Source organism: Astatotilapia calliptera, chromosome 14 (genome assembly GCF_900246225.1).
Source record: "Astatotilapia calliptera chromosome 14, fAstCal1.2, whole genome shotgun sequence".
In the NCBI taxonomy this organism is placed as follows: Eukaryota; Metazoa; Chordata; class Actinopteri; order Cichliformes; family Cichlidae; genus Astatotilapia; species Astatotilapia calliptera.
This window is the reverse complement of record NC_039315.1, coordinates 39,693,767-39,982,124: the sequence shown is the minus strand read 5'-3', so window position 1 is coordinate 39,982,124 and position 288,358 is coordinate 39,693,767. Positions and strand designations below refer to the sequence as shown.

The 288,358-nt window shown below is 42.5% G+C and overlaps 3 protein-coding genes and 1 long non-coding RNA gene across 9 annotated transcripts in view; 3 read left to right on the top strand and 1 right to left on the bottom strand.

Annotated features, from left to right (window-relative positions):
* The first annotated feature begins 56,274 nt into the window (after positions 1 to 56,274).
* On the top strand, positions 56,275 to 233,245 carry fat3a (FAT atypical cadherin 3a). Of its 6 annotated transcripts, XM_026192656.1 has the most exons (32): positions 56,275 to 56,402; positions 107,763 to 111,096; positions 127,595 to 127,713; positions 127,810 to 127,918; positions 131,525 to 131,586; positions 138,543 to 138,857; positions 139,787 to 139,997; positions 143,449 to 143,517; positions 147,083 to 147,222; positions 157,458 to 157,733; positions 158,143 to 158,353; positions 158,475 to 161,203; positions 161,320 to 162,691; positions 175,232 to 175,428; positions 175,605 to 175,758; positions 175,898 to 176,131; positions 177,420 to 177,809; positions 185,784 to 185,998; positions 193,085 to 193,222; positions 200,512 to 200,655; positions 201,169 to 201,366; positions 210,229 to 211,030; positions 211,309 to 211,443; positions 211,578 to 211,732; positions 217,615 to 217,848; positions 219,436 to 219,682; positions 222,286 to 222,439; positions 223,133 to 223,845; positions 224,168 to 224,281; positions 225,452 to 225,511; positions 225,913 to 225,948; positions 231,820 to 233,245. In XM_026192656.1, exons 2-32 carry the CDS (start codon positions 107,790 to 107,792, stop codon positions 232,440 to 232,442), a joined length of 13,863 nt encoding a protein of 4,620 aa, XP_026048441.1. In that variant the 5' UTR covers positions 56,275 to 56,402; positions 107,763 to 107,789; the 3' UTR covers positions 232,443 to 233,245. The 6 variants fall into 6 exon arrangements, with proteins under 6 accessions (XP_026048441.1, XP_026048438.1, XP_026048440.1 ...); XM_026192653.1 differs by having other exon boundaries at positions 127,595 to 127,918; XM_026192655.1 differs by lacking the exon at positions 143,449 to 143,517 and having other exon boundaries at positions 127,595 to 127,918.
* An 8,549-nt stretch (positions 233,246 to 241,794) lies between these two features.
* On the bottom strand, positions 241,795 to 245,298 carry gal3st2 (galactose-3-O-sulfotransferase 2). Its single transcript, XM_026193172.1, has 2 exons — positions 244,527 to 245,298; positions 241,795 to 243,057 (listed from the first exon to the last, which is right to left on the bottom strand). Exons 1-2 carry the CDS (start codon positions 245,160 to 245,162, stop codon positions 242,227 to 242,229), a joined length of 1,467 nt encoding a protein of 488 aa, XP_026048957.1. The 5' UTR covers positions 245,163 to 245,298; the 3' UTR covers positions 241,795 to 242,226.
* An 11,285-nt stretch (positions 245,299 to 256,583) lies between these two features.
* LOC113036895 (uncharacterized) lies at positions 256,584 to 258,648 on the top strand. Its single transcript, XR_003274517.1, has 2 exons — positions 256,584 to 257,147; positions 258,573 to 258,648. It is a non-coding gene; the product is annotated as an uncharacterized LOC113036895 (long non-coding RNA).
* A 24,324-nt stretch (positions 258,649 to 282,972) lies between these two features.
* kcnj13 (potassium inwardly rectifying channel subfamily J member 13) overlaps positions 282,973 to 288,358 on the top strand; it is a 10,298-nt gene continuing 4,912 nt past the window's right edge. The window contains exons 1-2 of the mRNA XM_026191258.1: positions 282,973 to 283,211; positions 287,706 to 288,253. Coding sequence (XP_026047043.1) covers positions 287,737 to 288,253 — 517 coding nt within the window. The 5' untranslated portion in view covers positions 282,973 to 283,211; positions 287,706 to 287,736. The remainder of the gene's footprint in view (positions 283,212 to 287,705; positions 288,254 to 288,358) is intronic.

Here is a 288,358-nt window from a genome sequence, read left to right as displayed (position 1 = left end):
CTGAGGCCATCTACATTACACAAGGGCCTGTGCTTCCTGTGGTGCTGGCCAATACCATCCACATTTCACCAGGGCCAGTGTTGTTGGATGAGGCCATCCACATTACACCAGGGAAAGTGCTTCCTGTGAGGCCATCATCACCACACCAGGGCATGTGGTGCTGGATGAGGCCATCTTCACCACACCAAGGCCCGTACTGTTGGATGAGGCAATCCAAATTACACCAGGGACAGTTCTTCCTAAGAGGCCATCATCACCACACCAGGGCCTGTGGTGTATTAGACTATTCTGTTATTATATGTTACCTTATACATGTAATCAAAGTAGTTGAATTAGAATACTGCTGTAGATCATATTATACCCTTTAATATAGAGTGTGTGAGCTGTATGTAGTTTAGTCCTCGTTATACTTTTGAGTTAAAAGAACATATTCACTTATTAGTTTATTAGACAAGTGTGCATCACTCTGTATCCTTGATCTGCTGTGAATGTCTTACATGCTTAATTGTTGAATCATGAAGAGAAGATTGTAAGCAGGAGACTCTGTGTCTAAGACAGGGGAGATAGACAGACCACTTTCCATACCCCCACCTTACAGAAAGCAGAGAAACAACTGCCGAGGTCATAACTTAGGCGCTGTAACAGAGAAAGAATGTGATGTTTTGGCTTTTACGACTAGATGGGGGCCACTAGAGACTATAAAAAGCTGAGCAACCCATCACCTGTCATGGTCCGCGGCCCGGCGTCCGGGGTGCTGCTGGGATGTCCACGCCCACGAGCGTGGCTGCTAACCCCACACCTGCATCCCATCCCAGGCGATCACCAGGTGGACTATTTAATCCTGCCCTACCTGCTGCTCCACGCCAGTCCGTAGTCGCCTCTCAGCGGTAACGTACGCCTGCGGAAAAGAACTCGTATGACAAACTCTCCATCGGACCTAACACTGTTTTTTTTTCCCTGTGTACCCAGATCACAACTCGGCGTGTTTTTTTCGAGCCACCTGCCTGTCCACCTGTCCGCCTGGGATTTGGTTCACATTCAGCTTCGCCGTCTCGACCCCTTTTTGGAGCTCCACCCCCCTCTGGTTTACTCGGCCCGGCTATCACCGTGAGACGCACACTCCACCTTCCCTCGTATGCTGCCTTTTTTCCGCACCCCAGTAATCTGTCTCTCTTTTTGTTTTACAGCCTCTCACAGCCCCGCTCTCGGCGTTCCCTGTGCGGTCCCTCGGTTTCGTCTGGTTTCATCCGTTGTTTTTCTGGCTACCCTCACGGGACACCTTTAGTTTCAATAAAAATTACTTTCTTTATTCGCTCATACCCTAGTGAGTGTGTTCTGCTACTGGGTCCTGCCTGCGCTCGGAACTTCGGTTCATGACATCACCATTTTGAGACTTGCTGTGACCCTCTTCAGGCATGTCTCCCCATCATGATGGTCCTTATGCTCTTAAGTGTTGAATTGTATGGAAATAAATGATTGTTGATTGAGCATAAATACACCAAGTATTGTCCTTCCTTCAGCCCAAAGATTCAAAGAATTGGGAGATTTCAACAACTTGGTGCCGTGTGACCCGGATCTTTGGTGTCCTGAGGAAGTGCAGATTTGGCTTTTGGTGAGATCGTGGGGCGAGGTGAACAGAGGACCGGTCCAAATATAAAAAGGTAAGCATAGCCTGTTGTATTTTAAATACCAAATGTGCATATTGGGCTTTCCAAATTAATCTGTTCACTGAGTCACATGTATTTTCACATTAAATTTGTCGGTGTCTGGTTTTTGGCGCAAGATACTAACAACATAAGTTGAGGCTGAATTCCAGTGTGTTAAATAAACTGCTTCTACCGAGATACTAATAACATACTACGTTGGACTAGTTGCAGTAAACTGCTTCTACCGAGATACTAATAACATACTACGTTGGACTAGTTGCAGCCACTTTACCTTCCACATTTAATTTTGTCTAATACTGGCTTCTGTAGCAATAATACATTAGAATTTCTTCTGAAGACGCGGCCATTAGTTCACTACATTGAAGTCGAGGTTTGAAGTTTGTTTATGGTGTCGGTTACGTCCTGGCTCTTGCCGGCTATGAAATAGAAGTTGATTTAAGGAAAAGCAGATGCTGGCTCACGGTGCGGTTGAACGCTGGCAACGCGAGAGCGAAACACGTCCGTAGGTTTGGTTTATGATACGGCCGTGTTCCGGTGGTGCGGCCGTGAAGTGCAGTAGTGGTTGGTGCTAGTTTTAGTACATTGAATAGAGGTTTGACGGTGGTTTGTGGCGTCAGTCGAGTTTTTTAAGGGCTGCGGTCATAAAACAAAGTAAAATTTTACTTGCCAAGAAGTACATAGAGCAAAACCTGGTTTATGATGTCGGGTATAACTTCGGGGATGCAAGCATCACTTTTATGATGCGACTTTGCCCCGTTGTGGCGGTCATAAGCGCAGAGAAAGGGGTATTTTGGTCTATGGTGCAGTGTGCTTTAAGAAGATCTAATGAATGAATGAATGAATGAATGAATGCTTTATTGGCCATATGCAGGTTGCCCCACAGAGGAATAGGACCCCCCCCCGACTTACACACACAACAACAAGACATCACATGGGAATACAGTCGGAGATCGGCAGCGTTGGGAGAATAACACTGAAAAAATTACACAACATTGGGAAAAGTACAAGAGGAAAAAAAGAGACCTCTTCACACGCTGGGCAACCTATGGGAGGACAGCATGAGAACAGGAAACAAAAAAAACTCCTCTGCACAGAGAGCACATTAAGATAAGATAAGATAAGATAAGATAAGATAACTCTTTATTGTCATTGCACAGTCATACATAGTACAGTAGTACAATGAAATTGGAAAAACTGTCCTACGTCGGCACTACATATAACACAACACGACACGATATGACACATCACAACGTAACAAACAACACAACACAGTATATTAACTTAGTATAAAAAAGAAGAATAAGTGTATGTGTATTGCACACTGTTATTATTGCACATTAATTATTATTGCACCTTGTTATAAATATAAATATTATTGTTATCGTTTTAAACATTGTTACCTCCCCCTAAAAAGTCCAGGGAGGTATCCAGTCAGGTCAGCTATTTACATTGATCAGGGCTATTGCCCTGTTGTAAAAGCTGTCCTTGAGTCTATTTGTTCGGGACCTCAGCAGCCTGAACCTCCTGCCAGACGGCAGCAGCTTAAACACCCGGTGTCCTGGGTGTGTGCAGTCCCGTAGGATGCTGCGTGCCCTCTTGAGACAGCGAGTGCTGTACAGGTCCTTCAGGGAGGGAAGAGGATGTCCAATGATTTTTTGGGCCATGTTGATGACCCTCTGGAGTGCCTTTCTGTGTGCTGTGGTGCAGCTGGAGAACCACACACCGATGCAATATGTCAGCACACTTTCAATGGAGCAGCGGTAGAAGACGGTCATCAGCTCCTTCTTCAGGTCCATTTTTCTGAGGATTCTCAGAAAGTGGAGACGCTGTTGGGCCTTCTTTAAGACCGCAGAGGTGTTAGAGCTCCATTGGAGGTCTGTGTCTATGTGCACACCCAGAAACTTGAAACTGGAGACCCTTTCCACGCACTCCCCGTTGATGCTGACAGGCTGCAGCTCGGACTTCCTCCTTCTGAAGTCAACTACCAGTTCTTTTGTTTTGGTGGTATTGAGGTCCAGGTTGTTGTCTGCACACCAATCTGACAGCCTCTGAACTTCAGCTCTGTATGCAGTCTCATCTCCCCCTGAGATGAGCCCCACCACAGTGGTATCATCTGCAAACTTGATGACTGTGTTGTCTGGGTGGGAACTAACACAGTCATGTGTGTACAGAGTGTACAGTAGGGGACTCAGTACACAGCCTTGTGGAGAGCCGGTGTTGAGGCTGAGGGCTGAGGAAAGATGAGGCCCCACTCTGACTCTCTGTACACGGTCTGAGAGGAAGTCTCTGATCCAGCGGCAGGTGGTGGAAGGAAGTCCAATTTCCAGCAGTTTATCTATTAGTCTGTCCGGGAGTATCGTATTGAAAGCAGAGCTAAAGTCAACAAAGAGCAGCCTGGCGTAACGGCCCTGCACTTCCAGGTGAGAGATGGTGGTGTGGAGCGTTGTAGCAATGGCATCTTCAGTTGATCTGTTAGCTCTGTATGCAAACTGGAGCGGGTCGAGTGTGGGTGGCAGGCAGGACATGATGTGACGTCGGACCACATCACAACATCAGAGCACATGACAAGCCACAGGGGATGGATAGGGGGGTGGGGGGTGATTCGAAGGAACACAGCAGTCGTCCTGCACCATGCTATCATTTCAGCGCGGCACGCAGACCCGCTGCCTTCCCCCGCAGGAACAAGCATCGAAGGCGTTTGGAAGGGAGGGGGATGAGTGCGTGCTTATCAGTGTAAGTGTATGTGTGTGCGTGTCCATAGTTCAGCTGAGACAGTGTCCTTCGCTGTATCAGGCTAAGTAAACAGTCCTCCAGCCGATCCAGGTGTCCTTCATGGGATGGGAAGAATAGTCATCACACAGTCGTTATCAGGGAGTTGTTTTGGTGGGCTCCAGCCTTGGGCCTAGCAGCTGGCGCCGTGGTGTCCAAATGTAGAATATTGTTGATTTCTCCTTTATGCGAGCAGCGAATTTAGCACTCTGACACTGGGGCCTCGATTTCCCGTTGGAGCGCTGCGAGCCTCCCCATGATGATATCAAGCTTCTGTTCCGTGGTGTTGTCATTCTTTTGGTTCTGAGACCCCACAGCTGCAGTGAGCCGTTCTGCGATGTTATCCAACTTTCGCTCAAGGGTGTTATTGTGAGCAGGCCCCTCTCTGATGTATCCCATCATACGCTCAATGGTGTTAGTTTGAGTCTTCACGGCAGCTGTAAGCGTCTCCAAGGTGTTAACCATGCTGCGTTCGGTGTGGGAGGCCGCGCCTCGTCCCATCGCTTCAATTCCAGCGGTCAGCTTAGGGGGGGTTTGAACAGCTGGTTCCGCTCTCTTATTTCTCCGATAAGTCAGGGCCAAGCCAGCTCCGATCAGCAAGAACCCTGTTATCATGGTTCCGAATAGGTAAATATCCTCAGCGTCCTCGATAGACAGTCCCGCCAGGCACAAGATCCTCCAGGTTTGCCACCCATCCATCGTGTATCCGGCAGGGAAAGTCCCTCCAGGGCACTCGGGCTCTCCCGAGCCCAGACTTCTCGTTGAGAAGAGGGTGTCAATAGCGTTCAGAGACCAGTTGATCAAATCCATAATTCTCTGTTAGGTTTTAGAATAGTTGAGCTCAGAGGTTTCTGTGTAAAATTCCCGCTGAGGAAAAGTGTTGTGTGTGTGTGTGTGAAGGCGCGCTCTGAGTGAGTGTGTGCGAAGCTGCGAAGCTGCGAAGCTGCGAAGCGCGCTCTGGGTGCTGTCTTGTGTGTAAAGCGCGCTCTAGGTGTTGTTTTGAGTGTGAGTGAGGCGCGCTCTGAGTGTGTTTTTTGTGAGTGTGAAGCGTGAACACAGTGACAGTGACGGTTGATGTGTTTGATTAGGAGGACGCTAGAGCAAAGACACATTTTAGGATCAAAGGTTGATGCCTAGTGTACCTGTGGAAATAATTTTGTTCAAGGTGTGGCGACCCTCCTGGTCGTGGACGCGCGGCCAGGCCCAGTGGCGTCTGGATGCCAAGGTGGCAACTTGGGAACTGAGGACTCCCGCATTAGCTACGGAAATAACACTGGAACGGCCGTGTAATCACGGGTTCACATTTATTCCGGACTAGAACAAGACACATTTTGCGAACAAAGGTTGAGTCTAGATTAGTAAAGAAATATAAAAAGGTTGAATTCCTCGTTTCAGTGGTTGAAATTCTTGTGTGCCTGTCCCCTGACGAGTGTGAAATTAAATAAAGAGGGAATTTGGAGCCACATAGAGATAGACGGGCATAATTGGGTGTATTACTCTGTGGTGTAATAAAAATAAAAAAATAAAAAAGAGAGATAGTAAGAGGTGTGTAGTGGAGAATTATGACGCTGTCAAGGTAGGCGTGTTGCCTGCTTATCTGTTTAACAGTGATGAAAATGAAATTAAATAAATCTCTTAGTGTGTTAATACAGGAAGCTGCGGACCTGGACCAACTGCCCCCACAAGCACAGCGGCCGAAGCAAAATTATAGGTAATGGGAACCACACCCAGCACGAATCAGCAGCTGTGAAACAGACAGCAGCGAGGAGAGAATTAGAGGAGAAATTAAGAGAAGTTTTAACACATAAAATTGGGGCCAACGGACTTGTGGAGGTTGGGAAGGCGTCCGGAGCATCACAACAAAAAGGTGAAACAAAAACACACACAAGCAGAGAAATCTGAGAGAAAGGCTCCTTTTAAGGTAACGCCTAGTTTGAGAAAAAGATAAAATTAAGTTGCCTGCCTACAAATGCACACTCACGCAATGAAGAAACAGCTTACACTCATGAACACGTGAAGATTTTCCAGCAAGGCTAAAGCAGCGAAACTTAACATACATCTGTTGTTAAAGGATAAATACATTACTGACAAATAAACTCTCTGGGTTGCAGGACAACAATTTAACTTCAAAGAAAAAGACACTGGTCTGACCAACCAGTGAAGACATGACAAATTTAGGGGTTAAAAGATTCAAATTGTGACATGTTTTCTGCTGATTGATTGATACAAGTGATTACTGAATGAAAGAAAATTTCTTTTTGGGCTTTTAAACATGATCTTAAGAATTTTAACAGGTGCATGATGTCCTGTCAACTTGGTGGGTTAGGAGTTGATTATATCGGGAGAGAAAAAACAAAAAAAAGGGGGAGAGAAGGCTGACACAGGGCCTGGTCCCGGTGTTTCTCCCCTCTCATTGTAATACAGCCAACACAACATCATTTTCCTGTTCGTTTGCTTTTGTTTTTTGTCTGTTTTTGTTTTTTGTTTTTCTCTATATATTTAATTACAGGCTGCTTTGCCGGCCCTGAAAGCCGAGGCTGACTGGACTCCTGCTCTCCCCCATACGTGACACTGACCAAATGCTGTAACAGCTGGACCCACAACAACAACCTGAAAAAGTCAACAGTGCTGCAGGAATGCGATCTCATGCAGCAGAGACGGAGAGCACTAAACCTAAGGCCCGTTTCACTACACAGGGGAAAATTCCCAGACTGCGTCAGCTGACAGAGCTGTGACGAGACGCCCGCCAAGCCCGAAGGAAAAGTAAGGCTGAGCAAAAGAATGCTGACCCTGATAACTCTGCATTTACACTGTGCAGGACAGTGATGGACCAACACGGATGATCGGGCAGCAAAAAGGGCGTGACCGAGACAGAAGGAGTAACTGAGGACAGAAGGCACCTCAGAATGGACAAAAAACACAGGAGAAGATGCAGGTTTTCACCTGCGGTGAGCATGGACACTGGAGAAAGGACTGCCCCAATTGGGGTCAGAACCAGGACGGACTGAACTTTGAGCAGCAGCAGCAGCAATGGTCGCAAACAAACTGAAAAGGAGGAGGGCAGGACCCCAGGGCATGCTTCAGAACACCAGAACAGGAAAGTGATGAACACGAACACCCACACAAACACACACATCTATATGCACTGACTCAGAATGAAGAGAAACAAACACACACACACACACACACACACACACACACACACACACACACACACATTGGAATGATGATTCACTGAGAAGTGATGCACACACATACACACATACACGCTGATGCAATGAAGAATGCTTTGCTTATGCTGATATGCAAAATGCTGCACACAAACATCCCAATGCATAATTTTTATGAGGAGCCATTGATTACCATTGATACTTAGAATGTGTTATATGTCACCTAGAGGGCATTTATGTAGATTTTAGGAATAAGCTCTAAAACGGTTTGGTTATGAAAACAATGTCTGTGCGTGATGTCTGTTTATGGCTCAAGGCCTTGAATGAATTCTTTGCTGTGCTTTCACACAGCCCTGATGAGGAACAGTGGCACAGAGTGAAAAATGATGAATTAATAGTGTAAGTTTAGGTTGGAGTACGGCATTTTCTGTGATTGAGATTTAATTCAAGGAGGAATAAAAGGAGTTACGGCACCTGAGGTTCTCATTCCCACACAATATTGTCCCGGCAGGAAGCAAAATATTCCTGTGAATTTCTGGTTGATTGTTTGGTTTTAGCTTAGCGCTAGCTTGATGTTATCAGTGAGCTTTGGCTTGTGTGCTTTCTCGTAAGCGAGAGAGGGATAGTTTTATGCTTGGACATGTCTGCAACGGGCCCTAGTTTGTGTTATTTTAGTAGTATTTTGTTGGTTATGTCTGTTTTCGTTTTTGTTACAGTGCACTGAGATAAGAAAATCTGAGAGGTGTGATCCACCGGTGGTGATATGTTGATATTTTGTGAGTCCATGATTTAACAATCAGCTCTTTAAACCAGGCCTGAAAGATTGAAATTTAAAGCGCTATGAAATATTCTTACAAAAACAGTTGCAAAGTGTGTCTCTCCATGATTGTAATTGGCTTGGGAGAAATTCACTTATATGGGACACTGATCATATGAGTCCTGAGTCTAAAAGGATTGCAGCGAGTCAATCCAGAACAAAAGAACAAAGAATTGTTTTCTTTTAAAATGATGATGTCATCTTGCTGGTGATGGAGGCTCGAATAGGTTGCGCGGGAGACTCTATTATCAGCAAAATCTGGTATGAATGTGTGTGGATGAATGCATGTGAATGGACTGTGATAGACTGACGACTAAAAGTTTTGACTGACTTGATACTGAGACAATGACTGCATCAACTTTAGGATTAATAAATGCCAATAAACAATTCACCCAGCGGACAAGAGAAGGGTGGATGCTTCGCTTTGTTTTGTTTTTTCAGGAGCAGGAGGATAAGAGAGACTGGAGGAGGAGACTGTAGCTTCACATAAGTATGAACTGCAGACTTAACACTTTGGTTGCTGAGTCTGAGTTACTGATGTTTGCATTAAGACAACTGTGCTATATTAGCTGTGTTTTGATTAAGGTATTGTGTTATATTATTGGGAATGCCAAATGCTACAGTGGAGAAAACTATTGATATCACTCATGACTGGAATATGTTACTATTAACCATAGCAGGCCACTGTAAAAAGTCAATTAAATTTTATAGAGGAAAATCGCCAAAACTTTAACAATACCTATGAATGACTTGCCACATTCAGAATAGAGATATGCAATAATGAACATTGGTCCACGTGATTTAGGTTCTCACTTGAAATAGTAAGTTATTAAATGTAGAATATAATTGACAGGGACATTTGATAGGATGTGGTACTGCAAAAGAACAAGAGCAAAGTAAATAAAGAAAATATTGTGTTTAGTTTGGATAAATTCAAATTAAAATCTACCATTACACTCAGAGGATCAATATGAAATAAAACATATGCAAAATTTGTATGAAGTACATTATTGATAACTGTTCTGTCCTGAGCTTTTGTTTCTATAGCACCCACTTGACCACACCAACAGTTTCTCGCCACCAACAGGGGGTATTTGCAAAGAATAGGGAGGAATATCATCAAAACCGGGAAAGGTAAGCCCCGAAGGGGGTGATGACACCATAACTTTCACTTATGGTCAAATTCTTAAAATTTGACCCCAAACTTGAAAATTCTTCAAACATTTAGAGACAAAGTGGATAAACATAATGTCGCAAACCACATAAGGATGGAGCATTTGAATCAATAAGATGGTGAAATAACACGCAGTAAAATGTGGATCAGGTTGATTATGTTTATTCCAGTGTGCAGAGGAGTCAATTCCCTTCACAAAGTTTATAAATTGACTTGAACCAAAATTAGGAGCACCCGGTGCTGCAAGAGTTAATAGTCACAATACCCAAGGATAAGCACAAGAGCATGACTGATATGATGGGACTGGGATTTTGCTACACTTAATTATTGCAGGCACAACTAAAACTATAACTGAAACTAATCAAAACTAAACTAAACTAGCAAACAATTGGTAAAAACTGATTAAAACTGATATAAAATTGAAAATCTGAAGTCGAAGCTAAATAAAAATAAAAACTAATGAAAATTGCAAAACTATTACAACCCTGGTCCAGACTAAGATGGCGTTGGACATCTTCAGGGCAGAAAAGGGTTGGTGTGACCAAGGTGTGGTTTGGCTTGTTGTATGTACATTTCAAAATGTTACAGCTCTGGATGGACCAGTTACCAGGGCATGGAAGGATGACAGACTTTATTACATGAGGAGAAGGGAAATTTCCGGGATTGAGGATCCTCTGGGATGACAAGGCTGGAGCAACGGTACTCGAGAGAAGAATTTCTGATACTTTCTGAGATATGATGTCACTAACCTTCTCTTTTAATTGTCTAGCTCCAATGAATTGACACATGGGAGTGTGTCAAAAAGGGGGAGTTGAGTCCGAACATCAAACAATGGTTATATGAACATCTTATGACGTTATTTCTGTGTTTAATAATTTAGCTATGGAAAAACTTAAGCATATAAGGTGTTACACTTAGAAATGGTTCATTAATTTTTGATTTCTTTTACACACACATAGATTATGATTAGAATAAGTCCCTGGGTCAAGGAGTCCTGAACATAATATTTTAAACCAAATTTGAATCATTAAAAGAACAATGGATAACAATATTAGATTATCAAGGCTAGGCAGAGAGGTGTTTGGTTTTCTGTCTCTTGCAGAGAAAGGAACAGACACCAGACGGGGACACGGAGATGTGAGGACCCTTCACAGCAGAGACAGATGTAGGGACTGCCGAGACAGCAACTGGGGTCAAGTGTCATGGCGTTTGGGCTCCTGGAGAAGATGGATCCCATAAACACAGCAATAACCATGAAGGGGTTGGCGAAAACCAGGAACACCAGACCAACGAGGTTCAAGAGCCTCTTGGCAAAAAGGGGGACACGGTGGTGACCCCAAAACACACAGATCCTTGTTTGAAATCGGGGCAGAATAATCCCCAGAACTGTGCAATGACTAAAGGGTGGTCTAACCCCAGAGGTCGAAGAAAGAAGCTGAGAATCACCCAACTGGAAGACACTGGTAGCTGCAGCAATAAAAATAAAGGTTAAAAGCTCCTTAGACAGAGGTTCTAGTCTAAGTACGTTTGAAAGGTATAAGGGGGCATTAAAAAGGGGGTGGAAAACTGGAGCACCAAACTAAAGCTGTGGGAGAATTGGGGAGTGATGGGAGTGTCATCTGTAACTGCTGTTATGGTTGTAAATCTAATTTTGCTTGCATCTGAACTGCGTGAGCACAGAGGTCATCCCACATATGGTCCACCCGTTAAAGGGGGACAGAGGGCCTCAGGACCAAGAAGAACTGGACCTTGCGACCCTGGAGTGCATGTTATAAGTGATCTCTTTTAAGAGATCAAAAGGGGGAATTATTAGATTATTCTGTTATTATATGTTACCTTATATATGTAATCAAAGTAGTTGAATTAGAATACTGCTGTAGATCATATTATACCCTTTAATATAGAGTGTGTGAGCTGTATGTAGTTTAGTTCTCGTTATACTTTTGAGTTAAAAGAACATATTCACTTATTAGTTTATTAGACAAGTGTGCGTCACTCTGTATCCTTGATCTGCTGTGAATGTCTTACATGCTTAATTGTTGAATCATGAAGAGAAGATTGTAAGCAGGAGACTCTGTGTCTAAGACAGGGGAGATAGACAGACCACATTCCATACCCCCACCTTACAGAAAGCAGAGAAACAACTGCCGAGGTCATAACTTAGGCGCTGTAACAGAGAAAGAATGTGATGTTTTGGCTTTTACGACTAGATGGGGGCCACTAGAGACTATAAAAAGCTGAGCAACCCGTCACCATTTTGAGACTTGCTGTGACCCTCTTCAGGCATGTCTCCCCATCATGATGGTCCTTATGCTCTTAAGTGTTGAATTGTATGGAAATAAATGATTGTTGATTGAGCATAAATACACGGAGTATTGTCCTTCCTTCAGCCCAAAGATTCAAAGAATTGGGAGATTTCAACAGGTGCTAGATAAGGCCATCCACATTTCACCAGGGCTTGTGTTGCTGGCCAATATCAACCACAATTCACCAGGGCCACTGTTGTTGGCTGAGGCCATCCACATTACATCACGGTCTGTGATGCCGGCTTCTACCATCCACATTACACCAGGGACAGTGCTTCCTGTGAGGCCATCTTCACCTCACCAGGGCCTCTGCTGCTCATTGATGCCATCCACATTACACCTGGCCCTGTGCTGCTGACCCATATCATGCACATTTAACCAAGGACAGTGTTGTTAGATGAGGCCATTCACATTACACCAGGGTGTGTGGTGCTGACCAATAGCATCCATATTTCACCAGAGACAGTGTTGTTAGATGAGGCCATCCACATTACAACAGGGCCTGTGGTCATGGCTGAGGAAATTTACATTTCACCAGGGCCTGTGGTCATGGCTGATGCCATCGACATTACACCAGGGCCAGTGGTGTTGGCTGAGGACATTCACATTTAACCAGGGCCTGTGGTGCTGGCCAATAACATCCACATTTCACCAGGGCCTGTGGTGCTGTCCGAAAACATCCACATTTCACCAGGGCCTTTGATTCTGGTTGATGCCATCGACATTACACAAGGGCCAGTGGTGTTGGCTGGGGACATGCACATTACGCCAGGGCCTGTGGTGCTGGCCAATACCATCCACATTTCACCAGGGCAAGTGTTATTGGCTGAGGCCATCCACATTACACCAGGGACAGTGCTCCCTGTGAGGCCATATTGACCACACCAGGGCCTTTGCTGCTGGGTGATACATCCTCATTTCACTAGGGCCCGCGTTGCTGGCTGAGGCTATCCACATTTCACCAGAACTACGTTGCCGGCTCATGCCATCCACTTTACATCAGGGCCTGTGCTACTAGTTGATGGCATCCACATTACACCCGGGCCTGTGGTGCTTTTTGAAACCATCCACATTTCACCAGGAATTGTGTTTTGTGGCTGATGACATCCACAAAACACAAGGGCCTGTGATACTGGCTAATGCCATTCACATTACACCAGGGCCAGTGGTGTTGGCTGAGGACATTCACATTTAACCAGGGCCTGTGGTGCTGGCCAATAACATCCACATTTCACCAGGGCCTGTGGTGCTGTCCGAAAACATCCACATTTCACCAGGGCCTTTGATTCTGGTTGATGCCATCGACATTACACAAGGGCCAGTGGTGTTGGCTGGGGACATGCACATTACGCCAGGGCCTGTGGTGCTGGCCAATACCATCCACATTTCACCAGGGCAAGTGTTATTGGCTGAGGCCATCCACATTACACCAGGGACAGTGCTCCCTGTGAGGCCATATTGACCACACCAGGGTCTTTGCTGCTGGGTGATACATCCTCATTTCACTAGGGCCCGCGTTGCTGGCTGAGGCTATCCACATTTCACCAGAACTACGTTGCCGGCTCATGCCATCCACTTTACATCAGGGCCTGTGCTACTAGTTGATGGCATCCACATTACACCCGGGCCTGTGGTGCTTTTTGAAACCATCCACATTTCACCAGGAATTGTGTTTTGTGGCTGATGACATCCACAAAACACAAGGGCCTGTGATACTGGCTGATGCCATCCACATTACACCAGGGCCAGTGGTGTTGGCTGAGGACATTCACATTACACCAGGGCCTGTGCTGCTGGCCAATACCATCCACATTTCACCAGGGCAAGTGTTGTTGGCTAAGGCCATTCACATTACACCAGGGTGTGTGGTGCTGACCAATACCATCCATATTTCACCAGGGACAGTGTTGTTAGATGAGGCCATCCACATTACAACAGGGCCTGTGCTACTGGCTGAGGACATTTACATTTCACCAGGGCCTGTGGTCATGGCTGAGGCCAACTACATTTCACCAGGGCCTGTGGTCATGGCTGATGCCATCCACATTACACCAGGGCCAGTGGTGTTGGCTGAGGACATTCACATTACACCAGGGACAGTGCTTCCTTTGAGGCCATCATCACCACACCAGGGCATGTGGTAATGGATGAGTTCATCTTCACCACACCAAGGCCCGTACTGTTGGATGAGGCCATCCAAATTACATCACGGCCTGTGACGCCGACTTCTACCATCCACATTACAACAGGGACAGTGCTTCCTGTGAGGCCATCTTCACCCCACCAGGTCCTCTGCTGCTCATTGATGCCATCCACATTACACCTGGCCCTGTGCTGCTGACCGATATCATGCACATTTCACCAGGGCTTGTGTTGCTAGCTGATGCGTTCCACAATACGCAAGGCCCTGTGCTACTGGCTGAAGACTTTTACATTACGCCAGGGTCTGTGGTGCTGGCCAATACCATCCACATTGCACCAGGGCCTGCGTTTCTGGCTCATGCCATCCATATTACACCAGGTGCTGTGGTGCTGTCCAAAACCATCCACATTTCACCAGGGCTTGTGTTGTTGGATGAGGCCATCCACATTACACCATGGACAATGCTTCCTGTGAGGGCATCATCACCACACCAGGGCATGTGGTGCTGGATGAGGCCATCCACATTACACCACGGACAGTGCTTCCTGTGAGGCCATCTTCACCCCACCAGGGCCACTGCTGCTCATTGATGCCATCCACATTACAACAGGGCCTGTGCTACTGGCTGAGGACATCTACATTTCACCAGGGCCTGTGTTGGTGGCCGATCCCATCCACAACATACAAAGGCCTGCGTTGCTGGCTGAGGCCATCCACATTGCACCAGGACCACTGCTCCCTGTGAGGCCATATTCACCACACCAGGGCCTGTGCTTCTTGCTGATACCATCCTGATTTCACCAGGGCCTGCTTTGCTGGCTCATGCCATCCATATTACACCAGGGCATGTGGTGCTGGATGATGCCATTTTACCAGGGTCAGTGTTGTTGGCTGAGACCATCCACATTACACCACTGCCAGTGCTTCCTGTGAGGCCATCATCACCACACCAGGGCCTCTGCTACTCGTTGATACCATCCACATTTCACCAGGGCTTGTGTTGCTGGATGATGCGATCCACAATACACAAGGGCCTCTTCTACTGGCTGAAGACATTCACATTACACCAGAGCCTGTGTTGCTGGCTGATGCCATCCACATTACATCAGGGCCTGTGTTGCTTGCTGAGGCCATTCACAATACACAAGGGCCTGTGCTACTGACTGATGCCATCCACACTACACCAGGGCCAGTGGTGTTGGCTGAGGACATTCACATTTCACCAGAGCCTGCGTTGCTGGCTGATGCCATCCACATTACAGCAGGGCCTCTGCTACTGGCTGAGGCCACCTACATTTCACCAAGGCGTATGTTGATGGCTGAGGCGATCTACATTTCACCAGGGCCTGTGTTTCTGGCTTAGGCCAACTACATTTAAAAAGAGCCTATGTTGCTGGCTGATGCCATCCAAAGCACACCAGGGCGTCTGCTAGTTGCTGATGCCATCCACATTACAACAGGGACAGTGATTCCTGTGAGGCAATCTTCACCACACCAGGGCCTGTGCTGTTGGCTGAGCTATCTTCACCAGACCAGGGCTTCTGGCTGAAACCATCCACATAATACAAGGGCCTGTGCCACTCGTTGATGCCATCTACATTTGACCAGGGCCTGTGGTGCTGGCCGAAACCATCCACATTACACCATGGTGTGTGGTGCTGGCCATTACCATCTACATTTCACCAGGGCCACTGTTGTTAGATGAGGCAATCCACATTTCACCAGGGCGTATGTTGCCGGCTGAGGCCATCTACATTTCACAAGGGCCTGTATTCATGGCTGAAACCAACTACATTTCACCAGGTCCTGTGCTACTTGCTGATGCCATCCACATTACAGCAGGGCCTCTGCTACTGGCTGATGCCAACTACATTTCACCAGGGCGTCTACTAGTTGCTGATGAAATCCACATTACACCAGGGTCAGTGATTCCTGGTGTAATGGCCATCTTCACAAGACCAGGGTCTGTGCTGCTGGCTGAGGCCATCCACGTTACACCAGGGTCTGTGCTGCCGGCTGAGGCCACCTACATTTCACTGAGGCGTATGTTGAAGGCTGAGGCAATCTACATTTCACCAGGGCCTGTGTTCCTGGCTTAGGCCAACTACATTTAAAAAGAGCCTGTGCTACTGACTGATGCCATCCATACTACACCAGGGCCAGTGGTGTTGGCTGAGGACATTCACATTTCACCAGGGCCTGTGATGCTGGCCCATACCATCCACATTTCACCAGGGCAAGTGTTGTTGGCTAAGGCCATTCACATTACACTAGGGTGTGTGGTGCTGACCAATACCATCCATATTTCATCAGGGACAGTGTTGTTAGATGAGGCAATCCACATTACAACAGGGCCTGTGCTACTGGTTGAGGACATTTACATTTCACCAGGCCCTGTGGTCATGGCTGAGGCCAACTACATTTCACCAGGGCCTGTGGTCATGGCTGATGCCATCCACATTACACCAGGGCCTGTGGTGTTGGCTGAGGACATTCACATTACACCAGGGACAGTGCTTCCTTTGAGGCCATCATCACCACACCAGGGCATGTTGTAATGGATGAGTTCATCTTCACCACACCAAGGCCCGTACTGTTGGATGAGGCCATCCAAATTACATCACGGCCTGTGACGCCGACTTCTACCATCCACATTACAACAGGGACAGTGCTTCCTGTGAGGCCATCTTCACCCCACCAGGTCCTCTGCTGCTCATTGATGCCATCCACATTACACCTGGCCCTGTGCTGCTGACCGATATCATGCACATTTCACCAGGGCTTGTGTTGCTAGCTGATGCGTTCCACAATACGCAAGGCCCTGTGCTACTGGCTGAAGACTTTTACATTACGCCAGGGTCTGTGGTGCTGGCCAATACCATCCACATTGCACCAGGGCCTGCGTTTCTGGCTCATGCCATCCATATTACACCAGGGCATGTGGTGCTGTCCAAAACCATCCACATTTCACCAGGGCTTGTGTTGTTGGATGAGGCCATCCACATTACACCATGGACAATGCTTCCTGTGAGGGCATCATCACCACACCAGGGCATGTGGTGCTGGATGAGGCCATCCACATTACACCAGGGACAGTGCTTACTTTGAGGCCATCTTCACCACAACCAGGGCCTGTGCTTTAGGCTGAGGCCATCCAAATTACATCACGGCCTGTGACGCCGACTTCTACCATCCACATTACACCACGGACAGTGCTTCCTGTGAGGCCATCTTCACCCCACCAGGGCCACTGCTGCTCATTGATGCCATCCACATTACAACAGGGCCTGTGCTACTGGCTGAGGACATCTACATTTCACCAGGGCCTGTGTTGGTGGCCGATCCCATCCACAACATACAAAGGCCTGCGTTGCTGGCTGAGGCCATCCACATTGCACCAGGACCACTGCTCCCTGTGAGGCCATATTCACCACACCAGGGCCTGTGCTTCTTGCTGATACCATCCTGATTTCACCAGGGCCTGCTTTGCTGGCTCATGCCATCCATATTACACCAGGGCATGTGGTGCTGGATGATGCCATCCACATTTCACCAGGGTCAGTGTTGTTGGCTGAGACCATCCACATTACACCACTGCCAGTGCTTCCTGTGAGGCCATCTTCACCACACCAGGGCCTCTGCTACTCGTTGATACCATCCACATTTCACCAGGGCTTGTGTTGCTGGATGATGCGATCCACAATACACAAGGGCCTCTTCTACTGGCTGAAGACATTCACATTACACCAGAGCCTGTGTTGCTGGCTGATGCCATCCACATTACATCAGGGCCTGTGTTGCTTGCTGAGGCCATTCACAATACACAAGGGCCTGTGCTACTGACTGATGCCATCCACACTACACCAGGGCCAGTGGTGTTGGCTGAGGACATTCACATTTCACCAGAGCCTGCGTTGCTGGCTGATGCCATCCACATTACAGCAGGGCCTCTGCTACTGGCTGAGGCCACCTACATTTCACCAAGGCGTATGTTGATGGCTGAGGCGATCTACATTTCACCAGGGCCTGTGTTTCTGGCTTAGGCCAACTACATTTAAAAAGAGCCTGTGTTGCTGGCTGATGCCATCCAAAGCACACCAGGGCGTCTGCTAGTTGCTGATGAAATCCACATTACACCAGGGTCAGTGATTCCTGTGAGGCCATCTTCACAAGACCAGGATCTGTGCTGCTGGCTGAGGCCATCCACATTACACCAGGGTCTGTGCTGCTGGCTGAAGCCATCCACATTAGACAAGGGCCAGTGATTCCTGTGAGTCCATCTTCACCAGACTAGGTCCTGTGCGGCTTGCTGATACCATCCACATTACAGCAGGGCCTTTGGTACTGGCCGAAACCATCCACATTTCACCAGGGCCAGTGGTTTTTCTGGCTGATGAAATTCAAAATACACAAGGGCCTGTGCTACTTGCTTATACCATCTACATTACGCAAGGGCTGTGGTGGTGACCAATACCATCCACATTTCACCAGGGCCACTGTTGTTAGATGAGGCCATCCACATTACAACAGGGCCTGTGCTACTGGCTTAGGCCAACTACATTTCACCAGGGCGTATGTTGCTGGCTGAGGCCATCTACATTTCACCAGGGCCTTTGTTCATGGCTGATGCCAAATACATTTCACCAGGTCCTGTGTTGGTGGCTGATGCCATCCACAATACACAAAGGCCTGTGCTTCTGGCTGATTCCATCCACATTATACCAGGTAATAGGCTCCCTTTGAGGCCATCTTCACCACACTAGGGCCTGTATTGCTGGCTGAGGCCATCTACATTTCACCAGAGCCTGCGTTGCTGGCTGATACCATCCACATTTCACCACAGCCAGTGCTCCCTGTGAGGCCATTTTCGCCACACCAGGGCCTTTGCCACTCGTTGATGCCGTCCACATTAAACCAGGGCCCGTGGTGCTGGCCGAAACCATCCACATTTCACCAGGGCTTGTGTTGCTGGCTGATGCGATCCACAATACACAACGGCATGTGCTACTGCCTGATGCCATCCACATTACACCAGGGCCTGTTGTGCTTGCCGATACCATCCACATTTCACCAGGGACAGTGGTGTTGGCTAAAGCCATCCACATTACACCAAGGTCTGTGGTGTTGGCCATTACCATCCATATTTTGCCAAGGCCAGTGTTGTTAGATGAGGCCGTCCACATTACAACAGGGCCTGTGCTATTGGCTGATATCAACTACATTTCACCGTGTCCTGTGTTGGTTGGCTGATGACATCAACAATACACAAAGGCCTGTGCTACTGGCGTATTCCATCCACATTACACCAGGGTCAGTGCTCCCTGTGAGGCCATCTTCACCACACCAAAACTTTGCTTCTGCCTGAGGCCATCCTTATCAGACCAGGGCCTGTGCTACTGGCTGATGCCATCCACATTATACCAGGTCATGTGCTCCCTGTGAGGCCATCTTCACGACAGCAGGGCCTTTGCTACTTGTTGATGGGATCCACATTAGCCCAGGGCCTGTGGTGCTGGCCGAAACCATCCACATTTCACTTGGGCCTGTGGTGTTTGCCGATACCATCCACATTTCACCAGGGCCAGTGGTGTTGGCTAAGGCCATCCACATTACAACAGGGCCTGTGCTACTGGCTGAGGCCAACTACATTTCACCAGGGCTTGTGTTACTTGCTGATGCAATCCACAATACACAAGGACCTGTGCAACCGGCTGATGACATCCACACTACACCAGGGCCTGTGGTGCTGGCAAATACCATCCACATTTCACCAGAGCCAGTGTTGTTGGCTGAGTCCATCCACATTACACCAGGGCCAGTCCTCCCTATGAGGCTGTGAAGGTTCTCAGTCATCCAGGTCATCGTAGTCAAAGGAGCTTGGGAAGAAAAGCGTCTGGACTTCTTTAAGTTGCTTGAAAACGTTTCACCTCTCATCCGAGAAGCTTCTTCAGTTCTAAGGTCAAATGGTGGAGAGTCCCAGATATAAACCTAGTGGGAGTGGGACCCACGCCCAGTTTCACACCTTGGCTCAGGCGATTAGAGGATCATCAGGGGGTCCTTTTGTCCCTCTGTGGGGGGTTACTCCCACTAGGTTTATATCTGGGACTCTCCACCATTTGACCTTAGAACTGAAGAAACTTCTCGGATGAGAGGTGAAACGTCTTCAAGCAACTTAAAGAAGTCCAGACGCTTTTCTTTCCAAGCTCCTTTGACTCCCTATAAGGCCATCTTCACCAAACCAGGGCCTGTGCTGCTGACTGATACCAGTGGATGGTGTCAGCCATCCACAAGGGTCTGTGCTACTGGCCAATACCATCCACATTGCAGCAGGGCCAGCACTGTGAGGCCATCTTCACAACACCAGGTCCAGTGGTGTTTGGCTGAGGCCATCCACATTACACCAGGGCCTGTGCTGCTGGCCAATACCATCCACATTTCACAAAGGCCAGGGTTGTTGGCTGTGGCCATCCACATTACACCAGAGCTAGTGTTTCCTGTGAGGCCATCTCCACCACACCAGGGCCTGTTTTTCTGGATTGGGCCAACTGGATTTCAAAGGGGCCTGTGTTCATGGCTTAGGCAAACTACATTTCACCAGGGCCTATGTTGGTGGCTGATGCCATCCACAATACTCAAAGGTCTGTACTACTGGCTGATGCCACCCACATTACAACAGGGCCAGTGCTCCTTGTGAGGCCATCATCACCACACCAGGATGTGTGGTGCTGACCAATACCATCCATATTTCACCAGGGCCTGTACTAGTGTCTGAGGCCAACTACATTTCACCAGGGCCTTTGTGTATTGTAGATGGGATCAGCCACCAACAAATTCCTGTTCTACTGGCTGATACCATCAACATTTCACCAGGACCTACGTTTCTGGCTGATTCCATCAACATTACACCACAGCCAGTGCTTTTCTCGCAAGGAAAAAAGTATAAGTTTTCATCTCATGAATAACTTGAAAATCTTAACTCAAACAGCTGCAAAACCTGTTTGCCCAGCACAGGGATATTGAATTCTATAAGATAAAGCTATGAATATGTGTGTCTGAGTCTTCTATCAAAGGTTACAGCTATTTATGTGAAGTTGTACAAAAACGCTTTATTTTGTCAACACATTGCGTTTCCGACTATTGCATGCACATGAATGGGAACGCGCCCGAAAAAAAGTATAGATTTTCATTATCTGAATAACTTGAAAATCTTAGATCAAACAGCTGCAAAACCTGTTTGCCCAGCACGGGGATATTGAATTCTATGAGATAAAGCCATTAATATGTGTGTCTGAGTCTTCTATCAAAAGTTACAGCTATCTTTCTGAAGTTGTAGAAAAACACGTTATTGCATGTACTGCTTACTGTTACATGCATTTGGCATTCTCAAACAAAACAAATTATAGTTTTTTATTTTGTGAGTAACTTGAAAATCTTAAATCAAACAGCTGCAAAAAACATTTGCACAACATGGGGATGTTGAATTCTATAAGATTCAGCCATAAATATTGTTAAGTATCAAAACTTCGTGTTCTTTTAATTCCTCATAGGCATCTGATGGAAGACAGCACACTCATACAGGGAGTGCAGAATTATTAGGCAAATGAGTATTTTGTCCACATCATCCTCTTCATGCATGTTGTCTTACTCCAAGCTATATAGGCTCGAAAGCCTACTACCAATTAAGCATATTAGGTGATGTGCATCTCTGTAATGAGAAGGGATGTGGTCTAATGACATCAACACCCTATATCAGGTGTGCATAATTATTAGGCAACTTCCTTTCCTTTGACAAAACGGGTCAAAAGAAGGACTTGACAGGCACAGAAAAGTCAACAATAGCGAGATATCTTGCAAAGGCATGCAGCAGTCTCAAAATTGCAAAGCTTCTGAAGCGTGATCATCGAACAATCAAGCGTTTCATTCAAAATAGTCAACAGGGTCGCAAGAAGCGTGTGGAAAAACCAAGGCACAAAATAACTGCCCATGAACTGAGAAAAGTCAAGCGTGCAGCTGCCAAGATGCCACTTGCCACCAGTTTGGCCATGTTTCAGAGCTGCAACATCACTGGAGTGCCGAAAGCACAAGGTGTGCAATACTCAGAGACATGGCCAAGGTAAGAAAGGCTGAAAGACGACCACCACTGAACAAGACACACAAGCTGAAACGTCAAGACTTGGGCCAAGAAATATCTCAAGACTGATTTTTCTAAGGTTTTATGGACTGATGAAATGAGAGTGAGTCTTGATGGGCCAGATGGATGGGCCCGTGGCTGGATTGGTAAAGGGCAGAGAGCTCCAGTCCGACTCAGACGTCAGCAAGGTGGAGGTGGAGTACTTGTTTGGGCTGGTATCATCAAAGATGAGCTTGTGGGGCTTTTTCGGGTTGAGGATGGAGTCGAGCTCAACTCCCAGTCCTACTGCCAGTTTCTGGAAGACACCTTCTTCAAGCAGTGGTACAGGAAGAAGTCTGCATCCTTCAAGAAAAACATGATTTTCATGCAGGACAATGCTCCATCACACGCGTCCAAGTACTCCACAGCGTGGCTGGCAAGAAAGGGTATAAAAGAAGAAAAACTAATGACATGGCCACCTTGTTCACCTGATCTGGACCCCATTGAGAACCTGTGGTCCATCATCAAATGTGAGATTTACAACGAGGGAAAACAGTACACCTCTCTGAATAGTGCCTGGGAGGCTGTGGTTGCTGCTGCACGCAATGTTGATGGTGAGCAGATCAAAACACTGACAGAATCCATGGATGGCAGGCTTTTGAGTGTCCTTGCAAAGAAAGGTGGCTATATTGGTCGCTGATTTGTTTTTTTTTTTGTTTTTGAATGTCAGAAATGTATATTTGTGAATGTGGAGATGTTATATTGGTTTCACTGGTAAAAATAAATAATTGAAATGGGTATACATTTGTTTTTTGTTAAGTTGCCTAATAATTATGCACAGTAATAGTCACCTGCACACACAGATATCCCCCTAAAATAGCTAAAACTAAAAACAACCTAAAAACTACTTCAAAAACATTCAGCTTTGATATTAATGAGTTTTTTGGGTTCATTGAGAACATGGTTGTTGTTCAATAATAAACTTATTCCTCAAAAATACAACTTGCCTAATAATTTTGCACTCCCTGTATGAGTGCCAACTCATATGAGCACATTCGCAGTGTGTGTATAAAAATGACTATAACCGCTTATTGTAGGAGAAATCAAAGATTTTCAACCCTAACCTTCCCTCCTTTCACAAGTTAAAACATGTGAAAGGAGGAACAAGAGAGCATGTGTTTCATTCAGCCTGCTGTCCCACAGGTTCCCCTCCAGTGTGATAGTCAGCCTTTCAGCTTTTTTCTTCTTAACTGGGGTGGGGTCCTGTGCTCGAGTCAGTGCTAAATCAGCAGTCGTCCCCGTTCAGTCGGTCACATACTGGGTCTTCCAGACCATCAGCCGGCCTTCTCATGAAAACGCACTGAATGAACACAGGCATTTATCTTCTAAACACGATTCACCATATTAGAGTGCAAGCAGTGGTTTTCTCCCAGCGCTCGACAGGGAAGGTCCATTTGGCTGTGTCTCTGTAAATTCCTCGCTGCCCTCCTCTCACGTCATGACCTACTGGCAGCAGGACTGACAGTGTTTGATAACAAGCCAGAGACTTATCTAGCATGGAGATCTACGTTTCACAATGCCACTGAAGATTTAAACCTAAAGTGCAGTGAAGAACTTGATCTGCTCACTAAGTGGCTTAGTGGGGAGTCTCTCCAGCATGCTCTGAGAATCAGGGCTGTCCATGTTAACAATCCAGAAACAGGTCTTCAGCGTTTATGGCAAAGGCTAGACAGGATTTATGGCTCATCAGAAGTTATTGAAGCTTCTCTGTTCAAACGTCTAGAGAGCTTTCCCAGAGTTACTCCGAGAGACAATCACCTTCTACAGGAACTTGCAGATCTCCTCCTGGAACTTGAAGCAGCAAAAAACGAAGGATATCTGCCTGGCCTCAGCTTTCTCGACACTCCAAGAGGCATAAACCCAATTGTGGAAAAACTCCATCAATCAGGGCCATCAATTTCCCTCCAATTGCCCAGCCAGTACCACTCACTCAACTGAGGGATCTAAAACTCTACACAGATTATCTAAAAACACAAAACCTCTACACACTTCTAACATGCACATTTACACAACTAAATGGCAGTATTAACAAAAGGAAAAACATTCAACAAATCCCTTTAAACATTAACACAAACAAAAGGAAGCATCTCTCTGGAAAAAGAAACCCCTCCACATGGTTTGACCTGATGATGTCATGTGTGACATGATCAGGACTTTAAAATGAGGAAATGCCAGGCGGGCGTTTCCCCACACCTGACACTCATGATGACTGAAAAGACAAACAGCGTAAGTATGAACAAATGACTTAATCTGTAACATAATAAAGTATAAAGAAACATAACTTAGTATTTGTCTTAATTTGCAGAATGTTTGATTTGCCGGCAACAAAACGCTTACACAAACAAACCCGGGATAGTGAGTGAAGCAATGTTACTTGACAAATAGCAAATCATAGCAAATACCTAGAAACAGAATAATGTGTACAATGTGTAAAAAAAAGGTAAACACATATGGGACAAATGGAGAGAATTGCAACTGCTTCTCCACTTTGTCACAGTGAGACAATCACATTTTAGAGCCCCGCTAACAGCAAACAAAACACAGGTTGGCACACCCAGCAACAAATCTAACACTCACTCTCTTGATCCTGATAAACAGTGTCCAGTACACATGAAGCCCCATTCACTTGCAAAATGTAGAGGGTTTAGGATGAAAACACTGGATGAGCGGAAAAGTCTGCTCAAAGGGCTTTCGATCTGTTACAAGTGTCTCTCCTCAACAGAGCACAGGGCCAAAGACTGTAAAGCTGATATTCGTTGTCTGGAGTGCAAAAGCGATACCCACATCTCCGCCATGCATGCCGGGCCACCCCCTTGGACAAGTGGGAGCTTTGATTCTACACCAGAGGCACACGGCGGGGAGCCAGACATCCCGAGCTCCACAGTGGACAGGGACAACAAGGACGGTCTTGTTCTAAAATTTGCATGGTGAAAGTATATCACAGCACAGCCCCTCAAAAACGAAAGTGTATGCAATTTTAGACGACCAAAGTAATGTGTCACTGGCTCGTTCTCCCTTTTTTGACATGTTTAATGTACATGGTGAAGCCTTTCCATACACAATGAAAACATGCTCTGGCACAACGAACAAAACAGGCCGTAGAGCTCACGGCTTTGTCATTGAGGGTGTGGACGGAAAAGTGTCCATACCACTACCAACACTGACAGAGTGTAATCAGATTCCTGATAACAGGAGTGAGATACCCACCCCAGAAGCTGCAGCTGCTCATCATCACCTAGCTCACATAGCCACACAAATACCCCCTCTTGATCCAGAGGCAGATATTCTCCTCCTCTTAGGCCGTGATGTAATTCAGGCTCACAAGGTTCGACGCCAGGCAAATGGGCCCAATGAAGCACCTTATGCCCAAAAGCTTGATCTTGGATGGGTAATTGTTGGAGATGTTTGCCTCTCGGGAGCTCACAGACCCACATTGAACTCCTACAAGACTAACATACTGAATAATGGCCGCCCCAGTTTTCTCTCTCCCTGTGGCAACAGAATTTACACAAAGGTGAAGATCACAGAAGAATGTCCCCTTTTTGAGAGCACACAGGTCAAAGATGAACTGGGCAAACACATCTTTCAACAAACTACTGATGATGACAAAATGGCACTCTCTGCAGAAGATAAGACGTTTCTGAACATTATGCACAAAGAGTTTGCTAAAGATGATGCAAATAACTGGGTCGCCCCCCTGCCCTTTCGTCATCCCCGACGTCGCTTACCCAACAACAGAGAGCAGGCTCTCAACCGCCTCATGTCCCTACGGAAGACATTAAAGAGAAAGACTGAGATGAAAGATCATTATGTGGAGTTTATGAAAAGGATCTTCGACAAAGGTCATGCAGAAAGGGCACCCCCTCTCAAACCCCACCAAGAATGCTGGTATCTCCCACACTTTGGTGTTTACCACCCCCAAAAGCCAGCAAAAATCAGAATAGTCTTCGATTCAAGCGCCCAGTTCGAAAATGTGTCTCTGAATCAAGTACTGTGTAAAGGCCCAGATCTCAATAACAGCCTTGTGGGCGTGCTTCTCAGATTCCGAGGTGACCCACATGCTGTGATGGCTGACGTGGAGCAGATGTTTCACAACTTCACGGTCAGAGAGGACCATCGTGATTATCTGCGTTTCCTGTGGTTCCGCGATCATGACCTGGATGGAGAAGTGGATGAGTTTCACATGACAGTCCATGTTTTTGGGAATTGCCCGTCCCCCTCATTTGCCATCTATGGACTCAAGAAGACTGCTGTGGAAGGAGAGAAAGAATATGGCAGTGATGTAAGGGAATTTATTGAGTGCCATTTTTATGTAGATGATAGGCTAAAGTCATTTCCCTCTGAGACCCAGGCGATTGACGTCCTTCACAGAACACAAAGGATGCTGGCTCAGTCTAACATCCGCCTTCACAAGATCTCAACCAACAGCCCTGTAGTTGTCAGTGCCTTCCCAAGTGAAGATCTAGCCACAGGCCCGCAGGAACTCCAACGTGGACAACACGCACCACTCATGCAACGCAGCCTTGGGTTAGGCTGGGACCTGTCGACAGACCAATTGTCATTTCAAGTTGAAATCAATGACAGGCCTTTCACCAAACGTGGTGTATTGTCAGTCATCAACAGTTTGTATGACCCACTTGGCTTCGCTGTGCCAGTCAGCATCGAAGGCCGCTCCATTCTGAGAGAGATTTCTATGGACATTAGCGAATGGGATGCACCGCTGCCGAGGGAGAAACAGGACAAGTGGCAACAATGGAAAGATTCCCTAAAGCACTTACAACAGCTCAAGATCTCCCGCATGTATACATCAATCTCACTATCTGAATCTCAGAGAAAAGAAATGCATGTTTTTTGTGATGCATCCACAAAAGCTGTTGGAGCCGTCGCTTACCTGAAACTCACAGCAGGCAATGGGCTCAGTGAAGTTGGGTTTCTTCTTGGAAAGGCCAGGCTGGCTCCAAAACCAGACATCACAATTCCAAGACTGGAACTTTGTGCTGCTGTGCTGGCTGTAGAAGTGGCGGAAATGGTCCAGCAGGAGCTTCACACTACTATCGGTGAGGTGAACTTCTACACTGACTCGAAGGTGGTCCTTGGATATATTTTCAATGAAAAAAGACGCTTTTATGTGTATGTGCATAACCGTGTGGAGCACATTAGGCGTTCTACCCAGACCCACCAATGGCATTACGTACCCACACAGCTAAACCCAGCTGACCATGCCACACGAGCACTGCCCGCTGAGCATCTGTCTCACTCTACATGGCTTAGCGGACCTGCCTTCCTTACAGATTCAGGCCAACGACAAATACAGAAAGAACCTTTTGACCTTGTTTGCCCTGAAAACGACACTGAGCTGCGCCCAGATATCGTATCCTGTGCCACCTTTCTGTCAAAAAAAGAGCTCGGGACCACAAGGTTCGAGAGATTCTCAAATTGGAGTCGTCTGCTGAAAACTATTGCCAGACTGCTGCACATTGCCAAGTCGTTTAAAGGCGAAACAGAGAGCACATGTCGTGGATGGCACAAGTGCAACAACTATGCTACAGAAGAACAGCTCCAGCAGGCCAAGGTTACTATCATTCGTGCAGTTCAAAAAGAGGTGTATGCAGATGACATCAAGCGCATGGAGCAGAGTGAGTCCATTCGCACACAAAGTCCACTTAGCAAGCTGAGTCCTTACATAGACGCTGATGCAGTTCTTAGGGTCGGTGGCCGGCTCGCAAGAGCTCAACTGTCAACAGATGAGACACACCCCATGCTCATTCCCAGTAAACACCACATAACCCAGCTCATAATCAGACACTTTCACGCACAAGTATGTCATCAGGGCAGACACTTCACCGAAGGTGCAATCAGAGCTGCAGGTTTTTGGATTGTGGGTGGGAAAAGAGCCGTCAGTAGTGTCATCTTCAACTGTATCATATGCCGCAGATTAAGGGGCAAGCAACAAGAGCAGATCATGTCAGATCTACCAGAAGACAGAATGTGTACAGACCCTCCTTTCACGTGTGTGGGCCTAGATGTTTTTGGTCCGTGGCCTTTTACAGTCAGAAAGACACGAGGAGGTCAAGCGGAGGCCAAGAGATGGGCAGTGATCTTTACGTGTATGAGCATACAGGCAAGATCTTTACGTGTATGTATGAAGCATACCAGCATGTGGTGTTAGCTGTATCTCTTACCATCTCTGTATCTCTTGATTGTGTAGTGACTGTTTACATTTACATAAGTCAACAATATTTAATGTAATCTTTGTGTATTTGTATGGAGAGTGAATACACTGTATTCTGTTTCTGTTATTACAGTTTTACAAAAAGGAAAATAAGGATCAGTAAAGCTCTGAAGAATGCCACGCGGTCTCCTGAGTGTTTACTGAAACCATTTAATGTTTAGCTCACTGCATAAGCTGGATAGAGACGTTCAGCTGAGGGCAGAAGAGAAACCATTGTTTTATGTTAAACCTGGAACTGCACCCTTTTGACACACTTCCATGTGTCAATTCACCAGAAGTAGGAAATTAAAAGCCAGCTGTGGCCTCCGTGTCTCCGCCCACGCCGTCGCCTGGTCCAGCTTCATCCGAGTCTTCATCCTCGTCTGGTCCAGCCCATGCCACTGCTTCTGCCACGCCTGGTCCAGCCTCGGCTTCTGGCCCTGCCACGCCTCAGCCAGAGGACGACGCCTCGCCTGGTCTCGACGCGACCCAGCCGGAGGACGACACCTCGCCTGTGCCTGCCACGCCTCAGCCTGGTCTCCTTCCACCTGCCAAGCCACGTCCAGGTCCAGCACGGCTGTTTCCGGAGCCTGTCAGGACAGCCTGTCGACGGAAACCAACCAAACCATCCAACGATTATCATCCACGGCGTCGACCACCTGCCAAGCCGCCCGATGGTCTTCGTACGCGCCCACGCCACCGTTGGCCGCCAGCCAAGCCCCCTGACTGTCTTCGTACATACCCAAGTCGCCGCCGGCAGCCAGCCAGGCTCTCCAGGTGTGGTCAGCCATGCACGCTTTGCCACTGCCATTTTCCACGTTGTCGGCCTCCTGATCTGCTCCATCGCCACCGTTGGACTCGTGGCCGGCCCCCTGAACCCTTGAACTATGGACTACTGAACCGTTGGCCTCCTGGTCGGCCACCTGAACCGTGTGAACTCTTGTACTGCTGTCATCTGGGTCGGCCTCCTGAAACTTTGAATATTGGACTTTTTGCCTTGTCCCCCAGGGTTGGGTTAGTTGGTCTCATATGTTTGTGTTTTAGTCTGGGATTCCACTTTGAATTTTTTTTTGTTTTCTCTTTTCCTTTTTCCTTCCCGGTTTCCTCCATGTGTTCCCACTGCCCCTAATCACCTCCTGTGTATTTAAGTCCTGTGTTTTCAGTGTGTCATTGTCAGATCGTCTGCTTTGTTTGCAAGCCAAGAAGTTGCGTCAAGTTTCCTCATGTCAAGTCCATGTTCTTGTTGTAGGTTTTTAAGTTAATTTAGCTCACCCAGTTTAGTTTATTGTTAGCCTTGCATTTTGCCTTTTGTTTACAGTTATTTTGCCAGCGTCAATAAACGGCTCGTTTTCTGTTATTCAAGTCATGTTTCACATTTTGTTTCCGACTGCATTTGGGTCCACCCTCTACACACAGTCAGCCCTGCTGATTGTGACACATGGCAAGATATGTTCTCACATTTCTCCCAACGTCCGAGTCGTACGCCTGTGACAGCTGCTGGCTGCAGTCACTTTGTGACATTTGAGGAAGTGGAGTGGGTAGGGGTCAGCTACCGTTTGTTTTAATAACCCGTTTTCCCCTGTTTTGAGTAAGTTAAGGAGGTCAGACTCTGTCTTTATTTTTTTACTTTTGTTTTGGTCAGGGGTGTGGGAAACAGTTTAGATTCGTTTTGTGTATTATTTTGACCTTCGCTCACCCTGAAGTGTTGAAACTCCTGTTTTGTTGTTCCTTTTTTATCACATTGTAAATAAATTACATTGTAACAAACAGATTTGTTTCCTGTCCTGCTTGGGTCTTTGCAGGGGACCCAGTGCTTCACTCATGTTATAGCCTGGCCTGGCCTGGCCCCGTAAAAATTCACATAAATAAAATGAAATAAAATGCGTTATGGATGAAACTTTACATTACCTTTTCAACAAGGAAGTAAGCGCCTCCTTTGTCTCAAATTTTGCCTCATCTGTCCACAGGACGTTCTCCCAGAAGCTTTGTGGCTTGTCAACATGTAGTTTGACATTTTTATGGCTTTTTTATGATTTGTTTTCAACAATGGTGTCCTCCTATTCACTTTGGCTCAAACAACGACGGATGGTGTGATCTGACACTGATGTTCCTTGAGCATCAAGTTCAGCTTGGATCTCTTTAGAAGTCTTTCTGGCCTCTTTTGTTACCATTTGGATTATCCATCTTTTTGATGTGTCATCAATTTTCGTCCTGCGGCCACGTCCAGGGAGGTTGGCTACAGTCCCATGGCTCTTAAATTTCTGAATGACATGAGCAACCGTAGACACAGGAACATCTAGCTGCTTGGAGATGGTATTATAGCCTTTACCTTTAACATGCTTGTCCTGAGACAACTCTTTCCTTTGCTTCCTCTTGTCCATGTTGAGTGTGGTACACACCATGTCACCAAACAACACAGTGACTACCTGGAGTTTTATATATAGGCCCACTGACTGATTACAAGATTGCAGACACATGTGATGCTGATTAGTGGACACACCTTGGATTAACATGTCCCTTTGGTCACATTATTTTCATTCTTTTCTAGGGGTACCATCATTTATTTTTTAAATAATTCAGTTGAAGCATGGTTGAAAAGCAATGTCTAACTTTTATTGGTTAAGATTTATAGAATTTTTATTTATTATTACTTTTGTCAGATTAAAGTTATTTCTGTGACCATTGTGAGTTTTTCTTTCATTGACCGAAGGGTACCAACAATTTTGTCCCTGTCTGTATAACTTTAAATGTTAATACTGAAGTTTCACCATAAAGCCAGCAAGGCTTTATGCACCATTTATCAAAAATAATAATAATGGAGACAAAAATATAATATGAAGGTCACTTCATTTTACCCTGTAATCCAGCCACTGGACATGAGGCCACCACCTGGTTCAGGAAACCTGGCACGTGGGCTGTGTCCCAATTCAGGGTCTGCACACTTGAAGTACGCATTTTAAGTGTGATTACGTCACCGTCACTCTTGATTCGAAGTGTACTTCAGACGCATACTCCAAATGCGCTGTCGATTTCCCCAAATATCAAGCGTGGTCCGGTGCACGCTTCGTGGTCCCATATATCCCACAATTCATAGCGTGGCGGTGGGTGTGGATAATTTTGCCGCAAAATACGGCAGAAGGGAGCGGCCAAAGAGTGAACTGTCAGAAGTAAGTACTGAATATGACGTCACTTATTTATGTGCGAATGTTTAATAACGAAGAACATTAAAACATTACCGTTAGCCACATGTCGGCAGAGTTGTGTGACATTAGTGATGTTTGTACTGTCAGCATTAACTTGGTTGTAAAACCTTATATATTTATATTTATTTATATTCATACATATATATAAAAAACACCCAGCACGCCCCTGCGGGCGGTTTATCCTTCAAGCTCGGGTCCTCTACCAGAGGCCTGGGAGCTTGAGGGTCCTGCGCAGTATCTTAGCTGTTCCCAGGACTGCGCTCTTCTGGACAGAGATCTCCGATGTTATTCCCGGGATCTGCTGGAGCCACTCGCCTAGCTTGGGAGTCACCGCACCTAGTGCTCCGATTACCACGGGGACCACCGTTACCTTCACCCTCCACATCCTCTCGAGCTCTTCTCTGAGCCCTTGGTATTTCTCCAGCTTCTCGTGTTCCTTCTTCCTGATATTGCTGTCATTCGGAACCGCTACATCGATCACTACGGCCGTCTTCTTCTGTTTGTCTACCACCACTATGTCCGGTTGGTTAGCCACCACCATTTTGTCCGTCTGTATCTGGAAGTCCCACAGGATCTTAGCTCGGTCATTCTCCACCACCCTTGGGGGCATCTCCCATTTTGACCTCGGGACTTCCAGGTTATACTCGGCACAGATGTTCCTGTACACTATGCCGGCCACTTGGTTATGGCGTTCCATGTATGCCTTGCCTGCTAGCATCTTGCACCCTGCTGTTATGTGCTGGATTGTCTCTGGGGCATCTTTACACAGCCTGCACCTGGGGTCTTGCCTGGTGTGATAGACCCCAGCCTCTATGGATCTTGTACTCAGAGCTTGTTCTTGTGCTGCCATGATTAGTGCCTCTGTGCTGTCTTTCAGTCCAGCTTTGTCCAGCCACTGGTAGGATTTCTGGATATCAGCCACCTCCTCTATCTGCCGGTGGTACATACCGTGCAGGGGCCTGTCCTTCCATGATGGTTCCTCGTCTCCCTCCTCTTTCTTGGGTTTCTGCTGCCTGAGGTATTCACTGAGCACTCGGTCAGTTGGGGCCATCTTCCCAATGTATTCTTGGATGTTCCTTGTCTCATCCTGGACTGTGGTGCTGACACTCACCAGTCCCCGGCCCCCTTCCTTCCGCTTAGCGTACAGCCTCAGGGTGCTGGACTTGGGGTGAAACCCTCCATGCATGGTCAGGAGCTTTCTTGTCTTTATGTCAGTGGCTTCTATCTCCTCCTTTGGCCAGCTTATTACCCCAGCAGGGTACCTGATCACGGGCAGGGCGTATGTGTTGATGGCCCGGATCTTGTTCTTACCATTCAGCTGACTCCTCAGGACTTGCCTGACCCTCTGCAGGTACTTGGTGGTTGCAGCTTTTCTAGCGGCCTCTTCATGGTTCCCATTTGCCTGCGGGATCCCCAGGTACTTGTAACTGTCCTCTATGTCTGCAATGTTGCCTTCTGGTAGTTCAATCCCCTCAGTTCTGACTACCTTCCCTCTCTTTGTTACCATCCGACTACACTTCTCCAGTCTGAACGACATTCCAATGTCATTGCTGTATAGCCTGGTAGTGTGGATCAGTGAATCGATGTCTCGTTCACTCTTGGCATACAGCTTGATGTCATCCATGTACATATATATATATATATATATATATATATATATATATATATATATATATATATATATATACGCACGGTATATATATACGCATATATATAGGCACGGTGGTTAGCACTGTTGCCGCACAGCAAGAAGGTCCTGAGTTCAATTCCAACACCAGGCCGGGGTCTTTCTGTGTGGAGTTTGCATGTTCTCCCCGTGTTTGCGTGGGTTCTCTCCGGGTACTCCAGCTTCCTCCCACTGTCCAAAGACATGCAGCTTGTGGGGATAGGTTAATTGGATAACCCAAATTGTCACTAGGTGTGAATGTGCAAATGAATGTGAGTGCGAATGGTTGTTTGTCCCTGTGTGTTAGCCTTGCGACAGACTGGCGACCTGTCCAGGGTGTACCCCGCCTCTCGCCCTATGACAGCTGGGATAGGCTCCAGCGCCCCCCGCGACCCTGAAAAGGATAAGCGGAAGTGAATGGATGGATATATATATATTATATATATATATATATATATATATATATATATATATACAGGGAGTGCAGAATTATTAGGCAAATGAGTATTTTGTCCACATCATCCTCTTCATGCATGTTGTCTTACTCCAAGCTGTATAGTCTCGAAAGCCTACTACCAATTAAGCATATTAGGTGATGTGCATCTCTGTAATGAGAAGGGGTGTGGTCTAATGACATCAACACCCTATATCAGGTGTGCATAATTATTAGGCAGCTTCCTTTCCTTTAGCAAAATGGGTCAAAAGAAGGACTTGACAGGCACAGAAAAGTCAAAAATAGTGAGATATCTTGCAGAGGGATGCAGCAGTCTCAAAATTGCAAAGCTTCTGAAGCGTGATCATCGAACAATCAAGCGTTTCATTCAAAATAGTCAACAGGGTCGCAAGAAGCGTGTGGAAAAACCAAGGCGCAAAATAATTGCCCATGAACTGAGAAAAGTCAAGCGTGCAGCTGCCAAGATGCCACTTGCCACCAGTTTGGCCATGTTTCAGAGCTGCAACATCACTGGAGTGCCCAAAAGCACAAGGTGTGCAATACTCAGAGACATGGCCAAGGTAAGAAAGGCTGAAAGACGACCACCACTGAACAAGACACACAAGCTGAAACGTCAAGACTGGGCCAAGAAATATCTCAAGACTGATTTTTCTAAGGTTTTATGGACTGATGAAATGAGAGTGAGTCTTGGTGGGCCAGATGGATGGGCCCGTGGCTGGATTGGTAAAGGGCAGAGAGCTCCAGTCCCACTCAGACGCCAGCAAGGTGGAGGTGGAGTACTGGTTTGGGCTGGTATCATCAAAGATGAGCTTGTGGGGCCTTTTCAGGTTGAGGATGGAGTCAAGCTCAACTCCCAGTCCTACTGCCAGTTTCTGGAAGACACCTTCTTCAAGCAGTGGTACAGGAAGAAGTCTGCATCCTTCAAGAAAAACATGATTTTCATGCAGGACAATGCTCCATCACACGTGTCCAAGTACTCCACAGCGTGGCTGGCAAGAAAGGGTATAAAAGAAGAAGAACTAATGACATGGCCACCTTGTTCACCTGATCTGGACCCCATTGAGAACCTGTGGCCCATCATCAAATGTGAGATTTACAAGGAGGGAAAACAGTACACCTCTCTGAACAGTGCCTGGGAGGCTGTGGTTGCTGCTGCACGCAATGTTGATGGTGAACAGATCAAAACACTGACAGAATTCATGGATGGCAGGCTTTTGAGTGTCCTTGCAAAGAAAGGTGGCTATATTGGTTGCTGATTTGTTTTTGTTTTGTTTTTGAATGTCAGAAATGTATATTTGTGAATGTGGAGATGTTATATTGGTTTCACTGGTAAAAATAAATAATTGAAATGGGTATATATTTGTTTTTTGTTAAGTTGCCTAATAATTATGCACAGTAATAGTCACCTGCACACACAGATATCCCCCTAAAATAGCTAAAACTAAAAACAAACTAAAAACTACTTCCAAAAACATTCAGCTTTGATATTAATGAGTTTTTTGGGTTCATTGAGAACATGGTTGTTGTTCAATAATAAAATTATTCCTCAAAAATACAACTTGCCTAATAATTCTGCACTCCCTGTATATATATATATATCGAGCTGTATGCCAAGAGTGAACGAGACATCGATTCACTGATCCACACTACCAGGCTATACAGGCTATACATTGGAATGTCGTTCGGACTGGAGAAGTGTAGTCGGATGGTAACAAAGAGAGGGATGGTAGTCAGAACTGAGGGGATTGAACTACCAGAAGGCAACATTGCAGACATAGAGGACAGTTACAAGTACCTGGGGATCCCGCAGGCGAATGGGAACAATGAAGAGGCCGCTAGAAAAGCTGCAACCACCAAATACCTGCAGAGGGTCAGGCAAGTCCTGAGGAGTCAGCTGAATAGTGAGAACAAGATCCGGGCCATCAACACGTACGCCCTGCCCGTGATCAGGTACCCTGCTGGGGTAATAGGCTGGCCAAAGGAGGAGATAGAAGCCACTGACATAAAGACAAGAAAGCTCCTTACCATGCATGGAGGGTTTCACCCCAAGTCCAGCACCCTGAGGCTGTACGCTAAGCGGAAGGAAGGGGGCCGGGGACTGGTGAGTGTCAGCACCACAGTCCAGGATGAGACAACGAACATCCAAGAATACATTGAGAAGATTGCCCCAACTGACTGAGTGCTCAGTGAATACCTCAGGCAGCAGAAACCCAAGAAAGAGGAGGGAGACGAGGAACCATCATGGAAGGACAGGCCCCTGCACGGTATGTACCACCGGCAGATAGAGGAGGTGGCTGATATCCAGAAATCCTACCAGTGGCTGGACAAAGCTGGACTGAAAGACAGCACAGAGGCACTAATCATGGCAGCACAAGAACAAGTTCTGAGTACAAGATCCATAGAGGCTGGGGTCTATTACACCAGGCAAGACCCCAGGTGCAGGCTGTGTAAAGATGCCCCAGAGACAATCCAGCACATAACAGCAGGGTGCAAGATGCTAGCAGGCAAGGCATACATGGAACGCCATAACCAAGTGTACATAGTGTACAGAAACATCTGTGCCGAGTATAACCTGGAAGTCCCGAGGTCAAAATGGGAGATGTTCCCAAGGGTGGTGGAGAATGACCGAGCTAAGATCCTGTGGGACTTCCAGATACAGACGGACAAAATGGTGGTGGCTAACCAACCGGACATAGTGGTGGTAGACAAACAGAAGAAGACGGCCGTAGTGATCAATGTAGCGGTTCCGAATGACAGCAATATCAGGAAGAAGGAACACGAGAAGCTGGAGAAATACCAAGGGCTCAGAGAAGAGTTCGAGAGGATGTGGAGGGTGAAGGTAACGGTGGTCCCTGTGGTAATCGGAGCACTAGGTGCGGTGACTCCCAAGCTAAAAAACCTGAAGCTAAGAAGCTAAGAAACCTGGCCCCACCTTATCATGCGAATTCCTGAGATCAGATGGCCCAGGATGTGAATGGGCATTAAGGCGTCTGGGAAGGGATCTCAAAACTGGATTATAGATGGCAGAGAGTTGGTGTCGTAAACCCCAAGCCTCTGTTCAAAGATGGTCGCTCACAGTGGACATAGATGGCTTCTTTCACTCCTCTTTCAAACCATCTGTCCTCTCTGTCCAAAATGTGAACATTGGCATCCTCGAAAGAGAATGCCTTAACGCCCACTCACATCCTGGGCCATCTGATCTCAGGAATTCGCATGATAAGGTGGGGCCAGGTTTCACAATGAACTCACCAGAAACTCTGGCTGATTGGGACCCACACCCAGTTTCACACCTTGGCTCAGGCGATTAGAGGATCATCAGGGGGTCCTTTTGTCCCTCTGTGGGGGGTTACTCCCACTAGGTTTATATCTGGGACTCTCCACCATTTGACCTTAGAACTGAAGAAGCTTCTGGGATGAGAGGTGAAACGTCTTCAAGTAACTTAAAAGAAGTCCAGACGCTTTTCTTTGCAAGCTCCTTTGACTACGATGACCTGGATGACTGAGAACCTTCACAGACAACTACACACTCCTCAGCCTATCTGGGAAAGTCTATGCCAAGGTGCTGGAAAGGAGAGTTCGTCCGCTAGTTGAACCTCGGATACAGGAGGAACAATGCGGTTTTCGTCCTGGTCGCGGAACACTGGACCAGCTCTTTATCCTCTCGAGGATACTTGAGGGTGCATGGGAGTTTGCCCAACCAGTCTACATGTGTTTTGTGGACTTGGAGAAGGCATTCGACCGTGTCCCTCGGGGTGTCCTGTGGGAGGTGTTGCGGGAGTATGGGGTGTCTGGCCCATTGCTACGGGCCATTCGATCCCTATACAACCGTTGCAAGAGCTTGGTTCGCATTGCCGGCAATAAGTCGGGCTCCCGGTGAGTGATGGGCTCCGCCAGGGCTGCCCTTTGTCTCCGTTTTTGTTCATAATTTTTATGGACAGGATTTCTAGGCGCAGCCAAGTGGCGGAGGGCTTTCGCTTTGGTGGCCTCAGAGTCTCATCTCTGATTTTTGCGGATGATGTGGTTCTGTTGGCTTCATCGGGTGAGGGCCTCCAGCTCGCACTGGAACGGTTCACAGCCGAGTGTGAAGCAGCGGGAATGAGGATCAGCACCTCCAAATCTGAGGCCATGGTTCTCAGCCAGAAAAGGGTGGAGTGCCCACTCTGGGTCGGGGATGAGTTCCTGCCCCAAGTGGAGGAGTTCAAGTATCTCGGGGTCTTGTTAGCGAGTGATGGGAGAAGGGAGCCGGAGATCGACAGACGGATTGGGGCTGCAGCTGCAGTAATGCAGACGCTGCACCGGTCCGTCGTGGTGAAGAGGGAGCTGAGTGTAAAAGCGAAGCTCTCAATTTACCGGTCGATCTACGTCCCTACCCTCACCTATGGCCACGAGCTGTGGGTAGTGACCGAAAGAATGAGATCGCGGATAGAAGCGGCAGAAATGAGCTTCCTCCGAAGGGTGGCTGGCCTCTCCCTTAGAGATAGGGTGAGAAGTTCGGCCATCCAGGAGGAGCTCAGAGTAGAGCAGCTGCTCCTCCACATTGAAAGGAGCCAGCTGAGGTGGTTTAGGCATCTGACAAGGATGCCCTGGCGCCTCCTGGGTGAGGTGTTCCAGGAGGCCCCGGGGCAGACCCAGGACACGCTGGAGAGATTATATCTCTCGGCTGGCCTGGGGACGCCTTGGTGTTCCCCCGGATAAGCTGGAGGAGGTGGCTGGGGAGAGGGAGGTCTGGGCCTCTTTGCTTAAGCTGCTGCCCCCGCGACCCGGCCTCGGATAAAACGGATGAAGATGGATGGATGGATGGATGGATGTTCATGACAAAAATGAATGACCAACAAAACATTTTTCTCCTTCATTTCTGTCACACAAAGCTGTATGTAACGTTTCTCGCGGTTAGTATCATGGGTGCTAGGCCACCTGAACAGTGCGATGAAGGCTAGACCGTCCCATTTCACAAGCCTCTCACTTCCGCACTTCTCGTACTTATAGTACGCACCGTACGTAGTGCGCGTAGTGCGCGTAGTTCGCGTACTTCAAGCGTGCAGACCCTGAATTGGGACACAGCCGTGGACTGCCCTGAGGGAGAGGAATCGGCGGTAAGCCCACTGCCACAGCCAATTCGCAGAGGGGAGGAGAGCCCAGCCCCCCCCTGCCGGTTGATATAGGCCGCCACAGCCATGCTGTCCATCTGGACAATCACGTGGAACCTACGCAACCAAGGCAGAAAGTGACGAAGTTCCAGGAACGTGGCCTGCAGCTCCAACGTGTTGATATGGCGAGAGAATTTTTCATGAAAGAAATAGTAAAAGAGGGACAGACAGTAAGGGGCTCTTTGCTAGTCTATCTTTGTTTATAATTCAAAAGCAAACAGGATAAAGTTTATATTTTTAAAAATCCATATCCAGTGTTGAGAAGGTTACTTTTAAAATGTATTCCACTACAGACTACAGAATACATGCCCCAAAGTGTATTTTGTAATTTATTCCGTTATGTTACTCAATGACAGTAACGTATTCTGAATACTTTGGATTACTTAATATATTATCATGCTTTTTACAACTACATGAATGTGCTATTGCTGTGTGATTTATTACTGTTACTGAAGGTTACTCGCCATATCAATACCAACTAAATTTTTAAATCTTAATATTCAGGCAGACCTGAAGGAGATGAGCACACACACCTGCAGCAAATGAAGCCTCGTCGGGGACTTAAGAGTGTGGCTGAGCGCTCCTCGGCGTAGAATCATTGCGTCAGACTCCATGTTAGTGCCGTTAGTGTCAAGTCCAGTGAGTGCATGCCCGCAGTAGTTGAGTGTCCTGACAACTGCTTCTATTGTTTCCTGCAGGAAGAGCATGGAAAGCTAGAACAGCGAGCATGGAGAGTGCAGACACACAGGAACGGAGAGCACGAGGTAGACGGATTGGGGAGGAAGACACGGTGCAATAGTCAGGAGAACGCACAGGGATTGTTTGTGTGAATATTTACTGCACTGTAAATAAACACACTGTTCACCACACAGAGTCCGACATTTGGGTCCTCCTTTCCCCACATCCCCACGCAGACCATGACAGAATGATCTCGCCAGACATGGATCCAGTGGACTCTGAGGAGAGGCTCAGGAGGGAGGTAATGGACAAAGTTTACAAAATGTGTGATCTGTGGTAGGAGAAGCCAGGGGAAGGGTTGCGTCGCGCCATGATTAAAAATTTAAAAACTTTTTAATTTTCCCTGGCTAGTGGACTCTCTCAACCCGATCACCATGGACTTCCTGTTCTCCACCCTCCAGCTTCACTTTCCTACCCAGGCTACCCACTGGCCCAGCCCGCTGGTGGATTCTCAGCCTGGCACGCCGGCCCCAGCATCGTTAGGGAAGCGACGTTTGCACCGCCGGCGCTCCTCACCGCAGCCGGATTCACGGATTTCGGAACAACCGGCTGTGGTGAGTAACAAAGACATTTCTTCATTTCCTGCTGAAACAGTGACTATTTTTCCTGGGGAGGTGTGTTGTTCAAGGAGTGAAGAAAACTTTTTTTTTCTGCTCATTCTGAGCCGGGAGTTTTCAAACTAGAGCCCATTAACACCAAAACTGTGGAATTTGATACTGTTTGTGCAGCCATTAATCAGACTGTTTTAAAGTTGGAAAATCACCCTGGGGTCTAGTCTGAGGCTGAACTGGGGATTTCCATCACCTTTGGACCCCTGCACATAATTAAGTCTGCTGCCCAACCTGAAGCGTAGCTCAGTCAGCTGCCCAGCTTGTAGCCGTAGCTCAGTCAGCTCAGTCAGCTCAGTCAGAATCCACCATTTGGGTCCTCCTTTCCCCACATCCAAAATGACTGATTAGAGGAAAGTCTCTTCTATAAAAAATAACCCCCAAAATCATCAGAGAGCAGAGTGCGACTCCACTGAACTTCATGGTAGATAAGCTGTTTAGACGTAGTCGGAACCATGAGTTGGCTTAGAGAGCAATCTTGAATGATTGTGTCGAGGGTGGATGGTAGATGATGCTAGTGAAAGCACATGAGAAGTGAAGGGACACCATGGGACATCCAAACTGCGCAGTTTGGATGTCTTAAAAGGAGCGATAGAGGACAGAACTTGGAATCCTGGTGCCATGAAGGTTTGTCAGTGCTTTGCGAAGGAGGCTCTATGTACAGTGGGGCAAAAAAGTATTTAGTCAGCCACCGATTGTGCAAGTTTCCCTACCTAAAATGATGACAGAGGTCAGTAATTTGCACCAGAGGTACACTTCAACTGTGAGAGACAGAATGTGAAAAAAAAAATCCATGAATCCACATGGTAGGATTTGTAAAGAATTTATTCGTAAATCAGGGTGGAAAATAAGTATTTGGTCACCTCAAACAAGGAAAATCTCTGGCTCTCACAGACCTGTAAGGTCTTCTGTAAGAAGCTTTTCTGTCCCCCACTCGTTACCTGTATGAATGGCACCTGTTTGAACTCATCATCTGTATAAAAGACACCTGTCCACAGCCTCAAACAGTCAGACTCCAAACTCCGCCATGGCCAAGACCAAAGAGCTTTCGAAGGACACCAGGAAAAGTATTGTAGACCTGCACCAGACTGGGAAGAGTGAATCTACAATAGGCAAGCAGCTTGGTGTGAAAAAATCAACTGTGGGAGCAATCATCAGAAAATGGAAGACATACAAGACCACTGATAATCTCCCTCGATCTGGGGCTCCACGCAAGATCTCATCCCGTGGGGTCAAAATGATCATGAGAACGGTGAGCAAAGATCCCAGAACCACACGGGGGGACCTGGTGAATGACCTGCAGAGAGCTGGGACCAAAGTAACAAAGGTCACCATCAGTAACACACTACAACGGCAGGGAATCAAATCCCGCAGTGCCAGACGTGTTCCGCTGCTGACGCCAGTGCATGTCCAGGCCCGTCTGAAGTTTGCCAGAGAGCACATGGATGATACAGCAGAGGAATGGGAGAATGTCATGTGGTCAGATGAAACCAAAGTAGGACTTTTTGGTGTAAACTCAACTCGTCGTGTTTGGAGGAAGAAGAATACTGAGTTGCATCCCAAGAACACCATACCTACTGTGAAGCATGGGGGTGGAAACATCATGCTATGGGGCTGTTTTTCTGCCAAGGGGACAGGACGACTGATCCGTGTTAAGGACAGAATGAATGGGGCCATGTATCGTGAGATTTTGAGCCAAAACCTCCTTCCATCAGTGAGAACTTTGAAGATGAAACGAGGCTGGGTCTTCCAACATGACAATGATCCAAAACACACCGCCCGGGCAACAAAGGAGTGGCTCCGTAAGAAGCATTTGAAAGTCCTGGAGTGGCCTAGCCAGTCTCCAGACCTCAACCTCATAGAAAATCTGTGGCGGGAGTTGAAAGTCCGTGTTGCTCGGCGACAGCCCCAAAACATCACTGCTCTCGAGAAGATCTGCATGGAGGAATGGGCCAAAATACCAGCTACTGTGTGTGCAAACCTGGTAAAGACCTATAGTAAATGTTTGACCTCTGTTATTGCCAACAAAGGTTATGTTACAAAGTATTGAGTTGTATTTTTGTTATTGACCAAATACTTATTTTCCACCCTGATTTACGAATAAATTCTTTACAAATCCTACCATGTGAATTCATGGATTTTTTTTACACATTCTGTCTCTCACAGTTGAAGTGTACCTCTGGTGCAAATTACTGACCTCTGTCATCATTTTAGGTGGGGGAACTTGCACAATCGGTGGCTGACTAAATACTTTTTTGCCCCACTGTATTTCTTGCTGTCTAATTATGCCAGCAGGTGGCAAGTACTTTAGTCGAGTCGTCTGTGTTGCTGCTCCGTCCTCGCGCAGAATCATGTCAGGAAAAGTCGGGAGAAAGCTCCAGAGTCCAATTTGGGATTACTTTGAATATGACTGTGTTTTGAATGAAGTAAGTGTCTTGTAGTGGAAAGAGACAATTTATGAGGGACATTTCTCAAGGGAAAAAAATCCCACAAACCTTAAAGTGCACTTGAAAAGCTCACACAGGAAGGCTAACCTAGCTTACCTTGAGAAGGTAAGGGAGCACACTCAACCCTCATCCCCAGAAAACAGAAACTAACCCCAGGCAAGGCAGCGTGATGCATCCCAAGACAACAGGACTGGGATATCTACATAACTGTGTGAGTCAATTGCCTTCAAAAAGTTTATCAATTCACTTGAACCGAAATTACGAACACCCGGTGCTGCAAGAGTTAATAGTCATATTGGGGCCAAGATATACATTTTATAGTTGCCTGGTATCAATGGTTGTTCATCTGCCTTTATTTATTTATTTATTTATTTAAAGAACCCATAGGTGGGAATGTGAGTTGTCTGTCTCTGCGTGTTAGCCCTGCGACAGATAGGCGTCCCGTCCAGGGTGCAGGGTATGGTAGCTGGAATAGCAACATACCCAAGGATAAGCAGAAGAGAATGACTGATATGATGAAACTGGGATTTTGTTACACTTACCGTAATTGTTGGGCTATAAGCCGCTACTTTTTGCACAAGCTTTGAACCCTGCGGCTTTTAGTCAGGTGCGGCTTTTCTATGGATTGTCCATGATTTTTGTGATATCGTAAGACGATTTGTTTTGTTTGTTCCGCTGTTGTACGGCACTACGTTGCCTGGCGGAAGGATCGGGGTTCAAGAGTGGTATGTTGGTCACATGTCCATCCGCCAGGCAACATAGTGCCGTACAAGTAGCGCGAAAAACAAACTTCAAAGTAACGCTACGCGTTCAGCGGGAGTCGTGGATGACCAGCGGCGATAAACTTGCGAAAAGCAAGTTATGCTCAACTCCACCCGTAACTATCGTAAAACGCTTGGACCGGAAGTAGACACCTTTCGCGCATGCGGGGTACGGATCGGGTTTCCGGTACGGATCGGGTAGTGACACGGCCCAAGCGCTTCAAAGTAGCGGACACATGGAAAGAAGAAACACATGAAAACATGGCAGAGCCAATTGTCTACGCTAGAGCTGAAGAGGATGAACACCCTTGGCCTCATATACAAAGTAGAGCAGGGCGATATGGCCAAAAATATTTATCACGATATATATTTGAAAATTTGCGATAACGATATAACTGACGATATAATTGATGCAAGACAAAATACAACTCCACAACATTACTAGCACAAAAAGACAACCTTCCATTTATTTTCACTTAAACAAGAAGCTGGTTTTTATGTACATTAAAGCTTTACAAAAATTTAACAGTGCAAATGCAAATTCCTTGCTGAAAGTTTAACCAAAAGGCATTTCCAGTAGAAATGGGCTGACATATCCTGAGCATAACCATGTATAATATCCACTGAAGTTAAAAAGAGGTGCTGTGCAACATTAAACTGCAGTGTGCAGTACGTATTTTTCAGACCATAAGGTACACAGGATTATAAGGCACATTAAGCGAAACAAAGCAGTCAGATAAATCAAACTTTATTCAACTCATTCTTCTTGCTTCCTCCACTTCTGTACCATTGATTCATTAATGTTGAATTCTCTGGCAGCTGCTCTATTCCCATGTTGTTGCAGTATATTATTGACTAACCTCGTATTGTGGATGGATTATCTCAGTTGTTCTCCTGACTGAAGTTTGGTCCATTTACAGCATCCTGCCATGCAATTGCATTTGTCTCTAACCATGAGGAACCTTCACGTCAACTTTTATAAGTGGAAAAGTGTTAGTGTTCGTCCTCCAGCTTCACTGTTTATGTTATGCTAACGTAGCTGTGTCACTAGCGGTCACGTAGCACATCATTATATACCAGCTAGCCCAACTTCAGTAACCCTACAAACGTCACTGCTGTTTAATTTCCTGTCCTCATTTATGTTGGAAGTGATAGCAGAGCTGTACGTTTGAATTTTTTCAGAAATCTCGCAGTCATAACATGCTATATCATGCTTAGGTAACTAGCGAAACTAGCGAGCTAACTTCCGCTAGCTTCTTGCTAACTTCTAACTCAGTTAAATGTAATAAATTCTGTTTTCATGGATGCCTGGAAGTTAAACTTCATAGTTACACCTGGTAAGGCAGCAATGCTGATTGTTTTATTAAAGATGAAACAATTTAGACAGTTTTTAACTCTCAGTGATGCTGCAGTGTTCGTTTGATCTGAAGTATATGGAGTTTAGGACCCAGTTACTCCCACATTTAAGAGCATCTTAGTCTGACAAATACGACAATAACGATGGCCGCTTGCATGTTCTGCAAAAAAATGTGCTTTGTCGTGTATCTGACGGACAAACACCAAACCAGTTCCACATCACTGAAGTTGCACCATTTTTACAAACCAATTCTGGTTCATTTGTTTCACTCAATAATCGGCCATGTGCGCATGAAAACAAAGGCACTGCGCATGCGCGTTTTACTCATATTCTATCGCGATATTTCATTTTCCTATCGTTGCCTAACATTATACCAGTATTACCGTGAACGGTATAGTATGGCCCAGCCCTAATACAAAGAATGTTTTGCTTAAAAGCAGTACAAAGGAACAGCTATGTCTTCAGTGTCTTCAGTGAGAGCCAAAACAAACCAACTTTTCAGCGTGAAAAAACTCAACTCGTGTAATCTGAGGAAACGGTAAGTTTTCTCTAAATATCTTTTTAGCTGTGGTTAGCTTGATGTCAGTCTTATGTTACAGCAGCTGTGTCAAGCTCGAGCTGCGAGTCATATTTTCGGCGCTACGTTGTAGTGAGATAAGTTTGTGGGTGTTTTGTGCAGCTTCGGCTGTCCTTTTGACTCCTTGCCGGTTAGCTAGCTTGAGATACAACTTACGGTGTGTTCACACCGAACGCGATAGAGGCGGCCAGAGCGTCAGGTTTACATGTAAAGTTAATGGAAAGGCGCGATGACCCGCAATTGTGGCTCCCGCGAAAATTCGGAAGCAGATTTGCGTCGCCAAAACGCCTGAAACGCGCGTCAGTGTAGCGCGTTTCAGGCGTTTGACTCGCGAAAAAAAACACGCGTGTGAGTTTTTGTGTTGCATTTTGTGCATACGCGCGTTACGCGTCTACCGCTCGAGTTGGAAAAATCTGAACTCCAGCGGCAAATCGCACCGCGACAACCAATCAGGAGCCTGGTGACGTGGCTGTGACCTAGGTCAAAGGGGCAGATCCAGCCAAAGCCCTTCATACTTCAATGGAGGGAAGGCTAATCAATGCGGTAGCAAACAACCCAGAGCCGTACGATACCAGCTGCTTTCTGTACCAAGACAGGAATATAAAGGACCGAGCTTGGAGGAAGATATGTAAAGAGATCGGGCAACCTGGTAAGTTCATTCATTTCTCTTAAGTTTTCTCTAAAGTTTTCGCTGACCCGGGGAAGCCGCACAAAAGCTAGCAAGCCACCGCTATTTTCCCACTGACGTACAAATACCGTTCTGCTTTTATGCATGTTGTCATTTAGGAATATATTTTATTGTTTATTAATAAACAGCACACAGTGGTCCCGCTGTTCATCCGTCACTGCTTCGCTTTTTCACTGATTTTCTTTTTCTTTTCTTTTTTATTGCACAGTACAGCATTGCATTCTGCAGCCTGATTGACAAATCTCCTTCGTGTCGTGTCTCCTGCGCTTGCCAAATTTATCATGTTTGGTTTTGATAACCATCACGTCCAATAGAAAAAACAGCACAAAAATACCCATAACTATGAGCCTCATTCGGAAATAGACACCTGCACCACGAGGGAAAAAGGCGCACGAAAGTGGCAGGCAGATGAAGACAAACCGCGGCATAATAATACAGACTAGTTGCACAATATGGGATCAACAAGAAAAGATTTTTAGAATATCAACAAATTAAATCCATAGTAAAAAAGAAATTTAACCTCAGTCAAGTTGAATTACAAACACCACCAAGCGCGGCACATTTCCTTACTCTTAAATCCCCCAAATTATTATCTAAAATATACAGAACACTTTCTAAATTAGATGAATCAATATCCCTTCCTATTGCAAAGTGGGAAGCAGATTTATCAGTCAGCTTTGACCAAAACTTCTGGTCTCAGGTATGCTTAAAAACCTTTAAATTGATTAAAAATCCCAGTCTGCAATTAATACAATACAAAATACTACATAGAGTGCACTATACAGGTCATCGGATGTTCAAGATGGGCTTTACATCTTCCAACAACTGCTCACACTGTCAAGGCAATACACCAGACAATTACATACTCGCTCTTTGGTTCTGTCCACCAGTGCAGAAGTTTGGGCGCGAGATATGTGAAGACTTTATCAAAGTGTCTGAAATGTAACATTCCAACTTCCCCCTTAGTGTGTTTGTTGGGCAGCTTAGATAATGTCACTTCAGAAAAGAATATAGCCCATATGGTTTTCACTGCCCAGAAAACTGTCCTCATGAACTGGAAAAATAAAAACAATCTTAATTCTAACCAATATAGAAATTATCTATTAGATTACATTAGTCTTGATACAGCCTCTGCCACCACATCAGATCAATTGCTCTGGGCTCCTTTGATCAGCTCCATCACCTAGTGGGGGTGGGGGGTCATAGTTTGGTCCCGCCTTCATTGTTGTGATTGGTGTGGGGGTAGGGACAGGCTTAGGGCGTCGGGGGGTTCCCCGGAGGCATCTTCCTTGGGGGGCTCAACCCGGGGTAGCGGTCATGTCCGGTTGGGGGCTCTTTTGGCTCTCGGGTGACTGTTTCCTCGTGGCTGCGTGCAGCGGGGCTAGGGGAGGGTCTGTGCTGACGGACGTGGGTTACTGACCTGGTAGCCTGTCTGCCCCTGGGTGGGTCCGGGATGGGCGTGAGGTTCTGGAGGCGCTCCGTCTCTGGGCTGGGGCCCTGGCCGGGCCTCGGGGCCTTGGGTCCTGGTTTGTGTGTTGCCGGGGTTGTGGGCGGGTGGGTGCATGGGGGCCCATCCCTGGCGCAGGGTGCCGCCAGTGCGTCGAGCCACCTGGGGGGCTCTTCAACTGGTGGGGGAGATTGTCACACCTTGCAGGAGCTTTCCTCTCCTCAGGAACTCTCTGCAGGAGGGGGAGATACAGGAGAGGTGGAGGAAGATCTCAGCCTGGGCGTCTATTGTCTCATGTAGTCTGGAAGATGAGTGGATGGTGGGGTGGGTGCAGTTTTCTCTGTGGTGGGGTTGGGTGGACTGTCCCGGGCTCTGTGGGGCCGGGGGGCGCTGCTGCGCTGGGCCCCGGATGCGCCTGGGCCCCCTTTCCCTGGCGGGTCGCGGAGTATGGGAGTGCCTACTGGGGTCAGCGGGGGAGCTGGCCCCAGGGAGGGGTCACCTGCCCCTCCCTTCCTTCCCTCCCCATCTCCAGCTGCCTCCCTCTTCCCGCTCCACCACAACCACCCACACATGCAGGGCCTTGGAGTAGGGGTATGTCACCAGGGTGCAGAGGAGGCTACCCCCCCCTCTGTCCCCTTCAGGCTGCCTCTGCCTCAATTTTATCCCACAACTTAGACATTCACATTACTCACACTCTCATTACACATACATATAGGATCTTGGGGGTGGGCACGATACAAATTACCATCAGGGTGTACACCTCACCCCTGGCGTCGTTGCCCACCTCTCAATTTTGAATACACGTAGACATTGAGGGCTAGCAGGAGGGACTATGCGCTTACCTGCTGCTCTCTGGCAGGTAGCTCCATCCCCCCTGGTTTTTCATTGCACCTTAGAATACACATGCATCAACACTACAATGAGCGGGTGGAGGGAGGTTTGGAGTCTTCTCTCACCCCCGTTCTCTGCGGCCTGCTGGAGCGGGGGTGCTAGGAGGAGTTGGCCGTCCGACTGCGGTCTGGAGTGTGGGGCCTCCTTGCTGCTGCGGAGTCGGGGCGGTCTGCCTCTCCCCACCGCAGGGAAAAGGGTAACACCACCTGGGTCTGGGTGCAGTTCCCCCCCTCCAGGGGCAAGGGTACCTAGACCCGGTTCGTAGAGTACGCTTGGGGAGTGTGATCGTGTGTACAGCGTCTCTTTATGTCTGTATCCACGTTGGTTGAGTGTGGAGTAAGTGCATATGAGAGCATGAGGGTGGGAATTAGGGCTGGGCGATATATCGAGTTTTTTAAAAATATCGATATATTTTCATACGAGATATAAGATGTGACAATATCGTTTATATCGATATAGTCTATGTTACGTTATAATTATACTTGTGGAGCCGCAGGTTTGCCTCTCTTCCGTCCACTTTTGTCTCTACGCAACGTTACTCGGCCTCGCCTCTCCTTCACTGAACACAACTCCCCCTCCCCCATAGCTTCACCTGCAGGCAATGACAAGATCAAAGCGGAAAATCTCCGTTAGCGAGTTACCGTGCGTGGGGCTGGACGGCGTCAACGTGTTAGCGAGCTTACCGCGCTAGCGAGCTAACCGCGCTAACGACATGCAGCCCGGAGGGGCTGCACGGCCTAAAATCCTTTCATTTTCTCAAAAATCGACAGTGCGCCTTATGCATGAATTCTGGTTGTGCTTACTGACCGCGAACCGATTTTATGTGGTACACAGCGCTCAGCAATCTGTCAAAAAATGTTTTAATATGACTTTGCTAAGCTACGGAGCTGCACCGCTTGATGGATTGTCGGAGGATTACGGCTACCGAGGAGAAGCCTCGCGGAGTGATACGTACTGTGTGTGTATAAGGACCACAAACGGCACCTGTTCAGAGACGTGGTGCAGCTATGAAATCTGTCTCTTTGTTATTATGCTCAGCATCTATTAGTTTACATTTTGACTGCACAATTGTGAGCTTTTTGTTATGCACAAAAACAACATTGTTTTCTTTTATTTATGGACCATGATTATTTAATAAATGCTGATAATTTATTTTTGAGTAATTTCTTCATGTACATCTACGCTGTATGTAAATAAAAGTGCCCGTGTGACATCTGGGACACAGTGTGACTAGGAACTCTCTTTTTGTTCTTAACTTATGGCTTTAAAAAAAAAATCGAGATATATATCTTATATCGCCATCCAGCTAAAAAATATCGAGATATGAATTTTGGGTCATATCGCCCAGCCCTAGTGGGAATGGATGTTTGTGTCTGTGTGTGCCTGTATGTCTGTGTCTATATGTCAGATGCCACCTCTCTGGGGACATCTCAGGCCCTCCAAGGTTTGGAGGCCTATCTCCACCCACCACCACTTCCCCTGCCAGTGGCGGACTCCCTCAGGTGTCGATGCGTTGGTGGTTCTTTGTGTCTGGGGGTGGGCGTCCGGGTACACACCGGCTCACTCCTTGGCGGCCGCTTATCGGGGCCTGGAGCCTGGGGCTCGCTCGGGCCACTTCAGAGGTGGGGTGTCGGTCACTGAGGCACAGCTGGCTGCCGGCGGAGCTCACGGGCGCGTCACTGCAACTCCCCCTGGCTTCTGCTCCGCGGCTGCTGAGTGAGCCCTCATCTGGGACTCTTCTCAGCTCTTACTGGGACAGTGGCGCGGCTGTCCCTCTGTTGGTCTTCCTTGGTCTCTTGTGTTCTGGGGGCCTCTGGATGTCTGGAGTTTTGATCTCCTCCATACAAATCAAATCAAATCAAATCACTTTTATTGTCACATCACATGTACAGGTACATTGGTACAGCACATGTGAGTGAAATTCTTGTGTGCGAGCTTCACAAGCAACAGAGTTGTGCAAAATACAATAATGTAAACAAGCAAAATACAAGCTACATCTAAAACTAATAAATATACACTCAACAAAAATATAAACGCAACACCTTTGTTACTGCTCCCATTCCCCATGGGATGGACGTAGAGACCTAAAATTCATTCTAGATACACAATATAACCATCCCTCCCAAACAGTGGTCACAAATCAGTCCAAATGTGTGGTAGTGGGCACATCTGCTATATTGAGATAATCCATCCCACCTCACAGGTGTGCCACATCAGGATGCTGATCTGACATCATGAGTAGTGCACAGGTGTACCTCAGACTGCCCACAACAAAAGGCCACCCTGGAATGTGCAGTTTTGGCCGAATGGGGCGCGGGGGAGGGCTTTGTACGCATCCCGGAAAGAGGTGTAGCAGTGGTCGAGTAGCCGATCTCCACGAGTGTTAAAGTGGATGTGTTGGTGGAGTTTGGGTGAGACTTTCTTCAGGTTTCCCTTATTAAAGTCTCCGGCTGTGATAAACGCCGCCTCTGGGTGTGCGGTTTCCTCGCTGCTGATCACGCTGTACAGTTCCCTGAGTGCTCGGTCAGTGTCGGCTTGTGGGGGAATGTAAACAGCCGTAATAATCACTGCTGTAAATTCCCTCGGTAGCCAGAATGGCCGGCACTTAATCATCAGGTACTCCAGGTCCGGTGAGCAGAAGGATTTGACCGGGTGCACGTTCGCATAATCACACCAGCTGTTGTTGATCATGAAACACACACCACCGCCTCTGCTTTTCCCAGTAAGATCCTGTGACCTGTCCGCGCGATTGACGGAGAACCCCGGTAGTTGTATTGCGGAGTCCGGTACCTTGTCCGATAGCCAGGTTTCTGTGAGGCAGATCACGCAGCAGTCCCGCATCTCTCGCTGGAATGAAATCCGTGCCCGAAGCTCGCACAGCTTGTTCTCCAGAGACTGCACATTAGCCAGTAATAAACTGGGTAACGGTGGTCTGTTAGTGCGCCATCTCAGTCGAACCAGAACGCCAGATCTTCTCCCTCTGCGTCGGCGTTTGCGGCCTCCAGGGCCAGAGAACAAAGGCGTCTCAGGTGAGATGAATGGGGGGTCTGCAAACGGAGCGTCCGTGTTGCAAAACTTGAACTCCGGAAAGTTATAAGAAAGACCGTCTTTTATGTCCAGTAAGGTTTGTCGGTCGTACACAAGGAGACATGTGCTACTCGCGAAAAAATGAAGGAAAAGTAAAATTAAACACAGAAAAAAGCTGTTGCTTGGGGGAGCTCGCGACAAGGCTGCCATACTCTGCGCCATCTTGAATCACGCATACCTGCTTCATACCCTGGAGGACGGGGCTGTGGCTCCCCACACTCCCTAGCAGATCGTTACATGGAGAAACCTTTGGAATGCAAGCATGCTGATCCACACAGGTATGCACACAGGTGTACACACGGGTATTCAAAGACGCGGACTACAGCTTTCTTGGCTGCTGCCTCAAAGCACATTGTGCGCTGTCTATCTTGCGTGCTGCACAATATCGTTTATTATTTAGTATCTACTGATATCTACTGCTAGCTAGTTTATTGTGATGGTGCCGTTTTTTTTTATTATGTTGCTCTTTGTTGTTTGCTTTCTCTTCTGTTTTTTTTCTCCATACAGGCGACCCAGGTGTTTTTTTTTTCTTTCTTCCCCCCCTTCTCACCGTCTCTTCTCCCCTTTGGTTTTCTTTCCGCTTGGCATCTTTCTTGGCCTTAAGACAACAATTCTGATGGCTAAAGATCCAAACGGGACACAAAAAAAAAAAAAAAAAGGAAATAGACACCTGCACCACGAGGGAAAAAGGCGCACGAAAGTGGCAGGCAGATGAAGACAAACCACGGCATAATAATACTTTTACGTTTTGCAATCTACAAAGGTTTGCACTTTGAGAATCAATTGTGAGAACTGTGACCAATGTTCATGTGTGTGGGGAAAACAGTATATAAAGTGCGTGACCAGGGGCTAGTTATTCTGAGAACCCCTGCTGCAATAAATGAGGGACCACTGTCTACTCTGATTATTATATTCAACCTGTTAACATTTAATACTGTATTGATAGAACCAACTGATTCTGCAGCAGAGCATCCCCAGTCTCTGAGCTCCTGCTGCTGCACCCACAGGTATGTACAGCAAGCACTGATACCTTTTTAGTCGGTGGGATTGCCTTGTGATCACCTTTACTAAATATCTACAACCAATCTGATTATATCCTGTTTTTGTTTTGTTTTTTTTTCAATCTTGAAATTAAAATCTAGTAGCAGCCTTCTCATTTCTTTGTGTTTTGTGCTGTTTTACAGGCCCACAGAGGAGGACGGCTCCGAGGCAGATGAGGGACGGTCCATCAGCGCTGGAGCTGGCCATCCTGGTATCCCTGAAGAGTCCACACCAGTCTCCCATGGAGCATTTCCTCCTCAGCCTTGTTCCTGCTCTGGAGAGCAGCTGGTCCTTTTTAATTCCTGTCTCTCTGTAAATTCTTATATTTTATATATTTATGTTTAATGTTTTTCTGTTTGAGAATTTTAATATTATTTCAAATAAATTTTTATAATGACTAATGTCTCAGTTCTACTACACAGCAAATGTTGGCACACGACTTGACACATGTAGAATTTATTTCATATTATACTAATGACAAAATATACTAATACAGTGGGTTGCAAAAGTTTGGGCAACCTTGTTAATAGACATTATTTTCCTGTATAAATCCTTGGTTGTTACAATAAAAAATGTCAGTTAAATATCATACAGGAGACACACAGTGATATTAGAGAAGTGAAAAAAAGTTTACTGGATTTACAAAAAGTGTGCAATAATTGTTTAAACAAAATCAAGCAGGTGCATAAATTTGGGCACCACAAAAAAGAAATGAAATAAATATTTAGTGTATATCAATGTGTGTGTCTCCTATATGATATATGGGGTGCCTTTGTCTGGACGTGCTTCCCATCCAGAGCTGCACAGCACAGAGGAAAGTTCCAGCGCTCCCTCTGTGATGGACCGCCAGTCTCCAGGTGAAGGCACAGCCATGAAGTCGTCCACTAGACAGTCTCAGATGGCCGTCGCTACCTGGGGGGTGATCTGGCTCACCGTGGACACACTGACTCTGAAACTGAACGCGATGGTCCTGAAGGAGTCCCTGGTGACAAGGAACCTGGACAAAATTGTTCAAAATTAGTATTATGTGTACTGCAGTTACAAAATACATTAGTCAAATTCCAAAAACTTTTGTGATGTCAGATTTAAATCACAAAACTTAAATCTTACATAAAACATTTTGTAATTATAAGGATAATTACAAAATGTATATTAGATAATATCTAAAACAGTTGTGTTTTATTTTAACTTTAACATATCATAATTTGATTGGTAGCAACGTTTACAACTACAGTGTGCCAATCACTCATAATTCCTAAACATGTCAATCAGGTAGGAATGAAGTAAGACATTAATAGAAATAAAGAGTTGTATGTTGACATGTAGCTCTTTCCTTGCTTAAATCATTAATATTTTTGAAAAATTAATCTGTGATAAGACATAGCTTATCAAGATAGAACCATGTAACTAAAGATGAACCAAACTGTTCACAGTTTTATCTAACTCTGTTTTAATAAAGGCTGGTGACCCCTGTTATAGAGTCTGACAGCTGCAGGGGTTATATACAAATATTCAACTATACCAGAATTAAACCAGGTCTAAATAAAAAGGAGTGAGTATCACTACAAAGGTTAACTCAGTGGTCCTAATGCTACAGTTTGATATCAGCAAACACCGAGCGCATAAATTGATGTGACACCACAGCCATGCTATCAATGCAAACACTGATAACAGCATAAATTGAATTAAATCAGGACTTGATGAGACCTTCTGAGTATCACTAGAAATATTATAAACAGTCATCTCCGTACCACAGTTTGCTATCAGTAAACACCGACGGCATTCATTGATAGCATAGCACATCCATGTTAGCAGTCTATAAACAATAGTTTAGCATATTAGCACAGGTATCAATAAAGGACTACCGTATACGGTAGTTGTTTAGTAACTACTAACCTTAGTAACTAACTAACCTCAGGCAGACGGACAGGCGCTCTGCAGGTGGGATTGAGCGCCTGTAGTTGGTGTCTAGGCGGGCAATGCTTGGACCAACGCGGGACAACAGGTCCTCAAACTGGGCGAGGGAAAGTGAATGGAGAAGGGAGACTCTCTCTTCAAACGCTAGCTCGACAGCTGCCATCTAGCAAAGGTACCGGTCTGGCACAACTTCCTCCCACATCCCTCCCACATTTCCAATGCAATTTTGAGGCGCGATGGATTTTTCTTGGACACGCGTAGAGGTGCAAATGTGCACGCGTCAAATTAGGGGCGTTTGGGGCGTTTTGTTCGCGTCCATCGTGTTCGGTGTGAACACACCGTTATAGCTCACGCTTATAGCCTATAAGCTAACAGCTAGCCTGGTTAATGACGCTAGAGTTCAACGCACATGCAAACAGCTCGTCTCTACTTCTTTAACTGTTAAAACAGAAGGCAATACTGCGGGTGATTTTGTTTTTCAGCAAGAGTTAGTAAAAAACATCTCTAGTATAATCAAATCTACTTGCTAAACATCTGCAGCTTGGCAGTGTATACAGCACTATAATGACCAGACCTAATTATTTTGGAAACCATACCTCTTTCCACAGGTCTCAACTTCATCAGACATCACCTAGACTCAGAGCTGGATGAGTCCAGCGCAAACAGCAGCCTAACCGACTAAGATAAATGGATCCATGGGCTCAGGAAAGCCAGAAGCAGGGGAGCTGGAGAGGTACCTTTCATGTCCATTCACTGGAGGTGTGGATCTATTGCATGGCTTTCCCCACATCAAGAAGCTGTCAATCAAAATCTGTACAGCTCTTCCTGCATCTGGAGCTTGTGAAGGACTTCTTAGTCATGCAGGACTCCTGTTCACTGCTAAACAGTTACAGCTTCACAGAAAGAACCTTAACCATCACTTCACTGTGTGAAGAAATGGCACATTTTTGCTAAATATGCAGAAATAAATGCACACTTATACAATTTATGGTAAAATGAGCTGCTTTGTATGTATGTTGAAGATGCCTCGTTCTAATGTTTTCTCTGAGGCTGCTGTGCCATTTGGCGCAAAAATGAATATAAAGTTTACAGCATATCTTGTCACTGGAAATTGTTTGCACTGTTTATATATTTATATTATTTACTGTAGGTATTGGTGAAAAAAGCTTTATGTTGTGAAAAACTGAAATTGGAAATTAGAATTATTATGCCTTATTTTGTTGATGTTTTTACATATATTCCTTTTGAAAATACTAAGATTTGTATATTTATTAATTTTTGTTTGTCTGATAGCATTTATTTAAAAAAATAAATTGGACATTTCAAACAGTTACTCACTACTTGAGTAGTCTTTTCACCAAGTACTTTTTTACTCTTACTTGAGTAACTTTTTTTGAGACTACTTTTCACTTTTACTTGAGTAATAATATTTTAAAGTAATGCTACTCTTACTTGAGTACAATTTTTGGATACTCGACCCACCTCTGCTGTCAGCCGAAAATAAAGAGACACCAAAATCAAGCATCTACGGAGGAAGGCAAGATGAACTTGTACCACAGTGATCTGAATGTTTCTACTGATGGAGGAATCCTGAAGTGTAAAGGCCTTCACTCTGCTCAGAATCAGCCAAATGCTGCAAAACGGGTTGCACATGGATAATAAACCAAAGCAAACTGCGAAAGCAAGCTGTTTAGTGACAGCTTTAGCTAAGCTGACTTGACTAAATGGAGCAAAGAATTGGTTAAATCTGTGCATCTCCGGCAGGTTGCGCTCTGCCCGTGCATCTCTGCACACGCCCCGGCCTCGTCGTGAGCGCGCGGCTCGCGGAGCAGCATCAGCAGAGCGGGGGCGCGGATCAGATCGAAGCGGACATTCTGCAGTCATTGTTGGAGGATCGTGCGGAGTTGGACGGACTTTCGTACCGAGGTCTTCTGTAGCGTGGCCGGGTGAGCTCCGCGGGAAACCGCATGTAGCTTAGGGGCTGGTGGGGGGCAAAGGTGCGAAGTGAATGCGGGGGACGGCTCTGGAGAGCCGGTAGTGCATTTTCTTTTCTCCTTACTGAAAACAGGGATGGTGAAGGTGAGATGAGCTCTAGCTGCTGCTTTCGCCGTGTTACAGCGCAGTAGGTGCGCGCTACCTCACGGTATGGAGGGAAAACGGTGGTCGGCGGGCTCCGACCATTAGTGGTCCAGTCTCCGCTGCAGCCGCCATGACTGAACCGCTGTGTAGCTGTCTTTGCTCCACCGGGACTAGCCCAGCTGTGTGGTACTGGTCATGCAACTTTAGCACACACACACACACACACACACACACACACACACACACACACACACACACACACACAAAGCAGGCCTCCGTCGCACCTTTATGTGAATGATTTCTGTAATGCTGTCGCCTACAGCAGCGCTCATATCGCCGGAGCTGCAGTGCTCTGGGAGTGGAACGAAGATGATAAAAATAATCGTCGTGTTTCATGATACTGGACGCGCTCGGGAGAAATCCTCGGATGCTTCTTGTGATGTGATGCGATGCAGACGTGCTCTAGTTTCGAGGTTAACATGTGTGTTGCTGCAGACATACAGATGGAAGCAACAACTGGGACTGGTTTTAAGTGTCCCGTGGGCATTGAGGGGAGGTGTGTGAAGAGAAGCTATGTCATCAAGGTTACTAGCGGCCAGTAAGGCCGATCTTAAGGGTGGAGCTGCATTAATGAAAAAGTCTGTAGCTTGCGTGTGCGCTTTTCACCATGTGCACTGGCAGGGGCGGATCTAAAGAAATTTTGCTAGGGCGGCATGGACATCAAATGGGGTGGCAAAATCAAAACCTTTTTTAACCCCTACCCCCCCCCCCCCCCCCCCCACACACACACACACACACACACACATACATATGTAGATATTACATATGGTTAAAATGAAGTATACATATTCAGTAAGTATACAGGTTTCATATAAATATAATCTAAACTTAATTTATTTTTTGTAGCCTGCATAATTAAACGTTTCAGTTACATGTGAATTTTAATTTTATGTACTGTATAGTAAATGGCCTGTAAATGGCCTGTATTTGTATAGCGCTTTTCTAGTCCCTAAGGACCCCAAAGCGCTTTACACAACCTGTCATCCACCCATTCACACACACATTCACACACTGGTGATGGCAAGCTACAATGTAGCCACAGCCACCCTGGGGCGCACTGACAGAGGCGAGGTGATATGTAAAAATTTTCCAACTGACAATCGTCAGTCCAATAACCAACAATAGGGGATATATTTGTGCAGACTTTTTGATGGGCGAAGCAATATAATCATGCACGGACTGATTTGCGCAATTACAATGTATAAGTTTTGTTTGGAGGGAATATTTTGCCTTCTTTTCTTGTTTGTTTCAGTATTAATATAGCTACTTTTGGGATTATTTATTTATTTATTTGAGATGCACCAAAGACTTAACAGTAGACTTAACAATACGGCAGAGAATCTGTTTTTTTTTTTTTTTTAATGTTCGCTGGAAGAGGCATTTTGATTTTTAAGTAACTGTTTGTAGAGCAGGGCGATATGGCCAAAAATATTTATCACGATATATATTTGAAAATTTGCAATAACGATATAACTGACGATATAATTGATGCGAGACAAAATACAACTCCACAACATTACTAGCGCAAAAAGACAACCTTCCATTTATTTTCACTTAAACAAGAAACTGGTTTTTATGTACATTAAAGCTTTATAAAAATATAACAGTGCAAATGCAAATTCCTTGCTGAAAGTTTAACCAAAAGGCATTTCCAGTAGAAATGGGCTGACATATCCTGAGCATAACCATGTATAATATCCACTGAAGTTAAAAAGAGGTGCAGTACGTATTTTTCGGACCATAAGGTGCACGGGATTATAAGGCACATTAAGCGAAACAAAGCAGTCAGATAAATCAAACTTTATTAAACTCATTCTTCTTGCTTCCTCCACTTCTGTACCATTGATTCATTAATGTTGAATTCTCTGGCAGCTGCTCTATTCCCATGTTGTTGCAGTATATTAATGACTAACCTCGTATTGTGGATGGATTATCTCAGTTGTTCTCCTGACTGAAGTTTGGTCTGTTTACAGCATCCTGCCATGCGATTGCATTTGTCTCTAACCATGAGGAACCTTAACGTTAACTTTTATAAGTGGAAAAGTGTTAGTGTTCGTCCTCCAGCTTCACTGTTTATGTTATGCTAACATAGCTGTGTCGCAAGCGATCACGTAGCACATCATTATATACCAGCTAGCCCAACTTCAGTAACCCTACAAACGTCACTGCTGTTTAGTTTCCTGTCTTCATTTGTGTTGGAAGTGATAACAGAGCTGTACGTTTTAATTTTTTCAGAAATCTCTCAGTCAGAACATGCTATATCATGCTTAGGTAACTCGCGAAACTAGCGAGCTAACTTCCGCTAGCTTCCTGCTAACTTCTAACTCCGTTAAATGTAATAAATTTTGTTTTCATGGATGCCTGGAAGTTAAACTTCATAGTTACACCTGGTAAAGCAGTAATGCTGATCGTTTTATTAAAGATGAAAGAATTTAGACAGTTTTTAACTCTCAGTGATGCTGCAGTGTTCGTTTGACCTGAAGTATACTGAGTTTAGGACCCAGATTACTCCCACATTTAAGAGCATCTTAGTCCGACAAATACGACAATAACGACGGCCGCTTGCATGTTCTGCAAAAAAATGTGCTTTGTCGTGTATCTGACTGACAAACACCAAACCAGTTCCACATCACTGAAGTTGCACCATTTTTACAAACCAATTCTGGTTCATCTGTTTCACTCAACAATTGGCCATGTGCGTATGAAAACAAAGGCACTGCGCATGCGCGTTTTACTCATATTCTATCGCGATATTTCATTTTCCTATCGTTGCCTAACATTATACTGGTACTACCGTGAATGGTATAATATGGCCCAGCCCTAACTGTTTGTTTAATTTTGTATTTGTTGTTTGGTTGAGTGTGTAAGACAAACACCGGAGCTGCCTGTAAACACGGTTATAGTGGAAAAAAGAAGCCAATTTCTCTTTGTTTCCCTCCCCACCATTGTGGGTTTAAAAAAAAGAAGAAGAAAGAAATAAAATGTTTGTTTTTTTCTGAACTAACTTTCTTTCTTTCTGTTATGAGTTTCAGTAAATGAGTCGCTGCATTTTGGTGCACTCTGAGGAGGGTGCATTTGTTCACAGCTGGAAGAGTGTGCTGTTGAAACAGCGGTATTATTTTTTCTGTTGACTGCTTCTGTAAGCTTCAACCAACATTATTAGCAAACGTACTCATGGGGAAATGATAAATAAATGAATCGCTCTTGTAAAAATGATGGGTATAGGCTCACCCTATTGTCAATAGTCAATATATTCGTCTAATCGCCCAACTTTACTGTATAGCCTGTATAATAAATAAATATGTAGCCTAATAAGTATAAAATCCAGAAAGCTACACAATTGAGGTGGTTCATTCACAAACACAAGTCTAAGTTTTTTGTTAGAAAAAAATAAAATTGTTACATGCTTACACTTAAACAAACCTATATGGAAAAGATATATATAAATCTTATAAAGTTTGTATCTGTCTTGTGTGAAACTTGTATGAAAAGCATACAAGAGTGAAAACAGATATAAGATCCCTTGAAAAATTATATAATGAAACTTGTATGTTCTGGATACTTACTAAAACAATGTATGAAAGTAATGAGAAAGTGGCCACTTTCATGAGTAAATCATATAAGTTTTTACTATTTCTTTTCCATATGGGAAATGTCAGAAATTCTGCACTGTCATGAAAAATTTAAACCTAAGTTTTTCATGCTTTGTTGAATTAAACCAGAGATTCCCAAAGTGTGGGGCCCGCCCCCCGGGGCAAAAAAAAAGCAACAAAAAAAAACACGCTTGGAGACTGATGGCATAGTGGACAGGTTTTTGATGGGGCTCCCAGACAAATGCAAAGCAGGAGATGAAGCATCGCCAAATATGTTTCCAAACCAACTTCCTTCCAAGCCAAAGACTAGAAAATATGGTGAAGCATGTCTTCCCTTTGGCTTCACCTGCACAAGTGCCAAGGGAGGTCTCCCCTGCAGAATTGGTTTTCCCTGCATCGGGAGCAGCGCTGGGCTCTCCAAATCACGGACAGACAGTATCCCACATTCTTGATTTTTAGTTCACAAACACTTCTTGTAATGACTAACTTACTCCTGACATTTTGGAGATGTTAGCTCTTTATACAGTAAAGTTACAGTGGGATACAGGGGGCATTATTCTTGTAAAACAAAGGGGGGCCTAGCAAAAAAAGTTAACCCACTTAGTTCCAGATTATAATTGGCCATATTTGACTGCTTTTGATTTTACATTTATATTTCACCTTTAAATGTTTTTTTTTTTGCCTTGTGTGGTATCATTGTTTTCAGCACAATCTTATGTCTGCATGTACAGTTATTTTTTCATTTCATTGTTTTTTTGGGTTTTTTTTTTGTACAACCATTAAAAAAAACTACTAAAACTAAAATGAGAGAACAATCAGCTGTCATAATAAGATGTCCCACAAATTATTTTTGCCAGTAAAAAAAAAAAAAAAAAGTTTGTCCGCCACAAGGCAGGGGAGAACACCACAGGGATAAACCCTGCAGGCCTGACAACAGGCGTATGATTCCTCCGGTTTTCCACCTGGAGACATTGTTCAGTGGAGATGGTGTCTTCCTTTGTGACGTTCATTAGTACCCTTACTGACACAAAGCAAAACAACAATCACACAACACACTAGCTATGCACTCCACCCTAAACGTTACACATCTCTTTCTCTCTCTCGCCCGCTGGATCTCGCTGCCGTCACTCCCAAATTTTTCACATCATTCCGAAACAATAAAATCCCACATGATGCCACTTTTTTTTATTTGTCGACATGATACATTTTTCCACCAATAGCAATGAGGTGCCTTTTTTTTCTCTACTGTTTAGTATTCAGAAAAAGCATTGCATATATATATATATTAGGGAGAGAGAAAGACTGCTATGTCAGCTTAAATCGGTCATGTGCGTATCTGCACACATCTGCTACTGTGTGTGTGTATGCCAGAAAGATGGAGAGAGTATGAAGGTGCTTCCTCCTCCTCTCACCTTTCATCAGGTAGACAACACCAGCTAGGCATCCACTGTTAATTGGCTCTGCCCTGCCAGAGTCCATGCAGCTCCTTTTCCACTCCTCCTTTCCCAACAGTTCCTCCCTTCATCATCACCTCTTATCATACTAAACAATTCCTTCTTTACACCCTTGTCCTTTACCTGTTATGCAAGGTCTAATTGGAATACAGTAGCTGCTTTAGACTGCAGTGTGGCAGGTTTAATTATAGCTTTTTGTACATACTAAAAGATATCATCTTGTATGAGATATTTCTCATATTTTATTTGTAGATTTGGTTATTAAGTTTGTGGGAGTGATGCAACTATAAGCCTTTTTGTCTAAACTTTGTCCCATGTGAGTGAATTACTCAGAGTAAACACTAACAGAAAACTGCAATTCAATATTCATATTTAGGACACAAAATACTTAGATTTATGCTGTGGAATGTAACATGATGAGTTCTTCTTTTGAAACGCTTTTTTTTTGGTTTTGTTTTGTTTTTCTATGTGTGCTACAACTTGCCTTGAGGCAACAGTTGCTAAGATTTGGCCCCATTTATAAATTGAATTAAATTGAAAAAAAAAACCCCATACTATATGTATGTTTGAACAACCATGTCTTATACTTACAGAGAATGGTAGGAATAATTTCCTGAAGCACTTTTTATGGTTGAGTCAGTCTGAGGAAGGAGCTCTGCTGCCTCAGAACTGTCTTGTGTAGGAGGTGTCATGAGTTGTCCATGATACAGAGGAAACACAAGTGAACTGAGCTGGAGATGTTTTGTTGTGCCTCTGAGTGGTAATTATCGTGTGTGATGTGGGATTTAAAAATTTAGAGATTTGCCTTTAAAGATGGCAGAAATGTTTAGATTACCTTCGTTTTCCAGGTACTTTTGATGATAATGTGGCATGTGCATATTTCATTACCTAAACCTAAACTTGTTAGATTGGTGCTGATTTAGAGCTGCATCATTTTTGCAATCAAGTGAAACAGGTTTGTAGTCATATTTATTAACAATTCAGCCTCATGACTAACATTTTCCTTTCACAATAAAGCCTAGCAGCTCTGAGCAATTTCTGACAGTGTAACATTGCTGGATGAGGCTGGGCTTCCGATGTTAGACGGGATTTTTTTTTTAGCAGTATACTGATAGATGTTCCAGCCTTGACGTTGTTTCTGTGTTCTTGTGGCTGCATATCAGGACACGGGCTGCATTGCTGCAGATAATATGTGAGAGCACTTTGCAGAGCACTGTAGGACTGGCTGCAGTGGCTGATCCTCCCCACTGAGCACACTGACCTCCACATGGAAGAAAGAGAGGAGGGGGAGGAGAAGATGCAGCTATTCTCTCTATTCTTTTTGTTCTCCTTCTCTCCAAGTGCCTTGCTCCACAGGCTGGCTGCTTGGAAATGGCATTGCTGCAACCCCTCCTCCTTCTTCACTCTCCCCCTGCTTTTCCTGCATCTCTGGGGTCCCAAGAGCTTTGTGAGCGTCTGTTTGAGCCAAATGCCAGCACTCTGCATGCCCTCTCCCCCCTTCCTTCATCTTCCTGCGTGTGTATGAGAGGGAGAGAGTTGGGGGATTTCTTTGGATGCCTTCTTTATCCATGATGGGGGTTGCCTGTTGCTGTGTTCTAGTGCTTCATCCCCAGCGTTTGTGCAATTGGCGTGTGAGTAAGAGAATGTTATTGTTCACAGTTTCACCATAAGCTCTTTTCACACATGTACTGCAGCTCTACTGCATCCCAGTCCTTTGTCTATGACACTGTGCTTAGCACCACAAATTAGTTTAAAAAAAAAAACAAAAACGAATTTTTTTCCCCATGATCTGATGGGATGCTTACATTTAAACATACACTTCAAATAAACTGAAACATCAAGGAAATCGAGCTAAAAAGTTGGTAATCTATGTACCATCAATATATCTTAACTCAACAACCAGCTGACATATCCTTTGAAACCTGACAGCTAAATTGCCTAGATGTGAGGCTTGTGAGGCTTTCACTGTGAACATATCAGAAATTTTACATCTAAATGTAGGGATGGGTATTGATAAGATTTTCACGATTCCGATTCCATTTTCCATAAATTATTCTGTAGCAATTGTAGGCAGGGACATTACTGGATATTCTTGTTTACACAAGAATATCCAGTAATGTCCCTGCCTACAATTAAACACATTCACTTACTGAAAATCGGGGGCACCTGCTGTGGCAAATCGGGGGCACCTGCTGTGCAAGCCTTTTACCACAAACTTAGTCACTGCTCGGTGACATTCGTCTATCCTGCCTGAAAGGAGACGCTACCGGTAGACTGCAGCGAGAACTGCCAGCATCTGAGGCAGCCAGACTCTGTCTCTCTCATCATGGTCACCTAAATGCACAGTAATAGCAGGTAGGGCTGCTCAATTAATCGAATTTTAATCACGATTACGATCTGGAATTTCAACGATCATTAAAAATGACTGAGCCGATTATTAGCCCCTCCCTCATTTATCCGCGACACCTTAAAGGCCGGTCCGTGAAAATATTGTCGGGCATAAACCGTCCGTGGCGCAAAAAAGGTTGGAGACCGCTGATTAAGAGGACCCGAGGGAAGCTCGGAAAGCTAAGCAGAAGTTATTTGGAGAGGAGAGTGACTGCTGTTGGTTGAAAAGAGAGGTAAAAAAACTTCAGTGGTGTTGCACACTATTTTATATTATTTTTTAAAGTCATTGTTAACCCTTTAAAGCCGGTCAGAGCAGCACGCTCTGTGTTGTGTAACTATTTTTAAATCCCTGTAGAACCTGAACCGTGTAAGCTAGCGCAATAATTTGTTTTGCATATGAAACCGGAGGAGTTGTACTTACATCTGATGCCATCAGCTTGTCCTCGGTCACGGTTTCCTTCCACATAAAGCTTTGCAAAAATTGCATAAAAAGCGCTTGCAGGAACAAAACCATAATATTCCAGAAACAGGCTTTGCCGATTCGATCAGCTGTCTCCAACCTTTTTTGCGCCAGGACCAGTTTATAAGGTGTCGCGGATAAATGAGGGAGGGGCTAATAATCGGCTCAGTCATTTTTAATGATCGTTGAAAGCCCAGATCGTAATCGTGATTAAAATTCGATTAATTGAGCAGCCCTACTGCCAGGTAAATGACGCTCCGCAACGTGGTGACGTCATTCGGGGCGACTGGAATCGATAAGGGAATCGTTTGCAAAAATGGCAAACAATTCCAAGGAATTGAAACAGTGGGAACCGGTTCTCAACAAGAACCGGGTTTCGATACCCATCCCTATCTAAATGTGTGCGTTTAGTCTAGTAAATAGGTGTCAAACTCTGGCCCGCGGGCCAAATTTGGCCCGCAAAGCCATACCAAGTTACTATTAGAGCTGGCCTACTGGTATTATACAGCTAATATATATATATATAGTTTAGTATTAAGCTTTGCTTGTTCCATATTCAGTTTTTCAGCAAAACTTGTTTGAGTCCATAAGAAAAGATTCATTCTTATATCTGGAGGAAGATTTTTTATTAAATATTAACGTTAGCCCGCGACTTTGTTCCAGTTTTGAATTTTGGCCCACTGTGTATTTGAGTTTGACACCCCTGGTCTAGTATTTGCTTTTTTTAATGCCACGCATATCTAGATGCACCTTGACTGGCTTCAGGTCCTGCCTGTAGCAGTTGCCACACACACCGCAAGCTGGATGCAAAGCCTCCTCATTCATGGCAATTGTGAAACTTACTTCTCAGGACATTAGCTGTATTACCATTATTTATCCACCTTTCTGCTTAATAACCACTTGCTGAATTTCTGTTGCTAGAAATCAGATGAATATGGGCAATTAAATGGTTGTCCGTTTTTTTGAATTTATCATTTCAGTAGAAAGTAAATGCCAGTTCAATTCACTGATGCCCACTAAGCTAGCAACTCTATGGCAGACGTACGTTACTAAGATATGAAATGCATTCTTCTTGCTTCCTCCACTTTTGTACCATTGATTCATTAATGTTGAATTCTCTTGCTGCTGCTCTATTCCCATGTCATACTGCATGACCGATAGAATTTGAAATCTGCTTCATGAGCATGTCTCTTAACAGGTGCCATTTTTGGGTCCTTATACACACGCAATACGGTAATATTATGTTGAAGCACGGTACGTATTAATCTGCAAGGCTCCTGACTATGGTAGCTGTAATGCTCCAACAGTCCGTCAAGCGGTGTGGCTTCATTGCTTACCGAAGTCATACTAAAACATTTTGACAGATTTTTGAGTGCTGTGTAACATAAATCTGTTCACGTTCAGTAAGCACAAATAGAATTCATACATAAGGCACACTTTTGAGGAAATGAAAGGATTTTAAGTGCACCTTATAGTCCGAAAAATACGGTACTGAAAACGTTCTTGTGCTTAAAGTGCTTCGCTGAACTGAAATTTAAACTTAAAATATCTCAAGATATATAAAATAAAAAGAAAGTCAAAATTAAAAGTGCCTCAAAGGCTTTGAACTGAACATCTCAATATCTGATTGGTTTAGACCACAATATGGGCATAATGGCTCCCAGGGCTCAAAAAATTTCAAAATCCCTGGTACCCCTTCGGGCAGGCACTCTTCAGTTTTTGGTAGCCGAAAATAAATTTAAGTAGCCCGAATTTTAAAAAAACAAACAAACAAAAAAAAAGGACAATTTTTTGATTGATGTTTTGTTTCCTTTACAGTATTATTAAGTATAATATTGTAAAGGAAACAAAACAGCAATCAAAAAATAGTTAAAACACAAATTACAAAAACTGTATAAAAATTACAATCATCAACTCAAATATTTGGTTCTAATTGAACAGAAATTTATATGAACTTGTTAGAACTGTGTAGAACATGAATCAGTCTGTGTCAGATCCTGAATTTGAAATTTCCACTGAAATCACGGGTAAGAGGTAAGTGGAACCAAGATCTAGGACATTTGCTTTTTGAAGTTTGCAAAGACTGCTAAATATTGCCAATGGTAGTTCACTCTTTGTAACATAGTATGCTGTTCTAAACAGCTTTTTCAGGACTTCTTGTTGTGCTTGGTTTATTTTTAGTATGTTTTTTGCAATTGGTGTTTGTTCTAGGAAAGATACTGCAGACTGAGCAATAACGCACTTTTGCATTTCTCATGGGTTCTGATGAGGGGTCTTTCTTAAAATTACTGGTCCCAATAACAAAGGCGCTTGTCAACTCAGAAATCGAGGGAAACTCAACACACCCGGCAGAACATTAAATGTTATTATGTTATTTAGCTTACTATATTCCAACCACAGAAATTCTTTTGACCATGAAACCAAAAAAGCTGCGCTTTGTTTTTGCCTCATAGTCTGATTTGTCATAACTTTTCCATTTTGTGGTAGGCTTTTCTTTGACTGTCCCTTCTTCACCCTGACCTGTCTTATTTGGCTCTGCAGAACTAAAATTCCTGCGTAAATCCATCTGCATTTACACACGTACTTACATAACGGTCAGCGATTCTCTGAGCAATTAACCTCTATGACATGTTTAAGCTTGCTGCGGGAGATTTCACTTGTCATGTTTGAATAGTAAGCTAACGATTGATAAGACTATGCCAGAGGAATTAGTGCGCAATTAATCTGTCATTCACCAATCAGTACTGCTGATCTCTATACACAGTTCGTGCGATCGCAAAGTGAAAGTGAAAGCAAAAAACAAGCCCAAATTCAAACGCCATTTCAAATGTCACATATTGACAGTGGTTCATCGATGCCAATGACATAATTACCCAGCTACATTTGCGAAAGAATGCAAAAGCATTGACATATATTTTTCCTTCCTACGATAGCTTGATGGGCAGGACTGAGATGGATTTTTGTAGCCCGACTGGAAAAATCGCTAGCCCGACGTCCCGGGCGATTTTGTGAGCCCTGGTGTCTGTTGTTAACCACACAGAGATTTTAAGAATTGCAGTCTTTTTTGTTTGTTTGTTTGTTTTTTCACTCGAATGGCTGGTCGCAGCGGTGCAGCCTAGGATCTGTTTTGGCGGAACATTGGCAGAATATGCAGGTGTCACCATGCACTATTGGATTATTGTGGGGAAGCCTTCCTTCGTCATTTCCCTTTTCTGCCAACTGTGCAGAGACACTTGCATGACACAGAAATCAATCGAACAGCAGCAGCACGGAGTCGGTGCTGCGGCGCTTCAGCAGCACAGTTAGGCCATGATAGGGCATAATGTTGTCTGCTGTTGGCCACACATAGACTTTCAGAGTTGCATAGACTTTCTTTCTTTCACTCGAACGGCTGGTCGCACTGGTGCGACCTAGGATTTTTTTTAGTCGCACCATTGAGAAATTAGGTCGTATTTGGGACCAAATTGGGGAGTTAGTCAGTAGGGGAACAATTGTAATGGTTGTAATGGCTCAATGTGGGGAAAAGTATCATAACTCATAATAATTTCTATTTAGAGCCCCAGGAGATTTTCGTAGTGTACAGGTTGTGATCAGTTGATCTGCTGCTGTTTGTGGATTTCAGAATTTAACAAGATGTAAGGGGGTGTTTAATGAGTTCTCCTGCCTGATTTTCATCCTCAACACTGACAGTACACTGTGTATGTCTTTATATTAGACAGTACACAGCAAATCCAGCATGTCCAAATTAACACTGTCAGATTTGATTTCAACACCATTAAAGTGTCTATATGGGTCCACACCAGAGAGTGTTAATTTAACTCTTTTTGGAGAGTTGGTACGTTAACTGTCTGGAGTTGATAATTTAACACTTACTAATGCTAACTAGGTGTTAAGAGTTTATATATTAACTCTCAAACAATATTTTAGTTTAACTACGTAAGAGTTATCTTCTAATTAATTCTAAAAAGCGGGAATTTTACTGTTCTGAACTTTTAGAAATTTCTTTTGGAAATAAACATTTACTAAAAAGACGCAATGTTTTTTTTTTAAATAAACATTTATTCTGAACTGTGCACCACAATTTCAAAACATTTTCTTAAAGATGTAACAGTGTACATGTTCTCACTTTCATTAGAATTTTGTTTATCAAAAGGTCTGACATAGATGAGCTGGTAAATGCAAATAACTGCATTCTCATCACTTATTTCTTCAATACAATATGCATGTCCTTCATTCATCCCTTTGTGGAACTTCAACGCACTTCTGCTCTCCCCCATATTCCATCTTCACAAGCATATCCTATGTGGAGATTGAATAAAAATTAGTTGACACTAATTAATGGCACAAATAATCCAGTAAACAATTGCAGCACAGTAAAAAAAAAGAAATCCTTTTTGAGCCATTACTTGTGTAAAGTATTTTCCCAAAAGACAAGGACACAGGCAGCAGGTAATACTGAACTAAATGTAAAACCTCAACCTTTTTCATTTTTACCTAAACCGTGTGCACAAAACTCTGGAGGGATCTAAATCCTAATGTAGAACCCAGTGAGGACATCTGCTACTGCTGTTTGCTCGTTTTTTTTTATTTTTTTTATGGGAGTTCATTTTCAGGCTTCAAATAGCACCATTATACCAACATTTCACATTCTAGACATTGTTTTAGGTGTATTTGACCAAAAATGTGACTGAAAATTCACATGCAAGCTTTTTTTCAAGGCTGTGGTATTTGCCTGCAAACAATACCTTTCAGCTAGCTAAAACAGAATATTATGCTATCACCGAGCAACATGGCTAATGCCTTTCACACAGCTTTGTCTCAACTCCAAAGAGCCACAGAAGTAAAAGCTAATAATAATAATAATTGAAACAATCTTTGAAAAAATGACTTACCAAGCATTGCAAACAACTCAAATATGTAGAGCAAAATGTTCTGAAACGGCTTCACTTCAGCTTCGATTGGAGCCTATGGTGCTGGGGGCGGAGTCTGTAAATTTACTCTATTGGTGTCATAGCCCCTGTAGGAGTTCAGAGTTAAGAGGTCAAGAGTTAATGTTTCCATTGTAACACCTCCAGATTTGACATAGAAACACTCATTTTTAACACTCGATTTTAACTACTATCATTTTACACCTCAGAGTTACATTAAAAGAATGTGACTCTACTTAGAGTAAAATTAACTCTACTTTTGCAAGAAGACTACTAACACCAAAACATTTAACACTTTTGAATTTGCTTTGTACAGTGGTCCCCGCCATAACGTGGCTCACCTTTCGCAGTCTCGCTCTTTCGCAGATTTTTTTTGTGCAATTTTCCTTGGTTTTTTTTTGTTTGTTTTTTTATAGCGCATTGTGTTCTGTGTCTTGATTGGCTGTAGACCACAGTACAGAGTGCGTTCAGCTTGTCAAATTTACTTAAATATTCAATCGCTCGCTAGCAATGTGACTCTGAAGTTCTTAGTTTTTAATAGGGATGTGCGGATCAATACTGAAATATCAATTCCTCTGATACCAGTCATTTATGTTCTAGAATCGATTCTCACATTAAAATATCAATACTTTAGTAATTTAGGCTAAATTTGTAGTTTATCATTAACAGGAACACAGTGGAAAGAACTTATTTCATTCGGATTGTCTACATTGGAAGGAACTACTCTCTCTTCTGCCTTTCATAGTCATGTGCGAAATACAGCTGTATAAATGTGTCGCAGCCCCTTGGCGTGCACACTCACAACAATGGCTGAGCGTAATTGGAGTTATGTGTGGACGTATTTTACATCCACAAACAGCTGAGACGTGGTTTGCGATACATGTGGCAAGAAAGTGAGGTGTTGTGGCACCACCACAAATTTGTCAAACACCTCAGAGTAAATCGTATTACAGAATATGACGAGTGTATGTTGAGGCGAACTGAAGAGGAGTGGACAGGGACAGGTGCTGCTAGGGCGAGACAGACGTCTCTCACGGAGTCCTTTAGTGCTGCAGGCAGGCAAGGTGTTCAAATAGTGCACAATTCAGCTTTTTTATTTCTATATGATGAATTCTGTATTATTAAGTGATAAGAACAAGTAATCATTATGACGCTATAATTTGAGATACAATAAATAAAATACGTTTTTATACAAAGTATCGGCATCGGATCAGTATCGTAGATGCCACCCTGAATTTTACTTGGTATCGGATCTTTATTGCCTAAAGAAGGGCATCAAAAAAGCCAAACACCATTACAAAAAGAAGGTAGAAGAACACTTCTCCAACTCCAACCCCCGACGCATGTGGCAAGGACTCCAGACCATTACAGACTACAGGACCACCAAACCCTCCCCCGCATCCTCTGATGTCTCCTTCCTCAATGAGCTCAACAACTTTTATGCTCGTTTTGAGCGAGGGAATCCCACAACCGTAACTGAAGCAGACGTGACGCCAGACCACCAACCTCTGACTCTCTCCCCCACCGATGTAGGAGCGGTGCTGAGCAGGATCAATGTCCACAAGGCTGCAGGTCCTGATGGCATCCCCGGGCGTGTTCTCAGAGCATGTTCTGGGGAGCTTGCAGGAGTGCTCACAGACATATTCAATCTGTCCTTGGCCCACGCTGTGGTACCGGCCTGCTTCAAATCCACCTCCATCGTCCCGATACCCAAAAACTCCAACCCATCTTGCCTCAATGACTACCGCCCAGTAGCACTCACCCCCGTCATCACTAAGTGCTTAGAGCAGCTGGTCCTAGCACACTTCAAATCCTGTCTCCCCCCCACCCTGGAACCCCACCAATTCAGAACAGGAGCACAGAGGATGCAGTCTCCATCGAACTGCACTCTGTCCTCTCACACCTAGACAACAACAACACCTACGCCAGAATGCTGTTTATAGACTTCAGTTCAGCATTCAATACAATCCACCCCTCACAACTCATCAGGAAACTGACAGACCTGGGCATCAGTTCCCTCATCTGCAAATGGTTACTGGACTTCCTGACCAACCGCCCCCAACATGTCCGGCTGGATAACCACTGCTCATCTACCATCACAATGAACCCCGGTGTACCACAAGGCTGTGTGATGAGCCCTTTCCTCTACTCCCTCTTCACCCACGACTGCAGACCTGCTGATGGTTCCAACACCATCATTAAGTTTTCAGATGACACCACGGTGATTGGCCTCATCAGGGACAACGATGAGGCCGCCTACAGGGAGGAGTTGGATTGTCTGGCTGAGTGGTGCGACAGAAACAACCTGCTGCTTAACACCGAGAAGACCAAGGAGCTCATCGTGGACTACAGGAGGAATGCTGACCCACATCCACCCATCCACATTAAGGGGACGGCTGTGGAGCGTGTGAGCAGCTTCAAGTTCCTGGGAGTCCACATCCCCGAGGATCTCACCTGGACGACCAACTGCTCCAAGCTGGTCAGGAAGGCTCACCAGCGCCTCTTCTTCTTGAGGACTCTGAGGAAGAACCACCTGTCCTCAGACATCCTGGTGAACTTCTATCGTTGCACCATCGAGAGCATCCTGACCAACTGTATAACAGTCTGGTACGAGAACTGCTCTGCCTCGGACCGGAAGGCGTTGCAGAGGGTCGTGAAAACTGCCCAGCGCATCACCGGAGCACCACTTCCTGCCATGAAAGACATCTACAGGAAGCGGTGTCTGAAAAGGGCTGGGAAAATCATCAAAGACCCCAGTCACCCATCACATGGACTCTTCACCCTCCTGCCCTCTGGGAGGCGCTACAGGAGCCTCCGGACTAAGACCACCAGGTACCGGAACAGCTTCTTCCCCACAGCCGTCAGACTCCTGAACTCTGCCTCCTGACATCTGACCCACGTTAACACATGGACTGAACATACACACACCCACAATGGACAACTGTACCCTCAAACACACAATAATAACATGGACTGAACCACCACTCACAACCACTAGCACTTTATATAGCCTCTGTAGGAATTATATCTCACTTATCTTAACTGCACTACTGTATAGCTCTGTGTAAATAGTCATTCTGTACATTTGATAATTTTTAATCCTACAACTGTTTACAACTTGCATAGTTCCCATTTCTGTATAACTGTATATCTCAGATTTCTTTAAAGTTATTTATTTCATATTCTGTATAGTTTTTAATATTTATATCCTGTTCATAGCCTGTACATACAGTAAAGCGCTATATAAATACAGGCCATTTACCAGGCCATTTACATAGCTTGTACTCACTACAGCCTGTACATACTTATAGTTATAGAATATTCACAACATACTTCATATCGTGTACATTATAACATACCATAATAGACCCATTTCTGTAATATACTCACATATCTATATTATTGCTAATATATATTGTAATATATCTACTGTATATCACTAAAGCACTTCTGGATGGATGCAAACTGCATTTCGTTGCCCTGTACCTGTGCATGTGCAATGACAATAAAGTTGAATTCTATTCTATTCTATCGAATAGGAAATCAGTGGTATCGCACATCACTAGTTTTTAAGTTGAATCCCCAACAAACACAACAATGTCGACGAAACGTTTTGCACCGTTGTACCTTTGGTTTCATTCTATAATACTGGACTTATTTTTCTACGAAGGCTTGAACGTGAAAGTGTTTAAACAAGAGAAAAGTGTGAAAATCTTCTGGCCTGTCTGAGAAAAGTGTATAAAGTGTGTAGTGAGGGGTTTTACAGCCTTAAAACATCTGTAATAATTGTTGGCTGCAGTTGGCTATTTCACCTATCGCGGGTTATTTTTAGAACGTAACTACGATGACAAACGAGGGACCACTCTATACAGTTTGTATGAAGGTGGAATTCATTCAATGGATCTAAGCATTATCAGCTAAAAATCATATGAATCTCTGTTACAATTGATGTAACCTCTGACCTTGAAACCACAGCCACTGCACTAGTCACACACAATCTAACCTGTTTATCCTGCATTAACCTGCAGAGTATTTTTATGCAGCCTTTAAATAAAGATCCGTAATCTAAGTGATCTAAGCGAACTGAGTTAGTTTACCTCAGTTTATTTTGCAGCATGTTTCACAATATGAAAAGACATAATGTCACACGTACAGACCTAATATCTAATTTAGAAACATGAGGAGTTACATTTAAGCTTTAAACGTCCAGTTTATCAAATACCACTGAGCAGTCCTTACCTTTAAATCTAACCGCTCGTCTTGCTCTCCGTCTTTCTTATCTTTCTCTATCTCTGAGTGAAGTTAGCTCTCTTTCTTTTCTTTCCCTGTAAAATACAGCAGCTGGGCCAACACATTGTGTGACAAACTGCGCACAAAATTTGGCACACATCTCTTTTTATGCAGCATCCTCTGGTGATTAACACATGAACAGGATTACCATTTATGCCTTACTGTTTAGGCTAAAATTGGTGTAATGTTTGGAAGCTCACAGTGAAAAAACAATAACTTAACCCAAATGCGTTAAAGTAAAAGTAACAAGCTCATTGTGAAAATGTAGGAGTAGAAAGTACAGGTCACGGTGGTTAGCACTGTTGCCGCACAGTTGTTGTTTACAGTGGGGCAAAAAAGTATTTAGTCAGCCACCGATTGTGCAAGTTCCCCCACCTAAAATGATGACAGAGGTCAGTAATTTGCACCAGAGGTACACTTCAACTGTGAGAGACAGAATGTGAAAAAAAAAATTCATGAATCCACATGGTAGGATTTGTAAAGAATTTATTCGTAAATCAGGGTGGAAAATAAGTATTTGGTCAATAACAAAAATACAACTCAATACTTTGTAACATAACCTTTGTTGGCAATAACAGAGGTCAAACGTTTACTATAGGTCTTTACCAGGTTTGCACACACAGTAGCTGGTATTTTGGCCCATTCCTCCATGCAGATCTTCTCGAGAGCAGTGATGTTTTGGGGCTGTCGCCGAGCAACACAGACTTTCAACTCCCGCCACAGATTTTCTATGGGGTTGAGGTCTGGAGACTGGCTAGGCCACTCCAGGACTTTCAAATGCTTCTTACGGAGCCACGTCTGGCACTGCGGGATTTGATTCCCTGCCGTTGTAGTGTGTTACTGATGGTGACCTTTGTTACTTTGGTCCCAGCTCTCTGCAGGTCATTCACCAGGTCCCCCCGTGTGGTTCTGGGATCTTTGCTCACCGTTCTCATGATCATTTTGACCCCACGGGATGAGATCTTGCGTGGAGCCCCAGATCGAGGGAGATTATCAGTGGTCTTGTATGTCTTCCATTTTCCGATGATTGCTCCCACAGTTGATTTTTTCACACCAAGCTGCTTGCCTATTGTAGATTCACTCTTCCCAGTCTGGTGCAGGTCTACAATACTTTTCCTGGTGTCCTTCGAAAGCTCTTTGGTCTTGGCCATGGCGGAGTTTGGAGTCTGACTGTTTGAGGCTGTGGACAGGTGTCTTTTATACAGATGATGAGTTCAAACAGGTGCCATTCATACAGGTAACGAGTGGGGGACAGAAAAGCTTCTTACAGAAGACCTTACAGGTCTGTGAGACCCAGAGATTTTCCTTGTTTGAGGTGACCAAATACTTATTTTCCACCCTAATTTACGAATAAATTCTTTACAAATCCTACCATGTGAATTCATGGATTTTTTTTTCACATTCTGTCTCTCACAGTTGAAGTGTACCTCTGGTGCAAATTACTGACCTCTGTCATCATTTTAAGTGGGGGAACTTGCACAATCGGTGGCTGACTAAATACTTTTTTGCCCCACTGTATATGTTGTTGTTTCTGTGGCTGTGGCTGTATAAAGCTGCTGCTTTTTAAAAATCCAACACCAAGTTTTTAGATCCAGTTTTTACAAAAACTTAAATCAGAGTGAAAATTGTCTGTGGAAATTTTAAAAATATTGTTTTAATTAACCAGTGTGAGATACATGAATTTGCAAAAGTCTCTTTTTCTAATTGTAGCATTGTACTGAACATTCAGACTGCAGCTTTAGTGGGCACTGTCCGTTGATTCCACTTGTCTGCACTGGTCACATCTAATTAAAGCTAGTTCACTGAGTATCCTTACAACAGGCTGTTGTCAGGTTTGGTTGGTCTCTGCAGACATATATTGTTCCTGAGGGTAGAGCCTCTATCTTTTGTAACACCACTTTTCACTGTTTCAGTGTTACATTTTATCTCCACTAGACTGCATAGGAGCAATTTCAGGACTCTATTCTCCAGTTAAAATTGAAATAATATTATTTCTAACTATTAAATTCACAATTTTTTCCACCCAGGACCTTCAGTATTTAAATGCTGTTACAGTGGCATCAAATTATTGCATTACATATATTTTACCCTTCTGAGGATGGTTCTTTTGCTGTGGAAATAGTTAAATATTTGAAAAGAAATAATTAAATAAATACATAAAAAAATATTGAAAACCTTGGATACTGCTAAAGAACTTGACTCACCATTGACTGTTGGAGAAATCATTGTTGCCATGAGAATAAATCTCGCAGTTCGGGCAGATTCCCTGTTGAATTCTTTAAAAGAAATCCAGGACAAACTGTCCCCATTACTGCTTGTGGTATATAAGGAATCATTGCATCATGGCACTCTACCCTACTCTAATGCAAGCCTCAGTAGATCTCATCTTAAAAAAAAAGATAGGAGCTGCAAAGATTTGAATCCTTACAGACCTCTTCTTAATAAATGTGGATGCTAAGATCCTTGCTAAAGCTTTCCCACATTGTCTGCAAAATATTATACCAACTGTTGTTTCATAGGAGCAAACTGGATTTGTTAAGGGAAGGCAACGATTTAAAAAAAAAATCTATTTTCATTCACTACATCTGGTCATTACATACAAATACCCTTGTACTGGGCCACACTCAGAAGGTGTGGAGCATTATTAGGAGGATATTAAATTTTTTTTTTAAATTCTTTTTAAAATAAAAAAAACAGTTAAAATGGCACAACAAACACAATATGAAAACATTTTCACATGCACATCAACTGTTTCTGAGAAACTCTTAAACTAAACAGCATAATGGAATTTTAATATAATGGGTTAGGGTTATGTTAGCACTGCTCATAGTGATTTAAAAAAAAAATTGAACAGCAAGTAGCTTTTCTTGGGACTGAATAAGTGGGCAGTTGACCTAATTCTACTTCCTACTGTTGATGATTGGGCCCTTGATTAATATTTATTGAAGTGGCTTATGGACAGGGATTAAAATAGGCTGGAACAGCATTCCAGCACTTTCCGTTAATGAGCAATTAAACCAGAACAGAAGTGCGCATAAAGAGAGTATCAAAAAGGAAAGTCTTAAAGGTAGAGAGGGTGTCTCCCGAATCTAAACTGGGAGCTGGTTCCACAGAAGAGGCCCTGAAAGCTGAAGGTTTTGCCTCCCATACTACTGCTACTTTTAAACACTCTATTCGAGCGCTTGTATGTGAGGAGCAGGATTTTATATTCAATTCTGAGTTTCAAAGGGAAGCCAGTATAGGAGAAATATGCTTTCTCTTTCTAGTCCCCGTGAGTACTCTTGCTCTTATTGATCAACTGAAGGCTTTTCAGAGATTTTAGGACATCCTGATAATAACGAATTGCAATAGTCCAACCTGGTAGGAATAAATGTTAGGCAATGATAAGAAAATGAAATATTGCGATAGAATATGGGCAAAACTTGCATGCACAGTGCCTTTGTTTTCATACACACATGGCGGAAAAAGCATGGCGGCGACGGAGAATGAGAAGGGCGAAAGCGGATCGTTGAATGAAACAGATGAAACAGAATTGGTGCAAAAACTGTGCAACTTCAGTGGTGTGGAACTGATTTGGCTTTCGTCCGTCAGATACACACCAAAGCACATTTTCTGGTAGAGCATGCAAGCGGCTGTCGTTATTACCGAAACGATTTTATGTGGTACATGGCACTCAAAAATCCTTCAAAAAATGTTTTAGTACGATTTTGCTACGTCTAGCAGAGGCCCCACTCCGTGAGATCTTCAACGCACACCTCCGGCAGAGCTTCAACAGCATTCCGAGGGAGACTGGGGACATTGAGTCCGAATGGACCATGTTCAGCGTTTCCATTGCCGAAGCTGCTGCATTTAGCTGCGGCCGCAAGGTGGTTGGTGCCTGCCGTGGTGGTAATCCCCGAACCAAATGGTGGACACCAGAGGTGAAGGGAGCCACCAGGCTGAAGAAGGAGTCCTATCGGGCTTGGTTAACCTGTGGGACTCCGGAGGCAGCTGACAGGTATCGACAGGCCAAGCGGAATGCGGCTCGGGCAGTGGCTGAAGCAAAAACTCGGGTGTGGGAGGAGTTCGGAGAGGCCATGGAAAAAGACTTTCGGACTGCCTCGAAGAGATTCTGGCAAACCGTCAGGCGTCTCAGGAGGGGAAAGCGGTGCTCTACCTGCTGGCGGAAAATCACAACTGTGTGATCTCTACATAAGAATGGTAGGCTATCAGATGAGAGCTTGTAATTCAATTGAATTCTGTTCAATTTTATTTATACAGCACCAAAACACAACAGCAGTCGCCTCAAGGGGCTTTATATTGTACGGTAGATTGTACAATAATAGATACAGGGAACAACCCAACAATCATATGACCCCCTATGAGCAAGCACTTTGGTGACAGTGGGAAGGAAAAACTTCCTTTTAACAGGAAGAAACCTCCAGCAGAACCTGCTCAGGGAGGGGCGGCCATCTGCTGCTACCAGTTGGGGTGAGAGAAGGAAAACATGATAAAGACATGCTGTGGAAGAGAGACAGAGATTAACAACAGGTATGATTCAATGCAGAGATGTCTATTAACACATAGTGAGTGAGAAAGGTGACTGGAGAGGAAAAACTCAATGCATCATGGGAATCCCCCGGCAGCCTACATCTATTGCAGCACAACTAAGGGAGGATACGGGGTCACCTGGTCCAACCCTAACTATATGCTTTACCAAAAAGGAAAGTTTTAAGCCTAATCTTAAAATTAGAGATAGTGTCTGTCTCCCGAATCCAAACTGGAAGCTGGTTCCACAGACAAGGGGCCTGAAAACTGAAGGCTCTGCCTCCCATTCTACTTTTAAATACTCTAGGAACAACAAGTAAGTCTGCAGTGTGAGAGCGAAGTGCTCTAATAGGGTGATATGGTACTACAAGGTCATTAAGATAAGATGGGGCCTGATTATTTAAGACCTTGTATGTGAGGATCAGGATTTTGAATTCAATTCTAGATTTAACAGGAAGCCAATGAAGTGAAGCCAATAGAGGAGAAATATGCTCTCTCTTTCTAGTCCCTGTCAGTACTCTTGCTGCAGCATTTTGGATTAACTGAAGGCTTTTCAGGGCGTTTTTAGGACATCCTGATAACAATGAATTACAGTAGTCCAGCCTGGAAGTAATAAATGCATGAACTAGTTTTTCAGCGTCACTCTGAGACAGGATATTTCTAACTTTAGAGATGTTGCACAAATGGAAGAAAGCAGTCTTACATATTTGTTTAATATGTGCACTGAAGGACATGTCCTGGTCAAAAATGACTCCAAGGTTCCTCACATTGTTACTGGAGGCCAATGTAATGCCATCCAGAGTAAGTATCTGGTTAGAGACCATATTTCTAAGATTTTCAGGGCCAAGTACAATAACCTTAGTTTTATCTGAATTAAGAAGCAGAAAGTTAGCGGCCATCCAGGTCTTTATGTCTTTAAGACATTCCTGCAGTTTAACTAATTGGTGTGTGTGTTATCTGGCTTCATGAACAGATGGAGTTGGGTGTCCTCTGCATAGCAATGAAAATGTATACTGTATCTTCTTATGATACTGCCTAGGGGAAGCATGTATAATGTAAACAGAATTGGTCCTAGCACTGAACCCTGTGGAACACCATAATTGACCTTAGTGTGTGAAGAGGACTCTCCATTTACATGCACAAATTGGAGTCTATTAGATAGATATGATATGCAGTGCAGTACCTGTAATATCTACAGCGTGCTCTAATCGCGCTAATGGAATATTATGGTCACCGGTATCGAACGCTGCACTAAGGTCTACCAGGACAAGCACAGAGATGAGTCCACTGTCAGATGCCATAAGAACATTTGTAACCTTCACTAAAGCTGTTTCCATGCTGTGATGGGCTCTGAAACCTGACTGGAACTCTTCAAATAAGCCATTCCTCTTCAGATGATCTGTTAGCTGTTTGACAACTACTCTTTCAAGGATTTTTGATATGAAAGGAAGGTTGGAGATTGGTCTATAATTAGCTAAGACAGCTGGGTCCAGGGATGGCTTTTTAAGTAAAGGTTTAACTACTGCCGGCCTGAAGGCCTGTGGTACATAGCCGATTATTAGAGATAGGTTTAGCATTAATTAATGCCAGGACTTCTTTAAGCAGTTTTGTAGGAATGGGGTCTAAAAGACACATTGATGGTTTGGAGGAAGTAATTATTGAAGTTAACTCAGAAAGATCGATTGGAGAAAAAGAGTCTAAATTAATATCAATGGTACTGAAAGTAGCTGTAGATAATATTACATCTGTGGATGATTATTGGTAATTTTTTCTCTAATGATTAAAATTTTATTTGTGAAGAAGTTCATGAAGTCATTACTAGTTAACGTTAAAGGGATGGTTGGCTCAACAGTACTCTGACTTTTTGTCAGCCTGGCTACAGTGCTAAAGATAAACCTAGGGTTGTTCTTATTTTCTTCAATCAGTGATGAATAGTAAGATGTTCTGGCTTTGCGGAGGGCTTTCTTATAAAGCAACAAACTATTTCTCCAGGCTAAATGGATACAGATTAAATAGTAATGGACCAAGGACAGACTTTACGGAACCCCTGATTGAATTTTGATTTGTGCAGATCTAAAGCTGCTAACCGAAACATAAAAACTTCTACCCGTTAGAAATCTTGAAAGCCAGTCCAGAACCTAACCTGTTAAACCAACATGAAGCCTTTGAATTAGAATGTCATGGTCAACAGTATCAAAAGCAGCAGTAAGATAAAGAACTATAACTGAAACTCTGAGTCACTGTTGATCTTCATGACTTGACACCAGCTGTGAATATTTTATTTCCTCTCTTGGAAAACAGCTCCTGCAATTCATCTTCTTACATGTCTTCATGCTGCTGTCCCTGTCTGCCACAAAGTTCTAGGTTCATGTCTCGCTCTATTTTTGCAGCACTTCATGGACCAACCAAACCACACTCAATGTATTGGTCAGTCTTAACCAATTCCCCAAACTTGTCCATGCACTTAATGCAGACATATTATTGAAATTTGGGCTATAATGGTTGTATTGATGTATATCAACTTGAAATGCTCCCAAAACCGGCACTACAACATGTAAAAATATAATATAAGCTCTGGCGGACTTGGTTTTATGGTAGGTCTTAAAGGGTTAATAGTGGTTGAAGTGATTTTCTAAGTTGATTAATGAATTACTGATGCGCTCCAACCCACAGGTTAACTGCCTAAGGTAAGGTGGAAGAGGTTTAATTTACAGAATAAACACTAATATTAATGCAAGGTGTAATGCAATGCAAAAAACTAGTGTGGTTACTATTTTAGTGGTTTACTATTTCATTTCACTTTTTATCTGATATAATAAATTGTTCTCTTTGCAAGCATCATCTATGACACCTTGTTACTGACAGGTAAACTAACATAAGCATTATGGTACTAACATTAACATTAACAAGGTATCAATGTGACGCAGTAACTTAACTATGTAAAATGTACACATTCAGAGTTTACACCCAAGGTCTAGGTTCCTGGTGTTTTAAATGCTCATACATTGCTGTCATTGACCAAAATCTCTGCATTACAGTCTGCATTCAGCTTCATTTTATGCAAAATGCTCCCACACTTTTTGAGGTCTCTATCTCGTTTTTCTTCAATCTATTCTATTGTTCTTCACCCTCATGTTTTGCTGTTCGCATTTTGTTCTGTTTTTGGTTGTATTGAGTGCTGTCTTGGCAGACAATAGCGGTGATACCGACCCATAGCTTCCTCTAGTGCAGGGGTCGGCAGCCCTGGGCACGCGTGCCACAGCTGGCACGCGAAGGGTTAACTTATAGCACGACCATAGCTAGACTGGCCCGGTATGCCCGATGCCGGTGGTGATTTTTCGTTTTTATGAGCCGATGATTTTATTTTTTTGGTAACGGTATAAACAATGAAAGGTGGTGGATTGGCCAGATGATGGCCGATGTGTAAAAATAACTCAGTTGTTTGGTGGTGGCTATGCCGGAGCTTCCACAAAGGCCAGCAGGTGGATGAGGGAAAGTGGAGGCAGAAGGAGGAGAGACCCGAGGTGGTGGCTCTAATTAATAGAGTTGCCAACTGTCCCCTAAAAAAGGGATATCGTCTCGTATTCAGAGAAAATATTTCGTATTGAGGTGAAAATGAATGCAGTTTGTCCCGTACTTCAGCTACAATGAAAAAGACACAAAGCTGGAGTTATTCCGCGTCTTTACGCTGCAGCTGCCTCTTCTTCTCACCCCCTCCCTCTCCTGTTGCTACTTCAGTCATGAAACTGATCGATGATCAACTGATCGTCTTTTCTGCCGGAAGTCCCGTCTCTCTTGTTTGTTTATCTCCCACTTTGCGCCAGAAAGAGGAAACCAGCGGATGTCGCGCTAAACAACAGCAGCAGGTTTAAGCTTGATCAGCTGTTGTTAGAATTTATTTAATATTACTTTCTAGTATCAGCTGATGTTTGCTGGAGCCACAGCTGTAAAGCTGCTGGTCATGATATCGGTTTGGTTATCTGGTGAGAGGGAAACATGAAGATGAAACCAGGAGATGTCCTTACTGAATCATCAGAGCTGTGATGGAGAAACAGGTTTAACTTTTAGGTGACATGAATGAGTTGAAGGCAAGTTATGAACTGTTTCTGAGAGACAAATAACACCAGGATCCTTTTCTAAGTAGCTGACAGCTGGAAACTGTGCAGGGGCGGGTCTTGCAAAGCTTTGCCAGGGGTGCCAGGTAGGGCATTAACATGGAAAGGGGTGCACAAAGAAATACTTTTCTTTCTTATTCTCATTTAAAATGTCTAGCTTTTAATAAATAGTTATCTGAATCTTACAACCAAAGTTATGGCTAAGTTCATGGCTTTTCCTATAATACCAGGTGGGCAGGTCTCTAGTCAAAATGCCCAGGCTGTTTTTTTTCCCCAGTCCAGCCCTGGGCGTGACAAGCAGTGAATTAATTTGAGAAGGTGCATTAAAAAATAAATGGCCGAGCCAGCGGTGCATATCGAAAATTAGCTCGCATACACACATTAGTTGTGCTGCTTCTTAATGACGGTATCTTAGCTAACAACCCCAACTACCAGATTCAATTTGTAATTGGCTAAAAATAACTTAGCCTACCGGTGAGAGGGACGTTGCTAGCTGACAGTTTTCTCAAGCAATGTTGAAATTTCCACATTCCAACACTTCAAATGCTTCAGGAGCTGTCCGCTCAGCGCAGCATCAGCATCACAAAAATACATGGATACATCCGTAGACTCGAGACAGAATTCACAATGTGTTTTCAGGACTTTCAGGCGTATGGACCAATGTTTTCTTTTCTGATCAAACCAGAAAGCTTAAATGAGCAGCTGGATTTGTCTCGGATTAACTGGCTGAGTTAATGCCAGTTAATGCGAAATCGAAATTCAGCTGATTGAAGTGAAAACCTTGACTCTGTAGGGGTCAAAGTTTGCAGAACTATGAAAGCAGCTGGAATCCATAGGTATGCGTGTTCATGGAGCTTGCATTTTCACCTGCTGGACATCACTACCTGACAAGTCTAACTGTCTTCAGAACATTGCAGAGGCATTATTGACAGTATCTGGCTCTACATATCTGTGTGATCAGATTTTCTCTCACACAAAGAGTGTCCTCAGGTAGCCGTCTGAATGTTGGACACTCGGAGACCTGTGTTTCTGAGTGGAAGAGCAGAGATCACATTAACATGTTAACACCTCTGTATTAACAAACTGTCCCTGCGAGTGAGATGAGCCGTGTGAAAATAATAAAGGAGGATCCAATCGCAGGCAGTAGTGGAGGAGTGAAGGTGGTTTATTGAACACAATGCACCAGTGGAAAAACGGAAACAGAGATCACACTAAACTATACTGGAGACAACTAAACTACTGAATACGAACCGGAACTCAAACATGAAGCAAGGTGGACGACGGTACAAGATGGTGACAGCAGGGAAACACACAGATGAAGCAGGGTGGATACACAGACGAACCAGCTACTACAAACACAGAAGACACGACTTAAATACACTCAGAACCACAGGGAGATTACACACAGGTGGGGGGCACAGCTGGGAGTCATTAACGAGACGAGAGGTAAAACTGAACACACTCAGGCCTAGGGATGGGTATTGATAAGATTTTCACGATTCCGATTCCATTTTCGATTCTGTTTAACAATTCGATTCTTTATCGATTCTCTTATCGATTATTTTTAAAAAGGAGAACACTAAGTTCGAATAGCTTAGAACTTCGTTTTATATCTTCTCTTTGAACAAGATAGCAATTTAGGAGTAACATGGCCTTACAAACCCAACAGTGAGATCTTAAGAGATCCAGCCTACGGCTCTTCAATGGGTGTCACAGGGTCCCCAGGAAAAAAATTGTAAATGTAAAATAATAAAATAAATATTCTTCTGTAACAATAACAAAGTATAACATAAATTATTCAGTAGCAATTACACAAGAATATCCAGTAATGTCCCTGCCTACAATTAAACACATTCATTTACCGAAAATCGGGGGCATCTGCTGTGGCAAATGGGTTCAAGCCTTTGACCACAAACTGAGTCACTGCTCGATGACATTCGTCTATCCTGGCCTGAAAGGAGACGCCACCGCTAGACTGCAACGAGAACTGCCAGCATCTGAGCCAGACTCTGTGTGTCTCTCTTATCATGGTCACCTAAATGCACAGTAATGGCAGGTTTTGTAATAAGGCAGATTGCGCTAACATAATATGCACTGTTAGTTGATTATTTACCTGCCGCATTAACGGGAGAGGACGTGCAAACGTTACCCCTGCTGCTGGGTTGAGATTCACGAGTCCGGAGCAGAATTAAAAACATGACATTCATTTAAGGTGATCACGTGTTTTGTGAGCAAATGCTTTTGCATATTCATAGTGTTTCCTCCCTTAAACGAAGTATCTACTTTTCAAGTATTGCAAGTTGCCCTGTTGTCATCCGTTCTCGTAAAGTATAATCAAACTTTTGAGCGTTTGAGCTGCTTAGGCGCCGTGTTTCCTGCCAGGTAAATGACGCTCCGCAACATGGTGACGTCATTCGGGGCGACTGGAATCGATAAGGGAATCGTTTGCAAAAATGGCAAACAATTCCAAGGAACTGAAACAGTGGGAACCGGTTCTCAACAAGAACTGGCTTTCGATACCCATCCCTACTCAGGCCTCCGGCCTCTGGGCCTGCGGCTCGGTTCAGTCTGGCACAGCTGGCTGCCGGCAGAGCCGGCGGGCACGCCGGTGCACCCCCCTCTAGCTTCTGCTCGGTGGCTACTGGGTGACGCCTCGTCTGCGGATCCTCAGCCCTTCCCATGAGGGTGGCACGGATGCCCCTCCGGTGGTCCTCCTTGGGCTCTCGCACTCTGGGGTCTCTGGATGTCTGGGGCCTGGATCTCCTCCATGCCTGCTTCATGCCCTGAAGGGCTATGGCTCTCTACATCCTCTTGCAGACCATTACATGTGGAAACCATTTGAATAATAAAATAAAATAAATAATAAAAACAAAGGTCGATCAAATGGACCAATACGGCAATGTCACGATGATCCATTTGGCAAAATAAATCCATTGGGTATCCTTGTTGGTCTTCAGACAACAATTCTGATGGCTAAAGAACCAAATGGGACAGACAAAAAAAAAAAAAAAAAAAAAAGCTGAACACACTCACATGAGACGCAATAAAACAGGAACAAGAAACCACCAAGACGCAGACTCGACATTGAGAGACAGACAGAAAATGACACATGGAACTAGACGTATACTAAGCAGACTAAACCGAAGAACAAATCCTAAACACAAATAAACAGAAACATGAAACTCTAATAATAAACATCATAATCATCATCATCATCATCATTAACACAACAAGAGAACAAGAAAACAATCCCTGATGCAAAATAAAACCAAAACATAATAAACTCAAAATACTGGGTAGAAACTGACCCAAAACCATGGCACAAACATGCCATATTGGCCCAGTTTATTTTTCTTATCATTGTTGTGAGGAGACCATAAATAGCATTTGCATTTTCTGTTGTACAGTTCATTTGCTGTTCTTGTTATGGATAAAAAGTGTCGCTGATAGCTGCCAATAGAGCAGGGCGATATGGCCAAAAATATTTATCACGATATATATTTGAAAATTTGCGATAACGATATAACCGACGATATAATTGATGCGAGACAAAATACAACTCCACAACATTACTAGCGCAAAAAGACAACCTTCCATTTATTTTCACTTAAACAAGAAGCTGGTTTTTATGTACATTAAAGCTTTATAAAAATTTAACAGTGCAAATGCAAATTCCTTGCTGAAAGTTTAACCAAAAGGCATTTCCAGTAGAAATGGGCTGACATATCCTGAGCATAACCATGTATAATATCCACTGAAGTTAAAAAGAGGTGCTTTGCAACATTAAACTGCAGTGTGCAGTACGCATTTTTCGGACCATAAGGTGGACGGGATTATAAGGCACATTAAGCGAAACAAAGCAGTCAGATAAATCAAACTTTATTCAACTCATTCTTCTTGCTTCCTCCACTTCTGTACCATTGATTCATTAATGTTGAATTCTCTGGTAGCTGCTCTATTCCCATGTTGTTGCAGTATATTAATGACTAACCTCGTATTGTGGATGGATTATCTCAGTTGTTCTCCTGACTGAAGTTTGGTCCGTTTACAGCATCCTGCCATGCGATTGCATTTGTCTCTAACCATGAAGAACCTTCACGTTAACTTTTATAAGTGGAAAAGTGTTAGTGTTCGTCCTCCAGCTTCACTGTTTATGTTATGCTAACATAGCTGTGTCGCTAGCGATCACGTAGCACATCATTATATACCAGCTAGCCAAACTTCAGTAACCCTACAAACGTCACTGCTGTTTAGTTTCCTGTCTTCATTTATGTTGGAAGTGATAGCAGAGCTGTACGTTTGATTTTTTTCAGAAATCTCTCAGTCATAACATGCTATATCATGCTTAGGTAACTAGCGAAACTAGCGAGCTAACTTCCGCTAGCTTCCTGCTAACTTCTAACTCCGTTAAATGTAATAACTTTTGTTTTCATGGATGCCTGGAAGTTAAACTTTATAGTTACACCTGGTAAAGCAGCAATGCTGATCGTTTTATTAAAGATGAAAGAATTTAGACAGTTTTTAACTCTAAGTGATGCTGCAGTGTTGTTTGACCTGAAGTATACTGAGTTTAGGACCCAGATTACTCCCAGATTTAAGAGCATCTTAGAACGGCCGCTTGCATGTTCTGCAAAAAAATGTGCTTTGTTGTGTATCTGACGGACAAACACCAAACCAGTTCCACATCACGGAAGTTGCACCATTTTTACAAACCAATTCTGGTTCATCTGTTTCACTCAACAATCGGCCATGTGCATATGAAAACAAAGGCACTGCGCATGCGCGTTTTACTCCCATTCTATCGCGATATTTCATTTTCCTATTGTTGCCTAACATTATACCGGTATTACCGTGAACGGTATAATATGGCCCAGCCCTAGCTGCCAACAAATATAATCTTATAAAGTTGTTCTATATAGTGTGTAACTGTTAATATAGAGTGTTATTTAATTTACTGCTAATGCAATCATATGGCACATTGACTGCTGAGCAAATTTTAGATGGTACTGATCATCAGAAAGGTTGCCTACCCCTGCTCTAGTGTATTGCAGTTAGAAAAACACATTCTTTTTTTTTTTTACATTCATGTTTTGGATGGACAGAAACATTAACAGATATACAACAGGAGTAATCATATTGTCAGTTCTCTGTCTGTTTCTTAACAACAACCGACAAATAAGGGCTAACAATAACTAAAGAAAACTAAAAGCAGGGCTCTAGACTAACTTTTTGCCATAGGCGCACCGGTACCCCTAACTTTAAAAAGTTAGGCGCACTCAAATTTTTCAACGGCATCGCTTATCATCGCAGTTTTACATGTGTGCTTTTTTGGGGGGGGGACGTTGCAGTCCATAAAGACAATATCCATTTCTAAATTATTAACTAACAATCTTGCACTTAAAGTGCTTTGTCAATATTGTAGAAAATGTTAAACTTAATCATCATCTTGGCCTCCTCTGACGACCTGTTTGCTGTTGCATGCTGCTGAAAGACAGTGGGGAGAGAGGACACTTGGGCAGTGCATTTATTGCAGCATATAATGTGTTTTCTGGATACACTGTGCTTTTTCAGCATCCAAAGATTGATGGCACCGTGTCAGAGCACTGGCTATGAATTTCAGATCAGGCCTTAACGTAACAAAAAAGTTATCAATCGTTCTTTTCATCTTTTCTTATTACCCACAGCTACATCCACTTCTGTCGGGCCTAGGCTGCTCACTAGGGCTGGGTATCATCACTGATTTCTATAATCCATTCGATTCCGGCTCTCAAAGTCCTGATTCAATTCGATTTTTCCTCAGACAGTCAGAAATATTATAATTCTGATCATTTATCAGTACTGATACATGTGAGACTTCATCAGAATTGTGAACAAAACAGCAGATGGCTTTGTGTCAAAGTAACTGAGAATAAAACACAGAAAAACATGAAGGAGATTTTTCTGACCTGACCTTTTATAGCAGATAATCTTAAATTATTCTGCTGCTTATTATTATTCTTGTTCAAGGTCATTTAAGTGAAAAAAAAAGAAAAGAAAAAGACCACGGCCGACAGCGCTGTAAACAACGGTAGACTGGTGGGTAATAAGCGAATGAATAATGCAGAAAACAGAGATTTGAGACGGGAAACTGTTCTTGAAGTACAGAGAGAGAGAGAAAGAGAGCTGTGCATGAAGTGTCATTTTTATCGTGGTGGAAGCAAAACAGCAAAAGTCAGAGTGAATTCATGACGACATTGATCAAATGTGAAGCGTAGTTTGCTGCTGGCTCGGTGAATTTTGGTTGGAGAGAGACAAAACCTCCAGCTCAGAATCAGCGCAAAAAGACGTAAACACAGCGCGGACGGTGGGCTCGGTGAGCTCCGACAGTGTGTCCGTGTTCGGGCGAGAAAGCCGAGAAAGATAAAGCTGATTCTGATGCGTCGGGTCCGCTCTGTGTTTACGTCTTTGTGTGGAATCCGTTAATGAATCGATAACGCTTTATTCAAGCTACTCACCTCCCTCTTCCACCTGCACTTTCAACTGGACCACGGCCAATCAGAGAGGTCCCGCCCCTGACTATCTCTGATTGGATTAGTCCACGATAGGGGCATAATGTGTGTCTGTTGTTGACCACACGGAGAGTTGCAGAGATTTTTTTTTGTTTTTTGTTACCCGAACAGTTGGTCGCACCGGTGCGACCAAATATTTTCTTTTAGTCGCACCACTGAAAACTTTGGTCGCATTTGCGACCAAATTGGTCGCACTCTAGAGCCCTGAAAAGGGAGACAAACAAAAACAAAAACAAAAAAAACACCAGGAGAAACAAAATAAGAAACCGCCTCCTGGGAAACACCAGCAAAAACAAAAGCAAAAGGGGCAAAACACCCAGGTGCCTAAAAAACAAAACATAACCTTGACCACTGATAATATTAAACAATTTATTCCCTCTACTGGCTTTCAAAGAAAAAGAACAACAACAAAGATACCAACGACACATGACCCCCCCCCCCAAAATAAATAAATAAATAAATAAATAAAATAAAATCACAATATCTAGGAGACATTGTCGATGTACAACAAAAAAGGACCCCAGACCTGCTCAAGAATATCTTCTCTCCCCTTAATCCTGTACATAACCCGTTCATATAATGCCATCTTAGACATTTGTTCAGTCCATTCCCTAAGAGAACAGGGGCTAATGTTGGTAAATTGGTGAGGTATAAACCAGGTCTCTTGTATGAAAGCCAATACTGGATCTTTAGATGGTACTGGTCTTCCCCTCTGAGTGAGGAAGGCCTCTAAAGACGAGGGAGCCACAAGACTTTCTTCAATCGCAACCCATGATGGCTTCTCCGTAAGGGAATTATGTATCTTAACTAACTGAGAGAGGGAGAAAGCATAGTGATAGCAGACCATCTTGGGCATAGCCAACCCGCCACTATCTTTAGCAGCATATAGTTTGGACCGATTAAAAGATGGCTTTTTGCCTGCCCACACAAAACCCTCCACACATGTATTATAAAGCTTTAGTAAATTATATGGGCCTGCTATAGGTAACATGTGAAGTAACATACTGAAGTTTAGGAGCAATTATCATCTTCACCAAGTTAATTCTGCCCAAAAGGGACAGATTTATTTTAACCCAATTCTGCAACATGTTTTGAATCACTGGGGAGATATTTACTTGCATTATGTTATCTAGACCAGGGGTCAATTTAATCCCCAAGTAAGTCAAACCCTCGGACATCCACTTGAACTGCCATGAGCTCCTAATGACTGGAGGACACAATTTAGAAATGGGCATAACTTCCGACTTAGACCAATTTATGGTGTAGCCAGAGATTACAGAAAAGGAATCAATAATTGAGGAAATTGCAGGAACGGCCTGTTCTGGGTTACATGAAATCAATAAAATGTCGTCTGCATACAAAAAAGTTTTATGTTCTTCTTGACCCATATCCACCCCTCTGATTTTCTTACATTCACGTAGTGCAATAGCCAAAGGCTCCAAAAACAGGGCGAAAATGAGAGGTGATAAGGGTGAACCTTGTCTAGTACCCCGACTTAACGAAAAGGAGGGTGACATTATCCCATTGGTAGTAACTGTAGCCATTGGATCTGTGTATACCACCTGAATCCACTGCCTGAAAATGGGACCAAAACCGAATCTCTTCAAAATATAAAACAGAAAGGGATACTCAACTTTATCGAAGGCCTTCTCTGCACCTAAGGAGAAGGCGACGACAGGATCTAAATTATTCCTGCTCTTCCAGAATATATGCAATAACCTACGTAAGTTATCTGCAGAACTTCTGTTTTTCACAAAACCGACCTGATCCCTATGCGCACCAAGCAAGGGAGAACCTTCTCAAGCCTAAAAGCTAGTATCTTGGAAATAATCTTTTCGTCCACATTAATTAATGAAATTGGGCGGTAATTCCCACAATGCTGTGGGTCTTTACCTTTTTTTATGTAATAACGTGATCACTGCCGATCGAATACTAAATGGTAATCTCCCCCTTTGAAACGCATCTTGATCTATCGACAGTAGTCTTGGAGCTAATTCGCCCACAAACACCTTATAAAAATCTGATGGAAATCCATCGTTGCCTGGAGATTTGCCCAATCTAAGACTACCAATTGCCTGCTTAACTTAAATTAGTGATCTTACCTTCTAATACAGTTCTGTATCAAATCTGACAGCCTCTGTTCCTCCACCAATCCATTGGAGGTGTAAAGCTCCTGATAGAATTTAGTAAAAGCATCATTAATTTCTTTTTTACTGGTGGTCAACTTATTATTATTACTAGGAACAAAAATAGATGGTATAAGGTTGCTAGATTTGATCTGCTTAACCCTGTGTGCCAAAATTTTACCTGTTCTCTCCCCTTGTTCAAAATACTTTTGATTTAGGCAAAACATTGCATATTCCCGTTTTTTTCTGCAGTATACTATTCATCTCAAATTTAAATTTAATTAATTTGTTCCACACTTCCCTCTCTGGGTGCAGCATGTGCTGTTTTTCGAGCTCCTTGATATCCTGTTCCAGCTTCATCAGCTTGTCCCTCTCAGCTTTTTTAATCAAGGAGCAATACTGGATAAGGCGCCCCCTCAGGTAGTCTTTAAAAGCATCCCAGGTCATTCCAACATCGTCAATAGAGCCCTCCTTGTGCAACCAAAACTCCTTCATCATTTCCCTTATACATTCACAGTGACCCTTATTCTTCAATAATGAGTTATTCAGACGCCACCTAGGTGACGGTTTAATATTATCATTACCAGAAAGAACAAGGTTGATGGGAGCATGATCCGTTACAGCAATATTACCAATAGAGGACCCAATAGTTTGACTCACCAGAGAGCGAGACACCAAGAAGTAATCTATCCTAGAGTCGGTTGAGTGAGGATGCGAAAAGAAAGTATAGTCTCTTTCTTGAGGATGAAGAAGTCTCCACATATCTACCAGGCTCAGTTCCTCTGACATCACATCCACCGCAGCATTTACAGGGTCCTTACTTAGTCCAGGACGGGAGGATTTATCCAAAAATACATCCCTGACCCGGTTAAAATCTCCCCCAATTACAATATTTGTATTACCAATAGTCCGCACAGTGTTACAGACTTCGTGAAAAAATTGTGGCTGAGGAGAATTGGGGGCATATATGTTGACCAATGTCACTTTCCGCCCCTGTAAACATGCATCCAGGACCACCCATCTACCCTCCTGATCTGTATAATGCTTAAATACCTGAAAATCCAAGTTTCTTCTGATCAATATGACCACTCCTATTTTTCTAGCAGAAAATGCACTAAAATAGACTTGAGCCACCCAATCTCTTTTAAGTTTAATGATTCCACCTCATCGAGATGGGTCTCCTGAATCAGGGCTATGTCTGTCTTTTTCTGCTTCAAGTACAGTACCAGTGTAAAGCTGTGCAGTACTCTTGAATTCCAGGCAACCTTTTTCTTAGGCCCTGAAAGGCCATTAATCTGGCTTGTTGGCCTGTTTGTTTTTAACGGATTTTAAGGTGCAGGAACTAATGAATTTTAGACCTGAAACCTGAGCTCACACTTGCAAAGACAGTAGGAAAGTAACGTGAGACAGGGAGAAAAGATTTTTAAATAACAAATAATAATGTAATAGGACAGAGGAGTCAGAGGAACAAACAATATAATAGGTGTGTAGTCTTTAGTTATTCTATGGCACTAAACACTGCACAAAAGCGGAACTGCTTGAAATGCACGATTTTTATAGTGGAGCAGTTCAATATATACGTGCTTCTCACTTTCAGAGGGTGAGTACAAGCACCATGCGTACAAAAGTCAGTTTGTATTAGACAGTGTTGGGTAAGTTACTTTAAAAAAGTAATTAATTACTATTACTAATTACTTAATCAATATTGTATTTAAAATACTTATCTAATTACTGTGTCTGAAAAGTAACTTAATTACTCAATAAGTAATTTAACTAAATACTTATTAAAATCCCCATAAACCTTGAGTGGACAAACAATAGAAATTAACTCTTTAAATAATAAATAATTTTTAAAAAAAAAATACGAGTCAACATGAAATAGTTTAGCCTTTTTGCTTCCTGAATCATCTTTATTACATTCTATAAAAAAACATTCTTTAATAATTACATTCTTTGTAAGGAATGTAACTTTCTTTAGCTAAGAAACACAATTCCAGAATAACAAATATATTTTTCTGCAACATATCGGAATAACAAAAGAGCTTAACTTAAGACATGTTAAACATGACATATTTCATGCAGTAAACATTAAAATTTTTACATTTTCAAAGCAATGAGTAACATATTCATACATAATGTATGTAATCATGTCATGTGATTCAACAAAGTGAAGTTAACTCTGAACTTTGGTTAACAAACAGAATTCCTCTGAAACTTCCTCAAACCAATGAGCACCATATTTCCTGCATGCTGTATGCACTCATGTTTTCCAAAACATTTTTTCTACTACTTAGCTGTGTTGTTTTTGAAAAAGTTGTTGTATCTCATTAATGTAAGTCTCTCAAAGCGTTCGCTTGACAATCTGTTCCTTCTGGGTGTAAGCACAAGATTGCCGAGGCTAAAAAGCCTTTCGACTGGTACGCTTGATGATGTGGCTGTGTTGTACCTCAGTGAAATGGCCTTAATCCTGGGAAACTGGCTAAGAACACCCAGCTCAGACCGATATAATACTCCTTTAGGAACAGATACTCCCGATCAGTGAAGCATTTGATTCCAAACTGAGTGCAGACAGTATTTAATTCAGCAAGGGGAATGTCAGTGATCCTGGACAGAGCGTCGTGAAATGAATTCCATCGTGTTGAAACAGGTACTATGAGTTTTTTCTTGAAAAAATTATCTACCAACTCTGAAGTAACAGAAGAACGGTTTGCTTTTGTCCACATTGCAGAACACTTTGAAGTTGCACTTCTGTGGATGAATTTTGCCACATTTGCTTGAAGCCATTTCTCAACATCATGAAAAAATAAGTTCAGTGTGTGTGATGCACACCTTAAGTGTGGAGGGAGAGAAAACTTTCCTTCAGATTCTGTGGAGAGGGTCTGCTCAACATCAGTAAATGTCACCTCTTCATCTTCATCCGATTCCTCATCAGAGTCTGATTTTTGGAACATTCTAAAAGCTTTGATAAAATTGGACCCGTTGTCTGTCACGGTGGCTGTCACTTTAGAGTTCAGTCCATAAGCCGAATGTACTTGCTCGATTTCATTGCCGATGACATCATATGTGTGTCTCCCTCGAACTCTTTTACATGCTAGCGCTGCATGTCCTCATACAAAAGTAGAAGGATCAATCCAGTGTGCCGTCATTCTGAGAAAACTTTTGTTATGGCTGGTCCAAATGTCAGCAGTCGTGAAAATATATTCCAAACTCTTGAATGTCTCTTTAAGCTCCATTTCCATGTCAGCATAACACTTATCTAAGTAAGTAGAAAACGTTTTTCGATCATGCAGTGCTGCTTTTTTGCCACACACAGGTATTTTGTTTAATATGCACCTAAAAGACGGAGACTCTACAGTCCGCAGCGGTAGCATCTCCTCCACAACGTAGCCTGCAATCATTTTCTTACGCTCACCTTCAGACACTTTCTGTGTTGCTGAAGTGAAATCAAGTTTCGTCTGCTTAGCTGGAGTTGCCGCGGTGTTATCCATGGATGATGAAGATGGCTCACTCAGAAGGCTTTGTCTGTGCTGCCGTGTCAGGTGTTTCAGCAGATTACTCGTGCTATTGACAGTGGCCGATAATTTTTTCTCCCCAGGACATAGCTTACATATTACCGTAATGTTCTTGTCTGCTTGTTTTAGAAAAGTGAAGTGACGGGAATATTTCCATTTCATAAAACAGGCCCTCGCTTCAGCCGAGTCCGACATCTTCCGCTGTAGAATGTGACTATGCGGCAAACTGGCGCGAAATGACGTACAGCTGCACTACAGCGATGTTAAAGTGGCAGAGTTTATTTTTACCATTAGAAGATAAATTATTGAAATTAAATAATGATTTTCAGCGAGTTTAGTTATTTTACAATGTAATGCAAGTACATTGTAACCCTACCCCAGGTACACGGCTTCTGCATAAAGACGTAAACACAAAGCGCAGACCCGCAGATCAGAATCAGTGAGATGTCGCCTTTCTCACCCGACAGCACAGACACGGTCGGGGCTGAAAGCTGACAGCTCGCTGATTCTGATGTTTTGGCGGGTCCGCGCTTTGTGTTTACGCCCCTTTTTGCGCTGATTCTAAAGCTGTTAGTTTTATTTCTCTCCAAACAATATTGACCGAACCAGCAGCAAAAGAAGATCCAAACTAAGCGTCACATAAACATCGTCATGGACTCTCTCTTACTTTTACTGTTTTGCTTCCACCACAATAAAAGCACACTTCATGCACAGCTCTCTCTCTCTTTCTCAGTGTACTTCAAGAACAGTCTATCCCCGAAATCTGTTTTCTGCATTATTCGCTTGCTATTGGCTTCTAGAAATCAGTGACGATACCCAGCCCTAATGTTTAGTAATCTTCAATTGAATGTCAGTCTTTATGGTAGCTCTTTGCTTCACTAATTAACTTATCAGCTAACATGAGATGGCTTTGTCTGTTGAGGTCTATGGGATCCATGTAATTGTGCAACTTAAGCTGAGCAATTTACTATGCTGGGCAGTTGTGTTGAATTGAAACTTTTATATAATTTATTTCATGTTTGTTACATTAGTTTGATAAGCATTTTACATATAGACCTGCAGTACTGTTAATTGTACAGATACAGCCACTTAAAACGGCTGCCTCATCAGTGACAGGATCATGATGGATGCTTGGTGGAATCCTGACCAAAATGCTGGCCGTAATGACATGGTTGATGCAACCCTGAGTACACCCCAAAGTTGCATTTAGGAAAACAAGTGGTAATGTCTTGTGTATCCACCAGGGGGATTAGTGTGGAGGCTTGCCACACATACCTTTTAAATTTGTTCAGGGATTCTATAATTATGATAGAATCAGCCTTTAATATAAAATATTGATACAGATATATGTTTGCAGCAAATAAAATACAGGTTGCCAGACAGAAAGTGATGCAGTAATTTACTGTATCTGCTGTCATGTTCAGAAACGAAAGTCAGCAATAATCATAGAATATGATTATTACTGACTTTCATTTCTGAACATGACAGCAGACAAATCGCTGCTTAATTGCTGCAGAAATGTTAAGGCCAACTTTATGGACAGGTTCTTACCTGTCCATAAAATTATCATTAGCATCATAGTGGTGTTCTTTCAAACAGCTCTCCGAAGCTCAGCTTCAATTCAGTTTTATTTATATAGCACCAAATCAAAACAGTGGCCTCAATGGCTTTATATTATAACCAGGGCTCTAGACTAACTTTTTGCCTCAGCTGCACTGGTGCGCCTAACTTTTTTTCTTAGGTGCACCAGCACAAAAGTTAGGCGGACCCAAATTTTTCAACCGCATCACTTAATACCGCAGTTTTACATGTGCACTTTTTTTTTTTGGGGGGGGGGGGGGGGGGGGAATTGATGTCCATACAGACAATATTGATTTGTAAATGATTAACTAACAATCTTGTGCTTTTTGCTGCTGCCTGCCGCTGAATGGCGACACTTGGGCAGTGCGTTTATCATGACATATAATGTGTTTTCTGGATAAGATAAGATAAGATAACCTTTATTAGTCCCACATGTGGGAAATTTGTTTTGTCACAGCAGGAAGTGGACAGTGCAAATGTTATATAGCAAAAATTAGAATACAATACGAATAATATCTGTGGGCGATCGTGGCTCAAGAGTTGGCAGTTCGTCTTGTAATCGGAAGGTTGCCAGTTCGAGCCCCGGCTTGGACAGTCTCGGTCGTTGTTTCCTTGGGCAAGACACTTCACCTGTTGCCTACTGGTGGTGGTCAGAAGGCCCGGTGGCGCCAGTGTTCGGCAGCCTCGCCTCTGTCAGTGCGCCCCAGGGTGGCTGTGGCTACAATGTAGCTTGCCATCACCAGTGTGTGAATCTGTGTGTGAATGGGTGGATGACTGAATGTGTAAAGCGCTTTGGGGTCTTTAGGGACTAGTAAAGCGCTATACAAATACAGGCCATTTACCAATATACAGGGTGGGCCATTTATATGGATACACCGTAATAAAATGGGAATGGTTGGTTATATTATTTTATATTTTATATTTGGTTCAATTTCTTATTTATGTACTTTTAGCTCTATCTGTTCTTAGTACTTTGTTCTTATATTCCCTTCTATTAATGTATAATTAGTGCCCTTAACCTGATGACATATGTGGTACTTTGTTAATAGTCTTTTATTTAATGTCTTAATTTTCCTGTTTTTATTGTAAAGCACTTTGGTGTACCGCTGGTCTTTTAAATGTGCTATACAAATAAAGTTGTATTGTATTGTATTATATATTAAAGTCCTGTTTGTGGCACATTAGTATATGTGAGGGGGCAAACTCCTCAAGATGGGTGGTGACCATGGTGGCCATTTTAGAAGTCGGCCATCTTGGATACAACTTTTGTTTTTTCAATAGGAAGAGGGCCATGTGACACATCAAACTTATTGGTAATGTCACAAGAACAACAATGGTGTGCTTGGTTTCAACGTAACTTTATTCTTTCATGAGTTATTTACAAGTTTCTGACCACTTATAAAATATGTTGGATTGTCAATGCAACCCTCTTCTCCCACTCTTCACACACTGATAGCAACATCGCAGGAGAAATGCCAGCACAGACATCCAGTATCCGTAGTTTCAGGTGCTGCACATCTCGTATCTTCACACCATAGACATTTGTCTTCCGATGATCCCAAAGATAAAAGTCTAAGGGGGTCAGATCGGGAGACCCTGGGGGCCATTCAACTGGCCCACGACGACCAATCCACTTTCTAGAAAACTGTTCATCTAGGAATGCTCGGACCTGGCACCCATAATGTGGTGGTGCACCATCTTGCTGGAAAAACTCAGGGAACGTGCCAGCTTCAGTGCATAAAGAGGGAAACACATCATCATGTAGCAATTTCAAATATCCAGTGGCCTTGAGGTTTCCATTGATGAAGAATGGACCCACTATCGTTGTACCCCATATACCACACCAAACTATCACTTTTGTTGTTCCAACAGTCTTGGAGGGATCCATCCAATGTGGGTTAGTGTCAGACCAATAGCGGCGGTTTTGTTTGTTAACTTCACCATTCACATAAAAGTTTGCCTCATCACTGAACAAAATCTTCTGCATGAACTGAGGGTCCTGTTCCAATTTTTGTTTTGCCCATTCTGCAAATTCTGTGCACCGATTTGGGTCATCCTGCTGCTGTTGCTGGAGTTTGTAAGGGTGCCATTTGTGAGTAGCTAATATCCGCCGAAGGGATGTTCGACTAATGCCACTCTCCAGTGACATGCAGCGAGTGCTACGCTGTGGGCTCTTGCTGAATGAAGCTAGGACAGCCACTGATGTTTCTTCAATAGTGCGTCCACATTTTGGCAAATCCAACACTGAACCACTTTCACGAAAGTTAGCAAGCAGTTTGCTAACTGTAGCATGGGAGATGGGTGGTCTTGTAGGGTGTCTTGCATTGAAATCTGCTGCAATAACCCGGTTACTGCGTTCACCAGATATCAACAAAATTTTGATCCGCTCCTCACGTGTTAACCTTGAACATGTCAATGGCTGTGAACAAAGAGAAACTTGTAAATAACTCATGAAAGAATAGAGTTACGTTGAAACCAAGCACGCCATTGTTTTTCTTGTGACATTACCAATTTGTGTCACATGGCCCTCTTCCTATTGAAAAAACAAAAGTTGTATCCAAAATGGCCAACTTCTAAATGGCCACCATGGTCACCACCCATCTTGAGGAGTTTGCCCCCTCACATATACTAATGTGCCACAAACAGGACTTTAATATCACCAACCATTCCCATTTTATTACAGTGTATCCATATAAATGGCCCACCCTGTACTGTACACAACTGTACAGAATAGAATAAAATAACATACTATAGACAGTAGAATAAAATAGAATAAATTATACAATTGGATAAAAATTAGAATGCAAATTCTATATACAACTGAGTAAAAGCACAACTTTGTCAGAAAAGAGTATTGCACTTAGTCTTATTGCACATGTGTGGGTTTGTGTATGTTTGATCAGCTGCATAAGTCTTTGTTGTACAGTCTGACAGCAGTGGGGAGGAAAGACCTGCGAAATCTCTCCGTCCCACATCGTGGGTGCCGCAGCCACTGAAGGAGCTGCTCAGTGCTGTCAGAGTCTCCTGCTTGGGGTGGGAGATGTTGTCCAACAGGGATGAAATCTTAGCCACCATTCTCCTGTCACTCACCACCTCCACTGGGTCCAGAGGGCATCCTAGAACAGAGCTGGCCCTGCGGATCAGCCTGTTCAGTCTCTTCCTATCCCCAGCAGACATGTTGCCACCCCAGCAGACCACACCATAAAAGATGGCTGAGGCCACCACAGAGTCATAGAAGGTCTTCAGGAGTGGGCCCTTCACTCCAAAAGACCTGAGTCTCCGCAGCAGGTACAGCCTGCTCTGTCCTTTCCTGTACAGGGTGTCTGAATTATGAGTCCAGTCCAGTTTGTTGTTCAGATGAACACCAAGGTACCTGTAGCTGTCTACAGCCTCAATGTCCATACCTTGGATGTTCAGTGGTTACAGTGGAGAGTGTTTGTGCCTGCGGAAGTCTACCACCAGTTGATCTGGAGGTAGTTCAGCTGGCACCAGTCCACAAAGACTTGTGTCAGTTCTCTGTACTCCTTGTCATCCCCATCAGTGATGAGGCCGACTATTGCAGAGTCATCAGAGAACTTCTGCAGGAAGCACTGGGTGGAGTTGTGGGAGAAGTCTGCAGTGTAGATGGTGAAGACGACCCTGTCTGATACACAGCCCTGAGTTCTCACATACTGTGGTCGGTCGGTGAGGTAGTCCAAAATCCAGGTAGTGAGGTGATGGTCCACTCCTGAGTTCTCCAGCTTGTCCTTCAGGACTGTGGGAAGAATGGTGTTGAAGGCACTGGAGAAATCAAAGAACATGATTCTTACAGTGCTCCCAGTGGTCTCCAGGTGAGAGAGGGAACGATGTAGGAGGTGAATGATGGCATCATCTGCTCCAATGCCAGGCTGGTAGGCAAACTGAAGTTTGATGAGCTCACCAGACACCGAAGCTGAGCCAGGACCAGCCGCTCCAGGGTCAGAGCCACCGGCCTGTAGCTGTTGAGGTCCTTGGTGCGTGATGTCTTTGGCACTGGTACAACACAGGAGGTTTTCCAGAGCTGTGGGACTCTCCCCAACCTCAGGTTGAAGATGCACTCCATCACCCCACACAATTGGTCCACGCAGGACCTGACGACCCTTGAGCTGATGCCATCTGTGCCCGCTGCCTTCTTGGCTTTAATCCTCCTCAGTTCCCTCCTAACCTGGGTGGTTGAGAGAGACAGGCTGGAGCCTTGTGTTGAGTGTGTATTGGATGCTGTTGTTGGGGGTGGGGAGGAGTGAGCAGGGTGAATAGAGGAGGTGTGAAGTGTCTGAGGTGTCAGAGGTGGAACAGCAGCAGTGGGGGTGGGTGAGTCTGCAGCCGATGTTGTAGACTGTCTCATGGTTGAATCAAATCTGTTGAAGAAATGATTCAGTTCATTTGCCCAACTCACATCCCTCCCAGGCAGAGAGTTCTGATGTTTGTGGCCCGAGATGGTTCTGAGGCCTCTCCAGACTTCACCAACGTTGTTTTGCTGAAGCTGGTTCTCCATCTTCTGCCTGTAGCTGTCCTTCCCATTCCTTATCAGTCCCCTCAGCTCTCTCTGCACCCTTTTCAACTCCTCTTTGTCTTTAGATTTGAAGGCCCTCCTCTTCTGCTTGAGGACAGCTTTAATTTCTCAGGTAATCCAAGGTTTGTTGTTGGAGAAACACCGCACAGTCCTGGTAGGTACGGTGTTATCCACACAGAAATTAATATAGTCCGTAATGCATCTAACAAGGCTGTCAATGTCCTCTCCGTGGTCATCACAGATCACCTCCCACACAGTAGACTCAAAACAATCCTTAAGAGCCTCCTCACTCTCCTCCGACCATCTCTGTACTGTGCGGGTGGCTGGTGGCTCCCTGCGCACTAAGGGCTCATACACAGGGACAAGGTGCACCAGGTTGTGGTCAGATCTGCCCAGTGGAGGGAGAGGTGATGAACTGTATGCCTCTTCAGCATTGGCATACAGTAAGTCCAGTGTTTTATTGTCTCTGTTTGGGCATGTCACATACTAGGTGAAGGTGAGCAGTGTGGAGTTTGTTGAGACATGATTACACTGTGCTTTTTCAACGTTCAGAGGTTGATGGCTCCATTTCAGAGTACTGGCTATGAATTTCAGACGGATAAGGCCTCAACTTAACAAAAAAGTTATCAATAGTTCTTTTCATCTTTTTTATAACCCACAGCTACATCCACTTCTGTCGGGCTTACTCACTAGGGCTGGGTTTCATCACTGATTTCTAAAGTCCATTTGATTCCGATTCACAAGGTCCCGATTCGATTCGATTCAATTTTGCCTCAGACAGTCAGAAATATTATAATTCTGATCATTTATCAGTATTGATACTTGTGAGAGTTTATAAGAGATTTGAACATCACAGCAGATGCCTTTGTGTTAAAGTAACTGAGAATAAAACACAGAAAAACATGAAGGAGATTTTCCTGGCCTGGCTTTTTATTAGAGATGGCACGATACCACTTTTTTATGTCCGATACCGATACCCATATCATAAATTTGCATATTTGCCAATACCAATATGAATCCGGTATAGTGTGTTTTTTAATCAATAAAACTGTTTTTTAATATCTTGCTGCTTTTTGTATAAATTCATACTCAAGTAAAAAAAAAACAAAAAACACTAAAGCTATTCTGTTATACCTGTATGCAAAAAATACACTAAACCCAAAATATTTCATAGTTCAGCAATACTGATCAATCTAATGAACTTAAACCTACTCAATCATTCCTATTCTGGTATTTGAAAGAGTAAGCAACCTAACTAATAGAGTTCTAAAAAAAAAAAAAAAAATAGGGAACCACCCACCCTCCACCTCATGATGCTTAATTGACGTAATCAACTTTAATTTGATGCAGTGTGAAAGAAATGCACAGAAATCAATTATTTTTCAAGAATAATTAAATAGATTCAACATCTTTCTTCAACAGAACTGCAGACTGCACAGATGGTTCCCAAAGGAAAAAGTACTATAGCTTACTAGGGTATATTAGACTTAACAGTTACTATATACAGTAATGGACTTCTATACATTTTACATCAGATTAAAACTTTGGGTGTAAGATTCAGATAATTATTTATTAACAGCTAGACATTTTAAATGAGAATAAGAAAGAAAAGTATGTCTTTGTGCCCCCTTTTCCCTATTAATGCCCTATCGGCCCCCCTGGCTAAACTTTGCTAGATCCGCCCCTGCACAGTTACCAGCCGTCAGCTACGTAGAAAAGGATCCTGGTGTAGAACGTAAATAAATTCCAACAACAGCTTATCAAGCTTAAATGTGCTGCTGTTGTTCAGCCGCTAGTTTCCTCTTTCTGGCGCGAAGTGGGCAATAAACAAACAAGAGAGACGGACTCGCGACACAAAAGCCAATCAGCTGATCATTGATCAGTTTCATGATTGAAGTAGCAACAGGAGAGAGGGAGAGAGAGAGAGTGGCTGTACCTGTATTTCATATGCTTTTTGTCTTCTGTATAGATACACACGCGAATGTGTGTGTGTGTATAGATAGATAGATAGATAGATAGATATTGCACATACTGGGATCTGCTGGAGCCAATCGGCAAGCTTGGGAGTCATTGCACCTAGCGCTCCGAGGACCACTGTTACCCTCACCCTTTTTTTATATATATGTGTGTTTGTATGCTTGTATAAAAATTTGTATATACAAGCATATAAACACATGCATGTGTGTGTGTATATATAGATGTTTTGTAATCTTTTTATCTCATTTATTTTACCAACACTTGGTGTCTTTTAAAAGTGCTATAGAAATAAAGCTGACTTGACTTGACTTCTTTCAGTACAGGCTAATGTCCTAATCAAAATGCTTCCAAACCACAGCGATTCAATATATGTTGTCTGTTTCACTTCTTAGCTTGTAAGTTCACCACATTTGGACGCAGAGAGAGTTTGGTCTGCAGCCCTGGTGAATTGTGAGTGGCTGATAATTCCTAGACTCGGGGAGGAGTATTTCTAGTCAACTCATGAAGGAAGAAACCTTTCATTTCTGATCTCTACCGCATAGATACTTGTTTGTATGGTAAAGAAAAAAACTATTCTGTTTGCTGCTTCACTAGGGATGGGTATTGATAAGATTTTCACGATTCCGATTCCATTTTCGATTCTGTTTAACGATTCGATTCTTTATCGATTCTCTTATCGATTCTTTTTAAAAAAGGAGAACACTAAGGTCGATTAGCATAGAACTTTGTTTTATATCTTCTCTTTGAACAAGATAGAAATTTAGGAGTAACATGGCCTTACAAACCCAGCAGTGAGATCTTAAGAGATCCAGCCTACGGCTCTTCAATGTGGTGTCACAGGGACCCCGGGGAAAAAAATTGTAAATGTAAAATAATAAAATAAATATTCTTCTGTAGCAATAACAAAGTATAACATAAGTTATTCAGTAGCAATTACACAAGAATATCCAGTAATGTCCCTGCCTACAATTAAACACATTCACTTACCTAAAATCGGGGGCACCTGCTGTGGCAAATGGGTTCAAGCCTTTGACCACAAACTTAGTCACTGCTCGGTAACATTAGTCTATTCTGGCTTGAAAGGAGACGCTACCGGTAGACTGCAGCGAGAACTGCCAGCGAGCGCCAGCCAGACTCTGTGTGTCTCTCTCATCATGGTCACCTAAACGCACAGTAATGGCAGATAAGGCAGATCGCGCTAACATAATATGCACTGTTAGTTGATTATTTACCTGCCGCATTAACGGGAGAGGACGTGCAAACGTTACCGCTGCTGCTGGGTTGAGATTCACGAGTCCGGAGCGGAATTAAAAACACGACATTCATTTAAGGTCATCGTGTGTTTTGTGAGCAAATGCTTTTGCATATTCGTAGTGTTTCCTCCCTTAAATGAAATATCTACTTTGCAAGTATTGCAAGTTGCCCTGTTGTCTTCCGTTCTTGTAAAGTATAACCAAACTTTTTAGCGTTTTAGCAGCCATGTTTCCTGCCAGGTAAATGACGCTCCGCAACGTGGTGACGTCATTCAGGGTGACTGGAATCGATAAGGGAATCGTTTGCAAAAATGGCAAACAATTCCAAGGAATTGAAACAGTGGGAACCGGTTCTCAACAAGAACCGGTTTTCAATACCCATCCCTATGCTTCACATTACCTTGTTGCCTCAGTCAGCTTTTCACTGAGAGTATGTATGCATATGTGCCTGTGTCCATGCATATGTGTGCTTAACTTTACATGCTGGTAACATCTTTCTATAGATCCATAAAGGTTTTATGACCAGCAGGCTTGCCAGCAGGACTGTTTCTCTGAGTTACATGTTAACCTATAGCTGTGTATTAGCAAGGTCAGACAAAGCAACATTATCTCTCTTTCCAGTAGAAGTTGCTGGTTGCCGTTTGCCATGTATTTCAAGGCTAATTAGCCTGTAATAAAAAGCTAATGACAGGGTGTTTAGAGCTGACAGTAAGTGGGACTTCTCTCAAGAGAATGATGCTATTTTTTTGTGTGGCTGATGTGGTGTGTGTGGCAGACATTTAGCTGACACAAGCTTGTGGGATTTGCTGGTATAGTAACAACATAGCAATTATGCAGCAGAATGATGAAAAATTATTTTAAGCTCGCATTGTTTACAGTGTTTATAAGAAGATCTGAAGAGATGGAAAGTTTGATGAATAATTATCATTTTGAAACTTTTATATCCTCAGAAACCACATCTGTCCAACAATGACAAAATAATATCAAATACAGCTCAGAACTGTCAACTGTTTACATTTTTCAGCAGATGGAGTCTAATATTAAGCTTAATGCTTAATGTTGTGTACTGTTGAATGAAAAAAGGTACTAAAGTTTTTTCTTACTTCTTTTAATTAGACAAAACTGGCATGTTGAGGTGCCCAATTCTTACAGAGGGATATTTGCAGCATTTGAATTAATATAGGCATAATATAGTATATGTTATAATTATCAGAATACAGAACTCGTAACATGCAAGGGTTAAACCTTTACTACAGAGCTCGTTGTCCACCTGCCCATCTGCAGCTCACTCTGCAAAGGAGCTGCACCCAGCTACATTGGAGGACTTTTTAAGCATGAACTGTCTTTTTAAGGTCATGCCAGGGCATCTCAGTTAGATTCAGGTCAGGACTTTGACTAGGCTACTGCAAAGTTTTTGTTTTCTTTCTCTTAATCCATTCAGAGGTGGACTTGCTGGTGTGTTTTGGATTGTTGTTCTTCTGCAGAACCCAATTGTGCTTCTGTTTGGGGTCATAAACAGATGGGCAGACATTCTCTTTCAGGATGTTTTGATAGACAGCAGAATTCATGGTACTATTTACCACAGCAAGTCGTCTAGGTCCTGAGGCAGCAAAACGGCCGCAGACCATCACATGTATTTTACTGTTGAAATAACGTTCGCTTTCTGAGAGCTGCGTTATTTTACACCAAATATTATGGAACACACACCTTCTAAAAAGTTTAACTTTTGTCTTATCAGTCCACATAGTATTTTCCGAAAAGACTTTAGGGGTTCATCGAGATGTTTTCTGGCAAAACTGAGAGGAGCCTCTATGTTCTTTTTGCTCAGCAGTGGTTTTCGTCTTGGAACTCTGCCATGCAGGTCATTTTTGCCCAGTCTCTTTCTTATGGTGGAATCATGAACACTAAGGCAAGTGAGGCCTGCAGTTCTTTGGTTGTTGTTCTGTGGTCTTTTGTGACCTCTTGGACCAAAAATATCCCAGGAGCTGTGGTCTTGGGGTAAATTTGGTCGGCTGGCCACTCCTGGGAAGTTTCACCACTGTTCCATGTTTTCGCCATTTGTGGATAATACTGTGGTCTGCTGGAGTCCCTCAGCTTTAGAAATGGCTTTATAACATTTTCCACACTGAGAGATCTCAATAATTTTGTTTCTCATTTGTTCATGAATTTCTTGGATCACAGCATGATGTCTGGCTTTTGAGAACCTTTTGGTCTACTCGACTTTGTCAGGCAGGTCTTATTTACGGTATTTCTTGATTGAGAACAGGTGTGGCAGTAATCAGGCCTGGGTGTGGCTAGAGAAATTGTACTCAGCTTTCCAAAGATGTGATACATCACAGTTAATTTATGATATAACTGTGTGCATCAAGGTGCTTTATGTTGTAAAGTAAAGAAATTACAGTAATACAAACAAAACAGAGAAAACCCTAACAATCATGAGCCAGTATTTTGGCGACGGTGGCAAGGTTTCTTCCTTCTAACAGAAAAAACGTCCAGATAAACCAGGCTGGAAGACAGGACAAAAACAGGCTGTAGAAGACCGCCAGCGATTAATAATAACTAATCAATAAATGCAGAATGAGTGTTTCTTCTTCACTCATCTTTTTTCAGTCCGTTATACCTCTGTTAGTTACACTTCTAGCAATTTTTCAGCTTCCACTGCTTTGTCATTTGCCATTGCTCCTTTTGCGAGCGGCAGCTGTCTGCTATAAATTTTGGCAGAACCATGCCTTTCAGGAAATGTATTGAGACAGCAATAAACCTAAGATTGTGAACTGGTACTATATAAATAAAATTAATGGTAATAGTATTTCAGATGTTGCAATGACAGAATCCCTTAAATTGTTTCTACTCCAAGTACAAATAGGGAAAAACAACCATTTGTATGTATTATTACTGTATTAGCTAAGATACGTAGTGACTCTGCCAAAAGTGAACAAAAACAGATTGGAAGGGTTATTTCAGTACTGAGGCATAATTAGTGTGCCTCAGTTGACAGTTTAATAATGTCAGAGAAAAAGAAGAAAAAGTGATATTTTCTGCATTTCTCTTAGGATTATCGTCACATTTTTCACTCACGAATGACTACTGAATTTTATTTAAATGCGCGCTCAGGTTTCAATTTGTATTGTTTCAATTTGGGGGCACTGTTGCCAAGCTAAATAGGTTTACTTTCAACAGAAAGTAAATACTCTTTCAGAAGACTCGGAAACCATCTGCCTTTCCACTCCATCTCTTTATCCCTTGTGGAGAAAGTGCTTAGTCACCAAAATGCAGACTATTGTGGTAGTCTTACAGCTACAGCATGGCTTTTACTGGAAAAGGTTTCAGGCCAAAAGTGCAGATTGGCACATACTTGTGGCTGCTTACTTACAGAACACAGTATTTTCTTTTTTAATAAAAGAGAGAACACTTTGAAAAAAGTAGCTACTTTGCATTTGAAACCACATCTGGCTTACTTTTGGTGATATTACATGGTTTTGAAATATAGTACTGCAATTTTCAAGTAATTTAGAAAATGGGTTATGATAGGGTCAAAGTATAGTAGCAATTTGTCTCTGCAGTTATGTTCTATAGTATGTTGATGATGATACAATTCTTCCTAACCATATAATTGTTTTGTTCCTTGACAAACAACCACAGCTTTTTTTTTTCTAAAAGTAGCCGTTGATTGTCGGTATCCACATACTGCACAAGGATGATGTAAGTTTCATTATGGCTGCCAAGTAACTGCACTCAGCTCGGTCATCTCTTTCACCATCTCTACTCCTCTAATGGTTAACTATGGCTATTAACTATGGTTAATTGGCAGAGACTGTGAATGAAAAGAATCCCCCCTCCTGTTGCTGACGTTTCTCTCTATGTCTCTGCCTTTCTTTTTCTAGACTGCTTCAGCATGGAGTTATGATGGAATGGATATGAATATGAGCCAGTGGGAAGGCATTCGAGCCCCTCATCTCCGCCTGGCCTTGCTGCTGCTGTTGGTATTCTTGAAGTCACCACTCTGCAACGGTCAGAACACCCATGGGGCTCCTCAAGATGAATCTCACTTCAGCTTCACTCAGCCTGTCTACCATGCCACAATTTATGAAAACTCAGCAGCACGCACCTATGCCAACAGTAAAATTAAAATGGGCATCCACCTCGCCCAGCACTCCTGGGAGATCCGCTACAGAATCACCTCAGGTGACGATGACGGTTTTTTCAAGGCAGAGGAGTATGTACTCGGAGACTTCTGTTTCTTACGCATAAGGACTAAAGGTGGTAATGCCGCCATATTGAACCGAGAGATTCAGGATAATTATGTATTGACAGTGAAAGCTTCTGTCAAGGGAGAGGCTCTTCTTGAGACCTGGACTAAAGTCAGTATTCAGGTTTTGGATATGAATGACCTCCGGCCTTTGTTCTCTCCTACCACATACTCCGTCACCATAGCAGAGAGTACCCCTCTCAGAACTAGTATAGCACAAGTTACTGCCACAGATGCGGATATCGGTTCCAATGGAGAGTTTTACTATTTTTTCAAGGAAAAAACTGAACTGTTTGCTGTACACCCAACTAGTGGAGTGGTTACTCTCAGTGGAAGGCTTAATGTCGATGAGCAGAACCGTTATGACTTAGAAATTCTAGCGGTGGACCGTGGCATGAAGCTTTATGGAAATAATGGTATCAGCAGCACAGCCAAACTTTTTGTCCATGTAGAGCGTTTAAATGAACATGCTCCACTCATGAATGTCCTCACCCACAGCCCCTCATGGCTGGATAAAAATCTTGTGTATGCAGTGGTTACTGTTGAGGACCAAGATGAAGGCTTAAATGGAGAAATAGATTCCTTGGTCATTGTAGGAGGAGATCCGTCAGAGCAGTTTTTTGTTGACAGAACTAAAGAAGGAGAGTTTGCTATTAAAGCCTTTGAGTCAATAAGTCAAACGTACCCTTATGGCTGTAATCTTAGCTTGCAGGCTAAAGACAGGGGCACCCCACAGAAGTTATCTGCTGTTGAAGTCATCCAAATCAAGGTCGAAAAACATCAAAATTCAGATGCTAAATTTATGCAAGAGTTGTATGATGTCAGTTTAAATGAAATTTCACCTCCAGGTACACTTGTAGTGGCTGTTAAAATCACACCAGAACCTGATGATGCAGAATATATCTTAACAACCTCTGCGGATTCATCCTTTTTTCAAATGAATACCCTAACGGGTGTAATCTCTACTGCTCGCTGGTTCACTCAGGTGTTCCAGGATGTCTTTAATCTTGAAGTAGTGGAAATGGATAGTAATCTCAAAGTTAAAGTGAGGGTAACCATTCAGGATGCCAATGATCACACACCAACATTTGCTCAGTCCTCTTATGAGGTTTTTGTTAATGAAAGTGTACCAGTTGCAACCAGTGTATTAACAATTTCTGCAGTTGATAAAGATAAAGGTGAAAATGGATACATAACTTACAGCATTTCCAGTCTTCAGCCATTACCCTTTAAAATCAATCAGTTTTCTGGTGTTATAAGCACTACTGAAGAGCTGGATTTTGAATCCTCATCAGAAAGCTTTATGTTCATAGTCAGAGCATCTGACTGGGGGTCTCCTTACAGACGAGAAAGTGAAGTCAATGTAACAATCCATCTAGAAAATGTAAATGATAATCAGCCATTGTTTGAGAAGGTAGCATGCCAGGGGATTATTCCTGAGGATTTTCCAGTAAATGAAGTTATTACTACAATGTCTGCAATTGATATAGATGAATTAGAGTTAGTGAAATATAAGATTATTTCAGGTAACGAACAGGGGTACTTTGACCTCAACCCAGATTCAGGGGTTCTTGCACTGCAGCATTCTCTCTCAAGAGCCCATCCAAAGAGTGGTTTATTTAGTTTAAAAATAACTGCCACTGATGGTGAGAGCTTTTCGGATCCTATGTTTGTCAATATCTCAGTTGTTTATGGAAAATCTTCTTCCAAACGTTTCACATGTAAAGAAACAAATGTGGCTCAAAAATTAGCTGAAAAGTTACTGAAAAAGTCCAAAGCTAGCAATAAACCTAAAATTGAGGAAGGTTTTATTGACCTTTTTTCTGTGAATCGGCAGGCACCCCAGTTTGACAAAACATTTCCCACAGATATTACTGTGCAGGAAGACCTTAAGGTAGGCTCAAGTGTTTTCAATGTGAATGCCTATGATGGGGACACAGGTTTCAATGGTCAAATTCTATACTCTATTTCAGATGGAAATATTGATAACTGTTTTACCATTGACATACAGACGGGACTTATCAGTGTGTTCCTACACATGGACAGAGAAAAAAGAGATCGCTATCTCCTCAACTTAACTCTCTATGACCTTGGCCTTCCACAGAAAAGTTCCTGGCGGTTGCTTACTGTCTATATAGAAGATGCAAATGATAATGCACCCCAATTTTTGCAAGAAGGAGGCTTTAGAATTGTCATACCTGAAAACCTAGCCATAGGTACTGACGTCATCCAGGTTGAGGCCATTGACAAAGATCTTGGGCCCAATGGCGAGATTGTATACTCTCTTTTGACAAGCACCACTCAGTTTGGTATCAATTCCACTAGTGGGATATTATATGTTGCTGGCCAACTAGACAGGGAGTTTGTCTCTACGTTTAACCTAAAAATTGAGGCTCGGGACAAAGCGGAGAAAGGAAGCCAGAAGTTTTCTGTAACCACACTGAAAATCATTTTGGAGGATGTAAATGACTGTCCTCCACTATTTATCCCTGCTGTGTACAGAACCAGGGTTCTGGAGGATCTCCCAGTAGGAACAGTTGTAGCCTGGTTAGAAACTCTGGATCCAGATTTGGGGTTGGGAGGCCAGGTTCGGTACTCCCTAGCCAGTGATTATAATGGATGGTTTGAAGTAGACAGGGCAAATGGAGTTATTCGACTCACAAAGGAGCTGGACTATGAGACACAGCAGTTCTACAACCTTACTGTAAAGGCCAAAGACAAAGGAAGGCCTGTTTCTCTTCTTTCTGTTACCTTTGTGGAGGTGGAGGTTGTAGATGTGAATGAAAACCTCTATGCCCCATACTTTTCTGATTTTGCTTTGACTGGATTAGTTAAAGAAAATGCCCGGATTGGAACCACTCTACTCCAGGTCACAGCTAATGATGATGATGCTGGCAGAGATGGAGAAGTTCAGTACTCCATTCGAGATGGGAGTGGGCTTGGAAGATTTGCCATAGATGAAGAGACAGGTGAGTTTTCTTTGAAAATGATATTGCGTGTCATGGCAAATGAGAATTATTGCATAACAGTTTGAATTATGGTTTTAAAACACTATATGGTTGTATAAAATTGTCTAGTGTTGTAACGTTCTTGTTACTGAAGTGTATTGTTTTAACTAAAATAAATAAAGAAGTCAATACAGCGTGAGTTGGGGAACACAGTAACCTACCGTGCTTTTTCAGATATAAAATCTGCACAGTTAGTTATTTTCGCATTATTGTTAATACTCTAACTGCAGCTTTTAGAACACCCAGATAATAATTTATTAAAATAGTCCCCGCTATAAGTAATGAATATGGAACATGGAATATGAAGATATTGTGCAATAAAAGATAGCCGGACCAGGACACAATGACAAAAAGTGGACTACTGGATCAAAAAGGCATAAAAGAACATACCGTATTTTCACGACCATAAGACGCACTGTACTAAAAGGCGCAGTCTCAGTTATGTGTGCCATTACTGTATTTAACATACACATAAGGCGCACTGGATCATAGGGCGCATACAAGTACCGTATGCGTATTTAACAATAAAGCGGGAGCAAACCTGAGTTCGGTACCTTACTCACATTTCTATTACCGGTAATCGTCATCATCAACAACACACAAGCATACAAGTGTGCATATTTAAAAATAAAGCAGGAGCAAAACAAAGTTTGGTACTCACATTTTTATCATCAATCAAACCCATCGAAGTCCTCATCCTCTGTGTCTGAATTGAACAGCTGCGCTAAATCTCCATCAAACATGCCAGGTTCACTTTCTTCACTGTCAGAGTCACTTTCCGTGCCGTGCGGAAATGATGCCGGCTTTTGCGAAAGCTCGAACAACAGTGCCAGCAGACATGTTAGCCCAAGCATCTACAATCCATTGGCAAATTGTGGCGTAACTCGCCCGGCGCTGCCTTCCACTCTTGGTGAAACTGGTCTCCATCGGTCATCCATCGCTCCCAGGCCGCTCGCAGCCTTACTTTGAACGGGCGGTTCACACCGATGTCCAGCGGTTGGAGTTCCTTTGTCAGGCCTCCCGGAATGACAGCAAGCTCACAGTTCATTTGTTTCACTTGTTTTTTCACATCGGCTGTGAGATGGGCACGCATAGAGTCACAGATCAACAGCGATGGTGATGCGTGGAAAAAACCACCTGGTCTCCTTACATACACCTCCCTCAGCCACTCTTTCATCATTTCCTCATCCATCCAGCCCTTTTCATTTGCCTTAATGATGATTCCTGCTGGAAACTTCTCTTTAGGCAAAGTCTTTCGCTTAAAAATCACCATAGGCGGCAGTTTCTGTCCATTAGCATGGCAGCCAAGCACAACAGTGAAAGAAGACTTTTCGTGCCCCGTTGTGCGTATCGCTACCGTGCTGGTCCCCTTCTTCTCCACAGTGTGACTCACCGGGATGTCGAAAGTGAGTGGGACCTCGTCCATGTTTGTGATGTGGCTGGGCTGGATGTTTTTGTCGCCGATGTGTTTGCTGCAGTAAGAGCGGAAGATGGCCAGCTTTTCCTTATAATCCGCTGGAAGTTGCTGAGCTACCGTAGTCCTGGTCCGGATGGAAAAATGGCACCGTTTCATAAAACGAAAGCACCAAGACGGACCTCCTTGGAAATGTTCAATGTTCATCTCTTCAGCTAGTGAAACTGCTTTTAGCCGAATGGTGACCGTCGAAACACTTCTCCCACTCGTTCTTTGCTCGATGATCCACCGCTCGAGTCTTTCCTCCAACTTGGGCCACCGCGCCTTATGTCCGCGGAAACTCAGCTGCGTTTTCTTGACCTGCCGGAGCTTGTTTTCTAGCTTCCTCCATTTGCGAACCATCGATTCGTTAATCTTAAATTCTCTCGCCGCTGCTCGATTTCCATGTTCCTCCACATAGCTGATGGCCTTCAGTTTAAACTGTGCTTCGTAAGCGTGTCTCTTTGCCATTTTCAGGGTTGTTAAAACAACGATGTCCTGCATAACGCACATACCTGTTCTTTTATACAGGTATGTGCGATAAAGTCAACGCACGCACTTCACCCTTTAGCGTTCTCATGGTGTTCTCTACTACGTCCTCATTACAACACACAGGGCGCACTGCGCTATAGGGCGCGCCGTACTTTTTGAAGAAAATCTAAGACTTTTAAGTGCGCCTTATGGTTGTGAAAATACGGTAATGAGAATAGGGCACTGTTGGAATGATACTACACATGTAACTCCAATGGAAGTGGTTACATGAAGACGATGTGAGACCTATGGAGTCTTTGACACTGAACATCTGGACTAATGCAGAAACAACTAGTAGCTCAGTGCTCCAACATCTAGGAGGAGATTAACGAGGTACAACACAAAGGGAGAGCCAGGATGTCAGGTCAGGGGGCGATATCATCATCCCGGTCTTTCAATATTGGGTACCAAGCCCCAAGAGCAACAGATGTGTTGACTGTAGTGAGTGTGAGAGGAACTGACCTAGCGATAGAATCATGGCTAATCTGGCTAAGTGGCCAACTACCAAGACTATGTTAAGTATCCTCTGAAGGGTACTAAATGAAGGAAGTAAATGTAGCATTATAGACAATACCTACTGTGACCATCACAGAAACAATCTACACCATAACATGGAATTACTATCTATCTGCATTTGGTAAATGGTAAATGGCCTGCATTTGTATAGCGCTTTTTCTAGTCCCTAAGGATCCCAAAGCGCTTCACACTACATTCAGTCATTCACCCATTCACACACTGGCGATGGCAAGCTACATTGTAGCCACAGCTGCCGTGGGGCGCACTGACAGAGGCGAGGCTGCCGGACACTGGCGCCACCGGGCCCTCCGACCACCACCAGTAGGCAACCATGGGGTTAGTATCTTGCCCAAGGATATTTGGCATGCAGCCAGGAGGCAGCCTGGGATCAAACCACCGACCTTCTGATTAGTGGCTGACCTGCCCTGCCACCTGAGCTACAGCCACCCCAGTGGCAGCATAGTACTTTTTTTCCAATTATTTTTTTAAAAGTCAGGTCAAGGCTCCAAAAGCCCAAAGGCGATATGAGGGTGGCGGCTCACAACAGTTTTTGTTTGCTACATGGATCATTTTAGTTCAGCATCTTTCCTTTTGTTAGATTTCTTTAAGAGTTCAAAATGTGTTAATTACATAAATAAAATGTAATTTTCTCTGTAGCACTTCATGGATTTCATAAGCAACACACCTTAGTTGCTCTGTGGATTCTTTTAAAAAGCAGTTAAAAACTTTTCTGCTCAAACAAGCCTTTTGTTGATCTACATATTTTATATTCTTTACATTATTTACATTTGATCTTTTACATTGTGTATATTGTCTATTGTATTGTTTATTTTAATCTTTCTCAACTCTCCTGGAACGCACGCTAATTCTTCTTAAATGGAAGGATTCAGGTCCACCAGTGTTTGTTCATTGTGTGAGAGAAGTAATGAAGTGCTTGCAGATAAAGCATTTGAGATACAGTTTGAGAGGGTCTCAAAGTAAATACTACAAATCCTGGTCATCCTTTATTGAATATGTGGAGAAGTTGTCATTTACTGAAGTATGATGTAATACTGCTTTTTATCTGTGGGGTTTTTTTCTTCTTCTTTAAAGCCACCTACTCTCTGTAACAAGCCAACAAGAACTGCACACAATGCAGCCCCCCCCCCCTTTATTTATTTATTTATTTTATTTTATTTTTGTTTTCTACCCTGTTCACATGGTAGTATTTCTTGTTTGTGTGCATAGATTATACATTTTCCTGCATCCAACTGGTTTGCCACTGTGCGCAAAACTGTGGTTTGCGCAACCTGTTTCACAATGGCAATGTTTGTAATTGCAACTCCAGTTATATTTTTCTGTATTTTTGTTAAACTGGAAAATTATAAATAAAGTTGTCAAAAAAAAGAAAGACCTGGAATCAGCAGGCACAATTGTTTCAAAGAAAACAATAAGTCCACTACCATGACCTGTATGCGTGCTCACAACACAAGACTCCATTGCTGACAAAAGCATGTTGGAGTGTGTTTAAAGGTTGCTGAACAACAGCAGAATATAGTCTGGTCAGATGAGACCAAACCGAACTCTTTGAATGCCATAACACACATTATGTTTAGTGGTCAAATGTCACCCTAAAAATACCATGCCAACAGTGAAGTCTGGAGGTGGGAATATCATGGTGTGGAGCTGTTTTTCAGACCTGAGCAATGCATGCAACTCACTTTTTTCTACTCAGGAGGCATTTTGAAGCTGTCATTGCTAACAAAGGCTTTATATGAAGTATTAAATATTAAAGTAAAAGCAAGTAAGTAAAATTGTATTTGTATAGCACCTTTCAAGACAAAAATCACAAAGTGCTTCACAGAAAAACTAAAACATAAAAACAGAAATCAACCAAAAGCAAGTTAAACTGATAGTTCTGTCCTTGGACTGTCCTCTGCGCATAAAACCGTCATCCTTTACTGTTATAAGTAGTTATTTAGCACTCTATATTTGTGCTAAATAACTAGAGTCTGTTGTCTCTTTTTTTCTTTTCTGTTTCTTAGTATAATAATAAGGTGATGGGGTATGGAGGGGAAACCATAGCTTGCTCTTAATATATGTATTAATATAGATATACTTGATCTACTGGTGTCTGTTGTAAGCTTAAGATCAGATGTCTTTCCTTTCTTGCACACATTCACATTTACACAAACATCCTGAAAACCAATAAGCTCTCCTTGCCATTCTTCCATCCACTCTGTTCAGCGCTTCACAACACAACACCCTGAACCTGTTGAACCCCAGTGCCCCCCATCTGGTTTCACAGGCTGCACCTCTAGGTCTGTTATTTAAATATAGACATATGGTTTGGTAAGTGCAGACTTCTCCATTCACCTGACGGCATGTACACGGAAAACAATGCCTCTGCTGAAAGCACAGATCTCACAGATTTTAAACCTGCTAGTTTCATCACGCTCCAACTAAAATTGCTGAACCAACAGCAAAAGAAGACCTAAATTATGCTTCACTTTTGAAAGACATTATCATGAATTCTGTCTTACCTTTGCTGCTTTGCTTCCAAAAAAAAAGAAATTGCGATAAAACTGCATTTCCAAGTCTGTTTCAAGAGCAGTTTTCCATTATAAATCACTAGTTTCTGCCTTATTATATTGTTTTTCTCACAGATGCAATATGCGTCAATCTCCTGTTGTGGACAGTGCAGCCGTCCGCTTTTAAAAAAATCTTTTTTGTTTTGGAAAAATTACCTCTGACAAGAAAGCCTAATTTGCTCTTTTTTCTTTGTTTTCTCTTCTGTTTTTTTTCTTCCCCCCTTTCTCACTATCTCTTCTCCCCTGTATTTTTCTTTCTCTCCCTCTCTTTCTTTCATTCTTTCTCCCTGTCCTATCCCCTAGTCATGTCTGTCCCGTCTGTAACAACCAAAAATCAAATCAAATAAATACATAATTATAATAAAGGTCAATCAAATGGACGAATATGACAAGGCTACGATGATCCACTTGGTAAAGTAAATCCGCTTGGCATCTTTCTTGGCTTTCAGACAACAATTCTAATGGCTAAAGATCCAAACGGGACAGGCAAAAAAACAAAAACAAACAAACAAACAAAAAAACCCACAGCAAACATGGAAACAAAACTTTCAAAATAAAACAAGAAACATGAAGAGACTTGAATTGGGAGACGCAAGCTTGACAAAAGAGATAGAGAGAGGGAGTGAGAGAGGGCGAGGGACACAGATGAGAAAGACACAAGGGGACCCTACATAGATGAGGAGATGACACATGACAAACACGAAAAGACTCATAAACATGGAGACATAGGTGAAATATAAACTAAAACTCAGCTAAATCCTAACTAATAATGACAACACAAGAACTTAACATGTTTCCAATATAACATAAGCAGGGCTCTAGACTAACTTTTTGCACTGGTGCGCCTAACTTTTTTTTCTTAGGTGCACCAGCACAAAAGTTAGGTGCACCCAAATCTTTCAACCGCATCACTTAACATCACAGTTTTACATGTGCACTCTTTTGAGGGGAAAGTTGCTGCCCATACAGACAATATTAATTTGCAAATGATTAACTAACAATCTTGTCAACACAAAGTTCTTTATTTGGAGCACCTTTCTACAAGAAAGATAAGTTACTGAAAAAAGTGCTTGTGCTTAAAGTGCACTTTTTGGCAATATTGTAGGGAATAATAAACTTAATCATCATCTCGGCCTCCTCTGATGACCTGTTTACTGCTGCCTGCCGCTTAAAGGAAGTAGGGAGAGGGGTAGGGATGGGTATCGAAAACCGGTTCTTGTTGAGAACCGGTTCCCACTGTTTCAATTCCTTGGAATTGTTTGACATTTTTGCAAACGATTCCCTTATCGATTCCAGTCACCCCGAATGACGTCACCACGTTGCGGAGCGTCATTTACCTGGCAGGAAACACGGCGCGTAAGCGGCTCAAACGCTCAAAAGTTTACGAGAACGGATGACAACAGGGCAACTTGCAATACTTGCAAAGTAGATACTTAATTTAAGGGAGGAAACACTACGAATATGCAAAAGCATTTGCTCACAAAACACGTGATCACCTTAAATGAATGTCATGTTTTTAATTCCGCTCCGGACTCGTGAATCTCAACCCAGCAGCAGCGGTAACGTTTGCACATCCTCTCCCGTTAATGCGGCAGGTAAATAATCAACTAACAGTGCATATTATATTAGCGCAATCTGCCTTATTACTAAACCTGCCATTACTGTGCATTTAGGTGACCATGATAAGAGAGACACACAGAGTCTGGCTCAGATGCTGGCAGTTCTCGCTGCAGTCTACCGGTAGCGTCTCTTTTCAGGCCAGGATAGACGAATGTCACCAAGCAGTGACTAAGTTTGTGGTAAAAGCCTTGAACCAGTGTTGCCAACTCCTCAGTAAGGAAAATCGCTATTGGTTGTCCTAGAAGTCGCTAGAAGTCGCTAAATGACGTCATTGCCTAATTTGCATAATTGGTCATGCTAATCTAATTGTAACCTACCGTATTTTCACGACCATAAGGCGCACTGTGCTAAAAGGCGCAGTCTCAGTTATGTGTGCCCTTACTGTATTTAACACACACATAAGGCGCACTGGACCATAGGGCGCATACAAGTACCGTATGCGTATTTAACAATAAAGCGGGAGCAAACCTGAATACGGTACCTTACTCACATTTCTATTGCCGGTAATCGTCATCATCAACAACACACAAGCATACAAGTGCGCATATTTAAAAATAAAGCAGGAGCAAAACAAAGTTTGGTACTCACATTTTTATCATCAATCAAACCCATCGAAGTCCTCATCCTCTGTGTCTGAATTGAACAGCTGCGCTAAATCTCCATCAAACATGCCAGGTTCACTGTCTTCACTGTCAGAGTCACTTTCCGTGCCGTGCGGCTCCTCGGAAACGATGCCGGCTTTTGCGAAAGCTCGAACAACAGTGCCAGCAGACATGTTAGCCCAAGCATCTACAATCCATTGGCAAATTGTGGCGTAACTCGCCCGGCGCTGCCTTCCACTCTTAGTGAAACTGCGTGGAAAAAACCACCTGGTCTCCTTACATACACCTCCCTCAGCCAGTCTTTCATCATTTCCTCATCCATCCAGCCCTTTTCATTTGCCTTAATGATGATTTCTGCTGGAAACTTCTCTTTAGGCAAAGTCTTTCGCTTAAAAATCACCATAGGCGGCAGTTTCTGTCCATTAGCATGGCAGCCAAGCACAACAGTAAAAGAAGACTTTTCGTGCCCCGTTGTGCGTATCGCTACCGTGCTGGTCCCCTTCTTCTCCACAGTGTGACTCACCGGGATGTCAAAAGTGAGCGGGACCTCGTCCATGTTTGTGATGTGGCTGGGCTGGATGTTTTTGTCGCCGATGTGTTTGCTGCAGTAGGAGCGGAAGATGGCCAGCTTTTCCTTATAATCCGCTGGAAGTTGCTGCGCTACCGTAGTCCTGGTCCGGATGGAAAAATGGCACCGTTTCATAAAACGAAAGCACCAAGACGGACCTCCTTGGAAATGTTCAATGTTCATCTCTTCAGCTAGTGAAACTGCTTTTAGCCGAATGGTGACCGTCGAAACGCTTCTCCCGCTCGCTCTTTGCTCGATGATCCACCGCTCGAGTCTTTCCTCCAACTCGGGCCACCTCGCCTTATGTCCGCGGAAACTCAGCTGCGTTTTCTTGACCTGCCGGAGCTTGTTTTCCAGCTTCCTCCATTTGCGAACCATCGATTCGTTAATCTTAAATTCTCTCGCCGCTGCTCGATTTCCATGTTCCTCCGCGTAGCTGATGGCCTTCAGTTTAAACTGTGCTTCGTAAGCGTGTCTCTTTGCCATTTTCAGGGTTGTTAAAACAACGATGTCCTGCATAACGCACATACCTGTTCTTTTATACAAGTATGTGCGATTGTCCCGGTATATACGATCAACGCCCACACTTCACCCTTTAACGTTCTCATGGTGTTCTCTACTACGTCCTCCTTACAACACATAGGGCGCGCCGCACTTTTTGAAGAAAATCTAAGACTTTTAAGTGCGCCTTATGGTCGTGAAAATACGGTATGTTGTTGGAGAGAGAAATAACATCGTGGAAGAGACATAAAGTGAGTAAAAAACGTCCTAAATGCATATAGAGTTTATTTAGAACTACAAATTAAATTTATTTTAGCAATTATTGTTTTTTTTTTAATGTCACAATTCCAACCCTGCTCCTTTACCCGGGCTTGGACCGGCAAAAGTGACCTGAAATAGGCACTCTGGTGGAGTTACTTTGTGTGTGTGTTTATAAGTAGTTTTAAACCTTGTGATCCACAAAACAGCATACGAGTAAAAGAAGAACTGACTGCGTTACAGCACCCACTGCTTGTTGAGAGTAAAAGCGATACGCGCTTTCACGTCTTTTTTTAGCGACTTTTTTTCTAAAAAAAAGTCGCTAAGGGGTCTGAAAACTCGCTAAATATAGCGACAAAGTCGCTAAGTTGGCAACACTGGCTTGAACCCATTTGCCACAGCAGATGCCCCCAATTTTAGGTAAGTGAATGTGTTTAATTGTAGGCAGGGACATTACTGGATATTCTTGTGTAATTGCTACTGAATAATTTATGTTATGCTTTGTTATTGATACAGAAGAATATTTATTTTATTATTTTACATTTACAATTTTTTTTCCTGGGGACCCTGTGACACTCCATTGAAGAGCCGTAGGCTGGATCTCTTAAGATCTCACTGTTGGGTTTGTAAGGCCATGTTACTCCTAAATTTCTATCTTGTTCAAAGAGAAGATATAAAAATATTCTGCAGTAGAACAAAAACGTAACAAAACCATGAATCAACATAAGAACATTACCCGATGCTGCAGAAGTGAAGCAGAGTAATGTTACAGAGACTTTATTAGAGACATGGCTAAGCGTTTTGTAATTTGGCATCACTGTAAAATGTTTATATTTCTTCAGTATTGAACAGCAGAAATGAGGCTTTAGCGACCGACAGCGCTGTACACAATGGTAGACTGGTGTGTAATAAGCAAATGAATAATGCAGAAAACAGAGATTTAAGATGGGGAAACTGTTCTTGAAGTGCATTTTGGTCTGAGAGGGACAAAACCTGTAGCTCAAAATCTGTGTGCTGTCGACTCACTGATGCGTCAGGTCCACACTTTGTGTTTACATTTATCTGGAATCTGTTTACTTTCTCTCATTTACTGTTTTAGCTGTTTGGTGGTTGTTGAAATAGGTTGGTGACCTCCTGGCATTACTGGCAAAATGCATTTATATTTAACAATTGATTCAGGATTTAATGAATCAATATTGCGTTATTCAAGCTAAAATCAGTTTTAACCCTCTCAAGGCAGGCGTTGCCGATTTGCAACAGTTAAAAACTAACAACCTAATTACTCCACATACATATTTTATGAGGGTTTTTTTTTTACTCAGAAGTACCACTGCAGGACTTGGTTGTGCATTAGCAACAAAAAGTTTAATTTGAGCCTGAGAGGGTTAATCGGAATATCGATTATTGAAACCCACCCTACTACTCACCTCTATCTATCCGTCTGGACTATCAAACGCACATACATGTAGGCCAACGGGAATATCTGGACCACAGCCAATTAAAGAGGTCCCACCCCTGACTATCTCTGATTGGTTTAGACCACGATTTGGGCATAATGTATGTTTGTTTGTTGTTGAGCACACGGACTTTCAGACTTGCGGGCACTTTTTAAAAAAATTTCTTTTACTCAAACGGCTGGTCGCACTGGTGCAACCTAGGATTTTTTTTTAGTTGCACCATTGAGAAATTAGGTCACATTTGCAACTCAATTGGTCACACTGTAGAGCCCTGATAAGAAATCAAAAGTACAAAATAAACTCAAAATGCTGGGTCACAAACCCAGCCCCCTGAAATGTTATCCGCTTAAGCCTAATCTAAAAAGTGGAGACGATGTCTGTCTTTCAAATTCAAACTGGGAACTGGTTCTACTTAAGAGGGCCTTGAAAGCTGAAGGCTATGCCACACATTCAAACTGCTACAGCACAGTTCTTTTAATTTCAGTGGTAGCAAAATATTCTGAACTGCTCTTTGAGCATTTTTGGAGGAATAGGATTTAGTAATAAATTGAAAAAAATTGCTTAAGTTGTTGAATGTAGAAAGGTCGATATGAGAGAAAACCTTAAGTAAATTTCAGCAGTTATGAAATTTGCGCCACTTTATGACACGTGTGCGATGGATTTGAATATTCATCAAGTCATTACTAGGTAAAGCTTAAGGACTGCTTGGCTTAATGGGGCTCTAACTCTTTGTCAGGCTGGCTAAAGTGCTGTTACTGTAATTCAAAAAATTAAACATTATCTAAATATGATCACTCAAAAATAGTGTTTTTAGGGAGTACTGTTAAATGTCCATTTCCTAAGACATATATCAGGACAGTTCCAGAGTTTGTTAAAATAGAATGCGATCATTTACGATCCGGGATTAATATTACTGACTTACCCAACTTGACACTGGAGACGCTTGGATAAGTGCAAATTCTATTTTATTCACACACTTTGGCTGAAAATAACACAGCTTAAAACTCACTGCTCCTCTGCTCTGTTTTCATACATCCAGCTCAGTACTCTCCTTCTCCCAACATGCTACTGTTTTTAGAGACAGCAGAGGCATGATTAAATATCTACCCACAGCTGCGTCAAGCAGACTCCCCTACCAGTGCCTCTGAACCCACTGCACCACCCCTCCACTGCGGTTGAGCCTTATATATTGATGTTAAAATAACCCACTATATAACTTTTTTTCTGAACTGAGGACTAGATCAGATAAAAAGTCAGGGGAGAAGTAAAACTGAACACGCTGACATCACACATGGACATGAACCTTCAAAGTAAAAAAGGAAATAACTGTCATGAAATGCTGTGTGGCAGGCAGGAGATGAGGACTCAAAGTGCAGGACTCAGACTCAGGGGATGAACTCAAAATCACAGCTTTATTTGCTGGTCACAGAAAAACGAGCATACAAAGTAAACTAAGCTAAACTGGGAAACAATGAGCTAAAACTCACAGGGAGATCCACACAGCATGAGGGACGACGCGACACAGACTCAGAGAAACACAGGGTTTAAATACACTGGGAAGCAACGAGGGGAATGAGACACAGAAGGAGAGCACAGCTGGGGGAAATAAGAACTGACAAGACAAGGAAGCGTAAACTGAACACATTCACATAAGACACGGACCTTCAATGTAAAACAGGAAGTATGACACAGAGACGCGAACTAGACTAGGGGAGACAGAGCAACTAAGAACACAGACAACACCAACAACAAAGAGACACAGAGGGCAGCTACTAAATACTCAGAGAACTAAACAGAATACAAGAAAACCAAACTAAGACACTACACTAAAGAATAAGCTGGGACAACAAAGAGAACTAAGAACATAATACAAAAAACTCAGAGGCACAAGAAACTCAAAACACTGGGTCACAGACCCAGGACCGTGACAATAACAACACAAAGACGCAGACAAGACTCTAAACTACACCTGCAGGAAAAACGAGGACACCAAAACAAAACCTAAGAACTAAACCCTTAACTAAACTGAAACATAGAATTCTAATAATAGTCAAGGAAGAACAAGAATCAGAATATAATACAAAATACAAAATCAAACCAAAACATGACAACTCAAAATACTGGGTCAAACTGACCCAGAACCGTGACACATCAAGTATTTCGAGATGTACAGCTCTGCAACACATACAAGTGAAGAGAAGACCATACTTCTTCAGTTCCTTTCTTGCATCCTTCACATAGAACAGTCCAAAGCAATCCATGCCACAATATGTGAATGGAGGGGTAATTTCCATTCTGTCCTCTGGCAAATCTGCCATTTTTGGATCTTGTGTGTTCCTTCTATACTTCCTGCATGTGACACACTTAAAGATATGTGAGGCAACTGCACTGCTGCATCCAATGACCCATATCCCATTAGATCGCAATTCATTTACAGTCATACCTCTTCCTTGATGCTGTACTTTCTCATGATAATGCTTGATCAATAAAGAAGACACGTGACTTGTTTTTGGCAGAATGGCAGGATGTTTAACACGTGGATGAAGATCACTTTTTGTTAAGCGGCCGCCTAATCTCAGCACACCCTGCTCATCCAAAAATTGACTTAATTTGCATAGCTAGTTTGTTTTGTCTTTGGATTTTACGTCCTTGCATTGCTGTAAATTCTTGATTTCACTGCTGAATGCTTCTCTTTGGACCAATCTGATTATGAAAAGTTCAGCTTGTTGTCTTTCCTCAACACTTGTACTTCCATTGAGTTTGGGACCAAGACCCTTGACTTGCTTAGCATGACGTTTAAGACAAGCAATAGCCTTAACAGCTCTTTTCCAGTCAGAAAACTTAGTCAGGCGGTCCAACAATGTTCTATTTAACCTTGCACCTGGTGTTGAACATCTGAGCCCTTCGAAGTTCTGGATCATTGTCACTAACCTCTCCCACCTGAGCATCTCTGGTGGGTAGCTCCTTTTCCCACAGAAAGTCTGGGCCAGTGAACCAATTTGAAGCAACGAGCTGATCTGCCGATAACCCTCCTGAAGCATGGTCCGCCGGATTGTCTTCGGATTGCACATGATACCATTGGTTGAGTTGAGTGTTTCTTGACAGTTACTCTGAACTGAAAGTCATCAGAGGATACGCACCATTGCACACCCAGTGCTCTTTCTAGGAGCGGCTCCCCTAAATCTATGTCCAGCTCTTTGACAATGTCAGCACACTGTTCCTTTGGTATTGACTCCAATACCTTCTTGCTGTTGGGAATGAACTTGTGTAGTCTAAGCTTGCCTGCACTGCAGAACTCTCTCGCTTCCTTAATCAGCTCGATTGCCTCAGCATCAGACCTTACACTCACCAGTCCATCATCAACATAAAAATTTCTTCAGATGAACTTGACAGTGCTTTGGCTAAATCGATCCTGACCTTCTGTGGCTAGATGTTTAAGTCCAAAATTGGCACAGCCAGGTGAGGAAGCTGCTCTAAACAAATGGACTTTCATCCAAAAAACTGATGGCAGAGACTCGAGATCACCATTCTCCCACCATAAGAACCTCAAGTAGTCTTGGTCTTCAGACTTTACATGGAATTGATGGAACATTCATTCCACATCACACATAACAGCGACTGGGCCCTTTCGAAATCTACAAAGAACTCCCACCAAGGTGTTTGTGAGCTCTGGCCCTGTAAGAAGGTGGTCATTCAATGATATATCTTGAAATCTTGCCGAGCAATCGAAGACCACTCGCAGTTTCTCTGGCTTTTGAGGGTGGTATACACCATGGTGGGGAATACAGTGGGGCAAAAAAAAGTATTTAGTCAGCCACCGATTGTGCAAGTTCCCCCACCTAAAATGATGACAGAGGTCAGTAATTTGCACCAGAGGTACACTTCAACTGTGAGAGACAGAATGTGAAAAAAAAAATCCATGAATCCACATGGTAGGATTTGTAAAGAATTTATTCGTAAATCAGGGTGGAAAATAAGTATTTGGTCAATAACAAAAATACAACTCAATACTTTGTAACATAACCTTTGTTGGCAATAACAGAGGTCAAACGTTTACTATAGGTCTTTACCAGGTTTGCACACACAGTAGCTGGTATTTTGGCCCATTCCTCCATGCAGATCTTCTCGAGAGCAGTGATGTTTTGGGGCTGTCGCCGAGCAACACGGACTTTCAACTCCCGCCACAGATTTTCTATGGGGTTGAGGTCTGGAGACTGGCTAGGCCACTCCAGGACTTTCAAATGCTTCTTACGGAGCCACTCCTTTGTTGCCCGGGCGGTGTGTTTTGGATCATTGTCATGTTGGAAGACCCAGCCTCGTTTCATCTTCAAAGTTCTCACTGATGGAAGGAGGTTTTGGCTCAAAATCTCACGATACATGGCCCCATTCATTCTGTCCTTAACACGGATCAGTCGTCCTGTCCCCTTGGCAGAAAAACAGCCCCATAGCATGATGTTTCCACCCCCATGCTTCACAGTAGGTACGGTGTTCTTGGGATGCAACTCAGTATTCTTCTTCCTCCAAACACGACGAGTTGAGTTTATACCAAAGAGTTCTACTTTGGTTTCATCTGACCACATGACATTCTCCCAATCCTCTGCTGTATCATCCATGTGCTCTCTGGCAAACTTCAGACGGGCCTGGACATGCACTGGCTTCAGCAGCGGAACACGTCTGGCACTGCGGGATTTGATTCCCTGCAGTTGTAGTGTGTTACTGATGGTGACCTTTGTTACTTTGGTCCCAGCTCTCTGCAGGTCATTCACCAGGTCCCCCCGTGTGGTTCTGGGATCTTTGCTCACCATTCTCATTATCATTTTGACCTTGATCTCACCTTGGGTCAACACACCTGAACCACATGATTAGTTCGTTACCAGGCCTCTGGAGAACTGCAGGAGCTAATTTAGCCATTTAAATCAACTGTGTTGGTTGAAGGACATATCTAAAACCTGCAGGGACACCGGCCCTCGAGGCCTGGAGTTGCCCACCCCTGCTCTAGCTGATACTGCGTGGCTTTTTGGTTCCATCTGTTGCTTAACCAGTCAGGCAACTTGGCTGTCAGTTTTTGATTTTCAATGCCATCATCAAGAATACGCAGACTCTCATTGTGAGCCATGGCACATTCATAACTGTGTAAAAAGTCCACAAATTTCCTTACGTCAGCGCTCTCTCTTCACGCTGTTTTTGGCCAGTCATGTAATTTGTCTCGGCAGGCTTTTGGCAATCATAAAAGGCTGGCTGTATCGCTCATTGAGCAGTTCCCATGCAGCATCATATGCAGTATCTGAACCAATCAGAAAATAACCGTCTAATGCCTCTCTAGCCACTCCTCCAACAGATTTCTGAAGGAAGAATATTTTCTCTGAGCTTGGAATGTTTTTCTTTTCAATTAGAGCTTGGAAGGATGACTTCCAATGATTAAACTTGAGTGGATCACCACTAAAAACTGTGGGCTCTGGAATAGGTAGCCTATTTGCTGATATAATAATAATGGATTGGATTTATATAGCGCTTTTCAAGGCACCCAAAGCGCTTTACAATACCATTATTCATTCACTCTCACATTCATACACTGGTGGAGGCAAGCTACAGTTGTAGCCACAGCTGCCCTGGGGCAGACTGACAGAAGCGAGGCTGCCATATCGCACCATCGGCCCCTCTGGCCAACACCAGTACGCAAGTAGGGTAAAGTGTCTTGCCCAAGGACAGAACGACCAGGACAGAGAGCCCGGGGATCGACCTGATTGAGTCAGTCAGGCTATACAGACCTATAGGATAAATACTGTTTATAAATACATTCATATTATGATCATTCTCACTGTACTTTATGTATATATTAAAAGGAAAATCTTTGTGTATTTTAATGTATATAGTAACCCATGTGTCCATAGTATAGCATTTTCCGTTTTTTTTAATTTCCAGGCTATTTTTCTTATTTATTTTTTATTGTTTTCTAATGCATCTCTAATTCACCTTTTCTTGTTGTCCCTTGCGCTGCTGTAACAAGTGAATTTCCCCAGTGTGGGATTAAATAAAGTCTATGTCTAACATAAATACAGAGACATGGAAACATGGATTGTATTACTCTGATGGATGTATCAGAGCAACTTGGGGTTGTCCTCTTGCCCAAGGATTTTTGGCATGCAGACTGGGGCTAACATTGAGCCACCAATCTTCGGATTATTAAATGACCTTCTCTACCTGCTGAACTACAAAATGGAAATGATTCACTGAAATTTCTATTCTTGTTTAAAATAGAACTAGCCAGTTGTACAGCTACAGTGTAAAACAGCTTTGGCATTACTTGAATAGGTGGCATTTCTTTTTTTGATACTTTTGTAGTAAGCTCTTGCTCTTGTTCTTTTTGTCTTTTCCCCTATTAGGCGTGATCTACACCACTGATATGTTGGACCGAGAGAGCAAGGACTCCTATTGGCTAACAGTTTATGCCACCGACCACGGTGTGGTTCCTCAGTTCACCAGTATTGACGTATTTATCCAGGTGGAGGATGTTAATGACAACGCCCCGTTGACTTCTGAACCTCTGTACCGAACCTCAGTGCCTGAGAATTCTCCACGTGATGTTTCTGTAATCCAGATCGAGGCTCAAGATCCTGATGCCACACTCTCCACTACTGCTGAGAGGCTCAACTACCGCATTATTAGTGGAAACCCACAGAATTTCTTCACCGTCAATACCCGCACTGGTGAGAAAGCATGTGTGCATCTTTCATCAAAAAGGTAGTGCTATATGTTAACATAAGCAAATTTAATTAGAAACCAGGAGTTGTAATTATAGGTTTAGGTTATAGGTTATTTTTTTCACTAATGAATTATCTTTCTTTTGTCTGCTGTGCATAACAAGTAGCAGTAACACTTACAGCTTGGTAATAAAGTGATAATAGCAGGGTAACAAGGCAGAAACAAGAACCTAATAATATGGTAATTTCTAAGTTATTACCACTAAATTACAAAGCAGTAACCAATTACTGCGACAAAATGTTTCTCCCACTCAAAACGCTATGTCCAGATGAACAGAATCAACCTTTAGGGATTTACTTAGCTTGATAATTGAGCATGCATCAAGACATCCAAGTAATTTAATCCTAACAACAACGGTTACAATTGAGTAGAAGTATACTGAAATTCATGTAATTGGATAATAGACCCCCAAAACTGGGGGTAATAATGTGGAAATAAAAACATCCCCATGAGGCAAAACCAATTAGTAGTAGGTCTCTCAAAGTCCACCATCATCTCCACTGTCTTGAGCAGGGTGAGCTCCAGGTATGACATGTTCAGTTTTTTCTTAAGGAAGTACAGGAGAATGTCTATGGTTTAAAATATGTAATTGGCTTCAACAATTGAAATTACAAGTTTACAGCGCTGGACCTCGGTGTGAAATCAGCCACCTGCCTCACATGAAGGATGACCTTCAGATTGGGCTATACAGTTTTACAATAACAAGTATTATTATGACTACTTCCGGAAGCGGCATGGCGGTCCCTCTGTCTCCCTGTGAATCTTCTCCTCTCTCCGTTCACATCTGACCTCGCCCGTATCTGCTCCTTTCCTGGAATAAAACAGAGAAGACGCCTCCCTGCCTATACTTGATTATTAATATTATCCTACTAATTCTATTTATCTATTCTATTTATTCTATTCTGTCTAAGTTTGGGACATTCTGTTCGGACTCCCTTGGCTCAGAAAATATCATCCTGACTGTTAACCAGTTATGTGTAAGCATGTTCTGGACCAGACAGTGGATTCATGGATGTACCTGTCATCCATGAACTTAAAGAGTTTCACAGATTATTCTCCTGAGGAGCATCCATTAGTGTAGAGGGAGAAGAGCAGTGAGGAAAAAACATACCCCTGGGGGAGGCCGGTGCTGATGGTCTTAGTGGGATGTGATGCTTTTTCAGTGCTCACCTGCTGCTTGCTTGTAGTCATTTAATCCTTTGGTGGACTTCTTTGAGATCAAGATGACAGTGGAGCATTTGAAGCAGGAGGGGACTTCACACAGCTCCAGAGATCTCTTAAAGATGGAGGCCAGTTGGTTGGCACAGACTTTCAGATAGGAGGGAAACACACCATCAGGTCCTGGAGCTTTTCTAGTCTTCTGTCTCTGGAAGAGCAGACACACATCGTCCTCAAGGATCTTTAATGCAGGTCGGGGGTCAGAGGGGAGGGGGATGAGGGCTGCAAGTAGTTTTTTTTGTGTAGGCATTAGGTGAGGGTGAGCCGGTGGGAGGTATGAATGATTGTCTTTCAAATCTGCAGTAGAAGGTGTTAAGGTTGTTAGCCATTCGGCTTCTCTTCAGGGTGCTGGGATGCACTCCTGTAGCTGGGGATGTGCTGCAGGCCTCTGAAAACTGGTGTAGGGTTGCTGGCTAAGAAGTTGTTTTTAAGCTTCTCCCTTCAGTTCCTTTTACCCTGATCTTCTTGCTCAGCTCATTTCTGGCCTACTTGTACAGGGCCCAGCCCCTGCTGCTGTAGGTCTCCTCCTTGGTCCTTCTTGGCGCAGCTTCTTCAGAATTGGAGTGAACCATGGTTTGTTATTATTGCATTTGCAAAAGGTCTTAGTCTGCCCACACAAGTCTGCACAAAAACTTATGTATGATGTCAGTATGTTCATTCAAATCGGAAGTTGCAGCTTCAAAAACACTCCAGTCTGTGCAGTCAAGGCAGGATTGTAATTTGTCCCAAGTGCTTGGTCCACTTCTTCATAGTTTTAAGTTAAGTTCTTCATAGTTTTTAAAATAATTAAAAGTATTAGTCATTGTATTGCCATGTAGATATATCATAGACAGATCACTGAAAAATATAGCCATTACAGACGTAGTAATGCTAATGAGAGGAAAGACCAAAGCATAAGCCAAAACAAGTCAAAGCTGGCCGACAGTTTGAATTGACTGATCTAGCCTTCGTTCAAGTCCGCCCTTACTTCCATGTTTTTCCGGTCGCCAGCACCACGGTGTGAAAACTTTAAAATGGACCCAGAAATGTCGCTCCATTTTTTGTACATTTTTAGTTCTCTTGGAGCTAGAAAAACTTTGTCATCGCCGGCATGTTTTGTACCTTAAGCTCATCAGAGACAATCATATGCAGGTAAAATAATTTCCTTTAATCTACACGCATTTAGGAATTACTAGTTTCATGGATAATTTCAGTGCCTGAATGATTGTGCACATTTACTGTTTCATATAAAATGTGTAAACTAAATCTCTTTGAAACTTATAGAAGAACTTTTTCTATTTCTATTTATTTTCTATTATTCATTTGATCCTGTAACTTATTTGTGTGCATAGATAGGCTGTAAAAATGTCACAAAGCTGAAAACATTGTTATTTTTGAGTTCACAAAAAAGCTTAGTTACACAGATAAAGTGTATAAAATTTAAGTCTTTTCACAACTTATTTGTATATTTTACTTAAGCTTAATAATCAGAATAATGCTTTAATCTCTTCAAATGAATGAAATCATACCTTTCTACAAAAACTGTTTATGTTGTTCTCCACCTTTTCCTTAACCAGACCAGACCCTTGTCCTTGTACTGTAGGATTAACCTGAGTGTCCCAGTCCTGGACCGTTTTTTTAACTAGGAGGATCCCAGTCCTGATTTTTGTTGATGTATTATAAATATTCTTGTTTTATTGTTTTTGTTATTTACTTCAAACATATCACCAAAAGGTTAATTCGGAAAAATCAAAATTGACTCTAAAAGTGTATTCCTCTCCCGCATTACCTCCGTCTTCGTCCGCGATTGTTATAAGAAAAATCCTCCTGTGTGACCCGCAATGAATCATGGGATATGGTAGGCTACCAAGGATACACGCAACTCAACCTTCAAATCTGGGGAAAAGTAGGACGCATTTGTTGCCACATTTGGAGGACTTTTCAAATTTGGAAAGCTTTCGTCGCGTCACTGTGACATAATTGCCCAAAATTGTGGCCTACAAATGCTACCCCTGAATTTGGACACAGCATATGACTATATTAGAGAGTTGTTTTGATACAGAAGGAATCAGGGCTAGAAGATAACCCAGGTATCATAATGTAGGCATGAAGGAGACCTGTCTTCTGCTATAATTTGTTTTGACGATCCACATAAGCCTGGAATACCACCAGGCATACCACCCTTTAGAGTTGACCCAAAATGTATAAAGTGACGTTAACGGCATAACTGCATTAACGTGGCAAATCTCAGCACTAATTTTTAAGTTATCTCCAGTGAATTATCAGCAAACAGATTTCACATTTCCTAAATTCTTGTTTGATAGTTTAATTGTTGTCTACTGTTTATTTCTCAGGTCTGATCACCACAACCTCCAGGAAACTGGATCGTGAACAACAAACAGAGCATATTTTAGAGGTAAGGAAAGATTTGTAGCTTTAGAGATTTAGAGATGAATGAAAAATGTTCAGCACCTGCAAGGTGCAAGGCTCCAAGGTGGTTGGTGCCAGTTAGGGTGGTAACCCCCAAAGCAGATGGTGGACAGGGAGCCATCAGGCTGAAAAAAAGTGTCCGTCGGACTTGATTAGCCTGCAGGAATTCAAAATCAGCCAATGGGTGCCAGCAGGCCAAGTGGAACACAGCTTGAGCAGTGGCTGAAGCAAAAATTTGGTTTTGGGAAGAGTTTAGTGAGGCCATGGAACAAGACCGTCAGACTGCCTAGAAGTTAGTGCCAATTTCAACTGAGGCGATGAAAGGCTCTAAGAGTTGTAGAGTTTTCTTAATTGACATGTCTCTACAATGTCACATGAAAATCTCTGTTGATACACTCAGGGTACGTACGGGTGCTTGAAATCCTTGAAAATGCTTGAATTTTAATGTTGTCTTTTCAAGGTTTGAAAAGTGCTTGAATTTCAGATGTGGTGCTTAAAAGTGCTTGAAAGTGTAACTGTATTTCATTCACAATAAATAGCTATCTGATTGAATAATTTTCTTATCAGGTAGAGAAATAAAATGAGTCGCAAAATGTAGAGGCAAAATTTCCCCGCCTGGGCTGCCTTGCCCCTCTGTCTGTTTCAATATATGACCCCGCCCCTCCCTCGGACAGTCGGGGATGAGTGCGCTAACATACCTGTAGGTTGCTGTTTTAATGAGTGTTTGATGGAAAACAACAATGGCGGAGTTTGCGCTCTCCAGTCGCATGATAGGTGAGTGCTAGTAAATAATTTTCCAGCACGTGTACGTTACACATGCTATTTAAAAAAAAAAAAATATGATTATTATTTTGCTAACTATCAAACTCTCTGGAGAAATGATTGATGCACTGAGTGTGATGCCTTATGGCAGCGCTATTATGGAATATGCTGTGAACTTTGCTAACATTACTTAGCAGTGATATGAGTTAATTTACTCAAGTGAAAGCTTTAAACAACGGTAAAAACGGCATTTTCTAAGGAGAGCGCTAGCAAACACGCTTTGCTTGTGAGTGTGTCAGTTCTACTAGTGAATGTGACAGATGCTGCAAAAAAGCCACCAAAAGCAGATTGAAGTGTAAACCCTGAGTGACACAGCTGCTGTCAGAACCTGCAGGTTTATCCCTGTGCTGTTCTCATCTGTGTTATAGTGGACACAAACTATTTTTTGGAGTTCCATAAGTAGTTTTTGTGCCTTCTTATTTGACGCAGAACACCTGATTTTTCTGTAAATAGTTTGAAATGGTTATATAAAAAACGTCTGAGCCTTGGCTGCATTTTTAGGTAAATAGTACCATATAACTTTGTTGTTTGCAAAACTTGTGCATATTTTTAAAAATGTACAATTTCTATTTGGTAAATGGCCTGTATTTGTATAGCGCTTTTCTAGTCCCTAAGGACCCCAAAGCGCTTTACACAACCTGTCATCCACCCATTCACACACACATTCACACACTGGTGATGGCAAGCTACAATGTAGCCACAGCCACCCTGGGGCACACTGACAGAGGCGAGGCTGCCGGACACTGGCGCCACCAGGCCCTCTGACCACCACCAGTAGGCAACGGGTGAAGTGTCTTGCCCAAGGACACAACGACCGAGACTGTCCAAGCCGGGGCTCGAACCGGCAACCTTCCGATTACAAGGCGAACTCCCAACTCTTGAGCCACGATCGCCCCATTTGCATTTCAAGTCATGAAAATGATTCGTTAAACATGCTTGTGGTTTTTACAGGCAAAAATATCACTTTCTACTTGTATTTTAAATTTTGTCTGAATTTAGATAAATTGTGCTGATACAGTATGTCAAAATGAGAAAATAACAGATTGGCAAGATAAAAGTTTTTAAAGGTGAAATATAGAGGCCAAATCAAAAGTAGTCAAAAACAGCCAATTATATCCTGGACCCCAGGTTTTTGGAGTATTTGAAATAATGGTAATATGACTGATCCATATGGTCACAAAGAATAGCCTCTTGTTTCTGTGCTACCAAAGTTCCCCGGCTTTCATTCAAAATGTGTTTATCGTCAGCACCGACACATTAAACTACTTAAACATTATGAATGTCTTCAAGCTAACACCGAGGCCTGTGGGGCACTATCAGCCACTGAGACAGTACACACATTTATATGTGCATTTGTATATGAATATTTCATACTGTAAGGCTGCCTGTTTATTTAAGGGAGATGAACAAAATACATTGGAATTGTACATAATAATATCACAGATGATAAATTCAATAGATTTTAAGTAGATACTTGTGCATTCTTAAAGTCTTATATGTTGAATTGAACTATGTGATCTGTTCAAAGCCTCCCAGTCAGTGCTGCTCTCCATGCCTGTCTGACTGTACATGATGTTTAAAGGTGACGTTTAGGACTTCAACAATAATACAGACAGCAATGTAGTTAGCAATAGAACAGTTTTATTGGGAATTAACTTAAAACAAACATCTGTCTCCTATTTTTTGTCACACAGGAAGGAAGCATCAATTTCTGACGAGAAGACTTATTTATTTCTTTTTTTTGTGGGGGGGGGGGGGGGGGGGGTTCAACAGGAGAAGAATATCTCTAACAAGTTGATTTGTTCACATTTGTTCACATCTTAATTTTTAAGTGAAATGTGCATTTTGAGTTTATACATTATGTATATAAGGCGACGTTTCCTTTTGCAGTATTTTTGTGTGGTTTGTTTTTCTATTTCTTAACAAAAGGTGAGCAAAGGTGTTTTAAGTTCACCTAGGATGATTTGTCCTAATTTTCACATGGTCTTACTGAGGGGATGCAAATTGAAACATGCATTCTTTCTTTTGGGGGGGGGGGGCATGTGCTGGAAAAGCTTGAAAAGGGACCTTGAAAGTGCTTTAAAAGTGCTTGAATTTGACCCTAAAAAAGGCGTATGAACCCTGTACACTATATTGGCAGACCGGTTTGGTGGTTCCCATCTTTAAGGAAGAGGACCGGCGAGTGTGCTCCAACTATGGCGAGGTCACACTCCTCAGTCTTCCCAGGAAAGCCTTACCAGGGGCTGGAAAGGATAGTCCGTCTGTTAGTTGAACCTTGGATACAGGAGGAAAAATGTGTTTTTTGTCCTGGTTACAGAACACTGGACCAGCTTTTTACCAGCTTGAGGATATCTGAGGGTGTGTGGGAGCTTGCCCAACCAGTCTACCTGTGTTTTGTGGACTTGGAGAAGGCTTTCTACCTCAGAACATTATTTGGGAGGTGCCTGTGGAGTATGGAGTCTCTGGCCTGTTGCTGTGGGGCATTCGGATCTTATTTAACCAAGAGCTAGATTTGCATTGATGGCAATAAGTCAGACTTGTTTCCAGTGGGTGTTGGACTCCAGCTTGCACTGAAGTGGTTCATAGCTGAGTGTGACGCGGTGGGAATGAGAATAAGCACCTCTAAGTCTGAGGCCAAGGTCTTTAGCTGGAAAAGGGTAGAGTGCCCACCCCAGGTAAGGGATGAGTTGCTGCCCCAAGTGGAGGAATTTAAGTATCTCGGGGTCTTGTTTACAAGTGAGGGGAGAGGGGAGCAGGAAATCAACAGACTGATTGAGGCTGTAGCTGGAGTGATGCAGATGCTATACTGGTCTGTAGTGGTAAAGAGAGAGCTGAAAGTACGAGGCCAATCCCAAAAGTAAGAGCCCCAATTTTTTTAGAAATACAAAAAACTGTTTATTTCCCATAATATTTACATAATTTTAAAGCTTGAAGACTTATCTATTTGTCTACATAATCGCCATTTCAGTTGATGAATTTTTGTAGAGGCTGTGGCAGTTTTACAATGCCCATGTCATGCCTGCTCACTGCTGCAGAATTGCCTTCTGAACAAATGTTCTTTCAACTTTGGGAACAGATGGTAGTCACTGGGTGCGAAGTCCGAACTGTAGGGTGGGTGGGTGATGAAGTTTTGCAGGAGAGCGACAGTTTGACGGGTGACCTGTGGACACACGGTGTCGTAGAGAATCCTTGGACTGTAGGAGAAAGCCAGAGTACCTGGAGAGAACTCACGCAAATGCAGGGAGAACATCCAAACTCCACACTGAATGACACCGGGCTGATGGTGGAATTGACACCAAAGGGAGGACCTTCTTGTTGTGAGGCAACTAATCTCTGTGCGACCGTGCTGCCACAAATTGCATTATCGTTATATTAAAAAAAATTAACAACTTTAAAACCTGTAATTTAAAAGCTTGATTGATGTTAGAACAAATGAATTCTTAAGGCAATTCAGCCTGTATTTTGGGACTATCCTCTGCTGTAAGGCAAGAGCTCATATGAAGGACATGTAATGCATCTGACAGAACCCGCTGGGCCTGTCTGATTACCGACTGGTTGTAAATGCAGGGGTGGGAAAGATCTTCAGTCCTCCCAGTCACCTTCATGGCAGACCGCACCAGACACAACAGATTAGATTTTGCATGCACAGAGCAATTGCCATACCATGACAGGGCTCTAGACCAAATTTTGACGGACACACCGTCAGGGCTCACCGATTCTGATGTGTTTACGCAGTGTTTACGTCTTTTTGCGTTGATTCTGAGCTGGAGGTTTTGTCTCTCTCCAACCAAAATTCACCGAGCGAGCAGCAAAAGAAGCAGCAAACTACGCTTCATATTTGATAAATGTCGTAATGGAATCACTGCTGTTTTGCCTCCACCACGATAAAAATCACACTTCATGCACAGCTCTCTCTCTCTCTGTACTTCAAGAACAGTTTCCCGTCTCAAATCTCTGTTTTCTGCATTATTCATTCGCTTATTACCCACCAGTCTACCGTGCGCCTAACTTTTTAAAGTTAGGCGTACCGGTGCGCCCATGGCAAAAAGTTAGTCTAGAGCCCTGCATGATAATATGCCACACCCTATGATGCTTTCCAGTACAGCCTGATAGAACTGAAACATTATTTTCTGATTATGTCAAGTGAAGTCAATTTTTTTTCTCTTTTTCAAACACCTTTAGTCTGTGTTAAAAACAAACTAACTAACAAACAAACAAAAAACAAAACGAGAACACATTGTGGTCATTGCAACTGAAGAGATAATCAAGTTGAATCCCAAGATAAATTTAGGATTTGATATGATTGATTTCTTCATTATGGATAAACAGTGGGTTGTGGTCTCCTACTGCTTGGGGGTCCAGCACCATCTCCTTAATAGACTCGATGGTTATCTTCACTTTGTGATGTTACGTCCAGTAAGGGTATCAGAATTAGACTATTGAATTGTATGTGCTTTCTTTCACTGACATCCAGTTGTTGACTATTAGCCTATTTCAAAATGTATTGCATTGAGTTAAAATACAAATACAAATACCTTTGTTTGAGGACAATTTTCCCTAACTGGAGCTCCTTAAATTTTAATTGAAATGCTACCCATAATAATGAGTGTGCCTTGGTTTGAGTAATGCTTTGTCCTGTAGTCCATATCAGCTCTTTGGTCTGCAATACCAGATTATTCACTGAGCACTATCCTGATAGCTACTGTGTCTCATCTATTAATGCTGACTGATATTCTCCTGAGATAAGCCCAAGAACAGTTGTGTCATCAGCAAATTTAATAATGCTAGATAAATGTGAAGGTGTACAGTGTACAAAGGAGAGCACAACCTCTAAGAACTCCAGTCTTCAATGTAATGGAAGGAAGGAAGTATGGGGGGCAGGCGAGGAAGGTGGAGGAAATTTGACATATTGAGTCAAAAAGTCCTTGATGCAGGTGTGGATGGTTGGGACAAAGCCAGTGTGTTTTCTGACTAAAATATTTGGGATGATGGTAATAAAGACAGTTCTAAAGTCAACAAAGAGCATCCTCTAGTTCTGTCAGTGGTCCAAATGGCTGAAAATGGAGTTGCTATGGCGATAACATCTTCAGTAGACTGTTTAGCGCTATTTCTGTTCTGCTAGATCGCACCTGCTCTGCGTAGTCACCTGCACAAAGTGCAGTATAGTGAGTCAGGATGTTTGATTAGAAGCCAAGAACAAAATATTTGGGTTGTTCTTTTTAAATACTTCAAACTATGTAATAGTGACTGCATATCAGATATTTTGTCCCAACAATGCTTTATCTATCCAACCTCTTCTAAATTTCACTCTGGCAGTCACTTAATTTTAAAACTAACTATTGGTCTCAATAAGCTGCACTTTCTAATTGTGAGGGACCAAGCAGCCAAGGCATAGAGGACACAGGCAAAAAAAAATGTCTTCAAAAAGGGTTTTCTTTATTTTAACCCTCAAAAAGTTCAAAAATGACAAAATTCAAAAACATAATTAGAAGGCCCATAAAAGAGGTCAACCGAATATAACTCTACAAAAAGTAATTTCCAGAAACTTAAACAAAGTGGACACAACTTAACTCACAAACTGACCTAATTACAAAGACACATGAAAGTAGCTTTTATAGTGGTTTGACCAAACCATTTTCACACAATAGGGGGGAAAACCAAAACACTTTAATATTAACTAAGCACAGAATAACCTAACTAAACCTAAAATAACCCTGTTCCTGATAACCACATGGTCTGTCCTGCTGAGCAGGCATTTTGTTCTCAGAGTCCTCAGCCACACCTTTTTCCCAGACCAGGAAACAGCCACCACCCAAAACCAGGTAACTCAAAGAAAGAGAAACATAATTAATATAACAAAACATTTTTAGAAAAACCACACAATGCTACTATGTGCGCGCCTGATAATATCAGTTAGGTTTAACCAAATGATTAATGAATTATATTAATGAAGAAAACTGCAAAACAAACAAATAAAGTGAACAAATGGACTAATTTACTAATTAATGTTTGGGAGACAATCTCTACTAGAACAGCATGGTTGCTTATGTGTCATGAAAGATCAAGTTTGTGATTAGGAACACTGTATATATTTTTGAACAAGCCTTTCTGCCCATACAGGTGTTGGTGTCAGATGGTGGCCCTAATCCCAAGCAAAGTACTGTTTGGGTGATAGTTCAAGTCCTGGATGAAAACGACAACAAGCCCATATTTCCTGAGAAGGTGTATCAAGTCAAACTTCCAGAGAGGGAGCGTAGAAAGAAGGGAGAACCAATCTATCGGGTGTTTGCCTATGACCGCGATGATGGGCCAAACTGTGACCTCTCCTACAGCATTGTGGATGGCAATGAGGATGGGAAGTTCTTCATCGACCCCAAGACAGCAGTGGTATCTTCACGCAAGGCCTTCAGTGCAGGGAGCTACGACATCCTGACTGTATGAATTTTTTAAAAATTTGTTAAACATGTCTGCTCTGTGAGTTCAAGAACATTTAAGTTGTATTTTCTAAACTCCAAATCATAAATTAATCGCTTAATCTTTGTTGTGAAGGACTTGTTTGAGGCAGGTCTGTCCATTTCTACAATCAGGAGAACATATTCTCTGAATCTAGGGAATGTGTGTAAAAGATTCATTGTGTATTTACTTTTGTTTTTCTTGATGATCTTGATTTTAGGAAATGCTCTTTAAAAATATTTCTTCATCATTAAGGTTGCCTGAACAGCACTCAAAATAACAGAGTTTGGTGCTTATTTAATTGATGCACACTGATTTTAGTTTTGTTATCTGGCTTCTGACAAAAGAATAGCATTCTTCAAAAATGCTGATTGAAGAATGGGATGCCATCTCACAGCAGTGTGTGACCAAGCTGGTGACCAGCATGAGAATAAGGTGCCAGGCTCTTGTGGCTGTGTGTGGTTTTTCCACATGCTACTGAGTCCCCATTTAATCTAATAAAGAATGCCAAACAAGAGTCAATAACAGAATAAGCTGTTTGGAAGTTTTTCAAGGGCACAACCCATTTACTCAACTCTGCTCCTAAACCCTCAAATGCATTTTCCTTACAAATGTGGCAAGGTTTCCGATGCCTGTTTATTGTGACCATGGCAAGAAGTGTTGTTACAACAAAGAAATAATCAACCAGCATACCAAAACAAATAAGGAAATCTAAGTTTTCAACTTGTGGAAGGTCTGTATTTGATGCCAGCTAAAAACCGAAAACACAGCAAACACGTTAACGTTTAAAGTGATGAATACTGTGGACTTCAAGAATGGCGTGATATAGTTGTGGGGTATATTGTATCATAGCATATGGAAATATTTCAGTCTGCAAAAGACCCTTTGCCTTTCTTTTCCTCTATGTTCAGATCAAAGCAACAGACAATGGACGTCCTCAGAAATCCTCCACAGCGCGACTGCACATTGAGTGGATCCGCCGACCGCCAGCTCTCACTCTACCGCTGATTTTTGATGAACCATTCTACAATTTCACTGTGATGGAGAATGACAGGGTGGCTGAGATTGTGGGTGTGGTATCTATGCAGCAGAGCTCCACCCCTTTGTGGTTTGACATCACAGGTAAAATGCCCCTGTAATGGAGTATGCTTCGTAAACCACTTGAGGGTTTTGTTGTGTAAGGAAGGGTGTGCTCAGGTTTGATGCATGTTGTGTTGGTATAAATTAGGTACAGCTCAGACACAGTGGTCTGCATGGTATGTTCTCCCCATCCCAGTTACCATAGTGACAGCTTCTCAGATCCCAGTTCAAGTAATCTGTTGGTAGTCTAATATGGATTAAAATCAGGATGAAACTTAAATTAGATACATTTGTTTATTTTTCTCTCTTTGTTTTAAAAAAAAAGGATTGTTTCATTGAAGTATTCACAGCTATATTTACTAAGCAGGGCAATTTAATATTATGCTGCTATCACAAAACAAATGTCAACTAGAGGGGAGTGATCAACTAAAACTGTGTTAATTAATAAACATAGTTTAGCCAAGTTCATTGCAGTAACAACCCACATTGTATCAGAAGCAGCACAAATTACCAGATCAAAAACAATTAGACTTTAGAGAGTGAGTAATGTATTTAAAACAAACAAACAAAAAAAGACCGTATTTGTACTCTGACAGGTCTCTAGCTGTGATGTATTGTTGGCTCCAATCAGCCCAAAATATATAGATAAATGCGACAGGGGACGACAGACATTCCCACAATACACTTTTTGTCTTTCTAGTCAGTGTACATTAACCTGGAGATACCTTCTGACTTGTGCTCCTGGCTCTCCTTAGCTCTGCCTCTCTTTGTATTTTTTCTCTGTTTTCTGTCCATGTCACTCTCACTTCAAACACATTTTTCTCACTTCATTTGTGTGTAATGATGGTTTCTCATAATCTGAAACTTGAAAAAATGTGTTTTAGTTATTTAGGAAACAATATGAAGAAGGTAAACATTTTATTTAATTTTTTTTTTAAAAAGGAAAAAAAGGATAAAACATAGAATATTTAGCATTACAGCAGCACAGGTAAGTCAACTGAAAGACCATGTAGTGTGTGTGATCATGGGTATATGTGATCATCACTTGTAAATTTGGCAAAAGACACAGACCAGGAATCCCAGCTGATGATGCAATAAAAAACAACTGCACTTTCATGTTATTTCCAATGTACAGGGTGAGCCATTTATATGGATACACTGTAATAAAATGGGAATGGTTGGTGATATTAAAGTCCTGTTTGTGGCACATTAGTATATGTGAGGGGGCAAACTCCTCAAGATGGGTGGTGACCATGGTGGCCATTTAGAAGTCGGCCATCTTGGATACAACTTTTGTTTTTTCAATAGGAAGAGAGCCATGTGACACATCAAACATAAGTTTGATGTGTCACATTACCAATAATGGTAATGTCACAAGAAAAACAATGGTGTGCTTGGTTTCAACATAACTTTATTCTTTCATGAGTTATTTATAAGTTTCTCTTTGTTCACAGCCATTGACATGTTGAAGAGGTTAACACGTGAGGAGCGGATCGAAATTGTGTTGATATCTGGTGAACGCAGTAACCGGGTCATTGCAGCAGATTTCAGAGCAAACTGTCACTAATGAAGAAACATCAGTGGCTGTCCTAGCTTCATTCAGCAAGAGCCTACAGTGTAACACTCGCCGCATGTCACTGGAGAGTGGCATTAATCAAACATCCCTTCGGCAGATATTAGCTACTCACAAATGGCACCCTTACAAACTCCAGCTACTGCAGCATCTCAACGAGGATGACCCAGATCGGTGCAAAGAATTTGCAGAATGGGCAAAACAAAAATTGGAACAGGGCCCTCAGTTCACGCAGAAGATTTTGTTCAGTGATGAGAAAAACTTTTATGTGAATGGTGAAGTTAACAAACAAAACCACCGCTATTGGTCTGACACTAACCCACATTGGATGGATCCCTCCAAGACTGTTGGAACAACAAAAGTGATGGTTTGGTGTGGTATATGGGGTACAACGATAGTAGGTCCATTCTTCATCAATAAACTCAATGAATTTTTCCAGCAAGAAAAACTCACATTATGGGTGCCAGGTCCGAGCATTCCTAGATGAACAGTTTCCTGGAAAGTGGATTGGTCGTTATGGGCCAGTTGAATGGCCCCCAGGGTCTCCCGATCTGACCCCCTTAGACTTTTATCTTTGGGGTCATTTGAAGGCAAATGTCTATGGTGTGAAGATACGAGATGTGCAGCACCTGAAACTACGGATACTGGATGCCTGTGCTGGCATTTCTCCTGCGGTGTTGCTATCAGTGTGTGAAGAGTGGGAGAAGAGGGTTGCATTGACAATCCAACACAATGGGCAGCACATTGAACACATTTTATAAGTGGTCAGAAACTTGTAAATAACTCATGAAAGAATAAAGTTATGTTGAAAACAAGCACGCCATTGTTTTTCTTGTGACATTACCAATTTGTGTCACATGGCCCTCTTCCTATTGAAAAAAACAAAAGTTGTATCCAAGATGGCTGACTTCTAAATGGCCACCATGGTCACCACCCATCTTGAGGAGTTTGCCCCTCACATATACTAATGTGCCACAAACAGGACTTTAATATCACCAACCATTCCCATTTTATTACAGTGTATCCATATAAATGGCCCACCCTGTACATTATTTTAACTTCAATAACTTCAAGCAAAAAAGCATTTTCTGATGGATAAACTACACGCATAAAATATACAATTTTGCCCCAAGTGATCATCCAGTAAACCTTTCAGCCTTTCTAAATACATGTTAATATCAGAATGGGTTAAAAACCTTACAATTTGCTCTGTAACCTTTTTCAGACTGATAGATGTCAATAGCTTTGTTTCTCAACTGTTTCTTCAGATAGTGGTATGATGTGTTGCTACTTGAGACCTTAACGTACATCACTTTGTTGGACAGGTTCTTTTTCATTTCTGTGCTTGATTCATCAGTAATCAGACCTGAGTGTGTCTAATGAAACTAAACTCAGTGTGGCACAGGAATGACGGACCTGACCACATAGTTTGCTCTTTTTAGCACTTTTTATTCAGTTGCTGCTTTTCGGCTACACCCCACACAACAACCACAACCTCAGGTCCCAGCAAGTCTTTTGCAGGGGAGGCATGATGAACTGATGGAGCTCCGGTGTGTCAGCCTCCCCTGCAGCCATACCATAACACCATGCCCCGCCACACTGGTTAATGATAGTTAATTCATGATTTAACAAGGGAGGCAATTACTTTTGCACACAGAGCTAGGTAGGTTTGGGTGCCATATAATGTCATTATGGATTAATAAAGTATTCTAATTCTGATGGCCCGTAATAAATGCAATCATCATTTAGTGACAAATATGCAAAAGAATAAGGAATCAGGATAAAGGCAAATACTTTTGCACAGCACTGTATAAACCCAGATAGTTCTTCTCCTTTCTTTTGTCCTTCCCCTGGAGGCTCTCTGACCTTTCTGTCTCACCTCATCTTTCCTGTCTCTTCTCAATGCTTCATGCCCATAAGGTCCCAGGTCTTTCCGTGAGATGTTCTATATTCTGCAGAGCACTTGTGGCAGGAACTGTTCCTCAGAAGGTATCTCCCTTCCACTACTGCTATTTTCTGCCTTCTCAGCACCCTATTTTCATTATTTTTCTGTCATTCTTTATTTTACTGTTTTTGCACCAATGATGCACCCCTCTGCTTGTTATCTGTGCTTGTGGTGCCTGTGCTATAACTGATTAGTTGGATGTGGCTGGTTTTTCGAATGTGCGCATGTGTGTATGTGTCTCTCTCTGTGTATGTGTGAGGCAGAGAGAGAGAGATGGATGGACTGTTGTAGCCAAGATTAGTTGAAGGGATGCAGGTTTAGTAAAACAATACAAAAAGGGGAAAAAAAAGGGAAACATTTTTTTTGTCCAACCTTATAAACAGTACATTTGCATAATGACTGAAACTAGCTCACCGAAGGAGCAATGGACTGGAAGCGCAGTTCCTTGATCTTTAATATGCAAATTCTCATGACAGTTGATGAACAACTACTGACCAAAGCCCATTGATCAAAGACCACTGATCAATGGACATGAGTACAATTCACAGAAAGTTGGGGAAATGGCTGCAATTACAGCATTGTAAAAATGGTGAAAAATCTACCCTCAGGCCCCCTCCACATTTCAGAGATGGTCTTTCCCTTTTCACGTAAATGCCCCCCTTGACTCCCTGCTCAAACCAGCGTTCCTCCTTGTCCAGGATGTGTACATCCTCATCATTGAAAGAGTGTCCACTGGCCTGTAGGTGCAAATGGTGTGCGGAGTCCTGGCCTGACGAGGAAGCTCTTCTCTGTTGTGCCATCTGCTTCACTAGAGGTTTTTTGGTTTCGCCGATGTATAAATCATTGCAATCCTCCTGGCACTTAACAACGTACACTATATTACTCTGTTTGTGTCAGGGGACCCAATCCTTAGGGTAGACCAATTTTTGGCGCAGTGTTTTTTGGGGTTTAAAAATCACAGAGGTGCTGTGTTTAGAAAAAATGCGTTTCAGCTGTTCTGATACTCCTGACACGTACGAGATCACTACAGGTTTTTCGTGTTGGCAGCAGTTGTCCTTCTCTCTTGGATTGGCTGGAGCTTTCTTTAGGTGACTTCCTAGCTTTGACAAATGTCCAGCTGTCCAGTAGTTGTTGATCAGTGGTCATGAGAATTTGCATCAAGGAACTGACCTCCCAGCCCATTGTTGCGTGGGCTAGTTTCAGTCATTATGCAATGTACTTTTTATAAGGTTGGGGAAACCAGCAGTCAGTTCAGACTGAAGAAGTCACTTGGATGAGTGACGAAATATTTTTCCCACTGAAAATGCTACGTCCAGATAAACAGAATCAGCCTATTGGGGTTTACTTACCTGGATGATTGAGAGAGCATCAAGACATCTTCAATGCACCACAATGGTAGCCTGATATCAGACAGAATTGTCACATAATATTAAACAGAGGCTGTCAACTCAGCTGTATAGAGTGGGGAATCATAATGAAGCAGTTAATTTTAAATTGTAGATTTAAGCTGTTCTTCATATTTTGGGCCACCAGATGCCACAAAAGAGGACTGTGGTGAAAAGCTTTGAGTAATGATCCCTTTTTTCAATATAGGCTCCAATGCTCCAGAAAGCTTCATTGGGCCATTAATACTAACTTGGGTGAACTAAAGGTGAGCCATTTATAATGGCCGGTGGCAAAGTACACATAGGTGAAGCATAATGTTCCAAATAAAACAAAAAGCAGCAGATGGCTGCCCCTCCTTGAGGCTGGCTCCGCTGGGGGTTTCTTCCTGTTAAAAGGGAGTCTTTCCTTCCCACTCTCACCAAAGTGCTTGTCCATAGGGATATTCTGATTGTATTATATAACTGTATTAATGTAAGATCATTTTCCTTGCCATATAAAGCACCTTGAGGTATCTGTTGTTGTGATTTGGCATTCTATAAATTGAATTAATTTGATAAATAAACAATAACAACAAAAAACTAGAAAACTAGAATGATACTCCCCCCCCCCCCCACACACACACACACACACACACACACACAGATTCAGCTACTCTGTCCCATTTGTTTCTTTGTTATACCTGCATCTCTCCATTCCTTTTTTCCCCCACTGGTCTTTTGCTTAGCCTCTTGATACCTACATTCACCCATTCACCACCGGCTTGCTATTGTTCTTACTTTACTTTTTTTTTTTTACTCTATTTTTCATTCTCATTTAACCCCTTCCTGGGGTAAAAGAGACAATATGCAACAAGCAAACAAAGCTGAGGGTTATTCAATACACATCATAATTATTAAAAATAAGAATAAAATAAATACATCTGTCAGCAAATTATGAGCATTTAATATAATATTAATTAATACTGTTCACCTTTCTCTACATGTTCACTGTCAGTCCATCCCCTTCATCTTTTTCTCTCTTTTGATTGCACTTTGATTGTTATTTGTGTCATTTCTTATATTTTAATCTGGCGGTTTGCAGAATGGAGGGATGGCCTGAGGGCTAGCAAACCTTCCTTAGAATCCAGCTACTCTGCAAGTCTTTTTGCCACCAAGGCAAGAAAATGTGACAGCAGTGCCACTGCCATCTCCCTCACTCTCCCCAGACTGAGTGAGATCTTCCTTTTGATGTAACATCAATAATTTTAATTACGCTATTTATCTCTTTGTGGTAAAATAGTTAAATAGTTTAAAGGAGACTAGATAACTCTTCCTCTAACACTTCATTCTTGATGAAAGGTGGAGCAGGATGGTGACAAAATAGGATTAACCAGAGAGAGAACAGGAGTGAGGGTGTCTTTAATCACTCCACCGCTGTCAACAACTTGATACAATTTGTGCTGTCCAGAAACATCGCCACTGCATTAGTCATTTGGGAGATTGATTCCATACCTCCATACCTAACCAACTCACCCACAGGCGCGTTATAATCCCCCACTGAGCAGCTGACAGCTAGAACCAGCTTCATGGCATGATTGCTAGTCAGCTGCCCCCATTTCCCAACACCCTAGTCCACCAACTTCACAAAGCAAACAAAAACTAGGAAAAATAGCCAAAAACAAAAATAGATGAGAAATTTTTGCAATAACACACTCAAACTGCAGCACACTCTAAGCAAAAGGGAGGGGTACTACCAGCATGGAAAGTGTTTTTGCTTGTTGCTTTAGTGTGTTACTGTGATTCTTGCTTCATATTGGCATTTTATAGCATATGCTGTATATTATATATTATTATATGTAATCTGTGGTGTATAGGAGTTTGTGATGTGTGTTTGTGTGTGATGGAAGAGCTTAAACCTGTCAGCAGCCATCCTTTCCTCCTTTGCACTATCACAAACTCTTAGGCAATGGTCTCTAGTCATGTTCTCTGCCCTTATCCCAACACTGCACTGGTTAATTTACTGATTAGGATTGTACAAAAAAAACCCAAAAAACAATTCATGCATTTCAGGACTCAGTAACGCATACGCATGTTTTACATGACTGGAACCCACTGATCCACAAAATAAAATTGTGTGGTTTTTGTGTTTATTCACATATTCATCATAACTCGTGTGCATTCAAAGTAGGTATGAGCTGCATTTTTTGGCCATCCTTTCTTGCTTGACATTTGTGCTGTGGTGCAGGTGGGAACAGTGACAGTGTGTTTGATGTAGCGAAGACTGTGGGCACCATCATCATTGCCAAACCTCTTGATGCTGAACAGTGCTCCTTCTACAACATGACAGTGCAGGCTACAGATGGCACCAACACTGCATATACCCAGGTACCACTTTTCCTTTATTTCAGCGTTGCCTACAGTTTGGTACATTTCAACTGATTTTGTAGCACAGTCTTGTGTCAAAACGTGGAAAAAATTTCAAAATGTGGACTTTATTGCCTTTTAAAATTGGAAAATATTCACCAGATAGGAATTGGTACATATGACCAGATAGATAAAAATCATGTTTAGGGACATGAAAATATTTCAGCTAAATTATTTACATGTAAATTCATGGAACAGAAAGATTGTGTGATACATTGGGGTGGCTGCAGCTCAGGAGGTAGAGCAGGACTGTAAATGTGTATGAATGTTAGATAGAAAAAAAAAAAAGTTAGATAGCATTTAGGTAGAAAAAGCAGAGAAAAAAGTGCTTGTATTAATGGGTATGAATGAAAGAAACATGTTTTATAAAGTGCTTGGAATGCTCCAGTAGAGTAGAAAAATGCTATATAAGAACCAACCCATTTACCAGAAATGTCCAGTAATGCAAACCAGTAAGTTAGAGGTTGTGATTATGTCACCAGTTTCCACTCCCATCATGTTTGTAATGACAAGAAGTGTAAGTTGTAAGAACTTTATTTTACCATTCCACTGGGTTTACAGAGGATAGGAATGAAAAGAACAATTAGTGTTTCTATTCAGACTATTCAGACTGGTCCCCTTATTTAGAAATACCTTCCATAATAATTCTGACATTTGGATTACAATAGATTCCTTAGGCAGGGTGGTAGACAAACGTGGAGTCCTGGGCCTGTGTATCCTCTGTAATACATTCGTTTTTGGGGATGTGGAACATCACGTCACTGGTGGGGAAGGAATCTGAGCAAGTGCAGGACATGGAGTGCTACCGAATAAATATACCTCAGTGTATAGTAAGGGTTCTGGAACCATACTCCTGGAGAATGGCTGGACTGTAATCATTTTCTGGAGTGGCCTGTGGTGAGAGTAGCTGGGTGGGTGTGAGGACACTCACAAGTCCCTGGCTAAAGACCACCACCACATTACCTCTGTCCATGCCCAGAACAATAGTTCAGAATTCCCAGCCTTCTTTGAGTCTTTAGTTAGTCTGTCTGGGGAATTCATAGTTCTCCCAAGAGATTTTTTCACTCATGTGTGCAAATATGGAGCTGGAAAGGTGTGCTTGGGAGGAATAGCCTGATAAACCAGTGTTGTGTTTGTTTGTTTTTTATTGGACTTCCGTCATAGGTATGGGTTGGCCATAAAAAACACCATGTTTGAATCTAAAGTGGTGTACTTGGTATCATAGCACCTTATGCCAAATTTCAGTGATCTGTTTTTTTTTAAATATATATTATCTGATCTGAGGTCATTTGTTTTGGACATTTGGATAAGGAGAAAGAGCTGTCAACTCATGACTATCTAGTGATGAATTGGGTCAGTAGGCTAGGAAGAATGCCAGATATACCTGGAAAACAGACTAGGAATATCTGGTGGAGGCCCGGGTACTTAAGCTCATAGAGTAAATGGTAAGTATTTGTGGACAAATCAGCATCTTCCATGCAAACAACAGGTAACTGCAACCATTTCCTATTGACCAAACCAATCCCAAGGAGGTTCTTGGTGCAACACCCCTTCAGACCACAACCAAAGAATCTGGTCTGAATGCTTTGTTGTGTCAAACACATTTGCTTTCCCAAGAGGAGCACCATAGACTCTCTGTAGGCTTCTCTTGCTAATAAACAGTTTGTACCTTTAAGACCAATTGTCTGTATGCTCAACTCGGTCACCTATAACATCTCAAGGTTTTTAGTTTTGATCCTCAACCCATTGGTAGGCAGCTCTAAACACCACATCTAGAACACCTTGGATTTTGTTGAGAAGGGTGAGCGATGTCATCATGGAGGCAGATGAAACAATGGTCTCGTATGATGTTACATCTCTCTTCACTTGTCTTCCAGTCACTAAAGCAGTAGAAGTAGTTTTTAAGAGATTACAGGATGACCCCAACCTAAGGAACAGGACCACACTTAGCACCAACCAAGTGTGTTTGCTTTAGGAACTTTGTCTTCATTCCATATATTTCACATACAACGGTCAGTACTACAGGCAGAAACAAGGGTCAGAATCAGAATACTTTAATTATACCCGAGGAAATTATGTGGGTTACAGTTGCTCCAAGACAATAACAATAACAGACTGAACAAATTAAATAATACAATATCTTACAACTAGAGCTGGGCGATAGAACGATAACGATATGTATCGCGATATAACTTTTACTCGATAGAGAAATTAAGCTATCGCGATAGACCTCGCCGCTCTTGTCCTCTTAAAAAAAAAAAAAAGGTCTGCCGATCCAAATTAAGTAGCGCAGAGCCGAACCAATCACAGCCGCAGCGTCACGTCGCGTGACTTGTTACGTACAGCACAAGTGCCAAGCCGCACGTGTGTTTGTTTGGGAAGCAGCCAGCGGGTAATGGAGCCAGCGCATAATGGCGGAAATGAGTGTGCCGACTAGAAAAATCAACCGAGCGTGACCGAAGAGAAAACAGATGATGGTTCCAATGCCGGAGAGATTGTCAAACGGAAGAGCCATAGAAGTTCCGTAGTGTGAAGGTATTTCGGCTATTTCAAGTCTGACAAAAAACAGAGTAGCGCGCACTGTAAATTGTGCCGAAAGCAAGTCTGGAAATACAGTAAACTGGTGCATGCGTCACACTGTGTGCCACGTTATTGTTTCGGAGAAATGAATTTCTACAATACTGTTACTGTTAATTCTACTCTCTGCAGTGTTTAAATGCTTACATATACACACAGTTACTCTCCCTCCACACATACGACTCGGTTCTGCTTCTATGCCCCAGCTTTGTTTACTTTTTCCCACCGAGGCTTCTAGACTTCTGATTGGCCAACATTTCTGCACGGTTAGGAATCTAGCGCCACCTGCTGCTTTGGCATGTTCATAGCAGCGTTTTCCTTCATTTCTCCCTTTATGTGTGGACGGGATTATTTTTTAAAACGGAAACGGAAAATCTCCGTTTTCAAAAATACCTGTGTACGTGTGGACGTAGCCTCAGTCTCTGACTGGAAGCGCTAATTCGTCATTCGGCTTTTGTCAGACTAAAGTAACTGTTAAAACTGTTTGAAAAGCTAAGCTATACAACAAGGAGAGATTGAGAATTTCCTTTTAGTTCTCAGTTTATTTGATATTGACAAAAGTTAGTCAGTTTTGTCTGTTCTTCTGTAAAACAAACTAAGATTTATTTTTAGAATTAATATTTTGTTTCTAAGTGGAATTGACAATTTAGTCTGTTTCGTTTGTTCTATTTTGAAACTTAAACGCTTTAGCGGCTGCCTTTTGTGTAGTTTGCAATATTTGCCTTTATTTATCTGAAAAGGTCTCATGTTCCTTAAGTACATCTACCCTGTTGAACTTATTATGGGAAATAAATATTTAAATAAAAACAAGCTGCTGATTATTTCACATTTTACTTGTGAGCAACGGCACATTTAAATCTTACAAATATAGTTATTTGGCTTATATCGTGATAGATATCGTTATCGCCTGAAATGAAAAAAACATCGTGATATGAAAAAATCTCATATCACCCAGCTCTACTGCCTGACGAGCCCAGTTTTAAGTAAGCTATTAAGACTCGACTGTACACCGTGTTTGTGTTTTCCTCCGAAAACAATAAGTTCTGTTGGAGCAGCCTTTCAACGCCTCTCTCTGTCTCTCGCAAGAAAAGTTGACCCACACAACAAAGTAAAGCTACTTTTCGGCTTATAGAATACATTTTGGGGCATGTATTCTGTATTCTGTAATGGAATACATTTTAAAAGTAACCTTCCCAACACTGGCCACCACTGATGAGTTTGAGGCCCCCGGGAGAATCGGTGGGGGCGCGGGAGATGCCATCGGTGAGTCTGGAACTTTTGCCTGGATGCCGAAGCTCCTAGTATCCAGGAGAATGCGATTCACTTCTTCTGCAAGTGAGTGGTAATCCTTCGCGGCCAGCAGCGGGGAGTTGGCGAGGCCAGCTCGCACCGGCAACTGTTGTAGGAAGACGTGAGTGAAGAGGAATCCACCGTCATCCGTTCCTAGCAAGGACGACGTGCTCTCCGTGACCTCAAGTCCAGTACCATCACCCAGGCCCGAGAGAGAGGAGTTTCTCGCCTGCTCTGCATTGGAGAGGGAGTAGCACCACAGCAGCAGCCCTTGTGAGCGATGTATTTCCCTTGGGTGGGGGATCCCAGAGGAGGGTCATCACACGGTGGGTGAACAACAGATCCAGCAACACATGATGGTATTTTGTGTCGTTGGCCAAAATGCCACGAAGAGCAAACTGAGTTTCGACGTGCACAAACCATGAAGGAGGGTCATGAAGCCAAAAATCCGGCAGCTTAATCGCCACAGCAAAAATTAAAACGTACAGTACAGCTCTGCTATCACTTCCGGCACAAATGAAGACAGAAAACTAAACAGCAGTGGCGTTTGTAGAGTTACTGAAGTTTGGCTAGCTGGTATATAATGATGTGCTGCGTAGTGGCTAGCTACACAACTGTGGTTATGGCATAATATAAACACAGTGAAGCTGGAGGATGAATACTAACTTTTTTTCCACTCAGTGAGGGTTCCCTATGGTTAGGAACAAATGTAATTGCATGGCAGGGTGCTGTTAACAGACCAAACTTCAGTCAGGAGAACAACTGCAATATAAGTTTAGTCATTAATATACTGCTGCATGGGCTGGGCTGTAGTTACATTGTAAGGTTTTGAAAACTGAGCTTTAAAAGGAATAGTGAAGATAAAAACCGAGAGAGCCCAGCAGTGATCACTGACTTTTTTAGGGGCTTGTTCAGATTAAATAGAACAAAATATAAAGCATTAAAACATGGTAAAAACACAACAGCCATAATAAATGTAGCGTAGTTTGGACCGGGAAGCAGGTTTCATCAGGTCATCACTTAAAGATTGGATATCCCACCTGTTGTGAATGTTTTATTTATTTATTTATTTATTTATTTTTTTGTGTCCCGTTTGGATCTTTAGCCATCAGAATTGTTGTCTTAAGGCCAAGAAAGATGCCAAGCGGATTTATTTTACCAAGTGGATCATCATGGCCTTGCCATATTGGTCCATTTGATTGACCTTTATTATAATTATGAATTTATTTTATTTTCAGTTGCTACAAACGGGACAGACATGACTGGGGGATAGGACAGGGAGAAAGAATGAAAGAAAGAGAGGGAGAGAAAGAAAACCAAAGGGGAGAAGAGACGGTGAGAAGGGGGAAGAAAGAAAGAAAAAAAGAAAAACAAACAAAGCACCTGGATCACCTGTATGGAGAAAAAAACAGAAGAGAAAGCAAACAACACAAGAGCAACATAATAAAAAAACAGCACCATCACAATAAACTAGCTAGCAGTAGATAACAGTAGATACTAAATAATAAACGATATTGTGCAGCACGCAAGATAGACAGCGCACAATGTGCTTTGAGGCAGCAGCCAAGAAAGCTGTAGTCCGCGTCTTTGAATACCCGTGTGTACACCTGTGTGCACACCTGTGTGGATCAGCATGCTTGTATTCCAAAGGTTTCTCCATGTAACGATCTGCTAGGGAGTGGGGGGAGCCATAGCCCCGTCCACCAGGGTATGAAGCAGGTATGGAGGAGATCCAGGCCCCAGATATCCAGAGGCCCCAGAGTACAAGGACCCGAGGAGGACCACCAAAGGGGGGGGGAACCGTGCCACCCTCCTGGGAAGAGCTGAGTAGAGCCCCAAAGGAGAGGTCACCCCGCAGCTACGGAGCAGAGGCCAGAGGGGGTTGCAGTGGCGTGCCCGCGGGCTCTGCCGGCAGCCAGCTGTGCCAGAGAGGACCGAGCTTCAGGCCCAGAGGCCTGAGGGCATCCCACCCCCCGGAAGGAGACCAGCCGGGCCACAGGCACCCGGCCCCGCCAATCGGCCACCAGGAGTGAGCCGGTACATACATGAGCGCCCAGCCCCAGACGACAAGGACCACCAACACACCAACGTCTGAGGGCATCAGCCACCGGCAGGGAGTGTGGTGAGGGAGATAGGCCTCCGTACTTTAGAGGGCCTGAGATGTACCCAGAAAGGTTGTGAATGTTTTAATGCAGTACAGTTGTTATTATTATCACTTGTAAAATCCTCTTTATGTCAGTTAAAATAAATAACATTCATATAAGAAATAGAATTGCCTCGTGTAAACTGTATGTGGTATTAAATAGGCCTTTATTACTGTACATTAATGTCAGTCATAAGGGTGGTACTGGAAGAGCCATATATTTTATGAGGCGGTACTCATTGTGAAAAGTTTGAGAACCACTGCTTTAATATACACTCAACAAAAATATAAACGCAACACCTTTGTTACTGCTCCCATTCCCCATGGGATGGACGTAGAGACCTAAAATTCATTCCAGATACACAATATAACCATCCCTCCCAAACAGTGGTCACAAATCAGTCCAAATGTGTGGAAGTGGGCACATCTGCTATATTGAGATAATCCATCCCACCTCACAGGTGTGCCACATCAGGATGCTGATCTGACATCATGAGTAGTGCACAGGTGTACCTCAGACTGCCCACAACAAAAGGCCACCTTGGAATGTGCAGTTTTTTGCGCTATTGGAAGTCTGGGGACCCAGAACCGGTCAGTATCTGGTGTGACCACCATTTGCCTCATGCAGTGCAACACATCGTCGCATGGAGTCTATCAGATTGTCAATTGTGGCCTGTGGAATATTGGTCCACTCCACTTCAATGGCTGTGCGAGGTTGTTGGATATTCGTGGGAACTGGTACACGCTGTCGTAAACGCCGGTCAAGCACATCCCGAACATGCTCAATGGGTGACATGTCCGGTGAGTATGCTGGCCATGCAAGAACTGGGACATTCTCAGCTGCCATCTGCCCTGAACAATGTGAACCATGATTCATCCGTGAAGCGCACACCTCTCCAACGTGCCAGACGCCATCGAATGTGAGCATTTGCCCACACAAGTCTGTTACGGCGACGAGCTGGAGTCAGGTCAAGACCCCGATGAGGACGACGGGCATGCAGTTGAGCGTCCCTGAGACGGTTTCTGACAGTTTGTGCAGAAATTGTTTGGTTGTGCAAACCAATTGTTCCAGCAGCTGTCTGGGTGGCTGGTCTCAGACGATCTTGGAGGTGAACCTGCTGGATGTGGAGGTCCTGGGCTGGTGTGGTTACACGAGGTCTGCGGTTGTGAGGCCGGTTGGATGTGCTGCCATATTCTCTGAAACGCCTGTGGAGACGACTTATGGTTGAGAAATGAACATTCAATGCACGGGCGACAGATCTGGTTGACATTCCTGCTGTCAGCATGCCAATTGCACGCTCCCTCATTGCTTGTGGCATCTGTGGCATTTTGCTGTGAGACAAAACTGCACATTCCAGGGTGGCCTTTTGTTGTGAGCAGTCTGAGGTACACCTGTGCACTACTCATGATGTCAGATCAGCATCCTGATGTGGCACACCTGTGAGGTGGGATGGATTATCTCAATATAGCAGATGTGCCCACTACCACACATTTGGACTGATTTGTGACCACTGTTTGGGAGGGATGGTTATATTGTGTATCTGGAATGAATTTTAGGTCTCTACGTCCATCCCATGGGGAATGGGAGCAGTAACAAAGGTGTTGCGTTTATATTTTTGTTGAGTGTATATAAATCGCTTTTGGGTAATCTCAGTCTCTTACTGAACGTGCTCCTGTCTCAGAAAATAGAGACGACTCTGGCCCGTCCTGTATAGTGCAGTGGTGTTTTTAACCCAGTCCAGTTTATTGTGTTTATCTATGTGTACTCCGAGGTATTTATAGTGATGTCCACATCAACCATCTGGATTGACACAGGGGACAAGGCCCAGTACTCAGTCTCATGACCCCCACTGATGCATCCTGAAAGACAAAACAGATGGAGGTTCACAAACAAATATACAAATTGCCTATGTCTGAGGCAAGCCACAGCCCTAGCCCACCCAAACTATCTTAACTGCTCCCTCTTCTGAGTTCGCGCTTGTGGGAGGAAGCCGGAGTACCCACGCAAACATGGGGAGAACATGCAAACTCCACACAAACTCCACACATGCAAACTTGTGAGTAAAGAAGGAAAAAAAATACTAATGAACCAGTGACAAACTGAACATCATCAAAAACACAAAGAATCAGTGTAGCCACCGTGCTGCCCAGGCTGAATTATCAATTGGCTGTTTTTAAGGAAAAGTAATGCACCATCAGGCTACATTTTGGGAGTTTGCTGCTGCTGATGGTTCAATGAAAATGACAAAAAGTGAGGGGAAAAGTGGGCAGCCTTGTCTGGTGCCTTTCTTTGGATTGAAGCTTTGGGATGTTACATAATTTGTCCTAACAGATGCATCCGGAGAGCTGTACAGTATTTTGACTCAATTTATGAAGAATGAGCCAAATCCAAATTTGCTTTAAACTGCTAAAAATTTTTCCAATTTACCCAGTCAAATTCTCTGCGTCTAAAGAGACAACTTTCGAATTTGTAGTTGGAGCGATAATCTATTACATTACATCTATTACATTAATTAGTCTGCTTTTAGTGACCTCCAATTGACGTAACCGGGTGTCATTACTGCCTACTTGAATTATAATTTTACTGAATTTATGTTTACCCTTAGCCAGCAGATTTAAATTTCCCTCAGTGTCGCCTGCTCTGGCACCTGGAAGACAATTAACTATGGTTGGTGGTGTCTCTAGCTTCACATGTCTAAGAACAGACAGGAGTGTTGCCAAGTGGGGAAAAGCAGTTAAACACATGAACAGGTTGGTGGTGTACCATGGGCTTCTGTTTAGGACTGCGCTTCCTCCTCACCGTCACCCAGCCATCCTGTTTTCCCAGCTACTGGGGACAATCTGCTGGGAGACAGCTGGCAGGAGCCACGCTACCTTCGGCTGCACTGGCTACAGGGGCCTGGCTAAGCTACAGGTTTTTCAAGGGTGCGAATTTGAGTCTTCAATTTATTGATCCTGACCTCCAGAGCTGCAAATAGGCTACATTTATTACAAGCATCATTAGTGCTAAAGAAGACCGAGATGTAACTCCCCTCCCTACCGCTCCCTGCAGGCCATTGCTGCCTCCCCCTGGAAGTGGGTACTTGGTGATTCTTGGGGCTGCTCACGGTGGCTTGGGAGATGGCCTGCTGGGGCCCCTGTTCTTAGTTTTTGCCAGGATTGGCAAGCTTCTGACATGGTCAGCTGCCAAGAGGCCATTCATGTGAAAAGAGAAAGACCATCTCTAAATCAAGGAGGGGGCCTAAGTGTACCTCTTTCACTATCATACAATGCTGTGAGCTATTCCCCAACTCTTTGTAAATAGTACTCATGGTCATTGATCAATGGTCATGACAATTTGCATATTAACAATCATGAAACTGACCTCATGACCCATTGTTAATCAGTGGTGCTAGGTTTGGTTATTATGCGAATGTACTGTTTATAAGGCTGAGGAAACCTGCAGTCAGCTGAGATTGAAAAAATCACTTAAAAGAGTAATGAAACATTTCTCCTACTTATTTCTCCTATGTCCAGGTGAACAGAGTCAGCTTTCTGTGATTTCCTTACCTGGGTGATTGAGCATGCATCAAGACATTTTTTGATGTTTTTCAGGAAATAAGACCAGTTTAAATTGTTCATCTCCTCAAGTTTTTACTAACAATTACTTTGGTTGATTACTGCTGATTGCTGCTCATTTGAGCAAAGCACATATGCCTCCGTACTTTAGAGGGCCTGAGATGTACCCAGAGAGGTTTTGAATGTTTTAATGCAGTACAGTTGTTATTATTATCACTTGTAAAATCCTCTTTATGTCAGTTAAAATAAATAACATTCATATAAGAAATAAAATTGCCTCGTGTAAACTGTATGTCATGCACCATGTCTGCTTAGTCTGCTAGTCATGCGTGCATCATGCACGCACACATGATGCCATTATATTTGGAGATAATTTAAGGGAAAAATTGTGTGCTTAAGATTCAACTCAAAAACCACTAATATGCAGCTTTCAAAAATTCTGTTGTGGAGGGTGGTGTGTTTCAAAAAACAATTTTGAACTGACAAGCTTTAGTTTAGTTGCAAAATCTTTAATTCTGAGTTATATAACTCTGAAGACGTCATTAAGATGAACAGTTTATATCTATAATTTTAAAGTGTGTTCTTTCTTTCTTTCCTTTTTCTCTTTTTAATGTCCCTCATGTTCCAGATTCACATTACTGTTATGGACAGCAATGACAATGCTCCCATCTTCTTCCAACCAACTTATGATGTCGTTGTTTCTGAAGATACACCACCTGACACTGAAGTGGTCCAGGTTCAGGCATCTGACCGTGATAAGCATCAACAGTTGACCTACTCTCTGCAGAGTTCCATAGACCCAAACACCATGGGTCTGTTCCGCATTCATCCCACCCAGGGCACTATCTACACTACTCAGAGGCTTGACCATGAGGCCTGTTCACGACACATTCTCACTGTGACTGTAAGATATACTTTAATCTATGAGTTATTTTTGGTCTGAAAGTCTGTATCATAGAATTGTATTCATCATACAGATAGTTTTCCTGTTTTAATTATGCAAGCACACAGTAATCCTCTGTTTGGGCTGGACTACCTTTTGGTGACATCAGCAGACTAATTACATGGTTTACAAATTACACCATTCAGTAAACCAGTATCCACATCTCACTGCATCATTAGAAGTTACATATCTAATTTTTAAACTACTACATAACACGGGAGAAATATGTGTGGTTAAGGAAAGTGAGGGAGTAACAGTTCTAGTCTAATGGCTTGTTTTTGTAGACATTATTTTGACCTTATCATATATCTTCATCCTATATATATCATTAAAGAAAATATTTAGGTTTGTTTAATCATTTTCTCCACAGGTAAAGGATCAAGAATTCCCATACAGAAAAGATTTGGTCCGTGTACTAATAGAAGTGGAAGATGTAAATGACCACGTACCAATTTTTACCAGTGCTCTGTATGAAGGCTCAGTATATGAGTCAGCAGCAGTGGGATCAGCTGTAGTCCAGGTAACTGCCCTAGACAAAGATAAAGGCGAGAATGCAGAGCTACACTACTCTATTGAAGCAGGTATGCTATGGCAACTGAGTACTTGCTCCTACATATGTACATGGTTGGACCGTTAATTTGATATTTTGACTATTATTGGGTTTTTTTGTTTTGTTTTTTTTGTTTTTTTTCTCTTCAACAGGCAACAGTGGAAATACATTCCAAGTTGAGCCAGTTTTGGGTGTCATCACTGTTGCGCATGAGCTGGACCTATCCAGCATAGGCCATTATATTCTCACTGTCAGAGTAATTGACAGTGGCTCCCCCCCACTTTCCACTACCACAATAGTGCGGATTGCTGTCACTCTATCTGATAATGCTGGTCCAAAGTTCCCTCAACCTGAGTATCAGACTGAAATCATGGAGAATGCATTGGTTGGGACCTCTGTCAGTACAGTCAGTGCTGTCAGCCAGTCCACCCTCAATTATGACATCAAGCAGGGCAATACCAATCATGTTTTTCAGATAAATCAGTATAGTGGAGTGATTACTACTCAAAAATCGCTTGACTATGAGACTACAACTTCTTACACACTGATAGTCCAGGCTATTAACATGGCTGGCATGGCCTCCAATGCTACTCTGTTAATCCAGGTAGTGGATGATAATGACAACCCACCAGTGTTCCAGGAGCTTCACTACCATGGGAGTATTAGTGAGGCAGCACCAATTAACAGTGTAGTCTTAAACTTAGATGGTTCACCTCTAGTAATAAAAGCCACTGATGCTGACCGTAACCAAAATGCACTGCTGGTATACCAGATTATTGAAGACACAGCAAAAATGTTCTTCACCGTGGACTCAGGAACTGGCTCCATCAGAACTATTGCTAATTTAGATTATGAAACCTTTACTATCTTTCATTTCCACGTACATGTGAGAGACAACGGAACGCCACAGTTGACAGCAGAAAGTCCAACTGAGGTCACAATACAAGTGATTGACACAAATGATTCCCCACCTCGCTTCACCCAGAGTTCTTATGAAACAGTCCTGTTACTCCCCACTTATGTTGGAGTTGAAGCACTTCAGGTTTCAGCTGCAGACCCTGACAAAAACATCACTACAGAGCTTATATACTCTCTGACTGATGGAGAACTGCAGCACTTTGCCATCAAACCTTCAAGTGGAATTATTGTAGTCAAAAACAACAACTTTTCCAAAGAGCGTTTCCGCTTCAGTGTCAGAGTTTCAGATGGTAAATTCTCTAGCATGGCTTTGGTGACTATAGTTGTCAGAGAAGCTCTAGACTCTGGTCTCAGCTTCACCCACAGTATTTACTCTTCATCTATTAAAGAGAATATATTGAATATCACAAAGGTAGCTGTGGTCAATGCTATTGGAAACCGTCTGAATGAACCACTAAAGTACAACTTGTTGAATGCTGGTACACATTTCAAAATTCGCCCAACATCTGGAGTCATCGAGACCACAGGTATAGCATTTGACCGTGAAGAGCAAGAGTTCTATGAACTGGTGGTTGAGGCAAGAAAGGAGCATGACCCTCTCCATGTGGCTAGAGTCATAGTTAGAGTCCAAGTTGAAGACATAAATGATAATGCCCCTGTGTTTGTTGGACTTCCTTATTATGCAGCTGTTCAAGTAGAAGCTGAACCAGGATCACCCATTTTCAGGGTCATGGCAGTAGATGGTGACAAAGGAATTAATGGGCAAGTATCTTACTATCTCAAAGATGACCATGGTCATTTTGAAATCAACAGGCAGACAGGTAGTCTCAGCCTCAAGAGGTCTTTTGAGTCTGATTTGTCCAATGTGGAATACCGAATGGTGATATATGCCAGAGACAGTGGTTATCCACCCCTTTCATCTACAATAGAGTTTCCCATCACTGTAGTCAACAAAGCCATGCCTGTTTTTGCCAAATCATTTTATACTGTTGCTGTGAATGAGGATGTAGCTGTGCACACACCTATCCTTGGCATCAATGCCTCAAGCCCTGAAGGACAAAGCATCATCTACACAATTGTTGATGGAGATCCATCCCTACAGTTTGACATTGGTTTTGATACCGGAGTCATAAGTGTCATCCATGCTTTGGATTTTGAGGCAACATCATCTTACCACCTGACTGTTAGAGCCACAGACTATCTTACTGGTGCCCATGCTGAGGTTGATGTAGATGTGTTTGTCCAGGATGTCAACGATAATCCACCTATCTTCCAGAAAATGACCTACAGGGTAGTTTTATCTGAAACAGCCATGATTGGAACGCCAGCACTCCAAGTAGTTGCCACAGACAAAGATTCAGAGAAAAACAATGTTGTCCGCTACCAGATCTTCTCGAATTCACGTAATAATACAGAGTACTTTCATATTGACAGTAGCAGTGGATTAATCCTGACAGCTCGTATGCTAGACCATGAACTACTCCAAAAATATGACTTTATTGTCAGGGCAACTGATAATGGTTTTCCACCACTGAGTAGCGAAGTGTCTGTGACAGTCATGTTGAATGACATAAATGACAATCCTCCAGTTTTCAACCAGCTGCTCTATGAGGCATATGTGAATGAGTTGGCAACAAGGGGTCACTTTATAACCTGTGTCCAGGCATCTGATGCAGACAGCTCAGATTTTGACAAGTTGGAGTACAGTATTTTATCAGGAAATGAAAAAAGGAATTTTGCAATAGAAAAAAAGACAGGGATAATCACACTGTCCAGCCACCGTAAGCAAAGAATGGAGCCTGCCTATAGTCTCAATGTTTCAGTATCTGATGGGGTGTTCACCAGCACTGCACAGGTTCATGTAAAAGTGTGGAGGGCCAATCTGCATAGTCCAGTGTTTGGACAGAATATGTATGAGGCGGAGCTAAGAGAGAATGCTGCTGTGGGAACCAAAGTTATACAGGTAGGTGCAGTAAGGATTCATTAAATTATACATTAAAAAGAAATAACATTAAGTATATTAAGTAGCTATAAAGTATTTTTCTGAATTGATAAGGGTGATCAAAATTTTCATTTCAGGTCAAGGCAACAGATGCAGACCCAGGAGAGTTTGGGCTCATAACTTATTCCTTTGTGAATGATGTTGGTAAGGACAAGTTTAGCATCGATGCAAATGGTCAGATCTACACCACAGAAAAACTTGATCGTGAGGATCCAGCTAACAAAGACATTGTTCTCACAGTGGCGGCCCAAGATTTAGGTGGACAAGTCTCTTACTGTACAGTACAAGTTACTCTATTGGACGATAATGATAATGCACCTTGTTTCCGTGCCACAGAGTATCGAGCTTCAGTGAAATCTGATGTGGCTCAAGGTTTTTTGGTGACACAGATTCAGGCCCATGATCCTGATCATGGCATTAATGCTAAAGTGACATATTCACTTTACAGTGAGGCAAATGTACCAGTGGTAGACATTTTGGAGATAGACCCGGACAATGGATGGATGGTGACTAAAGGCAGTTTCAGCCATTTCAGAAATTCTGTATTATCTTTCTTTGTGAAGGCTGTTGATGGAGGAAATCCAGTCAGACACTCTCTAGTATCTGTCTATATCCACGTTCTTTCTCCAGAGACTTTTATTCCATCCTTTAGCCAATATCATTATTTATTCAATACACCAGAGAACACTCTTATTGGTTCAGTCATAGGAACAGTTCACCTCAACGCTCCTCTTGAATTTACATCACTCTCTACTACTTTTGCCCTGGTTAATGGAGAGGCTGGTGAAAACAACCACGATGGTGTGTTTGTGGTGGAAAAGCATACTGGAGTGATCAAACTTGATAAGCCTTTGGACTACGAGGTGATCAAAGGATACTACTTCAAAGTCACTGCCACGGCACAACAGGCTAAGCTTGATTCAGTGAGTTGTGTTGAAGTTGAAGTCAAGGTATTGGATTTGAATGACAACAAACCAGCTTTTGAGGCCAACTCATATGATACCACCATTATGGAAGGAATGCCAGTTGGAACCAGAATCATTCAAGTTCAAGCAAGAGACCCAGATTCTGGAGCAAATGGCCAGGTAACATATAAACTTGGTTCATTAATCCAGTTAAAAGAGGATTCAGACACACTGGTCAGCACTTTTAGCATTGACAGCAATACTGGTTGGATCACTACACGCAAAGACCTGGATCATGAAACTAGCCCCTCGTACACTTTTACAGTGGTGGCCTCAGACCTTGGGGAGACCCTGACTCTTTCCAGTACAACCACTGTCACAGTTTCATTGTCAGACATCAATGACAACCCTCCCAGGTTCATGGAGAACCACATCTTTGGTTCTGTTCAGGAGAGTGACCGCCCAGGAGAGGTTGTGGCTGTGCTGATAACTAGAGATGATGATAGCTCTGCCTTCAACCGTCAAGTCAGCTATCACATCACTGGTAAGTCCCAAGGCAAATATTTTTTACTGCATTGTTAAGGAATAACAGATTAATCTTGATGGTTAAAAACTTAAATACATCTATTAATTAAATCAACAATTGACGTTAGGTAATTCAATTCAGAGCACTTTGTTTTTATAGCGCCAAATCACAACAGCAGTTGTCACTAAGTATTTTACACTGTCAGGTGTAAATAACATACAGAGAAACCTGCAACAATCAAGCGATCTCTCCAGCCTCTTTTTGAGCAAAAACTTAAGTAAAATGTATTTATATAGCACTTTTTACCGAAAAAAATCACAAAGTGTTTCACAGTAAAATAAATAAATAAATAATAAGAATGTAAAATAAATAAATAAACAAAATTTAAAACAAAATGCAAAACAACAACAATGAAGAGAAGCAAAAACTGGAGTGATATTGATTTTCATTTCACTGATCAAAAGATAGTAGACTCTTACTGTGGGATTCAGGAAACAAATACCATCTTTCAATGTTTCTTGAAGTCAGCCTGGGATATTCTTTGTATGAATAAGGTCCAAATCTGCAGATCAAATGTAAAATATTCATAAATGACTATAGAGTATGGATAATGATTGCTCTCCAAGTGCATGTCTGATTAAACATAGTGATTTGGCTGATCAACGGGCAGTGAGCTACAGGAAAAAAACAACATACTATAATTAGATACATTTAAAATTCATTAAATCGCCTTAACCATAAATCTTTATAGAATATGCAATTGAGTTATTATTACTTTCCGTAATTTTTGCCAATTTTGATAAATGAAATAGAATTTCCTTTATATAGCGCCAAATCACAAGAACTGTTCCCTAAAGATCCTTTATATTGTAAGGTAAAGAACCCTAAAATAATACAGTGAAAACCCCAACAACGACCCATAATACCATAAGGCAGAGCCTTTGGCTTATGGGCCCTTCTTCTGTGTAAGACGCACCAGTTTTGATTTAGGAAATGGACACCTTGTCGACTTTAAAGACTAGGTTTAAAAATTGGTGTGATTGTAGCCCAGGAGGATGGAGCAAGTCATTTACTAATTGGAAGTTTGGTGGTTCGATTCCTGGATGCTTCAGTGTGCATACCAAATATCCTTGAGCCAGATACTAACCCCTGTAATGCATGCACTGGAGTGTGAATGTGTGTAAATGTTAGAAAACACTATTTTCTGACATTTAGAAAATAGTTTGTATAAAGCCTTTTTGAGTGCTGAGGTAGAGCAGAAAATCGTTATATAAAAACCAGTCCATTACCAAAACTTCCCTTTTGCTAAACAATGTAGTTTGAACTGGATCTGGTGACACCGAATCTTTCCTTTGTTACACTGCAATAGGCTTAGGCTTCCCATGAGTCACTATGTCATGATGCAGTATTTCTTCCTCAATCACCTTATTCACTCTGTGATTGTATGTAATTTCTGCATCATCATGTAATTTCAAATGCAACATTCAACTTCAAAACTTTAGAGTCAGCTCCTTAACTGCTTGTATCTGTTCATTGTCTAGTTCAGTCTGTTGTCGTTGTGGACTTGTACTCTTATGTACACCACACTGACATTCTGTCTCAGGATAGTCATGGACCATCTAGTTGTACTCTTTCGGAGGTTGGTCTTTCTCTGGTCTTATACCCATTCAAAAGCAGATGATATATCTCTGACCATTCCACAAAATCTTCTACTAATACTCTCCTCCTGCATATCACACATATTTTCAACCTACTGCATAATCATCTGAATATTTCTGTAGAGGAGGTCCTGGAGGTGTACTGAAAGTCTGAAGTGTAATAAGTGAACAGGAATTGAAACAGTGCAGCCCTTTCTGGAGCTCCAGTACTATAAATCACAATGTCAGCTAGAGCACTGCCAAATCTTACATACTTTATACTGGATGTGATTACTGACATTTCCTGTGTTTTCTCCCTGAGTGACACTGGTTAGATTGTGTTGAAAAGCTTTTGTAACCCACATCAACTACACTGTCACATCCAACCATTACAATAAAATATATATGGAAGCTTCATAAGGGCAACTGTGGGTCATGTGATAGAGAGGGTTATCTACCAATGGTGGAATCCACACACTCAAGTAACCTCGGGCAAGATACTGAGCCCATTGCCTCTACTTGGCATATGAGCACAAGAAAGTATGCGTTTAGGTGTAGATGATAAATGTGCTGTGTGAATGTAGGTGTGACTGGCTGAGTAAGGTCTGCAGTAGAAAATGGTTTAAATTTTCAACTGAATAGAATGGTGCTATAGAAGTATCAGGTTTTTTTTGTTTAACATAATCTGCCTTTGGATCCTCTTCCACACGCTCCATTCCTTACACAACTTTAAAAACAAGTGGCCTCTAACTTTACTTGATATTCTCTGCATCAAACTGTAAAAGTCAGAAATAAACCCACAAACAACAGCTGATAGCATTGTCATTCTCTCTGTTGTCAGCCTTTAATACTAGTTCTTATAGTTGTTTGTTTCCCAGAAACTTTACATGCAAGTGTCTAATAATGATGCTTTCATTTTTTGGGGGGGTATTTAGCCTAACCCTCAGCCCCTGGCTGTATGTGATACACGAGCAGATTAAAAAAACAAAAAAAAACAAAAAAAACAAAATGGATATGATTGAATTCTGACTGTTCCAGAGAAGTCTTGGGAAGCTGCTCAAGTTTTGAAGATCTGCACCTACGCAGTTTGAAATTATGGACCTAAGTAATTAACCTGTTTGGAAATCAGTCTATGGCTGTGGTTGGCTACTATTGGCCACTATCTGCGCAGAGCCTTCTCCAATTTGACTTTTATCTGAACTGCATTTTAATGAAATAAATGATTTTAATTGGGACTGACTTTCTTCTTCGTCTGATGGCACACTGTTTATCTTTAAACTTTAAACAAAATATTCAAAGCCTTAATCCCAAATCACCAGATAAATCATCTCTTATTAACACTTTTTTAAACTAGTATGCCAAATAGGTTTGTGGGTGATTTAACTGGGGTCGTATTACAATTCCAATTTAGCATGGAGATATTTCCATTGGCCATTCTCCTACATAAGAGCAACCAGACGTGGGCTACTGCGAGAAAGTCTGACTAATGACGATTGGCTATGTTTTCGTAAGTTTTGTAATTGGTTCAATGCCTCCATTAGGAGGGCAAATGCTCATACCATCAAGATGGTTTCTGAACAGTCACAGCTAGCTTTTGATTGTATACAGTCACAGCTGTGTCAGCTCTGACTGGTTTTAAATACAAATAAAACCAAGGTCATGTTGTTCTGAAATAGAAAGTGCATGTCTGCAGTACTTCACTCTCTTGTACCCGGCATTTCTATTGAACCTGTGACCTCATACAAATACTTGGGTGTTTGTGATTGGTGATAATCTTTCCTGTAAGCTACATATTGCTCATCTGTTAAATAAACTTTTTTCTTTTTTCCAAAATCATTGCTAATTTGTGTTTCACTTTCACTCCAAGGAAAAGGCATCTTGCTACCACCTTTTTACCCCTCCTAACTAGCTCTGCTCATTCTCTCCATCTTTTGGACTCTATCTGGTTGACTGGTCCTTATTGGCCTTGCTATTTGTGGTTTACTGCCCTCCTATTACATGTTACTTAAAGATTTTAGTCATAGTTTGTGGTCTCAAGACTTAATTACATTGAGCGTTGCATCAGTTCGTACAGAACTCGGAAAGAAGACATTCTTCTTTTCTGCCCCGTTTCCATGGATTACATTACAGAAAGACTTACAGCTCTCTCAGTAGATTTCACTTGCAGAGTTTAAAAGATGTACAAATGCCTTTGTGAAATCATAATTGTGAATTTGTTCTTGTTTTTCCAGTAACTGTTTAAACATGAGATAATTTTTATTTTTGTCGTTTTATTCCTATTTTATTGTTTTATTGTTATTTTATTTTGTTTGTCTCTCTTGTAAATGAGACATTGAGTCTCAATGAAGGTTAAATAAATTAATGACCACCTCTGGTGGAGTTGGGCTCCCTCCTCCTGCTGGCATGGTATCGCCGAGATGTGTGGTCCCAAATCTTCCCTACCGTTGAGGGCTGCTGATGGCCCATCTCTGCCTCTTGCTCTGGTGGGGCATTTTTGCAGTTTCCCACCCTAATTTCTTTTTTTCTTTTTTTTCGTCTGTCCCATTTGGTTTTTTAGCCGTCAGAATTGTTGTCTGAAGACCAACAAGGATATCCAGTGGATTTACTTTGCCAAATGGATCATCACGACCTTGCCGTATTGGTCCATTTGATCGACCTTTGTTGTTATTATTTATTTTATTTTATTTTCAGTTGTTACAGACGGGACAGACATGACTGAGGGATAGTGTTAAGAGATATACTGACTTCTTCAGTAGAGACTCAGAGAAGAGAAACACACAGAACTTCTTGCTAGCAAGGGCAGCCCATATGCGAATCCAGAGATCTGAACCAATCTTGTGATGGTTTGTTCGGGATCATTAAAAATAAGTAATTTATTTTTGGCAAGATCATCATTTTTATAGTGGCGACCCTTCCCATGAGTGATATGGGTAGAGATTTCCATCTAGTCAGATCGCCTTCTACTTTCTTTAGAAGTGGGATGTGGTTTAATTTAGTTAAGTCTGAAAGCTTAGGAGAGACATTAATACCTAAATATTTAATATTTCCAGATTGTAGTGGGGCAGAAGAAGAATTATGGAAGGAGCAGTTAATTGGAAGAACTGTAGATTTTGACCAGTTAATTGAATAATCTGAAACTCTTGAAAACCAGTTTCTGAGGTAATTACTCTAATAAAGGTTGGTTTGTGAGTTTTGGAGAAAAAGCAACAAATCATCCGCATAGAGACTGATTTTATGTTCTACGTTCTTACATTTTATGCCCTTAATTGTTGTAACCTGTCTAAATGCTGCTGCTAGTGTTTCGATAAAAATTGCAAAAAGTGAGGGGGAGAGTGGGCATCCCTGTCTGGTGCCCCTCAGGAAACAGAAACTGGAGGATGTCTGGTCATTTGTTCTGACACAAGCTGTTGGTGAATTATATAATATTCTTAGCCAGTTTATGAAAGAGTTTCCAAAACCAAATTTGTGTAAAGTTGCGAATAAAAATTTCCAGTTAACTCTGTGAAACGCTTTTTCTGCATCTAGAGATAATATTGTGGTTTCAATGTTTTTACTGTATGGGTAGTCTATTAAATTAAGTAATCTACGTGCATTTGTTGATGAGTGCCTACCTTTTATGAAACCAGTTTGGTCAGGATGAATTAAAAAGGGGGTTATCTTCTCTAATCTTTTTGAGAGGGCTTTGCAGATTATTTTGAGGTCTGCATTTATAAGGGATATTGGACGATAGCTTGAGGGAAATAAAGGGTCTTTGCCTGGTTTTAGCAGGAGACTAATGTTGGCAGAATTCATATTTGGTGGTAGTCTGCCACTTTCCTTGATTTCCTGCAACATTCCGTGGAATACTGGTGCCAAAATTGTCCAGAATTCTTTGTAGAATTCTGCAGGGTAGCCATCTGAACCTGGAGCCTTATTATTGGGCATACTTACCAGGGCTTCCTGGAGTTCACCTGGCGTCAGTGGCAAATCCAGTGCCATTGCTTGACTGTCTAGTAATTTTGGAAGAGTTACGTTGTCAAGAAACTGATCAATTTCATTTTTAGATGGGTTTATTTGTGGTGAATATAGAGTTTCATAGAAATCCCTAAAAATGTTGTTTATTCTTCCAGGGTCATATATTGTGTTTCCAGATAAATCTTTATCAGCACATATAGTTGTTTTTTATTTATTTATTTTTTTCTAGTTCCTTAATATTTTTGTTTTCTTCTTTCTTTTTGTGTGATGAGAAAGAAATTATAGGGCAGCACGGTGGTTAGCACTGTTGCCGCACAGCAAGAAGGTCCTGAGTCCAATTCCACCATCAGGCCGGGTTCTTTCTGTGTGGAGTTTGCATGTTCTCCCCGTGTCTGCGTGGGTTCCCTCCGGGTACTCCGGCTTCCTCCCACCGTCCAAAGACATGCAGTTTGTGGGGATAGGTTAATTGGATAATCCAAATTGCCACTAGGTGTGGCAATTTGCCACTAGGTGTGGCACGTGAGTGCGAATGGTTGTCTGTCCTTGTGTGTTAGCCCTGCGACAGACTGGTGACCTGTCCAGGGTGTACCCCGCCTCTCGCCCTATGACAGCTGGGATTGGCTCCAGCGCCCCCCGCGACCCTGAAAAGGATAAGCGGTAGCGAATGGATGGATGGAGAAAGAAATTATTTTACCTCTCATCACAGCTTACCCTGCTTCCCATAGAACAGAAGCTGATGTTCCGGGAGTGTCATTAAAGTCTAAATATGAAGTCCACTCTTTAAAATATTTAATAAAGTCTTCATCCTTGAGCAGCGATGTATTGAATCTCCAGTTTTTACTTGGTGTAGCGTTCTTCTTATGTATTAGTGTTAAAGATACAGGAGCATGATCGCTGACAGCTATAGGGTGAATCTCAGTGTCTGAAATATCACTCAGCAGTGAGCTGCTGACTAGGAAATAATCTAGACCAGAGTAGGAGTGATGGACATGTGAGAAGAAAGAATATTCCTTACTGTTGGAGTGAAGGGAGCGCTATGCATCGCAAAGGCCAAAGTTGCTCATATACTGTTCGATTATATTTGTGGACTGCCAATTGCGCTTAGTTCCTGTTGTGTTGGGCCTATCCATTTCTTCATTTAGTCCAAGGTTGAGGTCGTCTCCAAGAATAAGTGTGCAATCAAGGTGTTCATAGAGTGCACTAAAAAATCCGTGGAAGAATGAGGATTCATCAACATTTGGACCATATATACTTACAATACATAGCTTTTTGTTAAATACTGATAATTTAATAATAAGGAATCTACTCTCTGGATCTATAACTGTATCGAGTACTATAAAATTAACATTTTTATGTATAAAAATTGCTACTCCCCTTTGTCTAGAATTATAACAGGCTGCAAACACATTAGGAAACTCAGGTGTTTTAAGTTCGTTTAAACCTGTGACAGGTCTGTGAGTCTCTTATAATAAAACAACATCTGCCTGTAGTTTTTTAAGCTGGTTAAATATCTTTAACATTTTTTCTCTGGTACCAGCTCTATTTACATTCCATGTGACAAACCTTAGTGTGCCCATAATTGTGTGTGTATGTCTAATGATGTACGCTGGGTGTTTCGTTTAGACGAAGAAAATGTGGAGACATCACTTGTTTGTAAATAGAAAGAGAAAACAAAATGTGTGGTGAGAGGCTCCATAAGTCTATGTGTGTGTATATTCACTAATATGAACAAGCGTGGCTTGCGTGTGTGTCCTATAAGTCTGTGTGTGCTGTGAGGCTGTTGTAAATGTGCTGCCGTTGAGCGCATGTTTTTTGCGTGATCGTGGTGTGTGAATATGCAGAAATAGAGGGTGTTTATAGGTGAGTGGGGAAGTAGGCGATCACAGCAGTGAAAGAAAAGAGAAGGAAAAAAACCATGAGAACAGTGAGCGACAAAAAAAAAAAAAAAGAAACAGAAACATTCCAATTAAAGCAATGACGGAGGGTGACAGTGTTATATCGGCTATGACATCATACTGATATTACAAGGTTAAACTCATGTTAAAGGAGAAAGTGTGAATGAATAAGAAAAGAGTGTAGCGGGTTCTTATCTGGAGTGCAGTCAATATAACCACGGAGTGGTGCCGGTGTCACGGTAGAGCTGTCCGTCCACGCAGAGCCAGTGTTCCAGATCTACTGGCGTTTAGATCTACTGGCGTTTAGATCTACTGGCGTTTAGATCTACTGGCGTTTAGATCTACTGGCGTTGGTCGAACAGATGTGTGGCAGTCTTGCGTTTCAGGAGCTGCTACTGACAAACCGGCAAAAAAAACGCCAAATGTGTCATCTGTGACACTTGTGAGGTTATCTCAAACACACTCCGTCAGTCTTGATGCTGTTGAACGACAAAATGTTTAAAAATGTGGCGAGTTTACCTGGTGATATCGTCATGCGCGACGCGATCGCGAAAACAGCAAACAATTAACACCACGCCGATGTTGTTCACAGGACAGCACGAGTAAACGATCGGTAGACTCTTGTCGTCGTTATTGTTCCCCTCGCACGTTTTATTTCTCCGGTTTCAGCGTGATTGCTTCACAACTAAAGCGAGCAGTTTACTTTGTGTGCGCTAACATGGACTCGAATCAACCAGTGCCACCTCTGGCCAAGTGCCACAGCCTACAGCCAGCTCAACTTGTGACACACATCTGCAGCACGTTTGAATTCGTTTCATGCACAATACATTTGTACCTTTCAATTGTGTCTGTTTCTGCGTCATGCAAATAAATCTTTGAAATGAATGAAATGACACTAATATTTCACTAGTGTTGTAACATCACATGTCGTTAGAGTAGTCTGCCTGTGTCTTTTCTCTGTGAACAAACATTTTAGAGTTGGTTGTTATATACAGTCTGTATAAGTGTGGTTAATCTAATGAACATTAGATCCTGAGTGCGTCCATAAAAATGAAGGTTATAACAGAAAACCTGTCGCGCTCTCCCCCTCTGTCTTTCACTCACACAGACACGCACACCACCGCCATCAACTTTGCTAAATTGCTAATGAAAAACATTGATCAGGCAGCTGTGATTGAGCAGCAGTGTAGATCCAACTATTTTCACGGTTGTTGTGGTCGTGATAATTTTGTGAGGCCACATCAAAAAGGCTCGGATGAGCTTTCCAAAGTTCTACAAGTTGTGCCTCCATCGCTTGTGTCCAGATCACACGCTGCACTGCCGTGCTGCGCCGTCTTTTTCGCTGACATTTGTGTTTGCGCGTGCGCAGTGTGAGAAACTGCGGTGACACCCTCACGACCAAGCGATTGATGATCGGGAGCTCGTCGTGAGGTGTCAATCGCTTCTCGTTACCCCACGTATAATACACGATGCACGACGCATGATGAAGGCCAAAATCGGGCCGATCGCCAAAACAGTCGCACGACTCAAAAATCGGCTCAAAATGGGCCAAAAATCGCACAGTGTCTGCCCAGCATTACTAAAATCGTGATTTTTTTTTTTTGCGAGAATGTCTCATGACAGTGACGTAAGCGAGTGCGACGTTCGTGACAACAGCTGTGTGCAGATCAACAATGGATCATATGAGTGCGGGAGAGAGTATGAGCGTGCAGCGTTTAAAGCGTGGAAGTACTGACCTTACTTTGAGTTTGATTCCATAAAAAGTGACAAAAACATTAGTGTCCGTTGTGCGTGGGAAGAAAACTTCTTTTTACAGCGAAAAACCCCCCCTAAACTTCCAAGCAAGCACCGAGTGCGCTATGACGTAATGGGAAACTCACAGAGAAACTCGCGGATTCTTCCACTGACCGCTGCGGCACACCTGCACCAGGGTAAACCTCTGCCTACGCCACTCCTGCTTTACAGGTGAAAACAGAGCAACAGGAGCGCTAGTCTTTGATGTTATTTATTTTCTGTTCTGTTTTACTTGCATCTATTTGAAAGAGTGAGTGTAAACACGCACACAAAAAAATATTTTATGTGCTGGAATGTGCAGAAAATAAGTTTAAATGTTAGATAAATTTCTTCCAGTCAGAGAATGTTGCATATAATTAAATTTTTGCTTGATGCATAAAGTTAAAAGGTTAAAACTAATAAAACAAGTTTTAAAAAGAGACTTTTCCGTATTATTACATTTTGTATGATGGATTATGCAGAAAAAGTAGAATTGGGCTGAAAGATCTATCGCTTTGTCACCTACTCAGGTTGTAAATCGTATTTTTAAAAAGTAACTAAGTAATTAATTACTTTTGAAAATAAGTAATCAGTAAAGTAACGGGATTACTTTTTTAGGGAAGTAATCAGTAATTAGTTACTGATTACTTTTTTCAAGTAACTTGACCAACACTGCTTGTAGGTGACATTCACAAAGGTAGGTTGGTTTGGCAGTTAATTTTACCGGTCAGAGTATTTTTCTAGCTAATATTCACAAAGGTAGGACAATTTGCCACTGTGCGCATGCGCAGAAACAACGGGTAGGATGGTTTGCCAGGTAGGATGGATTCCAAGAACACCGGCAGGCAATGTTGTACCGGGGGAGTCTGCCGGGCGACATCTCTTCGATGACGGTGTCTCAATTTTGGCTGGGGAAGATGCACTCTGAGCCTTCTTCATTACTAAAGCACCGATCGATGTAATCTTGGAGAGCGTCTAAACTCTCCCCGTTGTCCTCCAGGGTGTTAGACATGATAGGACAGATGTTGTTAGTTATATGACAATTGATTAGTTTATTTGGCAATACTGAAGCTTAAAGAAACTTTGTTAAATTCTACGCTTTTTTTCCGCCAAATCTCCAGCGTCTGACGTCACCTACAACATAGGTCGCTTACCTTTTCCCGTCACTTCCCTCACTAATTTCTAAGTACATTTAATGACAAAGACACACACACACACTTGAACTTGACAATCTTGCTCTTTTTCCTCTATCACATTCGCACACACATACACCAATATCAGAATAAGATTGTTGATTGCATTTTCGAATTCTTGTGTTCCAGGTGTTTGTTTCTCTTACAAGCTTCTGCCTGTCCTGAAAACCAAGATACACAACAGTGCAGTTCAGATCATAATTCTAATTTCCGAAGCAGCCAGGCAGGACAGCCAAAAAAAGTTAAATAAATTGAAAAACAAAGAAAACAAAACAAAACAGTTTTTAAAAATCAGCAACAGTATGATGTCAGATAGTCACACGATGCAAAGTCTGAAGTAATAGTAGTTCAAGCTACCAGACAGACAACTTGTGTATCTTACACTCAGCGATAAAGACTTTATATAAAGGACCCGATGATTCCACAGTAGGGGTGGGTTTTTATAATCGATTTATCGATTAAAATCGATTCTGGCTTGGATAACGTAAAATCGATTCATTAAAATCCTGAATCGATTTTTTAATATTAATTTATTTTGCCCGAAATGCCAGAATCTCAGGTGAAAGATCACAAAATTTCAACAACCACCAAACAGCTAAGACAGTAAATGAGAGCAGGTACACGGCTTCTGCACAAAGACGTAAACACACAGCACGGACCCGCGGATCAGAATCAGTGAGATGTCGCCTTTCTCAGCTGACGATCGGGGCTGAAAGCCGACAGCTTGCTGATTCTGATCCGCGGGTCCGCGCTGTGTGTTTAAGCCCTTTTTGCGCTGATCATATGGCTGTTAGTTTTATCTCTCTCCAAACAATATTGACCGAACCAGCAGCAAAAGAAGATCCAAACTACGCTTCACATAAACATCATCATGAATTCACTCTGACTTTTGCTGACTTTTCAGGATAAAAATCACACTTCATGCACAGCTCTCTCTCTCTCTTTTCTGCATTATTCGCTTGCTTGTTACGCACAAGTCTACCGTTGTTTACAGCGCTGTTGGCCGGCGTTTTTTTTCCCCTTTTACTTACTTCCGAAAAGTAAACCTAATTTCTGATTGAACAAATTTAAACTTTTTAAAATTAAGCAAAATGCAAAACGCTCAGCCGTGTCTCTAATAAAACCGCTGTAACTTCAGAGGTAATGTTCATGTGTTGATTAATGGTTTTCTTTCGTTTTTGATGTACTGCAGATTATTTTTATAAAATCTCAGGCCAGGAAAATCACCTTCATGTTTTTCTGTGTTTTATCTTCAGCTACTTTGACACAAAGGCCTCTGCTGTGATGCTCACACCTTTGATAAAGTCTTGCGTGTGTCAGCTTCCTTTTAATAGATACAAAAATATGTAAATGTACTGATCTGAATTATTTCTGACTGTCAAAATTTCCCAGATTCAAATCGAATTGAATCTAATTAAATCGAATCGTGGATCGAATCGATTCGGGACCTTGTGAATCGGAATTGAATCGGTTCTAGAAATCAGTGACGATACCCAGCCCTATTCCACAGGTTTATTTGGCAAACTGATTTTTATTTTACTCTCACATATGTATATACTTCTGTGACTGTACACTTTCCAGTGGGCTCCAGCCCACTGTTCTCCACTCCAAACCTCACATACCTCTTCTGGGCCTCAGCAGCTACTGAAATAGGGAAGGCATGGTTAGCATGATGGATCTCAGCTGTGCCAGGCAGCCTTCCACATCACTGTCCCCTGAACCCACTGCTCTGCCCCTCCCCTGTAGCTGAGCCACAAAACACACCCTGCCACAGCAACATGCTCATTATTTTGCACAGAAATGACAAATTACTGTATGGATAACACTAATGACAATTTTTAAAAATTTATTTAATTGACTTTACTCTGTGTCAAAACATTTCAAATGAAATTAAGAATGGTGATGTTTATGCCCATTTTGAACTTTAAATATAGTTTAAAATTTGAACTTGACTTAGAATATACAGGTTTTGACTTTGAACTTTGCCTTCAGCCACAGTGAAAACTAAAAATGACCTTACTGCACTTCAGATTTTACAAATGGATTCACAGCCATACTTAACTAATTTCTTGACTGATCCTGTATTTAATTGTGTGTGCCGCCCAGGTGGGAACTATCGTGGTGTATTTGCCCTGGGTCTGGTCCAGGGTGAGTGGAAGATGTATGTAAAGGGCCCACTCGACAGGGAAGAATGCAACCTATACAACATCAACGTCACAGCTAGTGATGGATTGTTTGTTTCCCAAGCAACAGTAGAAGTGACAGTGGTAGACACCAATGACAACAGCCCAATCTGTGACAAGGTGAGAAATAAAGTTGTGTATTGTTTTGTTTTGTTTTTCTACGTAACTGATTTGGCATAACTAGTTGTGTGTGTGTGTGTGTGTGTGTGTGTGTGTGTGTGTGTGTGTGTGTGTGTGTGTGTGTGTGTGTGTGTGTGTGTGTGTGTGTGTGTGTGTGTGTGTGTGTGTGACTGCAGGTTATGTATACTGCCTACATTCCAGAGGACCTCCCAGTCACTAGTGTTTTGTTGAGGGTTGGAGCTACAGATGCTGATATGGGTATCAGTGCTTGGATTCAGTACTCTCTACATGGTCCTGGATCCCAAGACTTCACTATTGACCCAGACAGTGGTATGGATGCAGACCTACTTTAAATACACACTTTTTCTCTGAATTAGCATGAATCGCAACTTAATCATACACAAGCCAAATGTCATCCCCCCGTTTGGCTCCATCACAATGTTTCATATCTTGTTTTAAACCTGTCCAGGTGAGATCAAGTCATCTGTGCCTCTGGACCGTGAGATGACACCTAGTTATCAACTGGTTGCCCAGGCTACTGATGGTGGTGGGCGGTGGTGCCATGCTGTGGTGTATCTGACAGTAACTGATGTGAATGACAATCCACCTATTTTCACCCAGTCTCGGTACACCACCAGCGTCTATGAAGACACAGTCACCAAAGCCCTACTTACACGTATCCAGGCCATAGACCCTGATGAAGGTGATACACTAGGCAACTGTTTATATTATCACTACTACAAGTACTGCTTCCATTGCTAATCTGCATCACAAGAAACCAATTACTCAAGGTGCAACTAATTGAGCCACATCAAAAAAAATTAGCAGTATTTAATATAAATGAGGTACACAACATACCTAATTGAAATTTGGCTCTTTCTGAAGTGCTCAAACTTTCCAGCACTCCTTTTGGATCACTCCCCGGAATTCTCACAAAAACACAAAAAATGTCATTAAGCATGATGCACATCATGCTTGCGACCTGATGTCTGGGTTTGAACCACGAGGAAGAGTTTGGTCATGCTGAAAATGAAAGTTGGATTAGATTGACACAGAGGTCCTTGCTTGTGGACTGTTATGAACTTCCTTTCATGAAGCAGTGTGAAAATAGCATGAGTGCTGGAAGGCACAAATCATTTCACAAGGAGACAACCTTTAAGGAAAAAACATTCTGAAATATTTTTTTCAGCAGGGCTGCACATAAGTGGTCCTCAGGTGCACATTCGCTGTCAAAATAAAAGACTCGCACCAGATAAGAAGTTGGAACGCGCGTTTGTGTACATAAGATGTTCTGGAGGAGGACAGACATTTGTTCAGAAGTCTTAAAGCTGTCGAAGAAGCAAGCTCCACAAGCAATTACATTGGTGTTCCTCCACCGCAAAAGAAGCGCGTATTCCCGGAAATTCCGAGAAATTCCGTAAGCAAAGTAATTGCTTACATCTTTAAAATATCGACATCTTTAAGAGTTCTGAACAAATATCTATCCTCCTCCAGAACATCTTATTTACGCAAATCCACGTTCCAGCTTCTTGTCTGGTGCGCGTCTTTTATTTTGACAGCAAATGTGTACCTGCGGACCACTTATGTGCAGCCCTGTTTATCAGACATTTCCAGACATGTTAATTCAAAACCTGCATGAAGTGAAAGAAGCTAATGCAAAATCAAACAGTTCTTTTAGAGAAAAATAGTAACAGGGAAATGTTAATATAAAAGCTTACCTAATATACTGTAGTACTAAAAAGAAGTTAAACTAATTGTATACAAATTTTGAAGTGCTTAAAATATTCAGTCTAATAGTTAATAGAGTTTTATAGAGGTTTTATGTCAGGCCACTAGTAAAAAAAAATTTTATAACTGGGTATAAATCTCATATCGTCTCCTACAAAAGATAACAACATTTGGTAAGAAGACAAATCCAAGCACTGGCAAACGTGTTGTTTTCAGTGTACTGAGGCCCAAAGCTTCACCCTTTTCTTTTGACATTGCTGTAGGTCCGGGGCGTATGGTGATCTATTCCCTGGCTGACTCTGCAGGAGGATTTTTCTCTATCGACAAATACTCAGGCATCGTGGTCCTGGAAAGAGTTCTCGACCGTGAAATCCAGCCATTTTATCAGATAACAGTTTGTGCATCTGATCAAGGCTCACCACTCCCACTCTACTCACTGGTCAATGTCACAATTACTGTCCTGGACATCAATGACAATCCACCTGTGTTTGAGCGACGTGATCAGTTGGCATCTGTGCCAGAAGATGTGGGAGTAGGTACTGAAGTTCTGAGAGTTTACGCTGCCAGCAAGGACATCGGGACTAATGCTGAGATTACTTACAGTATCCGATCAGGGAATGAGCACGGAAAGTTCCACATTCATCCACTCACTGGTGAGTGAGGGACACCCTCTCACTTTGTGTAGGTGTTACAGTATTAGTCTGTGCTTTTCATTGCTCTTACAGTTTCTAAGATGTTATATATCTGTATCTTTCTCTAACTTGATCTCTATCAGCTTTCACTATGCTATGTTGACTCACAACATTATCTGTTGTTCTTAGGGCCATTAAAAATCTCTCACAGATTTTCATCATAAGGTAGAATGTTCATGAGCATCAGTGAATATCAAGACTTGGCCATACAAATTGCCCATCAATATTGTAATTATAACAATAATAATAATAATGATAGTTTATTTGTACTGCACTTTTAAAAACCAGGGTTACAAAGTGCTTTTCAGAAACAATGAAAAAAGAACAATCAAAGGATAAAAATAAGAAATCAATTAAACTATTTATGCAGCACTCAAGTCTAATCTTAAAATCAGAATAAGATACAATTCTAATTTAATGTGGTTCCAGTTTTAGTGAGTAAAAAACAAAACATGTTATATATTTTAGGTTCTTCAAAATAGCCACCCTTTGCTTTAATTACTGCTTTGCATACTCATGGCATTCTCTTGATAAGCTACATGAGGTAGTTACCTGAAATGGTTTTCCAACAATCTTGAGGACTTTCCAGAGATGCTGACAACTTGTTGGTCCTTTTGCCTTTACTTTGGAGTCCGTCATCCCAAACCATCTGGCTTAAAGCCCATCATCCCAAACCATTTGGTTTGGGATGATGGGGTTTACGTCAGGTGACTGTGAAGCCTAGCAGAGCACTCCATCACTCTCCTTGGTTAAACAGCCCTTACACAACCTGGAGATGTGTTTGGGGTTTGTCCTGTTGAAAAATAAATAATGGTCCAACTAGAGTTGGATGTCTCGAGACCACTTTTATGTGGTCTTGGTCTCGACGGACTTTGGTCTTGGTCTTCTTTTGGTCTCGACAGACTTTGGTCTTGGTCTTCTTTTGGTCTCGTATCCCTCGGTCTTGTCTTGGTCTCGTTGTCTCGGTCTTGCTTTCTCAGATCGACACAGTGCTCGGGAAAGTCCACAGGTGCGCATTCGCTGTCAAAATAAAAAACGTGCACAAGATAAGAAGTTGCAACGCGTTTTTGCGTACATAGGATTTTCTGGAGGAGGACAGACATTTGTTTAGAACTCTTAAAGATGTCGAAGAAGCTCCTTTAAGCAATTACTTTGGTGTTCCTCCACCTCCAAAGAAATGTCAGAAGGAGTCCGAACCACAAAAGAAGCGCATATTCTCGGAAAAGTGGTTGCAGGAGGTGAGCTGGCTTCAAACAAATGATGAACGCACAGAGATTTGGTGCAGAATGTGCCGTGAAAATCCCACTCTAGCGGACAAAAACAGTGCCTTTTATATGGACGCAAACGCACGTTTGCGTCCATATAAAATCCATATTAAATTTAAAAACTGTACTTTTGAGTTAAAATATATATTTATAATTTTAATAAATGACAAATTAAAAAGGCATGAACATTTTTTTTTTGTATCGACAAAATATTGAACCGTGACACCAAAGTATCGAACCGAACCGTGAATTTTGTGTATCGTTGCACCCCTAAAATATATATATATATATATATATATATATATATATATATATATGCATTATTTGAGATAGAGAGAGAGACAGATAAACTTCAACTTTATTTGTTTTTAAAAAGCTTTAGATAATTCACTTATGAGTTGAGGTTAGGCAGGCCATTCCCATTCCACAACTGAGGAGCTCTAATGGCAAATTGGTTTACGTGTTAGGTGGCAACAGTTAGCAGGTTTCTGCCTTCGGATCTAAGACTGTACACTGGTTGATACAGGAGTGGTTGGAGCTGCAGTTTCTCTATCAAAGTTTGATAGTTTATTGTATAAAATATTGCAATAGGTTAAGTAGTACAAAAATAGAGCATTCATCTATATTAGTAGTTCATTTGTAAACCTCATAAGTACATTCTCAGTACTATGATAATGTCTAAAGCATGACTGAAATTCAGAATTTCAGAGATGTTGTTCTGACATAATACTTCAGGAAAATGAGGACAGAGCATCTTCCCCAAGAGTTTTGCTATAAGTAAGTGGTCTGTAATTAATTTAGTCACAAGAAAGGCCATAATTTTGGACGAGTCCTGTTGCTTCCTATTTATTCCTATCTTTCTATTCCCTCCCACTCTGTTGATCTGCTATACAGTACACTGTACAGGAGCAGCACTTCTAGTAAATGTTCTAGCTGAATATTTACTTAACTTTCTCTCTCCTCTAACCAATGCTCTTAAAAAAATTCCACCAGCTGTTTCCAGCGGACTCTCCAGCACCCTGGCATAGACTTTCCCAGGGAGGCTGAGGAGTGTGATTCCCCTGTAGTTGGAACACACCCTCTGGTCCCCTTTCTTAAAGATGGGGACCACCACCCCGGTCTGCCAGTCCAGTAGTACAGCCCCTGATCTCCATGCAACAATATAGAGACATGTCAACCAAGACAGTCCTACAACATCCAGAGCCTTCAGGAACTCGGGGTGGACCTCGTCCACCCCAGGGGCTCTGCCACCAAGGAGTTGTTTAACTGCCTCAGTGACCTCGCCCCCAGAGATTGGCGGGTCATCCCCTTCATCCCAAGACTCTACTTCCACCACGGAAGACGTGCCAGTGGGATTGAGGAGGTCCTCGAAGTATTCCTTCCACTGCCTGACATTTTTCTCAGTCGAAGTCAGCAGCACTCCATCCACACAATACACAGTGCAGGTAGAGCACCGCTTTCCCCTCTTGAGTCGCCTGACAGTTTGCCAGAATTTCTTCGAGGCAGTCCGAAAGTCTTTCTCCATGGCCTCTCCAAACTCCTCCCACACCCAAGTTTTTGCTTCAGCCACCGACCGCGCCGCATTCCGCTTGGCCTGTCGGTACCTATCAGCTGCCTCAGGACTCCTTCCTCAACTTGGAGGCTCCCCTTACCTCTGGTGTCCACCATTTGGTTCGGGGAATATCACCATGACAGGCACCAACTACCTTGTGGCCGCAGCTCAGTGCAGCAGCTTCGGCAATGGAGATGCTGAACATGGTCAATTCGGACTCCATGTCCCCAGTCTCCCTCGGAATGCTGTTGAAGCTCTGCCAGAGGTGTGAGTTGAAGATCTTGCGGACCGGAGCCTCTGCTAGGCGTTCCCAGCACACCCTCACTTTACATTTAGGCACACCAGGTCTGTCCTGTGCTGTGTCCTGTGTCCTGATCCAACTCACCACCAGGTGGTGATCAGTTGACAGCTCAGCCCATCTCTTTACCCAGTTGTCTAAAGCATATGGCCTCAGGTCTGGTGATACGATTACAAAATTGATCATTGACCTGTGGCCTAGAGTGTCCTGGTGCCACGTACACTTATGGACACTCTTATGTTCGAACATGGTGTTCGTTATGGCCAAACTGTGGTTTGCACAGAAGTCCAATAACAAAACACTGCTCTGGTTCAGATCCGGGAGGCCGTTCCTCCCAATCACACCCTTCCAGATCTTGCTGTCATTGCCCACATGAGCATTGAAGTCTCCCAGTAGGACAACGGAGTCCCTATGAGGAGCACCCTCCAGTGCCCCACCCAGGGACTCCAAGAAGGCTGGGTACTCTGAACTGCTGCTCGGCGCATAAGTGCCGACGGAGGTCAAGACCCATTCCCTGACCCGAAGGCGAAGGGAACGAACCCTCTCATCCACTGGGAGAAACCCCAACATACCAGCAGCAAGCTGAGGGGATACAGAGATACCCACCCCGGCCCGCCGCCTCGCACCATGGGCAACTCCAGACTGAGACAGAGCCCAGCTTCTATCCAAGAGGCTGGTTCCAGAGCCCAGGCCATGCATTTAGGTGAGCCCGTATATATCTAGCCAGTACCTCTCAACCTCATGCACTAGCTCAGGCTCCTTCCCCATTCCATGTCCCAGTTGCCAGTCTTGGTAGCCAGGGTTCGGTCTGTCAGGACCTCCGCTCCTGGCCGCCGTCCGGCTCACATTGAACCCGACCCGACGGTGCCTCCTGCGGGTGGTGGGCCTGCAGGAAGATGGGCCCATGTCCCTTTTTTCGGCTGTGCCCGACCAGGCCCCATGGACCAAGTCCCGGCCACCAGACGCTTGCTCTCGGGCACCCTCCCTGGGCCTGGCTCCAGGGCGAGGCCCCGGTAACCCTATCCCGGGCAGGGTGAACTGTTCCTACGATGGTCTTTTCATAGGGGTCTTCTGAATCGCTCTTTGAGTTGTCATAGCAGCAAATATACAACAAACAACAAGCACTCATATAAAATGAGTTATAATGGATAAAGACTAAGATAAATGGATAAATATTGAGATATAGGTATAACTATGAATATAAAAGGACAACTATTTGTGCAACTATGTAGTGGTATTAAAAAGTGACACGGTGCATTAAAGTTTGATTAATTCTGTTCCACATGTGTGGGTCTGACCCAAGTGGAAGAATTACAGAGTCTGATAACAGCAGGAAGGAATGATCTCCTGTAACGTTCCATCAGACAGCAAGGTTGAAGGAACCTATTGCTGAAACTGCTCTTCAAGTCGTCCAGTGTGTTATGGATGGGGTGGGTTTCATTGTCCATGATTGCCAGCAGTCTTGTCAGCATTCTGTTACTGATCACCTCCTCCAGGGTGGCGAGCTTTATGCCAACAAGAGACTCGGCCTTCCTGATGAGTTTGTTCAGTCTGTTTGTATCCTTTGCTTTGATTCCTGCACCCCAGCATTTTTGAAATATCCTCATTAAAAAGAAAAGCAAAAGTAAAAAAAAAGGTTCCATCCATCCATCCATCTTCATCCGCTTTATCCGAGGCCGGGTCACGGGGCAGCAGCCTAAGCAAAGAGGCCCAGACCTCCCTTTCCCCAGCCACCTCCTCCAGCTTATCCGGGGGAACACCAAGGCGTTCCCAGGCCAGCCGAGAGATATAATCTCTCCAGCGTGTCCTGGGTCTGCCCCGGGGCCTCCTCCCGGTGGGACATGCCTGGAACACCTCCCCCAGGAGGCGCCCAGGGGGCATCCTTGTCAGATGCCCGAACCACCTCAGCTGGCTCCTTTCGATGTGGAGCAGCAGCGGCTCTACTCTGAGCCCCTCCCGGATGGCCGAACTTCTCACCCTATCTCTAAGGGAGAGGCCATCCACGCTTCTGAGGAAGCTCATTTCTGCCGCTTGTATCCGCGATCTCGTTCTTTCGGTCACTACCCACAGCTCGTGGCCATAGGTGAGGGTAGGGACGTAGATCGACTGGTAAATTGAGAGCCTCGCTTTTACACTCAGCTCCCTCTTCACCACGACGGACCGGTGCAGCGTCTGCATTACTGCAGCTGCAGCCCCAATCTGTCTGTCGATCTCCTGCTCCCTTCTCCCATCACTCGTGAACAAGACCCTGAGATACTTAAACTCTTCCACTTGGAGGAGGAACTCATCCCTGACCTGGAGTGGGCACTCCACCCTTTTCTGGCTGAGAACCATGGCCTCAGATTTGGAGGTGCTGATCCTCATTCCCGCTGCTTCACACTCGGCTGCGAACCGTTCCAGTGCGAGTTGGAGGCCCTCACCCGATGAAGCCAACAGAACCACATCATCCGCAAAAATCAGAGATGAGATTCTGAGGCCACCAAAGCGAAAGCCCTCCGCCACTTGGCTGCGCCTAGAAATCCTGTCCATAAAAATTATGAACAGAACCGGAGACAAAGGGCAGCCCTGGCGGAGCCCATCACCCACCGGGAACGAGTCCAACTTATTGCCGGCAATGCGAACCAAGCTCTTGGTTAGGGATCGAATGGCCCGTAGCAATGGGCCAGACACCCCATACTCCCGCAACATCTCCCACAGGACACCCCGAGCGACACGGTCGAATGCCTTCTCCAAGTCCACAAAACACATGTAGACTGGTTGGGCAAACTCCCCTGCACCCTCAAGTATCCTCGAGAGGATAAAGAGCTGGTCCAGTGTTCCGCGCCCAGGACGAAAACCGCATTGTTCCTCCTGTATCCGAGGTTCGACTAGCGGACGAACTCTCCTTTCCAGCACCCTGGCATAGACTTTCCCAGGGAGGCTGAGGAGTGTGATCCCCCTGTAGTTGGAACACACCCTCCGGTCCCCCTTCTTAAAGATGGGGACCACCACCCCGGTCTGCCAGTCCACAGGTACTGCCCCTGATCTCCACGCAACATTGCAGAGGCGTGTCAACCAGGACAGCCCTACAACGTCCAGAGCCTTCAGGAACTCGGGGTGGACCTCATCAACACCAGGGGCTCTGCCACCAAGGAGTTGTTTAACTGCCTCAGTGATCTCGCCCCCGGAAATTGGCGGGTCATTCCCCTCATCCCCAGACTCTGCTTCCCCCTCGGAAGACGTGTCAGTGGGATTAAGGAGGTCCTCGAAGTATTCCTTCCACTGCCTGACAATTTTCTCAGTCAACGTCAGCAGCGCTCCGCCAGCACTATACACAGTGCAGGTAGAGCACCGCTTTCCGCTCCTGAGACGCGTGACGATTTGCCAGAATCTCTTCGAGGCAGTCTGAAAGTCTTTTTCCATGGCCTCTCCGAACTCCTCCCACACCCGAGTTTTTGCTTCAGCCACTGCCTGAGCCGCATTCCGCTTGGTCTGTTGATACCTGTCGGCTGCCTCCGGAGTCCCACAGGCTAACCAAGCCCGATAGGACCCCTTCTTCAGCCTGGTGGCTCCCTTCACCTCTGGTGTCCACCATTTGGTTCGGGGATTACCACCACGGCAGGCACCAACCACCTTGCGGCCGCAGCTAAATGCAGCAGCTTCGGCAATGGAGACACTGAACATGGTCCATTCGGACTCAATGTCCCCAGTCTCCCTCGGAATGCTGTTGAAGCTCTGCCGGAGGTGTGCGTTGAAGATATCATGGACTGGGGCTTCTGCTAGACGTTCCCAGCACACCCTCACTACGCGTTTAGGTGCACCAGGTCTGTCCAGCGTCCTCCCCCGCCACCTGATCCAACTCACCACCAGGTGGTGATCAGTTGACAGCTCAGCCCCTCTCTTTACCCGAGTGTCCAGAACATATGGTTGCATATTTCAAATATTTTTTAATCTTCTTTATCTTCATCTTCTTTATCTTGTAATATTTTTCATTATCAATTCAATTATTTTTCCTTGCCATTGCCCTTGGTCTGGAGCTCCATTCAAGATCTTGGCTCATTGGGTGAGGATGATCATGAAAAACGTGGTTGATCTACCCAAAACTAAAGGAGGTGATTCGAGAATGACTTTATGTAAGCCACCGCTCCTCCATTTCGAAAGGAGCCAGTTGAGCTGGTTTGAGCATAAGAATGCCTCATTGACACCTGGTAGGTGGTGTGTTTCAGGCATGTCCTACTTAGGGTTACCCTAACCCAGGGCTTACTGGAGACAAATGATCTGTCAGCTGGCTTGGAAGTGACTTGATGTGGAAGTTGGAAGAGTTGGCCGGGGTAAGGGACTTCTATATTTAGACTGCTGCCCCCTGTGACCCAAACTTGGATACGTGGCAGAAAGGGATGGATAAAAAATACTTAATTATGGTACACATGTCCTTCTAGAATTTACCAAATGTTTAAATGCCTTCTATTTAAGGATTTTAAATAGAAGGCTGTATAAACTATATAATGATGGTAAGTATTTATAGCAACAATATGAGCTCAGAAAGTAGAGCAGGTGATCCAATCTCTATAAGGCATTTCCCAGCCTCTCACAATCCGCACAAGACCTCCAACTGGTCAGTGCATTTGGAGGTGTGTAAGAGTGATTCGTTATCGATTGTAGGTATAGAATAAAATAAATGAAGTGTTGTGTGAAAAGGCAAATTTCGCTTATTGCTTTAAGGAGTCAATATGATTAGTAAAGCAATTTATAATCTCCCAGTTTGTTAACATTTTGAAATTCCAACCCATTACAAATGTCTATAATTATCTTCTCTTCCCCTTTCCCTTTCTCTTATTCAGGTGCCATTTTAGTTGCCCAGCCTCTTGATTATGAGACCTGCAGAGATTACTTCCTGACAGTAGAGGCTCGTGATGGTGGCACGCCCTCTTTGAGTGCCGTTACTACTGTGAACATAGACCTAACAGATGTAAATGACAATCCACCCATGTTTAGCCGCAGTGTCTACACTGCAGTGGTGTCAGAGGATGCCACTGTTGGCGAGCCTATTGTTCAGGTACGTTTAAAGAATTAGTCAGGTTTTCGCTGCATGTATGTCTGAAGTAGTCGACTAGTCACTAATTGCAACTAGACTAATTTAATAGTTGACACGTCGTTTGAAGTTTTGTAAGATCCTGAAAGACACAGGAATAAGTAGTAGGATTGAAGAGTGTAATAACGCACTGAAACGGAAGATGGCAGCAATGCATGTACAAGGATGCAGGCTGCCAATGAACGCTAAAGAAGAAGAAGCAGTCTCTGGTATCGTAGCTGTGTCCAAATTTAGGGGCTGCATCCTTCGGAGGCTGCATTTGTAGGCCGATTACATTACAGCAGGGGTAGGCAACCTTTCTGATAACGAGTGCCACCTAAAATTTCCTCAAAAGTCAATGTGCCATATGATTGCATTAGCAATAAATTTAATAACGCTCTATATCAACAGTTACTATAAAGTTGTTCTGTATAGTGTGTATTATATTTGTTCACATATGTTGGCAGCTATCAGCGAATAGTTATCAGCTATTTTGAAACAAAAAAAGGACACTTTTTATCCATAACAAGAACTCCATAACAGCAAATGAACTGTACAACAGAAAATCCAAATGCTATTTATGGTCTTCTCACAACTATGATAAGAAAAATAAACTGGGCCAATATGGCATGTTTGTTAATACAAGGATACACGTTAATGTGATATCAGGTCTCCCACTCAGAGACACAGGTCTCAGAGTATAGGCGCAAGTATAACTTGTCAGGTAGTGATGTCCAGCAGGTGAAAATGCAAGCTCCATGAACACGCACAGCTATGTTATTTGTCTCTCAGAAGCAGTTCATAACTTGCCTTCAACTCATTCATGTCACCTAAAAGTTAAACCTGTTTCTCCATCACAGCTCTGATGATTCAGTAAGGACATCTCCTGGTTTCATCTTCATGTTTCCCTCTCACCAGATAACCAAACCGATATCATGACCAGCAGCTTTACAGCTGTGGCTCCAGCAAACATCAGCTGATACTAGAAAGTAATATTAAATAAATTCTAACAACAGCTGATCAAGCTTAAACGTGCTGCCGTTGTTTAGCGCGACATCTGCTGGTTTCCTCTTTCTGGCGCAAAGTGGGAGATAAACAAACAAGAGAGATGGGACTTCCGACAGAAAAGACGATCAGTTGATCATTGATCAGTTTAATAATTGAAGTAGCAACAGGAGAGGAAGGGGGTGAGAATGAGAGAAGAAGAGGCAGCTGCAGCGTAAAGACGCCGAATAACTCCAGCTTTGTGTCTTTTTTATTGTAGCTGAAGTACGAGACAAACTGCATTCCTTTTCACCTCAATACGAAATATTTTCTCTGAATACGAGACGATTCCGTTTTTTAGGGGATGGTTGGCAACTCTAATAATTAACCTTATGAAGAAAATAAAGTTCACTATAACATCATAGCACCCACCCAGCCTGTATAGAAACGCCGTCATGCTAGCTAGCACCCAGTACGAAAAAGTCAGCATAATGAAAATAAACTACACCTAAACTTGGTTTATATCTGACCCAGATAGACTGCAGTTCATAACTTCTTACCTGAAGTTCAGTTCACCTGACACTCAGACGGCGTCCGCCTCGGGCCGCCTTGTACTTTCCCTCATCCACCTGCTGGCCTCCACCACTTGCTAATGTTACAGAATCTGTGAAAGCTCCGCGATAGCCACCACACGAAGTAACAAATAACGACCCTATCTAAATCCCAGTAACTATTAACGCATTCCTGATTTTGGCATAATAACTAGTTACCGTGCTCTTTACCACAATAAAAACGTACTTACTGTAACGCGTACTTAATATTCATGCTAGCATGCTCTTCTTCTTGTGCTGAGACTACCGTCTTTGTACTCCCAGACATACTGTTTAAAAGAGAAGTTGTCAAATCAAGTATTTATTTGAATTTTAGGGGGAAATTCTGCTCTACTATCAGGAGTTCAGGTTTAGTCAGCCATCTCGCTCTAATGCCGACTGGAAGCCACAAAGCAGCTGTTCAAACGTCATCAGCCAGAAAACTGCCCTTTTGAGACGTTCCCACTCTGAATAGTGAGAGATGAGCTTGTTTAGTGGATTTTAATGCACTTCTGTAACATCCATACTCATTACCTGTTTGATTTTTTCTGTATTTATCTAATGATTTTGACATTTTGACATTCTGTGAAAGGACGCTGTTTTTCACAGTATAGAATATCGTATAGTATATACTGTATATACACATATACAGTATATACATGGCTTTTGGAAGCCACTACTAGTATGAAAAGAGGAGTTTTTGCTAATTTAAGGTGGCTTTTCATTTGCACCTTGTGATACACTGCAAATCTGCTTCCCTTTGGCCAGGGTGCTCTGTTCATTCTCACATTTACATATGATTTTGCTTCATCAGCATCCTTAATGGTGCCAAACAAAGGATCTGCAGCTGTTTTCGCTTGTCTGTTTATGAATCTGATCAGATCTGTACACTTTACTCTCCTTCTACTTGTTTCTTGAATGTCAAAGGCAGAACTGCACATTTCTCTCATTTTATATGGCAGCTTCGACACAATAACTCTGAGATTAGTGGAGTTCTCAATCTTTTGTAGGTGACTGATGTCTTGTTACAACCACTGAGAAACAGGGAATAGCTACGAAGAGCCTTTCCATCATCTGGTTTAATGTGTGGCTAGTTGAATGCTTGGTTCATGTTGGCAGTTGCACTTCTCATTTCTTTACTATAATGATTAAACAGCAAACTTCTGGCCTCACTGTAGGCTTCCTGAGGATTTATGTGCTGGCAACTTCTTACCAAATCTCTGGGTTTAACTCCAATAAACTGTTCAAGGTAATGCAAACTGTCACTGCCCTGGACACCTTGATAGGAGTCACTGAGGTGGCTTGAAGCTGGAGGGTACCACTCCTGACTCCAGCGAACAGTTGATGTCAACTGTAAGAAGGCACAGAGCAGGTAGACATGCTCTGACCAATGTTGTCTGCATGGGGTCCAGGGTGCATGTGGAGGATGTGGACTGAAAGACCCACTTGGTGACCTGGGAATAATTCACAGACGAAAAAGAGGAGAAGTAGCATGGAGTTAGATGTGCTACGGGGAATGCCGTCCTGAAATTGATGTGCAGGTGCCAGAAGCTATTGATGAATGGAGTTATTTTTTCTTGGAAAAAGTCCAAAAACTTATTGCAGAGGTCAGTGGCACCTGAAAAGAGAGGTGGATTAATGGGGTGAAGTAGTTGGTTGATGGTGGAGAACACCAATCTGGGATGATTTTGCTGTTGGTGAGTGAGGGAAGAGTAATAATGAGTCTTGGCCTGAGAGAGCTGCTTAATAGGACCTCACATGGTCTTTATATGCCTCAAGGTGGACAGTGAGATCAGACCTTTTGTAGAGCCTCTCAAGTCGGTGGCCAGTGGTCTTTAGGTCACAGAGATGCGAGGTGAACCACGAGGCAGGGAAGGTAAAAGAGGCGGCCCGAGTTTTATGGGGGACAAGACAGTTGAGGCTGCTAGATATGGCCGCATTATAATGGTTAACAAGTGTGTCAACCATGTTGATGGGTGGGTCTGAAGCCAAGTGGTTTGCGATCAGATTGTTCAGGGCCAATGTACTGACAGCCTTAAACTTCCTGTATGGTATGCAATGGTACATTAAGTGCGCAGCCTAGATACAGGAACAATAACAGAAAAGTACACACCAAGATAGTCAGAAACAGCAAGGTTCAAGCACTTCAGATTGGAAGTGGTAGTGTCGGAGGAGATAACTAGATCCAGCGTGTGACAACAACAACAACAACAATAGCAACAAACTTTATTTATATAGCACATTTAAAAACCAGTGGTGTACGAAAGTGCTTAACAAGAGGGTAAGATGAAGTAACAGGGAAGGATGAAAGCTATGGCAAAGTACCAAACATGCTAGCAGGTTAAATGGCATTAAAAACACAGAAGCAAAAGAAATGCATATAAAAGCATAAAATGACAATATGTGTAAAGGATAAAACAGTCAAAAATGTAAAAAATGATTAAAATAGTTAAGAATAGACCGAAGATAGAAATAAGCATTAAACTAACTAACAAACAAGCATTAAATGGTAGAAAAGGCGAGGCTAAATAAGTGGGTTTTTAACCACAATTTGAAGGATTGAATGGAATCAGACTCGTGGATAACAATGGGGATGTTATTCCATAGAACGGGTGCAGCCAAGGCAAACGCTCGGTCACCTCTATAGTCTTCAGCCGGGATCTCGGCTGTACCAAAAGTGACTGAGAAGATGATCTTACTTGGCGCTATATTGTTAATAACTTGTAAGGTGAGCAGCAGGATTTTGAATTGAATGCGATACTTAACGGGAAGCCAATGCAAGTCGGCAAGGACAGGGGTGATAGAGACACGCCGCCCACTACCAGTAAGGAGACGAGCGGCCGCATTCTGAACAATTTGCAGTCTATGGAGAAGAGTAGAGTTAAGACCAAAGTAAAGGGAGTTGCAATAATCCAACCTAAATTTCACAAAGGCGTGGATAAGCTTTTCCAGGTCTCTATGCGGGACATAATGTCTGGCCTTGCTAATAAGACGCAATTGATGGAAGCAAGTTTTGACAACAGAAGACACTTGTTTGTTGAGATTAAAAGAGCTATCCAAAAAACCCCCCCAGGTCACTAAGAGTGTCGGTGAGGAAACTATCAAAGGAACCAGAGGCACCACAGAGTTGGCCACGAGGAATACTACTGTCAAACACGATGATTTCAGTTTTCCTGTCATTTAGGATGAGAGAGTTACCTGCGAGCCAATTTTTGACCTCGCGCATGCACTTACGAAAACCGTGCAAAGACATAAAAAGTCCCACCTAACTCAGAGGTAACTGATGATCCTTTTAATATACTATGTGAAAGAGAGAGTCCAGAAGTCACAGAAGTGTCATTGGCGGACAAAGACCTACTGGAGTCGACATACAGTAAATGTTTAAGTCACCAATTAGGAGTGAGGCTGGAGACAAAGAGCAAAGAGAGGTGAAAATCTCAGACAACTATGACATGACCACAGTACAAACTTTATGGGGGCGGTAGATGAAGATAACCTGGAGCTGTGTTGTCACAGCCAGGGTGACATTAAAACACTCATAATAGGTAACACGCTGGATCTAGTTTTCTCCACCAACACTGCCACTTCCAATCTGAAATGCCTGAACCTTGCTGTTTCTGACCATCTTTCAGTCCACATCCTCCACATGCACCTTGGACCCTTCAAAGGAAGTCCAACCTGCTGTCAGTAACGGTATGGTGGATTAGCATTGTTTTATTGTTGAGCATTCAACGGCATGAAAGATGCACTGTTTGTAGCTGATGATGAGACAGATGTGGAGGAAATGGTGCTGTCGATGCAAGCAACTTGTCTTAAGCTGCTCAACTAGTGGTAGTGGTAGTGTCATTGTTGTTGACTGGAACACCTGCCAGACAGTACAGAGAGAGCGACATTGTGCCAGTGCCTGTTAGACAGTGCAGAGGAATGTTCTGGACAGACAGCTTGTATTAAACCTTTTAACAATTTTTTTTAACTTCATTTGGCCTCTATCCTGGTTGTCAACCTGACGCTTTAAACCCTATCAGGTCTAGTATTATATTGCCTCTGGTGGAACAGTTGACATCCTTTTGAAAGGCTGATAATGTTCTGTTCATGCAGACAGATGTAAATTCAGAAGTAATATAACAGTGGAATACTGGGCTAGCAGGCATTGTACAATTGATTATTGAATGTGCAACAAATTAACACGAGAAGTAATATGACTGCATTCCAGCAGCTATGAATCCCATATTTGGGCCATAGAAATGCTACTTCATAGAACCATGCCCAATATTGCACCACTTATCTTCTTGTCACTCAAATAAAATATCTAACCCCCTAAAATGTTTCGAAGCCAGACCAGGCTATTGTTGCATTTTGGTCTGTGAGTCCAGTCACCTTTCCATGGAAAGGTCATAATCAGTGTTCTAATCTTATAATCTTTTTTCACCCGGTGAAATTTTTGGACACCCTAGTGACAAGGAAGTTGAATAGTCCAGCCTAGAATTTATAAACCAGAAACATCCTCTGACACATGTTTCTGATTTTGGCATTATGGTGCTCATGAAAGAAGTCAGTCTTAATTATTATTATTATTATTATTATTATTATTATTATCATTTAAAGGACACTTTATTGGTCAAAACGACTACAGGCTTCCTCAAGCAGTACAAGATGCCATGGTAATGCCATTTACTGTAAGTATCTGGTTAGGCACTCTTTCTGAGAATTCTAGATGCCAAATATGATAATTTCAGTTTTGTCCTAATTTCAGTGTCCAGAGTTAAACATCATTAAGACCTTTATGGCCTTAGAGCATCCTTGTAGTTTTTTTTTTGTGCCATCTGGGATTTATAGATGAATTTATAAAGATAACTGGGTATAATTGAATAGCAACTTACATGTATGTGGTGTTTTCTGATAGTATTAAATAAGGTAATAAGAAAACTATCGATCCTTGCACAGAACCCTGTTGAACACCATGATTAACTGTTTGTCTGAGAAATACTCATTAAATTTACCAACTGAATCTATCAGAAATGATTAAAACAAGTACTATGTATTTCTTTTATTGCTGAAGGTATATTGTAGTCTTTAGCAAAATGTTATGATTAACTGCAGTGAATACTACACTGAGGGCTAGCAGGACAAACACAAAGATGAGTCCACTGTCAGAAGCCATGCAAGGATACGTTGAGGACAAGTTTAAATCAGGACTAAAACAAAAATAAACTGTTCCTCTGCAATCATCATATAGCTGATACACAATTCTTTCAAGAGTTTAAGTTACAAAAGCCTCATCTTTTCCATATTGTCTTACACTTTAAACATTAGCAACTTTCAGATCCATTACAGCACATCAAAAATTGAAAAGGGTAGAAATATCTATGTGAAAAGCTCTGGTCGCAGACTTATTCTTCAGTGTATTATAGAAACCTCACTACAGACAGCACTGCAATTGTTACCCAACCAAATATGTACTCAGTGTGTGTTTGTGTATGTGTGTGTGTATTTACAGCTGAAAGCAGATGATGTGGACAGTCAGCTGAATGGAGCCGTCTTCTACTCCATTGTCAGTGGAGACAGACACAACCAGTTCCTCATTGACCCACTCAGTGGAGTCATCAAGGTCAACAAGCAACTGGACCGTGAGACTGTGAGGACACACTTTTACATAGAAAAACATCCACTTATCCTCTGTGCAGTTTGGTTTGGTGAAATTACTGGAGACAGGCCAATTGCTTCATTCATATATATATATATATATATATATATATATATATATATATATATATATATATATATGTGTGTGTGTACGTACATGCACACAGTGGGGCAAAAAAGTATTTAGTCAGCCACCGATTGTGCAAGTTCCCCCACCTAAAATGATGACAGAGGTCAGTAATTTGCACCAGAGGTACACTTCAACTGTGAGAGACAGAATGTGAAAAAAAAAATCCATGAATCCATATGGTAGGATTTGTAAAGAATTTATTCGTAAATCTGTCACGGCGAGTGAGAGGAGCCGTGTGGAGGAAATGAAGGAGGATCCAAACGCAGGCAGTAGTGGAGAAGTGAGGGTGGTTTATTGAGCACAAAATAAGGACAAACAGCAAATGGAGCTCAATCTAAACTATACTGGGAAAACAACTAAACTACAAAGCACAAACCTGAATGAGAACGAGCAGAGGAGAATGACGATGGACAGCAGGGAGAACACACGGGTGCGACATGGTAGATACACAGACGGACCAGCAACTACAATGACGGAGGACACGACTTAAATACACACAGAGAAACATGGGAATTACACACAGGTGGTGGACACAGCTGGGAACAATCAGTAAGATGAGACCGGGGTAAAACTGAACACACTCACATGAGACGCAGACCTTCACAATAAAACATCACACGCAGGCTCGACATCGAGAGACAGACAGGAAATGACATATGAAACTAAACCCACATCTTAAACCCAGATAAACAGAAACATGGAACTCTAATAATAGACATAATCATCACCACAACACGACAAGAGAACAAGAACACAATCCCTGATGCAAACTTAAATCAAAACACAATAAACTCAGAATACTGGGTCCAACGGACCCAGAACCGTGACAAAATCAGGGTGGAAAATAAGTATTTGGTCAATAACAAAAATACAACTCGATACTTTGTAACATAACCTTTGATAGCAATAACAGAGGTCAAACGTTTACTATAGGTCTTTACCAGGTTTGCACACACAGTAGCTGGTATTTTGGCCCATTCCTCCATGCAGATCTTCTCGAGAGCAGTGATGTTTTGGGGCTGTCGCCGAGCAACACGGACTTTCAACTCCCGCCACAGATTTTCTATGGGGTTGAGGTCTGGAGACTGGCTAGGCCACTCCAGGACTTTCAAATGCTTCTTACAGAGCCACTCCTTTGTTGCCCGGGCGGTGTGTTTTGGATCATTGTCATGTTGGAAGACCCAGCCTCGTTTCATCTTCAAAGTTCTCACTGATGGAAGGAGGTTTTGGCTCAAAATCTCACGATACATGGCCCCATTCATTCTGTCCTTAACACGGATCAGTCGTCCTGTTCCCTTGGCAGAAAAACAGCCCCATAGCATGATGTTTCCACCCCCATGCTTCACAGTAGGTATGGTGTTCTTGGGATGCAACTCAGTATTCTTCTTCCTCCAAACACGACGAGTTGAGTTTATACCAAAAAGTTCTACTTTGGTTTCATCTGACCACATGACATTCTCCCAATCCTCTGCTGTATCATCCATGTGCTCTCTGGCAAACATCAGACGGGCCTGGACATGCACTGGCTTCAGCAGCGGAACACGTCTGGCACTGCGGGATTTGATTCCCTGCCGTTGTAGTGTGTTACTGATGGTTACCTTTGTTACTTTGGTCCCAGCTCTCTGCAGGTCATTCACCAGGTCCCCCCGTGTGGTTCTGGGATCTTTGCTCACCGTTCTCATGATCATTTTGACCCCACGGGATGAGATCTTGCGTGGAGCCCCAGATCGAGGGAGATTATCAGTGGTCTTGTATGTCTTCCATTTTCTGATGATTGGTCCCACAATTGATTTTTTCACACCAAGCTGCTTGCCTATTGTAGATTCACTCTTCCCAGTCTGGTGCAGGTCTACAATACTTTTCCTGGTGTCCTTCGAAAGCTCTTTGGTCTTGGCCATGGCGGAGTTTGGAGTCTGACTGTTTGAGGCTGTGGACAGGTGTCTTTTATACAGATGATGAGTTCAAACAGATGCCATTCATACAGGTAACGAGTGGGGGACAGAAAAGCTTCTTACAGAAGACGTTACAGGTCTGTGAGAGCCAGAGATTTTCCTTGTTTGAGGTGACCAAATACTTATTTTCCACCCTGATTTACGAATAAATTCTTTACAAATCCTACCATGTGAATTCATGGATTTTTTTTTCACATTCTGTCTCTCACAGTTGAAGTGTACCTCTGGTGCAAATTACTGACCTCTGTCATCATTTTAAGTGGGGGAACTTGCACAATTGGTGGCTGACTAAATACTTTTTTGCCCCAATGTATATATAATTGAAATTAAATAATTGAATCTTACTTCTTGCTGCAATGTACAGTTAAAAGTCTATGGATATGTCCTTCTACATGCAGCCTCTAGTTTTTCCTGTCTTTTTTGTGATCATTGAAATGCTCCAACAGTAACTTCTTTCGTCTCCTACAACCTACACTGAGTCAAGGGGGCATCAGGGTCTGCCCCTGTGGAAATTTACTACTAGCTCCTTGATTTTCCTCGCATTGATCAGGAGATGGTTCCGCCGGCACCTGTCCACAAAATCCTGAATCCACTGTCTGTACACTGCTTGACTCATCTGTGATGAGTCCTCAGGGAACTTTTTTAGATGGCAGCCTAGACGGTTGATGGAGAAGTCTGGAGTGTAGAGAGTGAACAGGAATCATGCTAGCACAGTTCTTTGCAGGGCACCCCGTACTGCAGACCAGGCTGTCAGAGATACAGCCCTGTGTCCTCACATACTGTGGGCAGCCAGTGAGTCCAGTATCAACTGGGACAGTAAGTGGTCTGCTCCTGACAGCCCCAGTATGTCCCTCAGAAGTCCATGCTGGATGGTGTCCTCACAGTGCTTCCAGTCTTCTCCAGGTGGGTCAAAGCTCAGTGCAGGAGATAGATGATGGCATCATCCACCCCGATGCTAGGCTGTACCACACAGGTCTTTCACACCCGTGGTACTTACCCTAGCTTCAGGCTAATGTTGAAAATGTAAATGGCCTGGCATCATGGGAAAATGTATCCCATGATGCCACACAGTTGGTCTATGCAGTACCTCAGGAGCCTGGGGCTGATGTGATTCGGACCTGCAGCATTTCGCATCTTGATTAGGGCGATCGTGGCTCAAGAGTTGGGAGTTCACCTTGTAATCGGAAGGCCGGTTCGAGCCCTGGCTTGGACAGTCTCGGTCGTTGTGTCCTTGGGCAAGACACTTCATCCGTTGCCTATAGGCCCGATGGCGCCTGTGTCTGGCAGCCTCGCCTCTGTCAGTGCACCCCAGGGTGGCTGTGGCTACAATGTAGCTTGCCATCACCAGTGTGTGAATGTGTGTGTGAATGGGTGGATGACTGGTTGTGTAAAGCGCTTTGGGGTCCTTAGGGACTAGAAAAGCGCTATACAAATACAGGCCATTTACCATTTGGTCTTCTCCAGCTTGTTCCTTACATGAAGTGTTGAAAGGATAGTGGTACGGGAGCTGTGAGTATTTTGAAGCTGAGGACTGAGAGGTGTGCAGTCATGGAAGAAAAGCAGGCACTGGTCAAAAATAGGGCATTTGCAGAAGAAGTGATTGGGCTGGAGGAGGGATGAGTGTCTGGTCAAACCTGCTGAAAAACTGGTTCAGGTCATTCACCTACCCTAAATCTCCTACAGCCTGGGAGTTGAACCTGGAACCTCCGTGGCCGTTTTCCAAGACAACATAATAATAATGTATACTTTATTGATCCCTGTGGGGAAATTACTCTCTCTGCATTTAACCCATTTATTCAGTGAAGCAGTGGGCAGCCACTAATCAGGTGCCCGGGGAGCAGTGTGTAAGGATGATACCCTACTCAGGGGTACCTCAGGGTAGCCGTTCAGTGGATTCGAACCTCTGACCTTCCGACTATGAGGCGACCACGCTACCTACTGAGCTATTCCTGCCCCCAACATGAAGTACCCTTTGAAGTTCTAGTAGAAGACATGAATGCAGCATTACTTACAATCCCTGTTGTGACGATCATCGAAAACCAACACTACGACACTACGGCAGCAGTGATCGTGAGATGCTTGGCTATAAAATGATCAGCCAGAAGAAGCAGTACACCCATGGAGTACTAGTGGCAAAGATCAAAGCAGTATGGAAGGAAGTTAATCAATAATCGGAGCTGCAGAAAGCTGTGATGAAGAAAGTCATACCTAAGATGTACAGCAAGCTTTCTATACCTGAGGCCTTGGACACTGCCAAGCAAACACTCACAGCATTGGGCAGCCACTTGAAGAGGTATACCAGAGAGATAGAAGGCAAGGGAATAAATCAGCTGTACACTACTGAACCATCCAAGGTGTACTCTGTGGTAGGACAACAATATGAGAAGAACCTCAAGGCTGGAGACAGAGCAATACTGGAAGAATATAGGATAAAGGCTAGTGGCTCTAAGAACAGAGCACAGCTACCTCCCTGAACAGGATCTTGTAACAGTCACAGTTGCAGACACTTAAGAAAGTCTCCAAAAGTTGATTCTGTTCATCTGGACGTAGCGTTTTCAGTGGGAGAAACGTTTCGTCACTCATCCAAGTGACTTCTTCAGTCTCAGCTGACTGCAGGTTTCCCCAGTGTTATAAATAGTACATCTGCATAATGACTGAAACCAGCCCACTGAAGGAACAATGGGCTGGGAGGTCACCTTCATCATAATTATGCAAATTCTCATGACCATTGATCAACAACCACTGATCAATGGCTACGAGTACCATTCACAGAGAGTTGGGGAATGGCTGCAAACACAGCATTGTAAGATGGTGAAAGATGTACCCTTAGGCCCCCTCCTCGATTCAGCGATGGTCTTTCCCTTTTCATGTAAATGGCCTCCTTGACTCCGCTCTCAAACCAGCGTTCGTCCCTGTCCAGGATGTATACATCCTCATCATTGAAAGAGTGTCCACTCCACTGGCCTGTAGGTCCTGGGAGAGTCAGGACCTACTGCAGAGTCCTGGCCTGACGAGGCAGCTCTTCTGTGTTGTGCCATCCGCTTCGCCAGAGGTTGTTTGGTTTCCCCTATGTATAAATCCTGGCAATCCTCCTGGCACTTAACAGTGTACACTATGTTACTCTGTTTGTGTCGAGGGACCCGATCCTTGGGATGGACCAATTTTTGGCGAAGCGTGTTTTGGGGTTTAAAAGCCACAGAGACATGGTGCTTAGAAAAAATGCAATTGTTCCGACACATACGGGATCACTACAGGTTTTTGCTTAGTCAGCGGTTGTCCTTCTCGGCTGGAGCTTTCTTTTGGTGCCTTCCCAGCTTTGACAAAAGTCCAGTTGGGATAACTATGTTTACGCTCTGTGTTGTAGCGTCCTGATGACACCCAGTTTATGCTCCAGTGGATGATGAGAGTCAAACCTTAAATATTGATCCATATGCGTAAGTTTCCGGTACACATTAGCTTTTAGATGTCCCCCATTACTGATGGAAATCTCACAGTCTAAGAAGGCTAGCCTGCCACTTTTCATATCCTCCCTGGTGAATTTGATATGTTGGTCCACCGAGTTAATGTGATCTGTAAATTCTGGAACATCATGAGATTTGATTTTCACCCAGGTGTCATCCACATACCTGAACCAATGACTTGGTGGTGTTCCAGGGTAGGATAGCAAAGCCCTCTTTTCCACTTCTTCCATGTACAAATTAACCACGATGGGTGAAACTGGGGAGCCCATGGCACGCCCATGTTTCTGCCTGTAGTACTGACCCTTGTATGTGAAATAGGTGGAATAAACACACAGTTCAAACACACTTGGTTGGCTCTGAGAGTGGTCCTGTTGCTGAGGTTGGGGTTATCCTGTAATCTCTTACGAGCTACCTCCAACGCTTTGGTGACTGGGATGCAAGTGAAGAGAGATGTAACATTGTATAAGACTATGGTTTCATCTGCCTCCATAATGACATCTCTCACCTTCTCAACAAATTTCAAAAAGTTCTGGATGTGGGGTTCAGAGCTGCCTGGGCGAAATGAAGGCACCGTTCCAAAAGTAAACGCACTCGGTCAATGCTGAGAGTGGTCCTGTTGCTGAGGTTGGGGCCATCCTGTAATCTCTTATTGAAACTGAAATTGTTGATTCGTACAACCGTTTGGAGCCTATAAAATTGGGGAAAAATAACAGGATTGCTCAATACTATTTATTTCGCTGTGAGGAGGCGATTGGCTCCAACAGAGCTTTGACTACACTCCGAAGGAGGCTATGGACAAGGCTAATGACCATTTTCCACAGCTCAACTGGCTGCTACTGCAAGGTTAATTGTGTTAATCCCAGAACCAGCACAGCTGCACTCAGCTTAGTCACTGGTGGATACCGGAGATGAAGGGAGCCGCCAGTCCTGAAGGAGTCTAATCATGAAGGAGTCTTAGCAGGCCTGTGGGACTTCAGAGGCAGCAGACAGGTACTGGCAGACTCAGGGGAGTGCAGCTGTGCTAGTGGCTGATGGAAAAACTCTGGTGTGGCAGGAGTTTGGAGACTCTTGGTTGCCTTCAAAGCGGTTCTAGCAAATCGTCTGACAACTCAGAAGGGGGAAGCAGTATTCTAAACACACTGTGTACAGCGGTGCTGACCTCGACAGGGGATTTAGTCAGGTGGTGGAACGAACACGTTCAGGATCTACTCAATCCAATAGTCACACCTTCTATAGTGGAATTTTGTTTTTCATTATTTTTATTTCATTATTGGTTTTTGTAGATGATGTGTTCTGTTGGCTTCATCGAGCTTGCACGGGAACAGTTTTTAGCTGAGTATGAAGCAGTGGGGATAAAAATGAGCACCTTCAAGTCCAGCCAAAAATGGGTTGAGTGATTTCCTGATCGAGTACAAATAAATAAATTCATATTAAAAAAAATGTTGAATAATAGATTTTCTTTTGGTGTGAAATCTGTAAATGTGTCCAAATCTGCTCATGTGCCTGAATGTAGTTATACCTAGGCATGGCTCAAAAAGTAGAGGAAAAGACACTTATAGTCAAGAAGAAAAGGCCAGATTTGAATTCCATTGAAATGTTTGGGAATTTGAAACTAGCTGAATGAAAAATGAAAACTTCACTGTGCTGCTACAAAAGTAGATTTTCTGGCTTCACCATTAGGCGCCAATGCTTCATTCCTGATTTGTCTGGATATCTTCTGTTGTCTCTTTCCTTGTAGGTTCCCAGCTACTCACTTGCCATAAGAGCTTTGGATAGTGGAACCCCTGCCATGTCCTCCACTGTGATGGTAAACATAGACATTTCTGACATCAATGATAATCCACCCACCTTTTCACCGGCCAACCTCTCTGCTGTCATACAGGTAATCTTAATAATCCTCACAATCTTCAGTTGAACCCAAATATAACAATATCATGTAATAATTCAGGTGAACTATAGTACTTAAATTCCTAAGTCAGTGCTTTAAGTACGCCTGTCCCCTTCCCTATATCAGCATCTCTAAAAATTAGTCAGTGAAAAAAAGGAAAGCTTACAGTTGCTGTGAAATCTGATATTGCAACACAGGCCAAGCATATAAAAACAATTCTCATCTCTATTTATAACTGTTATGAGCACAGATACCTACTTCATTTTATTTTGTCATGTTTCTCATGAAGAATGACATTATGAATGACCCTTGAACCTGAAATAGTCTATTAAAAGACTATACATTTGTTTTATTCTGCCGGAATGTTGATTACACTCCTGTAGATTCTTTTTCAGATGTGTATTTTTCATTTAATTTTAATTTTAATAAGATTTAAATTCAGTTTAGGAATTATGACTGAACGTGAAATGCATATAATGATTCATCGTCTTGGCTTCCCTTGACCAGGAAAACAAGCCAATTGGTACCAGTATCCTGCAGTTGTCAGTCATTGATGAGGACTCCTCTCAAAATGGCCCACCCTTCGACTTCCGTATCTTATTGGGAAATGAAGGGAGGGAGTTTGTATTGGAAAAAGATGGGACACTAGTAGCCAATCAAGTATTCAGAAGGGACCTGGCAACAGAATATGTAATTCAGATACAGGTAGAGTCAAATTGTTGTTTACACCACACAAAGTTTTTTCAGTCATTCTTCTCTACTGTCATACTATTGTAAAAGATAGTGTTTTAAGCAGTGATGGAAATAACAGCGTTACAATTACTGTAATTACTGAAAAACCGCGTTTTTCAGTAATGAGTAATCTAACTATTACAATTTCTATCGTTACAACGCCGTTACCGTTACGAAGAAGAAAATAAGGTGCGGTCGCGTTACTATTTTTCAGCAAACAGACGGTTGAAGCTCTGTTCAGCTTACCGCACCTTATATCAGTTGCACGGAAGTAGCTGTCTACGTAAGTAAACAATCACTTTTTGGCACAACACCTGGAACTAAGGGGACAAAACAATTGCATGAGTGCTGCTGTTTGACTGAGGAAGAATAAAGTAGTCATGGTAAGCCAATCACATGACTACTTCAAGATGACAAAGCAACAAGGTGATATATACCAGTTTTTAAATTGCATTGATAGGCCACGTAAAACCAGAGTCATGATAAACAATATATACACAGCGTTTTTTCCTGAATAATTTTGTCACGTTTAACGTCTAAGGACAGCGCAAGCCCTTTGGTCTTGGTGGAAAAATGCACCATGCCGACCAATCAAAAATGATATGCAGGGCTCACAAAATCGCTAGCCCGACGTCCCGGGGCTAGCGATTTTTCCAGTCGGGCTACCAAAATCTATCTCTGCCCTGCCCGTCGGGCTATCATAGGAAGGAAAAATATATGTCAATGCTTTTGCATTCTTTCGGAAATGTAGCTGGGTAATTATATCATTGGCATCGGTGAGCCACTGTCAATATGTGACATATTGAAATCGCGTTTGAATTTGTGCTTGTTTTTTGCTTTCACTTTGCAATCGCGCGAACTGTGTATAGAGAGTGACAGCACTGATTGGTGAGTGATGATAATTTGTGCACCAATTCCTCTGACATCGTCTTATTAATCGTTAGCTTACTAACTACTAAACATGACAAGTGAAATCTCCCGCAGCAAGCTTAAACATGTGAGAGGTTGATCGCGCAGAGAATCGCTGAGCGTTATGTGAGTGCGTGTGTAAAAGCAGGAGGATATATATTTCAGTTCTGCTGAGCCAAATAAGACAGGTCAGGGTGAAGAAGTGACAGCCAAAGAAAAGCTTACCACAAAACGGAAAAGTTATGACAAATCAGACTATAAGGCAAAAAGAAAGTGCAGCTTTATGGTTTCATGGACAAATGAATTTCTGTGGCTGCAATATGACGAGCTATATAACCAGGGGTGCACATACAGTAAGTGGTCCGCAGGTGCGCATTCGCTGTCAAAATAAAAAACGTGCACAAGATAAGAAGTTGCAACGCATATTTGCGTACATAGGATTTTCTGGAGGAGGACAGACATTTGTTTAGAACTCTTAAAGATGTCGAAGAAGCAATTACTTTGGTGGTCCTCCACCTCCAAAGAAATGTCAGAAGGAGTCCGAACCACAAAAGAAGCGCGTATTCTCGGAAAAGTGGTTGCAGGAGGTGAGCTGGCTTCAAACAAATGATGAATGCACAGAGATTTGGTGCAGAATGTGCCATGAAGATCCCACTCTAGCGGACAAGAACAGTGCCTTTTATATGGACGCAAACTTGCGTTGCAACTTCTTATCTGGTGCGCGTCTTTTATTTTGACAGCGAATGCGCACATGCGGACCACTTATATGCACCCGTGTAAATAACATAATGTTCTGCCGGGTGTGTTGTTGGTTTTCCCTCGATTTCAGAGTCGACAAGCGCCTTTGTTACTGGGACCAGTAATTTTAAGAAAGGCCCCCATTAGAACCAAACAAAACATCAATCAAAAAATTTCTATCTTTTTTATTCGAAGGGCTACCAGGGATTTTGAAATTTTGCGAGCCCTGATATGGCAACATGACATTTGGCTGTTTAGGAAGAGGGGGAAGTTTTAGGAGTGACGGCGAGAAAGAGAGAGAAAGAGAGAAAGACAGCAGAAAAAGAGAGAGTGCGAGTTTTGAGATGTGAGAAATTTGTAACATTTAGCATGTTTGGAGTGTGTAGTTAATGTGTTGTCTTTTGTAGTTAGTGTGTAGTGTTGTGGATAGTTTTGTGTTGTGTGTCAGAACATTGAGGCGACTGCTGTCTCCAGGTAGAGAATAGGAGTGATACACCTGCTGCTGTCAGACCTGCAGGTATCAGGCTGTGATGTTCTCCTTTATAGTGGACAGAAATAATTTGTGTGGCATCTTATTGAATGCAGAACAGCTGATGGTTATGTAAATAGTTTGAAGTGGTTATTTAAAAAAGGGGTAAAAGGTAAATGCCTGCAAATAGCTTTGTTGTTTGCAAAATGTGTGCATATGATTTTAAAATTGGCAATTTATATTTGCATTTAAAGTTATGAAATATGGTTCATTAAACATGTTTGTTGTTGTTACAGTAAAAATATAACTTTTTCGGGACTTCCGGTTTAGGTGACTATGGCGTAGGTCGCACCGAGCGTAGCTCCTGCAGAGTCTAGTTATTATCTAGCATTTCCAGGCACATTTTGATGGGTTTTTTCTTTTTGTATAGTTCCGAGACAAGACTGTTTTTGCTTTTTGTGTTTACAATGTCGCGTAAGGTTAATAAGAGCGCAAGCACCTCTCAGCAGAACTTGCGGCCTGCTGCTAAAACTGCATCCCCGCCTCGTGGTAAAACTTCGCCACTGCCTGGGTCACCCGACACGCCGCTCGTCGATACGGAAAAATTCACGAAGGCTGAACTCCTCTCTGAACTTCGTGAAGAAATTTCAGCACTGTTTAAAAAGGAACTGACGGCAGCGTTTGCGGAGAATCTCACGTCTATCAGGTCCGACATACAGCAACTAAAAACGGACCTTTCCTCAGATATAACTACCATGCGGCAGGAATTCGCTGGCCTCAGGAGCACAGTTACGGAGATGGAACAGTCTCTCTCCACATGCACGGATGATATTGTCCACCTCCAAGCCAAAGTGGATGCGATGTCAAAGGAGTTGGCCAAATTGGAGAATAAATGCGAGGATTTGGAGTCCAGGTCTCGCCGCAATAATATACGCATTGTTGGTGTGCCAGAGGAGAACGTCCTGTCCGCTACAGATGTGTCCGTGCTGTTGATGGAGGCATTTCAGCTTGGGAAGGAGCCGCTTGTAGACAGAGCCCACCGAACTTTGGCCCCCAAACCTAACACCGGTGAACGCCCCCGTGCTATGGTTGTGAAGCTGCACTATTACGCGGACTGTGCTAGGATTCTCCAGAAGGCCAGGGAGCTGCAGAGGGTGCAGATAAATAATATGACCATTTCTGTGTTCCCCGACCACACCGCTAAGACAGCGCGGGCCCGTGCGGCTTTCAATGAGGTCCGTCGCCAGCTTCGCGGCATCCAGGGAGTCCGATTTGGGATCCTCTATCCGGCAAGACTGCGGATCACTTATCAAGGAATGCAGCGCGACTTCGTCTCGCCAGATGAGGCCAAGGAATATATTAAGACAATAACCACGCGATAAAAAATATAGCGGGACAATGTTTGTTTGTTTGAAATAGCGCATGATCCAAATCCAAACATCATTGTGGTAAGCTAAGTTTGTTACTCTGCCAAACACTTGTTTTGTTTTACCTGTCTAATAGTAAAATATAATTGGGTTATTTTTATTTTATTTGTGCCTTTTAATCTATTGAGAAATGACTCTGTTGGAGCTTTGGTTTGACACGGTTCGTTTCGTAGTCGGGAGCGTTTTTGTTTAGATTGCTCCGGGTGGGAGCGTGCACTGCCGTCTCCATCGTTTGGGGATGGGGGCTTTTGCTGTGCAGGGGGGAGGCGGGAGGGTGTGTTTGACGTGTTATTATTATTTTTATTCTGAAGCTGTACTTCTGTTGTTGTGGGTTTGCGTTTGTGTGTTTGTGTGAGTGTGTTTTTCCCACTTGTTCTTTCTTTGGGGGTGAAGAAATAAGTATTTTCTCTTTTATCTTTCTGCAATGACCAGTACTTCAGGTCAGTCCTTAGGCAATTGTGGTATTAGATTTTTAACTTGGAATGTCAAAGGTATGAATAGCCCAATTAAACGATCTAAAATATTCTCGCATCTTAAACGTTTAAAGAGTGATGTAATGTTTTTGCAAGAGACCCATTTGCGAAATCGGGATCATCTTAGGCTCAGGTGCCCATGGGTAGGTCATACTTTCCATTCAATGTTTAATTCAAAAGCCAGGGGGGTGGCGATCTTAATAAACAGAAGGGTACAGTTTACAGCCTCTGAGATTAAAGCTGACAAAAACGGGAGATATTTGGTTGTTGTAGGCACCATGTACAATGTACCCGTCCTCTTAGTCAATGTGTATGCGCCAAATTTTGATAATCCAGGTTTTACAGATGCACTTTTGAGTAGTCTCCCTTCCCTTGATACTCATCTTTTGATATTGGGTGGTGACTTAAACTGTGTTATTGATCCTGCCTTAGATCGCTCGAATCCTCGGACCCTGACCCAATCCTCTATGTCCAAGTCTATTTCAGAGTTTATGTCTCAGAATGGTTTTGTAGATCCCTGGAGGTTTTCTAACCCTACTACCAGAGCGTACTCTTTCGTTTCTCAGGTACATCAGTCCTTTTCGCGGATTGATTATTTTTTTGTGGACGGTTCCCTTATTCCAAAAGTACTGTCATCTACATATCATCCTATTGTCATTTCCGATCACGCACCACTTACCGTTGACATCAAGCTCATAGCCCAGTCCTCTTTTTCCTCACCCTGGAGATTTAACTCTTTGTTGCTTTCGGATGAGGGGTTTGTTACCTTTATCAAATCCGCAATTGATGAATTTATGGTGTTTAACGACAGCGATACTGTTACGAGGTCATTACTTTGGGAATCTCTTAAGGCATATGTGCGTGGGCAAATAATTTCTTTCTCTGCCCATTCCACTAAAAGCCACAAAGCCACTTGACTTGACTTGTGACATAGATAGACAGGTTGTTGACAGTCCCACTCCTGATTTGCATAAAAGACGACTTGACTTGCAGACCGAATTTGATTTACTTTCTACGGCAGATGCTGAACGTCTCTTACTTCGTGCGCGTGCGACTTATTATGAACATGGTGATAAGCCCAGAAGGCTTTTGGCCCATCAGTTAAAACGTCAGGCCTCTTCTCGATTAATTTCTCACATTAAAGATGCGGCAGGCAACTTGGTCTCTGATTCAAAGGAAGTCAACGAGGTGTTTAAGACGTATTATTCCTCCCTATATGAATCTGAATCTGCTGCTGACGGCTCTGAGATGGATTCCTTTTTTAACGGTCTTATAATGCCCACTGTCGATCCTGTTATAGCTGAACAATTAGATGCCCCTTTTAGGTTGGATGAAATTGTGCATGCAATCAAGACCATGCACAATAGTAAGGCACCAGGACCTGATGGGTTTTCAGTTGAATTTTTAAAAACATTTGTAGACAAGTTAGCCCCACTACTTCTTTCAGTGTATAATGAATCTTTTGAACGTGGTCTATTGCCCCCTACATTGTCTCAAGCACTAATTACTGTTCTCTTAAAGAAGGGTAAGGATCCTACGTCTTGCACCTCGTATAGGCCTATTTCACTGCTGAATGTTGATGTTAAAGTCTTGGCTAAAATTTTAGCAATTCGCCTTGAAAAGGTTCTTCCTACTATTATTTCAGATGAACAGAATGGCTTTATTAAAGGCCGCCAGCTGTTCTTTAATGTCCGCACGCTTTTGAATGTCATTCTTTCCCAACACTCGACCACTAATTCAGAAGTAGTTATCTCACTTGATGCTGAGAAAGCTTTCGATCGTGTGGAGTGGAGCTTTCTCTTTGCGGTCTTGCAAAGATTTGGTTTCAAGGACAGATTCATTTCATGGATTCGACTGTTGTACAAGGCACCCCAAGCCAGTGTCTATACGAATGGTGTTTCCTCTGGCTACTTCTCATTGTCACGCGGCACGAGACAGGGTTGCCCCCTGTCCCCCCTACTTTTTGCTATTGTAATTGAACCCCTATCTATAGCTTTGAAGGCTCTTCCTCATTTTCGTGGTATTTCCCGGTCAGGCCTTGACGTAAAATTGTCTTTATATGCAGATGACCTGCTTCTATATGTTTCTGATCCCTTATCTAGTATACCATCGATTGTGTCTCTATTAAACAAGTTCGGCTCTCTGTCAGGTTACAAAATAAATCTTCTTAAAAGTGAATGTTTCCCCATAAATTCTTTTAGTCTTACACTTAAACAATCTGACATTCCTTTTAGACTTAGCCCTGCCGGCTTTAAGTATTTGGGAGTTAACGTGACTCGTACTTTGTCTTCTCTGTACTCTTCCAATTTCTCCCCTTTAATGACTCAAATTCAATCGGATTTTCAGAGATGGAAATCGCTACCTTTGTCCCTAATTGGTCGGATCAATGCTGTAAAGATGAACATTTTGCCTCGATTGTTATTTCAGAGTATTCCTATATTTTTACCTAAAGCTTTTTTCAAAAAGTTAGACCAGCTAGTTACATCGTTTTTGTGGGGAGGGAAACACCCCAGGGTGAGGAAATCATTAATACAGAGACTGACATTTGATGGTGGTCTTGCCTAACTTTTTATTTTACTATTGGTCCTCTCATGTTCACAAATTGACCCATTGGCTTGAATCTCAAGAACTGCTGTGGTGCAAACTGGAACGCCTGTCGTGCACTTCCTCATCCTTAGAAGCTTTATTGTTCTCTCCACTACCACTTAAGCCTTCTCATTTCACCCAAAATCCCGTGGTACAGTCTAGTCTAAGGGTCTGGTCACAATTCAGGAGTCATTTTAAGTACATCTCTGCGTCAGTACACATGCCCATCACGCAGAACCATCTGTTTACTCCTGGCCTCATTGATGGTACCTATGTACAGTGGAAGCGTCATGGTATTAATACATTTAAGGATCTCTATAAAGATGGTACTTTCTTAACTTTTTTAGACCTGTGTTCAGAAACAAATCTTCCGGCTACCAATCTATTCCGTTATTTTCACTTCTGCTCTCTTCCCCTCCTACCCTCTTCTTCCAAATGTCCAACCGTGGGAGGAATTCTTATCCCTTAAACCCAATAAGAAGTCAATTATATCTTTAATATATAAACAACTTATGGATTTAAATGTCCATTCAGTTGCTAAAATTAGGGGGGCTTGGGAGCGGGGGTTAGGAGTAATTTTTTCGGATTAGCAATGGGAGAAGGCAGTATCCAATGTCCGTTATAGTACGTCCTGTGCCAGGTTACAACTTATCCAGTTCAAGGTGTTGTACAGGGTTTACTATTCAAAGTCTCGTCTGTCTGAGATTTACCCACAAGTGATGGATCAGTGTGAGAGATGTCATGCCACCCCATGTGACCTAGGCCATATGTTCTTTCTGTGCCCAAGACTCCATGGCTTCTGGAGTCAGTATTCAGTTATTCTTTCCAAGGCTCTTGGGACCCAAATCTGCATGGACCCTTTTCTAGCTGTTTTTGGGCTTCCAGTCAACACTGGTCTAACCGACCCTACACACTTCAAAATTTTAGCCTTTACATCACTTTTGGACGTTGGACTTTTGGACGCTAGACGTTGCATCTTACTCCTTTGGAAATCTTCAAAGCCACCTTCAGTTTCTTTTTGGTTTAGAGATGTGATGTCATTTCTTAAATTGCAAAAGATAGGCCTTGTGGCGAAGGGCAAATACAGAGAATTTTATCGTATCTGGGGCCCCTTCGTAGACTATTGCAAGTCATTACATGCTCTACCAGCTGATTAATATCATATCTCTTCCCCCCCCCCCCCCCCCCCCTTTTTTTTGTGTGTGTGTGTGTTTTGGGGTTTGTTGTTTGTGTTTGTTTTGGGTTTCTTATTAGGTTTTGTTTTGTTTGTTTATTTAAGCGTGTGTGTGGGTGTGCCTGTGTGTGTGTGTGTGTTATCGTATCTGTTCATGTAAGAAAAACTAAAAAATATGTGAGGGGAACAGATTGTATTGTCATTGTAAACCACTGTACACTTGTCTCTCAATAAAAATATGAGAAAAAAATATATAACTTTTTCTACTCGGATTTTATGTTTTTTGTCTGATTTTAGATCAATTGTGTTAGTACAGCATGTCAAAATGAAAACATAACTGTAAATTCAGACACGTTAGGTCGTGCTGAAAAGGATGATACCAAACAAGGCAAAGCTTTTAAAGGTGAAATGTAGAGGGAAAATCAAAAGCAGTTAAAAATGGGCAATTATACCCTGGACCCCAGAGGGTTAAACATTTTATTTAAAGTAACGCAATAGTTATTTTCAAGTAATTAATTACTTTTAGAATATTGTAACTCAGTTACTTTTTTTGAAGAAGTAACTAGTAACTGTAATTAATTACTTTTTCAAAGTAACTTGCCCAACACTGGTTTTAAGTTCAGCAAACTTTAGCGAAGCATGTATCTACCATTGCTGTGTCACAATTTGGCCACAATGCCTGCTGCTCAGCAAGTTCTACATTCTTCAGTTTAAAAAAATGTTGTACCTTGCTAAAAAAAAAAAAATTAAAGCAGCAATTAAAATGGTATATATTCATGTTTGTCGAAATGGTATTTAAAATATTAGAGCCTGTTGGCTGAGGTACATTCTAGTGGTGAATTATTTTGATAGCCTTTTCTGTCTTTTGTCTATATGTCTACTGCTATTGTTAAAAAGGTAGAAATGTCAAAAAATATATTTTTGAAATATCCTCATTTAAAAAAGCTAAAGTAAAAGAAAGGTTGCATATTTCAAATATCTTTTAATCTAGTTTATACTTTTAATATTTTTCATTGGTTGTTTTTCTACTTCTGACTTCTGATCTGACTTTTCCTGCAGGTGACAGATTCGGGGAAGCCTCCTTTGTCATCCTCCTCCATACTCACAATCAGGGTGATTGAGGAGAGCCTCCATCGACCAGTAGCAGTACCACTGGACATTCATATTGTTACTATGGAGGATGAATTTCCTGGTGGTGTGATTGGTCAGCTACATGCCACCGATGCTGACCCTTATGATGTTTTGACTTTTGGTCACGCTCCTTCAGCTCAACGTAGTCTCTTTAAGATTAGTCCTCATGATGGAAAGATCATAGCCCTGGGTGGTTTGGATGCAGGCAGGTACTTTCTTAATGCTAGTGTCAGTGATGGCCGCTTTGCTGTTCCTGTACCCGTAAGTGTGCATGTGGAGCAGGCAACACCAGACATGTTGCGTGAAGCAGTGACAGTGCGTTTTGAGAGAGTGGCACCACAAGACTTTGTGGCGTTGTACTTGAAAAGCATGTTAAATGTGCTCCAGCAGTGTGCTGCTACTCAACAGCAGGACTCACTGCATTTGCTAAGTTTGCAGCCAGTTGGAGGGACGCAACAGCTGGATATGCTCATCACCATGGAAAAAGCAGGTGGTGGATACTATAAGGCAGCCTACCTCACCCAAAAACTAAGTGCATCACGGCGAAACCTGGAGGAAGTGCTTAGAGTATCAGCTATCCTGGATAAGAACTGTTCTGGATTAGACTGTCGTGGGGCTCAGTGCGAACAGAGCATTGTCTTGGATTCACACAATCTCGCTACATATAGTAACCCACGGGTCAGCTTTGTCTCACCTCGCTTTCACCGGACCTCACGCTGTACATGCAATGGTAAATCAGAATTGTTTTTCTTTGCAGTCTTGCCTTAGACTACATGTAAGATACCTTTTTTGTGTATAGCACTTTGTGACTGGTAAAGTAAATTAAAGTAATTTTATCCAGTTGCACTGCAGCTTAGGTTAAGTGGAGTGAGTTGGGTACTTGCTAAACTCCCCTTGCTGTCTTTGTTTCTTCTATTGTTTCTTACTGTGAGTTTCATTGGGATCGTTTCTCAATAGTTTCTTACTTTCTGTCCCTGTGTTTTGTGTGCATGTGTGTATGTATGACAGATGACAGCTGTTCTGTCCTGTCAGAACAATGCGAGGACCAACCCTGTCCACCAGACATGCAGTGTGTTTCAATAGAGGCCAATAGAGGGCGTTATGCATGCCAGTGTCCACAAGGCAAACTTGGAGAGTGTGCAGGTACATATGTCAGCAAAAGAGAAACAATCCAAAGTCAGCATGAAACTAAAAAATGCAAGAACAACAAGTAAAAACTAACTGTAATGTAACTCTAGAGTAATGTCTAACATTTGTTGTTGTTATTTTTGGTGCAGGACATTCATCTTTGAGTTTCTCAGGTAACAGCTACATCAAGTACAGACTCTCTGGCCAGCTGCAAACAGAGTTGAAACTGAGCCTGAGGATCAGAACACTGCAGAGCCAAGGAATTATCATGTACACACACACTGAGCCCTGCACTGTGCTTAAGGTACATTCACACATATTACTGTAGTGTTTCCACCACTGCAAAGGACATTTTATTGATAGTCATTTGTTGAAAAGTAACCCATCATGTCATATCATAGCATATCATATCATTAACAGAAGCCTAAATCTTATGCTACTGAGCTCTTGAGTCGTTAAAATAGTCTAGTCTTACTACATTTAGTAAACTCTTTTAAATTGAGTTTTCCTATGCTTATGTTTTATTTGTTCATATTATCACTTTGTTTTTGTTCAAATTGATTTAAACTAATTTTACTTTTTTGTATTAAATTCAGTTTTGTTTTTACTTAAAACTTAAAAAAGTCTGTTCATATTGTATTTTATTTTACTGAGCAGCACGCCATTCCACCTATTTAAGCTATTTTTTAATGTATGTTTGTCATGTTTACCTTAGCTGCTATAATCTTATCTGTGTTTAGAACCTGTCATGCAGTTAAGTCCAGGTCAAAGTGTTTCACAGGTGATTGACAAGCCAAATAAATAACGTGTCATAATAAGAAGATAAAAATAAACTGAAGAGAATAAATCATTAGATTAATTAATTATTTGATTAAATAAATGAAAATTTAAAACAATCTAAAAGCAGAGCAAGAGTGTAAGATAAGATACATGAAGATGGCGGTGTGCAACGTCACAGTGGCTCTACACTCTTTTTTTCCTTTTTGCATGTTTTTTTGTTAGCGCTAATTTCACTTCTGTTTTTAAGGATATATAATATGAAAACTTTGCATAAAACATCCCGCAAATATTTCAGAAGTATTCGGAAGAGAGGCGAACAGTTTAAGTCTACTGAAAACTGAAACTTTGTCTCTGTTTTAACAGAGACAGAGTGACACTGAAAACTCACTAGATCATGACTTCAGCCTCAAACACTCCCAAACAGCCATGGCAACTCACGGTATCATCACTAAACATCTGTAGCAGTTCATGGTACAAAAGGCTGCATCATGGCATTGCTTCGAAATGCAGCAGAAAGTTGTGACAGCACCACTTTGGAATGTACCCTAAACAGTCATCAATCACAAATGCCACCACAAGTTATGGCATCATCTCAAACATCTAAACATCACCCTTAAAGAGTTACAGGAGCTTGTGGCTTGACCTCTAATGGCAGGTCAATCCAACTGATGGTGTCACAACCTCAGGGGTCAGCAACCGTTAAGACCCAAAGAGCCATTTGGACCCTGTTTCCACATAAAACAGAAACACTGGGAGCCGCAAATACTTTTTGACATCTAAAATTAAGATAATACTGTATATATTGTTTTTTACTTTAATGCTTTGTGTGAAACAACTAAGGTGTGTTGCTTATGAAATCCATGAAGTGCTACAGAGAAAATTACATTTTATTTATGTAATTAAGACATTTTGAACTCTTAAAGAAATCTAACAAAAGGAAAGACACCCAGCTGAACTAAAATGATCCATGTAGCAAACAAAAACTGTTGTGAGCCGCCACCCTTATATCGCCTTTGGGCTTTTGGAGCCTTGACCTGACTTTTAAAAAAATAATTGGAAAAAAAGCACTATGCTGCTAAAAAATTAAAAATAAATATTTGCAAAATCCTGCCTAAATATGTATTTTACCTGGTTAATGTGTGTGGCCGGGTGTGGTCTGCAGCACTGCTGCAGGGGAGGCGGACGCACCAGAGCAGCACCCACAATCACGACTCGCCACCTTAACGTCTGTGCTATCTATGCTGTTGTTGGTATATGTCGGGCTGTGAGCTGAAAAGCTACAGCCGGCTGTATGCGTACAGCAACAGTGTGTGAAAATTGGTCAATAAAGAGATGCTGAAAAGCATGTTCATGGAAACATCGTCGGGTCTGCCGTGATATGTTTACAATGGGGCTGTACTTTCATCTTTACGCAGGACTGTAAGCTGCCATCTGTGAGGCGTGAGCGGTGTTTGTTTTTAACATTCTCACGGTGGAGAATAGCTGCTGACAATGTGGACCCGAAGATCCATAACTGGCCTACCTGGGGTTGAAAGTCTCGATAAATGCACGGCGTTTCGGCGGGTACACCGGCTTCCGCGAGTGTGACGCTTATTTTGAGCGATGAAAAAATAATAAAATATCATTTTATTTTTATATTACAATGTCACAACAATCTTCCAATTTAGAACTACAAGTTAAAAAAATAACTAACAGAAATAAAATACACTTCAGCTAAATACTTCTAATTTATTTTCCCAAACCACGCGGAGCCGCACTATAAGGACAAAAGACCCCTGCACTACCTGTACGACTACTAGGTGCTAATACCACACTTTAGCAATTGATCCAGAGCGACAGCTAGCTCATAGGATTGCAGAACTCTCAGCAACTTTATCTCCACTGCTACTTCTCTCTATTATAAACAAAATGGTTCAACTGAGGTTACAGATTGCTACACAACTTTGAACCAGGAATGTTGCATTCTTTTAATTAGAGACCAATGCAATATCTGACTGTTAAAGACAGACTATTTTATCTTCATTTTATCCTCATGAGTTTGCAGTCAACACGACAATGTCAATGTATAGCCCAACTGATGTGAATGTTAGTATAGTTCTGATCCATCTATGAATGAAATAACCAAGCAGCAAAACATGATGGAGCAGTTTATATTATAAGTCGATATTTCAGTGATAGGGCTTTAAATTATGACTCAGAAATAAGGTGGTAAATTAAGGTCGAAATAAGAAAGCAATAATATGGAAATAGCACATTAATACCACTTAATTACCAAATTAATACCCATGTAGTAGCCAACTACCGTTGATACATATTATTGACACACAGGTATAGCTGTGTAATATTACATTGAAATTCATGTAACTGGGTAATAATTGTACCAAAATAGGAACTAATATTGTGGGGAAAAAAACATGAGTATGGGGCAAAACCAGTTAGCAATAGTATAGTTATATTTTGCTAACAATAGAGAATTTTTCTATACTGCTTTGTGGTAGTATTTTTGTAATAATAAGGTAATATTGGTTGATGCTTTAACATATTACACTATTATTATAATATGTGAATGGTGTGACCTATAAAAACATTTGGTAGTTTCTGTGTAATAACCAGGAAACAGGACTACAAAACCTGATATTTCTTTCTAATTCCATGTTGAGAGCCTATTAAAGCAAACTTTAAGAAGTTATGAGTCATTATTACCATTAAAGATGAACAGTGGTTCATGTGTATTTGGATTAGTCAAGTCCAAACTGCAGTGGGATTGCTGCTAGTACTGGACTTGGTATGTGGCTTCCTACTAAAATTTTAGTGGTAAAGGCTACAAAACCTGAAAAAAAAAAAAAAAACTGTGATCAACCATTTTAATAGGCACACAGAGGGATCATGCATTTAGCCAGCCACAGAAAACAGCCAGCCACAGATATGCCAAATAAATTTGCAAGGTATGCAGGTGTACCTAATATAGTAGCTGGGCACATGTAGTAGTAATGTGATAGCTGCACACTGACAAACTGTTCCCACAAAGTTGGGAGAATGAAATTGTTAAAAATGGCTTTGTATGAACCATTAGGTGGTCTTTTCACTGAAACGAAGTGACTGAGCCCAACCCCTTAAAAACATCCACACCACACCACAATCCCTCCCCAAACTTTACACTTGCCACAGTGCAGTCAGACAATTACGGTTCTCCGGGCAATCCAAACTCATTCATTTGATTGCCAGACAGTGAAGTGTGATTCATTACTCTGAAGAACACCTCTCCACTGTCTAGTGCAGGGGTGGGCAATCTCAGTCCTCGAGGGCCGGTGTCCCTGCAGGTTTTAGATCTCACCTTGGGTCAACACACCTGAATCACATGATTAGTTCGTTACCAGGCCTCTGGAGAACTTCAGGACATGTTGAGGAGCTAATTTAGCCATTTAAATCAGCTGTGTTGGTTCGAGGACACATGGGACACCGGCCCTTGTGGACTGAGATTGCCCACCCCTGGTCTAGTGGTTGCATCGTTAACGATTCTGTATCTGATGTAATGTTGGATGCAGCCCATGGAGATCTTGACACACTGTTCTTGAGCTAATCCGAAGGCCACAAGAAGTTTGGAGGACTGTAGAAATTGGCTCTGCAGAAAGTTTGCAAACTCTGCACGCTATTGATCCATTATTTCACAAAAATTTGTCAATTAATCTGCATACCTAGGTGCTTGGTTGTATACACCTGTGGCCATGAATGTAACTCAAACACCTGGATCTATGATTTGGATGGGTGAGTGAATACTTTGAGCAATATAGTGAATAACCATTAAACTGGAAGAGAGATAAGCATGTGATGTGAGGTAACATAAAAAATCTCAGCCAATAGCAAAGGCAGAGAAAGAGAGGAAATTATGATTAACCAATGAAATGATAACTTTCAAATGAATCAACTCTTTCATTCTCATTGGCTTGCACTTCTGTCAGCAGTGAAGTCAATGAGTTACCATGGTGATGGCCTTCAGTGTGTGTCTGTGTCTGGCATTTGGGCCCGTCTCTGTGAAGGGCTTGACACTCTTCTCACAAAGAATCTAGTAGGCTCTTAATAGTAGGTTTGCATTTTGCAACTTTGATTCCAAGTTATTATACAGAAACTGTCACCCTTGTTTAATGATAATAAGCCACTCCATTAAATATAGTGTGTTACCTTCAGTTTTACCTTCAAAAAAGAATATTCACATGTTGCATTAATCAATACTACCTTATTATTATGAGATTACTACTTCTCGTCACTATGTATACAACCCATCCAATCCACACATGCAAAGTCAAACCATAGATGTTCACAAATTTAGTTTGTGTAATAATGAGAAACTACACAGGGAAGGAGTATTGAATAGATGAAAAAAGGGAGGTGCTAAAATGCATGGAAGGTCATGACAGTAGCTGAAATCTATCAATAACTGGAAAACAATCCTGCCACTTAGTGCAAATTAATATCAGTAGCTTCAGTCCTCATTGATGGCCTATAAAAGTAGTGCCTCATTACCAAGGTTTCACACAAAGAGCATCTAATGTTGAGTAAAACCAATGAGCTCTCTTAAGACCTTTGCCACGTTATTGTTGGAAAACATACTGATGGAATTGATTACAGCAGAATTTCTAAACAAGGCCATACACTTTATAGGCCTAAACTTTAAATGAAGGGCATTTAAAGTTTGCTGAACAAAATTTAGGCAAGCCTGTGAAATACTGGGAGGATTTCACAGTCTGGTCCAATGAAACCAAAATGGCACTCTTTGAATGCCTTAATACACACTAGGCCATAATACACACAAGGTCAAAAGGCACTGCACATTAATCAAAAGCACCATATCAACATTAAAGTTTGGAGGTGTTAATATCATGTTATGGGGCTGTTTTTTAGCAAACAGTACTGGCACTCTTTAATTGAAGAAAGGATGAATGGAAAAATGTATAGGGATATTCTTAATTTAAAAACATTTACTGCCATGTACCAGGATGACAATGGTAGACGCTTCAGTAAGACAATGATCCCAAACACACGGCCAAAGAAACTCAAAATTGGTTTCAGAGAAAGAAAACAAAGCTGCTAGAATGGCCCGGCCAATTATCTGGCCTGAATCCAACTGAAAATCTATGGAAAGACCTAAAGCTTGTGCTCATAGTAAGAGCGTTTAGGATTTGAAGACCATTTGTGTGGAAGGATGGACCAAAATCACACCTGAGCAATGCATGCGATTAGTTTCTCACGATACAGGAGGCATCTTGAAGCTGTCATCACCAACATCTATGTTTTTTCTTACAGTTAAATTTTTTGCAGAATGTTTTTTTTTTTTTTATGTAACACTACATTTATGTGCTTTGATGTTTCAAAGACTGTGTGTGTGTGTGTGTGTGTGTCTCCATGCAGTTGGAGGATGGGAAGCTGTGGTTCCAGTTGGCTTGTGGCCTTGGTGGAAATGATGACAGCCCTGACATGCTGGGCATCTCGGGTCGTCGTATCAATGATGGGAGCTGGCACACAATGGCACTTGAACTGAATCGCAACTTCAGCAGCTTGGCACTTGATGACAGCTATGTTGAACGACGCCGTGGACCATCATTTGTACAGAGACTACCTACAACTATCTTCTTTGGAGCACTGGTCAGTTCATGAGTACCTAGGGTTAATAACTGCCTACAGGAGTTATTAACAGCTTTTTCATACTTCATCTCCTTTACACCAGACATGTTGACCAAGGGCAGATGGCAAACGGAAACTCATCCCTTACAATGTTAAATCACTGAACCTCGTTTACCTGTTAATGCTAGCTGTGTTTCACAGATAGTAACTGATCTGAAGACAGTAAAAACCACAGACCTCTAGCAGCTTGCTTCACAGTCAGGTCTTCCCTCTATTTACCAACAAAAATAAGTGGTTTATCCTTAAAGAACAAGCTGCTACCCTCTGAGCTTGTCATTGTTGACAGGGCATAGACATGGCCTCAGAAGAACCAACAATCAGACAACCCCCTACGAGCAAGCACTTTGGTGAGAGTGGAAAGGAAAAACTCCCTTTAAACAGGAAGAAGGCTGTAAGTCTAGCAGGATAGACACAGACATGAGTCCACTGCAGTAACCTGTCGTAAAGCTGTTACTCTACTTTGATGAGCTTTGAAAACTGAGTGAAAATGTTGAAGTAAACCATGGCTCTAGTGGTGATCAGTTAGCTATTTTACAACTGTTCGAAGGTTGGAGATTGGCCTATAATTAGCTAAGACAGCTTGGTCAAGTGATAGCTTGATATCATCTGTGAAAATCTGAGACTATTTTTTAGTAACTACATGAATGTTCAATCACTCACAATTATTTTATCTGAACTGATCACTAAGTTAAAAAGACTGAAATTTGAGATAGAAAATCTGAGTGAGTGCCATTTGGACAATAGATAACAACACATAAAACTGGCTTTTGAGTTTTCCAGCAGTGGTAGACAAGGCTAAGCGTGAGGCTTTTCAATGAATTAAAACTCTGTCTGGGTCTTTGGTTGATTAATAAACTGGATACCTTTCAATCCCCATTCTCAGCCTGTGGACTCTAACAGTTAGTTTGCTTGGGGGTCTTGATTCTAACATAACCTTAACCAGATTTCTGTAAGGCAAAGTAAATGAATTGATGATCAGTTATTAATTCATGTACTAACAGGGACTTAGAAGAGAGATGTAATGTTTAATAATCCACATTGCACTGTTTTACTCTTTGGTGAAGCTGTGCATATTATATTATTCATCCTTTGTGGTTTTTATGTTATGTTTAAATCGGTTTTTGCTGATTTTTGGTTCGTTTTTGTTGGTTTGGAAACAAAGTTTGTGGATGTGGATGTGGTTTTGGGGGGATAACAGGAAGTTGAAGCTGAAACTCTGGATAGTCACATTTGTGTGGTTTAAGAACATTGGCCAGATTTCTAGAAATGAGCATCAGGTCCAAAGTGGGATGGTTTCTCCTAACCACACCAGGTTTTTCCCAGAAGGTTTTTCAATTATCTATAATCAATACACATATAAAAACAAATTAGTATATACCTGATTTTTAGTTTTTAAATAGTTCAGAATTTGGGTAATTCTTGAAAACAGGATAATTTTAAAAATAAATACATTTTATTTTTACAAGCTTTACTATGTAGGCTGACAGGAGTACCTGCAGACTATGTCAAGCATTTTAACTCAAAATTCCTAACCCTTGTTGTTCTTAGGTGCAGCCCCCAAACTCTCGTAGCCTCATGGAATTCCAGAAGGACCCCCGGGTGCTTTATGGATTCCAAGGTTGCCTGGACTCTGTAATGCTGAACAACAATGAGCTCCCATTGCAGAACAAACGTTCGCAGTATGCAGAGGTGGTGGGACTGACAGAGCTGAAACTGGGTTGCATTCTCTACCCTGATGCATGTCTGCAGCAGCCATGTCACAACGGAGCTACTTGTACAAGTCTACCTGCTGGTGGTGAGTCATAGAAAATAAATGAAACAGCACAGTCACCTCAGAAAACACAAGGCTGCAGAGGTCTTTCATGACATCTCAATCTTTCAATGAGTATACATTGAAAGATTAAGGTATTAGTTTCCTTACTACTCTTACCCCTGGATGCATCAACCGCTGAGTGTGTGATTGCACATATAATGAAGCACTGAATGATTGTGTGTGTGTGTGTGTGTGTGTGTGTGTGTGTGTGTGTGTGTGTGTGTGTGTGTGTGTGTGTGTGTGTGCGCGTGTGCGTGTGTGTGTGTGTGTGTGCGTGCGCTGTAGTGTAAAAGTGCTTCTCGAAGTAGTATGACTAAAAATATAAATCCCAATCCATTTCACCAAAGCTGTGTGCATTAACCATTTTTCTTAAAACTAATCTGATAATGTTTTGATGTATAAAGTAGATAAGTCTATTTTTTTAAAGTTCATTCGAAAGGTTATGATTCTCTGAAATGTATTGTGTATACATATTATATTTTCCACTATTTTGTGTGCATTTGCAAGGCCTGTCTGAAGTTATTAGCAGTATTACATGGCATTTGTGCATGTGTATACTCACCTAAATTCCCAAAATGTGCGTATGTGTTTCGAAACCCAGATGAAAATTAGACTGGTATAAATCATTTACACACTACAAACTACATTACACCCATTCACACACATTCATACAGGACTTTATTTTATCTACTACACTGGGAGCTTTCTGATCAATTTATTGGTCCATTTAGTGCAAGACACATTCGCAGATTCACAAACATACTTATAAAGCTGTTTTATTCTTTCTAACACACACACACCACTCTGCCATGTATGGATTAGATGAAATAGGATTTAGTGTATTACCCCAGGACAAAAACCACAGACTTTTAGGTTAGTCTACCACCTGAGGGTAGAAGCTCCTCTTGAACCTCTCTGTTCTTGCCCGGATGGTGCAGAACCTACTGCCTGATTGCAGAAGTTGGAACATTTTATTGCTGGGGTTGAACAGGTCCTTCAATATGTGAGCTGCTCTGGACAAGCATCTCCTGGTGTAAATGTCCTGTAGGGAGGGGAGAGCAGTCCTGCAGCAACGTTATGTTGTACAGATCACTCTCTGAGGAGCTTTTATGTCCTTGACACAGCTGTTCCATACCAGGACGTGATGTTCTGTGTGAGGATTCTCTCCACAGTGCCTAGAAAGTCCTGAGGATCCCTGGAGAAACCCTGAACTTCCTCAGTTGTTGTAGGTGGTACAGGCGCTGCCAAGCCTTTTTGGACAAGACCTGAATGTGGGCAGACCATGTCAGATCTGAGGAGATGTGGACACCAAGGTACTTGAAGGACTGTACCCTCTCCACTGGAACTCCATTGATGATAATGGGCTTGTAGTCTCTGTTGTTGGAGTTGGCGCCCAACACCACTGTGTCATCAGCAAACGTCACAATGGTATTGGAGCCTTGAGTGGCCATAAAGTCTGAAGTGTAGAGGGAGTAGAGCAGTGGCGAGAGTACACACACTTGTGGCGCTCTTGTGTTGATGGTGATGCCGTCGGAGACGCACCTGCCCACCCTCACCACCTGAGTTCTGCCAGTGAGGAAGTTAAACACCCATGCACACAGACGGCTGTTGAGTCCTAGATCCCTCAGCTTTGTGAACAGTCTGCCGGGCACTATTGTGTTAAAGTGAAGTGTAATCAACAAACAGCAGTCTCACATAGTTACCCTGTTTCTTGTTCATGTGGCTAAGGGTGGTGTGCAGGAAGTCAGTGCAACTGTCCGGTAGTCATTCCGGCATGAGGGCTTGTTGTTCTTGGCCACAGGGATGATGGTTGATCTCTTGAAGCATGTTGTTTTTGCTCTGCAACAAGGGTCCCTGGTCCCGTTTAGAGTGTGTTTTCTTCCCATGTTTGCATGAGTTTTCTGCATTAACTCTGCTCACTCCCACCATTTAAGTACGTACTACATCAATGTTGCGTAGCTAGGCCCAGGATGCTTTTACCAAATTGTTTTCAACCCAAGTAGTTCACTCCCCTATGAAATCAGGGTTAATAAATATTAGATATATTTATTCAGCTTTAGGTAAGAAATATTCCACTTGGTGGTATATTTTCCCTTTTGGGAGTGGGGCTATCCCCTGGGTCTGTTTTTTCTGCATATTTGTGAAGATGTGTACAAGTCACGTCTTCTATAGTACTGGATCTACACCCCCCCCCCCCCCCCCCCCCCCCACACACACACACACACACACACACACTTGTCCTATTTACTTGTATAATATGTGTGTATATATAAATAAATTATGTATTATTTTAAATAATCTAAGTATATAGAGGGATTAGAGGGTTTGCAATAAAATGAAAGCCAGGAGGGGAGAGTGAGGCAGAGGACCAATATACATGACTGCAGGGCAGTCTGAGCAATAATGTGGCTCCCCACCTCCATCGAAGCCAGCCCCCAGCACCTTTAATGAGTCCTGTAGTGCTCAATCTAAAAATGATATTATTTTAGGTCAAAATTGTGTGTGTGTTTGTATAGAAGTGAGTGCTGTACATTAAAAGAAGTGATCTGTTCTTAATGAAGTCTTACACTTTGTCTGTCTCCCAGGGTTCTCATGCAGTTGTAAACCCCAGTACACTGGGGGGCACTGTGAGATGGAGATAACAGCATGTGTTCCCAACCCGTGTCATAACGGCGGTGTGTGTAAGCCCATTGGCAATGCATTTCTTTGCAGCTGCAGGAGAGGCTTCAGGGGCCTGACGTAAGTCTGAGTGAAAACACACAAACCTGGCATGCACCATTCTGAACAGTTGAGTCACTCTGTACAAATGTCATTCTTACACCCTTTAGCAATGTCTCTTCATTCAGATCCTAGTGTAGCAGAGGTCTATTGCTGCTCACTGAACAGTCACATTAACAAAATAATGAAAAAAAAAAAGGTTGTTTACAAATGATCAAATCCAACAGTTATCAGACAAACATAAAACATTTAGTGCATTATCTTTCATTTGGTTATTAAGTGTAACTCTGCTCACAGCGTAGAGATTAGGGTGACCACAGATTAGAAAGTGGTCACCTGGTGTCTACAATTTAGGACAATTTTGTTTTTGGAAAATTTCAAAGTTTGGAAAGTTGTTCAAATACTATATCTTTGAGAACTGATGAGTCTGTAGTTTTCAAAGCAATTTTTTTTCCTACATAAATGTTTCCCTTTTCATATATTTTAATTATAGGTGAAATGACTCTTCTTTTTTTTTCTTTCTCTTTTTAACACATTCTTCTCTCTGATTTTATTAGAAGATAAATGACACTATAATATGTTGATGGTTACAAACATCAGAGAAAGGTATTAATGTGAGGCTACATATGGATACATACTTGTGCAGTTTTTTCTTTATTGACAGGCTTTTCACACTGGTCTCTTCCATTCTATTTCCATCCTTTTATCCTGCAGTTGTGAGGAAGATGTGAACGAATGTGACCGCAGGAATCCAGAGGGGGAGTGTGAGAATGGTGGCACCTGCATTAACACTCACGGCTCCTTCTACTGTAACTGCACGGCAGGCTTTGTGGGTCAGCGCTGTGGCCTGAGGCCTGTTGTTGTCCCCGACATGCAGGCTGGTCATGCTGTGGTTGGTAGGGAGGAGCTTATTGGCATTGCTGTCGTACTTTTTGTCATCATCACCCTCATCATCCTCTTCATTGCATTCCGCAAGAAGGTCTTCCAGAAAAACTACTCGCGGAACAATCTATCTCTGGTGCAGGACCCAGCCACTGCAGCACTCCTTAACAAGGCCAATGGTGTTCAGTTTAAGACCTTACACTGCACCTCAGGAGACCCTCTCAACCTGTACTCAGAGCCAGGTATGGAGTCTGCCATGTTGGGAGGGGGTGGGATGATGGGACCTCCACAGGTCCCTGTGAGACCCATGGCATACACGCCCTGTTTCCAAGGAGACCCACGTTCCACGCTAGAGAAGATGGCAGATGGACGCAGTGTGGAACATACAGAGATGAGTACCTTTCACCCTGAGTCACCAAGGATCCTTTCAGGAACCACTAGGAGAGGGGTGGTGGTGTGCAGCGTGGCCCCCAACCTTCCACCAGTCTCACCATGTCGCTCAGACTGTGACTCCATATGCAAGAGCCCATGGGATAATGATGAGTGTGAGTGAATTTTATACAATTTGTCTCCTAGTTAGAATAAGTCACTCTTGGTTTACTGAGGCATTGCAGTGTTTACTATGCAGGTTTATTCATGAATTATAGAAGCTTTGTACTAACATTAAATTGTATTTTGCTGCTCAGTCAACAATCCCAGATGTTTGTTTTTTTTAATGCAGGCTGTAGGACAGGTACACTATCAGTTACAACTGGAGCCACTGAAGGCACTACCTAAATATGATGTCTTGATAAATGTTTTTGCATAACATACACAGAGTTGTGCTTGCTTTACAATCTTCCCTTACCCCCTGACTTTTTCCTACAGGTAAGGTGGGCGACATGGCAGAAGAAGTAACATGTTTCTCAGGAAGCAACAAAGGCAGTAACTCAGAGGTCCAGTCACTGAGCTCCTTTCAGTCTGATTCTTGTGATGACAATGGTAAGACACACCCATTAGAAAAGTGCTTCATGATTCTTTGAATACTCTAGTTTGCTTTTGTTTAACTTTTGGTTGCAACAGGAGTTGCTTTCTTCTTTTTATTCGTTTTGCTCACCATTATCCATGCAAAACCAGCCCGTCACATTTGGGTTTCACCTGTGGGACAAAATGCTTTTGAAATATTTGTGAATATTCTTATACGAAACAAATAAAACCAATAATAATCAGATAAAAATACCGAAAGACACTATCAGCGTGGGTAGCAGTGGATAGAGAGGGCAATGATGGGTATATGTCAGAGTACAAGACAGGAGATGAGAGGAGAATGAAAAAAAAAGGATAATATTTTGTCACTGAAACTTAAACCGTCATCTGCATTGTCCCATAAAATGAAAATGTAATATGTCTTTTTTTATATGGCTGTTCATTGTTTCTTTCAAACGAGAATGTTTCCAAGTATACAGAATTTTAAATGGGAGGTGACATCGTATGGTGACCCGCTGCTGAGTGTAGGAATTCGTGGGATAGATATTCCAAGATATAAAAAGTGGTGAGACAGATCATTCACAGACAAGCTAAGGCGTTTTGGTGGCTTTCCAAACTTTTATTGGTAGTTGTGGCTTTTGTGAAGGAGTTGTGTATTTTGCTTTTGTGTTGTTGTTGTTTTTTTGTTTGTTTTTTTACAGACAGATTCCTCTGAGTAAATTTTTAATTTTACTTCACAGAATGGTAATTCTTCAGAAATGCTAGTTACATTGTTTAAAATCATCAGTTAATTAACTGGAATTTTTTTCCCCAGTTGTACAAATTATTTTGCCATTTTCTTTCCTGTGCTTGCCAAAGACAGGTGTTAACACACCTGCTCTTTATCTGGCAAAACTGGCAAGAAGCAGAAGAATGTTAGTTTTATAATGTCTTGTTCCCACATGACTTTCTTTGCTTTTATAAATTTTCTTTGTCTGGCAGTGTGTCTTTTTCTTCCCAACATTAAAACAGCAGGTAATCAGGTGAGGTAGTCCTCTGCAGAGATCAGAGAAAGTAGTGGGCAGCCATAATTAATTACTCGGTCATGAGGACACACTTGACCGACAACAGGATGAGCATTTTCAAATCTGAATGCCTATATTTCAGATATATGTTATATATCTGCTCCTTTTCTCTCTCTGCAAGCCTCCATAGTGACCGTCATTCGACTGGTAAATGATGCAGTCGACACAATCGAAAGTGAAGGTACCATGTCTTATCAACTTTGTGTCTCTCCTCTCACTCTCCCATTCTTTGCTAATTTCAATCTTGTAAGTGACGTATTTCACTAAAAGAGGTGTCTTAAGCTATAAGTTGAATGTCCTCTTGCTATGTGGAGCATACTTTATCTTTCATTAACAGACACTCCTACCTACTGTAATTAGATCAGTTTATTGAGTTTATTGTGACTTATTAAGCTGAAGGTTGTCAGGGTTTCATTCCAACTGGTCAGCAGTAGATGACTGCACTAATGGGATACTAGTCCCTACTGCACTATTTTATAGCAAGTTAATCAGGATAGAATTAAATTCCTGCATATAGCTGCCCTTAAATGGCACAGTGCTGGCCATTAACTTTTGTGTCTTGTTGTTTTCTGCATCTGACAGTGTCAGATATGGACCAAGGTCAAACCTTCAATAGAGGTGACTTCCAGCCCACCGACCCCCACCTTTCTTTTACCACACCCTGTCTCTTCATCTTTTCATTTATCTACCTGCAGCAAGTAGACAAAATAAAATGTTCTCAATAAAATCAGCTTAAATAGCATTGTATCAAAACTGGCATGGTATGGGTCATATTAGAATACATGCAATTTACCAGCATATCAGCAAATATATGAACGATATAAGTCTTTCATTAACACAAATCTTGTGGGAGTGGTCAGTTTTGACATTGCCACAGGGAGGAGCGGCCAGCTAAAGGTAGACAGTGGGTCCTAAGATTGTTGGCAAGATGGAGAGTGATGTTGATAATAAAATTAAGGCTGGATATTTTGAAACTAACAAAAAGAGTGGATAATCAGATATATGGAAGAGTTTTAAAATTGCTTAAAAGAAAAACAGGCACAAATCTAGCACTTCCTGTGCCAGAGACAAAACAGCAGTATTCTAGTACACATTGAATCAAGCAAGAGACACAGACAGTCTAAGTAAGAATGATGTGGCGGTTTGTAGTTTGTGGCTCAACTACAGGGGGCTGGTGGAGGAGTGGGTTTAGAATGTGGTGTCAGGGGAGGCTGACCAACACAGCTGATCTCCATCGTCATGCTTCCCCTATTTGAGTAGGATGCTGGGACCACACGAGAAAGCTGTGTGGTGTGTGCTAAAGTAACAGCACCTGCTATTTGGAACCCAACTAACAGGTGTACATTGCAAGTACACCTTGCCATGCATTCTGGGATGCGGTAGGTCGCCATAGATGTGCGAAGTTCAGTATGGGCTAGCAGCTACCTGTGAAGTGAAGATAAATGTTTCCAATAGTGTGAAATACAGCACCTTCTTTCTGTACTTTGATTGTTCCTGCCCTCAGATACATCTGGCTGCCTAAATGTTCGCACATGATTTGTATTATTGCAGTACTGTGATATTTGCACACTTGTTTCATAGATTGGGTTTTTAACTAATTTGTGGCTTCAGTTTATATCTGTATTTGTGATTCAAAACTGAGATATTTATATTTATTTATTGTGTTCTTGTTCTACTAAAATAAGTTCAGTGGTATATCAATAAATTAATTGGTGTGGGGGGGAGTTCAGGATAAAAGCAGCTGGAGTAGGCAGTAATGGTCAGAAATTTAACTGGAGTGATATTTAAAACAAATTAAATACTTCAGTGCAGGTTTTTTTATATATGGGTGGGAATTTAACACGTTAATTGCGATTAATTAATTTGAAAAAAATAAAATGTTAAAAAAATAATGCATTTAATCGCACTTTGCATTCCAAGCAAAGGGGGGCTTTTGTCAATTTCCTGGTATACCGATTACACTGATGCACACATCAGAGCTACAAAAATGGAAGAATCAGAAGAAAGTGCGTTGGTAGGACTGGTCAGAGGCACATTTCTTTTCAAAAGACTACCCGAGGGAAGCCTTGATAAAAGCATGTTTTTGTGCAAACTGTGCAAAAAGGAGTTTGCATACCACTGAAGCACTTACAGCGAGCGCAGAAACTGTCAGAACTGTTAGCACTAGGAGTCCCAGTTCGAGTACCAACAAACTTGATGAAATGACTGGCTTCAGGACTAAAATTAGTAAGTCAACATCGGACAAACTTACAAATTCTCTTGCAAAATGGATTGCTCTGGACTGTTCCTGGCCCAGTGCATCATTGCCTACCTGATGTTTTTGTTCCAAGGTCGTTGGACTCCTCTCGTTTGTTTTCGTCAGGCACGATACTCATGCACCTCCATTGCGTCCATGGGCTCCACTCACAGCCAGTGTTCAGTTGTGTTGTGATGAAGGATAAACCAGGAGTGAGAATCGAGAGCTCTTGTGTCGTCTTTGCCTCCACAGTCTCACTGGGCTAACCAGGTAGACACAGGGCCCATGGCAATATTACTCTGTTTGTGCTGCGGGACCAGATCCTTGGGGTGGACCAATTTTTCTCTCACTGAAAATGCTATGTCAAGATGAACAGAATCAATTTTGGGGGGATTGTCTTAGCTGGATGATTTAGCATGCATCAATTAGATTTTGGATTGATTCTATTTCTTGCATTTTGGAAAATGAAGTTTCACACGCTATTAATGCTCTTATTTTTATTTATCTATTTACTGCATAACAACATAGATTTTGATGATTGGATTTGTCATAAAAATGCTTTGTGGCAGGCAGAGCAGGGCCCAAATGCAGGACTTTGAAGACAGGGAATGAACATAAAATTAGCTTTATTGCTTTATTTCTTTGTGTGACAATAACTAGAACTAATATGGTCAGAGTGATATAAAGATGAAGCAAGATTAATTTCTTAGCTTGCTAACTAATTAACCCTGTAATGGCTGTGACGGGCTGTTCTGTGTTTTACCCTCCAAAAGTTGGACGTACTATAGTGACGTCGCCCGTTGGTTTCTGAAGTTCAGTTTGAATCCTGTAAAAGTGTTTCCACCATTGCCCTTGTTGTGGAAATTTTAACAATAACCTGCAACACACCCAGTGAGCTTCATTTGAAGCAGGTTTAATAAACACATTGCAATGTGGAGAGAGCATCCCAGTGAAACACTAGGATCATCTTTGAATTGTGGCCACCGCCCTTAAATCTTATATACAGACACAGACAAAGAACGCAAACTCTTATATGTTGGCCCCTCTCAGGGGGGCTATACCTTCTCCCTCACAGAGAGAATTATGACCTTGTTTTCTGCTTGGCCATCGCCTAAGGATTTACATCCCTGAAAAGGAGAAGGAGTCCCACTATCTGTTTAACGTCTCCCATTACAATGGCCTCGCTGTGTTAACATTCCACATGCATGCAAACTGGTGACAGGAGTGCTCTTACTATAGTAAAGTGAGAAAGTGATATTACTAAACTAATGTGATATGATTAAATATGTGATTAATACATGAGAAAAGAAATCTGCCTCCACACCGTCTTGGTAAGAAGGGATGAGTCTGACTGTAAAACTGGTTGCTCACTGGCTAAGACGCTATCACTGCAAGGTTGTTAGCCAATGAGTCAGAAAGGATGTACATGAATAGTCATCTTGTTTGAATCATGGCATGACCAAGATTTACAAAATAGATTTAAGTTTTTGTTTTTGAATTTATGCAGAATGAATTTTTTTGTGTGAGTGGTCATTGAACACATTCTCCTCTGAATTAGTAATATTTACTTAAGACTGTCTTTTGGCAGTACTCTGCGATACTCCAACTTTTTTTCTTGATCAATACCTAGTAACGTTTCTCTGTTGGTAAAGTACAAACTGAGTTTGAATACTTTTAACTTATAAAGGCAGCAAATGTGGGGGAGAGCAGTGTGTCTGATGAATCACCATGAATTTAAAAATTCTGAACACATTTTAATGACCACTAAATCCCTGGAATTTTTATTTTCCACAACAACTGATGAACACAGCAAAACCCACCTTTCAGCCTTTTGTCTATATTAAAACTGGGTTTTTTGGAAACCTAGTTTTTATATGTATGTAAATGTGTCTGTCTCAAAAGCATTTGGGTTAGCCTCTGTTTTTTTAAATATGCTGTAGGCTATAAATAAAATAGATGCAACAGTCAACACAAAAAGGTTCAGACATTTTTCATAGTGCATATTTGAGGTGTATTTTTTCATTTACAACAAATATTTTTTTACACAATTAAGTGAGCTACATACTCATACAGGATACACCTTTGCAGTCTTCTCTCTCCTCTGTCTTCCAGATACATTTTATTATTTCTAAAAGGTGGACTGAGATTGATTTCCAGGTCACAGGAGGAGTATGGAAGACAGAAGAGATGAGAATGCACAAAAACAACAGTAGTGAGAAAAAACGGTTTCCTTTTGTTTTTATCTGATTGTCAGTTTGCATATTCCTTTTGTTGTTTCACCTTTTTGAATTCTGGAATTCTTTTAATTTTTGGATCAGCCAATAAAACATTTTTTTATCGTTCACTTTGCCTGCCTCAGCACTTCTCCATTTGGGAATAACAAGAATAACACTTCTCTCCAGTGTTATGCTTGACTGCCCTTTTCGAAACAGTTTCCAGTGACAACTTTATATACCATCAGCACATTTGTGGAGGAACATTGACATAAAAGAAGCTTTCCCAATAGTTATTTTTATGGTGTATCTATCAGGTGTATAGTCAGGGACAGACCTCATAAATGGTCTGCATTAAAATTAAAAACGAAATCAGAAACAAATGGTTCTTACTGAAATTATTTTGTCTACCTGCTGTATCTTTGTACCCCTATAGCCCTATAGTTTGTCAGTGGTAAATTCCTCATCTCCTTCTCTGGTCAAAGCTTTGTATAGATAAGTTATTCCACAGCTTGTCTTGTGCTGCGCTAAATAGGCCACGGTGGTGACCACTCTACTTTCCACCCTACTGTGCCAGTTCTTGTGTTATTAAGTTTTCCCATTAAGTTTTGTTTGTATTCTGTTTTTATGCATGGAAATCTTTTTTTGTGTTTCACTGGCATTTTTAAACTCATTTTAAATGAAATCTGAATTCAGTTTTCAGAGTCATTAGTCAATTATTCGTTCAGTAAGCCAAACTTAAGTGATAAGAATGAATATTTATGCTATGCCAGAGGACTACAGATACCATGGGAAAGCGTATTCAAGACGATGTATTGAAGTGAGACAGGAAGTTTCTCTTAATCCAAAGAAATTCCATTCCATTAAAACAATTAACCAGTCTAGGTAAGTATATGTCTTGCTGTGATTTCAGGTATGAAAGCTGACCTTAAGATCAAACAATCCACTGGACATACATAGTAAATGGAAGTGTATGCCATGGAAATTGTGACAGTGGTTGGACAAGCAAATATTTAGTCCTTTTTGAAACACCGTAACATAATTTAAATTTGTTTTTATTTTAAGAGCCAGTTCACACAAAGCCTACATTATAGAAAAACCCAGTGATCCCCAGTGGACAAGACAGCTATTTGACCAGTTCTGACCTTTCTGACCTTGCCACTGACTGACAGGAAAGCAAAGAACAAGCACAGAGAAAGAATAGAAACAACATAATAATAAGCATGTGGTAGATTGGTGGGGCAAGTAAATGCTTATTAGAAACGTGCAGCTTAAGAGCTGGAATAGGGCTTAATACTTTTGGGAAGAGAGAGCACCAGGTTAATGACATACTGTAGTGGCAAGTAATCTTTTTTTAGTAATTTATTCTACAAATCTGCCCCATAAATCATAATTAGAGCTACTTGTCTACTAACTAATAGTTTGATTCAGCTCAATCTTCAGCTCCTCCATGTAAACGTTTCCTTGGGCAAGATACCGAACCCCAATTCCATCCATCAGAATGTGTGTATGTTTGTGTTTGTCCAAATGTGTACTGAAAATCCCCCAAACTAAAACGATTTCCATGGAATATACTTAGTCTCATTATAGATGGATAGAGAGAGAGAAGGAGATTTTTAAATGACTTCCTTGCAGATAATTTACAAGATATTTTATAATGCTCTAACTGAACTGAATGGATTTCTACTGTTTTGTTTTTGTTATTATTGTTTGTTTTGTCATTTTATTTATTTCTTTGGGGGAAGGACTGCATGGCTTGTATGCTGCCAATTCTTCAAGAAGTTGAGCATGCTGTCACATTTGTAACACCAATCTGCAAAGTGCATGCCACACCTAACAGGTTTTTTGTATAGACTATGTCTTGTCCTATTCCTGAATTTCAACACTTCCATGTAGTGTTGATGTTACCACGCCCATCTGGGGCTTACTGAAGGCATGTTTCCATGCTCCAATTCCACATTGGAGTGTTTGCTCTTAAATGAATTTTTATCATTTTTACAGTTCAGATTATTGCTAACCATTTCCCCTTCTACCGTCTAGCATATCACTGGGATACATCAGACTGGATGCCAAGCCCGAGGCTCTCAGACATTGAAGAGGTGCCAGGCTACGAGGCAAGTCATGGAAACGAAGTAGCAGGCTCGACCCCTTGCCTTAGCGAAAGTACTCGAGAACTGGAGTCAGATTACTATCTAGGGGGCTATGACATCGACAGTGACTATCTCCCTCCCCACGAAGAAGAGTTCCTTAATCAAGACCAACTGCCACCTCCACTGCCCACAGGTGAGGATTATACTGAGCCCTATGCACCATTTTCTACCAATACACCACTTTCCAAGGAGAGCACACTGAGCACAAGGCATCAGCATGCCAGACCATATTTCCACCCTAGCCAGTACCTACCTCCCCATCAAATACCCACTGGGGAGGCGCCAAATGAAGTTTTTAGCTCTTCAGTGAGTGGGCGAACACCAGGAAATGGGGACACTGATGACTCTGTGTCCCGAAGTATCCGACTGTCCGTTGGTGCATCATCAGCCTCAGACATGTCAACCCCCTGTGGGCTGGATGACTCTGAACATGGCAGTGACTTTGACAGTATGGATGAGCTTCATCGAGGGGTGACCATCATCACGGACTCACAGCAACAGACTGAGGTGTGATTAGCTATACAGCACAAGAGTACCAACCAGTGGGAGCATAGCAGTTGTGCAGATAGAAGATGCAAAGGATTCTGTTATGACTGGGCAAGGTAAACTTCTTCAGCAGTACTAGGTACTGCTACAACTATATACATTAACAGTAATTTTTAAAAATAAAAAATCACCATTTCACCTCACTGAACTGTGACCAACAGAATAACAATATTAACTGGATTGTCAGTTCTAACCCCACTGTGTAGACCAGTTAGGAATGATTTTCCTACTGTAATAGGAATTTACTTGGAATATGAAAAGAATGGGATAGAGAATGTGAACATGAAAGAATGATTATGGACGTGGTAGACAGATTTAAAACAAACAAAACTAAAGGGACAATGATTTAAGTGACACATTTGTATGTTTTTTTTGGTCCTTCGCAGAAGCCCATCGGACAATTTTTTTTCTATTTAAAACAATAAAATAAAATTTAAAAAAATGTACATTTTCCTCCATGCTTTGTAAACTTTGTAGTGTGCTGAACTGTACAGACTGTAAAGTATTTTGACCTCACTGGTGAAAAGTATGAAAACATACTTTAAAAGCCATTTTTGTTTCAATGTAAAATGTGCCCATCCACACCTCACCTGTATGCTCCCTGCTCCAAATCTTTAAAAGACAATTACATTTCAAACTTTCTCTTTCCTTAGCTTGAAAATTAAATTTTTCATGATTTTTTTTTAAAATTCTGTTGTGTGGATGCCAAAAGCTGCTGTAGTTGTTAATGTATGATAAAATCTATTATAATAAATTGTACTAAAAATTGATATTGAAATGTTATGCATACATAAGATAAAGAATTTATGTTCAATTTTTAAATAGAATGGGTATCCTGGGATTGATATTTAATTTTCACCCAGTATTGTTTTATTATAAGGATAACATGCTTACCACCTTCACTGACTATTGTGCTCTGTTCATAGTTATGGTCATCTTGTGTTTTATAATTTCATTAGTTTTATACACATTTATATAACCTCTGCCTTCGGTTCCCTCAAGTACTTTCAGGTCAGTTCAATTTTGAGGTACTCATACATTTAATTGAGAAATGGAGGAGAATATGTTCCTACATCTTTAGAACTGGTTTGGATCAAAGGTGCTGAGAAAAAATATTCCACGCACCTCTGCTTTCTTTAATTTTGTGTGAAACACATTCTAAATTCTATCCTCATGCTAAGATGTACATTCAGATTAAATATAAAATAAAACAAATGCAACCTGAGTAAACACAAAATATAAACTTTTGACTTTTAACCTCATCAAATATCTTAAAGAAATTAAATTTTGCACAATTATTTTTTTCGTTTTTTTTTTTTTGGTTTTTTTTTAAACTGTGAACATATCTTGATGATATCTTATGGGGTTTTTTTGTTGTTGTTGTTTGTTTAGGTTTTTTTGTACAACTATTTTGGGGCCGCAATGTTAATGGTATAGGCAAAAATTGGTCTTTGTTATGAAAATAGTTCTCACATCCATAATGTGTCCTACAAATCCTTTAATATTTTACCAGGATGCCCTCGTGTGTGGAGGATTAGTCGTCTTCTACATTTGAAGTGTAGCTACAGTCTAGTCTCTGAGTCTGTATCTGGGCCATCCCAGTGCATTTTATAATGCTTCTCAGACAAATAAATTTTCTTACTCATCTCTTTTAGAATCCCAAGTCTGGTTCTGATGAAACCCTGTGTTTCTGAAAGTGGTCTGTGTAGGTGATTGAACATAGGTGGCAGTAATTGGTTATGAATGTGTCTACTTCTACAGCATCCAATCAATGCAAATACAAAAAAGCAATCAGTGTTTTTTAGTCATAACTGAAGGCTAAATACTGCTTCACATAGGGTCAATTGGTAGGTTTAACATTACATAATTGCTGCCGCACATACAAATGTCATTCCAGTTTACTTGTCTTACTCAGGTTTTCTTGCTAGAATTTTTTCAAGATGTAGCACAACAGAACCAAGCAACCAAAACAGAACCAAGAAGGGAGTCAAGACTATCATGCAACACTAGTTTGATTCATTCACTATAAAGGTAGGTCACATTTAGGGATGGGTATCGTTTAGGTTTTATCCGATACCGGTGCCAAATCGGTACTTTTGAAACGGTGCCGGTGCTTAAACGGTGCTCGAACCGGTGCTTAAAGAATGGAGAACACAAACTTTGTCCAAAAACCTCTCATGTTCAGCTGGGGTTTTTTTGTAAAAATATAACAATGTTAGCCTTTTCTGCAGCTATGTGGCATGGTATCACTCTTGGCTGGAAGCAGTGCTTAATCAATGGAACAAACACAAACTTTGTCCAAAAACCTCTCATGTTTAACTGTTTTCCACTTTTTCTTTGGTCATTTTAGCCTTTTTGGCCAGGGTGAAGGGAGTATCTGCCATTAAACAAGAAGACAGCCGCATGTAGCTATGATGATGTTTGCTAGTTCACCTTACCTGCATTAATGTAATAACGTGGTTAGCCTACTCAACGTAAGTTACACACTAACAACATTAAGCTACTCACGCAGAGAAGAACAGCTGCTGCATCATCATCATCCTCATCATTTCTGCTACACTGGCAGGGCTAGGGGCCAGGACTCTATTCTTCGGGGTTTTGGGGGATGTTGCTCCGGGTCCGATAACTGGCAACCCACCCGACGTGCACGGTGTGAGGTCTCGCAGCAAGCTATCAAATACGGCGCATTTCTCGGCTTTTAAAAAAAACGCTATGCGTCGCCAGCTGTTTAATCGGATTCTTGGTGTTACCTCCTTTGACAGTATCACAGTATCAGCTTAAAGCACTTGTTGCTGCTGAGTTTGCACATTTTGCTGTGAAGTACAGCCAGACTTTTGACCGCTTCGCCTTGGGCATTTTTAATCTGTAGCTCTGCTCTAAGAGAACGTACGTACCTGGCCCCGCCTACTATCCTCGGAAACGTAAAATGATTGGCTAGAAGTGTATCACAGCTCAGGAAAAAAAAGCACCGAAATAAAGCACCGAAATGTGCGCTGCTTTTCGGTCTGGTTACTACCGTTTATGTCAGAACCGGTGCCATCATGGCACCGGACACCGGTACCCATCCCTAGTCACATTAGTTGAATGCTTACTTTTCTACTCAACCTGAGGGCTTTATACAGCATTACTCATTCACCCATTCATACAAGCATCTTCTTTCTATGCTTTTTCTACTTTTTCTGTCTAACATCCACATGTATTCATGCTCTGATGGATGCATTCAAGAGCAATTTGGGGTTATTAAAATAAAAATGGAGTGGTGAACCTTCCAACAAGTTGCCAGCCTACCAAAATCGGTCCAAGTTTTCTCCATTTGTTGATAATAAATCTCACTGTTATTCCCTTTTAACCCTTTACAGACTGATGCCAATGCCTTTGTTTTTCATCTTTTCTAGAGCTTCTTTCTGGCATGATGTTTTGCTTCATGATACCATTTATCATACTTCACTTTATCAGACACATTCTATTTAAGTGACTTCTTGATTCAAGAGGTCTGGCAGTGGGGTGGCTGTAGCTCAGGTGGTAGAGCAGGTCATCTACTGGTCGGAAGGTTGGTGGTTCGATTCCTGGCTTCCCCTGCATGCCAAATATCTTTGGGCAAGATACTAACCCCAAATTGCTCTCCGATGCGTCCATCGGCGTATGAATGTGTGTGAATGTTAGCTATAAAGCACTTGGAAAAATGTACTGGTGTTAATGGGTGAATGCACAAGTTGTGTAAAGTGCTTTGAGTGCTCAGATGAGTAGAAAAGCGCTATATAAGAACCAGTCCATTTACCATTTAATCAGGCTTTGCCGTGGCTAGTGAAACTGAACTCAGCTTTCCAATTCATATGGTTTGTCAAAGTTAATAAATGGTTCAAAAAGGAGTAATTACTTTTTCACACAGGGCTGTCCCAGTTTGGATATTGTTTTCTCTCAAAGTCATCATTTAAAAATTACATTTTGTATTTACTCAGGTTATCTTTGTCTAAATTTAAAATTTAGTGGCTGGGATTGACTCCAGCCCCACTGGAACCCTGATACGGAAGAGCACAGATGGATGGATGGATGGATGGATGGAAGGATCTTAAACATGTAAATGTGACAAATATGCAAAAAAAAAAAAATCAGAAGGGAAAAAATACTTTTTCGCAACACTTTTTGAGCACACCTATTTTCCTATTTCGCTGTTCAGAGATTTCACAGTATTCCTCAAAGTTCAACAGGTGCCTGTCTCTGCAAGAACCATTCAGCTCAGCAGTCTCACAGACCCACTTGAAAATGGTCACCATTGTCCCATTTAAAGTGTATATGACATCCCATGTAAAGTTTCACACAAGATTCCCTAAGCTCCCTAAGCTTCCCGAGTTGTTTTGCACTGAATGGAACTGGAGCTTCGTCATCTCATCTCTCTATATACTGAACTGTATATAGCAGAGATGACAATAAAGTTTACTTTGACCATCTTTTTCTCTTATTTAACAAACACTGGTCAATCTGCGATCCTTCTGACGATATATGTCAAATTTAACCCATAAATTCAATGTAGAATGATTTGCAAAGTATATATAATAAAACAAAGTATGAATGTATGTTTAAAAGTGGCTTATTCACTAAAGCCTTAGTCAGTAAGGCTAAAAAAGTGCCATATAAATGTCAGTCTATTAGTAGTACTTCCAACATTCTTGAAAAATAATGGCAGATTATTATATAGTAAAAATTAGTCTTGCATTTGCCTGTATAATAGTTTCGAAATAGTTTCTAAATGCAGTGCCATATGCTGAAGTTTTACTATAATAAAAGACATAACCTGTCCTGTTAAAACCTTTAAAAAATTGAGCTGAACAATGCAACTGGCATTATACTGTGAGTCTGAATTTTATTCCCACCTTCATCTGGTTTTTTCTTCATTCTGTTTAATTTTTTTTGAGAGTACCTATATACCAGCTTCAGGGAGTAGACATGTTTTAAGGCATTGCAACTGTTATTTTGTAGCACCTTCACCATATCTAAAGAGACAAGTTAGATCCTTATCCAGGTTTACTATATCCTCAAAAATATTTGGCTGCTTCATTTCACCAGTGTACTGTACTATTGTGTGTCTGATCCTGTAAACCAGGCAGCCCCTTTCCTTTGTAAAAGATGCAAATGTGTTTTGAAATTTGTACAGTGTACAGAGCTAGACAAAATTCTGCCTAGATGAACTGCATTTGTGTTTATCATGTGCTATTTGGATGGATGTGGAGAGTTTAAAATTTCAGTTAACTCCATTCCACATCTGCGTGGTCAGTGCTATTTTTACTCTTTAACCACTACCTTTAAGATCCACATGAATGCAAAATCAAATTTAATAGGTTTTGGACAGTATTCTGTTTATTCCATTCCAACATATGTTCTTGCTTTTGATAAAAGATGTTTATGGTAATGCACTTTTTGTACATTTTAATTAAATTCTGATATTGTTTTCAGGTTGTCTGGTGGTGGTAGTGGGGTGGGGGTTCCCCCCAAAACAGGCACTTAAAAATCTGCCACCAATCTACAGAAATTATGTACAATAAGTAAAAGAAGTGTATTTTTAAAGAGTCTTTTTAAAACTCAGTTCAGAAAATACAATTATGTACCTCAATCTCACAAATGGTTAATTGGGCCCATGCCAAGACCAATTTTTGTTACGTGCTAGGACCAATCCTGTTTACGTTATACATGCTTCCCCTAGGCAGTAATTTTAGAAGGGATAGGATACATTTTCACTGCTAGGCAGATGATACCCAACTTTATCTATCCATGAAGGCAGATAGAACTAGTTGAACTGCAGGAATGTCTTAAAGACCGAAAGACCTGGATGACCTTTAATTTTCTGCTTCTAAATTGAGTTAAAAGTGAGGTTACTATGCTCAGCCCTAGAATCTTATACATATGGTGTTTAACCAAATGCTTATTCTGATTTAGTAGTCTGTCATCTGTAGTCTGTTTTTTAACATAACTACTGTATATAATTCACCAGCACCATCTGAAGTAAACACATACACTACCGGTCAAAGGCTTTAGAATTTAGATTTTTTTTCAAGTTATTTATTGCAGTGGTGAACTGCCAGAGGTTTAAAAAAAAAAAAAGAGAAGAAAGGTAAGGTTACTCAAAACTTTCATATAATGTACATTTCAAGATTTTTCCAAGAAGGCCTTCTTAAAGGAACACAAAATGGGTTAACAATTTAAAGCTGTTCTGGAGCAATGGGGGTTGATCACACCTTGAAAGCTGGTGCTACTAATTCCTACAGGTGTTTCAACTTTTGTGTATTACCTAAAACCCCCTTTGTCTGCATCAAAGCAGTGTTGGAACGCACTGTGGTACCATATCCTTCATGAGCATCAGTTGAACAGTGTTGTACTGCAGAAAGTAGAAAATGGGGAGAAAAAAGCAATTAACAATGGAAGAGAGACAGACCATCATAACATAAAATGTAGGTCTTTCCTACAGAGAAATTGCAAAGAAAGGTGTCAGTGAGTAGAGTTTCCTTCACTATCAAAAGGGCCTCAGAAACTGGGGCAAACTCTGAGAAACTTGTCCTGTCATTCAATTGTGGCTTTGGGTCTGCCAGAGTCTGTCTGTCAGAGTTAACAGCTTGTATGATGGGCTCCCCACATAACAACAGCATCAAGCACAGCTTAACAACGGTTGCAGTTTCAAGTCTCAGTTTCAAGTTTGAAGAGAAGACTTTAAGCTGCAGGTTTGACAGGATGAGTTACAGCATGAAAGCCACTGCAAAGTCATCAGAATAAGACAAAGAGGCTTGCCTGGGCCATGAAGACTGGAAGAAGGTGTTATGGACTGCTGAATCAAAATTTGAAATCTTTGGTTCATTACACAGGGTCTTTGTACGCTGTTGAATAGGCGAAAGGATGTTTCCACAGTGTGTGGCATGTCAAACATGGAGGAGGAAGTGTGATGGTCTGGGGCTGTTTTGCTGGATTCAGGGTCGGACGCACCCTGAACCAAAACAGCTACCACAGCGCCATTCAATATTCTCTGGTATGTAGGGGTCCATCCTACAGCAAGATAATGACCCAAAATATAAGTCCAACCTATGCCAGAACTACCTCAGGAAAAAAGAACAAGATGGTAAGCTTGAAAACATGGAGTGACCAGCACAGTCTCCAGACTTAAACCCCATCAAGCTGGTTTTGGAACAGGACAGAAAAGGGAAAGCAAAGCAAGTGCAAAACTTACAGATAGGGGAAGAACTTTCTGAAGAATATTTGATTTTTGTTATAGAAAGAATGCCACAGGTTCAGCTGTTATATCTTCCAAAGGTGGCTACTTTAAAATGAAAGGATAGTACAAATAAGTACCTGGAGTTGAGGAATCATGACTTTATAGACCAAAATGTATTCTAAACTTTTGACTCATCACAATGCAATGAGACATTAAACTACATAATTTTCAATAAAAAACTGGAAGAACTGGGTGTTCTAAAACTTTTGACCGATAGTGTATATTTAATATACAGTCCCAATCAAAAGTTTAAGACCACTTGATAAATGGCAAAAAAAAAAAAAGAACCAAAAAACCCCAAACATATTTGGCATGGTTGGATCTTAACAAGGTTTTAAGTAGAGCTTCAACATGCAAAAAGAAGAAATGGGAGTGAGACAAAACATTTTTTGAGCATGCAATTTATTAAAAACAATACTTCAACTGAAACAGGCTGTTGTACAGCTGATGAAAAGTTTAGGACAACATGCCTTCAAAAGTCAAATCTGCAAAAATGTGGAGTCATGATAATTTTAAGTAAGGTGGTCACACAGTCACGATGTTCTGATCGCAAATGCAAAAAAAGCTTTCCCTTTTTTAAACATGGTCGGATTGTTAAACTCCATAAGCAGGGTCTCTTGCAGCGCACAATTCTCCACCATGAAAAAATACGGTGTCTCATTAACGGATGCCTGTAGGAAAATGGGCTGAACCTGGAATCAAGCTTCCTCTTTAATAATTACCATAGATCATTTGCAGAGAATTTCTCTTAGTGCTTTCTTCCCCCTATACTCTATGTGTTTCTGTCTAACATTTACAAGAATTTACAAGTAGTCTTGAGCAGACCAGACAGGGATTAAACCACCAACCTTCCGCTGAGTAGGTGCCCTCTTCTACCACTGGAGATACAGCCACCCCCAGAATGTGAATGCTACTGATTACTACCGAATGTGTGCTGGTATCTAGGCTGCCTTGATATCCCAGGTTCTGTACAAGGCGATGGTTAATGAAACTGTACTTATAAGAACAGCATTATTAAATGAACGGATTATTCTTATACCTCTGAGCCAGGGTAAAGGCCTGTGGTAGACTAGCAGTTAAGCATGCAGGAAAACATCCAGGTGAGGGATTACCAATCTTCCTTATTGCACTTGCATATACGCTTTCATCTTTGGGATATGTTTGACAGATTAAAGACCAAAAAGTCATTTTTAACAGCTTAAACACAGGCAGACAATCACTCTTGGCACCACACCAGAACCCTCAAATGATTATACTGGAGGTACTGTAACTCAGACAGCATTGGTAGTTTCCATAAAAAGGTCCTTGATTGATTTACTTTAGAAAGAGGACACTGTGCTACCTGTCAAAGATCCTTTATTTTTTGTTAAGAGAAGAGGATTCACTCTGGGTCTCCCATGGCAAATTGGTCCTGGGTGAGGGAAAAGACAACGAGCAATTCAGGAGACCCCTGTGGGTGAAAAATCTAGGAAACAGTTCACCCTCCCCGGGATAGGGTTACCGGGGCTCACTCTGGAGCCAGGCTTGGGGAAGGTGCCTGTGCCTATGTGCCAAATTACTGTTTAGAGTACCTTACCTTCATGGAGTTCCCAGGTGGGGTGCTTCAACACTAATGTGGGCAATGACAGTGAGACCTGCAGGGGTGTGATTGGAAGCAACAGCTAAATTGGATCTCTGTTAACACCATGTTCAAAACACACACACACACACACACACACACACACACACACACACACACACACACACACACACAGATTAATACATTTCATATATGTATATTTTATTCTTTATATAATTTGATATTTTAATGCCATGTGCTTTTCTTTTTTTTTATGTTGTGACACATTGATCCTGGAAGAACATTACTTTATTTCAAGGTGTATTACTGTGGCTCAAATGACACTAAAAAGCAACTTGACTTGAACTAGCATGTTCAAGTCAAGTTCAAGTTCCGTTGCTATCTTCACCAATTAAAACAACACAGGATATCAAAAACAGTCCAAAATTCAACCCACTGCCATGTACTTCAAAGATATGTTTTAAATGAGCAAACAAGCAAGAAAACAAACAATTCGTCAAAAACATTTTACTCTTGACTGTGTCTTCTAACATCCAGGAGCTAACAATATTGGGCTTGGTTAGCCTCTTATATTCATAAGAATGAATAATCACCAAAGTGATATGATATTCCGGCTTTCATATTTTCAACTTAACCACTGGTGTGGCTACTAAAAAAAGAGAAAAGAAAAGAAAAAAAAAATCAAAATTTTTTTTTAATACCCAACACATACTTCTCAAGCATATCACATATCCTGTGATTATTAGTCACAGGTATTACTCGTGGTATTCTTGTTTTATTGTTAGCTTGTGTTTTTGTTAACAGAGAACTTGTGGAGGCCCATTGGTTTTTGAGACCTGACTTTACTTCTTAAGGTCAGGCTGCTCAGGTCTTCCCATTTCTGATGCTTTGCCATCATAGCAATTTTCTTTAGGTGATTATTTAACAGTCTTAGTTGCCTGTTTATGCTTAGCAGCTTCCTTTGGGAACTGCTTGGTGTACAGACGATGTGTGTACTGCAGTTCTGGTAAGATAAATCTCTGACATTTTGTTTTGGTTTGTATATCTAAGTTTGGGTTTAGGTTATAGCCCTGAATGACAGCTGTTCCATACTGAAAAGGCTTCAGCCTAGCATCCTTTACCAGTGATGGGTCAACCGCACATCTATCTTTCAGGCAAGTGTTTGCAAGCTTGACTTGTAGCTTTCTCAGCTGAGCTACTTCCCTCTCCATCTTCTGTCGTCCAACAAGACTATCAACTTTGTGCCAGAAGGTTGTGTTGAAGTGCAGGTAAATCCTCCAGTCTAAAGCATTCCACTTCTTGATTTTTTCTGCAGTGTTCGGTGAAAGTGAATGCCGAGTTTGTTCACTGCGACTATTGAGCCGAAAGGAAACCATATCTTCCAAGGACCAGCAGAGGGAGTACTTGAGCAAGACCATGGACTCATCAAAGTATTCAGAAATTAGTATAAGATTAAAGTCCTGTTCTATGGTTTTAATAGCCACAGTGGTTCTCTCCTCAAAGTCTCCAGCACCAGCTGCAATATTATTCTTAAAGCCAAAGTCAAAAGCCAGAATATTGTGAGCGTAGTGGTTGTTGGCTACCGATGCATTATAGTTTCTCCAGCTGTTGTCTAAGAAGTCCTCCAGGCTAAATGTCTTACGGAAGGCTGGGATGCTCTTATAATAACTAAAGATGGATTCCATCATAGCCACAGGATGTCTCAAGATGGAAAAGTAAAAGGTATCCTGAGGCATCACTTTTGCCACCTGGGAAATACATAGTAAATTATACAGTCAGACACCTGTTGTTCTGAAGACCAGTAGTGTTATCACTATATTATCCATGTGCTATATATGTTTATTCTTGTCAACCTTAGCAAGTCATAAAAATAGATAAAAAAAAAACAAATTCAGATGAATTTCAAAATATGTCACATTATTTCAATAACAAAATGCAGTGTGTGAAAAAATAATACGTCTTTACTGCTTTCTTTTGAATTTAGAGGGTAAGTTTCAGCCAGGTGCTGCTAATCAAAAGCACTGATTAAATGATCATTAACAAGTGTCAGAACTTCTATAAAAGGAGACATTTTGGTCTCGAGCCTTCAGGTGCATTTTCACGCAATGCCAAAAAGGAAAGAAATTCTGAGTGATATTTGAACTGTTCCTGGCCATTAATCTAGGAAGGGTTAAAAGGCAGTGTTATGAGATGACTTTTAGAGAGAGGCAAGACGTGAAAGACTCCCACCCCTTAAAACTAAAAGTAAATGAATTAAATAAATAAATATTTATTAGTTTTCAATAAGATAAACTAGACCAGATACCATTCTGGAATCCTTCCTGCCTGTAAAATTATTTTTTTAAATGTGTAAAATTGTGACTGGTGAAGGATTTTTATTAGAACCAATTTGCAAAAGCAATGGGAGAAACACCTCTCTTATGAAAAGAGAGGTTTTTCATAAGATACTACAAGACACCTCTCTACACATGTAACTGTATAATAATGATAAAAGTATTTATTCTGCAGAAAAATGTTCCCCATCACTGCTATATGGATTAGTGTTACTGCTGCAGATGTTTAATGCATAATAGTCTATAAAATCACGGGTTTGTAGTACCTGTCCTATAAGGACCACAACAAAATTTAATCATCTCAGAAACACTAGCCTAGATCATAGATTCATAGATTCAGTCTAAAAAGTAACTTTTAAAAAAAAATCACTTCTCTCTGGTCAGTCTGTAACAAATGCAAGTATCACTGTGTTAGATTAATGTCTAAACGTTGCAAAAACTAAGAAGACACATACATGCATGTAGCACAGTAACATGGTAACCTGGTACCATCATATCATAAGATGTCATGATATGATGCTAAATAATGCTTTGTGTTCTCCTACACATTGTGCACACCTGCTGAGCTCTGGTAAATGGTTTGCAGTATGAGTTACCATGCCAATATACCCTTGTGATAATTTTCTTTTCAAACCCAGGGTTAACCTTTAAGGTACCTGTATAAGAATGAATCCTGCTTTGTAGTTTAGATAATTTGTACATTAGATAATATTTCATTAGGTCTTGATATGTGAAACTTTGTAACAGGGTGTACTGCAGCTTTTATTTTGGGCCAATTAACACATTTTGGTACTTAGTCAGGCTGACTGGAATACCAAACCATATCAAATTGATATAATTGCTGTGGTTGCCATGGAACTACATACATTTCTGATGAAACTCACCTCAGATTTTTTAAATCTCATGTGGTTGCACATGATGTGGAACTCTTTCACACTTCTGCTGCTAACTCCTTCGACAAAATGTGGAACAAAGAAAAATGGATAAAATAACTGGCTCTGTTTGTTTAGAGGGAGAGCGAAGGTCAAGTTTCTGCTTTCGCCATAGCGATACAGGATGTTTAAGATAGTGCTGCTTGCTGTCTTGTGTGTCTTGAGGAAAACGATGTGAGACTTTGGATGGCAGGTTGCTTGAGTGTGAGTATTGTTCTGAGTCTTCAAAAAACTGGAAGGAGTGGGAGAGCGGGTGAGTCTTTTTTCTGTCCCTAGATTTATGTCTTTCCGGGTACTATGGGAAACCAGAGAAGATGGAAGGTCAACGTTTGGTTTGTTTCGGTCTTTTGGTAGAAGCAGCTTGCCCAGTGTAACTTTTCTCCCCTCCTGTTGAGAGCTTGCAAGCCTGCCGATTAAAGAATATGAAGGCTTTTCATGTTGCTCATGTTGATGATTACCATTTGCAGTTTGTTCCATTTGTTGTAATCTTGTGTCTTCAGGTCTTATGTGAGGAAACTCTTTTTCTTTCTTGATAGAGAACTTCATCTGCTGGAGTTGTACTAGCTTGCCATTCCTGGAAAACGTCATAAACACAATAAAATACCTCACTTTCAAATCTTATATTATTGATTCTAGGTCAGGAACTTTTGACATCACATTTTAATGCACTGGAGGTCCTTTACTGTGGCATTTTAAGGAACATTTCAATTTTGTTTAAACAAAAGTGAGGATGTGACTTTCTATATGCCGAAAACTTCCTGTGAAAGGTAAAGGACCAGCTTCTTAGACCCTTATGTAAAATCAAGCCTTAGAAACCTTGGCGTCATATTCGACAGCTCGATGTCACTTGAGCAGCATTCTAAGCAGCTGGTCCGAAACTGTTTTTATCATTTACGGAATACTTCTAAACTCAGACTAATGGTATCAAAGCTTGAACTTGAGATGATTATTCATGCTTTTATTTCTTCTCGTTTAGATTACTGTAACGGTCTGTTTACTTGTTTTAACAAATCAGCCTTAAATCGTCTTCAGACTGTGCAGAATGCTGCAGCACGACTCTTAACAGGCACCAAGACAAGATCTCATATCACTCCAGTTTTGGCCTCCCTTCACTGGTTGCCTGCAAATTTTAGGTTTCATTTTAAAATTTTAGTTCTAACCTTTAGGGCCCTACATGGTCAAGCTCCTCAATATTTATCTGACCTGCTGAAACCAAATTCATCTTCTCGGGCTTTAAGGTCATTAGATCAGAGACTGCTGGTGGTACAGCACACTCATTTTAAAACTCGTGGTGATTGGGCCTTTCAGTGTGAACCTAAGGCTATGTTCACACTAGCCCGGATAGATTTGAAAATGGCATCTTTGTCTGAAAACGCTCCGCGTCCACACTATCGTTTTCAGTCATTTTCACAGAGTTGTGCATCCACATTGAAACGGCAGAAAACGCTTACGTTCCAGCACTGCGCATGTGTGAAATGCAAGACGATTCGACCGGCCTCATTTCTGCTCGCTGTTTATTTACTTTCCGGCTCTTTGAAACATTGCGGGAAAATGTCGAGGAAAAGCACCAAGTTTTTTAAATGGACTAACAATGAGGTGGGGTTGTTGCTGTGAGTAACACAAAAGTACAAAGTTGCAAAAGTGAGTGAGAATTAAAGAATTTGAAGAAAAGCTATCTGAAGCATGTACAAACTGATATTAATCTTTAATAAGCCTGTCAAAATTGAGAAACAATCACATGACTAAAATTTGTCATCGTTTTCAAAAAGTCTCCGTTTTTGCTGTCCACACTGCAACACGAAAGCACCGTTTTCAAATGTATGCATTTTCGAGAGCGTTTTCAAAATGCGAAAACGCCGTCCCAGTTTGGATCGGAGGCCAAAACGGAGAGAAAATTTGTGTTTGTGTTTGTGTTTTCAAACGATTGGTTTCCCCAATCTTAGAAAACAGTACATTTGCATGACTGAAACCAGTCCACTGAGGGAACAATGTGCTGGGAGGTCAGTTCCTTCATTATGATGAAGCTGAAACCTGCAGTCAGCTGAGACTGAAGAAGTCACTTGGATGAGTGACGAAACGTTTCTCCCACTGAAAACGCTACGTCCAGATGAACAGAATCAACCTTTGGAGATTTACTTACCTGGATGATTGAGCATGCATCAAGACGATACCATATTATATATTTTAAAGTTTATAATCGTCACATGAGTTATTTTTCACCAATGCTAGATTCAGTAAGAAATGTCCAAAAAAAAAAATTAACGATAACAAAGTCCACTTGGTTTGAGAAAATTGGTGTTGAGAATAGGACTTTACCTGGCCTGATGGGTGACAAAGGTCTGAATGGCAATACAGACTCCCAGCAAAATGAACAGTATCCACAGAGAGTGATGCCTGCTGTGCAGCAATCTCTTCCTCTTCACAAACCTACAAAAACATATACACACACAGACACACACAAACACACTTTTAAATGGATAAAGTGACTGTTGCCACGTTGTATTGAGACTGGGTTATGAGAAAAAACTAAGTGACAGAAATTTTTTGCTGAAATGTGGTGAAAAGCAAAAAAATTCTACTGAAAGGGGTAAAGACGGAGAAATTTTTGCTGAAAAGTGGTGGAAAAAAAACGTTGTCCTGAGCAGGATTCGAACGTGGCCCTCCTGGTCTTAAGGCAGATACTCATCTCACTGAGCTAAACTTAATCTCACAAAGAAGAGGTGGAAAGACTGACAATTCTACTGAAATGAGCAGACGCTGCTGAGAATTGTGCTGATAAGAGGTGAAAAGGCAGAAAATTCTGCAGAAATAGGTGAATCAGCAGAATTTCCGCTGAAAAGAGACGAATCTTACTAAAGTATTGATATTTTAATGTGAGAATCGATTCTAGAACATAAATGACTGGTATCAGAGGAATCGATATTTCAGTATCGATCCGCACATCACTATCAATCAAGTCAAACTTCTGTTATTGCGAAGCTAGCCGCTCACAATGGCGAAGAGAAAAGTTGAATCTGAAAGCAGAGCCTTTCAGCGCCATGCAGTGGGTGACTGAATATATGTTTACAGACATTGCTGGTAATCCCGTGTGTCTTATTGGTGGAGCTAATGTGGCTGTAATTAAGGAATTTCATTTAAGACGGCACTTCGAGACAAAAAGTCAGGATAAGCTGAAAAACCTAAGTGCAGAGCAGAAACTAAAGAAAGTAGAAGAGCTAAAGAAGAATGTGACATTTCAGCAGACCTTTTTCACCAGAGCAAAATCACAAAGGGAAGCTGTTGTGAAAGCAAGTTTTATTGTAGCAGAGGAGAAAGCCAAATCAGCCCGGTACCACTCCGAAGAGCTGCATGATGAAGGTGTGCGACATCTTGTGTCCAGACAAAACGCAGATTTTGGCAAATGTGAGCCTGAGCAGAAATACGATTGCTGATCGGGTTTGTGAGATGGCCACTGATTTAAGAACACAGTTGTGTGAAAGAAGCAAAAACTGTCATGGTCCAGAGTCTGAGGATTTTTCTTTATGGCAACAGTAAACTTGTGCTTCATACCTTATTGTGTTTCTTTATATTATTCTTTGTTCTCGGTTATTCTGTTTTGTCTTTTGTTTAGGTTTGCTATGTGTTTGTCACGGACCCGGCTCTGGGGACTCGGGGTCCGTGGGCAGTGGGGACTGTGACTGTTATTGTTATTATTATTATTATTATTATTATTTGGTGTGTTGTCTGCACTGCCCCTATGCACATCTGTATGTAGGCAGGTATGTGTGTGTTTTGCCTTTCTGCTGTGGCCAAGTTACAGGCACCTTCAGCCCTGGGGGCGTGGTCTAACTTGAGGGCTGGCCACACCCGAAGTCCTGGCCGCACACCTGCTCCTCATCTGGGCTCGTCGGGGGAGCTATTTAGATGAGCGATGGAGCTTCCACCGACGCGGGATTATTGCGTTTGACTACATGTCAGTCTTCAAACAAGTCAAGTGTGAGTGTATGCCTGCTGGGATAAGTGTTAACGGCTGCCTCTATTGTTTTCCCCTCAGGAGGAGTGTGGGACGAGAAGGAGCAGTAAGCACGGGGAGTGCAGGGACACTGGGGCAGAGAGCACTACACGGGGACTTTTGGGAAGAAGACACTCCACGGGAGTCTGGGAAACTGGGGATTTATTGTTGTTTACTTCACCACCTTGTAAATAAACACTGTTGCACTGAAGAGTCCGGCGTTTGGGTCCTATTTCCCCATCTCCCCACGGTCTGCCAGCCAGACCGTGACAGAATAATCCCGCCATTTTGGGCCCAGCGGACTCAAGGACTGTCTCACAGGAGGAATTGCTCGCCCAGCTCTGGAAATACTGTCGGAGCATTATCCAGGCGGCGGATCCACATCAGAGACACATGCAGGTCGTATTTTTTGATGCCTTCCTGTCTTCAACCACCTGTTCCATGAGCTTTCTGGACATTGCAAAACTAATTCAAATTGTAACTGTGTTGAGGGCTAGCTCTAGCTTTGAACTGTTTGGTTTAGGCTGTCCGGGCAAGGAGGATGCGGCTGCCTCCCTGGCAGCCCTCGCTGCCTGGTTTTTTCTTAATAGGCGGAAGGTTTTCCCACCGCCGCTTGCTGCTCACCTATTGGACCCTCCACTGCAAGGAGGACGGCGCCCTACTCCATCTCCTCTCACTTCTTCAATGGCCTCTGTGCCAGCAGACCAAAGACCGGCAGTGCTGGTCACCACAGTGAGTAGACCGGACCCTGTCATTTTAACGAATCCAGTCACAGATGAACAGGGGACAGGTTCCTTTGCCCCGCCAACACGAAAGAGACGGCGCCGGCGTCATCCTCGTCAAACCGTAGCTCACCTCACTCCTGTGGTTTGGGAAGAACCAGCTGACTCTGGACTGACCGCATGAGGAGCCGCGGACCCAGTGCTAGAACATGAGCCTGCCACTACAGACAATAGGGAGGCTGAGATTCTCCCCAGGGCTTCCCCAGAGGCTGAACCGGAGGCCTCAGTTGCCTCTGGCCCCCTGGAAATTGCTGAGCCAGCGGTAACATTGTTTTCCTCTCCACCCTCCATGTTGGACATATCACCCTCACTTCAATTAGCTGCCCAGCTAGTCGGTCAGTCATCATCTGTTCCACCTTCCACATCCACTGCTCTGCCACCGCATCCACCGCCTGCAGCTGCCATGTCGCCGTCGTCACCGACGGGTGACCGGCTCAGCGTGCGGGGGGATCCCGCGCTGCAGCCGGAGGAGCTCAGCGAGCCGGAGGAGCTCAGCGAGCCAGCTGGGGGGCCAGCGCCGCTGCTGGAGGAGCTCAACGAGCCGGAGCTGGAGCTCGGCGAGCGGGAGCCGCGGGTGGAGCTCGCGCTGCCCGAGCAGGAGCTCAGCGAGCCGGAGCCGCGGGTGGAGCTCGCGCTGCCCGAGCAGGAGCTCAGCGAGCCGGAGGAGCTCAGCGAGCCGGAGGAGCCCAGCGAGCTAATGCCGGAGAAGCCCAGCGAGCTAATGCCGGAGCAGCTCAGCGAGCCACCCACTGAGAAGCCCGCACCGCTGCTGGCGGACCTCAACGAGCCGGAGGGACCGGCGTTGCCAGCAGAGGAGCTCAGCGAGCCTGGTGAGCCCGCGCTGCCACCGGAGGAGCTCAGAGGTCCGGAGGGATCCGCTGAGCCAGAGCTGGAGGTCGGCCACGTCCTGCAGCCCGGCCGCCACGTCCTGCAGCCCGGCCGCCACGTCCTGCAGCCCGGCCGCCACGTCCTGCAGCCCGGCCGGTACATCGGGAATCGTGGGTTGTGCTGAGGCGGGAGCAGCAACGCCGCCGCCACCGGACCTGTGGCCGCCCGCCGGAACTGCAACGCCGTCGCCACCGGATCCGTGGCAGGCCGCCTGAAGCGTTCTGCTCCCATCACGGGGTTGGAGGTAGGCCGCCCGAACGGTTTTCCCACCACTGCCTGACCCATAGCGGGTTTTGCCTGCTTGCGGTCCACTGGGTCGGCCGCAAGAACTGTTGCTGCCACCATGGCAGTGGTTGGACTTTTGAACTGGGGTTTTCCGGCCCTCCGTCCTGTTTCCCCCCCGCCGCCCGCCCTGAGATGTTTGGGTTGTGGTTTTTGTTGTGTTTTGGGTCGTCGGGAGCCGACCCTTAGAGGGGGGGTACTGTCACGGACCCGGCTCTGGGGACTCGGGGTCCGTGGGCAGTGGGGACTGTGACTGTTATTGTTATTATTATTATTATTATTATTATTATTATTTGGTGTGTTGTCTGCACTGCCCCTATGCACATCTGTATGTAGGCAGGTATGTGTGTGTTTTGCCTTTCTGCTGTGGCCAAGTTACAGGCACCTTCAGCCCTGGGGGCGTGGTCTAACTTGAGGGCTGGCCACACCCGAAGTCCTGACCGCACACCTGCTCCTCATCTGGGCTCGTCGGGGGAGCTATTTAGATGAGCGATGGAGCTTCCACCGACGCGGGATTATTGCGTTTGACTACACGTCAGTCTTCAAACAAGTCAAGTGTGAGTGTATGCCTGCTGGGATAAGTGTTAACGGCTGCCTCTATTGTTTTCCCCTCAGGAGGAGTGTGGGACGAGAAGGAGCAGTAAGCACGGGGAGTGCAGGGACACTGGGGCAGAGAGCACTACACGGGGACTTTTGGGAAGAAGACACTCCACGGGAGTCTGGGAAACTGGGGATTTATTGTTGTTTACTTCACCACCTTGTAAATAAACACTGTTGCACTGAAGAGTCCGGCGTTTGGGTCCTATTTCCCCATCTCCCCACGGTCTGCCAGCCAGACCGTGACAGAATAATCCCGCCATTTTGGGCCCAGCGGACTCAAGGACCGTCTCACAGGAGGAATTGCTCGCCCAGCTCTGGAAATACTGTCGGAGCATTATCCAGGCGGCGGATCCACATCAGAGACACATGCAGGTCGTATTTTTTGATGCCTTCCTGTCTTCAACCACCTGTTCCATGAGCTTTCTGGACATTGCAAAACTAATTCAAATTGTAACTGTGTTGAGGGCTAGCTCTAGCTTTGAACTGTTTGGTTTAGGCTGTCCGGGCAAGGAGGATGCGGCTGCCTCCCTGGCAGCCCTCGCTGCCTGGTTTTTTCTTAATAGGCGGAAGGTTTTCCCACCGCCGCTTGCTGCTCACCTATTGGACCCTCCACTGCAAGGAGGACGGCGCCCTACTCCATCTCCTCTCACTTCTTCAATGGCCTCTGTGCCAGCAGACCAAAGACCGGCAGTGCTGGTCACCACAGTGAGTAGACCGGACCCTGTCATTTTAACGAATCCAGTCACAGATGAACAGGGGACAGGTTCCTTTGCCCCGCCAACACGAAAGAGACGGCGCCGGCGTCATCCTCGTCAAACCGTAGCTCACCTCACTCCTGTGGTTTGGGAAGAACCAGCTGACTCTGGACTGACCGCATGAGGAGCCGCGGACCCAGTGCTAGAACATGAGCCTGCCACTACAGACAATAGGGAGGCTGAGATTCTCCCCAGGGCTTCCCCAGAGGCTGAACCGGAGGCCTCAGTTGCCTCTGGCCCCCTGGAAATTGCTGAGCCAGCGGTAACATTGTTTTCCTCTCCACCCTTCATGTTGGACATATCACCCTCACTTCAATTAGCTGCCCAGCTAGTCGGTCAGTCATCATCTGTTCCACCTTCCACATCCACTGCTCTGCCACCGCATCCACCGCCTGCAGCTGCCATGTCGCCGTCGTCACCGCCGGGTGACCGGCTCAGCGTGCGGGGGGATCCCGCGCTGCAGCCGGAGGAGCTCAGCGAGCCGGAGGAGCTCAGCGAGCCAGCTGGGGGGCCAGCGCCGCTGCTGGAGGAGCTCAACGAGCCGGAGCTGGAGCTCGGCGAGCGGGAGCCGCAGGAGGAGCTCGCGCTGCCCGAGCAGGAGCTCAGCGAGCGGGAGCCGCGGGTGGAGCTCGCGCTGCCCGAGCAGGAGCTCAGCGAGCCGGAGGAGCTCAGCGAGCCGGAGGAGCCCAGCGAGCTAATGCCGGAGGAGCCCAGCGAGCTAATGCCGGAGGAGCTCAGCGAGCCACCCACTGAGAAGCCCGCACCGCTGCTGGCGGACCTCAACGAGCCGGAGGGACCGGCGTTGCCAGCAGAGGAGCTCAGCGAGCCTGGTGAGCCCGCGCTGCCACCGGAGGAGCTCAGAGGTCCGGAGGGATCCGCTGAGCCAGAGCTGGAGGTCGGCCACGTCCTGCAGCCCGGCCGCCACGTCCTGCAGCCCGGCCGCCACGTCCTGCAGCCCGGCCGGTACATCGGGAATCGTGGGTTGTGCTGAGGCGGGAGCAGCAACGCCGCCACCACCGGACCCGTGGCCGCCCGCCGGAACTGCAACGCCGTCGCCACCGGATCCGTGGCAGGCCGCCTGAAGCGTTCTGCTCCCATCACAGGGTTGGAGGTAGGCCGCCCGAACGGTTTTCCCACCACTACCTGACCCATAGCGGGTTTTGCCTGCTTGCGGTCCACTGGGTCGGCCGCAAGAACTGTTGCTGCCACCATGGCAGTGGTTGGACTTTTGAACTGGGGTTTTCCGGCCCTCCGTCCTGTTTCCCCCCGCCGCCCGCCCTGAGATGTTTGGGTTGTGGTTTTTGTTGTGTTTTGGGTCGTCGGGAGCCGACCCTTAGAGGGGGGGTACTGTCACGGACCCGGCTCTGGGGACTCGGGGTCCGTGGGCAGTGGGGACTGTGACTGTTATTGTTATTGTTATTATTATTATTATTATTATTATTTGGTGTGTTGTCTGCACTGCCCCTATGCACATCTGTATGTAGGCAGGTATGTGTGTGTTTTGCCTTTCTGCTGTGGCCAAGTTACAGGCACCTTCAGCCCTGGGGGCGTGGTCTAACTTGAGGGCTGGCCACACCCGAAGTCCTGACCGCACACCTGCTCCTCATCTGGGCTCGTCGGGGGAGCTATTTAGATGAGCGATGGAGCTTCCACCGACGCGGGATTATTGCGTTTGACTACACGTCAGTCTTCAAACAAGTCAAGTGTGAGTGTATGCCTGCTGGGATAAGTGTTAACGGCTGCCTCTATTGTTTTCCCCTCAGGAGGAGTGTGGGACGAGAAGGAGCAGTAAGCACGGGGAGTGCAGGGACACTGGGGCAGAGAGCACTACACGGGGACTTTTGGGAAGAAGACACTCCACGGGAGTCTGGGAAACTGGGGATTTATTGTTGTTTACTTCACCACCTTGTAAATAAACACTGTTGCACTGAAGAGTCCGGCGTTTGGGTCCTATTTCCCCATCTCCCCACGGTCTGCCAGCCAGACCGTGACAGAATAATCCCGCCATTTTGGGCCCAGCGGACTCAAGGACCGTCTCACAGGAGGAATTGCTCGCCCAGCTCTGGAAATACTGTCGGAGCATTATCCAGGCGGCGGATCCACATCAGAGACACATGCAGGTCGTATTTTTTGATGCCTTCCTGTCTTCAACCACCTGTTCCATGAGCTTTCTGGACATTGCAAAACTAATTCAAATTGTAACTGTGTTGAGGGCTAGCTCTAGCTTTGAACTGTTTGGTTTAGGCTGTCCGGGCAAGGAGGATGCGGCTGCCTCCCTGGCAGCCCTCGCTGCCTGGTTTTTTCTTAATAGGCGGAAGGTTTTCCCACCGCCGCTTGCTGCTCACCTATTGGACCCTCCACTGCAAGGAGGACGGCGCCCTACTCCATCTCCTCTCACTTCTTCAATGGCCTCTGTGCCAGCAGACCAAAGACCGGCAGTGCTGGTCACCACAGTGAGTAGACCGGACCCTGTCATTTTAACGAATCCAGTCACAGATGAACAGGGGACAGGTTCCTTTGCCCCGCCAACACGAAAGAGACGGCGCCGGCGTCATCCTCGTCAAACCGTAGCTCACCTCACTCCTGTGGTTTGGGAAGAACCAGCTGACTCTGGACTGACCGCATGAGGAGCCGCGGACCCAGTGCTAGAACATGAGCCTGCCACTACAGACAATAGGGAGGCTGAGATTCTCCCCAGGGCTTCCCCAGAGGCTGAACCGGAGGCCTCAGTTGCCTCTGGCCCCCTGGAAATTGCTGAGCCAGCGGTAACATTGTTTTCCTCTCCACCCTCCATGTTGGACATATCACCCTCACTTCAATTAGCTGCCCAGCTAGTCGGTCAGTCATCATCTGTTCCACCTTCCACATCCACTGCTCTGCCACCGCATCCACCGCCTGCAGCTGCCATGTCGCCGTCGTCACCGCCGGGTGACCGGCTCAGCGTGCGGGGGGATCCCGCGCTGCAGCCGGAGGAGCTCAGCGAGCCGGAGGAGCTCAGCGAGCCAGCTGGGGGGCCAGCGCCGCTGCTGGAGGAGCTCAACGAGCCGGAGCTGGAGCTCGGCGAGCGGGAGCCGCGGGTGGAGCTCGCGCTGCCCGAGCAGGAGCTCAGCGAGCCGGAGGAGCTCAGCGAGCCGGAGGAGCTCAGCGAGCCGGAGGAGCCCAGCGAGCTAATGCCGGAGGAGCCCAGCGAGCCACCCACTGAGAAGCCCGCACCGCTGCTGGCGGACCTCAACGAGCCGGAGGGACCGGCGTTGCCAGCAGAGGAGCTCAGCGAGCCTGGTGAGCCCGCGCTGCCACCGGAGGAGCTCAGAGGTCCGGAGGGATCCGCTGAGCCAGAGCTGGAGGTCGGCCACGTCCTGCAGCCCGGCCGCCACGTCCTGCAGCCCGGCCGGTACATCGGGAATCGTGGGTTGTGCTGAGGCGGGAGCAGCAACGCCGCCGCCACCGGACCCGTGGCCGCCCGCCGGAACTGCAACGCCGTCGCCACCGGATCCGTGGCAGGCCGCCTGAAGCGTTCTGCTCCCATCACGGGGTTGGAGGTAGGCCGCCCGAACGGTTTTCCCACCACTGCCTGACCCATAGCGGGTTTTGCCTGCTTGTGGTCCACTGGGTCGGCCGCAAGAACTGTTGCTGCCACCATGGCAGTGGTTGGACTTTTGAACTGGGGTTTTCCGGCCCTCCGTCCTGTTTCCCCCCCGCCGCCCGCCCTGAGATGTTTGGGTTGTGGTTTTTGTTGTGTTTTGGGTCGTCGGGAGCCGACCCTTAGAGCGGGGGTACTGTCACGGACCCGGCTCTGGGGACTCGGGGTCCGTGGGCAGTGGGGACTGTGACTGTTATTGTTATTGTTATTATTATTATTATTATTATTATTTGGTGTGTTGTCTGCACTGCCCCTATGCACATCTGTATGTAGGCAGGTATGTGTGTGTTTTGCCTTTCTGCTGTGGCCAAGTTACAGGCACCTTCAGCCCTGGGGGCGTGGTCTAACTTGAGGGCTGGCCACACCCGAAGTCCTGGCCGCACACCTGCTCCTCATCTGGGCTCGTCGGGGGAGCTATTTAGATGAGCGATGGAGCTTCCACCGACGCGGGATTATTGCGTTTGACTACACGTCAGTCTTCAAACAAGTCAAGTGTGAGTGTATGCCTGCTGGGATAAGTGTTAACGGCTGCCTCTATTGTTTTCCCCTCAGGAGGAGTGTGGGACGAGAAGGAGCAGTAAGCACGGGGAGTGCAGGGACACTGGGGCAGAGAGCACTACACGGGGACTTTTGGGAAGAAGACAATCCACGGGAGTCTGGGAAACTGGGGATTTATTGTTGTTTACTTCACCACCTTGTAAATAAACACTGTTGCACTGAAGAGTCCGGCGTTTGGGTCCTATTTCCCCATCTCCCCACGGTCTGCCAGCCAGACCGTGACAGTGTTAGTGTTTTTGTTTCATGCCTGCCTGTGTTCTCTCTGTCTGTCCATGGTGTTATTGTGTCTGCTCATGAGTCTGCCTGTCAAGTTCAGTGTCCTGTCTGGTTCTCTGTGTCTGTTAGTTTCCTGTTTTATTCTGAAAGTTCATGTCTCATGTCAGTGTGTTCACTTTTACCTCTCCCCTGTCTCGTTAGCCTAATTGCTCCCAGCTGTGTCTCCCTCCTGTGGCCCATTCCCTGATTACTCCCCGTGTATTTAAGCCTGTGCTCTCTGTTGCGTTGTCTGTTTAACTCCATGTCCGTTTGCATAATTCTGTGTAACCCGGTGTTCAGGCTGCGTCTCTCCGCCAGCTTTCTTTGTGCATTTTGTTCCTCCTCCTGTGCATGTTTGGTTTAAGTTGAGTTCTTTAGTTTTCCCCAGTTTAGGTTTGTTTTCTCCCCGCTCTGCTCCTCCTGTTTTTGTCACCTTATCACCTCTGTAATTAAACATTCACTCGCACCCCAGCCAGTGCCTGCATTTTGGATCCTTTTCTCAATTCACCACACGACTGCTGCGCAGCCGTGACAAAAACTTTATTGCATACTCTCTTGCTGTGGATGAAAGTACAGACATGATGGACATTGTACAACTGGCCATCTTCATCCGTGGAGAGGAAATATTGAACATTAAATCGATGCACGGGACAACGACGGGAAAAGACATTTTTTAAAACGTATGTCAAAGGGTAACCGACATGAAACTGCCCTGGGACAAACTTGTTGGACTTACAACAGATGGCGCGCTGGTGTTGTGTGGTGAAAAAAGCGGACTAGTCAGCAGGATGCGAGTAAATATGCAGGAGGAAAACTGTACCGGTGAGTTAACAGCATATCACTGCATCATACACCAGGAAACGCTGTGTGGTGAAGTCCTAAAAATGGAGCATGTAATGATCACCGCAATGCAAACCGTAAATTTTATCTGAGCTTATGTGGGAAATATATTCAGAGTTTGCCGACATTCCATATCATACAGAGTTCCGTTGGCTGAGTTGGGGAAAAGTTCTCAATAGTTTTTGAGCTCAGCAAGGAAATCTGTCTGTTCGTGGACATGGCATGTATGATGCGGTGAAGGCATTTCAAGTGAAGCTGTCACAAATGCACCAGTGCAACCTGCCTCACTTTCCCTGTTGCCAAGTAATGTTGAACCAAGTCAGCGGACTTTGCTGAAGTGCACCTGTGCAGATTCAGATGGAGCTGCAGTGTAATGATACACTCAAGGGAAAGTACGACGCTGAATGGCCCGCACAGTTTATTAGTTCCATTCCTGAAGCAATGCCCAGCTCTGTCTACATGCGGCTCCAACCTTTCATTAACCTTTCTGGGGTTTTTGGAAGCTTATTTATATTTCTAACTTGCATAATTTTGACAGGATATATTTTTATGAAGAGCAAAATATTTAAAGTTAAAGTTTTTTTTTAAAGTTTATTTAAACTGGAATAATATTCCTGTCTGTTTTTATTTATGTTTAAAAAAACATTGTTTTAGTGTGTTCAATAAATGTTTATCTTGTTTGGCCCACGACCTAAAGTGTGCCTTGAGTTTTGGCCCCCTATGCAATTCTGTTTGACACCCCTGACCTACAGTAACATCAACTATACCTACCAACTATATAAGTTACTAATCTTAAGTTCATTGTTGTTATAGCAGCTAAAAAAAGAGAAAGAAATCTTCTCTACGCCTCATTTACATGGAGCTTAAAATGTTTTTTTGTATACTGGATATCCCCATGACATTCAAAGCACTGATGTAGTTAAACCGTACAGCAACTTTTTCCTGACTATCTTTATTGTGTGTACACACACACACACACACACACACGGCACCACTCTGACTCTAGAATCTAATTCTAGTAAAATTTTACAGTTGAGCTAAGATCCTAATATTTTTAATCTGGATGTTAATTACAAAAACAAAGACGCTCATATCAAAACACATACATTATATTACATAATTTTTTTACCATTCTCCCAGAAGCACATTTGTGAAGTCAGACACTGATCTTTGATGAGAAGGCCTGACTTGCAGTACCTGCACTAATTCATCCCAAAGGTGTTGGTTTTTTTTTAATGGTAGAATGAGAGGCAGAGCCTTTAACTTTCAGGTCTGTCTTCCTGTGGAACCATTTTGCTTTCTACTTTTAAGATCAGGTGTTTTTTCGTCACTTGCCTTTTTACTCATTATATGTTTATATTCCATTCTAATCATTAGCTGTTATAATTTTTTTTCTCTCTTCCACAGGGTGTTCATTGTCCTCTCTTAGTAGCCAGTGCCCCAGGATGAGAGACTGGTGATTGGAGTAGACTTCCATGGGCATGTAAGTAAAGTAAACAGATGCTAGTGTTTTACAAAAAGGGGCGGAACTTGTTGTGCTGAACGTGTACTTTAAGAAGAGGGGGATGAAATAGTTTTTGTTCTGGGCCTGGTTCTGCTGGAGTTTTCTACTTGTTAAAAGGGAGTATTTTCCCTTTTTCCCACTGATTGTTTGGATTTTCTGTTTTCCCCGCATTATTGTAAGGTCTTTGTCTTACAATATAAAGCATGTTGTGATTTGGTGCTATATAAATAAAACCGAACAGAACTGAATAGGGTAACATATGTATGTGGAGGAAGGTACTCAACCACCCTAGTGTTCATTTCTTGTAGTACAATCCCCTCCGTTCTGACTACCTCCCTCTCTTTTTTACCATTCAACTACATGTCTTCAGTCCAAATAGCATCCCAATGTCATTGCTTCTAGTGGTTTAGATCAGTGAATCAATGTCTCATTCACTCTTGGCATACAGCTTCATGTCATCCTTATAGAGTAGGTGGCTGACGATTGCTGCATTTCGTACTTGGTATCTGCAGGGGGTTCAGGCCTATGCAGAACAGCAGTGGGGACAAGACTTGTGCTATTGGCTTGACGTTAGCCTCTAGTGTTGTTCGCCACGTCTCCATCGAATTTCTGATAAGGCCATTAGGGTCCTGTTTATCTTGTGTTGTTCTCTGCATTCCAGGATCCATGGGTTGAGGCACTGAGTCATAGGCTTGCAGTCAATCCAAGCGGTGTACAAGTTGGTGAGCTTGGTTTTACAGTCTTGGGTGACTGCTCTGTCTGACAGGAGCTGGTGTTTTGCCCCTGTGGTGTTTCTGCCTATTCCTATCTGTGTCCCACTCATATATAAAGCCATATGCCAACACTATTTATTTTTTTCCGATACTTACATTTTACATTTGAGTACTGTTCATATGTATATAGTGGCACAGAATTGTGCACATCACGCCCCTTTCTTTCCCACACTGCACTGAGTAGGAGATGCTCTATCTCATTGTACACATGTGTAAAGGCATTCTCTACTCTACTCTCTACTACTACTCTCTACTAACCGGGAGGTTGTTGGTTCGATCTGCTCCAATCTGCATGTCAAATATCCTTGAGCAAGATACTAACCCCAGGTTGCTCACCGATGCATTCATCGATGTGAATGTGAATGGGTATGAATGTTAGTTAGGTAGCACTTAAAACCTAGAGAAGTGTTTGTGTGAATGGGTGTGATTGGGTGAATGAACAAGTTGTATAAAGCGCTTTGAGTGCTCAGAGTAGAAAAGCGCTATATAAGAACCAGTCTATTTACCATGTGATGGTTACTGGATCCTGTTCAGGGAGTTTGCTTTATCCAAGGTCTGCTCTTAGATCCACTAGCAACTGAGCATTGTTTTTATGAGTTGTCCTTCTCCCATATACTCCCAGTATTGCTCTGTCTCCGTCTTGTGGGGCTGTTTTCATATTGTTCACCTCCCACTAGGGGTACACCTTGGATTATTCAGTGGAGTACAGCTGGTTTATTCTCCTGCCTTCTGTCTCTCTACAGAAAAACAAACAGAAAGCTCACAGGCTGTCCCAGCCAAGAGCAGCAGGATCCAGGGCATGTAGGGCCAAAGAGGGGCCACCAGGCTCAACCTCACCTCCTTGGTGTGGACTTAACAGAGGATCAACTGGAGGAGAGAGAATTGAGGGAAGGCATAGAGGAGACACTGGGGGCAGGGGTGCACAAGGGCAAAAGGTCGACCTCTGCCCTTCCAAATTTGCACCAGATCTGGTTGGCCACCTGAAATGGAGTCTCCACCCTCCTGGACTTGGTCGCTTACTTGACAGTGTCTGCCACCATTTTCAATGGCCCTAGCACATGAACTACTCTGAGCAAGCAGAGCAGGCGTTAGCCAGAGAGAAGCCAGAGAGCCAGAGAAAAACTCTTGCTCACTGGGCTAACAGCATCAGCGACAGTAAGAACCAACTGGTTGCATCGGTTGACAAGACCTGTATTCCAGAAGGATACAGCCAGCTGCAGTGACACTAGGTGACTAGGCGAGTGTTCAACTCGCAAGACCCCAAGAAACAGACCAGGTGCCCACAGCATCAGCTACAGCAAGGTTCCACTGGATTCATGAACCTGTGAGACCACAGATAATATACCAGGAGCAATCACAGCCACATATTAGAGTCACTACAAAGGACCTTTCCTTTCTTTTTTTTCTCTTTTTAGGGCAACAGCAATTATGGGAACCAACCAACAGGCTTCACAACACAAAGGCAATGGACACACACTGTACCATGCAAAGCACACATGCACACTACATCTGACAGCAAGTGGAGATCAAAGAATCATAGTTTTCATATCTGCACAGATGTTTTATAGGACAAGCCAGAGTGTCTTAAAGAAGTATCCACATGTCCTGATAAAGGGGGTTCCTTCTCCATACATATGGAATATGTAAAGAGTGGTGAGAGACAGTCTCGATGTATAGTGAGCAAGAGTGTAAGGTTTACTGCCAAGATTCTCCACCCAGAATGTGGAGAAATTGAATAGCATCTCAGTTTGTGCAAATTTTCCCTGCTGTCGTCCTTGTATACAGTTTCTGATATTCTGTGCTGTTCTGTATGGGGATTCTGTACTCACTCAGAGATTAGAGTGTACACTGAATTATTATCACCATGGATTCAAACTATAAATACATAAATATATTAATTCAAGCCAACAGCACCTCCTTTCAGTGTAACAGCCTGGTGACCAGTGATGGGGTTTCCCTGGTGAGGAGGAAACTGGTGACAGCAGTCCATCTTTGGAGGGCCACGACATGGATGGAAGGACCCCTCGGGTGTCTTCCTGGAGGGGTCCTTCATCGCTGACTGAGGCGAGAGGCTACGTCTGGTCACCCTCATCACTGGAGCCTCAGACCGAGGTGGGGCAGCTGTCAAGCCCGATAGCAGCATTGGAGAAATCTGAGTGTGGAGCTGCAGCTGCAGCAGAGAGGATGAGGAAGCAGAGCTGACAGATGCCAAATTTAACCCCTAGTCTCGGTGAAACTGGCAAAATCCAGCAACCAGCATAAACCGAAGTCCATTACTCTAAATATGGGGAAACAGCAGGAAAGAAAATAAGATTACAATATGAAGGACCAGATTGTGACGATCGTCAGATTTGTTATTTTGAATGTGCTTTTTGTAATGAAAATCTGTTTGTGTTTTTCCATTTATATGGACTTCACACCCCACTGGCAGTCAACCAGTAAGATCATGTTGATTTTGCGCGTTAGGAGTGTTCAGCTAAGTAATCCGTTTCTTATGTGGTCTAGGAGGAAGAGTTTCGAGTTACCGGGAAAAGTAGCAGCGTGGCAAATCTAGTAAATAAATATTTTAATACAGCTGAATTTGATTGTTATTTTATTTGGATGATTTGTTATTTGGTTGTTGAATTTGTCTGTTATTTTAAAGGTCTAACCCTTTAAAAATAAATCGCAATCTTCTGTGCTGCTATATCTCCATGGCTATCTGTCAGCTATGGCTATCTCTTTCTGCTACTAACATCGCAGAACTATTGCAATGCTCTGGAGTAAATAGAAAACCCATATTCTCAGTTTGAAGGCTCTAGAGTGAAAGAAAATATTTTTCTAGCTTCTAAAACAGCAGTGCTTGCTTTGAATGCTAGTGGGTGATTAATCACCATAAAACACAATTCAAAACCTGAGAAAAAAAGTGGGAAAAGTTCATTATTAACATCAAATATTGAAATCTACAAAGTCACAATGTCTGTTTTTCACAGCAATATATATTTCATCAAAACAAGGGCAAACCTCACAGAATGTTATGTTCAATGTTATTTATTTGACTTCATAACTGTATGTAACTACAATGAAAAAGATTTAGTTTTTGACAAATGTTTTTTATGAAGTTAAATGTTTATATAAGCGGCTCTCACAGACAATCATGAACTTTTAGCCTCTCTGTGTAAGGAACAGAATTGCATAGCAGGGGCCACTGCTATGCAATTCTGCCTTTTTGAAGAATTCTGCGCATTTCTCTGTTAGCAGTCAGCTGAAGCGCAGTCAAATCCATTGCCAATACAAGTGTAGATCAATATGTCCTGTTGGGACCAACATGATCAGCTACCCCTGCAGATAGGATTGTACTTCATGCAAAAGGTAAGTAAGTCAGTAAGGTTCCTTGGCAACTGTTACCCAACTGACATCAGATTGTTAAATTCACAACGAATATCATAATAAATACACAATTCTGATGTATGACTGTATGACAATAAAGGAAGCAAGGCCCCAGCAGGAGTTCAAACCAATAGCCCTCTTGCTGTAAGATACTGCATCACCAATGACCAGACAGTAGGTGATGATTTTGTATTCTTTATTAGGTACATAATAAGGCACAGAGCAGGTTAGGTGTGCAGCTTAATTTGCATGGTGACAAATGCAGGTGAGAAGTGAGAGAACCTTTGTAAAACAAAAAGACCAGGTCCAACCTGAAAAGTGATCTCAATAAGCACCTAATCCTGCTTCATATTACAGGCTCTGAAACGCTGGAAAGAAAACTCTCTGGGTCAGAATGTTGCCTTCTCTCACCTTGCACTGGGCTGAAAGGTAGTACCACATTCAGACAACCTGGATTACTGTTACACTTCTCAAGTACAATCAGCAGACTGCAATCTGATGCTTAGGCTAGTCCCTTAGATAGGATAGAGTTTCAGTTACAAGCTGTGTAATTTTAGCCAGCACATTCTAATGTGACCTTTAGAAATGGACAGTGTCCATTTTGTGGCGGATTCCTATGGTTTTATTGTGCATTTGAATTTTGTATTTTGAAATTTATCAAGAAGAAAGTAAACCTTGGAGCTGCACCACACTTGAAACAGACCACTTACTGAAGATCTTTCTTTCACAGGAAATGACATTACACTCTAACTATGTTTTATAAAATGGGATTAGAGGATAGTTACAAAATCTACAGGTTGGGTAAGAAAACAAAGTGCATCTAAAAAAAAACGCCAAACAGGACTGTGAACTCTAACCACATCTGAAATTGATTTGACCCAAACATGAAAACGGCTCTCTATCAGCAGCACACCAAATTTTAAACACCTTTCAAAAACACCCAGAAGAAGCATTTTTACTTCGCTATTCATATCTCCTTCATATCTCATCTGCAATGACTGCAGTCATAATGTGGCTGTAGTCAGTCTACTGAAGCCCACTTGATGTGAGTTTAAGTCAAACCCAGTTCCATTCAGAATACAAAGCAGAAATCATAAATTTCAAACTGGAGCTTCCTAAAATCTAAGTATATGTTTGCTAAAGTCGCATTAAGCCATGTTCACACACTTCTACAGATAAAACCCATGCTGTAAAATGGCAATAACCACAAAAACAATGTATTTTTTTTCCAATGGTTTTTCAAATGTAAAAGTCTGACCAACTGAAAAATGTATCTCTAGTTAGATTTCTGTCAAAGAGGAATTATGTGAAGTCCTGAGACATAGCACACCATGTTTGCAGCTACATGTGAAAACAGTTGGGATTAACAAACACACTTATAACTCATGTTAAAAGTGTGTAACAATCAAAACAACAGAAGCACCCTCCGGAACATACAACCAAAATCATATGTAACTGATTTTAGACTAGGCTTCTATTATTCGAATTATTCCGTGGTCACTGTAAAGCATTCACATCCATGATGCCAGGCTCCAGGAGGGCAGAAGTGCATATTGCCTGCTAACTCACTGGCAGGAGTGGACGAGTTAGTGAGACTACGAGTGGACTTACCTGGTCATGGAGCTCAGATGCTGCTCTCTAGTCCAACTTCTTGGTGGGAACAGCATCTTCCTGAAACTGAAACACACACAGCTCAGCTCACACACACCTCTGCTGTCTGTCTCACTCTCTCTCTACTGTCTGTCTCTATTAGTTTGTGTCTGCTTCCTCCAGCTCCTCCTGCCTAACCTACTTTGCCTTCACGTCCACAGAGACAGAGGCTGACAGATGTGAAGCACAAAGAAAGGAGCTGGGAGAATTACGGGCTCGCAACTGAAACTCTGGTGCACACAGAGTAAATTACTGCCTTTTTACCAGATTATATAGATTTTTGAAACTAATATAAGGTAAAAGTTGTGTTTTGGGGGTTTTTTTTGTAACAAAGGTGTGTGAAAGGGTAACCATGTGAACAATTAGAATAGAATAGAATAGAATAGAATAGAATAGCATAGAAATTATCTTTCTGTTACAAGAGTTTGGCATCTCGCCGTTGGCAGGATATAGATTTAAATTCCGATTCTTTTAGGGTAGGCGAAGAAGATAAAATAGAATTCAACAATTCAACAGAACACTGATTGCTCATTTTTCTTTATTCTGTAATGCAGAAGCTTTGCTGGACTGTAGATAGTGGTTTCACGTGGTGCAAGCATACAAAAACAGAGAAACTTGTTTACTCTTCAACTTTATTTTGTCTGTTCACGTAAGTATGCAAAGATTTCTGCTTTAGATGGTTGATCCCTCTCAGTTCTAGTTCAAATTCACAGTTTTTAATTTGCCTTCTATGACTTCCATGTCATTGTGGTTATGACTCAGTGATGCCCAAATTACCCCTGTGTGTGTGTGTGTGTGTGTGTGTGTCAATGTGAGAGAGAGAGAAAGTGCTCTATAGATAGAACAGAGGACTGTATTGTGGCGTGTTGTGGCGATGAGGTGTAGGGTAAGGGGTGGCACGGGGGGTTGAGGGAGCAGGGAGCAGTGCCAGGGAAGCCTCACTGACACAGCTGGCAGACATCAACCAATTATACCTCCCCATTTTAAACAAGTGTACTCTGGAGCCGGTGTATGTGGCAGCAGAATAGAAGCTGACAGCTTCTATTGGGCAAGTAACCGCACAACTATTGCGTAAAGTGAATAATAAAGAGTTATCCTGAGCTGGAAACTCTGCATCCTGTGTGTATGTATCGAGGGATCAGATCAAGACTTATATCACATTGGCACCCACAATTCCCCAACACTGAAAATGTCAGACCAATAACATCGGCCATGCATGACCCTCAAGTGCTGGAAAATCTGGTTTCTCGGCCTGGGTCCGCATTTCTGCCACCTTTGCCACTTCTCTCAGTCATCACGCTGCATAAGATTATTACCACCATTACAAAATCAGAAGACACATCATCCACATTCAGCACATCACTGTGTAGTGACAGTTCTCATGATTTAAACAGGCAAATGTCCAGCATTCAAACTACAGGTGAACAATAGTCAAAGGTTTCCACCGTTATGTTGATAGCAGCTAGTCAAGTACACACCTACACAGCATGTCAACAAACTGTGAAAAAGCCACATGATATAAAAAAAATGAATGATTTCCAGTAAGAGTCTCTATATATTAGTATTTATGAAGGGTATGTTCAAAATTACAGTGGTCCCTCGCTACAACATGGTTCACTGCACTGTTTCGCGGATTTTTTAGTGCAACTTTGCGTGGTTTTTTGGGGTTTTTTTTTTACAACGCATTCTGCGTGTCCTGATTGGCTGTGGACCATTGTCGATCTCTGTCCTGTCTCTCCTGTACAGTACAGAATCAATACATTGATCACTAGCAGTGTGTCTCTGAAGTGCTGTACTGTATGTTTGCAAGTTCTCTTCCCAACAAAGGCACCTGCGATAGCACCCAAAAGGCAGAGAAAGATGTTAATCATCACACAAAAAGTTGGACTTCTGATTCACTGATTCATTAATGATTAATTGATGTTGAATTCTCTCACAGCTGCTCTATCGCCATGTTCTGGAAATGAAAACAGGGTTTGATCTTTGGTTTCATTCTGTAATACTGGACTTATTTTTCTACAAAGGTTTGAACTTTGAGAGTGTTTAAAAAAAAGAGAGAAACATGTGAAAATGTTCATGCCTGTATGAGAAAAGTGTGAAGTATGCAGTGAGGGGGTTTACAGCCTTAAAACATTTATGATAATTGTAAAAAATAAAGTTGGCTACTTTGCGGATTTCACCTATCGCTGGTTCATTTTAGAACATAACACCTGTCAACCCGTGGTTGACTTGTTTTGGAAAACCCGACCATAAACAATGCACAAACATCACAGCGGAAACGCAGCGCTCTACAGGAGTCTCCCCACTGGAATTAGCATATGCTAAGGCGCATATAGTCTATTAGAATCAACTCACTAAATTAATCTCTCTCTATAGATAGATAGATAGATAGATAGATAGATAGATAGATAGATAGATAGATAGATAGATAGATAGATAGATAGATAGATAGATAGATAGATAGATAGATTAGTGCTGTCAAAATTAATGCGCAAATTAATCCGCCATCACGGTCAACGCGATTAACGCATCTGGAGTGCAGAATGACTCGAAATCCCTGAAATGTATCCGTCAACGCATTTTGTGCAGTTTGTCCAAGTAGAGTTACCTTCACAGTTGATCTGGTAGTGACGGGCAGCTGAACCAATCAACTCAATGTGGAAGATGAGATTTGAGTATTAAAAAAATAACAAGATGGAACAGTTGACCAACATAAAGTATGATACACATTGTGCAGGAAGAAATTTTATTTGCACCGAAGCACTTCCAGCTTAAAATATCACATTGAAGTGAAGCATATGTTAGCCGGGGATGCTGCTAGGACTTTGGCTAACGCGTCAACCAGTTTGCGACAAACCACTCACGGAGCATCGGGGACTCACTAAGTCTACCTTGGAGAGAATGACTGACACAATTGCCAAGTATATTGCAACAAACTGTAGACCTATAAGAACACGCGCTTTGCATAGCTTTGGTTCCTCGTTTAAAGGACATGAAGTGCCTCCCCAACAATGAAAGCGAGAGAGTGGATAAATGTTTACAGAGTTTTTTGTTAACATGAATGTTCAAGATGTTCAATAAACATGTTAAGTGCGTATATTTTCCCTTTTTTTCTTGAGTCTGTTTGCTCATGCAAAATGAAATGTGATTAATATAGAATAAAAATTAATTATTTTTAATTGTGATAAATCAAAATTAATCCACAGTGATGAATCTGATTAAACATTTCAGTTGTTTTTCAGAACTAATATATATATATTATATAGTGTATACGTACCCATTAGTATATAGGTTTTTTAAAAAGTTTTATTTCACAGGAGAGAACCTGTGCTAAAAGATTGAAGAAAACTATTCAAATTCTTTTTGAATTTAAGCATAAATTATTTGCGTTTATTCTGCATTTACTTCATCATTTTGCATAAATGTCAGTTATAAACTTAAATATAAAGTTTAAAAAAATATAAAAGTATACTTTCTTAATTTAATCTCCTAAAACCCGAAATCTTTCATGGCATGCATTTTTAATTTCTCTTTGCTATTTGGGCTGATTGGGACCTGATGAATGTAAAAACAAAGAATTACATGTACATTTATACATACGCCGTACATTTATATCCGGCCTGCGAGATAATTTTATGTAGATGTACTATTAGTGTTATGCATGGCCCGGTGATATGAGGCGCTAATAATATACTAACTACAGATCCAATAATGCAGCGCTGCACCCTCCTTGCTGAACGCTGGACTAACTGGGAACATTCCCGCGTCAATCAAGTCAAACTTCTGTTATTGCGAAGCTAGCCGCTCACAATGGCGAAGAGAAAAGTTGATTCTGAAAGCAGAGCCTTTCAGCGCCAGTGGGTGACTGAATATATGTTTACAGACATTGCTGGTAATCCCGTGTGTCTTATTGGTGGAGCTAATGTGGCTGTAATTAAGGAATTTCATTTAAGACGCACTACAAGACAAAAAGTCAGGATAAGCTGAAAAACCTAAATGCAGAGCAGAAACTAAAGAAAGTAAGGCAAGGCAAGTTTATTTGTATAGCACAATTCAACAACAAGGTGATTCAAAGTGCTTTACAGAGACATTAGAAACAAGAACAAATAAAAAGCATGATTTAAAATTGATTAAAACAAGCAAATAAACTAACTAACTAATTAACAAACAAACAAACAAACAAACAAAACAGTATATAAAATCAAAACAGATAAAATCAGAACAGTAGATAAAATCAGTAGTTAAATGTAAGTTTTGAAATTTAAGCTTAAAGTGTGGATTTGGTGCTTTATTCAAATGCAGCTGAGAACAGGTGAGTCTTCAACCTGGATTTAAATAAACTGAGTGTTTCAGCTGATCTGAGGCTTTCTGGGAGTTTGTTCCAGATATAAGGAGCATAAAAGCTGAATGCAGCTTCTCCGTGTCTGGTTCTGACTCTGGGAACTGATAAAAGACCGGATCCAGATGACCTGAGGGATCTGGATGGTTCATACTGGGTCAGGAGGTCATTGATGTATTTTGGTCCTAAACCATTCAGAGCTTTATAGGCCAGCATCAGAACTTTAAAGTCTATCCTCTGACGGACAGGCAGCCAGTGTAAAGACCTCAGAGCTGGACTGATGTGGTCCACTTTTTTGGTCTTAGTGAGGACTCGAGCAGCAGAGTTCTGAATGAGCTGCAGTTGTCTGACTGATTTTTTAGGTAGACCTGTAAAGATGCTGTTACAGTAATCAAGCCTACTAAAGATGAATGCATGGACTAGTTTTTCCAGGTCCTGTTGAGACATCAGATCTTTTATCCTTGATATATTCTTGAGGTGATAGTAAGCTGACTTTGTTATTGTCTTAATGTGTTTTTCTAAGTTTAGGTCTGCATCCATCACTACACCCAAATTTCTTGCCTGGTTTGTGGTTTTTAGATGTATAGATTGAAGTTCTCTGGTGACCTGTAATCGTTTTTCTTTGGCGCCAAAGACTATTACCTCAGTTTTGTTTTTGTTTAGCTGGAGAAAATTGTGGCACAACCAGTCATTGATTTCCTCAATGCATTTACCAAGAGCCTGTACAGGGCCTCGGTCTCCTGGTGACATTGTGATATATATTTGTGTGTCATCTGCATAGCTGTGATAGTTTATTTTGTTGTTGTTTATAATCTGTGCCAGTGGGAGCATGTACATGTTAAACAGAGGGGGTCCCAAGATGGAACCTTGGGGAACTCCACATGTGATACTTGTCTGCTCAGATGTGAAGTTACCTATTGATACAAAGTATTTCCTGTTTTCTACGTATGTTTTGAACCAGTTTAGTACAGTTCCTGAAAGACCTGTCCAGTTCTCCAGTCGTTTGAGTAATATGTTGTGGTCAACTGTATCAAATGCTGCACTGAGATCCAGTAAAACTAGGACTGACATTTTTCCACTGTCTGTATTCAGACATATGTCATTAAACACTTTGGTCAGAGCGGTTTCAGTGCTGTGGTTCTGTCTAAAACCTGACTGGAAGGCATCGTAGCAATTATTCTGTTTTAAGAAGTAACTGAGCTGTTGAGAAACTGCTTTTTCAATGATCTTACTTAAAAACGGGAGATTTGAGATCGGCCTGTAGTTGTTCATTTGTGTCTTGTCAAGATTGTCCTTTTTCAGTATAGGTTTGATTACAGCAGTTTTTAGTGATTCTGGAAACACACCTGATAATAAAGAAAAGTTGACGATCTGTAACAGGTCTGACTCTAAAGTCTTTGAGACCTTTTTGAAAAAACTTGTTGGCAGGACATCTAAACAGCAGGAGGAGTTGTTCAGTTTACCTAAGATGTCCTCCAGGTCTTTGCTGTTAATAGGTTGAAACTGTTTCATGGTGTTTAAACAGTTTTTTGGTGGACACAGTACATATCCTGGATCTGCTGTTGATGTACCAATTGCTTGTCTAATTTTTTGGATTTTTTCAGTGAAGAATTTGGCAAAGTCATTGCAGGCCATGGTCGAATGAAGTTCAGCTGCCACTGACACAGGAGGGTTTGTTAGCCTGTCAACTGTAGAAAATAAGACCCGAGCATTATGGCTGTTTTTAGTGATGATGTCAGAGAAGTAGGACCTCCTTGCATTCCTCAGTTGTAAATTATAATTGTGAAGTTTCTCTTTATAAATGTCATAATGAACCTGGAGGTTTGTTTTTCTCCATCTGCGCTCAGCTTTCCTACACTCTCTTTTTTCTTTTTTCACCAGTGTGGAGTTTCTCCATGGAGACTTTTTCCTTCCAGAGATAACCTTCACCTTAATGGGAGCAATAGTGTCCATTACATTTAACATGTTAGCATTGAAGCTATTGACGAGCTCATTGACTGACCCTCTGGGCAGGTCAGGTGTTAATGGGAAGACCTGGTTAAAAATTGCACTACTGTGTTCAGTTATACACCGTTTTGTGATCACTGCTGTTGATATATTTGTGTGGGCTGAGATTTTACTTTCAAAGAAAACACAGTAATGATCAGACAGGCCCACATCAGACACAGTAACCTTTGAAATGCTCAGGCCTTTGGAGATCAGTAGGTCAAGAGTGTGTCCTCTATTATGTGTGGCCTCTGTTACATGCTGAGTCAGCCCAAAGTTGCCTAGAGTGTTACTCAGGTCTTTAGTCCCTTTGTCCTGAGGGTTGTCCACATGAATGTTAAAATCCCCAGCAATAATTACACAGTCAAAATCAACACAGATCACAGACAGCAGTTCACTGAGGTCATTAAAAAAGTCTGTGCAGTATTTGGGAGGCCTGTAAACATTAAGAAACACAACTTTGGATGGGGCCTTCAGCTGTAAAGCCACATATTCAAAAGACTGAAAACTTCCAGGAGATAGCTGCTTACATTGAAATGATTCATTAAATAAGACAGCAACCCCTCCTCCTCTCCTGCTCGCCCTGACCTCACTGATAAAACTGTAGTTAGGAGGGGTCGTCTCGATGAGAACAGCTCCACTGTTACTTTGGTCCAACCAAGTTTCAGTTAAAAACATAAAATCAAGGCTGTGCTCAGTGATTAAATCATTAATTAAAAATGTTTTCCCAGCTAGAGATCTAATGTTTAATAAAGCCAACTTAAGTGTTTTAGAGGTATTACTTGTCCCCTCGTGTTTGGGAGCAGTCTGTGGCACACAAGGTATGTTTACTATGTTTAAAGATCTTTTAGAGTGCAGCTCTCTGTGTTTTGACCAGGCCACATGTCTCCTGTCACCTAAAAGTACAGAAATTTTAAAACCTTCTAGTAAACAGGGTCCCAGCTTCTCCTGGGAAAAGTCATCACTGCCATAATCCTCACAGCCCGGACCCTTCACACATCACGCATCAGACTGTGGAGACAGGGCATGAAGAGGAACTAAGGGGGGCGAGGCTGGGCAATGTGACTTCGATTGCTCTGTTGAGGGTGGGGCTCGATGGCGAACCTTTGGCCGCTCTGGTGGGGGGTTTATGGGGGACAAAAAGGGATTGGGACGGGGGGTAGATCTGAGCCCAGCATTGACCCGCTCCATCATCTCCTCAGTGAATTTCAGGTGTGGGGAGGAGGGAGAAAGGGAGGGGGAGGAGGGTGATGGCCTGTCAGGGGTTTGGGGGACTGGGGAAGGTCGTGGTCCCTTGTCCTGGTCGTTGGTGTTGTTGAGAGAGTTGGAGGCAAATAGGGACCCCTCTTCTTGCCTTAGATGTCTCTCCTTTCTGAGGCTCTTCCTCAGATGCCATGGATGTCTCTCCTTTCTGAGGCTCTTCCCGGGTGGGGGCAAATGGAGCTCCTCCTCAAGGTTTCTGCTGGGCTTTGTCTGTTCTTGGAGTACTGTTTGTTCCTCTTTATGAGATAACTCCTCGTTTATCTCAGCCTTGGCACCAAGCACGGATGGATGACGTATGGAATAAAACAAGTTGGAGGTGAACAGTTTCACCCCTGACTTGTTAAAATTAAATCCATTTGCTTTGAACAGATGCCTGTGTTCCCAAAAAGTATTAAAGTTGTCGATAAAGTGCACTGAGTGGTCAGCACATGCTGATATAAGCCATTTATTCAGTGTAAACAACCTGCTGAATCTCTCGTCTCCTCCTCTGACCGGCGGTACAGGTCCACTGATGAATACAACTGCATTCAGAGAGTTTACAGTATTTAATAATCCAGTAAAGTCCCGTTTCAGAACCTCTGACTGTTGTTTGGACACATCGTTTGACCCTGTATGCAGAACAATGTTTGTCACAGTTGGATATTCATCTGCAATTTGAAGAATTCTCTCCTTCAGGTTGTTGACCATATCGTTAGGAAAGCAGAGGACTTTAGTGTTCTTACCGCACATCCTTTGTACATCCTTTACGGCAGAGTCACCCACAATCAGAGTTTCAGGCCTAGCCTTTAGCTTTCCCTGTGGCCTTTCACTTTTCAACAGATTTTCAGACCTTATTTCGCTGCTTTTAGATGGATGGTTGTCCGATATAGATCCAGGGTCCTTTGATAGTGGAGCAAATCTGTTCTGCAGTTTCACATTCAGTTGTTTTGGAGGTTTGTTGTTAACCTTCCTATTCACGGTTGTCCAGTCCTGTTTCCTCCCGTATATAGGGGTAGAAGAGCTTCTCTGTCTCGTAGGAAGTGAAGGCCAGTCGGTTTCAGAGATTTCAGCTCGCTGTGCCCTGCCTGTGATACGTCCTCCCCCTTCCAGGAGACATGATTTATGTCTTGGTTTTGTACCAAGACAGTCTAAGGGGGGATTATCACTTGAGGATTTATAATAATGCACAGAGTCTACTTTCTTGGTCATGTTATCTGTGCTCCTTAGCTGTGTACTAGCTTGCTCATCGCCATTGTTTTGAATCAAAGGCAAGGTTGTTTCATTTCCACACAGTCCATTTACCTCCACGTTTACTTCTAAGCGATGAATTTTTGTCTCCAGTACTGCAATCTTCTGCAGGAGGCTGTGGTAGTCATCTGTGGAGAGGGAAGGCATCTTGTTGCTAGTTAGCCTAGCGGTTAGCACCTTTCCAGGCTATTGAGGCTGCTCGGTGCCCAGACGCTGTAATCAGGCTTCAGCTGTGTCTAGGCCACAGACACACGGAGCGCTGAGGACAAGGTAACCATAAAATGTTGCTGTTTCTGTTAAGAACACTCTAGTCCTAATGATCTACAAGTGTCCAGAAGTTATCGCAGGTAAGCTCACACGGAAAAAAGGGAAAAAATCAGCATAAAAATCAATAAAAATCAATATAAGAAGCAAAGCATTCAAGAGCAAAGAGATGAAGCGTCCACACTCACAAAGGGGAGGAGCTAAAGAAGAATGTGACATTTCAGCAGACTTTTTTCACCAGAGCAAAATCCCAAAGTGAAGCAGTTGTGAACGCAAGTTTTATTGTAGCAGAGGAGATAGCCAAAATCTGCCCGGTACCACTCTGAAGAGCTGCATGATGAAGGTGTGCGACGTCTTGTGTCCAGACAAAACGCAGATTTTGGCAATTGTGAGCCTGAGCAGAAATACGATTGCTGATCGGGTTTGTGAGATGGCCACTGATTTAAGAACACAGTTGTGTGAAAGAAGCAAAAACTTTATTGCATACTCTCTTGCTGTGGATGAAAGTACAGACATGATGGACATCTGGCCATCTTCATCCGTGGAGAGGAAATATTGAACATTAAATCGATGCACGGGACAACGACGGGAAAAGACATTTTTTTAAAACGTATGTCAAAGGGTAACCGACATGAAACTGCCCTGGGACAAACTTGTTGGACTTACAACAGATGGCGCGCTGGTGTTGTGTGGTGAAAAAAGCGGACTAGTCAGCAGGATGCGAGTAAATATGCAGGAGGAAAACTGTACCGGTGAGTTAACAGCATATCACTGCATCATACACCAGGAAACGCTGTGTGGTGAAGTCCTAAAAATGGAGCATGTAATGATCACCGCAATGCAAACCGTAAATTTTATCTGAGCTTATGTGGGAAATATATTCAGAGTTTGCCGACATTCCATATCATACAGAGTTCCGTTGGCTGAGTTGGGGAAAAGTTCTCAATAGTTTTTGAGCTCAGCAAGGAAATCTGTCTGTTCGTGGACATGGCATGTATGATGCGGTGAAGGCATTTCAAGTGAAGCTGTCACAAATGCACCAGTGCAACCTGCCTCACTTTCCCTGTTGCCAAGTAATGTTGAACCAAGTCAGCGGACTTTGCTGAAGTGCACCTGTGCAGATTCAGATGGAGCTGCAGTGTAATGATACACTCAAGGGAAAGTACGACACTGAATGGCCCGCACAGTTTATTAGTTAGCTGCCAGGCCAGGCCGGGCTCCACCATCAACAGGCGAAGCTAGCTGTCAGAACACGTCAGCCACCAGCACCAGCCAGTGAGGATAATCGCCTGGCCCTCCCAAGCTCAACCACCAACAAACAAAGCTCAGAGGCAGGCCGAGCCACGCTCCACCGACAGCCAGTGAGGCAAACTACCAGGACAAGCCACAAGGGTGCTTCGCAATGGCGGTCCTAGCCTGTTTGGCGCCCCGGACGAACACTCCCTCTGGCGCCCCCCCCCCCCCCCCCCACACACACACACACACACACACACAAAACATATTAAGGATTATACATTACCATAAAGCTGTTGTCGGAACCATACTGAATTTCGCCAGACAAACACACACACACACACACACATATGAAGAGAGAGAGAGTATGCATTGTATGCAAAGAGCTACCAAACAGCCATCATTATTCGTCACACAATGAGAACAGGACAAATCAACAATTGACAATAATAATAATGGATTGGATTTATATAGCGCTTTTCAAGGCACCCAAAGCGCTTTACAATGCCACTATTCATTCACTCTCGCATTCACACACTGGTGGAGGCAAGCTACGGTTGTAGCCACAGCTGCCCTGGGGCAGACTGACAGAAGCGAGGCTGCCATATCGCGCCATCGGCCCCTCTGGCCAACACCAGTAGGCGGTAGGGTAAAGTGTCTTGCACAACGACCAGGACAGAGAGCCCGGGGATCGAACCGGCGACCTTCCGGTTACAGATACGCTTCCCAACCCCCTGAGCCACGGTTGCCCACAATGACTAATTAATATTAAAATCTGTAACATAATGTATTGTTTGGAGTTTAGTCTGTTACTGTTACTATTTTTACCATTTCTTTTTGGAGCAACTGTAACCCACATAATTTCCTTAGGGATTAATAAAGTTTTCTGATTCTGATTGTTTCAGGATGACCTGCCATTATCCAATCACACATCTGCTTACCTGCATCTTTTGCTCGTTTCTCCTCCTCTTCTTTTCTATTTTTTCTAAACTGAGCACCTGATGGCTTTGAACTTTTCTTGTCCATCTTACATTGGTTTTAATTTTGCACTCCAGTATGAACACAAATCCCCCAACCCAAGGATCACCACAACATAACCTAATAGACCTACACCTTAGTTCACAGATTCACTTTGTCTAGGGTTTATTTCTGGGATTTCACACAACCCAGGATTCAAATCATGAATGCATAATGGGCTTGGATTTACATCATTATGAATGATATGTGCTCTAGTTGGAAACAGCCCCCCTTGTGTGTGAGACTTTAAATCATCAAACTGTAAATTATAAATTTTAAATTGTTATTGATCCCTTTACCCCGAGTCCTAAAGTGTAGATTTATTTTCTTACTCTTCTTATATTTATTGTTTGTTTACTTGCACTGCTGTAACTGGAGCCTCGTCGTCTCGTCTCTCTATATACTGTACTGTATGTAGTGGAGATGACAATAAAGTTTACTTTGACTTCAGCAGCAAGGAGGCGCACCGAGGGCTCTCGCGCTCACTTTTCGCATATAGAATTTCGAAAAAACATCGGTGCAAATTATAAGTCTCTATCATGATGTCTGGTGTTTTCGTGTTTGTTGTTTTGTTTTTATTTTGTTTTATTGCGAGTTGGCTATTAGATGCTGCTCCAGCCAGCCAGAGAATCCCCCGCCGGCCCGCCCTCTCCTCACTGTGCCGCAAGCAGCAGGCGCACCTCGCAAACGGAGGGCACCCTTACTCCCAGCAAATGGGCGATAGAAAACCGATCGGTGCCTATGCCATTCCCAATATGCGCTGGCTGATGTCGGGCAGCATGAGTACGAGCAATTTTTTATTTTTTGCCGATGCCCGTGATGCCGCCCCCCACCACGATGCCGCCCCGGGCAACCGCTCGTGTCGCCCATATCAAAAACCACTACTGGAGCTTCGCAACTAACGGGCCTTAACACCGACAAGATGCCACCTAAGAGGAGCAACGTCAACGAGGAGGAACTGGAGGACATAAAGAAATCCCTAAACTTTATGTCAGAAGAAATTATTACAACTATTTCAAAACAACAAAAACTGATACTTAATTTAATGGAGGACATTAAAGAACTAAGAAGGCAGATCTAGATTCCTAGCTAGGAAAAAGACACTGCTATGCTGGAGGGAAGGGTGTCAGATCTGTAACAATATTCAAGAGTAAATGATGTGATACTGACTAGACTGGAAACTAGGCATCAGACATATGCATGGGTAGCAGCATCAGAGAGAGGGGAGCCCCCCGAGCAAGAGCTATGCTCCTTGGAAGAGCAGGTAATGGCCTTTTTCAAAAGCAAGGGAATTGAAATGGACAGTAAAGATATTGAGGGATGCCATCTTCTTCCAAGGAAAAACAAAAATCAAATACCTGCCATTATCATACGTTTTGTTAATAGAAAACAAAAAAACAAACAAACTGCTCAAGCAAGGAAGAAAGCTGAAAGGAACAAATGTTTATTTAAACGAACACCCAATCAAGAAAAATGCAGACATTGCAAGACAAGCAAGAATATTAAGAAAACAGAAGAAAATACAGTCAACTTGGACATCAGATTGTAAAATATTCATGAAATTAAATGGAACACCAGAACAGCCAAAAGTTCTAGTCATTAGAAAGATGAGGGAACTAGAAAAATATAACTGATAAATCAGAACACAAAGCAGTGCTAAATATGATGGTACTTGTCAAAGTTGCACAACCAACTCGGATGCCTGACACTTTTCAAGTAACAACTCATTTAGATATTGACAATAGGACATTGGTGTATGACAGCAATATAGATCCTGATTGTAATTTCTTTAAAAATAAGATACATGAATGCAATTATTATACAAATGACCAATTTAAAAAGAAAATAAAGGTAGAAAATGGTATAACAATTGTTCACTTTAATAGTAGAAGCCTATATGCAAACTTTCAATCCATAAACACAGTTTAAAGTAACACAGTTTAAAGAGCCATTCAAGACCATAATAGCCATATAGGACACCTGGATAACTCCTGAAAAAGAAGAAGACTTTGAAATAAATGGATATGAATTCCTTCATTTAGATAGGAGCAACAAAAAAGGAGGTGGGTGGCACTTTACATTGATAAAAACCTAAAGCACAAAAGAGTGGGAAGAATGACGACTGTTATTGATGGAATGTTTAACAGTAGGAATAAATATGGAAAAAAGGAAAAATCTAATTGTCAGTTGTATATACAGAACACCAGGAACAAAGATCGAGGTATTTAAGGATAGTATGGAGAACCTATTTACAAATCTCAATCAGAAAGGAATGTTTATTTGTGGGGACTTTAATATTGATACTGAAAGGAATAGAAGCTCAATGTTTTTAAGAGCAGTGGAAGAGAAAGAGATTTATGACATTGTTAGAGGACTTAAAAACAAAAGCAGTACAGATTGGAATGATATTGATATGGTAAGAGTTAAAAGAGTTATTGAGGGTATAGTAGAACCATTGAAATATATATCCAACTTGTCTTTTCAAAAAGGGTTTTTTCCACAAAAAATGAAAGTTGCTAAAGTTATTCCAATTTACAAAACAGGTGAAAAGTATAATTTTACAAATTATAGACCAGTGTCAATACTCTCCCAGTTCTCTAAGATACTGGAAAAACTTTTCATACAAAGATTTGACAGCTTTGTGGAAAAACATGAATTGCTGACAAATAGTCAGTATGGGTTCAGAAACAACAGATCAACAACTTTGGCATTGATAGACTTAATGGAAGGGATAACAGAATGTATAGATAATAAGAGGTACGCACTCGGAGTTTTCTTAGATCTAAAGAAGGCGTTTGATACTGTTAATCATGAAATTCTATTTAAAAAAATGGAAAGGTACGGGTTTAGGGAAGTGGTTTTGGACTGGTTAAAAAGCTATTTAGGGAATACAATATGTACAATATGTACAAATAAATGAATATAAATTTAATTTGATGCATATTGCTTGTGGAGTACCTCAAGGTTCAGTATTGGGTCCAAAAATGTTTATTATGTACATAAATGATATTTGCAGAGTCTCGCAGATTTTAAAGTTTGTAATATTTGCAGATGACACAAATATATTTTGTTCAGGTGTGGAATTGCCACAGGTTTTGGAGATGATCACACAGGAATTATAAAATATATTAAAGAAGTGGTTTGATATAAATAAATGATCTAGATGAATCTAGATGAAACCAAATTTATGTTGTTTGGAAACCAAAAGAAAAATATCAAAGTAGAAATATGTGTTGACAATGTATATTTAGAAAGGGTAAATGAAATAAAATTTCTTGGTGTGATCTGTTGGAAACCACATATTACTTATGTTCGAGGGAAATTGGCACGGGGGTATTGCTGTCCTGGGGAAACCAAAGCAAATATTGGATCAGAAAGCACTGCATATATTATACTGTGCTTTACTACTGCCGTATATGAGCTACTGTGTAGAGGTCTGGGGAAACACATACAAAAGTAATACACAAACAACAACGAAAAGGGCCATCAGATTAATAAATAATGCAGGTACAGGGATCATACAAATGGACTATTTTTCAAAATGCAAGCTATTAAATTCCAAGACTTGGTGACGTTTAAAACAGCAAACAAATTATGGAACAGTCTAACAGAAGAAATTAAAGAAAGTAACAATATAAACCAGTCTAAAATTAAATATAAAAAACAAATTTTTAACAAATATAAGAATGATGAAAACAGGGTTAACCCAGGGCGGTAATGTTGTTCGTAATAGTGTTTTGATTTGTTTGTCTCAGAATTTGTAAATCTGCAAACGTTACCACTCAGTCCTTATTTATATGAAAGTGACTATACTGTGGTGGAGCTTGTTTATTTGTTTTGTTTATTTGTTTATTTGTTTGTTTTGTCTTTGCTTTTCTTTTGCTTCATATGTTGTTTGTTTAATTTAAGGCTAAAAGAAAATTAAATCCTCTCTTTGCTATTTGAGCTGATTGGGACAAATCAGCCCAAATAGCAAAAACAAAGAATTACCTGATTTTTTTTTTTTTTTATCTACCTGATTTTTGTTTCTGAGAAAAATGAGATCCACATATGAGGATGTTTTACATTTTGATAGAACAGTGGCAGTATAAGTCAATATCAGGCCCTTGTAGAGCAAAATTTAGGATTTTGGTCTATACAACCCAAAATGTGATGTCCACCTATGTGGATGCAAGGTACTAGGAGGTTAAATAAGTTTACAGAATCAACTGACAAATTAATCCTCCTACACACAAACCATAATTACAGTTAACATATGATCGTTAAGACATTGTTTTGTTGTCTTCTATTTCGTCACTAGACATAGACATGCTTTACTGTCATTCAAATTTATACCTTACACATAAAAATACGATTTGCAGCATTGGAACCAATTGTTCAAAATATGAATATTAAAAAATAAAATAAAATAAAATAAAATGAAAAAAATAGTACAAAGTCTAAGTGTATATACATCTTAGTAGAGATATAACTATACGAGCAGATCTGTAGTTTTTGCATTTGTTAGTTTGGTTTAAAAAAAAAAGAAAAGAAGAAGGCGTGAATCCAAACAAGACAGCTGTAACAATCAAGGAGTAGATATGGTGAAGTTAAATGACTTTGTTTACCTGGGGTCAACCATCCAAACAGTGTTAAATGGCATACCATTTAAAATAGCACTTTTCTGTCCCACTTGTGTAAGTGAAAGGAAAGGTTTATAAGATGGTAGAGAGACCTAATATGACATAGGGTGTGCAAATGATGGTACTATCAAAAAGAAAGGAGATGGAATTTGAGGTGCCACAGTTGAAGATGGTCAGATCTGGGAATGACCAGAATGAACCTGATTCAAAATGGGTATATCAGAGGGACAGCTCAGATCGAGTGCACTAGAGACAAAGCTAGAAAGGTTGAGGTAGTTTGGATATGTTCCAGGACACAATTGTGGATACAAGGCAGCAGGAAAAGAGGAAAAAATAGAGAGGATTCAGGGATATGCTCAAGAAGGATATAAAGAGTCAGCCTTTGCTGATGCACTGAGCATTTCTCCTTCTCTCACCCCTTCTCACAACTCTGCATTTAATTATGAGTTATTAGTCTCTGGCTCTCTTCCACAGCATGTCTTTTATCTCTCAACTTACCCCCGACTTGTTGTAGCAGAATGCTGCCCCTTCTTGTGCCTGGTTCTGCCGGTTTCTTCCTGTTAAAAGCGAGTTTTTCCTTGCTCAAACGGGGTTGTATGTTCATTCAAATAACTATCTGAATGAACAAAAAAATAATTATGGAAAAAATTTCCATGTTGTTAAATTTTGTTATTTTAGCATTATGCAATTCTGTCATTCCAACCTAATGTACTTGACTTAGAACAACTTAATGAATTAATGACGAACCAACCTTTTCACTGCAGTTGAGTCCAGCTTAATTTTACTGAATTGATCCAACCCATGCAAATTACATTACTCCAACAAAAATACTTAATGCTAATAGATAGCCATTTAGTTTTCAACAAAGTCAAAGTCCGATTAACAACTTGTCATGCACACCTTTTTTTCTTACGATTTAATGAATTTAGGACATAGCTGTCACACCATCCATCCTTTTCCGTTTCTCCTTATCAGGTCGCAAGGGGTGGCAGGAGTCTATTCTACCTGTCATACGGTGAGAGGCGGGGTATACCCTGGGCAGGTCCCCAGTCTATGGCTGTATCCCAATTCAGGGTCTGCAGCCTTAAAGTATGCAGCCTTAACGGTCCACAAGGGCCGCGTACTCAAAGACTGCTAAGGCCGGAAGTGCGAGGCTTGTGTAATGGGAGGGTCTAGCCTCCGTCGCGCTGCCCAGGTTGCCTAGCAACCATGATACTAACAGCTGGAAATGTTTCATACAGCTTTGTTTGACAGAAACGAAGGAGAAAATCTTTTGTTCATTTGTTTGTTTGTTTCTACATGAGCTCATTGTAAGATTAAGGTCAGCTATTGAACGGCGTATATTTTAAAGTAAAGGCTTTAAGTTAGTACAAACGTCATTAATGTCACATAACTTTGCCGACATGTGGCCAACAGTAATGTTTTAATGTTCTTCGTTATTGAACATTTGCACATAAATAAGCGACATAATATTCAGTACTTACTTTTAAAAGTTTACTCTTCGGGCGCCCCTCATCTGCCGTTTTTTTTCGGCAAAATTATCCACACCCACCGCTGCGCTATGCATTCTGGGATATGTTGGGCCACGAAGTCTACACTGCCACGTCCTTAAAATTCAGGGAAATGAAGGACGCATTTGAGGGCCGCATTTCGAGCAGCCTTCGAATTGGGACAGCCTTCGTCTCGTCGCTGTGATGTAATCACCCTTAAAATGCGGCCTTTAAGGCTGCAGACCCTGAATTGGGATACAGCCACAGGGAGACAGACAACTATTCACACACTCACATTCACACCTGTGGGCAATTTAGAGTCACTAACTGCATGTACGGAAAGAGACACAACCACAGGGAGAACATGCAAACTCCACACAGAAAGGCCCTGGCCAGTTTGTGGATTCGAACTCTTCCTCTGAGGTAGCAGTGCTTTCACTGAACCAACGAGCTGTCACTCCATACTTAAAAAAAAAAAAAAAAAGTAGAAAAGCTTTGATTACAAGGCTTCATACAGAATTTTCTTTACGTTTTTGTCTTTGCAGAAGATTGCAGTAAATTTAATTACGGAAGGCCCAAACCTAAACATTTACTTCCAGGATCACATTATCAGAAGGGCAGCCACTTTGTAGTCAACAGATATAATTTATTTGAGCATCTACTGTATGTTTTTTTTATTTTTTTTTTATTACAGAGTACTCTGCACCACCATCATCAAAACACCAAATGAGGGAAGAATAGTGCTAATTCCTCCATTAAGAGTTGAGATATAGAAAATCAATTCAAAACATATTTATACATAATTAAGTTACCATAAAATTAATAGATATATAAGCAAAACGTATATTCACAAACAGATATTACAGATACTGGGACATATATGCATATACCTATATGCCCCCCAGCAGAAAACTCAATTTTTCACAGCTGCAGAACATCAGCTAGCACTAAGCAGTTCTTTGAATGAACTGTGACAAGGTGTTGTTCTTTCCCCCTTCCCCCATCTTCTGTCTTCCGGGAACACTAATAGGCTCCATGCAGAGTAATGTGACCAACTGAATCATCCTCACCCCAGAGCTGGAAGCTGCAGATCAGAGGAGCTGTGCTCAGTCCCACTCCCACACTGAAAAACTTCTCTGGAGTGACACTTTCTGCTAAGGATTTCTTGGATAGTAAACCTCATCTTCCAAGGATCTAACAGCACAGTCTCTCTATTTGCTTCAGCCACTTTTCCCACTTGTCAGACCTCAGATCAGCTCTAAGGTGAAAAGGTCATAGGGCCCAGGTGTAGCCCTGACTACAGTAATAGGTAAGTAAAACCTTATGCGTGTGATGCTGACAGACTTGAAACACTGCTACATGGATAGTGAGCAATTAGTTATCAGCTGATCAACCTCATCAGTCCTGCGGAACCTTTGAAGTGCCCTTATTTTAATCTAACTTGTTGACTTTGTAATAAAAAACAGGATTGGTCGGGTAACATCAGTGAAATTTGTGGGCTCTGATAATTGTAATAGATGTAGTAGACTAATGATTGCTACAGTGATGTAGATGATCACTCATCTCATATTTGTATTTAGACTTGCTTGTTCAAATACAAGAAGTGAACAGCTGCAGCCTGATTGTTATATAAACCTAGGTGCACCCCACTGAGCTGGCAATAAGCACTTATTTCCACTAACTAGTCTACTTCCTTTTACATTAACAAAGATACGAAAAAGACTTTTGAGGCACTATCAGGCAAAATTTCTGTTACTTAGAGTAAATAACTTCCATTAGTTAAAGTAAGTAAAGCAGTTACACAAAGTGTTCATCATACATCATCGTACAAAAACGAGGCTGTAGTATAAATAACAGACATCTCTATGAGGTCAGAAAAACTGAACTCATACAGACTGCATACTGCATTAAACAGCAGTATTTACAAAGTACATTAATGACCTTTACAGAGATAGCTTCATCTAGTGTTTTTACAAACATGATACCACAGCTGCTATGTATAAAATATTCAAGGTAGAGTCTGTTTTGAAAGTTTGGTGGTTCACAGGCAAACTGCATCTGCCAGTCTGTGTCTGTAGTTCTTACAAATTTGTTTTTAAGTGAACACAATGCCCTATGAATAACAGTGTGGAGAAATGGAGAAAAAAACATATCTGCAACATCATAATCACCTAAATTAAGTTATTTAAAATATTTTGCATATAAATACATACAATATATATAAGTACAAAACTGACTTCAGCTGTGGGCCTTATATTTCGTCTCCTAAATGTCTAGAGGAATTCTCTTTTTGACAGAAACATTAACTTTGACAACTGACCATAAATTCTAACATTGAATTCATTCTCAAGTCTAAGTTACCAACTTAGAAAACAGAAAAAAACGCAAACAGAATTATGACCATAAATCACTGATTATTCAACATCATAGCATAAAATGAGTAAGAGACATTGTGGCAGTATTGCACTCGGAGCAGTGACACTAAGCTTTGGTGCCTACCTATTGAATTCTTTCAATTTACTTCATGAACTCTGACTCTAATTTTGCTGTTGGACTAATTGATGGATGCATATAAGATTCTAATACTTAATATTAATATTTTTCTTTTTCAAAATATTCAAGAACCAAGTATTCACATTTTTTAACACCAGAAAAATGTGAAAAGAGACACTTTCATATGTAAATCATTTTATCATGTTTACTTCTACGTTGCTTCTACCATTCCACGCCTTGATTTAGTTCTTATGAAGCAGGCAACTGGCTTTTGGGGATACAGTTGTATATGGCATAGATCTACCATTTTGGCAATATAGAACTTTCCATAGATTTGTGGTTAGGGATTTTTAGGTGGTTCATCTATAATTTATAACATCTCTGACTAAACAAACGATATAGAACACTACTACTTAGCTACTTATTTGCTAGACAGGATAGAGCCAGCATACTCGTTTGGAACTGCTCTTAGTCTTTATACTAAGCTAGGTTAACTACATGCTGACTCCAGATCTGTACTGAACACACAGAAATGTGACTGATACTTATGTTTTGCCTCAGTTCTGCTTTTTCCAATGGCTCACGTGATCACAAGCTGATCCAGTGACAGCTTACAGACTGAAATTACAAGGAAAATACAAGGAAACAAGCACATGGCTCTCATGTAAATGCTTGGCTTCATTTAATCAGACTGATGTTTCCCCAGCAGCCGAAGACAAACTACAAAATGATCAGCAGTCGATTCACCACTCCACTTATAACCTCAATTTGTCAGTAACTGACAACCCACACCATATATTTATTTTCCTCTTTGTGTTTTAAATAGTTATGAAATGTATGAGAGAATTAAGTATTTAAATATTTTTGCATTATCTTTTTGATGTGTTTATGTGTAAAAGGGAGTTGCTTAATAAATGCGTAAAAGGGTGGTAAATGTATATTGTAACTGGTGAACAAGACAAGTGGAGAGCCATGTAGTGCAGTAAGTTTAAAGCTCCCTGCAGATGAAAGATGCATTCCTACTCTGCATGTTGCTGTGTTCCTCAGACAGATTCCCAGCTGGGACCTGCTCTAATCTCCTGGCAACAATATTGACATAGAAATAGAAACTCTGGAGAGGACAGGACTAGCTCTCTGCCTGTGAGGATTGCCTGCAAATATATCTGCTATAGTTAATATTAATCACAAAGTTGTGCATTATTGCATTAAAGACAGACAGACAGAAAGTTAGATGTTCTTTCTTCGCACCATTCTGGTACAAGTAAATCATTTGCCAGAAAACATCTAAAAGAGTCTTCTTGTTTCCAGACAGAAAAGTCTTATGCCTACTCTGGCAAACCAGTGGTTTAAATTGTTATAAACCCTCTGTATTTCCATTCCAAGTTGTGAAACAGAGTTGATATTGTCCCTGAGTTGTGACATTGTAAAAATGCCTTACCAGTTTGTTTAGCAGCTGACTCTCTGCATCTGTAGCTGCATCTCAGGTGGTTCCTGTAGTCTGCCATCTTATGTTTGTTCATACTCATGTACCAACTTTAGGCAGTCCTTTCCTAAACCCTTTGGTTCAGGTATGTGAATGACACCTGGGAGAAAATCAGGACGTGCCACAATTCAATAATCACATTAACTTAATAGACAAACACCAGAGAGGATATGAAAGGAGTTAGACTGTGAAAATTCCATCATTAATGGGAAACATTTGAAAGTGTACAGTAGACACTGACTTTTTTTAAACCAGTGTATCCAGATCCTAGTAGCACTTTTCTACTCTGCCTGAGTACTCAGAGCAGTTTATACAACTTGGCTCATTCACCCATTCATACAAGCACTTCTTCTATGCTGAAGTTCTTTCTATCTAGCATTCACACACATTTATACTCCAGTGCATGCAGACAGCAGAGGATAAGTTGGGGTTAGTATCTTGCCCAAGGATATTTGACTTGCAGATTGGAGCAGCCTGGAATCAAACCACTAACCTTCCGATTAGTAGACAATCAATATTTAAGATTTGATTCTTATCACTTATCCACTGGAGAACACACTACGTGTCATAAGGATGCCACAACAGATAGTGAACACCATCCAAACAGACACAGCTGCCAAGGAAGCAGAACAACAACATCTCAAAAAGGCCCTGAGTAAATGTAGTTATCCAAGCTGGAGATTTGTCAAAGCTGGGAAGACACCTTAAGAATGCTTCAAGCAATCCAGGAGAGAAGGACAATCGCCTCCTAAGCAGTCTTTTGTGATTCCTTATGTGTCAGGAGTAACAGAACATCTGAGACGTATTTTCTCTGTCTGCCTAAACACACTACACCAAAATTGGTCCACCTTAAGAACTGGGTCTCCGGTAAAAACAGAGTAATAGTGTACAGGTTTAAGTACCAGGAGGATTGTTGTGAATTATACATGGGGGAAAACAAACAAACTCCACCTAAGTGGACGGCACAACTGTCCTGAAGTTTATTTACACCTGGTTCTAGTTTCGGTACTATTTATAAGGCAGGCGAAACCTGAACTCAGCTGAGACTGAAGAAGTCACTTGCACACTTCCTGGGATCTCACTGATAGGTTTATTTTGTTTTTTCAGTTTAATGATAGCTTGCCACGCTTGCATCAAGTGAGAGTTCCAGTGAAAATGTATTTGACACACAAACAGACAGACAGACAGATAGATAGATAGATAGATAGATAGATAGATAGATAGATAGATAGATAGATAGATAGATAGATAGATAGATAGATAGATAGATAGATAGATAGATAGATAGATAGATAGATAGATAGATAGATAGATAGATAGATAGATAGATAGATAGATAGATTTAGCATTTGGTTAGCTTAGCATAACTAAAAGAATCCACCAACTTACAGGCAGCAGTGCATCAAGACCTTTTTTCAACTAAATTCTAATTACAGTTATAATCTTTAGATAGTAGGAACTGCTCTCTGTGCTCATTTACTGGAGAAAAGAGACAGGAGTGAATAACCTGAACTTATTGTCCTTTTAACCAAGCTGAAATTATTCAGCAAAATGATGCGATTCAAAACAGCAGTCACAAGAAGTATGTAGAGAGAAAACAGGAACTTGAGAAGCTATTGCGAGCTCTCTAATAATTTACCCACAGATCACAAAGCCCCCATCCCCACCTCTTTTCCATACATGGGCAAATTTCATACCACAGTGTGACTAACTTCTAGCTCTTTTTTTTCTTTACATCTATTTTTGTATGGGAAAAATGCTGATAAAAGTTGTATGGATAATTACTGATCATCTATGTTAGTCAGCTCCCCTGTTATTTCATTTCAGGATCATCATCACCTTCACTTTGCCCATAAGCATGACAACCAAATCGAACAGCAGTGTTCTGGGTGGCAAGGCTTCCTCATCACCTCTCCTGTCCGCTCCACCTCACCAGCGTCTGATCACCAAAGATGGACACTGTGCACTTCGCCCCACTGTGTGTTCTTCGGGCTCATGGCATGAGACTTTACGCAGAGCCTGGCTGTTGGCCCTGCAGGATGTGTGGGGATTGTTGGTGAGTCTGCGCTGGAGATGGGTCCTCCTGGCCTTCTGCACCTCCTTCCTGGCCCACTGGCTGTTGTTTGCCTGTCTGTGGTACTTGCTGGCACACCTAAATGGGGACCTTGCTGTGCAGGATCATGATGCGCCCCCACAGGGGCATGTGCTCTGTGTAAAGCACATTACAAGCTTCACTGCTGCATTTTCCTTCTCCCTGGAGACTCAGCTAACCATCGGCTATGGCACTATGTTCCCCAGTGGAGACTGCCCCAGTGCTATAGCACTGTTGGCTGTACAGATGCTGCTTGGGCTCATGCTGGAAGCATTTATCACAGGTACATCTCTCCATCAAAACATCAATTATTCTAAGACAATTCTCAGTCTTAAGTTTAATTTACTATTTGGGAAACATAACAGAAAATAACTACCACACTGAGTTT

Bases quoted from the DNA above. Each gene is read 5' to 3' on its own strand.
- gal3st2 (XM_026193172.1), bottom strand. From the start codon at position 245,162: ATGACGTTTTCCAGGAATGGCAAGCTAGTACAACTCCAGCAGATGAAG. The intron at 243,058-244,526 runs GTGAGTTTCATC...TGTATTTCCCAG, and splicing joins TGAGATTTAAAAAATCTGAG to GTGGCAAAAGTGATGCCTCA.
- fat3a (XM_026192653.1), top strand. From the start codon at position 107,790: ATGGATATGAATATGAGCCAGTGGGAAGGCATTCGAGCCCCTCATCTC. The intron at 193,223-200,511 runs GTGAGGACACAC...CTTTCCTTGTAG, and splicing joins AGCAACTGGACCGTGAGACT to GTTCCCAGCTACTCACTTGC. The intron at 211,733-217,614 runs GTACATTCACAC...GTCTCCATGCAG, and splicing joins AGCCCTGCACTGTGCTTAAG to TTGGAGGATGGGAAGCTGTG.